At 41.9% G+C, this 228,554-nt stretch overlaps 14 protein-coding genes across 40 annotated transcripts; 3 read left to right on the top strand and 11 right to left on the bottom strand.

Annotated features, from left to right (window-relative positions):
• Nucleotides 1-321: 321 nt before the first annotated feature.
• On the bottom strand, nucleotides 322-33,870 carry myh14 (myosin, heavy chain 14, non-muscle). Of its 10 annotated transcripts, none has more exons than XM_082552402.1 (46): nucleotides 33,599-33,860; nucleotides 29,685-29,865; nucleotides 27,596-27,802; nucleotides 26,462-26,618; nucleotides 25,491-25,518; nucleotides 24,496-24,610; nucleotides 23,547-23,594; nucleotides 23,208-23,219; nucleotides 22,050-22,142; nucleotides 21,887-21,950; nucleotides 21,585-21,683; nucleotides 21,348-21,491; nucleotides 21,038-21,252; nucleotides 20,793-20,945; nucleotides 20,318-20,491; nucleotides 19,899-20,072; nucleotides 19,663-19,777; nucleotides 19,304-19,372; nucleotides 17,988-18,193; nucleotides 17,782-17,903; nucleotides 17,560-17,629; nucleotides 17,310-17,470; nucleotides 13,760-13,868; nucleotides 13,482-13,613; nucleotides 13,160-13,366; nucleotides 12,920-13,057; nucleotides 12,537-12,660; nucleotides 11,310-11,481; nucleotides 11,012-11,224; nucleotides 10,786-10,930; nucleotides 10,494-10,700; nucleotides 10,277-10,381; nucleotides 9,920-10,072; nucleotides 9,489-9,737; nucleotides 9,288-9,401; nucleotides 9,106-9,204; nucleotides 8,806-9,018; nucleotides 8,548-8,709; nucleotides 8,337-8,465; nucleotides 8,139-8,227; nucleotides 7,924-8,047; nucleotides 7,641-7,849; nucleotides 6,315-6,423; nucleotides 5,622-5,794; nucleotides 5,420-5,443; nucleotides 322-5,038 (listed from the first exon to the last, which is right to left on the bottom strand). In XM_082552402.1, the coding sequence occupies exons 2-46, from the start codon at nucleotides 29,850-29,852 to the stop codon at nucleotides 4,849-4,851; spliced, it is 6,183 nt and encodes a 2,060-aa protein (XP_082408528.1). In that variant the 5' UTR covers nucleotides 29,853-29,865; nucleotides 33,599-33,860; the 3' UTR covers nucleotides 322-4,848. The 10 variants fall into 10 exon arrangements, with proteins under 10 accessions (XP_082408528.1, XP_082408531.1, XP_082408530.1 ...); XM_082552411.1 differs by having other exon boundaries at nucleotides 4,953-5,038; nucleotides 5,416-5,443; nucleotides 33,599-33,869; XM_082552405.1 differs by lacking the exon at nucleotides 5,420-5,443 and having other exon boundaries at nucleotides 33,599-33,870.
• A 1,652-nt stretch (nucleotides 33,871-35,522) lies between these two features.
• On the bottom strand, nucleotides 35,523-51,985 carry kcnj14 (potassium inwardly rectifying channel subfamily J member 14). 6 transcript variants are annotated; one of them, XM_082552076.1, is made up of 6 exons: nucleotides 51,789-51,985; nucleotides 43,556-43,664; nucleotides 42,522-43,407; nucleotides 40,193-41,990; nucleotides 38,946-39,263; nucleotides 35,523-37,896 (listed from the first exon to the last, which is right to left on the bottom strand). In XM_082552076.1, the coding sequence occupies exons 4-6, from the start codon at nucleotides 41,252-41,254 to the stop codon at nucleotides 37,666-37,668; spliced, it is 1,611 nt and encodes a 536-aa protein (XP_082408202.1). In that variant the 5' UTR covers nucleotides 41,255-41,990; nucleotides 42,522-43,407; nucleotides 43,556-43,664; nucleotides 51,789-51,985; the 3' UTR covers nucleotides 35,523-37,665. The 6 variants fall into 6 exon arrangements, with proteins under 6 accessions (XP_082408202.1, XP_082408203.1, XP_082408200.1 ...); XM_082552077.1 differs by having other exon boundaries at nucleotides 40,193-42,634; nucleotides 42,917-43,407; XM_082552074.1 differs by having other exon boundaries at nucleotides 40,193-43,407.
• A 7,348-nt stretch (nucleotides 51,986-59,333) lies between these two features.
• uts2r3 (urotensin-2 receptor 3) lies at nucleotides 59,334-63,132 on the top strand. The gene is made up of 2 exons (XM_082550232.1): nucleotides 59,334-59,577; nucleotides 61,034-63,132. Exon 2 carries the CDS (start codon nucleotides 61,132-61,134, stop codon nucleotides 62,269-62,271), a length of 1,140 nt encoding a protein of 379 aa, XP_082406358.1. The 5' UTR covers nucleotides 59,334-59,577; nucleotides 61,034-61,131; the 3' UTR covers nucleotides 62,272-63,132.
• An 8,109-nt stretch (nucleotides 63,133-71,241) lies between these two features.
• khdc4 (KH domain containing 4, pre-mRNA splicing factor) lies at nucleotides 71,242-82,427 on the top strand. Its single transcript, XM_082553116.1, has 14 exons — nucleotides 71,242-71,375; nucleotides 71,794-71,977; nucleotides 75,375-75,503; nucleotides 75,606-75,685; nucleotides 75,782-75,834; nucleotides 75,926-76,104; nucleotides 77,115-77,326; nucleotides 77,844-77,904; nucleotides 78,791-78,842; nucleotides 79,232-79,548; nucleotides 79,864-80,010; nucleotides 80,453-80,562; nucleotides 80,656-80,741; nucleotides 81,610-82,427. Exons 1-14 carry the CDS (start codon nucleotides 71,347-71,349, stop codon nucleotides 81,855-81,857), a joined length of 1,887 nt encoding a protein of 628 aa, XP_082409242.1. The 5' UTR covers nucleotides 71,242-71,346; the 3' UTR covers nucleotides 81,858-82,427.
• On the bottom strand, nucleotides 82,373-86,110 carry LOC309718111 (NADH dehydrogenase [ubiquinone] flavoprotein 1, mitochondrial-like). Of its 2 annotated transcripts, none has more exons than XM_082553122.1 (10): nucleotides 85,853-86,110; nucleotides 85,327-85,409; nucleotides 85,056-85,226; nucleotides 84,768-84,951; nucleotides 84,504-84,693; nucleotides 84,167-84,379; nucleotides 83,910-84,076; nucleotides 83,742-83,823; nucleotides 82,868-83,013; nucleotides 82,373-82,729 (listed from the first exon to the last, which is right to left on the bottom strand). In XM_082553122.1, exons 1-10 carry the CDS (start codon nucleotides 85,934-85,936, stop codon nucleotides 82,634-82,636), a joined length of 1,416 nt encoding a protein of 471 aa, XP_082409248.1. In that variant the 5' UTR covers nucleotides 85,937-86,110; the 3' UTR covers nucleotides 82,373-82,633. The 2 variants fall into 2 exon arrangements, with proteins under 2 accessions (XP_082409248.1, XP_082409247.1); XM_082553121.1 differs by having other exon boundaries at nucleotides 85,327-85,412; nucleotides 85,853-86,109.
• A 3,539-nt stretch (nucleotides 86,111-89,649) lies between these two features.
• Nucleotides 89,650-110,880, bottom strand: zbtb7b (zinc finger and BTB domain containing 7B). 2 transcript variants are annotated; one of them, XM_082553118.1, is made up of 4 exons: nucleotides 109,601-110,880; nucleotides 107,161-107,268; nucleotides 92,803-93,881; nucleotides 89,650-92,686 (listed from the first exon to the last, which is right to left on the bottom strand). In XM_082553118.1, exons 3-4 carry the CDS (start codon nucleotides 93,873-93,875, stop codon nucleotides 92,059-92,061), a joined length of 1,701 nt encoding a protein of 566 aa, XP_082409244.1. In that variant the 5' UTR covers nucleotides 93,876-93,881; nucleotides 107,161-107,268; nucleotides 109,601-110,880; the 3' UTR covers nucleotides 89,650-92,058. The 2 variants fall into 2 exon arrangements, with proteins under 2 accessions (XP_082409244.1, XP_082409243.1); XM_082553117.1 differs by lacking the exons at nucleotides 107,161-107,268; nucleotides 109,601-110,880 and adding an exon at nucleotides 95,472-95,796.
• A 3,725-nt stretch (nucleotides 110,881-114,605) lies between these two features.
• On the bottom strand, nucleotides 114,606-133,461 carry LOC309717213 (uncharacterized protein). 2 transcript variants are annotated; one of them, XM_082551604.1, is made up of 9 exons: nucleotides 131,446-133,461; nucleotides 122,757-122,963; nucleotides 122,239-122,452; nucleotides 121,862-122,023; nucleotides 120,789-121,007; nucleotides 119,572-119,718; nucleotides 119,209-119,449; nucleotides 118,886-119,050; nucleotides 114,606-118,526 (listed from the first exon to the last, which is right to left on the bottom strand). In XM_082551604.1, exons 1-9 carry the CDS (start codon nucleotides 132,138-132,140, stop codon nucleotides 116,083-116,085), a joined length of 4,494 nt encoding a protein of 1,497 aa, XP_082407730.1. In that variant the 5' UTR covers nucleotides 132,141-133,461; the 3' UTR covers nucleotides 114,606-116,082. The 2 variants fall into 2 exon arrangements, with proteins under 2 accessions (XP_082407730.1, XP_082407731.1); XM_082551605.1 differs by lacking the exon at nucleotides 131,446-133,461 and adding an exon at nucleotides 123,495-123,501.
• A 2,603-nt stretch (nucleotides 133,462-136,064) lies between these two features.
• pklr (pyruvate kinase L/R) lies at nucleotides 136,065-157,581 on the bottom strand. 2 transcript variants are annotated; one of them, XM_082550526.1, is made up of 12 exons: nucleotides 157,443-157,581; nucleotides 149,494-149,658; nucleotides 148,811-148,902; nucleotides 148,123-148,254; nucleotides 146,466-146,652; nucleotides 144,969-145,242; nucleotides 144,060-144,210; nucleotides 143,121-143,273; nucleotides 142,841-143,007; nucleotides 140,450-140,516; nucleotides 136,508-136,622; nucleotides 136,065-136,419 (listed from the first exon to the last, which is right to left on the bottom strand). In XM_082550526.1, exons 2-12 carry the CDS (start codon nucleotides 149,630-149,632, stop codon nucleotides 136,289-136,291), a joined length of 1,608 nt encoding a protein of 535 aa, XP_082406652.1. In that variant the 5' UTR covers nucleotides 149,633-149,658; nucleotides 157,443-157,581; the 3' UTR covers nucleotides 136,065-136,288. The 2 variants fall into 2 exon arrangements, with proteins under 2 accessions (XP_082406652.1, XP_082406651.1); XM_082550525.1 differs by lacking the exon at nucleotides 157,443-157,581 and adding an exon at nucleotides 155,529-155,763.
• A 24-nt stretch (nucleotides 157,582-157,605) lies between these two features.
• cyp11c1 (cytochrome P450, family 11, subfamily C, polypeptide 1) lies at nucleotides 157,606-174,092 on the bottom strand. Of its 2 annotated transcripts, XM_082550527.1 has the most exons (9): nucleotides 173,669-174,085; nucleotides 173,424-173,579; nucleotides 171,097-171,311; nucleotides 169,721-169,924; nucleotides 169,447-169,628; nucleotides 169,170-169,336; nucleotides 159,060-159,138; nucleotides 158,751-158,957; nucleotides 157,606-157,886 (listed from the first exon to the last, which is right to left on the bottom strand). In XM_082550527.1, the coding sequence occupies exons 1-9, from the start codon at nucleotides 173,959-173,961 to the stop codon at nucleotides 157,776-157,778; spliced, it is 1,614 nt and encodes a 537-aa protein (XP_082406653.1). In that variant the 5' UTR covers nucleotides 173,962-174,085; the 3' UTR covers nucleotides 157,606-157,775. The 2 variants fall into 2 exon arrangements, with proteins under 2 accessions (XP_082406653.1, XP_082406654.1); XM_082550528.1 differs by lacking the exons at nucleotides 157,606-157,886; nucleotides 158,751-158,957; nucleotides 159,060-159,138 and adding an exon at nucleotides 159,367-163,795 and having other exon boundaries at nucleotides 173,669-174,092.
• Nucleotides 163,743-195,678, top strand: LOC309716616 (uncharacterized protein). Of its 3 annotated transcripts, XM_082550523.1 has the most exons (5): nucleotides 163,743-165,560; nucleotides 165,648-167,500; nucleotides 187,466-187,650; nucleotides 190,591-190,692; nucleotides 191,392-191,659. In XM_082550523.1, the coding sequence occupies exons 2-5, from the start codon at nucleotides 165,850-165,852 to the stop codon at nucleotides 191,443-191,445; spliced, it is 1,992 nt and encodes a 663-aa protein (XP_082406649.1). In that variant the 5' UTR covers nucleotides 163,743-165,560; nucleotides 165,648-165,849; the 3' UTR covers nucleotides 191,446-191,659. The 3 variants fall into 3 exon arrangements, with proteins under 3 accessions (XP_082406649.1, XP_082406648.1, XP_082406650.1); XM_082550522.1 differs by having other exon boundaries at nucleotides 163,743-167,500; XM_082550524.1 differs by lacking the exons at nucleotides 187,466-187,650; nucleotides 190,591-190,692; nucleotides 191,392-191,659 and adding an exon at nucleotides 195,623-195,678 and having other exon boundaries at nucleotides 163,743-167,500.
• On the bottom strand, nucleotides 174,204-186,413 carry LOC309716622 (complexin-4-like). Of its 4 annotated transcripts, none has more exons than XM_082550534.1 (5): nucleotides 186,343-186,413; nucleotides 180,027-180,156; nucleotides 177,264-177,639; nucleotides 176,505-176,588; nucleotides 174,204-175,261 (listed from the first exon to the last, which is right to left on the bottom strand). In XM_082550534.1, exons 3-5 carry the CDS (start codon nucleotides 177,501-177,503, stop codon nucleotides 175,037-175,039), a joined length of 549 nt encoding a protein of 182 aa, XP_082406660.1. In that variant the 5' UTR covers nucleotides 177,504-177,639; nucleotides 180,027-180,156; nucleotides 186,343-186,413; the 3' UTR covers nucleotides 174,204-175,036. The 4 variants fall into 4 exon arrangements, with proteins under 4 accessions (XP_082406660.1, XP_082406661.1, XP_082406659.1 ...); XM_082550535.1 differs by lacking the exon at nucleotides 186,343-186,413 and adding an exon at nucleotides 185,477-186,080; XM_082550533.1 differs by lacking the exons at nucleotides 180,027-180,156; nucleotides 186,343-186,413 and adding an exon at nucleotides 177,857-178,225.
• clk2b (CDC-like kinase 2b) lies at nucleotides 191,728-198,825 on the bottom strand. 2 transcript variants are annotated; one of them, XM_082550529.1, is made up of 11 exons: nucleotides 198,256-198,825; nucleotides 197,603-197,693; nucleotides 197,453-197,519; nucleotides 197,218-197,334; nucleotides 196,976-197,142; nucleotides 195,656-195,750; nucleotides 194,555-194,684; nucleotides 194,391-194,473; nucleotides 194,229-194,308; nucleotides 194,060-194,150; nucleotides 191,728-193,972 (listed from the first exon to the last, which is right to left on the bottom strand). In XM_082550529.1, the coding sequence occupies exons 1-11, from the start codon at nucleotides 198,319-198,321 to the stop codon at nucleotides 193,790-193,792; spliced, it is 1,170 nt and encodes a 389-aa protein (XP_082406655.1). In that variant the 5' UTR covers nucleotides 198,322-198,825; the 3' UTR covers nucleotides 191,728-193,789. The 2 variants fall into 2 exon arrangements, with proteins under 2 accessions (XP_082406655.1, XP_082406656.1); XM_082550530.1 differs by having other exon boundaries at nucleotides 197,218-197,347; nucleotides 197,499-197,519.
• Nucleotides 198,826-199,021: 196 nt separating this feature from the next.
• On the bottom strand, nucleotides 199,022-208,386 carry LOC309717405 (meiotic recombination protein REC8 homolog). 2 transcript variants are annotated; one of them, XM_082551946.1, is made up of 17 exons: nucleotides 208,147-208,386; nucleotides 205,731-205,799; nucleotides 205,513-205,655; nucleotides 205,361-205,436; nucleotides 205,151-205,271; nucleotides 204,977-205,052; nucleotides 203,908-203,975; nucleotides 203,757-203,835; nucleotides 203,542-203,665; nucleotides 203,282-203,459; nucleotides 201,741-201,942; nucleotides 201,215-201,366; nucleotides 201,048-201,093; nucleotides 200,116-200,194; nucleotides 199,934-200,023; nucleotides 199,727-199,836; nucleotides 199,022-199,442 (listed from the first exon to the last, which is right to left on the bottom strand). In XM_082551946.1, exons 1-17 carry the CDS (start codon nucleotides 208,200-208,202, stop codon nucleotides 199,339-199,341), a joined length of 1,773 nt encoding a protein of 590 aa, XP_082408072.1. In that variant the 5' UTR covers nucleotides 208,203-208,386; the 3' UTR covers nucleotides 199,022-199,338. The 2 variants fall into 2 exon arrangements, with proteins under 2 accessions (XP_082408072.1, XP_082408073.1); XM_082551947.1 differs by having other exon boundaries at nucleotides 201,048-201,090.
• Nucleotides 208,387-208,486: 100 nt separating this feature from the next.
• setdb1b (SET domain bifurcated histone lysine methyltransferase 1b) lies at nucleotides 208,487-221,781 on the bottom strand. The gene is made up of 25 exons (XM_082551945.1): nucleotides 221,545-221,781; nucleotides 219,767-219,970; nucleotides 219,488-219,651; nucleotides 219,351-219,394; nucleotides 218,663-218,789; nucleotides 218,412-218,579; nucleotides 218,118-218,319; nucleotides 217,960-218,033; nucleotides 217,666-217,856; nucleotides 216,727-216,856; nucleotides 216,454-216,640; nucleotides 214,991-215,104; nucleotides 214,588-214,891; nucleotides 214,228-214,489; nucleotides 213,184-213,274; nucleotides 212,960-213,076; nucleotides 212,650-212,819; nucleotides 212,341-212,565; nucleotides 212,082-212,252; nucleotides 210,917-211,047; nucleotides 210,727-210,746; nucleotides 210,476-210,594; nucleotides 210,051-210,301; nucleotides 209,863-209,951; nucleotides 208,487-208,859 (listed from the first exon to the last, which is right to left on the bottom strand). The coding sequence occupies exons 1-25, from the start codon at nucleotides 221,559-221,561 to the stop codon at nucleotides 208,742-208,744; spliced, it is 3,690 nt and encodes a 1,229-aa protein (XP_082408071.1). The 5' UTR covers nucleotides 221,562-221,781; the 3' UTR covers nucleotides 208,487-208,741.
• Between the last annotated feature and the right edge of the window lie 6,773 nt (nucleotides 221,782-228,554).

Below are 228,554 nucleotides of genomic sequence, written 5' to 3'. Positions count from 1 at the left end.
AATATTATTTTCCATTTTATAACTGAAGCAAATGTCCATAAATACTACAGAGAGTATACTGTAAATCTACTGAATTTTCCATCATTTATGGAAAGGTTCTTCAACTTCTGTAAAAAAAAAAAAAAACCCCAGAAAATGTACTGGCAGAAAATTACCAGGACATTTTCCGTTTTTCTATGGAATTCTTTTTTTTTACAGTATGGGTTATGTTTAACATGTAAGAGTGTCAGTCTGTGCACTGATTACAGTGAGGAGTATGAAATGTTACCCATTATCCAAATAAAATGGACACAAAGTAATAATAATAACCAACGACATATATTAAAGTTAACCCCGGTCAGATGTTTTATTATTACAGCATAATTTAAAAAAGAGGCTAAAACAATAAAACACATTTTCAAAATGGTTCCACAGTCGCCATAAACAAACACAGACAGAGAAAAGTAAAATAACACTTTTGAGAAGCACCGGCCTTGTCTCTTGCTACAGGTAAACAGAGCTCTTTTGCCCTCGATCCAGCGGTTCAATCCGTTTGTCTTCAGATTTTGGTCTATTTGATACACATTGTTTAATAAGAGTTATTGAGTAGTTCAGAGAGACAACACCACGTCAGCTCATTTGGCTTGATGCTATGTCGGCCTTTTTTTGTGACAAACCGCGTGACAAAGCAGACAGAACGTACTGACAGTGTCTGGTTGTTTTACACTATAAAGTGCAGCATTTACACAAAAAAACTAAAAGAAACATAAAAGTTCAATCAAAACCCTTTGGATATTACTAAAACAAAAGAGTAACACATACAGAAAATAAAAATTAAAACCCTTTAGTTGGGTGTTAAATATATGTCGTCAGTAGTCTTTCTTGAGTCACATATTTTTTCTGTCACTAACTGTGAATCATGGCATGGCAAAAAATATGGATGCATGTAGGATGACTGCAGATTAATAAAATTGTTTTTATCAGTTCATCAGAGGCATGTTAACTTAAACAGTGATGACAACCCTGATTACCGAAAACTACTGTAGTGGTCACGTGTGTAATCAATGATAAACTCCACCAGGATTATTGATTCTTTTCCGTATAGTGTAGATAATATAGGACTATTTAGAACAGTGGTCCCCAATCCCCGGACCGGTACTGGTCCATGAGTCGTTTAATACCAGGCCGCGAGTTGAGGCCCGGGTATGACATGTATGGTTTTCAGGGTTTTTGTCGTTAACTCGGTTTCCCTGGGTCTTTTCCCGTGTTGTAGTTGTGTGTCTTATTTTGAAAGAAATATTTACGTGTTACCATAGCGACCAGAGGGCATTAAGCATCAGAGAGGTGGATGTTACTCTCAATGTTGTTCAGGAGGAAACACAATTACACAGTGAATTCGTGTTTATTATTACGTATATTTAAAAAGTACCACACTTTTTGACTTGGTCATATTATTTTATTTTGTTGTATTTATCTGCGCAACACCTTAATGGCCGGTCCGTGAAAATATTGTCGGACATTAACCAGTCCGTGGTTCAAAAAAGGTTGGGGACCGCTGATTTAGAATAATAAACACATTCAGAATCAGAACCTTACCTGTACCTTATGTACATTCTGTGGTATTCATTTCACTTCACTTCATTTCTCTCATCCTGTATTTTATGTATATAACATTTAGATTGGTTATTTATGGTTGGTTTACACAGCTTTGTGTATGTTCGTGTATGTATGTGTATGCATGTGTACATGTATATATATACACGTGTGTGTGTGTGTGTGTGTGTATGTATTGTGTTTTTTACATGTTGTTGTGATTTACATGGCTGTGCTTGAGAGCCATCATCTACCAGAACCAAATTCCTTGTATGTGTCTGTGCATATACATGGCCAATAAACGCGATTCTGATTCTGACATTCAGAGCAACATTTATGGTTTCAGCTACATGATCCGAAGCTTTCATTAGTTCAAATTTTCCAGTTAAAGCATCAGTGACATTCGTTGTATTTGTGCCATTTGGGAAATTGGCTTTCATTAGATGATCTGTGGCTTTCACAGGTCTGTACATTTAATGCAAAACTACACCCAGCAGCTAGTTAGCTTAGCATAAAGGCAGAAACCCTAAAAACAACTGAATTCACCTATCCTATCAGCACATAAGGTTTGTAGATTATTGAGTAATATCCAGTTTGTTAGGTGGAAAATTAAAGAATTATATTACTACATTACTGGATTACTGGAGGAGAGTTCAACATAGGCAGGCTTTCTTTACGTTAGGCCCCCGTCACACAGGCATAGTGACCGGCAGTCGTCAGTAGCTTACATGGAAGGCGCAGACTTGTTTTCAACATTCCCAATTTACTTGCTAAGCAGCACTAAGAGTCTTCCATACAAACTGACCATGACCAAAGCTGGCATGGAAGTGCAACCTGCTAGCCACCAAAGAAATCACAACAAGGTTTTTGCTGCAGCACTCGCCTGATGACAGCCAGCAACCTCCAGCAACCACTTGCCAGTTGAGTGGGGTTATACAGATTTTTCCCTAGCAACTGGAGGTTGCCAGCTGATTTCTAGTATGTGTGACTGAGGCTTTAGCTGACTTGACAAAAGCTAAAGCCCAAGTCAGAGGTGTTTTATGTCTCATTTAACTCTCCTTCCAAAGAACTGATCTCGAACCTAGCCAGGTAAAAAGACAGCCCTCTTTTAATTTTAATTCTAAAATTAGACTGAACCAAATTTGGTAATTTAATAATTAAAAAATAGTTGTACACATAACCTGCAGGTGAAATTGCCACTTTTTTCTTTTTGTAGCTTAGCTTCTTCTGCAGATATGAATGTCAGGCTTCACAGTGAGGCCAGACTATATGTTCCCCAGTTCCTACTTGCTAAGTTAACTGGCTGCAGCTTTAAAATGCAGGTAAAAAAGAGACTGATACTAACATTAAGCAAGAAAGAAAATTTCCCAAAAGGTTGAACTGCTTCTTTAGACAGCATCTGCCAATTTGTTAAGACCCCCCCAGTGCAGCAGAAGGTCATAAACTAAACTATATAAAAGCTATAAAAAAGGCCATCTTTTAAAAATAGAAGATATGACAATGGAGACGGTCTGAAGAAAAAACTTTAAAAGTGGGCTTCACAGCAGGGTTATCAGAGCAGGTGTAAGATAATGTCATCTTGAGTTGACAGGGTAAAAAAAAGAAAAGCAACTTCTTTTTCTATTTGCCATTTACTCCATAAAAGTTCACTCCTCATTGTTTCCACTGTCTTTTTTTTTTTTTTTTTTTAAATCTAACACTACTAGTCCATGAAAATGCTTTGAGCCTAACGCTCAGTTATATTCTAATCTTCTACACAGGACCCGCGAGCAGAGGCAGAGTTTATTCTACTCAAGACATGTTAGAAAACCCAACCAGCCTCTACTCCCGTCATCTACTCTATTCTACAGCTACTCTACGGTAACTACAAATTTAAGTCCCTTTTCTCATCCGTACGCCCACCGTTTGGTTAAACAGAAAAGCTTTGTTTGATTAATAATTTACACAGTAAACCAGTAAAATCAACCTTACAGTGTACAAGATGCTTGTCAAAATAAAATGTAACGCCTTTATCGTTCTAAAACAAGAAAATAAGACCCATTCTGACCATTTGTTCTGCTTTGGATAAAAATATGAATGAATACAGTCCTCCACAAGTCATTTCCAGTTATGTTGCCATTGAAGAGAATCCATAAACGTGTACTTCTTCTTCTTTCCCCTTTTCCTTTTTCTTTTTAAAACCAGCAATAATGTTAACCAGAGAGGTCTTCCATGCAAATTCACATCTGCAACCCGATGCTGAGATGCTGACAGAAACAAGTCTTAGCTGTCCTTTAAAGTAACCCGGTTCAGCCTGACATCAGAGCCAGCATGAAGAGGAATTTTCAGACTAACATGCCCCCCCCCCCCCCCCACACACACACACACACACAAGACAGAAAACAAGCAGTGATCAATAACTTAAGTTGGTATTTGATATAAATTATACAAATTCAAAATTTCTGATGCAATATGTTAAGACTTTAAGATAAAGAAACTATCTAATACTATCTACTGCGTGGTCTAACAACGTACTGTTTCTAATCTATAGAAAAGAGTTTATCGTCTAAAGCAGCGAGTCTGTCTGCATGTCGGCTGCTTTCAGCTCTTTGTGTCACTGTAATTGTGACAGGTGATATGAAAACGATGTAATGCATCCCGGTTTCTTATTATTATCTGTTAGGCCAACTTAGAAAATGTGCAGCACTGTGTTTAGATGACAATTTTCTTTCTTTTTGCCAAATTCTTCCAAGTTTAAAAAGTTAACTCACACTCATATCGAAGGCGAATTCTCCGCTCCATGTGTGTACTTGACTGCTCGTGTAACATGAATACAGATTGTCATCTTCCAGCAGCCCTGATCTGTGTATTCAATCCACATCAAATGTTTGTAAATAAATCCAAATGTAAAAGTTTTTTACTGCTTAGTGAGCAGATGTAGTTTAGTTTATGAGAAGTGCATTACAGAGGTGGTAATGTAGAAACTTCAAGTCTTTGTTGTTTTATAAAATAAAATCAATTCCAGTTGACGCTTTGTAAAATTTCTTTTTTTTTTAAAACACATTTTCTGTACTTGTTGAGAAAAAAATGAGGCAAAATCTTAAAGAGCATCGCTATATCAGGGAGGATGCTTTACAACTAACTGCCTGATATTTATCCTACATGGCATTTAATTTAAAACTAGTGTACCTATGTGCTGTGTGCCTGCCTCTGCATCACCGCGAGCAGTCGAGGCTCTGAGGCTGATGCTTGTGTGTGCGTGTGCGTTGTTTGTGTAGCTAAGCAGATGTGTGCCTGTCACTCTGCGTTGTTGACACTGTAGGGCGGCGGAGGGTCCAGGCTGTGTTCTGAGGACGGAGTCGGGGTCCCTGGGACCCCAGAGGAGGGGGTGGGTGAGGCAGGAGGCTCTTCTGAATCGGAGTTCTCTAATGAAAGGTCATCAACCAATGCTCTGCGTCCACGCATCGACAGAGGCAGCGCAGCACGTCTGGACAAAAAGGAAGCGGGAGTTAAAAAATGTGTTTTTATTATTATTCAGTTACTTAACTGTTTAGTTTATGAGATTCCAAAAAACAGGGCTCAGAATTAACGTTTAAAATTTTCAGGTTAACTGTTTCCACTCTTTCTAAAAAATGACTAAGAATATTCAAACTTTCCATCCAAATTTCACCAAGAAAGCTATTTTTCCCCCTAAACAGAGAACTGTGTAAATATGCTAGAGACAAAAATATAAGCAAACTACTCAACTTTGTGTTTGTGTATGGAAAGCTGCAGGCTTTTCATACACAAACACAAAGACAAACATACAAGACAACAGACAAACAAATGAGAACAAGAAATAATAATAATAAAAAAAACAATGACCTACATATCTGGTCTCCATTCGGGGAAGCTGAGTGTCGCAGACAGATGGGTAATGTGTCAGTGTTACGTGGACAAAAATGGACGCAACAAAAGAGCAAAGCAAAAAAAAAAAAACGATGAGAAATTAATGGGGTGTTAACAAAATCAACAGTAAGTGAAGCCACAGATAAATACATGAACCAACACACTCACACACACACACTTACCTGAGCTGGTTGCGGAGGGAGGATATCTCGCGGTTCATGGTCTGGCTGCTGTCAGTGAGTTCCTCCAGCTCCCTCTGCAGCTTCCTCTTCTGGGCACTGGAGCGAGAGTTCTCCTCCTCCACCTCCTCCAGCTGCCTCTTCAGCTGCTTCAGTCGGACCATCGACTTATCCAGCTGCAGGAGAAGAGCAGGGAGGAGGAAGAGGAGGGAAAGGACAGAGCGCAGCAGAGAGGTCGAGTTGACAAGAGATTGCAGGAAAAGAGAGACCAAGAAGAAGGAGCAGGGACAGATATTTAAATGGAGAGATTAGTGTGAGGACAGGAGGACCGATGGGGATCAGGAGTCAGATTAAACCTGGCAGATTATTGCAGATGATGCTTTGGGAGGAGAGTCAGTGTCTCTGCTGTGACTGAGGGATTTATATTTTGTGGTGGAACATGTTCTAACTTCACGATGAACACACAGATGCCAATGCAGGATTAGGATTAGTCTGGACTGAGCTGGATAAATCACTCATTTTAGGATGATTTTTCAACACACTGCCCTCGGACACAATTAAAGCAGCAAGCTTAGCTGACCTGATACCCATTAAATGATTATTTAATGCCCTGTTGTTGACAATGCTATTCTGAGCATACTTAGATAAATGTGACTGACCTGCACGGTGCAGTCAGGGTAATCTTAATTTTCTCACCTGCTCTCTGTACTGGTCTGCATGCCTCCTCTCATCTTCTGCCTGCATCATCACCTCCTTCAGTTTCTTTTCCGTCTTCCGCATCAGTTTGTTGGCAATTGCTCGCTCCCTGAGGGACAAACAGGGTTGTTACAATCAATGATGACTTTTTTTCCCTCGGATGTTTAGTGATTCTAAATCTGTCCGCCAGTAATTGCTTGGCCTATAACACTGAAAACCCTCATACGCCCCATGCCATGTATTTACAATCACGGCACAGTTCACATGTGTCGTTTTGTTAATAAATGTTGTAAATGTAACCTATTATCATAGGCCACTTTATTAGGTACAATTATTGAACTGCTCCTTTAGACATACACCTACTCAGCCAATCACATGGCAGCAACTGCTAAAGACCAAACTGAAATTTAGAATGGGGAAGAAAGGTGATTTAAGTGTACCAATCTCTTGATGCCTGCTTCCAGCAGGACAACTGGATACTTTCACATTCACATTCATAATTTGATTCAAGTAATCTCAAATAGGTTTTTTGAGATCATTATTCTCTAATTAACACATTTATAAAGGGCCCAATTGGGGCAGGCATAGCTCAGTAGGTAGAGTGGTCGCCCCATGATTGGAAGGTCGGGGGATTTGAATCCACTGAACGGCTACCCCTAAGCAAAGGAGCAGCACACTGCTCCCTGGTGCGCCTGCTTAGTGGCTGCCCACTGCTTCACTGAGTGAATGGGTCAAATGCAGAGAGAGTAATTTCCCCATGGGGATCAATAAAGTGTACATTATTATTATTATTAATATTCAATGTAACTAACAAATTTACTTTAAACTGATAAAGAAACTCTTAGTTTTATGTATGAAACAAGAAGCGGCCTACACCACTGAAAAATTAAACTAAGGCCTGAACCTATTCATGATTTAATACAAAGCTTCTTTCAGCATTTGGTTTTTCTAAAAGAGCCCAGAAAGAGATGACTGTTCAGTGTCTCCAGTAAGTCTGTTTTCTTGTAAGTAGATTTTTCACCAACCAAAGTTAGAATCCAGTTCACTATAAATTATAGACGCTCCTTGTTAGCTAGTGGGGGCTAGCATTAGCTGACAACTACCTCTAGTCCAAACAAAAATTAAAAAAATAAAGTAAAGGACAAAATACTAAATTGTGGACTTCAAATGGTAGCTGCAAACCAATGGGTGATTCCAAAGAGTCCTTGTCTATTTTTATGTACAGTTTGTGTTATAAAACAATTTAATTCCTGAATTCTTTTTAGCAGGTTACAGCTTTGTAAACTGGAAGATTTTTGTACTGATGCATGTGTCTGTTTCTCGTACTGTCTCTCTTGTTCCAGCTGCTCCTCCATCGTCTCAATTTTTGCCTCCAGGGCAGCGACACTCATCCTATGTTTGCCCCTTACTGCCCCCTCCATCTCCCCAAGCCGGGCCTTCAGCTCCTTGTTCTGCTTCTCCAGCTGCTCTCGAGCCGCCTCTGCTTTCTGGGCCAGAGTCCTCTCTCCCTGCAGCTGCACAGTCAGAGTCTCCACCTGCAGTTGAAATGTAGCTGTGATGAGTGTGTGCTTCAAAGTGTGTGACCGAGACACTTGTAGAGTGAACATACCTGTAGGGCTGTCTTCCGTAGTCTCTCTGTCAACAGTTCACTGTTAGTCTGCTCTTCTTCCAGCTCTTCTTCCAGCTGATTGACTCGTGCGTCCAACCTCCGCTTCTCTTCGCTCAGCACATTCCTGGACAAAGGCAATCTCAGTAACAACACCACTGGTGCACAAACCCCCCCCTCAAATCAACAAAATGCATCAGAGGTAAAGTTAAACTCACTTTCCAGAACTGCTGCTGACCATCTCGTCTGCTATCTCGTCTCTCTCCTGCTGGGCCTGTCGCTTCTGCCTCTCTGATACAGCCAGCTCCTGCACAGAGACGTTCATGCAGACAGAAAAGATTGGTTAAAAATAAATGCAAGATATCTTAATATTTATATTGGATGGGGTTTTTTTGCACAGACATAGACATACATACCTCTGTAAGATGCAGGACCTCTGCTTCCAGTGTTTGGATTTTCTTTTCACTGTCTTTTGATTGGGAGATGACGTCATCTCGAGTCACCTTTGCCTCATCTAGCTCGCGCAGAACCTCCTTCATTTGACCCTGATAAGGATATTTTTAAATTAAGTACACTGACATTTACAGGAAACTGACTTTTTAAATAGGTGTGGGTACCCTGTTTTACCTGCAGCCTTCGAAGCTGCTTCATCGCCTCCTCTTTGCCACGGTTGGCTGTCTCCACCTGGGCCTCAGCTTCCTGCAGTTCTGCTTCCAGCTGCTTCTTGGATGACACAGACTGAGACCGCTGACTCCTCTCCTCCTCCAACTGGATCTCTAACTCCCTTGCCTGGGATCAAAAGAAGAACATAAACAATCTGATTAACTTGGACAAAAAGTACATACCAGAAACACCAGCACTTTCCTTTTTCATTCTCCATCCTACCTGTTTGCTCAGGGCCCTTCTCTTCTCCTCTCCCTTTTCCTCGTTGCTGCTGATCTCCCTTTCAAACTGAGCCTTAAGCGCCTGCAGGGTGACCTCCAGCCTCAGTCTTGAGTTCTCTGCCTCTGACAGCTCCTCCTCCAGCTCCTGCGTCTGAATGCGCAGGTTCTGTGCTTCTGTTTCCAAGGTCCTCCGTGTGCGCTCCAGCTCATGGACCTGACGCACAAGCATTTAAGAAATGGTGACTCACAGAGGACTGAGACAGAAATAATAAAAAAAGAGTCCCAAGGTGTACAGTCTTACATTTTTGCCCACATCGTCCTGCTGGTTCACCAGCTGCTCCATTTCTAGACGGAGCTGCTTGTTGGCTCTCTCTAGCTCTTCTTTTTGGTCCTGAGCCTCCTACGCACAGAAAGACAGACGATTTACCATCACAAACACAGATGTATGAAAAACATTTATGTGCCGTCTATCAAATAATTTACCTGCAGGGCTCGGGACAGTGCTAGACATCTTGTTTCCTTCTCTCTGCTGTCTGCTTCTGCTCTGTCCCTCTCTTCTGCAAGCCGAGCACTCACCGCCTTCTCCTCTGCCAGGCACTGGGGGGGTCAAGGAGGTAATGTTACTGCGCATAAAGATATTTGCAGCCTTTGTGCGTATGTGAGAAGCAGTGGTATGTTTCTAACCTGGTCAAATTTCTTTTGCCTTTTTTCGAGGGCCGTGCAGTTCTGCCTCTCTCTCTGCAGGGCAATGGTCATGTCCTCTATTTCCTCCCTCAGTCGCTCCCTCTGCCTCTCCACTCTTTCTTTCTCCTCCTCCTTCTGTCGCTCTCTTTGAATGGCACTGTCCAGCTCTCTCTGGAGCTTCCTGCGTATCTCATCGCCAGCTTCCACGGCACTGTTCACCTCCTCTGACTGCTTACGTAGCTCTGTCAGCTGTAGAAGTAAAACAGACACAGGGTGCATACATAAGTCATAGATATAGACAGAAAACTTTACATTTAATACTGACTGTCTGAAGGAAAGCACTTCTGTGATTTTATGAAAAATGTTAACTGATATCTTTCTAAAGCAGCAGTTTAAGAGGTAAATAAAGTCACTGCGGCCCTCAGACTTACCTGCTGGCTGTGAGTTTGGATCTGTCGGCTCAGCTCTTTGCCTCTTTCCTCCTCCTCCTCCAGTCGTTCCATCAGTCCATTCTTCTCCTCCTCCAGTGCTCGCACCCTTGAGGCAAGGGCCATCTTCTGGCGACTTTCGTCCTGTAGCAGTTCCTAAAAGAGAAGAGCAATGGTGCATATGAGGTTGTTTTTGAGTCATCAGTGGATCAAGTTCTTTTAATTTCCTACAGTCAGAGGATTTTCTTCTGGACTTTAAAGAAATAGTTACTTTTTCTTTTTTAAACATGAGGAGTCTGTAACAGTCAAAGGCTAATGTCCAAATCAAATGCAGCCTTGGTGTCTGTGTGCATTTGTTACCCTTGCATCATGCAGCTGGCTCTCCAGGCTGCTCATTTCTTTAGCGAGCCGAAGAGACTTGGAGTCAGAGGAGGACAGATTGCCGGAGAGGGACTCAATCTCACACTAAAAGAGACACATTTAGGTTAAATTCATTCAACAGAACAGAAACAGAATACTTCTTTACTGACACACCTTAAAACCACAAACCAGTAAACTGGTACCTATTCATTTGTACCTGCAGCTTGTGGATTCGCTCCTCCCTGTCCTCCCTCTCTCTGTCAGCCTGAGCCAGACGGGCGCTCAGTTCCTGTAGCTGGTTATCCGCCCTCTTACGACCCCTCTCGCTCTCTGAGCGACTCGCTTGGAGGCTTTTGAGCTCAGAGGTCAAATTCTGCCTCTCCTCCTCCAGCGCTGCCTTGGCTTTATCAAGGGACTGTCGTGCCTGAAGCAGAGCATGGGTGAGACACGGTGAGAGACTGCGCATGTCTCCATGCATGTGCATTTGAATTTTTCTGTGTTTCTCGTACTCTCTTGCTGTTGTCCAGCTGCTCCTGCAGGCTGTCTAAGGCAGCACTGTGTTTGACTCTGACTTCTGAAAGCTGGATCTCGTGCCGGCGAGTCTCCTCTTCAACACATCGTTGGAGCTCACTTAACTCTGCTTCCCGTCGAGACCTGTGGAGTTATAAGAAGTGTGAGTTCTGGTCTGATAACAAAATCACTAAATGTAAACTTTGTTTTGTCCTCATCATCTACCTGAGCTCCTGTTGTGCAGCTGTGCTGTCCAGAGTGTCCTCTAGCTCAGTTCTCAAAGCCTCCAGCTCCTCACTCAGGTCTCGCCGTTGTTTCTCTGCTCTTTCCCGCATCCCTCGTTCATTCTCTACTTCCTCCTTCAGCTCTGACACTTGGGACAAGGCCTCCCTTAGAGACCTCTGAGCTTCAGCACGGCGTGCACCTTCTTCCTCCAACCTGAGAGATTCACAAAAAAACTTCAAAAATCCATTACAGGCTTATATTTTAGTTACTGCGTCTCTGATACTTTTCTGTGTCTCACCGGCCCTGCAGGGAGGTGATTTCTTTTTCCTTTTGAGCCAGACTGCCTCTCAGCTCAGAGGACAGCATTCCCAGGTCTGACAGCTGCTCCTGGGCCTCCATAGCTTCACTCTCCATCCTCCTTTTAAACTTCTCCTGTTCTAAGCGACCCTGCTCTTCACGCTTTAGGCGCTCTGCAAATAGCAATGGAGTAAGTTACAAATCACAGAATTTAAACAGTAAAGTTATTACAGTTGTAAATAAGCCTGCATTTCCCCATCCACCCACCAGATGTCACTAAACTCCTGTCATGCCACACCTACCTCAACTTGTTTCCACTTTCTTCATTAGTACCTGTACTTATATCTGTTCTCCAACAGTAAACTACCTTAAAACAGTTCTTGGCTGCCTTGTTCACCCTAAGTTTGAGTCATGCTCCTTGCTTTGACTGCAGAAACCCTGACACTGCAAAAAACAGACTCCTCCATTCAGTAAGGGTGCACAAAAATCAGAGTTTTGACTATTTTGTTAAATGTTCAGATATTTTTATAGAATTCTGGATTAGACAGTTAAACTTCAGACTGTGATTTAAACCATTCTGTTGGAGTTATTTTACTGTCAAGTAGCTGAATTTGGGCTTAAGAGAGAAAAGGATAGTGCATCTATAAGGTGCCTGAACAGAGGGAGGTATGTTTGTCAAAACAAACCAGTGAGTGACAGAAATAAATCATTACTTTCTGATTGTTGCACATCAGTTACACTGTACAGCACTAATAAATACAAAAACCCCTCCGCACTACCATCTGGGATGGTGTTGCATTCCTGTAACTGGGAAGCAGGCTGCACCTTCAGCAGACCTGACACGTGTAACTGCAGCTCTTGACAGACGAGTAGACTAATTCGTCAAATCTTTGAGGTCAAACAGGAATTTTTTTTACCTGCCTGAAAGATTCTTGCAGGTGTAAAAGCTCTGGACATATTTACTTTCAAATAAGTCTTCCGCATGTTGTTTTCGATCTAAGTACAAATGGAGCTCTTGATTTTAAAGCTTCATGCAGCGACATATGATCTCTGTCTGTCTGTCTGTCTGTCTGTCTGTCTGTCTGTCTATCTATGGGCATGTGACGGGACTCCAGCATCCATTCCTGCTGGGACACCTGCTTCTTGAATACATAAATGTCAACCTTAGTGTGATTACTTGTGTGGAAACAAATTTGTGTGAAGGTCAAAATTCGTTTAGCATAGTTACCCTCCAAGTCAGCGATGACAGCTTCCTGTTTGTTCTTGAGCTTGTTCAAACTTTTTGTCTTTTCCTCTTCTTCAGTGAGCTGGTCGGTGACCTCATTCAGACGCTCCTCCAGTTGTTTCTTTTCCTGCTCAGAGAGAAACGATGATGCGTGAAACATTTTTTTATTAGTAACTGTGCAGGAATAATTGCTTTCAAGTAGCAACCCTTCCTGACCCATTTTACCTCATTGCAATCCCAGTCTCATCATGTTGAATGAAGCCAACATAATGAAGAAAAATGTAAGTGTGCAACTGTAATTGTATTGCTGTAATGCTTGGGTTTGCTATTAAGGTTGTGAAACAACCTTTTTTTCATTGCTTGACAAAATTTAATGTGACGCTCACCTTGCCGAGTCGGTCTCTTTGCTCTACTGCAGTGACCAGGTCCGTCTCCAGACTCTTTACTTTGGTCTCCAGGGTAACCTTCTCCAGCAGGAGGCGTTGTCTGGCGCTTTCCTCCTCCTCTAACTGCTCTTCTAGGTCCTGACAAAACCAGAGAAAGCAATGTCAAGGTAAGCTTGTTTTAATGTCAATTTACAATCATTCTTACAAAGTTTTGACATAAAAAGACAGCAACTTTATAACCTGTATATTCTGCTGCATTTTCTTCTTCTCATTGGCCAGTTGCACACCCCTCTCTTCCTCTTCCTCCAGTCGAGTCTCCAGCTCGCCCAGAACCTCCTCCAGCTCCTGTTTCCGACTGGCTAACCTGGCCCTCATCTCCTCCGCCTCTGCAAACAGCTCTGCCTCTGCTTGCAGCTGGTCAGCCAGCACTGCCTTTTCCTCTATCAGCTACAATGTGACAGAAACGGAGGAGTGGTGATGAGTGAGGCCCCGACTGACAGTAAGACAGGCAAAGACAAAACTGTGGTGGATAGGAAGCACAATGAGGATGAGGTTTGTTTACCTGAACGTGCTTCCTGTCCAGCTCTGTGTAGTCCTGCTCCGCTCGGGTGAGTTGTTCTTTGGCTTTTTGTAGCGCTGCTTCCCGGGTTTGGATCTCCTCATCCTGTCGTGTCACCTGCAGCAAGGGCTTCACCTGTTTGGGTGAGATGAAAGGGGTAAATATAAAGAATATTCCCAATGTTACAAGGTTTTCTACTCTCACACTGCCTTGCCTTTAGTTGTATATTATGTTTAATGTGGGTTGCATTTCATGTCTATGTTGAGAAGTTTGCACAGCACCTTAGTAAATAGTCGCCACCACTGCCAGTTCCTGAGTTTGAGGTAAGCAGCACAGTTCCGCTGCATCACCCTCAGAGCACTAAGCTGCTGTTGCTTCTTCAAAAAGGCTCTGAAAGCAATAAAACAAACAAAATGCATCAATGAGAATCACATTTTTATTTAATATTGCACAGTGTCTAGAATTAGAGGTATTAACACGTGCTGTATTCACCTGAAAAGGTGCTGCAATATTGAGTAATATCAGCAGGTGTTTGACAGGGTTAACAAACAACTTTCAAATTATTGGTAATGAGTTTTGGTCCATATAACTATGTTTTACCCTGTTCTCCAACACACCTTCCACATATTTACTTTGCTTTTTTAGGATATCACTAACATCGTGAAGTTTATTAATAAACGTCATTATTGGGGAGACTTTTTCGGGACATGGAAACTTTTAGACTAAAAATTAAGTCTTGTTATTCTTTAATAAATCTTTAAACAATAGATTATGTAAAACAACTGAAACTTATTTTGTGTCTTAAATGTATGACAGAAATGTACCTGACACCAGATTAATCAAATGACGTATAACAATGAATAGACTTTTTTCCATTTAGTCACCAGTGTAAACATATAACCATAATGAATTATGTAATTCAGGCTTTGCCAAATACCTTTCAAAACTGTTGCAACACCTGAGTCACTGATAGGGGCTGACAAATTGTTAAATATTAATGCTCCTTTAAGAGTGAAATACAAAACTGCCAACTGCACAGATACTAGCGCTGCAGAGAAACCTCACCCGTACTACATGTTTATCGTCCTCCATCTCTTTTACCTCAGGTAGCAAAAAAGGCTGTTAAACTGACCAATAACTAAAGTAACATGAATTTCATCTTATTCAAATTCAAATTTTATTTGTCACGTACACAGTCATACACAGTACGATATGTAGTGAAATGCTTGGACAACTGCTCGTGACCTAAAGAAAACAAAAAAGGAAAAGGCTATGAATAAGATAGGAAATAAATATGAAAAATTAAAAAGGGTAAATTTAACTAGGAAGGAATAAAATATAAATTAAGGTTAAAAATGAAATAACTGTACAACACAAATTAGAATGAAGGGTAAATTTAACTGGGAAGAATAAGATAAAGATAAATATATAAATTAAAGTTGAAAATAAAATAACCGTACAACAAAATACACAATACACAATATAGAACTATATAAGAATGTATGAAGAAATCTAAATATAAATAAATATATACACAATAACAGCAGCTGTACAAGTATTAACTGGAAATGAAGAATATAGTGACCAGTGTTGTGCAAAAACAAAGTCCAGAAAGTCCAGTGTGTGTGTAAGAACCATATGTGTGGGTCAGTACTGTGTGGTGGTGTGATTGAGAGACCGTATCGCCTGCGGGAAGAAGCTCCTCCTCAGTCGCTCTGTGTTGGTCTTCAGGGAGCGGAATCGCTTTCCTGACCTCAACAGAGAGAACAGTCTGTTGTTGGGATAGCTGAGGTCCTTCACGATCTTCCTGGCCTTGGTCCAGCACCGCCTGCTGTAGATTGAGTGCAGGTCAGGGAGCTCAGAGCGGATGGTGCGCTCAGCTGACCGCACAACCCTCTGTAGAGCTCGTCTGTCCTGCATGGTGCTGTTCCCGAACCAGGTTAAGATGTTTCCCGCCAGGATGCTCTCTATGGTGCACGAGTAAAAGTTCCTGAGCACCTTGGAGGGCAGTTGGAAGTCTCTCAAGCGTCTGAGGTGGTAGAGACGCTGTCGGGCCTTTTTCACCACGGTGTTGATGTGACAGGACCATGACAGGTCCTGCGTGATGTGAACTCCGAGGTATTTGAAGCTGTCCACTCTCTCCACTGGGCACTCGTTGATGACGGGGGTCTGGTAGTTCCTCTCCTGCTTAGTGCTGAAGTCCACTATCAGCTCCTTTGTCTTACTGACGTTTAGAAGGAGGTTGTTCCTCTGGCACCAGTTCTCCAGATTCCTAATCTCCTTCACGTAGGCCGTCTCGTTGTTATCAGAGATCAGGCCCACCACGACGGTGTCGTCAGCAAACTTGATGATGGTGGTGGAGCTGGTAGTGGCCACACAGTCATATGTGTACAAAGAGTACAGCAGGGGGCTCAGAACACACCCCTGGGGGGCTCCAGTGCTGAGAGTGGTGGAGGCTGAGACATGTCCGCCCATCCTTACTGCCTGTGGTCTGCCAGTTAGGAAGTTGGAGATCCACTGACACATAGATGAGCTGAGTCCCAGATGCTCCAGCTTGGTGGTGAGTGTGGAGGGAATTATGGTGTTAAATGCAGAGCTGTAGTCTATGAAGAGCATTTTAACATAATTCCCCCTTCTAGTGTCCAAGTGAGTGAGTGATGTGTGGAGGAGATGAGAGATGGCATCGTCTGTGGAACGATTTGGACGGTAAGCGAACTGTAGTGGGTCCAGTGTGTCTGGTAGTGAAGAAATGATGAAGTCTCTGACCAGGCGTTCAAAGCACTTCATCACTACTGAGGTGAGGGCTACAGGGCGATAGTCATTGAGAGAAGCAGGGTGGGGTTTCTTCGGGACAGGAACAATGATGGACTCTTTGAAGCATGTGGGGATCACCGACTGAGATAAAGAGATGTTTAATATCTCAGTGAACACAGGAGCTAGCTGGTATGCGCAGTCTCTTAGGATACGACCTGGGATGCCGTCTGGTCCTGCTGCTTTCCTGGTGTTCACTCTCTTGAAGGCTCTCCTTACTTCATGCTCGGAGATGACGAGCACGTTTCCGGTACTGGCAGTATCTTCCTGTCTGCAGCCATTAGCGCCGCTAACACTAGCATTGTTGGAGACCTTAGCTGCAGCCTCGAAGCGAGCATAGAAAGTGTTCAGCTCGTCTGCCAAAGTCACGGCCGCGTTCGTCATACCAGTTGTTGGTGTTTTATAGTCCGTTATTGTCCTTAGTCCCCGCCACAGGCTTCTAGAGTCACTCTGTTGGAGTTGTGACTCTAGTTTCCTCCCGTAGTGCTGCTTCGCCTCTTTCACCGCCCTCCGCACGTTATATGACGCGGCTTTGTACGGGTCCATGTCCCCCGTCATGAGTCCCGTGTTGTAGGCAGCGGTGCGGGATCTCAGAGCGTCGCGGATGGTTTTATCCACCCACGGCTTCTGGTTGGGAAACGTTGTGATAGTCTTTGTCTCCACGGTATCATCCGCTAGTTTCCCGATGAATCCCACAACCGCTTCCGTAAACACGTTGACGTCATCGTCGGAGCTGTTTCTGAACATGCCCCAGTCTGCGTCATCGAGTGCGTCCTGTAACGCGGCCACCGATTGATCCGTCCAGCGCGCGACCTTCCTCTGAACCGGAACTTCCTGTTTCAGCCTTTGTTTGTATTTTGGCATGAGGAAGATGGCGGCGTGATCAGATTTGCCAAACGGGGGGCGGGATTGTGCCTTGTAGCCGTCCTTCCATTTATATTTTATATTGAATTTATATATAAAAGACATTAAAAACTAATGAGATGCCTATAATAGTTCTCTATTAGTAATTAGTCTTACTTGCGTGAGAGAAAGCCTCTGGCAGCGCTCTGGAAGCGTATGATGGTATCAGTTATCTTTAGGTCTCTTTCTTCTTCCAGGTGAGCTAGGACTCCAGCTCTGAAGAAGACTTTACTCTGACCCACCCTGAACAGGTTTTTATCCAGCTCTAAAGCACTGATCTAGAAGAGCAGCAGGGGAGTTGGTCAAGCTTCTATCTGAACAACTGTATGTAATGCTGTGAAGTTTTAGCTGCTTGAAAGTTACATACCATGAGTTCTGATGCCTGTTTGCCATCCATGAAGGTGCGAGGAATGGCATTAGGGGTTAGGATCTCATATCTGGAAGACAAATGATAAATGTGCGATTGAGTGAATGATACGATGAGCAGAAAGGTCTACTGGCAGGTGCCATAAAAGATTCTTAAAGTGGCATGAAGTGTGTGCGTGTAGTTCACACTTCACGAATCAAAAAGACCATCACAAATACGCACCTCTGTCTGAACTCCTGGAACGGGATGCGGTTAGGGAATCCTTGTCTGCATATACGGATGCCCTCCAAAACACCATTACATCTCAGCTGGTCTAAAACCAGGTGAGGGGAAAGCTTACCGGCCTGAAGAAAAGTAAATGGGTAAAGAGTCAGCAGAAAGAAGGCTATTATCTCTTCTCACTAGTTCATCCTGACCGCCTGCCTCACCCTCTTCTCGTGGTTGGGGATAATGCAGCGGAGGAAGTTAGGGTTGGTGTTCCTCAGTGTGGCCATCAGCTTGGTAAGAGACTCCTTGTAAAGCTGCCCAACAGTCCTAAACATTCCTTTCTTCGTCTTCAGTCCTGCTGCTCCAAATGTGACCGGCGCGCTGCTCTCTCCTGACGACACCTGGTCCAGACCCACAATCCTGTCCACTAGAAGGAAACAGAGCACAGGGTCTCACTTTTGGCAGAAATGATCAATTAGCTGAAGTTAAAAATAAATAAATAAAAAAGCATGATTTGGCATTTCATGAGTGAGTGAACAGGTTAATGCTATTACACAATAGCAACAACACCTGGTTTCATATCTCCCATCAAGCTCTGGACAGAAATAATATATGAGATGGATTTCGGCCATCATTAGTTTTTAAAACTAGAACCATAGCATCTATTTCCACAGCCAGTACACACACACACACACACACACACGCACACACACACTTAATACAGTGCATGAGTTTCACAGGTAATGTTTTTCAAGCTCAACCTGTCAACTTTGGACATGTCTGCACAGGCAAAGCTGCAGATCTGCCTGAAAAGACTGATGGTTTATTTTGTTAAGTGTATGAAGCTAATTTCATACACAGGAGTAAAAAGTAGAAAGAACAGAGAGGCCAGTATCACCACTCAGATCAATATGCTCCAGTTCATCAGATGTGATCTAAACTAAAAAAACACACTGATCACTGATGACTAAAGCTAAAGGTCTACACTGGTTAAACCATGCTACGCTATTTACATGTCAATACTCTAAAGCAACATGTTGCGTCTCTAAAGCTGATTCAGGATCACATTTCTGCACGCAAGTACGCTTTCATTTTTTTTGTTTAGAGATCATGCACGTTAATTAACATGACTATAAATGTGTCCGGGCCAACCAATTACTCATTTTAAATTATTGAATTGAATTCAATAGAGCTCTTCTAGTTACAGGCAGACACTCTAAGGTGATCCTGAATGTGGCTTTTGTGACAAATGAAGTGAAACTTCTACAGACAAGAATCACTACGAGAATTACTATCAGTGAAGAAATGTGTCACCACAGAGTTACGGCACTTGTACTGAAGGCCAAAAACGTGGTGAAAGAGAAATTAGAGAGCAACACAACAGCACAGAGACAACATGATACAACACAACACTACCACAAAAACATCAACTAAAAAGAGGGGAAATGGCAGAAAAAGCAATAAAGACAACAAAAACTGGGCAGCCAGCAAACAACAGTGGCCGGAGGGAGGATTGTAAGGAGGTACAAAAACCTACTGTCTGCGCCATTAGTCTGCAGTGTGGCATAGGAGTCAAAGAAGTACACACGAGGAAGAGTTTGAATGTCTGATCGGGAAGCATCAGGAGACCACAGGGAGCAAGATCATAGGAAAGGAAAGGAGCCCAAAAGGGATAAAGAGCAGGCAAAAGAGGAGAAGACAAGAAGGAGACAGAACAGAAGAAAGCGAGAAAGAAACGGCATGTAAGAGAGGAGAGAAATGTAGTAACGTTAATACATTTTTGCACCAGAATAGCTTAAATATTTATAACTGGCACAGTTGCAAAAAATGCTGAAGTTTTCAATACAAAATCTGTAAAGGCAGCATTTAGAAAGTGTGTGAAACAGAAAGTCTCACCCTCTTTCCAAAGCTCTGAGACAAAATGATCAGACGACTGGTGGAGAAGAGACGCCACATTGTCGTTCAGGGGATCCATGTTCTTCACTAACCAATCATTTGCCTTGTAGTCCACCTGTGGAAGGAGAGGTCACATGGTAGAAATCAAAGCTGAGACAGATCATCACTGAAAGTCAAAACGTGGGTTGCCTAAATTTGAAAGGATAGATTAAAGAAAAACAAAAGTCAAGGGATACCTTTCCAGCGTAGTGAATAATGGAGAAGTCAGCTTCCCCACGTGGCTGCTTTGATTTGAAGAATTTTGGATGGCTGCCTTGCTCAGCAGACAGCTTCTCCACAAATGAGCGATCTGTGGCCCGAGGGAACCAGCACTCTTCATCAAGAAGAGCCAGAACACCAGGTGCGTTGGCCTGACATGAATAGAGGGGAAATTATTAGCAAAATGTGGATTTCCTCATTCAAAATGACAAAATATTAAAGAATTATTTGATGCTGTTTGCTTGTATTAGTTAATCAGTGGGCTCGTTCACAATATGCACTTTATTTAACTATAAATAAACAATCCGTTGTCCCATCTGTATGGAAAACACATATCAGTTATCAGCATCTAGTCTCATCTCATGAAAAGTAAAAATGTGTTTTAGTATGCATGTACTGGTCTCTCGATGAGGTCAATGCAGGGCTGTAAGTCCAGGCCAAAGTCAATAAAGTTCCACTCGATGCCCTCTCGCTGGTACTCCTCCTGCTCCAGGATGAACATGGTGTGGTTGAAGAGCTGCTGCAGCTTCTCGTTGGTGTAGTTGATGCACAGCTGCTCAAAGGAGTTGAGCTGCATAGGATCGGTTTAGAAAAGCAAACAAAGATAGAAAAATTCATGTTATGTACACTGAAAAAGTACAGGTACATTGTTGGATTTGTAAAGACATAAAACTGTATATAATTCACACCACTGCACATCTGTAATGCTGTTTTATTCTCCACAAAAAATACAAATATAATGCTAGAAATATCCCTTAATGTTACATGTTTCACTTAATTACAGACAATTTATTATATTTTGAGAACAAAGTCATCCTCTGTGCTAGATTGGGTTAAACTTCTCACTATACTGCATCATCACATGAACACACCTGGAAGATCTCAAATCCAGCGATATCAAGGATGCCTATGAAGGAGGCTCCCTGTCTCTGTCTGCGATCCAGAGCTCTGTTGATCCTGTGGACCAGCCATCTGAACAGACGCTCGTATGTTGCCTTTGCCAGGGCCTCCACAGCAAAGTCAGCCTAGGAGAAAATGTATGTATAGTCACACTCCACAGGGACAAATGTTTGTTTATGTATGAGCATGTGTGCCTTTTTTGCATATAAGATCTTACTTGTTCTTTAGTCTGGGCTTTCTGCACATACTCTCGGCCTACTTTGATCCTTGGGGTGAGGATGGCCCGAGTGAACTCCAGCACATTGATGCCCAGCAGATGGCAGAGTTTCTGAGCAGCTGTGTTATCAGGCATGGACGCCTGGTCATGGTTCTTCTCCTTCATGAAGGATATATTCCCGAACTGGAGCACAGCAGAGATCACCTTCAGCATGGCTGCAGAGAAGTAAGACAGGGAAGAGGAAGGTGATTCATAGCAAGGATTGAAGACACAAAATACCCAATTTTTTTTCCCGCCTCTGTTCTCTTACACATCGACTCCTCGGGGTTGAAGCCCATAATAGCCATGGAGTCCATAGTCTGGGTGAAATTCTCTGAATCGCTCTGACCAGGAACAGGTATCGAGCCTCCACTGAGAAAGCGATACTGATCAGCAGTTCCTAAGAGCAAGTCCGCTAGAGACATAAAATACAGCAAGTTTTAGACACAGTTTACTAGTCGGTTTTGCAAAAATAGCATATATGTTTTATAATGACACTTGTATTCACCTCGAGTTTCCTCTGACGCTCCACATAACAACTGGTAAAAGATGTGGAAAGTCCTCTCATCCTTGGCCTGACGGGTGGCCCGAGACTTTTCAAGGAGGTCTGAATTTATATAGTTATGGATATGTGCAACCATTTTAAAGTTGTTTCTAGTATGGTACACAGGTAAACCCTTAAATGCTTTCCAAATGAACACGGACAAGCAAGCATTCAAGTAAAAATTCAGAAAGACCGTCTGCCTTCTCACTCCCCTTTGCTGTAAAGGCAGGAGGAAGTGCAGTTTCACAAAGTAAGCAGAAAGATACAGGTTTCAATGTTGGCACCAACAATGTATCCCGCCACGTCAAAATTGATACGAATGAATTTACCCTGAAAAAGCAAGAGAGGTGGCTCATGTTTCAGTTCATTTCTTTTTATACTGACGGCAGAACTTTATCTATCCGATTAATGAATCTAGTCAACTCTTACAAATCTAGAGGAGTTATCGTTCTTGACAGTCTTTGCGTTGCCGAAGGCCTCCAGTATAGGGTTGGCCTGCAGCAGCTGTCTCTCCAGCTCACCCTGTGAAACAGAGGAGACGTCTGATCAGACAAAACTACAGACATGACAGCTTCACAGAAAGACTTCTATGGTGGCCTCTAGACTAAAATGCACACGTTAACACTGCTCTGCTGAGAGGAACTAACGATCTGTTATGTAAAATACAAAAAAATACATGACTCAGTCTTGAAGAGCAGTGACACATACTGATGCATTTTAGGGCCCAATATAGCATCCAACACACTCCCCATTCCCCGTCACAAGAACAAATGATTCTCAACATAATTTAAATACTTGTCTCTCATTAGCAATCCGTGATAAGGGGATCAATTATGTTGCACATTTGCTTTTCATATGTTTAATAACTTCCTTTTTGAAACCTTTTTATTGATTTTTAAAATCAATAAAGGGCTACTATCGACTTGGTTGAGAAGCACTGTTACACAGCGAGATGTGAAGCTACATATTGGCTGATTCAAGCTCGCTGCAATGCATTATTGCAGTTGTCGCACTGCCGATGCAGCAGCTGACGATGCAGCAGCAGCCAGCAATGAGCATCAAAGGAGGTAGTTACAGGAGATGGTTTTATGGCAAAAACTATCAAAGAATGCCAGTCAGTCAACACAAAAGGCAGACGCACACAGAGAGAGCAAGAGGCCAGCCCTTTGATAGCGACAAAACACAGAGCAAACAATGTGTGCACTGCACACATTAACAAAGCCATATAGTTGAGTATGTACACTTCAAACGCTGTACACACAAACAGCTGCAACAACACACCCGCTCCCACATCATTCAATTGCATCATGTTCAGTTTGTGTTATTAAAACCACATCTACAGCAGAAACACTTTGCAACCACCTGCCCGCTGAGTATAACAGTAGAGACTGAACTAACTACCAGAACTAAAGACCCACAAGACCACGGGTTATTCAGATGAAAGTCAGAAAGAAGGAAGATATGATTCTCACTATGAAGCAAGACAATCATATCAGGTCCTGTAAATATTCTACAGGAAGAGTTTCACTTTTAAAAAAGGACTCCCCATAAATAAAAACCCAAGTTTTCTAAATATTTCATACTCACATATTGCATACTCTGGTGAATTGTGTGTGGGAAAAAAATGAAGTTTTAAGGGGGAGGAGATTGGGTGGATGGACAAACATGTGGATTGGATAAACAAACAAACAATAAAAAGACAAATAAGACAAATAAGACAACAATCATAACAACAAACAAAAGAACAGAAACAGTCTAAATCGAATATACTGTCTAGGGCTTCACTGTTAATGAGCAACAATATCAGCATGACAGTTCAATGGTTTAAGGTTACTCTGCTTTGAGTTAGTTGGAGTTCATTAGGCAGAAATCAGGGCAGGAGAAAAGCAAAAGTAAGGACAGGGCAGCAAGACAGAGTTAACTCACCCTGTTCACTATAGTGCTGCCTCTTGTTAAGGACCTAGAGCCGTCCATCTGAACATGCAGGCAAGAGAGAAGGACAGTGCAGACGAAAGAAAATGAAGGAAAAACCAGTGCAGGAAGGAAGGTAAGAAATAATGCTCAGAATGATTCAAAGAGGAAGCCCACTCCGAGCTAAGATACAATAAACTTAACTGCACCTACAGAAAACCTGGTATGTCTTATCATATCAATTAACAGGGAAGAAGAAGATAAAGAAAGAAAAAAAAAGAAAAGAAGAAGAAGAAGGAGAAGAAAAGGAGTGCTAGCTCATGAAGTTGGATGTCAACAATGCAGGAGCTAACATATGGTTTTATAAGGAAGGAAGCTGAATCGACATGATTGTTAGACACACAATGCATTTTGGAGAGTAACACTCAATATAAACACAACAGTTTAATTTACAGCTAAGCTCCACAGCCTCCCTTTAATAATCACTTAAAACACTGCAGTACATGAGTCACAGAAAGTAAGACAATCTTTTCAAGCTGTTTCAAATTAGTTTTTAGTCTTTCTACACTAACAGCCCCTGTTTTTAGACCCAAAGTTAACTGTAAGACATCAAGAGTAGCGTCAGTCTTTCTTTACATATACACCAGCTGGGCAGCATTTCACGCTTAAAACATGCAATACTCTTCCTAGATTGGTGATTTAGTGGTCGAAGACTGCCTAATACGTAAACAGCAATGTCAACCTGAAATAGTTGTAACTGGGTTTATTTAAACTGTACAGTATTTAGAGTGCAGACTGCAGTTATTGGTTTCTCACATCAATCCTTAGTTATTTCTTCACCCATTCTATCCTTCCTGTCATTCCCCTCCTGTTTTATTCCCAAGTTTCTATAAAGCCTTTCTGTATGTGATGTGTTCTCCAAGCTGCTCTTCTTCTGTTCTGTTGCACCTCTGCTGTAACATACCTGCACAGCTTCCTTTTTTCTACCCAGAGTGCCACCTTTATGGGAGGAGGCAACATGAGCCAGATACTGGATGACTTTCTTAGTGTTCTCCGTTTTCCCAGCTCCGGACTCTCCTCTGAAATACAAACACAAAACTATGTAAGGAACACAGCTAATTCCCCTGTTGGCCTAAATGTTCGGTCTTTAACATATGGTCTCAATCATGAATTGGTATATATAATTTTTACAGAGAGAGAATCCACATGAACAAGTGGCCAAACGCACACTAGTCACAATAATAAACATTAGAGCCCATGCAGTGCATTCAAAGACCACAGGTCTAAACAGAAGGCAGGTGTGAAGGATATAGGCTATGCTAGTGTTGTTGCTTTTGGAAAATAATGGAGGAGAAAGGAACAAAAATAGCAGCTGTAAAAGATCTGAAAGAATCAGCCGAATTGTTCCACACACACACTTTGAGACTGACTCGGGATGAGCCTGATTTGGGAGCCTTGACAATGACAGGAAGAGTCTGGCAGGAAGAAGAGCAGGATGGTAGGATCAGAGGCAAGCAAGCAGGTAGGGTGCACACAGACAGGAGGCTGGCTATATTCACAATATGGTACTGAAGTCTTAGTCGATTTTCTGTGTTATTTTTCGCTCAATTATAGAAACTGTGTACGTAGCTACATGGAAGAATTACTAAGATGTAAATTTACTCAGCTGAGATTTTTGTTTTTTTCTTGGAAAAAATATAAAATCCCAGATAAAATCTGAAATTATCACATTTTCCTCTTCTGATCTATATAAAAGGACCAGAGTGTTTTGATTTGCACCACATTTAGTTACAAATATAAACACATGAGTGCATGCAGGCCTCAATGCATACTAATTAAAGGAAATGCACACCGAATATACAAATGCAGAAGGACTCCAGCAAACACTAGAAAATTCTCCTCCCAAATGACAAAGCATGTACACAGAGACACACTGATGGCTTGCTGCAGGCTACTCACGTGCAGAGGATTGACTGATCTTCTCTGTCTGTGGGAGAGAAAACACGTCACAAGGTCATGGGGGCGACATAAAACGCCAACCGTTCAACAACAAGTTTGGCTAAAATGAATAAAAATGAATTACATAAATGACATATGATTCCTTGAAATAACACACTGTAGATTGCTCCATGGGAGTGAAGAGGCTTTCTAAGGCATTAGCTGGCTCATGTTATATTAAACCTCCACCCCCACAAACTGGGCATGAAGTGCTGTGGAAATCCATGCAGCCAAATAAATAAATATTCTGTGTATTTGAGCCCTTTTTCTCTGCATGTCAGTCACTTCTTTTCAATAAGAGCTGTAAAGCAAAGCTGGTCACCAGCTGAACTGGTCTCTCCAGGCTGCCAAACCACTCAACACTGGTAGTCAATGGGTGGACACTGTTTGCAACATTGCTTGCATTTGCTTTTAAGATTCCCACGCGCTCAGCCTGGAGGAATTCATACTGGTCATACAGGTTGAATCACCTCGGTAACACACCTACCCTTAAAGAGGTGTGAGGTAGTAATTTCGACTAAAGAGTCTCATCTGCCCTGTTCTGTTATCTCAGGTAATCACTCAAAGGCAGAGACATTGCTCAACCGACCCTTTCTGTCTCATTTAATAAACTCTACATGAAAGGCAGGGAGGGCATGAAAAGTATCTGTCAGTAATTGCTATTACATGTAAAGTTATGCGGTTAACCACAACGAATACACAGTTATATCACTGGATTGACTGTTCGTTAAAAGGAGTGCCACTCTTGGAAATCTCAGTTGTAAAAATACCATCCCGTATATTTGTTTTAACTTTTCAGGCTTTTGATAAAAGCCAGGAATATACCACACCTTGAAACAGTATTCACAATGTGGCTTAGTGATCAAAGATCACGGAACATGTACAGGGTCAGAGTTAACTAAGGGTTAGAGGTCACAGACAGTACTAAGTACCTTGCAGCATGCTGCGATAAGCAGCCTCTGATATGGCGTAGATGTGAGGGGGCATCTCGTGGCGTTTCTTGCCTCGGTACATTTCCACAATGGATTCTGTGTAGATTGGCAGGTTCTTGTATGGGTTCACAACCACACAGAAAAGCCCTGAATATGTCTAGAAGAAAACACACACAGGAGAGAGAGATTCACACTGACCTAATTTTGCGTGGGGGATGTCAATCCCAGCAGAATATAACTGTCTTACCTCTCATAGTCCTATTCTTTATACTCTATAATTCAAAAATACAACTTTATGAAGAAGATAGTGAGTTTAATGACTGTTTTTCAAAATCTGCAACTTTTCTGACCTCTGACACACTTAATACAAGTAATTTAGGCCAGACTGCAGTAGACTGACAAAAATTACATGTTCTGTGGGCGGCCTGTGTAAAATCTGCAGTATCACGATCTCATTAAACTGTTGCTTTAGCAGAAAGCACAGAAGGGAGGCAACAGTGCTGCCAAGATTGTATAGAGCATCCCGGGTTACATATTAATGCACAGGATTGTGCACAGAAGGATTGATTTTAAAAATTCAAAGAAAAATTGCACCTCTTGTAAACACAGTCAGTGATGACACACAGTGTGTCAACACCAATAAAGCTCCCATGATGATTGCTGCATAAATGAAAGTCATGAAAGCCCCCCACACCTATCTTATCCAATAGTATGATACACCCTTCAAAGCTATTCCAACAATCTCTCTGCGTTCCTGACTTTCCACCTCTTATTTAGCATCCTCCATTATTTACACATCATTAACAGGAAGCTCTGCATTTAATCGAGTCAATTTTCTTTATGTTATTTCACTTTAAATGCCACTTCACTGATATCTTACATCTGCACCCCCCCCCCCTTTTTTTTTCCAGCAGAAACTGAAGATGCCCCCATAGCTGCCCCACACCCACACAACAACTTCGTAAACTGACTCCACACAAGCTGAAATGCATCTCTTACCGATGCATATCAGCTTACACAAGAGATCCCACCGCACTTCACATGTACACAACATCCAGGACTTCACGTGTCCAGCGACTGCTTCCTCTTGCTCATGCATGTGTGTACAGTGTGAGCTGTGGTTGGTGCACTCACATAGATCAGGCCAGAGTAGTATCTCTCTCTCAGGTTGTGCAGCACCGACGCTTCATTGAGGCAGGTGAGGTCGGCCATGTCCTCCACTTTGCTGAAGCGCGGAGGGTTCATACGCTGCACCTCCTCCCTGGACAAGGTCACACGCCGCTGGCTGTCTGTCAGCTCCACCTCCACCTCATCACCGCGCTCCTCTCGGATGCTGGCAGACTGGATTTAATAGAAAAACATTGAGGAGTTTTCACCTCGTAACTGAGAACAAAATGAAACTTGTTTAATAAAAGGATTTTTGGGCAGACTGTTGGATCACAACGATGCTATGAAGATGCTACTTGGCAGACTCAAAATCACTCAGAACAGCTTTCCAAACAGATGACACTTATAATAAATGTATCTTTGACTTAAAAAACAAACGAACTGTTAAACAGTTTCCTGTATCAAGCATATTAAGCTGTATAGTTCTATTCAGCTTAGAGGAGAACAGAAAGCCTGCACATCAGGTCGAACTTCATTCACATAACTTGAAGTTTGCTAAAGAAAACTGCCAAAATGAATGCACACATTTACTACACCTCAGAAGAAGAAAAAACTCCTACCCACATTTAAAATACAGCAAACATTGTAACTATATTTAAAAAGAAATGTTTGTCAGAATGGGACCAAGTGTGGTTTGGAGCATGAGTGTCATTACATTTGACAGCATGACGAGAATAGACGGTGACAGATGAGGACAGAGACGACCTCCTTTGTCACGCTGCTGATCTCGTGCTTGTTGGACAGGAAGTACTGATCTCAAGCTCTGACCATGTTGCAGGACCCTGCTCTGCTGCATTTTATTCTCTCCACTACTTGATATGCACAACACGCAAAATGTGTGTGTGTTTGTGCGTGTTTGCATTCATGTGGGTGAATGTTAGTCACACTGAACTACCAGCTAAGAATATGAAACTAGATGACAGTGTGCATGCCTTTCTGTGTGTGTGTGTGTGTGTGTGTGTGTGTGTGTGTGTGTGTGTGCTTGATCATGATTGTAAAATGAAGTCAGTGTCTCTGCAAAGGCCTCTTTAACATTGGGAGGCTGAAGGAGCGTATTGTTCTATTCATAGAGCTTTTTTATGAAACGAGTCCAGCAGAGACAGAGAGAGGCTGTGAGACAAATCTTCAAATTCTTATGTCACTTCCTTCAACATGCACACTGCAAACTTGTCATGAGCATTAGACAAGTAGCAAGGTGAAGTGAGACAAATAACATGAGGGCCTCATGATCAAGGCTGTTACAGTTAACCAAATAAGGTGTGAAAAACATTTTAGATAAATGAAATAAAGATAAATTCTGAACTGAGACATGTGCTTAGTTTTAGTACGGATCAATGTGGTTAAATGTTTCAGCACAACAAGCATGGTGACGCTTTTGTTTGTTCTTTTTACTGGAATGTCTAAATGACATCAAGTTTTTTTCTTTTTACTGTAATATCTTTTCTGAGCTTGTGAAAACTTGTCCATGATGGATACACCCACATTTAAATTGTAAAGAAAATGAAACTAAATATTTTTAAAGACTAAAGGCCAAACTGAAATGAGCAAATCACAACTGGAAACTAAGTGGAAGTAAAACAATTTAAATGACAAAAGTAAATAACGTAATCAAAAATATTAAATTGTAAGACTGTGCCTGTGATACTAACTACACTTAACCCTCTGAGGTCTTATCAAGCTGACGTGCATGCTTAGAGGTAATAGAGGTAGAGGTAATCGCTGCTGATGACTTAGACCTTACATAGTTACATATGTAAGTAACCATCACAAATCAAAAGTAAATAATCCAACAAGATGAAAAAATAGAGCACTGCTATAGTAACAAAAACCTCCTCAAACATAAAAAATGTGACACACACACAGCCCATGTCTGTGCCTGACCTGTCTGACACACCTTTAACTAAGGGCACACACTCAGGGCCAATAATTCACCAGGGGATTAACAAACTCAGACAGTGGAAGGAAGGAATAAGAAAACAAGTGAAACTTGTCTATTGTGTTAACATCCTGCATTTGAAATGTTTGTGCTCGTGCACCGCATGTCATGGCAGCTCACCTCGAAGCCTTGTTTCTCTGAGGGCACCCACACCAGCCTCTTAGCTGCCCAGTCAGCCTGGCTGGCAGCAGAGAACATAGAGTTGTTGGAGTTGGGAGACCCTGGCGCTGTGCCCGATGACAGGAAGCGGGTGACATCGTTGGCACCGCCCCCCGTTGGCCTGGACATGGTACTTCTGGCACTAGGTAAGGAGAGAATTAGACATGAAAAAAAGGGCGCAACAAAAAGTCATTCCCTGTTGAGCCACTTCTTGCCACAGGCCTACAAACTGGAGCTCTGCAGAGGATATAAAGGACTGTCGTACTGTGATACTAATGTGATTCTGTGCCAAGACATCTCACACTTGATGTGCAACCAACCACGCACCCACATATATAGGAAGAGCAATAGTAGCACGCAAGCCATATCCAGCCGAGTTTTGGCCAGCGATGGCCTAATTGAAAGACACAGCAAATCAAGGAGAAGACAGGAATGAAAGAAAGACAGAGAGATGGCTGGGTGGAGAGCTGGAGGGGTGGAGGAACAGCGAGATACATCAATCCACTGAGTAAACTGACATGACAGTGAAGAGGGGGAAGGATGGGAAGGGAAAAGGGTGGGAAAGCAGTAAGAAGAGGAGATCAAAATGGACTGGATCTATTGTTAACTTGAAATAGATAAGGCACTAGAGCCCACTGGACTCAGCAGAGATAAAACTGTAGAGGCCCTCTCACTGAGGACTTGGACACAGTGGTGCCAAAATGCTGATTCGCCTTAGGGGCTGGGGTCCTGTGGAAGACGAGGTGACAGTCTAAAAGTGGCAGCTAATCTAACACATGAAGGCAAACTATAGCCAGGATCACTGCAGTACTACAACATAATGATTCAGCTACTCAGACAACTAAGAAATATACTAGGAGGGGCAATAAAGCCAACCAGAAAAGCCCGGTTGCAGGTGTGGCAGCTGTTACCACTGCTTTATTTATTTTATTCATCACTTAATGAGAAACAATCAGTAAAACAAAAATGAATATTTGATGCTATTTTAATCTCTTTGAATCTCTGAAAGTAAAGTGAGGACATTTTGAGTTGATATTGTGAGCTGCTGACGTGATAATGTACATTATTATAAATTATTACATTATGATACTTTCTGACTTTTAACAGAACAAAAAAAATGTATCTAGAAAAAAAACTGAAATGTCAAAAATGCGCTCAGAGTATGCTGAACTGAAATCTATGTCAACAGCAGAGATGCTCGGAGTGGAGTAAGGTATAGGTTCTTTAGGTGGCTCCCCTAATGCCAAGGGGTCACCACAGCAGATGGTTATCCAGGCTTTTTGATTTAGCGCAGATGTTATGCTGGATATCCTTCCTGATACAACCCTCCCATTTATCTAGGCCTGGGAATAGAACTGGGAATGCAGGAGCTTGTATCCCTCAGGACTGGGTTTCAGTCTCCTCCTGGTCTTAAACTGCAGATGTTTCATGTGTAAAGCAAATTTGTTATAACAGCTAAAAAAAAATTATACTTTTTTGCAGATTTGCCTGGTGATTCTATGCACACATTTCATTTTTGTCCTCATGATACTGATATTTAAGTTGGTTTAGATAATGTTTTTTTTAATCTACCCAAATAAAGGCCAAGAGGTGTTTTAAAACTTTCCATATCTTCTATTGAACCAGGAAGCGAAACTCTTGAGATTAAGACCTTCTTGCAAAAGAGAATCTTAATCTGGGTTGAGACAGGAAGCATTAACTAAGCAGGTTTTTTGATAATGGGAGAAACTGGATTTCCCAGAGAAAATCATTGTAAGCAAAGGGAAAAACCTGTTAACTGGACAAGAAGGGCCAGGGTTTGAACCTGGGACCTACTTACTGTACCACTGATAGCAAGATGGTTTTATTATCTGTTAGTTAACAGATAATTAGATTCCCTAAAATAACATTAACCTTTTGATTAATCTTTCTAGCATCCCAGCTTCAGCTATTAGTGTCATGTTAATATAAATCTGTGGCATCTGATGGTCTAAATGGTGAGTATGCAGGTGATTTTTTTTTTGTGTGAGGTCATTGAAATTAACAGAATTCAGTTTTATGAAGGAATGAGCTAATACACGTTCCTCTGAAACAAGCACAAGGGATTACCTTTGAACAAGTCAAGTCTGACCAGACAGGCTTTTGTGCCGTCGTATAGGGTGAGTGTGTTAGCTTTAGGCCTATCCTCCATGCTTTAACAGGTATGTCATCGAGCTTGATTCTTGCTATTCATCTCACTTTTTTTGGCCCGTCTGTCCCCAGCCCTGTGATTACCATACCTGTAACCTTAATACAACTGTGGGTGTGGAGTAAACATGCTGACAAAAGAGTCGCCACCACCCAGACAGTCAGTATGGAAAATATGTGATCCCAGGGTGACATAAAACAGCTGTGCAACTGTTATTAAGTTCAAACTTCCCACATGTGCCACTCAGCCCCAAGTCTATTTCTTACTACTTTCTCATATTTCTGGGTAATGTAGTTTTAAATAAATATAACAACAAACACTTTATTTGCCTGGGACTATATACAGACTATTTCCAGGAGAAGAGAAACATGGGTTTACTGCAGCCAGCATTGATGAAGTAATGTACAAACATGTCATGTGAGTGAATCATGTGGCTGACTAATATGCATTTAATACCTCTAAATGCCACAAAGAAATGTGCTCTATCGGGGTTGGGGTAAAACTTATTAGCAGTCAGAGTGTATTGTTCGTTTTGGGCTTAGAAATAACAATCTGACATATGAATTATGTCTCTACGAAGAGAAAATGCATGAGATGTAACCTGTTTCCACAGGCTATTCTTCAATCAGCCCTATCATCAGTCAGGTCTTTGCATTGTCAGCTCTGTAACTGTAGTGCACGATGCTGCTGAGCCTCATCGATGCCACCGATTAACTTGGAGCAAACTCCTTGCACAGGCGGTCGTATCCCAGGATGTCGCAGTACATCGTGGACTAAAGCAGCAAACTCGTCCTGCAGCAGCTGGAGTTGCCAAACCTTGACTGCTCTCCTCCATAGCAACACCCTGAACACTGAGCAGCAGCCCTTAGACAATACCTTGTGAGTTTGAACTGAGGTCATTCACTGCGGGGGTCCTCTTTTCTCTGTATGTGTGTGCGCGTGTAATTACTGTGTGGGTGCTTGCGCGTGACGGGTGGGGGAGCTGGAAACGCCTTTTCTTCAGCTTTGATGCCAAGTGGCACACAGCATCGGGGACGATACCGTGGCATCTGCGCACTTAAAGCGGACACGTTGAGGAAAAGGTGACATTATTATTTAAAAAAAAAAAAACCACAGGCTGTAATAATTTCAGTGCGGCGCCTGCAGGAGCAGTCCAGCTGCGAAGCTGGAGCTCTGTGAACTAACCTGCATTTTCAAACCGTAGCTTCAGCTCAAATGGAAAAAAAACCTGACGAAGACAACCACACCTTGAACGTAAGACATGAAAAACCATATGGGCCCCAGCCTTTAAATGACTGTGAACGGCATGCATGTGGCAGCCACAAAAACAGCCTTTTTTCCTATCATCATTATTATTTATAACAATAATAATATTAATAGCACCATCATTACCATTATTACTATCACACAAAAATCACAATGGACCAACAGATTTTGGTAATATGGGTCGGAATGTTAAAAATAAGGTCGAATAATTGCTTTTCTTGGCCAGACTTCAGGTCATTTCGATGAAAGGCTTTTTTAGCACAAAGACCAATCCTAAATTAAATGCCCCCAGCCCCTCTGCTGTTTCACATTTAGGCGTTAAGCCACCGCATTTAGACTAACCATACGAGGTTAGCCAGCTCCACTAAAAAAATGATACGTTGAGGATATTACACTGGCTATTTACGAGTTGGATTAGAGTAAAGGCAATTAAATGTCTTACCTTCAGGTTCCGCTTTGAGGTGTGGATAAGGCTGCGGTGTGAGGGGAACCGGGATGAGGCTGTTTCTTGGGTTATTTTCCTGCCTGATAGGTGTGTAGCGTACCGCATATGCGGCTTTTATCATTGCATTGCTCTCACAGTGGAGCAACACACACTCCTCGGTGAGAATAAAATAGACAGAGAGCACTGAGGGCAACTCGGCGGCTTCAGCCTCGGAGAAGGACTTCCTGCTAGCGGACCAACCAAGTACGAGCAGACGGGTTTTAGACAGGTCTAGAGAGAAACGAGTCCAATCAAAATCTAGAACCGAGCCGTAGACCCGCCTCTTGAATACGACGGGAGCTTTCCGCCCTAAAACGGTCATAAAGCGCTCGCGCTGACGAATCGAGACAACAGCGGCGCAGACGTCTCCGCCTTTAACCAATGCTAACTGCCGTGAGGCGGGGCTTCTTCTGAATGACATGGCAAACAGCAAATCGGAGCGCTGGAGCAGGTGCCGTGCGGCGCTCTCGCGCTACAGTAGGGGGATTTGCGCGCTCTTTGTTTACCACTGACTGGCAGCGAGTGTCTGCAGACGCTGATCTGGGATCGGAATCGTTTGACTTCACCTTCAAGCTCAATACAGGGTTTCTTGGAAAGATCTGATTCAAGGTGCCTGATTCAGATCACCCCAAATTTCCAAGAGTAGCACGGTTAGTAAATAAGTAAATATTTACACCAATCATATCAGAGTAATAGCGAGAAACTATGAAATCTCAACTTCTGCTTTAAAATTATATATTTGTTTGCACGCAAAACGTAACGCATATATTAAATAATATTAAATTTGTCAATAAAATAAAATAAATTAAAATAATAGAGAGTCTAGTCCTTGTATTTGTGACTGTAACAATAATACTGTACTGTACAGTACTCTGCTTTGGTAACTACTGTCCATGATGTAAATATGTAAAAATTGTGCTTCTATTCTGTGTCCTGTTCTGTTTGTATAAGTGTGTTTTGGCTGCTGATACAACCAAATTTCCCCTTGTGGTATAATTAAAAGATTATTCTATTCTATTCTATTCTATTCTCTAATACAGACCTACATGTCACAAAATTCCTGAGAACCTTTAGAGAATGCCCCACGAGGAATTACCATAGCATAAGCAGGAAAACTTTCTTTTTCTGTTCAACTTGGCATGTTTTTTTTGTTGTTTTTTTACCCCACCCATTTGTTCATTGGGTGGGGTAGGTTTACACCTATGGGTGATTTAGAGTCACCGGTTAATTCAGTTCCACTAATTGTATGTCTATGGACTGTGGGGGGAAGCCAAAGCACCCAGAGACACACGGAAAGTCAGCAGCCAAATATTGAAGTCAAACTCAGGACCTTCTTGCTGTGAGGCAAAAGCGCTAACCACTGTCCCACCGTGCTGCTTGCTCAATAAAAGAAAAAAAAAGGAAACAAGCTGAACAGCAGTGAATTAATGATTTGCATCAAACCCTTGTTTATATTCCCTAAAAAAAATCATATTTGGTTGACTTGGTTACATTTATCACCCGTGCCACACCTGCTCTGTGTCCTTTTAGTCAGAACACAATTCTTTTCGCGGGCTGTGTTTCTACGTCTGATTCATCAGCAGTGATATAATTTTCATTTAATATTTGAATTTTGATAAGAAAATAAGGGGTAAACATATTAATCAAATTACACTTGATTACTACAGTTTCACTTACATCATAAAGTTTTTTTTCCCCCTTTATAAATAACTCAGTAACTGTTTAGTCACATTTTCTGTAATTGGCTGAAATAATCACTGAAAGTACAACACAAGGAAGATATTCATGTAAAATTGCTGCAGTGGAATGTCCTTTTAAAACATAGGCTAACTGGGTGAAGTACAGAGAGTGCAAGGAGTATAAATAAGGACACACCCAATAATCACAATTGAATCCCCATGTTTTATTTCTTCTATAACACTGTTCTCTTTTTTCTGGAAGTGCTTTGTGCCTGAGGCAGCTCTGAAATTATATATCTAGTGTCTGCTGGAGCAAAAAAAAAGAAAAGAAAAATTTCTCCTCAGAAAATCCCCCCAAATCCTAGAACAGTAGCTTTTGTCGATTTCATATCACTTAATTTATTTAAAAAAGAGGTATTACATTATACTACTCTGTGCTTTACACTATGTATAAAATGTACTGTACTGTGAAAAGTGAATCCAAATCAATCCATCTATTTATTTCTGCTGTGTTGAAAAAGTCCCATCATAGTAAAGTGATGGTGCTGTAAGTTCAAGTTACATTTCATGGAAGTGGATGCAGGGAGAAAATGACATGACCTCCTGTGCAGCCTATAAATAGAAAATGGTAGCCATAATAGAGAAGTGAAAGGGAAGACAGACATGGAACAGCATTAACACTATTTATAAGAGATAATATGTTATCAGTCAGAACACTGCGATCGATGCACTGAAGTTAGCCTGTGCTGTTCCTGCAACACTACTGTGCTTTTATAAAGTTTCATCAGTGATATTAGTCTCCATAATTAGTGCAAAGTGCAAACAACAAGTTTCCAGGTTGTGCGTCAGACAGGCTGATTACTGGTCAACACTCAACACGGCATTGCGGCCCCCACACTTTGCCAACACATGCTGCAATCAAACACTTACATACTGAGGTGGCATTATTTACTCTTAATTATTAATGTTAAAATAAACAGAAATATCTCAGGTGCTTTGTAATATATCTAGAAAGTGCAACTATTACATAGCTTACATTATATTACGGGTAAAAGATTCATTCATCACGGCATGTTTATATGGGGATTTCTCAGTTTTTTTCATCTTAGCACATACTGCACACTAAAAGTGGTCATCTTGCAAATGCACATGATAAAAAAATACAATTCAAGGACATTTTCAACATCATGCAGATGAAGGGACATTTGCAAAATGTCTGCTCTGTTATGAAGGCACCACCTACCACCTAAGGAAATTACATGATTTTATGAGCCAAAAAACTCCCAACAACCCAGATTTAATTTTTTGGGAGTCTGATGTAGTTTCCAGTTGGATCTTCAGTCACTTCTTGCAGAATTGTAGAAATGGAAAGTGAGTGTAGGTCTCCAATGCTATTGCCTTATATTCACTATTCAGTCTGCACCACCAACACTTAAAAGATTACAGTATTATAGCTCAGTTAAAGTGTACAATAATGCAAAAATAGCACACCAAAACAATAGCGAGGCTGCTTTTACAGACATAAGAGATAACAGCATACTTTGATAGTAGCGCCATAAAACAATGCATGGCGATCATCACATCTGGATCACCTGTGTGGTCTGAGACCCTACAATCATGCTATTCCACTCAACACAAAATGTTAAAATCAAGAAAAGTTTACAATCAGTGAACATCTTTTTCTTTGCATCACACATGGAAAAAAGCCAAAAAACAAACAACACAGAGAAAATACATCTACATGGAACAAACATCTCAAAACCGCTGCTAGTTTAAAGCTGTTTCTCCATGTTACTGTTGCTCTGCTTTGGCTTATCTCAAATACATTCTAAGTCCGTGATGTCAAAAAGTGCATAATCCATACTTACCATAAGAAAATAAAAGAACAAAAGTGATAAGTGAGCATCTTAGTGGAATACATTCCTCAGAAGCTGAAACATTACCTCCAACAGAGGTCAAAATCTTCCCGTCATAAAAATTGAGGGTCAATTACATGTGGTAGCCACCATGGGGCGCTGTTGCATACCCTTGTCAGTCAGGTATTAGAGTCAGACTGTGTGCTGTGGTAGTGATGGGCCAGATGTGAGACTTAGCAGTTTTCAATGATTTTGAAAGATTGCCAGGACCAATTAGACAACTAGGTCAGTGTACTAAACCCAACTCACCAAAAGAGTAACACCAAACTTGCTAATGTTCGCACTAAATATTTCTTCCTCTTCTGTAAATAGCGTTTCTTCCTATCCTTTATTGTACACTGGTTTATTCAAGGCTCTCTCTACTATTCTGTCTCCCATCATCATATCAGTTCATTCTCTGAAGTCGGTTTCCTGTCTTTTTGCCTTCCGTTCAGTTGTAGTGGAGATGTTCTGCCATGGATTGCCTCCGGGTCGGTGGGGAGGCAAACTCAAGGTTTTGACCCAGCTCACCGTCGGGGGAGGCAAGCTGCAGAGCTACTTCGTTCTCATAACAGAATGATGACCGTGAACTCTGAATGTATTTCTGCTCGGCCAGATCTTTAGCACTGCAGGAAGGTGTGTTCGGGATTTCATAGGTCCGATGGAAAAATGAGTAATCCACCTGGAAAAAAAGCATAGAGCAGTGACTTTTAATTAAATGCTCAAAAGGCTCAAAATGACAATACAACCCTGCTGATGTTTAGTTGAAGAATGTTTATTGCTGAATAGAAGACGCTACTTCTGAGTGCTTCCTTATTCACCTGCATGTTTGATTTGGCATATTTTTGTATGCTGATGCCTTTCAAGATCCAATCTTAAAGTGACTTTTGTTCTCTCCCAGGAGCAAAACAATACATATGTTATGTAATGTACAATTAGGGCTGATAGAGTTTTACTTTTGCTGAAGCTTAATTTTAAAATCTGTGTAATGCTAAATTTCTGATGCTTTCTGGCTGATGAAGTCTGGCTGTTCTGGATTGCATCATCTCTTGGTTGTTTCTGTGCACAGTCGGGATTCTCAGTCTGCATTTTCACGTGCTTTGTCACATAGGTTGTCAAGCCTTTGGCCAAATATCTAGCTTCTACTTTGCAGACAGCAAGGAAACACACGTTAACACCAAACAACACGTCAACACATGCCAACTATTGAGAGTGAAAACATAACTTCTTGACTGTTATGAACACATTACCATGGTGGTGGTATTTCCCTGCATGTAGCTATGCTTGTTAATGTAAACATGCTGAAAGTAGCAAGTGTAAACACGAAAGTATGCAATCTGAGATATAACAGCAGAATTGAGGGAAGAGAATGACTCATAGCCTTTTCAATTAATGGTAACACAAAATGTTGCAGATTGACTAACTATTACCCAATCAGCAGCTCAGACAGGATTAAGTTGATTATCAAAGACTATCAAAGTTTTAAACATCAACTCCACTCTTTTTTTGGCACCACTGAGGCTTTGCTACTAAATGATAAATGGAGAAACACACTGAATTATATTTAGTTTGCTCAGCTTCACTCCTATTTTATCAAAAAACCTGGTAAAATATATATGACGTCAAGGCTATGCATCAGTGATGACGTAAAATGGTCTTAGATTTAAAGACTGGAAGCTGTGTCAGGATTAAATGGAAAAAAGAGTTTTCTGTCTGTACTTCTGTTTTCACCTGGTAGCCATCTTTCCTCTCAAAGAGCACTGGTTCAAAGCGGTGTCCCCAGAGGATTTCAGTAGCCAGATAGGAGCTGCGGCACTGCGTGGTCATGGCTGTGGCCTCCACCATGCCTTCAAGTATGACCACCACCTCCAGGTCAGAGTCGTTCTCCAGCGTTTTTTGGTCCATCTCAAAGAAAGGCGACTCTTCATTGATTTCATGGACAATTGTTACAGGCGAGACCAAGAAGATGCGGTCAGTGCCGGTGTCAAACCCCACGTTGATGTCCACGTTGTCCAGTGGGAGGTACTCTCCCTCTGGTGTCACCCTTGACTGGGAGCAGGTTTGAAATGTAAAAGTCATTATTTGGTCCATATCACATCCCACATTAGATATTTCAGTTCATTAAGGCTTTTGAGGAAATATTAAAAAGAAAACAGAAAGATTTTTATTATTGGAACAAAGGTTAATTAATTACATCGTGATATCACCTTGAAGGTAACACTTGACATTTTCTAAAGGTAATCTGATGAAAGCATTGTAAATTAATAATCTTACCCTGACCGAATTGTCTAGCATTTGGTTATTATATTCAGCTGAATCTCACTATGCACTTCTTTAGTCACCTTGCCAAGCCATAGGCTTATCACTCACCCAACCTTGCTTTTGAACAATATCCAGTTTTAGCACTCACAATTGTATTCCCTTCATCCTCAAACTTAATCCCATCTGCCCTGCCTAAACTTTGATATGGTCATGCTATTAAAAGAGATCAAATTCTCCACACTGCAGCCAAAATGTGCTACAGATTTTGATCCTACAGAAAATCCTGAGGGAACACACATGCAAACTACAGATATAAGGACAAACATTAGGGTAAACTTCAGTAGTCATAGAAAACAATCACAGAACCCACAGTGATACAGTATACAAGAGGAAATGAGATGACGAAGGACAATGGTCCTTAGTTAAAGAATTGTGGGCAAGTTAATCCATGGTAAATCTTCCTAACCCCTGAGGGAAAATAAAACAAGCTCTCATTAACTACGGTCCACAGAATACGGGCCAGATGGTCTCAGCCCTCTCTCTTTCTCTTTTTTTCCCTCCACTGCTCTATCACAGTAGCAACCTCTATTATTTGGTGCATTCCTGACTTTGACTCCGTTACAATCACCAGATAACTTCTTTGACCTTTTTCATGTCAGGGTTGTTTTCTGGCCTCTTTTTTCATCAGTATGATTATTTGTATTTTTTCCACTTACCTTTAGTAGTTGTGCTCTGACGTGTGCTTCTACCAGGTGGCTTTTGCGTAGGTTTCCGACCCTCCACATCATACAGAGTTTTCCATCTCTCAACGCCACAACAGCAGTGTTGGAGAACACCAGGGTCTCGTTGCGCTTCTTGGGCTTGGCAATCTTTGCCATGACTGCCCCGATGATGAAGGCGTCAATTATGCAGCCCACAATGCACTGCAAAACGACCGCCACCACCGCCAGGGGACATTCTTCGGTCACACTTCTGAAGCCATAACCGATGGATGTCTGCGTCTCCAAGGAGAACAGAAAGGCTGCCATGAAGCTGTTCACCTGGAAGAAGCATGGCTCCTCAACCACTGCCTCTCTATCAGACTCTCCTCCAGAGCCAGCATCTCCTGATCCCGGAGATGAACTTGAGCTGGAGGTAAGCCGAATGGAGAGGTCTCCATGTGCGGAGGCAATGAGCCAGAAGGCAAATCCAAAGAGCAGCCAGGAGAGAACGAAGGAGAGAGTGAAGATGACCAGCATCCATCGCCAGCGGATGTCCACGCAAGTGGTAAAGAGGTCACTGAGGTACCGCTGGCCCCTCTCGCTCATGTTGACAAAGGTGACGTTGCAGCGTCCGTCCTTGCCCACAAAGCGTTGTCGGGGCCGGCGGGTTGAGCGCCTATTGCGCCGGCGGCTGGTAGTGGAGGGGGAAGAGAGTGAATCCTGATCTGATGAAGAACGGCCTTCCCCTCTCCCTCCTACACTACTGCCTCTTCCACTCTTGAGCCCTGAACACATTCTTCCTCCTCTCAACCCACCTTCTCCTTCTGCATCTCCTCCAGCTGACTCTCCAATGGCACCATGCCTCCGGGCATTGTTGGTGTTGCTTTGAAGAGGCAGAGCTTTGCCATTGAGGGCATGGGTCGGAGAGGGGCTGGTTGGGGTCCCTGACCCCGCTGGGCTCCCCCCTCCGCCAGATGTATCTGCAGCACTCTGTGCTAGCCTCATGACCTCCTCCTCCTCCACTGGCCCATCCACCACAGCACTGAAGCGTCGTTTTACACGTGCTGCCCCCATCATCTGCTATGAGTTCTCTGTATTTATAAGTGTGCCTTGTTTATCGATGTAATGAATAAGCACCTCGATACCGTCAGTGAAATTATGTGTGGTGTTAATGTCACAGTCAGTCTCTTTTAATACAGAGATAATTGTAGGTCCATGGCACCCAATGGTAACCAGAGGATAACACCCTCCAAGGCCATTGGTCAATCACTTTCTTCAGTGTCTCTTCCACAACTTTTTATTCTGTTACTCCGTACAGTCAGTCCTTTCAGTAATGGATTCCCAGCAAGCTAATGGGCTTTCTTGTAGTGTGAGTTCAGTAACAACCAATGACCTTAAATCACAGTCACTTTAGTGAAAGGAGGTGAGCTGAAAAGAATGACTTCAATAGCAGCCCAAAGAGTCCAACTCTGTGATCTGCAAAATTTCATTTGACAAGGAGTGGTAGAGCTGGGCTAACTTTGACATACATCAGAAAAACATGCAGGATTGGTTCTATATAGTTGAAAACACTAAAAGGATAGTCTTGAGGTTTTTTGCTTGAGCAGGACTCATTTGATAAACACTTCAAAAAATATAAGCTGATAATGCAATGGAGCAAGACAATGGGATAGAAATGTGATGATATACAACGTACGCAGAGAACACAAAGCCAAATTCAGGTCAAACAGTATGATAACTTCCAACATGCAGTTGAAACAAGAAAGAAACATGCCAATTCTTACGATCAAACTTCTCTCCACTTTCACAACCACTTGAGAAGGGCATGAGGAAAAAGACAATACAAAACCATCAAATCTCTACTGTTATTATTTATCATTCATAATTCATTGCCAAGATATCTTGATTCGGCTGGCTTAAGCTATTCTCATCACTTTTTTTTCACAGATAAAGGAAATACAACTTTTGTTCCCAACACCAGGGACCCAACTGAAAAAAAAACATGATTTGTTTGCCATTTCTTTTCCAATCATGTCACTGCCTTTACAATTTCACATGTTCTTTTTAAGTGTCTGCAAAACTGTTTAATGGCCATTGTCAGATTCTCAAAGAAGTATTTTGTGCACTGCCTCCTGGATAATATTGGCCAATAACTACATTTACAGCCACAACAAAGATATACCTCAACACAGCTCAGCGTTAGGGCTGAGAAATCACCTACGCCTGACAACAGATTAGAAAAAATGAAGAAAACAACAGAGGATGATTATTTTGACTATCTCTAAACTTACTTAGCTTTACGTGGAAGATTTATAAAGAGTCAAAAGTTGAGAACAGCAATCACCTGATTTGATCTGTTTTCTGCAGAGGTCAAGCTCCAGAGTTCACAGGTCAGGTGTATGTCTAAGCAGGAGGCTGTAACAGTTTTTGTGCCTTGTAGACTCTTACTTGGCATCCCTGTTTGAACCAGATCACGAAGGCTATTTGAGCATCAAAGAGGTTCCTCAAATAAAAAGTTATTTGCAGATATTAAAAAAAAGGAAAAAAAAAACAAAAACAAAAAACATCAGCATGCTAGAGAATCTTTAAAGTGAACCACAAGTTATCAACTAATGAGCATGCAAAAGTATACAAAATCATCAATATATCGAAATGATTACTAAAGGCTTAAGTTAAGCAAGAAAAACATGCAAATACATCTGATAATGAAAAGGATGCGCTTGTAATATTATCATTTACCTTGCCCAATCATTCCCAGAGACCCTTACAACTGAATCCTGACAGAGTGTAAAGATCATGCAACCCATAATCATTTAGTAACCAGTGAACAAAATCAGTTACTCAACCATAACCGTGCACTGCTGAAGGTACAGAGAGAACAGCAAAGCAAGAAGCAAGAGCTGTTGCTATAACTTTCCAAATACAGAGCAAGTCATTGCATCCAACCAGTAAAAGCAGGGTAAACAAAAAGTCTACAACAAATGAAAATGGGGGAAGAGATCCCTCCTGAAGTGAGAAGTAACATAGGGGTTCATCTTTGCTTGAGTGTTGGCCTCCTTTTTTGACACATGTTCAGTGAGAGCACTGAGCTTTGTTGATCTGAGGGAAGGGAAGAGTCACAGAAGAAGGAAATGAAAGAGTCTGCTTCTTATTCCGTTTCCCTTATTGAGGTTTCGGTGACTGTTCTGTATCCCTTTATGTTTGGATCATCACGCCTAACCCACTGCAGACTTAAAAAAGAAATTTTTAAGAAACAAACAGAAAGGAGAATATAAATGTGAAGGAAGTATCAGCACTAGTTTAAATTATCATGTTGCCAAGTCAAAAGGCAATGAGAAGCTAAACTGCTAAAATCTTGTTTGTCGATCAGACACTTACCTTTGTTAGTGTATCCCTCTGGTTTATCAAATGCAGTTCATTGGTTGCTTTTTTGTGGATAGTGTTAAGATGAAAAATCAGACCTTCTTGTAGCTTGACCCAGATGTACCTATCAGAGAAAAAGAGAAGAGAAACAAAGAGAAAAATGCATGTTTATATCCGCATGTTATGCAGCAATATTTGCAGCGACCATTAAAATGTATCCACCATTAAAAAATGTAAAAAACACAACACAAGAAGTAGCTCACTTATTTATACTTACAGAGGCAACTGAGAGGCCTATCTGCTAATCATCTGAAGTCTTGCAAATAGCTACTTGTGTTATAGAAAGAAATGGTAGAATATACTAAGTAATTGCATCTAACAAATGTCAACCCACTGGAAATTCTCAGCCTAACTTTAAACTATGACTTGAGTTTTCTAATTAGCCAATCACATGGTAGTAACTGAATGCTTTTAGGCTTGTGGACAGGATTGAGATGAGCTGCTGATGTTCAAACCGAGTATCAGAATGGGGAAGAAAGGTGATTTAAGTGACTTTGAATGTGACATGGTTGTTGGTGTCAGATCGGCTGGTGAGCATTTCAGAAACTGCTGATTTGCTGGAATTTTCCAGTCATCTCAAAGATTTACAGAAAATGTCCAGAAAAAGAGAAACTAACCAGCGAGCAGCATTTCTCTGGGTGAAAATTCACTGTTAATACCCAAGGTCAGAGAAGAATAGCCAGACTTAAAATAACTAAATAACCACTTGTTATGACCACAGTATGCAGAAGAGCATGCACAGCACGTCAAATCTTGAAGCAGATTGGGTATAGTGGCAGAGGACCAAACTGGATGCTGTCAGCAAAGAACAGGAAACTGAGGCTACGGTTCATATACCCTCACCAAAATCAGGCAACTTCCATTTGCAAGATTGGAAAAATGCTGCCTGCTCTGGTGAGTCTTAATTTCTGCTGCGATATTCAGATGGTAGGGTCACAAGTTAGCATAAACAACATGAACCATGCATCTATCTTGCCTTATGTCAGCAACTCAGGTTGCTTGGTGATGTAAATGGTGTGAGGGATATTTTCCTGGCACACTTGGAACCAAATGAGAACCATTTAATTGCCACAGTCTAGATTAGTCTGGTTGCTGATCATAAGCATCACTTTATTGAAACAGTGTAACCATCTTCTTATTCACATCATTAATAAGCGGCCATCAAATCTGCAGCAACTGTGTGATGCTGACATGTCCATATGAAGCTAAATCTCTAATAATGTTTCTAGCATCTTGTTGAATTTATGCCACGAAGAATTAAAGCAGATCTGAAGGCAAAAGGGATCCAACTCAGAATTAGCAAGGTGTAACTAATGAAGTGGCAGATGAGTCTATATTAGTATGCAAAAAGCTGTGCATAAGCAATTAAAAATAAGTCAGTACCATTGATGGAGCTCTGATACCATGATTTACTCTTGTGATGCTTGAATATAAAGAGCAGTGGCTCCAGTTTAATAGGGTGAGCTATACTGCAGAATGTGACATTTATTTAAAAAAGCAGGAATAAAGAAAGAAGTCATTAAGTTCATAATAACACTTAATTCATCAATGTTCAGCAATGATATTATTGTTTTTGTAACCTACTGGTAACAGCACCTGAAGATGAAAATACAGATCAAATAGACAAGACAAAGTTCACATAGCTAGTTTACTGCAATTGTTAGACATCTATCTGCAGCCTTGAAAAACTCACTACAAGCTACATGTAGTCCACTTTCAGAATTAATGCAGGAGAAGTAATCACTCCTGCAGCACAATCATCCCCACTGAGAAATATTCACCTCATTTCCAACACGATGCCAGCTACAACAACAATTATAAATGCACATTAGCATTTATGTTAAAAGGTAATAATCTGGTGCAATACAGAAAACTTCCACTGAAAGTACAAAGGAACAACAGAGGGACACCAAATATACTAATATGACAGTATGTGTCAGTATGAGTATCATCCTGCTTTGAGAGCTGCATCCAAATGCGTCTTTATGCTCCTGGCACATCCTCATGTAGAAACTGATATATAACATGTGACTGCAACACTGTGGAAATTGTTCGAACGCCAGACTGAAATCAAAATGAACCCTAAAGTCTTTTATGGTCAAATTTTACACCAAACTGCACACTAACATTATGATAATGTGATTTACGATTTACATGCTTATGCTGCCCAGTGTTTACTTAATAAAGAAATAACCCAGTAGGCAGTCCTGACCTTCATACTTCTACTGTAACTCGTGCCAACCAAAGAACAAGTTCTCACATCGGCTATCTCTGGGCTGACTTGTCATTTGATGACTCGCAACAGCCACTGGAGTAGGCGATGAGAGAGGCGTGCATGTGGCTGATATGAGAGTGTATGTATCGTTGTGTTGCCTAACCTTATCGTGTTGAGGTGCCAAATATCTCAAATGATTCCTCATACAAGAGCATTCATGGAGGGCTATGTGGGAAAATTACATGTGTGAAGTTGTTGCTTCCAGAGAAGCATCTCATCTGCAGCCCTGCAGCTGGGCAACGTGATCAGACTAATCATCTCTGTCAGTCCTTTGACCAAACAAATCCAAAAAGCCATTCGGAGTAGACATCAGTGAAGAAGAACATAAAAAATAAAAAACTGTGTAACTGTACAAAACTGTTATCCTATTGGATAGACATGGAGTATGGAAAGAAAACTGGGAATGTCTTTGAAAATGGACCCTTCATCTCTACTTCCAGGATATCAAAAATTGTTAAAGCCTGCTCGAATGGGTGTTATGATGTCCTTCCATATACTGTAAAGAAAAACATTTTTATGTCTTGGAAAGTCTTTCCGCTGGTATATTTGACTTGCTTGTTGCATTCAAGGGAAAAGTTTTTGCTTTGCTAACTCTTGAGTCATTTCGGTGGTTTGAAATCTCATCAGCGACTGCAAACCTTTGGTGCCTGTTTACAACAAGGTCACTGCTGATCACATCTGTCACTGCTTGGTTTGATTCATACAGACCAGGTGTTGTGTTGTGCTGAGCCATTTGTTGTAACAATAAATACAATATAGATATATTTTTTTAAATTCTCCTGTGATATTAACTTTTTTAATTAAGCAAACAAAGAGAAACCTTACAGAAATACCAGCATATGTAACTGTAGCATCAAAATGATAACCCAACAACTTTCGTAATAATGTCCTTTATAATCTAGGGAGTGTTAGACTGTTAATAATGACATTTTGAGCATATCCACAGGTTGTTAGTGCTTGGAATAGCTTTGATCTCAACATTAACCCACTGACTTGACAGAACAGGTGCTTTAATGATTGCATTTATCGTTCCCGTGCAGGACCACACTAATCCACTCTCACCACCTACTTTTCTGTGCTTTCTTTCACACCAGGTCTCTCATGATTTATTTTGCCGGTCTCTGGCACCTCCCCTGTCCCCGTTCTATCCAGATTATCTTGGCATATTAAAGTGTTATGTGGCCAGATTAGATTTGCAAAGGATATGATTCGACTGTCATTGAAAGATGTATTGAATAAACTTCACGTTGCAGTACCATAAGTATTTTTGCCTCTTCTGGTACACGGCTGAGCCGCCCTATTTCCTTTTTTCTTCAAGAAAACAATGAGCCAGAAATTTTTGGTCTTTAAGGTATTTAGGTTTTATCACCATTGTGAATACAGCATACAACACAGAACCTAGTGAGCCTCTACATTGTGAAGCCACAGTAATATAGAGGGACATCAATAAGTCATATTGATCAATGGAGGTCAGAAACCAGGACACGGATTGGGTCTTTGTCCCTCTCTCGCAACATCCCTTGGCTCATTGTCAAGCCATTTTCTCTCCATGTCTTTTATTTAGGCTTAATTTATATATGAAACCTCACAATGCAAGGCAGATTTTAATCATGTTCTATATGCACAAAGAAATTTCTCCAGAAAATCTATAAGCAAAGCCTGAAAATATAAGTACGTAAATGCACAACACTGCTGTGACCTTTTTTCCAGATCTAATCAATAATTTATGTTACAATAGCTACAGCTGGCAGGTGTTCACATTACCAAACAGTAACAGTTACATCAGAATATTAAGTAATATTATAATTGAGAAAGAACTGGGATTAAACCTGGATTTATAATGAGGGGGTGCCCTGTGGTCATAAGTGGTCATCAGCAACAGGAAAGGGAAAATTCAGCATGTACAAGAATTAATCTTACAGATATCTTTGCAGTTTCTTGTTATTTGTGTTATTTAAATGCAGTTATTTCTATGACAAAAACTTCTTTGAGAGAATGGAAATTCCTTCTCTGCAGAAAAAAAAACCCTACAGAAATGCTATTTTGGAATAAAAAAGGTCATCTATGGGGAGATTTTTAGTAAAAATGATTTGACAGACTGTATATAAAATATAACTGTCTGCTTTGAATGTGTGCGTGCAAAACAAACAGCTACTCATAGGACAAGTCTGTTAGTATATATTTGTGCCAAAGATGCAAGAGAAAGAGAGAAGCAAAATATATGAAATAGTTAACATGGCTTTAATACACGATGCTATAACTTTGCATTAACTAGCCATGAATTTATTATGATATTAAACTGAAATTAAATAAGCTTGCTCCACAGTTCAGTTTTAACTTGAGCTTTTTCAAGTAAACATCTCCTTAAAAACAAATGGATCAAATGCATTTCAGCAGAATAAGGGGAGCATAGAGAACATTGGACAGGTGGTGTTACTGTGTTGTCTGATTCATGTTTACACTGATGGAGAAAGACGTGAGGCTGAACATTTCCTAATGATCCCCAAGAGTAACCGTGCTCTGAATATACACTATGGGACCCCAGCCCATATTAACCTTTAAGTAAGATCACTGCTTGACTCATAGTAAACAGTTTTAACAGGGGACATAGGAGTTCATACTTTTTCCTGGATCCTACCTTACCTGCAGTGCAGCCAGACTGCTAACATTTCAGCTGGAGCTAATGAATTTTTAAATGTATGTCAGGAGAAAAAGACCCTTAAAATTTGGAACATTGTTTTCCAGTAAAAGAGATGTTTTACTGTGCACAGCTAGGGTGAAGTAGTTACCAATTTTCTGCCAGCCAATGTGCACACACCCTGCTACAGCAGCATCTGATCATAAGCACAAGCATGTGATCATCCTGGCATTCAGCCTTATTCCATCTAATTGAAAATTTACTGCTTCCGGTCCTCGCTCAGCTGTTCGCTGTGACAGAGGTCATTGTGTGATGACAACCAAATGTTAATCTCGGAGTTAAGACAGCGCATAAAGCAATGTGGTGGTTAAAACGCAACACAGCACTTTTCTAATTAAGAAAATACTCAGAAGGCTGAAAAGCATGCAGACAGGACCGATAATGTTAGAACCAACATCAGTATGTTCACACTGCTTCTAATCCCCCATTTTATCTTATACATATTATATTAAAACAAAAAAATGACTGCCCCATACTGGAGAGAAATCTAAAAATGGTGTTGTACCCTGCCACCGCTAATACACATGACCCCACACGTGCAGACATACCCCGGCATCCAATGAATATGCAGAGCTTTAACTGATCTGTTCAAAGCACAAACAACGATTCAGTGAGGCCATATGCAGTAAAGGCGACACTATACAGGGAGTGCAGAATTATCAGGCAAGTTGTATTTTTGAGGAATAATTTTATTATTGAACAACAACCATGTTCTCAATGAACCCAAAAAACTCATTAATATCAAAGCTGAATGTTGTTGGAAGTAGTTTTTAGTTTGTTTTTAGTTTTAGTGTGTGATGGAGCATTGTCCTGCATGAAAATCATGTTTTTCTTGAAGGATGCAGACTTCTTCCTGTACCACTGCTTGAAGAAGGTGTCTTCCAGAAACTGGCAGTAGGACTGGGAGTTGAGCTTGACTCCATCCTCAACCCGAAAAGGCCCCACAAGCTCATCTTTGATGATACCAGCCCAAACCAGTACTCCACCTCCACCTTGCTGGCGTCTGAGTCGGACTGGAGCTCTCTGCCCTTTACCAATGCAGCCACGGGCCCATCCATCTGGCCCATCAAGACTCACTCTCATTTCATCAGTCCATAAAACCTTAGAAAAACCAGTCTTGAGATATTTCTTGGCCCAGTCTTGACGTTTCAGCTTGTGTGTCTTGTTCAGTGGTGGTCGTCTTTCAGCCTTTCTTACCTTGGCCATGTCTCTGAGTATTGCACACCTTGTGCTTTTGGGCACTCCAGTGATGTTGCAGCTCTGAAATATGGCCAAACTGGTGGCAAGTGGCATCTTGGCAGCTGCACGCTTGACTTTTCTCAGTTCATGGGCAGTTATTTTGCGCCTTGGTTTTTCCACACGCTTCTTGCGACCCTGTTGACTATTTTGAATGAAACTCTTGATTGTTCGATGATCACGCTTCAGAAGCTTTGCAATTTTGAGACTGCTGCATCCCTCTGCAAGATATCTCACTATTTTTGACTTTTCTGAGCCTGTCAAGTCCTTCTTTTGACCCATTTTGCCAAAGGAAAGGACGTTGCCTAATAATTATGCACACCTGGTATAGGGTGTTGATGTCATTAGACCACACCCCTTCTCATTACAGAGATGCACATCACCTAATATGCTTAATTGGTAGTAGGCTTTCGAGCCTATACAGCTTGGAGTAAGACAACATGCATGAAGAGGATGATGTGGACAAAATACTCATTTGCCTAATAATTCTACACTCCCTGTACTACAGTCAACGTGTAGGATACATACATTATATGAATGAAGAGTCAAACTGCAGCTTAAAATCGTTATTGTTTATTCTTATAAACTAAAAATAATCCTCTTCAGCTATCGGATAATGTGCAACACCATCTCCTACCTCCATCTCCTCCAACCGACAATCATAACATGCACCCCAGCAACATGCCAGTGCTAGTTCAATTTCAAGAACCTCTAAGACTAATACAACGATTAAGAACAGGAGAGTAAAATTACAGGATACTTTTAGATAAGGCAACAAACAACGATAATATTGTGACATAAATGCAGAAAACAGGAAGAGAAGCTTTATCAAAAATGTCAGAAATAGCATCAAATACATATTTTAATATTTTTAGTGAATCATCCTGCTGACATTAATTAATTAATTCTTATTTTTGATAACTGGTGATATGCTGTAATCTACAAAAGGAATCAAAACGTAACATCTGTAAACAGGTGTGTGTGTGTGTGTGTGTGTGTGTGTGTGTGTGTGTGTGTGTGTGTGTGTGTGTGAAATTACCAACAAGGAGGTTCTACCTAAATATACCGTCAAGCTGCATTGTGTGAGGTGAGCACAGGGTTGGAGCTTGACCCATGATGGGGAGAAATACTGAGCCACATTAACATCTGATTGTTTCCTTTTTCTCTCCCCTGTAACTTTCATTTCTCCCAACTTTATGGATGTTGCTGACGTATCTATCCGTCAATATCTTTTCACTATAAGAAACAAAATGCCAACTTTCAGTGCTATTTATGCACTGATCAGTTGTCTTAGTTTCCTTTACAGTCACCTAAAGGTCTTTAATGCTGTTTAAAAATTTAATCGGCTGGTGAAGAAAATGTTATCTCATAATCCCTTACTTTGGTCCAACCTGCGGTCCGACCACGTGCCACCCTCAAAAATCCTGATCCATGCCATGTCACTTTAACGTTGCTGTACCTACCAGTGCTGCCAGAAAATAAACCTGGTTGGAAATGATGGAGGCTGCATGTGTTTCACATTTGTACTCGTTTGTTGTTAAGTATTGCCTCATTTCAAAGCCTTAAAAAAATACAGATGTGTTTCCTATCAGGTTATGACTCACAAAGGCAGAAAAGGATTAAAGTTTGGGTGCTCAAGGCAAACTTATCTCTCTGACATTGTTCGTTTTTCTTAAAAAACAAAACAAAACATTGGCTTCTTTATTTATTCCTCCAGTAATCCTCCAGTTCTGCACATTGTGAATTAAGGTGAAAATAAATTTAAATTCGAGATTTGACTATAAAACATCACACAGTGGTTTAAACCTGACACAGATATTTAAAGGTGCAGAAATGTGAGGGTTTTCAGAGTATTACAGTACGAAATAATATAAATATCGACAACTAAAATTACAGGCTGTTTGTAATCATAATTAGTGTCTGCGAACTTCCTTCAATCAGCAAAATTTAAGGAAAAGCAAAATTCAATCAGCACTTACCCTCTGCTGACAGCGTCCTCCCATGAAACCAGCGCCACGTCAGTTTGGTGCTTCGGGTTGTTTCCTTATTAAACCAGCCGCTGTTTGGTTATTTTTTTTAATGATTAATAGCCGCTGCGCGAGCTGACCCGTGCTGGCGCTCTGTCCGCGAGCCCTCAGGTCGCTGTTGTGCGCGTCCACCCTGCCGTGCTGTGCGCTCCCAACTAGACACGAGCACGCGCCTCGCCGGAATGCCGGAGTGACCTTGTCACACCAGCCTCAGAATTACAGTTTATATGGGTAATATCCCAACATATAGAACCCAAACACCGATTATTTTTTACATTCAAGTTATTTTTAGTGTTTTTATTATTACACGAATAGCTAGTTAAACAAGGAAGTTATTATTCTTTTTTTTTTTAAATAATAAACTCAGCTCATTTAACCTTATAAGGAGGCCAAGAAGTGATCCATGCCATAAGTTGCTGCTCTGCTGTAGCCGATGGGATCCTGATAAAATAAACTAAAAATAAAACAATCTATTTGTAATCCCTCTTTTTGGCTTTTTGTGTGTAGGAGACTTGTATTTTAAGTTAAATTTACAATAATTTAAGTAGAAAATGTGATCATTTTTAGATTATTACAAAGAACAAAGTATTATTTTTTATGGTTATACTGATTATTTTTATGTTATATATATTTTTTACATTTTGGCTTGCATTAAAAGTGTCTTCTGTCTTTAATTTTAAACATTACAAAAAAAAAATCAAAAATAAATATCTGAAAGTAAATTGTAGGGACAGACAGAGAGCATCAGACAGTGACTATGTAACCGGAGTATTGAGTTTACTAGTTTGTGTGCGTCCGTGCATGTGTGTGAGTGTGTGTTTGTGCGTTTGCCTTTACTAATCTGATTTAATCTCAGTTAAGGAGGCCAAGAAGTGACCCATGTCATAAGCTCAGTCATTCTATGGAAACGGGGATCAGATTTTGGGGCAACAGCCAGAACAATCAACTGCATCCAACCAACGTGAGCCCATACACCTTTGGATGTTTTAAACCTAATGGTGTTCATTTATCTGCCTCACACGGCCACTGCTGAAGCTGTCTCGACAAGTATATGCAGTGGAAAATCAAAATGTCCTGACAAGTGAAAATGTTTAGTCAATGTATTATACATGTTGTATGTACAAAGTGTGTCTACAGAGTGTGTCTTTTTAAAAATAGGATAAGCGCTGGTGTAAAAACACTGTTGTAACTGTAATTGACCCATGGAAAACTCTCCGGGAGGAGGGGGGAAGAGTCACGCAGAAAGAGGGTGACGTGGGACGGCATGGTGATGTCAGGCTTTGCAAACTATCAGAAAAACACGAGTTTTAGAAAGAAACTCCAGGTTTTTATTAAGACAACAGAACATTGGTTTCAAAATTAATTTAAAGACATTTCTTTGCAATTTGGTGCCTTTTTAATGTGGTTCCTGGGCTTGCCCTTTTGGCCTTTGTGTTTAAAAGGCACAGACATCTGCTAATTCAAATAATCTTTGATGGTTATGGGTGTTAAAATGACATCATAACCATCTCGCCCTTCTCTCTGCTCTGTCCTCTTTCCATATAAACAATATTTTTAAAAGCCTGAAAATAGATAAATACATGTCAAACGGTCTTCTGGATCTTTTTGTGTTGTGTTATGATGCTGGTAAATTGTTGCAGCTGTTGTGGCTTAAAACAAACAGCGAGGAGAAATATGTACATCTGGAACAAAACTTTGCCTTTTACTTGTTTGGCAAGTAATGGTGCATTAAACCACCAGCAGTGCTCATTTCTGACTGCTAAACAGTGAGCCAACATTTCCACTGTTTAGCTTCAAATATGGCTTAGCTTCAGACACTGATATTTATTGTACAACAGTGATTTGGAAAGGTGATGGGGTGCTTGCTTGACTTTGGTTTTTACAGTTTGGAGGGAAATGTCTGCAGCAGGCTTGCAGTGTGAGAAGGAGAGCGACCACATATCTGAGGCTCAGGCAAATACTGCTTTAGCATGCTGGTTTGTTCCCACTGAAGGGTTGCATAATTAGCCTGTTATATTATTATTGGATGGATGCATGGCGTTGCAGTACTGAATCTAAGCCACCAGTGGGCAGATTAAAACAATTTTTGCATCCATCAACCAACCTGCACTTTAAATGACTTAAAAGCTTTATACCCTAAACTGGTTTTTTAGCTAATCAGACTACAGGGCTGCTAATTGACCAGGGGCAACACACACCTGGTTTCTGAGAGTGTAATTACAGGGGAAGATTTCAAATGAGCAGCTGTGCAGACACTAAAAGAGAAAAGCTTCACACCTTAGGTGTTTTATGACTTGAAAGAAGCTAGACAGACAGAAAATATCCCTACTTACACTTTTGTTTTCACAGAAATGCTTTTAAAGTTACGTGCTATTGTCTGTAACATGTGGATTGTTATTGAGCGTTTTCTCTGTAACACCTACAACATCTCATATGATGGCATTACTAAACAATCCCGCTTGCAAAGCAACAGTCCAATTCCCGGCTGGCTGCTATGATAACGTTCCACATGTGCCTGTGAAAGGCTGATCTGATTTCTGCAGATGGAGGAGCAAACTCCGGCTCAGTGTCATGTAACAACAAGTTCCAGATTTTGTTATGGTTGCAAAATGTCCAAATCTGATGCTCTGTGACTCCAGGGTTAGGCGAATACTTATTCAGTGTGCGGTGTTGCTTAACCTCCTAGGACCTGCCGTCCACATATGTGGACATCACATTTTGGGTTGTCTAGACCAAAATACTTAATTTTGTTCTACAAGCGCCTGATATCTACTTACGAGGACGTTATGCTGCCACTGTTCTATCAAAATTTAAAACGAATGTCCTCACATGTGGATCTCCTTTTTTAAAAAAAACGAAATTTAGGTAAAAAAAAAAAAAGAAAAATCTGGTAATTCTTTGTTTTTACATTCATCAGGTCCCAATCAACCCAAATAGCAAAGAAAAATTAAAAATGCATGCCATGAAAGAGTTCGGGAGAGGTTAAATCTTCTTGTGGGCACAGAACAAAAGAAATGTGACTGAAAGTAAGTGTAGGAATCTTACATACCCTGTATGTAAGGTTAAAAAACATCTAGTTTGAATTAGTTTGTTTAATTTTATTTTTTCTTTAACAATAAATATATGATTCACATTAAATTATGAGCACCAAAATCCAGCATGTAAATGTGCCTGATTTGGAAATAATTTCATCTGCAGGCATCTAAGCACATATGAGATCCAGAAGACTAAATATAAACTAAATATTAAACATCAAACACTGAAGAACATTTATGAAAACTCACACAAAAAGACATTAACATAATTTTTAACTAAGAACAGACAGTAAAAATAGAGTTAGGGTGACATCACCTCAGATCACGAGTATCCAGTTTGCTGCTGTATAGGTCTGGGGAAGGAGTTAAGAGATTTTGTGCTCCTTAATTGTGAGGGTATAGTGTTCCAGGTATAATACTCAATAGGACCAAATGCACAAAAGCACTGCTTCTGAAAAAGGACTGTCTAGAAAATTCTCTAGTAGATTTATTTTGAATTTGTTCAATCAGTTCATTAAGACGGGGGAGAAACTGGGACTGTTGAAGGCCACAAATAAAACATCTGCAAATGTAATTTTTCCACTTTAAGGGTAAATAAAAGTGTTTGTGTTTTATTTTTAAGCTGCGACACCATGAGTGCAATAGGATGAAGACATGAACGTGCCAACATGAATAAGTGCTTTAAGAATAGTATTAAAACAATGACAGACAGATGTAATAATGGAATTAATTAAGAAGCTTAATGATGTTTGCATTGAATGCTATTTTAGCCTCCTAGGACCTGCCGTCCACATATGTGGACATCACATTTTGGGTTGTCTAGACCAAAATACTAAATTTTTCTCTACAAGGGCCTGATATCCGCTTACGAGGACGTTATACTGCCACTGTTCTGTCGAAACTTAAAACCAGTGTCCTCATATGTGGATCTCATTTTTCTCAGAAACAAAAATCCGGTAAAAAAAAAATCAAATTCTTTGTTTTTACATTCATCAGGTCCCAATCAGCCCAAATAGCAAAGAGAAATTACAAATGCATGCCATGAAAGAGTTTGGGTCTCAGGAGGTTAGGAAATTTAAAACATTAAGTATACGTCAAGTAAAAATATAAATTTGAAACTGACATGTTAATTAAACTCTTCAAATTCTACTTGACAAATGCTGAAGTTATTCTGTAATTTTACAAAATGAAGTCATTAATACAAAGAGTAGCCCTGCATAATCTACAAAATCTGATGTATTTATTTATGTATTTAATTAATAAAAGTAGATGAGTAGGGAATTGTACGTTAAAAAGCGTATCTATCTGAGCTCTGTGCTCTCACAGAGGTTTGTATTGAGGGAACAGGAGAAATTTGATGTGTAACTGCAAAGCAGACAGGCTTTGGAGGGGGGGGGGGGGGGTGTAGTGGGGATCAATAACTCATCACAAGTTGTGAATCAGCCCAGTCCAACAACCATTTGTCATGAACGCAAATGTCCGCCCATTTAATCAAGGCTACGACGTGAGGACTCTCACCGGCAGGCAATTTGTTAGTCAGTTTGCTCAGAAATGGTTTGGCTAATTAATGAAATGACTGAGGAAAGCAAGGACAGCCAGGAAAAGGTTAGGGAGCTGTTTGTGTTTACGTGGAGGGTATTTGTCATTTTGTGACTAGGTCCTGATTGGATAGGGTTGCAACGCTTACAATTGGGCGTACTGTAAAGATAAAGAATAATACTGACTAATAAAAAAGTAAATCAAGATTTCTTTTGTTTTAAAAATCCTGCAGTCAACAACACCCCAGGGACTGTGTGCTCTAATGATATCTCAGCCCTCCAGAAACCTGGGAGTGTTATAGGTGGTGGCGAATGTTTCTCTTTGACAGCCACACAATTAGTTTAATGAACTATGTCAGGCAAGTGCAGCGGATAGACTCCCATATGCAATCCATTCACTGTCAGCTATGATCTGTACCTGCCCTAAAGTTTTTTTTATCCATCTATAAGACAGTTATTAAATTACTTTATTTATTAAGATAGTGTTATCACATTGAGCTAAATCATTTAATACATTAATGTATGAGCAGAGAAATAATTTTCATCAAGCTTTTACAAGTGATTTAGCATTTTAGTCAAAACATTCCCATCACAGTTTACCAAATACTGTCAATCAAACAAGCTAATGTTATATATGGTGATTAATTGACAAAAACAAACAAAAGACTGTATGTGATCTTGTCAAACAGATAAATATAATTTATTTAAATGAAAAAAGTCACTTTATAAATTAATCTATAGTTATAGAGTCAGATTTAAAAAATAACAGTCATTATTTAACTCTTTAACATATAAAAGAAAATGTTTCTACAATTACACAATACAAAACCAGCATAGCTCTGCCCATTGTATACAGCTTTAGTTACAAAAAAAGGGGTTAGGTTAGCTCTGGGCTTTAGATCTTATCTGCATACTCGATATTAAAGAGACTAAATACAAGATCTTTAGGTCAAAGTATAGGAAAAAACACACTCAGGTAAATTTAATTAGAAATTATATAATGTGTCTGGGCAGACATGTGTTCTGACAAAGACAAATAAACAGCGCAGCACTCAGACTCTCTCAGTCTGCTTCTCCCTGCTCCATGTTAAATATGAGTAACATCTGCACCCAAACGCCTGGTTTCACTGTTCATACTCATCTGACAACTCAACTCAACTTTCTACACTGCTGTACATCTGATACGAGCAGGCCACCTGATGCCCCTTTAATAAAACTTTCTTGCCACTTTGGCACTCATTTCTATCCACTCAACTTATATACCTGTCCATCTCCTTGTATGAGGGAGCCTGGTCTTCACATGCATATGGCCCTCTCCCCCCAATCCCCTATTTTGGCATGTCTGTGCCAGGTATTTGTTCAAATTCCTCACACCCCGTGGGGATAGGTATGTCCCCCCCTTCCCCCTTTCGTCTTTACTGCCTGTCTCTGTCTATCTTATGTATGTCCTCACATGTATGAAGCAGCCAACATGGAGTCCCCTCCACCAGCACGAGCCACACAGCATACACATTTTACTGGGCAGCCTCAACTAAATCACTACCAAGCTGCTTAACCTCTTGAAGCTGGCAAACCACAGCTGTAGGCTCGACAACTGCCAAGCCAAAAACAACTCAGTGGATAACATGCAACTATAAGTTCTGAAAGACCCGTTTATTCAGTGAGTCTGCACCAGTTCAACTTTGCTCTGACATGGAAAAATGTTGATACGGGCAAGTATAGTGGGTAATTAATTTCCTCTATAATTTAAACACCAAATCATCATAAAAATCCCTCGTGGGGGTGTGAGACGTTGGAACACGAGCTGTATGGTATTGACTTTGGGTGTAAGTTGAAGTGCATTAGTTATTGCAGTGTGTCACAAAATGACAACAAATACCACTGCTGTGTCAGTCTGTCTCGCTGCAATTCCCACAGAGAATTTTAACTCAATTTTAAGGGTCTTTTTTATATATATGATTACATTTTCCACGTATGAAGCAGAAGTCAAGATTTATTCACAAAGCGAGCCACGTTGAAGACCATTTGGCCTATAAAATAGTGCAGGTCGTGTTAGGTGCTTGTTGAGTCCATTTTTTGTGTGTATGTCTGGACAGGAAAGCATTTTGATTTGAGTGCCCCTGACATTACTTTCTTTATCGAGGGTTTATAAAACAAATACAGAAAAGACGTTGGCCAATGAAGTAATAACAGGAATAACATTTACACTAGCATCCGTTTTACAGTTTTGCTTTTTCCCTACATTTTTTTTGCCTTTTTATATAAATGTCCTTACTAAAGTGTTTTCCTGAACATAAAACCTGCTTCTTTATGATATTAAATATTCAGGTTTCATGGCTCTTTAGTGGTAGGTTAGGTTTTTAAATTTTATGCAGCAGCTGTTATAACTGTGAATTACAGACCATGTGATTATTTCCCAAAATATGATGTTAGGACACCATTTATGGTCAGACTCTTAACTCTCATGGAAAGACCTTTCAGTGAGTTCACAGTGAGATTTATGCTTGGTTCAAAGGTATTGAAACTATTAGAGAGTCATGAAATTTACGGTAACCCCCCCCCAAACCCAGCTATAAAATATAGACACTAATAATACCTTTGTTTTAAATTCTTACATCCTTACTCAGCACTGCTGAGTGGAGGCACACTCAGGATACAGGATACCGTCAGTCATAATTCAGAGCTTTTGAAAGCATTACTATTTACTGTTAACTACTGAGTGATTAAAATAAATCACTGCTCTATTTTTTTTATTGTTATGCTTCTAATGAGGGCAAAATTAAACTTCTAATTCAGTCTGCGGGGCCTCCCTGGACCAGGACAATTCTGTATTAATATTCAGTATGTAGGGTAACCCCCTCCCTTCACTTAGCGTCCCATCCCACCCCTTTTTTCCACTCACACACATTCAGTTGGGTCAGACACATCAGTGGCTGAGCTGTGGACAGACAGCGAGACAGGCAGCGGAGATCAGCTCACAGGCTTTGGATGAAGATTATCACCACATAACTGCATTTAATCAGCCGAAAACCTCAATTTATGGCTGAAGAGGTCAGAGGGGATTTCAAGACAACACATGAGAAGAGGGAGCTTTCAAAATGGGAACTGAGTTTTTTCACCAAGTAAAGGAATATTATTTTACAGTGTCTGGGACTAAACTGATCTAAAGTAAGTTTCTAAAAGAAATCTCAGTAATTATTCTGATTAATACTATACTGATGGCAGCTTCTCTGCTTTCAAAAGCATTTCAGAAACCAAAAAGTTTTTGCTTTAGAGAAATGACATACAGTAGCCTTATTTATTTATTTTTAAAAAAGAGTTACTACATGATGTTTTCCCCAAATTCGGGGCTCCTCAAAGTTTTCTTTGAGGCCTTGATTAAATATTTTAAGTGCCATAAATTAAATGCTGACAGTGCAGTCTTTAAACACACTGAAACCACATTGTTTGAATTATTTTGTTTGTGGGTAAATTTGTGGGTAAATTGAGAATTAAAGCATTTAAAATTTTGGAAAATTTCCTGATCTGTGAGGCCCTGTCATTAATATCGCTGTTATTTAAAGGGAGCAAGTAACCTGTGGAGCCACGCAGCACCGCAGGGGTTCAGCCGCTCCTCCAGAGTTCAACAGTAGCTCTTAACCCCGGTGCCGCCCGGGTCACCGCGAATCACGCAGCCCGTTTCTGTCAGGCTCCCCACGTCTGCTTTGATGTCACTGCTGATTACGTTGCTCCAGAAAATCGCCAGTCAAACCAGCTCATAGTTTTGAATTGTCTGATAATGTATTTCTGTCCTTGAAAATAAAACTAGTACGTATTCCATATTCATAACACACAATTTAAAGAAAAGATGCAATCATTTAGAGCTGAGTCTGCTGATTTAAGCCGTCTCTAAATTATTGACCAACTGCTGACCTTGAGAAAGAACGAGAGGTTTCAGTCTAGATTCATTGTCTTCATTTGGAGACCTCCTGCTCTGAAAATCCAATTATTTTACTAAAACCACAACAGTATCACTCAGCTTAGGGCGATTGTGGCTCAAGAGTTGGCAGTTCGCCTTGTAATCAGAAGGTTGCCGGTTCAAGCCCCGGCTCGGACACTCTCGGTCATTGTGTCCTTGGGCAAGACACTTCACCTACTGTTGATGGCCAGAGGGGAATTGTAAAACTGCATTTTCATTACTGGAAATAACCGTATTTTTATGAGTAAGTTATTTTCTGTTATTTTACGGTATTATTTTGGCGCCCCAGCTGCTGGAATATTACTGTTTTTGTTAAGATGTTTTTTCTAACAGTGTATAAAACTATAAAATCAGTGCCAACCAGAGAGGGTTCTGCTTTAGCTGACACTTTCATTTCTGCATGTTTATATGACTTTATTTATTGGTTGTTATGATTTAAATATGCATAAATCAAACTGAGGCACCCTCAAAAATCCAAATACAAGCTATGTTTTTCTTAACACACATAGAGAAAATAAAATCTCCTAAAACCAGAGAGTGACCAGAGAGTAAAAATAAGAGGATATATATATAATATACTGAAAAATCTAACAGATACTGTTTTGCTCTCCTCTCCACCTGTTTCTTTTTCCCTGACCCCATCCATTCCCCTTCTGCCTCTGCTAGAACTGCGTTTTTACTCAGCTGATATTTCACTGACTTTATTCCTTCTAAAGCTTTTTTCTCCTTTTTAAAAAACAAAACAAAACAAAAAACATCACACTATGGACCTTTCAGGCTCTTTGCCACCACCCTCTACCTACACCTCCCCTTTTATCTCCAATTTCTCTGTGCCTTCCTCCTCTCCTTCCATCTCTCCATCACCCAGTTTGGCATCCACAGTTCTCTTCTGCTCCTTCCTCTCTCTCCTCTCCTTGCTGGGCATCACAGGAAACCTCTACACTTTGGTCCTCCTTCTGAGGCGCAGGAGAAGAAGCAGGAGAAGATGTGGAGCATTACCAGCCTGCTGCCTGACAAGACTCCTTTTACCATCATGCCTTGCCAACTCCAGCTCTCCTACCTCCTCTACCTCCTCTACCTCCTCCTCCTCTCTTCACCTCCAGGTGCTGAGTCTTGCTCTAGCTGACCTGTTGTACCTTTTCACCGCACCTTTCATCGTGTATGACAGCCTGGCATCTGGCTGGGCCTTTGGCGAGCTTGGATGCCGCCTCCTGCTGAGCCTGGATCTCCTCACCATGCACGCCTCCATCTTTACTCTCACCGCCATGAGTTTGGACCGTTACAGGGCTGTTGCTGACCCACTACACACTTCATCCTCCAACTCCTCCAAGTTGCTGCGTGTAGGCCTCGCCTGGGGGCTAGCGGTGGCTCTCAGCCTGCCCATGATGATCACACTGCACCTGGAAGATGGGGATGACCAGGAGGGCCAGCTGTGCGTCCCAGCATGGGATGAGGAGAGCTCCAAAGCCTATCTGAGTGTGCTTTTCTGCACTAGCATTCTCGGTCCCGGGCTGGCCATTGGAGCACTTTATGCAACACTGGGTCGCCTTTACTGGGTGTCACAGACACGACCAGCCTGGGCCACTGACAACAACAATGCTTGTCCTCCTCGTGCTCCCAAACCCAAAGTCCTGCTCCTCATCCTGGGGATTGTCCTGGCCTTTTGGGCCTGCTTTCTTCCCTTCTGGATCTGGCAGCTGCTGCCTCTCTACAAGCCTGACATGCTGCGGACAGTCCCAGTGGGCACACAGGTGACAGTGAATCGTATCCTCACAGGTCTGACTTACGGAAACTCTTGTGTGAATCCATTCTTTTACACACTGTTGACTGGAAAACGAAAAAGCAACCGACAGCTGCTGACATCAGCAAATCAGCTGTGCCGCAAAAGCAGCTCTCTGGAGTAGTGTCACTATAATAATAGACCATAATGTGAGTGTGTGCATGTATATGTGCACATACAAGTACTGTATATGGATGCTTTATAATAGACACCAAAGATCATTCACTTCATCTTAGCCTGCAACCCAGGGAAGTAGAAAAACATTACCCAAATGATAGCACTTTGCAAAAATGCTTTGTAAAAAGGACAATGTTTCCTATTAGGAGATTAACTTTCTTTCTTTGAGTCTTTGAGTCTTTAAGATGTGTCACCTAAAGTTGTAACTGCAAAATATTCCGCTGTCACTTTGATAATGAATTATTATTATTATTATCATAATTTAATTTGGTTTTTAAAATGTTCTTTTAACTTTGGGAAATGTATGCAGTGTCACTAATGATACTACAGCAACATGTGTACACGCGTCATCTTGTTTAACCCCAGAACAAAACCGTCAGCTTTATTTAGTAAACAGAGTGCAGTAATCATTAGGAGCCTGGGTTTATACCACATGCTGCATATGCACAAGCATTTCCAGTAAAGCCCTGAAGCTCTTCTCCTTATTTTCAGAACAATCAAAGGAAACGCTTGTTTTTTAACAATAGGTTGTGTCGGCGCGGGACCTCGCTGGGACATTTTTCTGAGTTATTGTTTGTGGACATAATGAATTATGTATTAGTGGGTCAGAAGTCTTTTTGTTTTTTCCCCCCAATCTCTGACATTTCTTCTTTTTTTTTTTTGAGAATTTGTTTTTAAAATTATATCTTGACCTGCATGTTGGGTTTGAAAATGTGTTGGCTTATTATGAACCATGTGATGCTTTGCATGCTCTCTACTGGTGTTGACTATAACTGATGTTTATATAGGTTATAATATATAGTCTTGAATAAAGAGTACGCTTTCTTTAATTCACTGTGTCACTGGATCTTTTTACTAATGGTAATCAACACCACCAGAAATCTAAAAATATAAAAAACAACAACAAATGTCAAGACAACAGGAAAGTTCAGGTATAAAATATGTGGATCGCTAAGGAAAAGGCACAATACGGTCAAGAAGTCCTTGAGTTCCACTCGTACTTTTGTTTGTGTCTGTGTCAGCATGACAGCCAGTCCTGAAGGTCTTTCTCGTTTGCAAAGGTCTGTCTCTGTCTGTCTGACTCAAAGGCTGCTCTGTACTGTGTCGCAGACCCTGCTGCTCTTTGACGCACATGAGCAAATATTGCCGTTTGACAGACAGGAGTAACGTTGGGGAAGGGATAACAGGACAAAAGGGGCAGAGTGTAACTGGTCAGAAACACAGAGCTTTCTGGTTAGGTGTGAACTTTGAGGTCAAGGGGTTTAAGTTACTATGTGATTATATGGTCCCTGATTCAAGTCTGGCTTGAGGCTATTGACACATGCCATCTCCAATCTTTCTCCACTTATTTTCTGCCTGTGCAGTGGGTTCAGAAAACACCGGGAGGCTCGAGGAAGCCAAAACACAGACACGAGCCACAAGATCAGATATCAGGGTAGATTTGAGTGTTTTGAAAACGAATCAATCAAAGCTCACAGAAACTCAGAACAGCACTGGCTCAGCGTAACTGATACAACAAGTTCAAAAATAAAACGTGCCATAAAATCTTATTTTTTTACTGTGTTTCCACTTATTTTCTAAAGTTTACAGTATGTCTGCGTCTGTGCTGATGGTGGTTAACTTTTCCTTTAAGAGGACATACCTCCTCATAAAAATAATTCAAGAAATAAGTTATAAACATTTTCATTTTAATGCTCATGGAGAATCTGAGACAACATTTTAGAAAAATAACCAAATACTTCAGGAGACCAAAGTAGTAAAACTCACAAATTATAATATTATTATAATATACAAATTATAATATCTAGCAACTCAACATTTTTTTCTTGCCATTTAATAAGCAGATGATTCACAGTAGTGATCCCTAAAGCGATCTGCTGAAAAAGGAGGAAGATTTAATAATGGGAGCGTGCAGGCAATGGATAATTTGATTTAATGCTATAATGCAGTTTAAAATGAAACCTAAACTTAAATTTTAGGTTTATTTATCTGCACATGAAGTAGATATATTCAAGAAATACCTCCGGACTGCACAAGAAGCTCTGAAGTCATGTGTCTCATTACTGCTTGAGCAGTAACAGGTTGAAGAGACACATACCAAAAGCGTTTGTCAAAGGGAGCTTGTGTGTGTCTCTGCGTTGCGATGCCATTATTTCTGCAGGCTGTAGAGCTCTCCAGTAATTCATGCCGCCTGCCATGTGTTTCTATTTACCTGGCACGGCTACTTCTCAGCATAACGTTCCCACTGCAGTTATTATTCAGAGCCCTGTGCAGTCACACCACGGGGGCGCTTCTGTTGCAAAGCTAATGCAATATCCATCCACCGTTCACAGACAACTGAGACCCGAGTACCACATTTATCCACTGAAATGGAATTTCTTTCAGAGGAAGCGCCAGCTCAGTATACATTTAAAATAAGGCGTCTTAATATGAGACTCAGTGATTTTGGGACCCCCGGGGTCATACCAAAATGACAGAAGATGGAGGGTGTAGCTTGTGTAAAGATGAAAGGTATCCAAAAAAGACACTCAACAGGAGTGTGGATATTAAAGCACGCAGGGCTTGTTGTTCAATTTTCTGACTCTGCATAGCGGGCAGGTTTGAGGTGTCGATGTATTCTAACCTCCATATATCAGGTGATTAAGTCCTGCCACAGATCTGCAGGGATGACTGAGTGTTTGATAAACTTCAAATACACTGTGTTTGGTCAACCCAATGAAATAAGATGGAAAATATTGTCTCAGATGGCAGGCCGGCCAATCTTTAAACTTTGTGTTGGTAGCTGCAGAGGCGGATTTGTGCCAATCATAACTTTTATCCTGTCGTGCAACAGAAGCTTTAGATTTCATCCTGAGACCACAGAGGGTGTCATTGTCTCGAGACCACTGGGGAAAAAAAGGGGGACAAATATTTTCGTCAGAGGGCATCGCTCTGTTCTACCTGAAGATTTCATAAATCCAGCACATGTCACTTTCCTGGAACCATCGAGCATCTTTCCATTTCAGCACCCCTCACCCCCTCCCATCAGGCTCTCTTCTTGACCACTGTCTGAGGCTGATGCAGGTGCCCCTCCCCTGGGCAGCCCGCTCAGGAAAGCAACCCGCTGTGTAGACGAGACGAGGCCACAGCCCCGGGCCAAATTCACACTGTGAAGTGTATAAGAGGCTCCCTTTCTCTCCAGACATACACAAGAAAGATTCCCTTTGCACTCCGCCTCCTCTAAAATTCAATCTGCCCATCTGTTTTCCTTCTCTTAATCACTTTGTGTCCCCTTTACACTTTGCTTTGTCTGCACCTCCATTCCTCTGCATGGCCTCACCTCATGTGATGTTTATCTTTGTAAGTTTCTCATTTTATTTATAAAAAAAGGGGTTGGTATTATGACATGTTATCAGCTGTAACATTTATAACACCACAACAGCAGATATCCCTTTCAGGTTGATGATACCCTGCCTGTGATACACACAACCACAAGATTAAAAAAAAAACACCAAAAAACTGCTTGTAATTTCTGGTTTGACAGCAAACTGAAACATAGGCACTGACAGTATCTCATTGTTCAACCCAGTCGAAGCCCAACGTGAGGCGCCCTTCTCCTCATCACGTCCCCTGATTTCACATATCTGTGTCAGCCGCCAGGATCAGGCGAGACCCAGGCCTGCGTGCCTTGAAGGCCGGAGGTTAAATCCACCAACATGCACATTACAGTTCACACTTTGCCTCTTACTAGGAAAGGCAGTAAATATGGCATGGATGCCCTGCTCGCTCCTGCTCCCTCTGTTTTCTCTGTGTCTCTTGCTCCCCTGGCTTCTCCTCTCACAGCATACTGCCTGTAAACAGTCGAGTCAGGCGTCAAGACTTGGCTGACCTCTGACCTCTGACTTCTGACACGGCGAACCCTGCAGTTGGTGAGGAACGGATATTTTACATTTCTACAGCTTTTCTTAATCTTGTTTAAATACGTCACATATTGTTTCATTCTTATTTTTATCAGTTAAAAAATATACTTTACCTCAGTGTGCACTTTGTTTTATACTTGTATACATATTTGTATTTATTTGACTCTGAGCTCTGAGCTCTGAACAAGGTTTCCTATGTACCAAGACCTAGTGCATGTGTATAAATGGCAAATAAAACTTTCAAGAATTTATAGCATTTGGTTTTATGGGATAGGAATGTATATGAAAAATGATCTTTTACATTTTTCAGATAAGAAGAGTGATAATTATTATGCTTTACTGAGCATTTATTTACTAAATAAATACACTTGTGTTCAGCAGAATCAAATATAAAGGTCAAGCTGGATACGTTTGCTTACTGTAAATTTATTTGGCCCAACAGGTTAAAGTAAAACACCAGTATGATAACTATCTAAATGTGACATATAGACCAGCTAATGTAGCTCTAAGTGTCATTGTTAGAATTAGAGTGCCACCTGGAGGTGAAGTGAAAGAAAAAATCAGAGTGAGGGTGAGATCAAGAGTTTGTCTGTGTGGGACAAATCCTTGCCTCAAGAATGAGATTTCCATACCGGATTAAAAGGGTCCCGGGTCCCAGGAGGATGCTGGGGAAAGGGTGGTGTGGAGGCAGGTGATCTGCTGTGGTGACCCTTAAAACAAGCAGCTGAAAGAATAAGATTAAGAAGATGATGTAAAAGAGAAATATAACATATTTATTTTTATTGCAATATTCCTAACATACTTAAAAACATTCTTTCTTAAAACATTTAGTAACTGTGCTTCAATGAATCTCTTTCTTTTTGACTTGCACTCACTTGATTCTGGTGAGACTTGCATGTACTGACTTAAAAGCCAACCAAAATGTGGGACGATGTCTCAATATGTGGGGCAGCGAGACAAGGAGTAAAAATGGTGTTCAGTCCTTCATAAAGTGGGACACCTGGCCACCCTAGGCCTAGTTGCCTGCCACAGCTAAAAAAAACAACCCAAAAAACCCACCTAACTTTGGAGAAGACACCTCGGTTCTTTTTTTCATGGTTTGAAAATTCTTAAAAGTCACAATAAATAAAGAAAGACAGAGGTCCGTGGATTTTAATTGTATTACAGTTTATTTTGGATTCACTTTGCAGGACTCACAGTTCAGCCCACCTTGAACAAAACCTTTTGCTCCTCTCTCTTTTTTTTCTGATTGGCTGCCCCGTGGAAACAGAAAGTTTGAACTGCAGGTGTGTGGGCCGTTGTGAGCTCACAGACAGAGTCTTGTGCCTTAAGTCACCATATTAAGGATATCACCCTCTTCTTGGCAGAGCAAGTAGAAAAAAGGCTGAATTTTTACACTAGTCTGATCATCAACCAGTGTAACAATAAAACCATGTAAGAAAATAAAGGAAAAGCGCCATCGTTCAATTTGAACAATAAAAATCATTATAAAAAAGTACTAAATATCTACTCGTCGTCCAGGCTGATTATTTTAGTTTGACAGGCGGGTTGAAAACTGAGGATGAAAAGGCAGCGATCGAGAGTATATCTATTATTTTATTAAATAAGAAAGCATATCTTTTATCTTCAGGATCAATAACAGACTGTCCCAATGGGCTTGCTAGTTCTACACCAAGACTTAATCATGTCTGTACAAACATCACACTACAGTCATGATGGCTTGGCTGCACCGTGTTACACAACTTATTGTTCCACCCGTCTGTCTTTGCACTGACTGAACTTCCAGCTCGGGTGGCTCATTAAATGACACACCTCAGCAATCAAGTCTATAGCTGTGAGGTCACCTCCTGTCCTGATGGCTTAATGCTGCACAGCAAACTCTGTTCACCTGGTGAAGAAATATGATTAATTTCCAAGGCTCAAAGGTTGACCTCCCTTGTAAGCTTACATGCTTGTTTTTTATCAGTGATAATGACTGACGGTCAGTTAAAACAGTGAACTTTACAAGTTAACAGTTTTAGCATGTAAAGTTTACCCTTACCTAAATCTGCATTTAACAAAAAATCTGCAGCACACTTAAAAGATACAGTTAAATAAATTAAACATTTAGTAAAAAGCATGTTAGTTACTATAAAAACACCAAAACCTATCCATGACCTCTACCATAAAAATGATAAAATGATCTTAGGCCCAATAGATAAATGCAAACCAACAATTTCCTGGTATGAAAACATGACACATGTTGATCCTGATCAAACTGAAGAAAGCAGAGTTTAGCAGATAAATTTCAGCACCCTGCACCACAGAGCAACAGAAATACAAGCAGGGCTGCCAGTTGTTCAATCTGTTGATTCATGTTGCCCCCCTGCAAGGTGTTCTCACCTTCCACAGAAACCTGCACCTCCTGGCCCTGTCTCTGAAAACCCAGGGTGGTCAGTAACCGAACACCTGTACCTGCCAGAGTGACTCTCAGTAAGACAGCACAGCTTAAGAGCCAGGAGGCACGATGCCATTGCCTGGCTTAGCCTATAGGGGCAAATGGGGTCTCTGCAAGACTGGGTCTGTTTTGCTTTACAGAGCAGACTTGGGGTTTTTAATCTTGGGTCAGTTTAGAAACATTTAATTTTAAGTCTCTTTACAAAACTCACAAACTGGTCCATGTTAGCAGGAACACATTTGTATCATGATAAGCTGGAGAGGACCCAAGTGCAGGACAATGAATGCTGAATAACTTTAAAAAATCACAAGTTTCAATAGCTTTGATAGTAACAGAAAAGTCCAAAAACAAAGCGAGCCAGAGAAAACATGAGGATACAGCAAGTAAAGCAACACAGCAAATTCAGGAACATAAACTGTTTGACAAACACTTTGCTAGTGTTGGGTTAGACCCTGTTTTCCTTCAGCGCAACCTTAATTCTTTGTGGCACAGATTGATTTCTCAGAGATTTCGGTCCATGTTGACATGATTACATCACATAGTTGCTGCAGATTTACTAGATATGCATCCATGATGTAAAACTCCCTTCCCACTACATCCCAAAGTTACTCAACTGGATTGACATCTGTGGAGACTGTGGAGGCCGTTTGAGTACAGTGAACTCATTGTCAAACGCAAGAAAGCAGTTTGAGATGATTTGAGCTTTGTTTCATGGGGTGTGATCCTGCTGGAAACAAACGTTAGATGATGAGTACACTGTGGTCATAAAAGGAAGGACACAGTGAGCAACAATACTCGTGTAGACTGAGGTGTTTAAAAGATGATCAATTGGTACCAAGGGCCCCCAAATGTGCTGAGAACATATTCTCCACACCACTATATCACCAAGCAACCTAAACTTTTTTTTTTTTTTCTTTTGCCTGTCCCGTTTGGCTCTTTTGCCATCAGAATTGTTGTCTAAAGGCAAAGAAAGATGCCCAACGGATTTACTTTACCAAATTGACCATCCCAGCCTTGCCATAATGGTCCATTTGATTCACCTTTTATTGTTTATTTTATTTTCACTTACTGAACATGGGACAGACTTGACTGGGGGAAAGAAGGGGAGAAAGAAAGAGGGAAAGAGAAACAGCTGAGAAGAGGGACGGGGGAGAAGGGCAAAAACCAAAAACCAACAGAATGAGCAGAAAAAGAAAAAAAAAGAAGAAAAAAACAGTAAGTATTCTTTTAAGCAACCTAAACTGTTGATATAAGACAGGATGGAGCCATGACTTCATGTTTTTTTATGCCAAATTTTGACCCTACCATGAATGTCACAGCAGAAACTAAGGCTCATCAGACCAGGTAGCATTTTTCCAATCTTCTCTGCTCCAGTTTTGATGAGCCTGTGTAAACTGTAGCCTCAGTTTCCTGTTCTTTACTGACAGGAGTGGCACCCAGTGTGCTCTTCTTCTGCTGTAGCTCATCAGCTTCAAGGTTTGCCAGGTTGCTTATGCAGAGATGCTCCTCTGCCTTAGTTGTAATGAGGATTATTTGAGTTACTGTTGCCCTCCTATCAGCTCGAAGCAGTCTATCCAGTCTCCTCTGACCTCTGGCATCAACAAGGCATTTTCACCCACATTTCTCTCCATATTTTCTCATTTTGTCTTTTTGTTGAAAACCATATAAATGATAGTGTGGAAAAATCTCAATAGATCAGATGAGATCAACAAGCATTTTCTTCCCCAATCTGATGCTTGGTTTGAACTTGTCGCCATGTGATTAGCTGATTAAATACTTAAAACAAGGGGTTGAACAAGAGTACATAAAGAAAACACCAGTGTGTTTGGGGCTGATTACACAACAGGACATAGGTGAGGGTGGGGGAAACCAAGACTCATGACAAGAATACCAAAAAAAAAAAAAAAGAAAGAAAAAGACACAGAAACACAGCAGAACATCAATAAAACCAGAAAGCAGAAACCAAAAAGTAGTATTAAACAGAAATACAAAACTGGAAAACCACACCAAATGTGTTTCATTGTCTTTATTATTATTATTATTATTATTATTATTATTATTATTATTATTATTATTATTATTATTATTGCTATCATAGTGCTGTAAGTGTTAAACTTCAAACATTAATCTTATGTATGATCAGTCCATACATATATTTACTGAGTGAACATCATTCATTTGGCTTACTGTCACAGTTTAACCGACAAATTATTCCGCATTTAAAGATGACTGACTGACTATGTTTAAATTTGCGCATTTGAAACCCTAACAGAATTTCAACACAAATCAGTGCAGTAACCTGTGTCCTTTCATTTATGAGGTTTTTCAGTGGATTAAGCAGGAGTACACCTGCTAAAACTCACCTCGTCATGAAGCCTGTCCGGCATCTCAAGGGTTTTCTCTTCACTGGAAACTCTGATATCGCCTCAAGAGACACTGGCCAAGGGTAGCACGACAGGTGAGGAAGAAGCATCCCACCTGAACCTTCTGTTTTTTCCCCCTTTTGAACACACTTGCTGGTGTCTGGCGCCCTCTGGTGGCGTCATTGAGCGAGAACAGCAGTAACCGGAGGCGGAAACGGTGAGACACGAAGCGGCTAGCCATCAGCACAGCTGACTGTACGAGCTGTGCAGAAGTCTGGAGAGATTTTCCTCACGGGGATTTTTTTCTATCTGACGAAACATTGATGTCATTCTGTGGGGCTCAGAGCAGCGGGTAAGCCTTTAAACCCGGACAGTTTTTGTATTTTTATTGTGCTGTTTAGCCGCCGCCTTTATGCTTTCAGATAGCCGGCTAGCTCGCTAACGTTAGCCGCCTTATATAATCATGGCCGTGCTGTCGCGCTGCAGCTGGCGAGCAGCTCATGCTTTTTATCCTGTAGCTACTCAAAAACAAAATATTTTTAAATAATTAATTTCGGTGGCAGAGTGCCTGTGATTGTGACCGCAAACTGAATACAAAGAGGAAAAAACCCTGTTAGACCACAGTTCTGGTTTCCAAAACGTCAACAATAACAGCATTGGGTGTTGTTTGCTTATCCTCACGGTTGAGTTTTTGGGGGTTTGTGGGCTGAAGTGAGGGTTATACAAACTTTTTTGACTAGTTTAATGTTTTTTGTCTTTCTGTGTTCCAGCCGCCGCAGCAAATGGGACCAGCCTGGGCCCGGGTCAGGCTCTGGTGGGATGGGGGAGGCTGAAGCTGCACCCACTGGAGCTCTGGATGCTGCTGCTGCTGTGGCTGCCAAGATTAATGCCATGCTGGTGGCCAAAGGCAAACTCAAACCCTCACAGATAGGCAACCCCGGGCCGCCTGATAAGGTAATGAACAGCATGGCGGTCTTTCTATTAATTACTTTTGTTTTAAAGGCGATTTTATAAATTATTGAATCCGTTGTTGTGCCAAAAAGTGATTTCCAATGTTTCTGTGTATTTTTTATGTGTAACATCTTTAGGCATAGACTTCGGTGAACAGGGCTTACAAAGGGGTTATATATAGAATTTAAAAATTATCTGTTTTTGAAGTATCTTTACAACTCTGTGTTATTGTACTTACATCATAACCAATCTGGTCCTTTATCCCCACTTAAAATATTTTTACAGAACTATTGTAATATTTGCTGCCATTTCTGCTGTGCTCTTGGCCAACTTACTCTTACAAAAGACATATTTAATGTTAATGAGATTTTTTTTTTTAACTGCATAAATAAAGGTTATATAAAAGTCACTGCCAAAAACTGATTGCGGCTTCTACTTTGTTGTTTGCGGCTCAAGATGACTTTATGTCATCCATGAGGGATGCATTTGACATATGTTTCACATATTATAGCCCAACAAGTTACTTATAGCAGTTTAAATACAAGCAGTCAGTTTTTGGCAAATACCGGAAATCAGTTTTTGGCAGACAATCAGTTTTTGGCACAACACCGTAATAGAGAAGCGTGGTACCCAGACTGCACTATACAAGGCTGTTCCACCCCGAAATTTAATAATTTTGGGTTGGATGTTGTGATTGTTTAACCTCCAGTATGCAAAATACTTTACCCAACATCTTCATACTGTAGGGCCACTGTTATTTTCACTTTTCTCCTGGAGAGATGATGTCTACCTGAAGTCAAATTATTCAACCATTACTCCATAGGGTCCAGTACAGTAATCATTAAACTTTAATAGAGCTTTTTTTATTTATACATTTATGTTCATCACACAAACTCAACAACTCTGTTGCAGCAGTGCTGTGTTGACCTGTGGGTAAAGGTGCAGAACATATCAGCAGGCTATGTTATGAAATGGAAAATGCACTGTGACCTAACACACGCACAATCTGTCATGGTGATCATTTCTTGTAATAAACACCGAGATTCTGTGGGGCGGTATTATCTTCTGTCCTTTCTTAACGGATGTGTTCAATGAGGTAATAAAGGAACCACCTTTTCTTAGTACTTGGAGGGTTCAAGCAATTAGGAAGCTTCCAAAGGAAATTAGACTTTTATAGTTATTCCTATTACCATAAGCCTTATGTGTTCTTCCTGGTGTATCCATACACTTATATATATATGTGTACATGTGACCAGCACTGACAAAAACATAAGAAAGATATTCATATTCAGATATTATTGGATTTCATAGAAGATAATTAAGAAAACAGGATATTCAAACACGGTGTCTATATAATGACATTTGATTTAAAGCTTTAACTGTATTCCCACATATTTTCTCTCTTGTCCTGCATTTTTACACTTAGACTCCAACATCAAGGTTATAAGATAACATATACCTCTTTTTTCAGCAGGTAAATATATATAAGTAACATGTTATGTATTTCAATAAAATGCAATACAGTGCAATCAAACAAATATCTTAATAACGAAGTAGAAACTAATCTGAAATAAAAAAAACAGTGAAGTAAAATTAGTACATTTTGTTTTTGCATTGCGCATGTACACTTCACCTCCACCAGATGTCACTCTTTACAGTTCCTGCTGGAGGAGGAAATGCTGCTTTTACAGACCTGTAAAATGGCTTTGTAGTGCTTTAGTGATATTGCAGATTAATGAACAGGACCGCTTTATCTTTAATGCTTTAAAGATTTGTTGCATCAACATTGTGACAACAGTATATTTTATTGTTAACTTGTAACTTCAATTTTATATTGAGTCAAAACTTTATTAAATCATTTTTAATTCTCAACACTCAGACGCTAATCCCTTTTTGGCTCCAAAACAATGTGGTTACCCACAGTGGCGAACCCTTGCGAATAAGAGAGCAGCTTAAAATAGTTTTCACTTCAGAGTTATTCCAATTTTATTGAACATTTCTGTAACTGGATTTTCTTAAACACTGCACATATCCAAACTGAAACAAAGAAACACAAACGCCCTTGTTGACAACGTCCTCCTGTTCCACAGTTTGGCTTGAGCTCGGCTGAACAATCATGTCACAATATCACAGTGCGAGTCATTGCCAAATAAAAGGCGGCAACATTTTCATTACCTTGTTTTCAAAGTCTTTGGAAGCCAGAGTCGTAATTGATAATAAAAATCTATCAATTGCCAAATCCTACATGAGTGGAGACACAGGATTATTTTGTTAAGAGTAGAGCTGGGCGATATAAGATTTTTTCATATCACGATATGTTTTTTCATTTCAGGCGATAACGATATCTATCATGATATAAGCCAAATAACTATATTTGTAAGATTTAAATGTGCCGTTGCTCACAAGTAAAATGTGAAATAATTAGCAGCTCGTTTTAATTTAAATATTTATTTCCCATAATAAGTTCAACAGGGTAGATGTACTTAAGGAACATGAGACTTCAGTTTCAGATAAATAAAGGCAAATATTGCAAACTACACAAAACCTGCCGCTAAAGCGTTTAAGTTTCAAAATAGAACAAACGAAACAGACTAAATTGTCAATTCCACTTAGAAACAAAATATTAATTCTAAAAATAAATCTTAGTTTGTTTTACAGAAGAACAGACAAAACTGACTAACTTTTGTCAATATCAAATAAACTGAGAACTAAAAGGAAATTCTCAATCTCTCCTTGTTGTATAGCTTAGCTTTTCAAACAGTTTTAACAGTTACTTTAGTCTGACAAAAGCCGAATGACGAATTAGCGCTTTCAGTCAGAGATTGAGCATGCACCAGTTTATTGTATTTCCAGACTTGCTTTCGGCACAATTTACAGTGCAAGCTACTAAGTTTTTTGTCAGACTTGAAATAGCCGAAATACCTTCACACTACGGAACTTCTATGGCCCTTCTGTTCGACAAGCTCTCCGGCATTGGAACCATCATCGGTTTTTTCTTCGGTAACCTTCGCTCAATCTCTTGGTTGATTTTTCTCTAGTCGGCACACTCATTTCCTTCATTACCTGGGCAGCCCAGCTGGCAGCTTCCCAAACAAATACACATGTGCGCCTTGGCACTTGTGCTGCACGTAACAAGTCACGTGACGTGACGCTGCGGCTGTGATTGGTTCGGCTCTGCGCTACTTAATTTGGATTGGCTGTTCTTTTTTTTAAGAGGCCAAGAGAGATGAGGCCTATCGCAATAGTTTAATTTTTCTATCGAGAAAAAGTTATTTCGCAATACATATCGTTATCGTTCTATCGCCCAGCTCTAGTTAAAATGTATGTTTTAAGTCTCCAGTATAAAATAATGAGCTGTGCCTTGACTGACGCATGCTTCTTGTTCCGTACCCTCTTTCAGGTCCTTGGTGTCGGAAAGCCTCCAGTGCCGCCAAAAGCCAAAGACGACCTGGTGGTAGCTGAAGTTGAGATCAATGACGTCCCAATTAATTGTCGAAATCTCCTGACACGCGGGCAAACGCAGGATGAGGTCAGCAACAATATGGATGATATTTTCAAAAGTTAGGTCTGTTTCTTAGCTAGCGGATTGCTCGTGATGTGGTTTGTAATTTTTAATATGGTTTGTCCACAGATCAGTAAAGTGAGCGGTGCTGCAGTGTCGACCAGAGGCCGTTACATGACAGCAGAGGAGAAGACCAAAGCGCTAACAGGGTGACTGTCTCTCATTTTCACTAACCGAACTGATAGTAGACCCGGTGTTTGATGTTTTTATGTAAACTCGGCCTTGTTTCTGCTCATTCCAATCAGGGATCGACCTCTGTATCTACACGTCCAAGGACAGACAAGAGAGCTTGTTGACAGTAAGTATTCTTTTAAACTTCAGTCAGTCATAAACGTTTGTCTTTGTGTAGCTCGTAATTCGACTGACAGTTTCTCTTCTCCGTTTTCCAGGAGCAGTTAATAGAATCAAGGAGATCATCACAAACGGGGTGGTGAAGGCTGCAACTGCTTCATCATCCTCTCCATCTTTCTCCTCTACTGGGGCTTCAGTCACAGTGTATCAGCAGAACAACCTCCCTGCTCCTTCACTGCCCCCTGTGACCCACCACAAACCACACTTTCAGTCAGGGGTAAGGCAGTTCCCACATGGATGCAGGTCATACTCTCTGTTTCCACCTAATTTTGAAGCACCGATCAGTTTACCAATTGCCTCAATACACTTACTGTTTTTAGAAAAGGTGAGGGGGGTGAGATTATAAATAGTTAGCGTCATATTTAATCAATGCCTTCAAAAGAACAGTAAATAGGTTGCTTTAGATTTTATATACTTCAGAAGTGTAAGACTTGGAAGACTTCAAACATCTAGTGCAGACAAAGAAGCTGCGATTGTTTGAATGAAAAAGACATTTGATTTGATTTGCATCCAACCTTCGGTAGCAGTCGATTTAACAACAGTCTTCACTTGGGGGGGAAAAAAAGGACATTAGTGGTGTGCGATAAATACAGAGGCACTACTGCCAATACCGATGCTTTTTAACTTATAAAGGTAACTTATGTAGGGGAGAGCGGTGTGCCATGGTTTATGAGATGAATGGGCATCAGTTTAAAAATCTGAACACCTTTTAATGACCACCAAAATCCCTGTAACTGTTACTTTCTATAATAATTAGTTAACACAACAAAACCTTTCAGCTTTTTGAAACTGGATTTTTTTGGAGACCTGGAATGTGAATGTGCCTGTTTTTAAAGGACTTCGGTCAAGTTCTGTTGTTTAAATGTGTTATAGGCTTTAAATAAAACAGGTGATAACACAGAACACAAAAAGTTTCAGACATTTTTCATAGTGCATGTTTGAGATATAGTTTTCTTATTAAAATAAAAAATTTAACACAATTCAGTGGAATACAGTCTGACCTTTTAGGATAGAGTATTGATCCAATAAAAGTGTTTGTCTCGATACTGCCGATATTTGGAATGATCAACCTACCTCTAGACATTCATGAATTTAAAAATGTTTGGAGATATACTGGAACTAATGTCTAAAAAGGGGCATAAATGTAGGGGGGACTGAAAACTGTCAGTATGGTAATGTGTTTAGTCATAGTTACTGCAACCCTTCATATTTTCTTTCATTTCTCAGATGCATTTTGTTCAAGATAAGATCTTTGTGGGCCTGGATCACGCTGTCCCGGGCTTTGCAGTCAAAGAGCGTGTCGAGGGGCCCGGCTGTTCATACTTGCAGCACATCCAGGCTGAGACCGGGGCCAAAGTCTTCCTCAGAGGGAAAGGATCCGGCTGTTTGGAGCCTGCCTCTGGACGAGAGGCCTTTGAACCCATGTACATTTACATCAGGTGGGTATCATCAGTCTTTGTCCATTAAAGGCGGCGCAGGCTAATGAAGCGTTGTCACAACACTGCCACACTCTGGAGTTTTCTGCAGTAGAGCGCAGTCAGAATTTCCAAATTATTATTATTATTTTTTTTTTTTAAGAAAATAAATTAAAAGTAAATGTGATTGATGCTTTTTTTTTTTTACCAGTGCCTGGTGGGATGCTATTCACTATAATGGCCAAAAGGTGGTGGTAATGCAACTACAAACTATTTGCCACCCACTACTAAACAATAACATTAAAAAGTTCTGATTACTGGGTGTTAGAATAATAAGATGGTAAGATAAGATAGTACTGTACAGACACGAAGCCCAAAACTACTTCAACTGTCATATAGTTCTGTGTAAATTTCCTTTAGAAAAATTAGAAAATGAAGTCTGGTGTAAATATGTCACATGCAGCGTCAATAGAGAACAGTGGATTTCAAATATTGGTAGTTTTCCATGATTATGAACTATTTTTGCTGTTTTTCTCTCCAGTCACTCGAAACCTGAAGGACTTGCAGCAGCAAAGACTTTGTGTGAGAACCTGCTTCAGACAGTGAGTACTCCAAGTGTCCATTTTCCCCATTCCAGCTTCAGCAGACAGTCAAGCATTAAAACCAATTTTCAGATGCTCCCTTATCCACAGGGTTGCACAGCAGGTAGCTCTGCATATTTGTTTTGCCGGATATTTACTGCAGACGCCTTTCCTGATGCAACCCCAGAGGGATTTTTGTCTCCTCACGGGATCAAACTGGAGATCTTTTGCTTGTTAGGCAAAGGTGCAAACCCCTACACTGTGGAGTCACTAGACAGTCCCTGAGCATTAATAAATAATAAGTAAGTAATGAGTGGTGGCCTGTCACAGATTAGTTATGAAAAGTGTTTTGTTTCTTTTTTTTTTAACAAAACAACTGGAAACACTAATGGTATGAGATCAATATTGCAAATGAACAATTAATTAAATCGCTGGTGGCACTGATGTTTCCACACTGTGTTAACTGTTGACACTCGCTGGTGATAAAACGAAAATGTTTTTAAACTAAGCAAAGAAACACACACTTCCTTGTGGTTTAAGGGATCCACTGATCTCAGCTTCTGCAGATGCGCACATTGGCTACAGAGCTGTAGATAGTGAAGGATTATTTGTGTGCTGCACCACAAGCGGAGACCACAAGTATTTTCTGCAGACACAGCCGTTTTCTTAAAGGTGGAGACTCAAAGGTAGTTTGTGCTGTACATGTTCGAAGGCGTTTTTGTTGTTGTTGTTTTTTAACTGAATCTTGATAGATCTCGTTCTTTTACAGTTGGTTTTTATGTTTTTTTTTCTTTTATAATGGTTACATTATGTTGAACTCTTGTCTTTATAGGATGACTTTCAAAGTAAATTTTTTATTTTTTTTAAAACTATTAACAAGATTAAATGCAATGTTCCTCTTTTCTAGGTCCATGCAGAGTATTCTCGCTTCCTTAATCAAATGATGCCAACACCACAAGGTACTCCACAGCTGGTAGTTTTTCTGTAGTTTCTGTTGCTGTACCAAAGCTCTTTTTCTTTAACTGAAAGCTGTAAGATTCTCAGTCTAAGGAGCTTGGAAAGAAAAGCGTCTGGACTTCTTTAAGTTGCTTGAAGACGTTTCACCTCTCATCCGAGAAGCTTCTTCAGTTCTGAAACTGAAACTGAAGAAGCTTCTCGGATGAGAGGTGAAACGTCTTCAAGCAACTTAAAGAAGTCCAGACGCTTTTCTTTCCAAGCTCCTTAGACTACGATGACCTGGATGACTGAGAACCTTCACAGACATTCTCAGTCTAACACATCTGTTTATTGACATCTCTGTGAGAGCCTCATTCTAGCTGTTTTGCTTGTTTCTTTTGTTTTTATTCAGGGTTTGGACAGCCGCCAGTAGTGAATGGGATATCTCCTCAACCTCCTTACTACCCCCCTACTGGCTACCAGCAAGGCTACCCACTGCCCGTACCCCCACCTCAGCCTCAGCCTGTCCCTTCACCTTACGCTGTCCCACCTCCTGTGCCGCCAGTGGCTGCCGCTGGTGTTCCCTCTCAGTACCCTCTCCGCCCAGCTCCAGCTCCTATTCCTGCTGCTGTCCCTGTACCTGTACCTGTCCCTATCCCTGCCCCTGTCCCCACTGTAGCTCCTGCACCCACGCCTGCACCAGTACCTGCTCCTGACATCTTGCCACAGGTAGGATTCATTGTAACATGGCCTTAAAACTAAAGCAGGCATCCAGAAACACAAATAAAACAAGACTGTGTAAAATCTTTGACTGTACAACAATCCCATTTTTTTCCTAGGTCCACTTAACTCTTTACCCCTTGAAAGCTAACTAGGAGCAAATCTAAACATCTGACACAATCAAAACTTCTGCACAAAATTAGATCTTTGGATTACTACTTCTTTAATTTTACTTTTATAAACTGTGAAACTCTCGCCAAGGATATGTGTCATAGCAGGCAAATCAGTAACCAGACGATACTGTTGTTTTCGTCTTTTGTGCAGACTCTAGCCCCTCCTGTACGTTTACCTCCCTCTGCTGCAGCACCACCCAAAGTTTCACCTCCTGCTGCCCCAGCCAACCCACCACAGAAAAGACGCTTTACAGAGGAGGTGCCTGACGAGACAGACAGTGGCCTGCTGGGATACCAGGTGATACATTTCTTTTGCATTTTCACCCCCTCATCATTCTCTGGTGTTTTTTTTTTTTTTTAAACACCCCCTATATTTTATTTTCTCCACATCGTGGTCTCCATGTTTGTTTGTTCCCTGTTTGTATGTCGGAGTCCTCATTGTCACGAGTCACCTTCATGAGCCGAGGAAGCACTCTTACCTCTCTTTCCGATTTCTGTCTCCTAACATATCATCTTTGCTCTCTTCAAATGTCTTTTGTACCTTGGTTGAGATAGCTTGGAGAGCTGTTAAAAGTATCTTTCATAGTGGACGGGAAAATATCATTATAATCACAGGTTTGTGGTAAGCTAGCTTTTTTTCACTTTGGTGTTGTAAATAGGTGTGTATTGTTTTTTAGTGTCAGGGCAGGGCTTAGTTGAGGATGTCTCCTAATCGTGCCTGTGTGTTTTTCTGCTCATAGCATGGACCCATTCATATGACTAATTTAGGTGCAGGCTTCTCCATGGGCAGCCCTGAGAATCCAGGATCCCAACCACAGAGTTCCTCCAGCCCGTCGTGTGAGAGGGACAGGTGTGCAGATTTTACACAGGATGTTGTTCAGGTTAATAATATTCACAGGTCAGTGAGAAGAGTTCACTCACTCCCTCTCTTTGTGTTCTCCAGTAAGCAGCTAATGCCTCCACCCCCCTTGGCTGTGAATGGAGCGAGACCCAAGGTGGAAGAGAGAAAAGCACCGCAAGGCCCCGCCGGTAAGGGCGTTATCCTGTGGATTGACAAATCCCTGCCCAAATCCAAATCACGGACTGTGACCCTCTTATAAGCCTGGCCTCAATTTTATTCACAGCCTTAATGTAGAGCTGTAGAGACAAATGTAAATCCTCTCCCTGCCTACTGAAGCTGGATGTCTGTTACATAAACCCCCCAAAAACAGATTTAGTTTCGTTTTTCTATATTTAATATTAAAGCCACTCCTGGTTTTGTGGCTGAGATAAATGCAGCGCCCGCCACAATAAGCCTCAAACGGGCTTTTCCAGGAGTCTGCTGCTGTGACAACACATCTCAAGATAATGAGGCGGAGCTATGACTCAACACCTTTTGTGTGCCTTCAACTCCTTTTTATAAAGGAGTGCGATTATGTCGAGCCGTGACGACATCATCAGTCTGGATTGTCCGACGTTCGTTTTCCTCCCTCGCTAACGAGAATCTCTCCTGTTTTTGTGTTTTTCTCTTTTTCTCTGTGTTTTTCTTCTCTTCCATGTGTCTCCGGTGTGATGATGGATATCGGTTGGGGGTGGGGTACGACTCGTCCTGTGACACCGTCTTGCCGCTCGATTGGACGGCCCCTGACACTGTCGCTCCCCACCAACCAATGGCTGCTTTTGAATGGCCGCCACCCCCCCTCCTCAAACCGGCTGACATAAACGTTGATTTACATTTGATCTATTAACTTTTTGTTTCTCCCAACATGTGTTTGAAATAATTACCTTTGACTTGAAATGAGCTGCTGCTGTTGTTGTGTATCTTTTCTCTCTTTCTCCTCTCCACATGTGCTGCCTTTCTCTCGCTCTCTCTCTCTCTTTTCCTGTTTTTTCTTTTGCTCTCTTCTTCCTCTTTTAGCACCTGCAGTAAAAAGACTGAAAACAGGTTTGGTGGCATACACCGGCGGCTCTTCTGATGAAGAGGAAGACCACCCCACCTCAAAAGCCACCTCAGGGCCAGGTAACCCTGGGGCAGTTCCCCCTACCTCCTCAACTACCACAACCACCTCAGGCTGGGCACAGGGTTATCGCTGCCCTCCTCCACCACTCCCTCGAGCTAAAACACAGCCGCAGCAGCAGTCTATACCTTTCTGGATGGCACCCTAATGCAGAAAAAAAAAAAAATCTGAACTCACCGAGTGCTTTCTGCTGAGTCTTACAGGATATCCACCCAAACTGAGCCCATCTGTTCTTCACCAGGATGACTCGTAACAGCTCTGTGTTGGTTTCAGGATTTAGCACTTGGGTCTAAATGGACAAGCTAAAGTTTTGTAAAGATTCCCATTTGTTTGTTTGACTGTCATTAGTCATTGTTCAAAGAAGGACATTTGCCGGAGTGATACTTCAACCTTTAGTCTGGATGTATAGCTGGTCAGTTGAGCAATATTCTGCCTGCCTTCTTGGTCTGAATCGAGGGAAAACCTGCACCAGCTCAGCTGTGTGTCTCTGTGAAATGATAACACAGACTGTAAATCACAGACCAGTTTTCCTTTCATCCTAACACATCTTTTCCTGTTCCCACTCTCTTTTCTTTCCCCAAAGTAAAAACAAAACAAACATCAATCACTTAATCCTTTCTTGATCATCTCCTTTTTTTGTACAGATCAGACTGGACATGTACGCAGTGAAGCATTTGAATTTATTTCTCAAGTTTATGAAATAAAGCTAATTTATTGACGTATGTGTTCATTTCTTTCATTGCGTCGTGCATCAGTTAACTAAGTTGAAGATGTCATTGCTGCTTTTATATCACCAAAGCAGACTGGTTGTCCACACATAGCTTTTGCGATCAGGATAACTTTGATCAATAAGTAATATTTACACTTAAAATAAATGATCTATGGAATGATTTGATGACAGACTGAATGGGAGGCATTTCACTTTCAGATCATCTCGACCTCTGGCGCCCTTGCGGGATTTTTCTTGTTATAGTGAGCAATGCGGCTCTCCATGACAGGCCTGAAGTGGCGGATCAAACCCTGCACACACAAAAGGGAAAAAAAAAAGAGGGTAAACGCCCCTGACTCTTCACATTTAGCATTTCTTTTGAAATTGAAGGCTCAGTTTTACTGAACTTGTGCTTAAGTGCTTAAAACGCCTCCAAGAAGAAATCTCACCTGCACAGGCCAAGCAGCTCCGTCCCCGAGAGCACAAATGGTGTGTCCCTCTATCTGCTTACTGAGCTCCCAAATCATGTCAATTTCTGAAACTGCTGCCTCGCCTTGGACAAACCTCCACATCATTTTATCCATCCAGTCCACTCCTGTGGGAGAGGAAGGAGTTGAACAAGCATTATAAAATTACAATTCCTGAAACTTTTAAGCAAAGTTTTACCTCGGAGGAGTTATTATTGACCCTAATCTTAATCCAATTCTAATAAAGACTTAAAAACCTATTTGATATCTTAAAATAACAGTTGTAGCTTCCTTTTGTGTTCTTCACAAACTAATAATCCAAATCCTGAAGCTAATTGATTAAATTACTCACACATTATGACTCTAGCTTTACTAAGACAATGAAACGAATGCTGTTGCACTGTTTGTCCAAATTAATGCAAAAATTATACACATTTAAAAAGGCTTTTTCTAACCGAGATTTACATTACATATGTGCAAATAAAATGCATCAATACAGGCTCAGATTATGATTAATTTGTCATAAAACCTCTGTTTTACCAGTATTATGTTTTCAATCCTTCGATAATTGTGCTCTTACAGGTATATCTTACCTTACCAGAGTGTTTATTTTGCTATAATAACATATTTGAGCACTTATCATACCTATGTACCCTTCAGGCATGTCCTGAGTAGTAAACGCTTCACCTAACCCTGATGTTCTTGTTGACAGTTCACACAAGTGCTTATTATAGCTCAATGAAGAGAGAAGAGCACTGTAAGGAATGTAAGGAGGATGTAAAAAGATTTTAAAGGGTGAGATAATGGATGTTTTAACAGTTACTGCCTGAGCCCAGTGTTGAATGTAGTTCCTTACCCTCCCTGCAGGGGGTGCACTGTCCACAGCTCTCGTGTTTGTAAAACTCAACCAAACGTGCAATGGCTCGGACCACATCGGTCTGCAGAGAAGACGCATCAGTCAGATTTTCTTTCTGCTGTCACTGAGGAGCCTGTGAAATGTGCAATATTTCAGGCAACTGTTTACCGATTTATCCATGACTATGACAGCTGCGGTTCCCAGGGCACTCTCTGCACGAACCAGGTCATCGAAATCCATCAGCACATCATCGCACACATGCCGAGGGATAATGGGAGTGGAGGACCCCCCTGGGATCACTCCTAATAGATTGTCCCAGCCACCTCTCACTCCTCCTGCACCAATCATACGAGAGAAAAGAGGAAAAAAATGTGTAATGTTTCATAAACTCTTCATGGACAGAACTGGATTAAACACACACACACCTGCATGTCTCTCTATCAGCTCTCTCAGAGGAATAGACATCTCTTCCTCCACTGTGCATGGGGTGTTTACGTGACCAGAGATGTTGAACAGCTTCGTCCCAGAGTTCCTCTCCCTCCCAAAGCTGGTGAACCAAGCGCCGCCTCGACGACAGATCGTAGGCGCCACAGCAACTGTCTCCACGTTGGCCACTGTTGTTGGGCATCCAAACACCCCTTTAGGGAGAGAGAAAGAGAGCAGTAAATAACTATAATTAGAATATAACCCTATTTAGCAGTTTCTTAAACCATAATTAGGTGCTGCAGGATATTGGAGGCTGCTGTGGAGAGTTTACCTCACCTATGTCTGCAGGGAAAGGCGGCTTGAGCCGGGGCTTCCCTTGTTTGCCCTCAAGAGACTCGATTAGAGCAGTCTCCTCTCCACAGATGTATGCGCCTGCTCCCCGCATAACAAACACATCAAAGTCATACCCAGAGCCGCAGGCGTTCTTTCCAATCAGCCCTGCTTTGTACGCCTCATTAATGGCCACCTGTTTGAAGAAAACAATTAAGACAAACGCTCTTCATCCACGGACTGTTCGTCACACATCCATCCATACATTACCTGTAGGTTTGATGACTCATTGTAAAACTCCCCTCTAATGTAGATGTACGCGGCACGAGCTCCCATGCCTCTCCCAGCCACCAGACAGCCCTCTATAAGCTTATGGGGGTCATGACGCATTATCTCGCGGTCTTTACATGTCCCAGGCTCCCCCTCGTCAGCATTCACCACCAGATACTTTGGCCTACCACATAGCAAACGCGGAAAGTCACAGACACGCCAACAGATTATTTATTCATGAAACCTTAGCATCATTCGCAGATTGTTTCTGTTCCCTCTTGCTCCTACCTGCCATCGCTGGGTTTGTTCATGAAACTCCACTTCATGCCTGTCGGAAATCCTGCTCCTCCTCTGCCACGAAGCCCCGAGATTTTCACCTCATTCAGGATCCAGTCCTGTCCCTTCAGTATGATCTCCTTGGTCTTATACCAATCTCCTCTTTTTAGCGCTCCTTTGAGTCTGGGAGAAAAAACGGAAGAGAAGAGCAACAGAGAGAGATAAGGTGTTTCTACAGGTCATTAGAGAGTAATGAAGGTGGTTTTACTTCAAATACTTTTACCTCCAGTCATGTCGGCCATATAAGTTAGTAAATATCCGATCTTGGTCACTCAGAGGACCAAATATGGTCTTTTTTGGCTTCACCTGCTGGAAATAAGAAAAGTTGGAAAAAAAAAAAGGAAAAGGTGTGGCTGAAAAAAGCTGTCAGTCTTTCTGGGTTTGGACATCTGCTGCCTTAAACAACCTGTAATGTTCTACTTCTGAGATTAATGCTGAGGTGATTTGGCGCCATATCAACAAATTAAAATGCCAAACAATACAACTTTTGTGAAGCTTAACATAAGACTACTACTGAATTAAACCCAGGAGTACTTTATAGGACTTTTTAAAATTGCACAACACGCATTCATCTTTGTCTTTTACTGTAAAATCTACAGTAATATTGGGGGGGGGGGGGATACACGTTTAAAGACCACAAGTTGCTCTAAAAATCTTAGTGGAACGATCCGGATAATCTTATTTCACTCACAAACGTGCCACTTTCTTCTCTGTGCTGTGTATTGATGTGTGACCGCAGGCCTACATACCTGTGGCTGCGCAGCAGTGCTGTAGGTGAGTCGTGGAGCAACCTGACGCGCCACAGCGCCCCACAGCATCCGCGGAGGCAGCATCCTGCAGGGGGCCCAAGACACCCACCCCCAGCTCACTTTTAAACTGCTTTAAACTCCAAAGCTGCTTCTCCCAGGGTCTACGTTTTCTTAGAAGATCGAGTCGACTTTTAAACCTCGGCTGCCGAAGGAGCTGCAGCCTACGCCTGCTGGTTCAGCTTAATTAAACTAAGAGGATTAGAGACCACGTCACGTCCTGCTCGCGGAAGGTACCCGTTAGGCTATGTTATGCACGCGCACGCACGCACACAGAAACAATTATTGGGTCACCCAAAAACTAATGCTCACTAATATGGAAATTGTCATGCCAGCTGATCAGTGGCCATGAGTACTATTCACAGAGAGTCACTTAGAAGAGTGACGAAACGTTTTCCCCACTGAAAACATTAATTCCAGATGAACAGAATCAACTTTTTGGGATTTCTTTACCTGGCTGATTGAGCGTGCATCGAGACAATTATTGGGTCAGTATCAAAGCCACATCATATCATTTTTATTAAGGGATTTTGTGCACAGTTTACATGGTTATGTACGAATTATTAATCTGAAAGTAAACATGGCCTCCTGGCAAGGTGGTGGGGGGCACCGATTTATTTATACCATCCGTGAGGCCTGCTTTGCCACTTGGGTTGGCATTTCATTTGTCTTGGTATTTTGTGTGCTGGTTGACTGGAAAAGTTTACTGAAACACTTGAGGTGTTATTTCCTTTTAATCTTCTGTGAAAATGCTCCATAGATGATTGAACTTGAACTCGAAACACACAAATGTTACTCACTTTAAGTGCAGCCGAGTTCCACGGTGAGACAGAGCCAGAACAAAATTAGGACCATGAACGCAAACCAGCCACGGTTTATTTTATTATTCACACCTGTGCCTTTCATAGGTCAGAATGACTTCCATGTTAAAGACCTGTTCACTTTTCCCCCCACACCATTTCCAGCTCAATCACTTAAACTAAGAAATAATGGGCTTAAAGTGTTGCGTGCAAGTTTATTTACCCTGGGTTAGAGTTAGGGGGCAGAAAAAGTGAGCTCAAGTTCAACCTCCATTATGATCCAAAGAAATCATTCAAGCACACAGTCATGGCCACATCTGCACAACTGCTCGTTAACACAAATATCTAGTCAACCAATCACAGTGCAACAACCGTACTAGGAAAACTGAGCAAACCATTGTTGATGGTGCCAGACTGAATATTTGAGAAGCTGCTGATCTGCTGGGATTTTCCCCAACAATCACTTCTTCAGTTTATGAAGAATGATCAGAAAAGAAGAAAATATCCAGCGAGAGGCAGTTCTCTGGAGATTGGCCAGACTGCTTCCAGCCAATACGAAGGCAACATCAACTCAAATAACCACTTGTTACAGCAAAGGAACGCAGAAGCAACACAATTAACTTTGAAGAAAATCGGGGTAAAGCAACAGAAGACCACACTGGGTGCCTCTCTTGTCAGCTAAGAACAGGAAACTAAAGCTACAATTCACACTGATAAGACAAAATTGAACAAGATGAGCAACTGATAAATGTGCAGCAACTATGTAATGGTATAGTGTCAGTATTGAATATGGAGTGTTCCAGTTGTGAATTCAAGAATCAAGACAGTTCTGAAGGTAAAAGGGGGCCCAGCTCAATACTAACAAGGTTTACTTATTAAAGTGGACAGTGAATGTAACAGCCAAGCAAGTAAACATGAGAAATATTTAAAACAAAATATTATGGTAAATGGCCTGTATTTTTATAGCGCTTTACTTAGTCCCTAAGGACCCCAAAGTGCTTTACACTACAATCAGTCATTCACCCATTCACACACACATTCACACACTGGTGATGGCAAGCTACATTGTAGCCAAATCTGCCCTGGGGCGCACTGACAGAGGCGATATTAAAGTAACAATAGCATAAATAATCAATTCGATTCTATAAAATCCAAACAAAACAAAAAGAATCATTAAATAATCTGTCTGGAATCAGGACAAACGAATATTTGAAACAATTACTCTTTAATCTGTCAGCATAACGATGAACTTTGTAAACAAACAGTGATCGCTGACTGAAAACACAGTGCCAGCTCAGTCTATACGTTCCTGTCAACTAGCTCAGGCACGCTTCATTTCCCATCACTTTTCACCTTTTCTGACAATGCCATTGAAAGCATAACTGACACCTCAGTGAGGTGATATTTCACCAAGATTAGCTCATATTACAGATCACTTACTGGCACTTAACAAGAAATGTCAGCACAAGAATGTTAAAAATAACAGCAGCACTTTTTTTCTGCCCACACAGCTCAGTCACAACTATTTAATTATTAAATGTTGGGGGGTCCTTTTAGTTTAAGTTTAAATTCACTAGTATTACAGATATAGTGCGTTATACTATTTCTCAACTCTCCGTGGATTTTGACATCGGACTTAGAAAATTGCCTATGTGCTAGTTTTTAAACCCCAGAGAAGAGGGACAGATGGAGGGCAGTTAGAGAATCAGGAAGTGCAGCGGAATTTGTAAGGAGGAAGTGAGAGCAGCTATGAAGAGGATGAAGAGTGAAAAGATGGCTGGTCCTACTGACATACAGTACCTGTAGAGATATGGAGATGCTGGTAGCAGCAGACTTTTTAATGAGTTTGACATAATCTTGGACAGTTGGAGGATGCCTGACGAGTAGAGAAGAAATGTACTGCTACCGATCTTTAAGAACTCGGGTGATGTGGAGAGTTGTCGTAATTACAGAAGAATAAAGTTGATGAGCCGTAGCATGAAACTATGAGTTATTCAAGCTAGGTTAAAGAGCAAGGGTGATGATCAGCGAGCAGCAGTATGGCTTCGTTCCGAGAAAGAGCACTGCTGTTTGCTTTGACAGTGTTGATGCAGAAGCATAGAGAAAGTCAGGAGCTGCACCGTGTCTTTGTGGATCTTGTTTGCAGTGGTGATGGACAGGTTGATAAGGTCAGGCAGGAGTCTCTGTGGACTATGATGTTTGCAGATGACATTGTAAACTATAGGGAGAGTAGGGAGCAGGTGTAGGAGATCCCAGAGAGGTGGAGTTATGCTCTGGAGAGAAGATGAATTAAAATCAGTACAAACGAGATAGAATACACGTGTGAATGAGAGGTGGAAGGTGAACATGTGAGGAATAGAGGTAGTGAAGGTGGATGAGTTTATATACCTCTGGTTAGCCATCAAAAAGCAAGCAGTGCACAAGAGAGTGAAGAAGAGAGTGCTGGCAGGATGGAGTGGGTGGATACGAGTGTGAGGGGTGAAGGATAGTAGCAAGAGTGAAAGGCAAAGTTTACAAGATTGTTGTGAGATCTGTTCCAACGTATGTTTTGTAGATAGTAGCACTAAGGAGGCAGAGCTTGAGGAGTCTAAGTTGAAGATGCTGATTTTTGGGGGGACTGAGCAGAATGGACAAGATTACAAATGTGAATATCAACGGGATAGCGCAGGTTGAGCAGTTTGGAGACAAAATTAGAGAAGCAAGGCTGAGATGGTTTGGACATATGCAGAGGAAGGACATTAGATATATGGAGCTGCCAGGCAGGAGGAAAAGAAAAAGGGCCTAGAGAAGATTCATGGACGTAGTGAAGGAGGATATGCAGAAGGTTGGTGTGATAGGAGGAGGATACTGGGGATAGGGTGAGATGGGGGCAGATATGGGAAGGAAAAAAAAAAAATAGTAAAAAAGTAAAAAAAACAAAATAACAGTAACACAGAAACGCCAAGCTTAGATATCTTTATTTATTCTCTTTACAATAACTGAAACAAATCTTGGGAAAATGAATTCATATCACTGAGAAGGTCCACTAAAAACCGAAAGACAAAAATGTATCCCTGATAGCGGGGTCTCTGCTCAGACTGTACCCCATGTCCCTTCACCGAAGCCAGGAAAACAAAAAACAGCTCACATAGAAACTCACACTTCACAGCTGGCATCAGTTAAACCACATTCACTCTCCGACTGGGAGTACCAACACCCTTCATGCCCAATACCAACCGTCATACTGCCATTCCAGTAAGACTGGTTCTAGTAAGGCCAGTAGTTTACTGTCACTACTCGTATTCACCTACATTTTAATTCATTCATTCGTGGTTTAAACATCAAACAACTTGATATAAAAGCAAATATGAAACTACTGGCATTACACAAGTATGAAGAGTGTCAATCACCCTGCAGCACCAGTTTCTTCCCATTCGATATTTTATTTAATCACTTAGTGCATTGCTCAAGATTTCCTGAGAATAGTTGCAGCACAAAAAAAACAAAAAACAAACCAAAACCTAAGGCAACTTCATCCCAATATATATATACATGTATATATTATATTTGACAATATCTGTACTAATATACAGGAGGAAGCATGTGGGTTTTAAAGAAGTATTCTCTAGTTGAATCACAATTTTTTAAATGGTAGTAAGTGAGTGAATGGAAAAGATTTTAAAGGAAAATAAAAGAAAAAAAGCTTGAAGCTCCAAAATCTCTTAGTGCAAAACAAACTGGAAACAGAGAAAAGGTTTCACTACAAGGAAAAGAGCTGACAGTGCACACAAGGCCAGATCAGCGTGGCTGATACAGCGGGCTCTGAAAATGCAGATTTCAATGAAAGTGAAAATAAAAACAAACGCTGTCACTTCAAGCAATTGATGGTTGCATCACACCCCGTGAAGGTTCTGCTTCAGGTAAAGGGTGATAAAAAGCTTTTGGTCAAAAACGAATGAACTGAAAAGACAACGGCCCCCTTTAGGCCGATCTATAAGAACTGCCATGCAACAACATGTGATACAGTACCATACATGTTGAGTTAACAACTGAAGAGCGTGCTGAAAAGTCCGTTTACGAGGGAGGGTTTCAACCCCTGATACTGCTGTTCCCTTCTCTCTGGAATGTGCCTGTGTTATGGAACCTGATGGGGTTAAATGTGCAAAGAATGCATTTGAGGATGAATGGCCAAAAAAACAACAACAAAAAAACCCAAAACAAAGACACTGCCTGTAAAAAGGCTTTGAGGTGTATGGAGACCACAAGGAAAGATTTTTAGCATAATGCAGCTTGGATGAGGAGCGGATCAGATCTGTGTCCAACCCTCTATTTGGTCTTACAAAAGAGTTTGAGCGGAAGAACCTTAATAAATATCAATAAATAAATAAATAGAGAAAGGGCGTGGGGGCACGTCGTCTTCGATCAAAGAACCCGAGTGAGTGCATTGGAAGACTTTAGTCCACAGCTTCTCGGGAGTGGGGGGGAGAATTGTCTTTACCATTTATCAGCATCAACTCATTGACCCAGACTTTGTCTCTTTTTGGTCAGGCATTTAACACAGAGCTCTGCAGCTCTTAAACACTCAAATATAGAAGCAGGTTTCTTTCTCATGGCTATCAAAACAGTTGGGAAGATTCTTGCCTTCAAACCCAACATTGGCTACAGTTCACCTCTCTCATCTCCTCTTAAGAAAACCTAAAATCTTTGGTTTATGCACCAAATCAAAGCTCACTCAACAACTAACAACAACAAAAAAAAAAAAAAGAAGGTAAGATTATTGCTTTCAATGCACAGAAAAAGTCTAATTACTTAGACTGCATTTCCACTGATAACCACCAGAGGACAGGGCACACAAACTCATTGTTGTGATCCAGCTGATATGACTCCTGAAGTGCACCTGAATCAACATATTTTGTAACTAAAATATACATCTTAAACTATCACTCCATGCCGCAGCCCTGGATTTTAGTTTGCATAGTAAAAAGCATCCCAGGAACCACACGCGCACACACACACACACACTGACACACACCAGCTTCCAAAAATAAAATCAAGACATAAGAAAGAGCTCAAACCTAAAGTAAATGAAATTAAACGGCAAACAAGAAATACATTTTAAAAGAAAAATTCAATCAAATGCCAACAACCAGAAGACAAACATTTAAAATATCGCAGAAAACCCGTTTTGCAATTTTTCTTTTATTATATTTTTTCATTTAATCTTTGTTTTCTTAAGCGCTCTCTATCGGTGAGCAGCAGGTAATTAGTCCAGCCACCTGAGTGATCTTATTATTATTATTTTTTTATTGTGGATGTTTTACCACACACGCATACACACACTTGATCAGTCAAACAGACGTTCTGTTTTCACTATTCCTCTTCTTCTGCCTCCTCGTCTCCCATTTCCTCTTCCATTTCCTCGGCCCACCGGTCGCGATGTGTAGCTGGCGAGCGGGTTCTTCCTGCATCTTCTCCCTCCGCCTCCCTGCCTGCTCGCATGTCCAGCCCTCGTAGGAAAAGCTCGGGGTAGCTGGCCAGCCTCTGAGACCCAAACTGGGCCAGAGCCTGAAGGGCGAGAGAGTGCTCCCTCTCGATGTCACCTGGAAATATTAGAGGACCGGCGCCGGAGCCACTTCCCCCTTCCAGCATTGTGCGGGGGATGAACGTAGAGGAGTGGGGCTGTAAAGACATAGCCTCCAGATGGTTGGACTGCTCCCTCCTGCCTCCGTCACCGATCTCATCCTCCACAAGCTCGGGCCCACGTCTGGGGCGACGCGTGCGTAACTCCAGGCAGCTGTGACCTTTGCGGTGACGCTGGAGGTGGTCCTCCCGGGCAAACGCCTTGTGGCAAAGCGGGCACTCGAAGGGCCGCGCCCCACTGTGGAGGGACAGGTGGTTTTTGAGGTCATAGGAATGCAGAAACCGAGCAGGGCAGTGGGGGCAGGGGTACGGGCGCTCGCCTGTGTGTTTCCTCATGTGGATCTTCAACTTATCATTGCTGATGAAAATAGAGCAGAAGACAAAATCATGAAGAGGTAGAAAGAGTTAAAAAAAGATGAAAAAACCAACAACAACCGAGCACATTCTGATTATCGTAGTAAGAAGTTTCTGTACCGGGTAAAGCGGACTCCACAAGCACTGCACTGGAAGGGTTTCTCTCCAGTGTGCGTCCTCATGTGTCGTGGCAGTTTTCCTGCTCCGTGGATGATCTTCTGGCAGACAGGACATTGCTGTGGGGTCTGAGACTTCCTCTTTCTCCCCCCTCCCACTACTGAGGGGGCTGCACCACGATCAGCTACAGAGGTAGGCATGGAGGTGCTTCCCATCGGCATACCATCTTCGCCCAAACCCTCAATCTCTTCATCCCCTGACAGCTTGTCATTTAGGGGCGGTATGGGAGGTGGGTGGGCTATACGAGGGCGGTCTTGTAGCCAATAAGGGAGCCCTCCGTTTAGTGTAGCCCCTCTGCCAGGTTCTCTAATCTCTTTAGGATCTCCGTTCTGGCCAGGCGTGAGGCGAAGCTCGTGGCGTTCGGGGCTAGGAGGCTGAGTAGAAGGCAGAGAGCGGAAGCTGTCGGATGCAGGTGAAGGATGCGAGATGGGAGAAGCAGGCGGCGGGTTCAAAGGTGAGGAGTTGATGTTGTGATATGGCCCAATTTTTTTCACCTTTTTTCTGTCTGTTTTTCTTCTGGAGGCCTTCTCTATTACCCTCTCTCCCCCTACCATTCTATCAGTAGCTGTGTGCTGAACTCTCTGCTCCTCTGCTGCCTCCCCCTCGGCCTCTGCCGTCTCCCCCAGGATGTCTCTGCAGGCGTCAGCCACACACTGGATGCCCAGAAGCTGAGCCCCTCGCAGCACATCTCTCATCCCAGAGCTGGGGATCGTCAGAGTGGCAGTGTAGGCGAACTCCAGCAGGGCGTCCAAGGCGTCTGGTGCCACACAATCCAGCTGGCAAACGCTGAAACCTCCTCCGCCCTCGCCGCCCGCTTCTTCTGTACCAAACAGTCGGCGGAAGTACAGACTGACGGCAGCCATGACCGAGCGGTGCGTCGGGTAGCGTGCCCCGCGGGAAGTCAGGGTGAGGTCACACAGGAGCCCTGTCCTCCTCTGGTCATTGAGGTGGGACAACAGTTCATTGCTGTGCTCCGGGAAGGGAATCCCAATCAGCCCGTCCTCTCCTGGAGACATTGCCACCTACATGAAAGAAAGGTAATTCAATTTATGTGCAGAAGCAGAGGGGTGAGCAAATTACAGGCTCATTTTTTTAAAGAAAGACAGGTTACTGCTGTGTAGTTTCTAAAAATAAGAGACCATCCTTCACAGAGTCATACTTAAATCTCCCAAAAATAAATCTCGAAGTGTCACTGAGGCTAGGATTCCCCTTTCACCTGACGTACAGTTTAAACGGGGATCAACAACAACAACAACAACAACAACAACTCTGCCTCATGATCCTCCTCGCCTCACTCTCCCTGTGCTTTTGATCCAGGTTACTAAATCAGGAGGTGGTGATTTTTGGTGGATGTCGAGAGGTCTGGGCATTTGAGAAAAAGTTCAAATGAAGGCAACTGAATGAGAGCTAAATGAAATACAAAAATCAAGAGGAAGCAGAAAAATAAAATCATGTGTGACACGGTGGAAATATAAAACAAAAACGACAGTGAAGATGAGGAAAGGACACAAGGTTATGTAATGTGCTGTAGGCGTCGTAACGAGAGGGCAGTAGGTTAATTCGTGTGAAACCCTTATAACATTAGCTGATTGAAATAAAATACCAGGTAGAGAGGGGCTGATGGAAGAGAGAGAGAAGGAAAAAACCCAAGCAAGGGAGGAAGTGACAGGCTAGAGTGGGTGAAAGGGGGAGTACCAGTGAAAGAATGAGGAAGGGAAAAAAAAAAAAAACAGTAAGAGAATTATAAGCTTTAATAAAGACGAAAATAATCTGACGTCAAATACAAATTTTTAGAGTTGCAACAGGTCCATCGGTGACTCTCATAACGCGGTCTTTGTATTTTGTCTTTTAAAAGTGGCGTGAGGATATGTTAGAAACCAGTTTTTCGACAAGAAGTATGAGCGGTGGGTTGAACGTAAAATCCCGTAATGAACGTCAAGCAAGGACAATGACTTTCTTTATTTCCCTTTGTGAGATGTGACAGTAATAAGACCCAACAACTCCCTTCTTTGGATCCCTAAGCTCGCACCTCACCCTGTCCACACTGTACCTGGTCGACAATATCTCTTCACACACCTGAGCAGACCAGATTTTCCACAAACAACTCACGCTCCAGATTCCCCCTCCCTGCCCTTCGTCTCCCTCCCATAGCAACTGGCAGCCCCCTGGCCATCCAATAACAGTGTTCACACAGTGCCCAGAGGGCTCTGCTCAACAACAGTACATCCACCTGACTAACCTGCTCCAAAACACACCCTATTAAACACACACGTGCATGCACAAGAGCACACAGGCACACACACACACACAGTACACATGAGCACTTGCACACATAGCGTGCCAATCTGTGGCTCCCCCCACCCACCATTGTTAGATTTAACCAGTTATGTGATGATCTTAACGACAGGCTATTTAAGTCACGCAGAAATGCACCCCACCCATTCAACAACGAGAAAAGAAAATAAAAGTACAGGCAATTAATGAAATGCCTATCAAGAACCTGCCGGTACCTTTCTGCAAACTTTGTGGTCCTTTTGATTTCTCAAACCATCTCTTTCTCGTGCGAAGGTGAGAGGACGAACCCACCCAGAGGTCGTAAATGTTAGTCCTACCTTCCCTTTCTTTATGGGCATGGGGACCGTCAGCTGGAGACGAGGCAGCGTCTGTCTCACGGCTTCCATCTTTTCGTTCTTCGCAAGTCTTCTCCTTCACTTTCCTCCTCGCTCTGTCTTTCTCTTTCAAAACCACTCTTTTTTTCCTATTTCCTCCTTCCTTCAGATGTGCAGACAACTTAAAAGGTCTGATCTCTTTGTCAGAAGTCGGGGTTAAGCGTTCATCCTTGGGGATGTCTACCTCGTTCGCACATTCTGTCACTCACTCTCCTTCCTGTCGTACCAAAAGAGGGTGCAGGGTGACGAAGACACATTGAGAGATACCCCTCCCCCCCCAAAGTCGCCTACGCGCCCCCTCTCTCCAAAACCCAACGGCCCATTTTCCGAACACTTTCCGATAAACATAATCTTCCTGCCGTCCCCTCCCTGTTCACAAGTACGAGGCCAACAGGTACGTGGATCGCAACGCGGCTAAGGTTATGGCATCGCTGCGGTTGCTGTGCATTAATACCCATCCGGCTTCAGACCATGCACATTAGTACAACTACTTTCGCAGGAAGGAAATAAGCACATGCAACCAAAACCATGTGAAATGTAAAAAAATAGAAGAAAAAAGTATTTTTTGGTAAAATCAAAGAACGCAAAAAAAAACGTGTAAGAACCAAAATCATATTGGCATTGTGAGTCATATTAAAACAGTGAGGTAGGTGCAATATGAGAGTTAAACCATATCACATTGCACCACTGAGACAAACTGGTGCAAAGTGCTCTTCCTTTGAAACTTAGGCGTGTTGAACGTCACTGGGTACTTGTCAGAAAATACCACCAAAGATTCTGTTACAAATATTTACTAATATTTCTGAAGCCAACGCACTTGTACAAAGAATTATCTCGCTGAACTTGAGGCATCAAGGACGACATGTAGGGCTAACTGCTGATATAGAAGAGTGAAGACGTTCAGACGGCCTTCTCAATTTTGTTTTTTGTTTATTTGGACACCTAACTTTTTCTTTTAAAATTCACATTTCTCAGACTTGGAATATCAGACATTTTCAGATTATTACAAATGAGGGTTAGCCGCTTTTCCTCATCTTAGATTCCTGCAAACTGAATAAGTTTGACTTTTAGAGCATGTGCTGGACAAAGAAGGATAAAAATGTCCCTTTTGCAACATCCATTTTTCACAGTTTCCTGAAATTTTACGGACAATTCTGAATTTGTAAAATAACATTAAAAAAAAAAAAAAACGTTTTAGGCCATCATAGAACAGATAATGAAGAGGAAAAAAAAGTGGAAACTAAGCAGATAGGATACTGGAGCAGAAAATTGTGTTCAAACAGCTCCATCACTGGTAATCACGCCATTAAAATCAGATTCTTTATTTAAAAAAAAAAAAAAAAAAAAAAACACAGAGCACACAGTGTAATATTTGGAAATGCTTCTCAGCAAGCAAAAAGTCACTCAAAAAACAGAAATTGAAGCCCTGCAGAAAAGCGAGAAACAAAGGGGTTTTGGTAGGAGCAAACAACGGTGCACATTAAATTTCCGGCACAGGGGAGAGAGAAAGAGAGAGAGAGACAGAGAGAGAAAAAAAAAAAAAAAAAAAGAGCATCATGGGAGGTTGGTGGTTCAAGCTTGTTATTTTAGGCATATTCCTCAGAACACAGACGTATTCGGAAAATAATAAGATTGCATAGAAGTTTCAACGATTCCCATCAATTTTCTGTCTGCCTGTGAGTCACTTAATACTGACACATTATGACATGCACAGCCACAAACTACACACTCTTTGTGTCTCCCCCCTTCTTGTTCCTTGTGACTTTGTTTCTGGTTGTTTTCGTCGCTTACGAAGGACATGTCTGCATAAGTTGCTGAATCTTGCAACACATTGTAACTAATGTTAAACCAGCCCACAGGCTGATACCACAAACGCATATTGTCATGCACTTGAAAGCTTCCAAGCAAGTGCTCAGCTATTAGCCTAACTCTTAATAACTGTCACTCTTAGTTTATTCATGTTAAACAGGACTTGTTACCTTAAAAGTCAAATAAGTGATAGGACTGTTTGCCTTTAGGCGTGTCTCTTACTCTCGCCAAAACACACAAATAAAGTGAGCATGCAAAGTAGATAAAAGTCAAGTTTTTTAACCCATGGAATTTTGGATTGTGTTGATTTTCTGTACATTTAATGCGACAGATGTTATCTTTCCAACAATTGTATCTCATCTCTTTCTTAGTTTTTTTTGTTCTCACCTCCTACTCTTTGTCGACGGTGGAGGAATGTACCACCTCTGCAACTTGACGGTTTCCTCATCCCTTGCTTTCATTATGTGCACACTCTTCCTCTCTTTTAACAACAAAGATCTATTTGTTTATTTAAATATACAGATCACAACTTCAAATCATTTTTTGGATCTCCATCTAACTGCAAGGCCACTGGTCAAAAAACCTGCAGGTTATACGAAATGTATTTTTTTTTAAAAAGAAGAAGAAAGAAATCAAAGAAATGTGGAGGATCTGCCGTGGATTTGCTTTTACTGAAGAGGAAATGGAAACTTAAATCCACAGTTACTGTCCACCAGCTCAACAGAAAGAGAGAGCAGTTTGTGTGGAGGCCAGGAAAACGACAGCTGCAGGATTGACCAAACCTGCTCACAAAGATTTACTCTTCAGTATAAAAGCAGCTTATACTATCCATCGACTATATGCTGAAATCCCACTGCACACACAGAGAGCGTGTGGTAACTGGAACTAGAACTGTTGGTATTATTTTTATGGCTCCTATTTTCCGTTAAAGGCTGTAAGTTTTCCCAGTCCACCTCAATTATATCAGGCTCCAGCACTAAGGGGGAAAATATGACTTTATACTAGTCACAGAAAACTGTGGCTGAGAGAGGGAGAAGGAGAAAAGCTTTTATGAATTCTGATGTCAGATGTTTTCCAGAGTGGCCTGCTCGTGTGTGTGTGTGTGTCCGTCCATGTTGGTTAATATGAGCACTTGTGGTGTTGTGATGGCTTTCTCAGTACTCGCGCTAGCAGACGGACAAGTTTATGGATCGATTTTAGAGTTTTACAAAGTCGTTAGGTAAATCTAAATTGGAAGAAGGCTTAAGAAAAATTGTGCAACAGTTTTGAACGTGACTATGTGCAAAACGTTTGTGCTGTTCAGTGACTCGACGGGAGCACACAGATGCGTTTCAGCGGCTCTGAATAAATTATTATAAAATGTCCTCGTTACAGACGGAGTTTCTGTATGAAATGAAATTCCTCCTACAGAGACACACAGTGACTAAGAAACAAACACGTGTACAAGTGTTTTCATTCATATAAAACCCCGTATTTAGCGCAAAGTTAATCCAAACCACAACAAAACAAATCATGATGCTAAACAACCTCTGCCACAAAAACAACAAAACAACAAAACAACAAAGCAGCCAAACACATGAAAAATAAGATTCAAATTCATACCGTTTCTCCTCCACACACCTCGTCCGGCTCACACCAAGTCTCTCCTCTGTTTGACAGACTGATTTAAAGGGTTTAGAAAGATTTCAACCTTTTTTTTTTCTTTACACCTTACTTTTTTGGGGGTAATGACTTGAATGTGGTACTGGTACACCTTCGCTGAGAAAGAGTAGGGGGAGGAGGAAACGTGGGGGGGATGAGAAGAGATGAGAGTATACACACATAATGTCTGCCAAACCAGAACCGCTGCTTTCAGCCAGGCTAAGCGCTCTCAAAGGCATTACAGGGGCGCAAAACCATTTGGAGTGACAACTGTGTCTAAAACGGCATAAAAAGCAAAACTAAACGAACACGGGCAGGTCTTCTAGTAAAGCAGCTCGTCCCTGCTGGGAGATAAAACACAAACTCCACCTGCTGTGTGTCCCAGCAGTTCCCTCCGGACTGAACATTTGCATCCCACCAGGAGATATAAAAACAGACGCAGCGAGGGGGGTGAATTTGAATCGCCATTTGAATTTGTCAAAGACAAGACTTGAGACACCATCATGATAATTACAACGATTGCAACCTGCAATAACTGAAGAGGAATTTAGAAAAAAAAAAAAGAGAGAAAGAAAAAAGAGAAGTCCTCTGAGTTGATGTTACTCAGCAAAGTTTGTTCTTTCTTTATTTAAGAGTGCCCCTGCAACCATGCCCTCCTCTGTCCTTACTGTAACTGGGGCGTTATGATGTGTGTGTGTGTGTGTGTGTGTGTGTGTGTGTGTGTGTGTGTGTGTGTGTGTGTGTGTAAAGTGTGACGCATGCGCACGCTGTGGTCTTAGTTCCAAGAACACATTACATTATTCATTTGGTTGGCAGAGTGAAGGCCCTTATCCCCTCGCCCTCCCACACCACAACACTCCACTGCGAGCTACAACAGCAGCCGGTTTGCATGCCAGACCTGAACGCCGGTGTGAATCTGCTGGAGGATTATCAGCTTATCAGCACATGGGGCAAGACATTTGGGTGCACATATACATTGTGTAATATCCACCAGCTTCTAACCTGACATCTATGGGAATAAAAGGCTTTTATGTTTCCCTTTACCACATGAGAGTTATGCATCCAAAGGCTCTATACTGAAAACCTTTAACGAATGACATTACAGTGTGCAAGGGACAAAATGGTTGGCTTTTGAGCAATAACTGCTAGAAAGTCATGGTTTTATTTTGTTGTAACTTAGGAAACAGGATTCATGCTAGCTATTCTATTTGTATAGTTTAATGTAATTTTGTGGAAGCATCTATTTGACATCTGGAGGAGAAGGAAATGAGGGGATGCCGCTAAGACTTTCAAACATTTTTTAAATGTGTAATAAAACTATAAAAGTGAACAAAGTGTAGTAAGATTTAAGGAACACAGAACATTGGAAGATACGATTTAGTTATGATTAGTTTAAAGATTGGTTTAAACTACTTTAAGTTGAACTTTACATGTTTTTCATTCTGAATCATTTTCTAAAGCAGTTTCAATTTATTTCTGTAAAAAACAAAACAACAACAAAAAGATTTTTGTGCTTATTTTCTTTGCCCAAAATCAGCCTTAAGTCAAATTCTTCTGTTTGTTTGCCCCAGTTAAAGAAGGAGACGGAAAGGAGAAATCAATCTGAGGTTGGAAGGAAAACGGTCTGAGATTTGAGAAGAGGCAACAAAAGTTAAAAAAGGAACATGAGGGAGGTATGTTTTCTAAAAACACACATGTTCTTAGAAATCAAACAAGTGTAAGGAGGGTATGGGGGAGGAGAAACACATGAGAGCGAGTGAGTGAGTGAATGGGGAGTGGGTGTTGAGATACTCTGAAAGATAAAGCAGAGAGGAGGTTAAGACAGGAAAATCTAGTCCCAGCCTCGAACAATCTGTGTTAGCGAAGAGACATGAAACAAGAGTCGAGAGAGTTAAGTTACAAGGGGTGGAGGGGAGGAAGGTGGAGGGGAGGAAGGTGGAGGGGGAGGAGGGGGGGGGAGACAGAAAAAGAGAAGGGAGAGGAGCCATGACATGAAGACTGGGAGGTAAACAGAGCGATAGAGCAAGAGGTGAACACATGCACGCAGCCACAGGAAGTCGCCGAGTCCTTGCAGGTGTATGCGTTTGCGTGTGTGTGCAGATGTCTGAGGGTAGCAGCCACCTCTATCATTAGCATCACCAAAAGGGAGTTTCACCCTAAGATGGAGAAAATGCACAGATGTGTGAGAGAGAAAGTAGGCATGCTGACAGAGTGGTTTCACACTCTGCTCTCCCCCTCTTTTAGCTCCTTATCTGGTCAGCAGTTTCTAGCCCCAGAACTCCACAGCTGTGCGTGTACGCTGAAACATCAAGGTGTGTGTGGGCGAATTAAATGCCGCACCCTGCATCAATTAATAGGCAAAAGCAGGAAATGTTATCTTATTGAGTGTGTGTGTGATTTCCTATATCTGATTAGTCGAATTGAGCTGATGAAGTTGAGGAATGTTTCCACTGAGAGAACGACGACATGCGATTGCATGTGAAAACAAGAAAAGAAAACAAAAAAAACAAAAAAACTAAACGTCAGACATACAGAAATGCATCAGTTAGCAGGAGTGTTAAAACATGCCAATCAGGTAGAGCAAATGAACTGTGTAGGCGTACTGCACCCGGTGCAGTAACTGTGGTCAGAAATCAACCCGACATCTTCACAGTTAGTTTTAGATGAGAAATCACATGAAGAGTTTAACAAAAAAAGTGTAAATATATATATAAATATGTTGTGTTAATTTTTTACATTACCTGAGAGAATATTTAAATTAGGTACAGTAGAAGAGTTCATTAGCAACTAGGAAGTCACTTTTCAGTCATACTTTCAATCGACGCTAGTGCGATACTGCAACGTAATCGGGGCTAAAAAAACAACCTGCATTATAAAATAAATATGTTTTATTTGCAAATAGATTAAAGTCCCCCAGCTGCGTAAATTTTAAACTAAAAAAAAGAAAAAGTGGCAAAAATTTGAATCCAGAAACAATACAATAAAATATTTAAATACACTTTTTTTTAACACATATGCAATATACTACAATGATACACACACATATTTAAAATACATCTATAATCATTTTCCTAATTTTTTTATGTTCTGTACACACAGGTGTATAAGAGGATGTCTGTCAACAGGTTTATAATATAAGAACTTACAATGTAAATCAGTTTCAATAACTGGTCATGGCTTTGAAACGCAAGTACATATACAATATATGTACTGTGAAAATTATAGAAATAACATGCTTGTACATGTGTTGTAATATATCGTGATAATAAGAAGAGTAATTTAAAAAAGTAGTATTTTTAGAGTTAGACATTCGCTCTGTGTTGTATTTTTTAGGGTAATTAATTGGCCAGAAAAAAAGAAAAAGAAAAGACAAAAAACAATTCACAGTTTTGTAGCGGTACAATAAAAATATCGTTATGAGTTCTTTTAGATGTTAAATCACACATTTAACATCTAAATTCCCGTCAGTCTCCCTGCACGTTATACTCGACATCTCCAGTTCTCTCCTCGAGCTAAATGAAAACTAACTTGTCCTGCTCGATACTCCTCATGGAGCCGCTTATAATATAATGTCCGACTGAAGCTTTCAGCCTTGCCGTGCAGGATATAAAATTATATTCATAAGATTGCTGGGGAGGTTTAACCATGTGATCAACCCAATGCAGTCAAACACGACCCCATCACCACCTGTGCTGCAGAAATTACTGTAGACCTGAGCCAAAAAATTTTTTTAAAAACATTTTTAAAATAAATTTTGGTGTGTGTTCCTGTGGGTGCTCGAGAATGTAGTAACAGCAGTGGTAGGTGGAGCAGGTGAGGTGGTTTTGGAGATGGCAATCAGTAGATGGGGCAAAAAGTTACGTGAAAGTATTCAGCAACATATTCTTGCGGTACTTTTAAGTGAAATGCTGCTCTCCCTCTCTTTTAAGGGGGGTTCTTGAATCGACTGAAAAACCTAGATTAGCATGTGTGTAATTGTGGGTCCATTACATTAAAGTTGTCAAAACAGTGGGAGGGTCTTAACAGCTTCTGTTGTCCTGCACAAATGAACTCCCACTTCAGAGGAAGATGTTGCAAAAGGGCTGAACGCACACATACACACACACACATCCTCACAGAGAGAAATGTTGCAAAAACTAACTGATCCTGATCAATTTCCTCTTCCTGTGCTCTATAAAAAAAATGGTCGACCACTAGAACAGATGGAGAGATAAATGAAAGACAAACACACGAGAAATGATCGAGAAACGGCTCAGGGGAAGATTAGACTAAAAAAAATGTGTAAAAACAAAACAAAACAGGTGAACGCTGCCAGACTGGTAGAAATGAAAAGAAAGAAAGACGACCAGAGGATATGACCAAACAATGTGTCACTTTCCTGACAAATTGGCTCAACTGTATGGGAAGAGGAGGAGGCCGCTTGTATTTACTGTAACTACAATCCCTGAAATATTATCAGAACTTCAGCCCAGCATCAGGGAGGGCTTTACCGTTTAGCTGACTGGTGTACAACTGCAACACCCACTGCTGTGGTATCAGAAACCAGGCAAGAAGAAGAAGAAGAAAAAAAAAAGAGAGAAAACGAGAACTTTAACTGCTGATCAAATGATCAGTTAGTGAAGCCAATGCAGCCTGAATGATGGACGAACATCTCAGCAAAACTTTGTGGTCCACAAATACTTCTATTTTAAAATCGCATTTAAAGTAAAAACAATGCAATTCACATTTTAAAACAAAAACTACAAAAACTAAAGTGATTAGATTTTTTCCAGAAGGGATGATGATGTGCAGCCTTTTGGAATGAACGCCTCCATTTGCAGCTGGAGTTCCCCTCTGAGCAGCGCACATGAAAGGGGTCAGTTTCAGCTGCAATGACTCCCTTTGCCTGCACATGTTTGGGTGTTTATTCTCACTTTCCCTGAAGTGTTGTCTCATTGTACCTATTTATGATAACCGCCCGCTCAATGTGTACAGAAACAATTGCACTGTTACTAGAAGAGCTGAATCACGATCACTCCTTCAGTCTGTAGCTTTTGTTTTTTTCCCTCAGGCCCCCCCTTTTCTCTTTAACTCGTTACAAGAAGAAGAAGAAGAAGAGTCACGGCCACCTGCTCCTTGGTTAACACTAGGGTGGCGTGGGCTGTGAAGCTGGTGGTCGAGAGCAAGGGAGGGCTGTCAAATGCTACAGAAACTCATGACTGAAAAGAGGAAATGGCAGATACATAACTTCCTCTATTGACACAGATCGAGTGGGGGCAAGACTCAACTGTAGTCGCTGCAGACTGGATTACGGACACCATGCAGTCACCCCTGTGTCATTACAGCTTTAAAGTGGAGAAACAACCGCCATATATGGTGAAAATGCGCAACTTGTCTAAAACCATGTATGTTTAAATAGAGGAAACGTCCGGGTACAGATCTGATTAGCGCAGTTACAGTATTGGATTTATTTAAGGATATATTGACAATAAAGAGCTGGATGAAGACATTGTCATCTTTCTCACACACACACACACACACACACACACACACACACACACACACACACACACACACACACAAGTCAGAGTGCAGGGCACTACTGAAGGTGTCGGAGTGATGCTGGATGAGAACAAAGGAGACACAAGAAAGAGGGTGAGACACCTTCAGATATCTGGGGCTAAAAAAGAAACCTCGACTTCTTTCAACTCCATCCTCCATCCCCCGTTCTCTCTCTCTCTCCCCCCCCCACCTTCCTCCCACTCAGTCGGTTCATATGAAACTGAAAGACCCATGTCTGAATAGGGGGAATTTATATGGGCTCACATGCCCTAATTAAAGCATTTCCCAGAACTGTGTGCATGCATGTATCAGAGTGTGTGCATGTGTGTGTGTGTAGGTCTGTGACTCTCTTCCTCGCCTGACAGACCACTCAATGTCACTTCCCTTTATACCCACCCTTTCACGGACACATGGTAGTCACCAGTCATACTCTAGCAAAGCAGTGGTCACATGAATTGTCACACCAACTTGCCCACCACACACACACACACACACACACACACACACACACACAGTCACATGATAAAGTCATAAACAAATTCAAACCTAATTAAAATTAACCTTCAGTCCAGATAACTTTACATAACATATAGGCATTTTCATGCTTCCTTCAAAGAGGAGTGTTCTCTTTATAGCTAAACATATAACATGTAAACAATACATCATGCATTTTATTAATATACATTTTACTTCCTATGACAGTTAAGAGGAAGGGAAAGTTGACAGAACTGCAGCTGTTTTAAAGGTAAAATTCAGTGGGATTTAAACACCAGCGTTATCTGGATTACGTTGAAACACAGGTAAATATGCACCGAGCGTGGCTGGAACTGCACTTCATACAGCACAAATGTTGGTAGGTTTGTGGCATCTTGCTGACATTGACAGGAAACTCTAACATCTTCATTTAAATAATAATCAGCATCAGTAATCCGGTCATGAGATCTTTATTCTAGAGCTCAGCTTTCTCAGTAGGTGGATCTGACCTTATGCTGTCAGAAGGCATATCAAAAATATCCATTCATTACATGGTTTGTTTGCTAATCTCAATTTCACGATCGCAACTGGAATAATCATTTAGCTTTAGAAAAAAAAAAAAAGAAAAAAAAGAATGAATGAGATTCATGTCTCTCGTTCCATTTTAATTGCATGTTTTTAAATTAGCCAGCATATTGTTGCCTGAAGCTGAAGGAGCCGCTAATCCTCGAAGACTGCGTCCTCCGCTATGTGATTATGTCTAACATTACTGTTATGATGTCCTTAAAGCTCCTTTGTGCTTATTTCCCAACAACAAAAACTTATAAATATCATCAGCCTGGTTTAAAAACATGAGGGTTTATTTTTGGCATTATTCCTGAGCCATCTTTAAAAGCCAGTAGAGCATCTGCAGCCGACAAACCACAGTGGAGTTAACTTCCAGGTTGCCTATAAAATATTTAACTGTTTGACCACTTTATTCAGCTCATATTTATTCCAAGGACACGGATGCTTTCACGATGCTGCTCCCAGCCCACCAAGACCAGTGTTTCCAGAGGATACCCCTCACACACACACACACACACGTTTGATTTAGTATGTTTGGCTGATATCGCACAAATTAGTCATGTATGTATTACTCAGCGTGGTAAATGAGTGCAAATGGAGCTCTGAATAAGCGGCACCGATAATATGACATTTTAGTGGAGATTAAATAGCAAAATACATTTTAAATAAATATATATTTATTAAATAATTCTGTGTAATAGCATATAATTTGTTCAGAATTACATTATTACTTTTTAGCAAGCTACAGGATAAGAAACACTGCTAAACTGTGTCGATTTAATGTCGCTGTCTAATTCATCTATGAGCTTGCAGGGGAGCTAATTAATATAACTACCACATGCCATCAAGATGGTTTTTTTTTAAAAGTCTAGCAGGGTGACACCGTGTAGTCACAACTTTTGAATAACATTAGGAGAGACGTGCATCCTGAAGTTACAGGAAAATCAGTTCCTGAGGTGACCTTATAGGCACTGACGCAAGCTCCTTTCACACTTCACACAATTGCATTTGTGACTCAACACCACACACACAACTTTTATGTCCTGCAAGTGTTATCTCCACTTGTACTGTTCATTTCCGTCTACTCCTTGACGCACAATTTCTTCTCCATTGCTGAGGGCGGCCATTCGAAACAGGTGTTAAGACCTTGGCTTTCAAATATGCTTGGATGACACAACAACATTTCAAGATAATCGTTTTCCCATTACACGGTAACGCACGGCTGCCTGACAGCTTAAGTGTCGGGAAGACGGAGCGAGTGAGTGATATGCAGACAAAAGCCTCAGTTTTGCTCGTCTGCCGTCGCTCTGCAGCCGACAGCTGCTGCTGGACTTTCCGTACCCTGCTTGAGTAGGTTATGTGCCACATGCCAGTCAACAGTATTTTTCACACCTATTGGTAATTGCTTCAATTGCTCACCTTAAAGCTGAGATTAGGATAATTCTGTACCTGCCCACTTTGTGCTGCTACTGATTATTTCACCCGCCTGAAATCTATTGACATTTTGTGGTCTCCAGTTGCCACATAAGTGCTAGTCTCTTCTTGAGTGTACACGTGTTTACAGTGTAAGTCATATTATAAAAAGGTGCGAGATTCCTACCTCCAGTCCATAAACCCAGGAGAAGATGGGTTCTTGCTTTCTGTTTTCTCCTTTGCACGACCCCTTACTCTTTGGTTTTTTGCTCAGAGGTTTGCAGATGTCATACACCTGAAAAAGAAAAAGATTTTAATGCTTGAATTATCAAATTGAAAGATGCAGTAAAAAAAGAAAAAAGAAAGAAAACACACAAACCAGCTGTCCTCTCTCTCTGCTATACACCCCTTCCTCCAAACGAACAGTTGTTATGGACTAGAAAAATTAGTGTACAGTGATTGTTGGCTTCACACACAATTTTAACTTCTTCTTTAAACCAAAGCGGTGTCTAAGTTTCACTTTTTTTAATACTGCTCTGTGCTACTCTTTTGATCTGGTTTATAAAATACCTGTGACTGGTTTCCTGTCATAGTTTAGATTTTCTAAAGCCTGAAAACGAAGTCCCGAGGAGGTGCAGGAGTGTAGCGCTCTCTCTCAGAGCACTTGAATTACAGTGTGAGAGAGGCTGTTATTGATTTTTGCCCAATAATGTCAAAGAACACAATGCCTGGAGCTTTAATTTGATTGTTACCTTTAACTAAAGGGTGCACGAACAAAGAGAGGAGATGTGATCAACTGATAAAGAAAAACACAAGGTGCTGACTAACTAAACAACGCCCGTTTCGTTTTTGTTTTGTCAGATATGTTGGGTTAGCTATGCTGCATATGGATAAGCGCGCACACGCACACACACTTGCACACCCACAAGTTATCATATGATGCACCAGATGTAATTTGGAGTGGAGTGGGGAGTTCTTGTAGAAGAACAGAAAAAGAAAAATACACCGACAGAAACCAACTGCTTCCTACTTTGACTTCTTCGGAAAAGAAGTTCTCCAACTGTAAGTAGGGTTGGGAAAGCCCACACACAAATACACACCCCTACACACACACACCTTTTAGATGAACATGATTAGCAACATACCATGTACAAGTAATGAGGGCTTCTTTTTTTTAATGTCCCCAGCTCTCTAACTGAAGGACAGTAAGTATTCATGTTTCTGCAAATTAAGACTAAACATAATGATGAAATATCCAAGGCTACAAAAAGCAGGCATGCAGACAGCAGGCCAAGATGGAGGTCATGTTAGGACACCAGGAACAAGGGTGGTGGTGGTGGTAAAACACAGATGTCTAATTATGTTGCAGACAAAGTTAGGGCAAACAGAGCTGGCTTTAAGAAATTATTTCAAAACCCTGATGGCTCTTCCATGTGTGGTGCCAACCCAGTGTAAGTGTTAGAAATGCCCCATCACATGATGATGGTAACCGGCTCACAGAGAACGCACGCACGCACGCGCGCGCGCGCGCACACACACACACACACTAAAAGAAAACAGAAAGTACAAAGGCTGTTTTATGGTCTCCTTCTTGTCTTTTTGCTACCTTCCTTCCCTGGTTTCACAGCCACCCACTCTCACCCCTCAGAGACACAGAGGTGAGACAGAAGGAAGAAAATAAAGAAGCCTTCAGTAACACCTGAGCCTGGGAGCTTCACGGGGCTTTAACTGCCTGCAAGGGCGCCTAAAGATTTAACCAACCAAGCTGCTCACAGCACAGGGAAACCAAACCCAAGCCAGTTGAGCTTGTTAGGCCGGTCTGTCAGAGGGGCAAGTCAGCAACACGGTTACCTCTTCAACGACACACACACACACACACACACACACATACAGAATCCCACTGATATAACAACCCTCCCCACCCATGATGCAGGCTGAAGCCTTAACCTAACATTACAGCCTTTGTAACACAGGATTGTGACAGGATTAAAATAAAACACTGGGTGCGCCGTAGGGATGATGATGATGATGATGATGATGATGATGATAATGATGATTAACAGACCACTGAGGGTGGCTCGTTTAGGCGCAAGAGACTAAATCCAGCAGATCCACTGCACCGCGTGCCCGTGAGTGGCGCAGGGAGGCAGGTGATGTGCGTGAGAACAGGTTATAGGTTTTGGATGTCAGCCGGTGTTCTCGGCTATAATTAGCAGCCCAGTCTCCAGAAATGTACCCGCCGACCCTGCTCCGTGTCGCTCACCTGGCCGCCGCCGCGCGCAGACGCACGTAACAAACAGCGGCTGCAGCACCTGCTTCGCCCACCACAAAAACAGAAGAACTGTGAGAGCATGTGTGGCTCTGTGCGCTTCTAAAAGTAAACCGAAACGCTTTTAATAAATGTCGACGGGAGTTACTGAGTAGCCGTGACGTGATCAGTCCTCCCGTGACCCCGATCAGAAACCGGGAAGGAGGGAGGAGGGACGAAAGCGCCCGAGGCAAGCCGGTGCTGTCACGGCAGAAAAAACAAAACAAAACAAACAAACCATGCCCCCTAAAAACAACATTTACTTTACAGGATTGCTCTAGTTTGCTGACATTTCGAGGGCAGACAGGTGAATAGTTACCTGAGTGCCGGTGTGTCACCTGTCCTGGCTCGTCGCCTCCCACCTGACCGGCCTCCACACTTCCTGGATTACTTCGTCCCACCCTGCCGACTTCTTCTACTTCGTATATTTCTTTTTTTATGCTCCCAGCTCTCGCCTCTTCTTCGCCAGGAGGCGGGGGGTTCACCGCTCCTGTCGTCCTCAGCTCGACACCTGCGAGGTTTTCTTACTCGCCAAATTGTGCGTCGGCGTTTTTTCCCCCTCCCTCGCAGCTCCCTTCTCCTCTTCTCTCTGCAGACCGCCGGCTTTCTGGGCTGCTCTGTCCCCCTGTCTTCTGCCTGCGCTGGCCCACTCCGACTCCCAGCTCCTCCTTTCTGAGAACCAGGAAGCGGCTTGCCCTACTTACACCCAGTCGCGGATTGGCTCTGGCAGGGCTGGAGAGGAGACCGCCGGGGTGGGCAGGGCACAGGGGGAGGGAGAGAAAGGACAAGAGAGGGGTCCGGCTCTGGCGCGATAGGCCAGCAGCGGTGTCTGTCGAGCTGTCAGCGGCGGAGGGAGGAGAAAGGTGGGCAGGATTGGAGACCCCGCTCCTCCCCCTCTCTCCTCTGGGCATCACCGCGCAAAGGTGAGCAGAGCAAAGTGGGCGCTGAAAGCGGATTGAAGGATATCTGCCCATTTGCGCAGGTTACTTGTCACAGGCACGGGTATTTTGAGTCGAAACATCGCCCCCTTCGCCCTCCTCGTGACTCAGCAATATTCCCGAGAAGTCAAGTAGAGGTGACCAAGGGGATGGAGCAGTGGAAGTCAGCCAAGAGAAAGGGTACCAACTCCAATTAAAGGCAAGGGCAGATGCTGATCGATGATTCAAGTTAAACGGAAACGAATATGATAAATGAAACTCGTATAGAGGATGTGTCACATCCAATGTGGTGTCTACAAAGGGCAACTGTTAAAGGGACTTTTTTAAAAATGACTTTTGGTGAATCGGTGAATCAGTTAAGAGAGAGGAGAAAAAAGGAAGTATACGCTATAATCTGCTAAAGTGCAAAACACAGCAACTCATTTATGATTTTTTTTTTCCAGAGAAAGAGCAGTGGGGTATATTTTTTTCTTTGTCTGTGTGTATGTGTGTGTTTGTGTGTGTGACACAGCCACAGACGCTAAAGAGCAGCCTCATTTCCCTACTGAACTTTCAAGACTTACGTATAAACCTGCGCCTGGTGTTTGAAGTGGTTATGGGAATCACCTCGCTCTTTCAAAGCTTCAGTCTTGTCCTTGTCTGCTGTAGCTCCCGGAGTGTGTGTCGGTGGGTTTCGTAGTGAAGGTGGAGGAAGTCTATATATATTTTTGTGGTGAACTCTGCGAGCCCACCCATACCCCCCCCCCCCCCCTCTCCTCCAACCTTAAATCTGTGCTTGTGCTGCGGTTGTGCTACCAGAATAACACGTTACGCGCTACATAAATGCACCTTATTCCCCACCTAGGGCTGCACAGTAGTTCAGAAGCGCAGGATCGGGACCTCCCAAAAGGCGTTTTAAAAAGCTGCTGCTTAAAAAAAATTTCTATTCTTATTCTACTTTTCTATTATTTTTAAATTTATTACAGTACGTGAAGCCCAGTTTCTGAATTTTAGTGTTTTATTTTTTTAAAAAAAAAAGAAAAAAAAAGAGAAGAGAAGGGGGAAAAATGAAAATTTAAAGTGTTCATAAAAAAAACCTGTCAGGTGAGATTACCGGATGTTTTTATTGATACATTTTAATGTTTTGGTGTGGTTACAGTGCGGTATTTTACAACCTGACCATATGTTTTGGGTGTACAAACCTTTACAAACTCTCTATGCCAGCCTGGTAGATTTAATAGAAATTCATTTGAAAATGAGTTTTACTGAGGTGCAAAAATTCCTTGGGTACACCACCAAATCTAGAAACATTCAGAGAAAGCAGTCTGACAAGGCAGCGTGAGTCTGAAAGCCAGTAATATAGACAAGTTGTTTTAATATTGGAGATAACATTAAAGCATAAGAAAGAACGGCCTTTCAATCCATCTATGTAGGCTGACTGCTGTTACTGTGTTTTATATAATAATGAGGATTCAAATAATCAAAGTTGCCTTCGAAAATAGCCTGTTAGGCTGGTTTGTTTCCAGCAGGAAGACTTCCCTCTGAGTCTATTTCAGAGCCAAGCAGCAATTACAAGTCCTGTTTATCCCCCCGCCTCTATTCACGGCTGGTAATCCAGGCTGGTCTGCCTTTATTAACCTCTGCTACACTCCTGACTCCACACTGTGAGCTTCTCTTCACTTCACAGACTCCTGGCTGTCCTGTGCTCACCTGTCACTCTATGAAACATACTGAAACATATTCATACTAGTCATATGCGATTATCTCGCAGGGATGCTCGTTTTCTACCCCGCTGTACTCACCTGTTTTTTAGAGCGTCGTCGCCATCTAGTGGTCACTTCACCACCGGCAGGCCCGAGTGTGCTGAACTGAGAGCCTCCAACCAGAAACCTGCTCTGCTTCACTATGTAATTGTGTAAATGTGCTTAGAAGCACGTTTCCATCCACAGCCTCCAGCCTCACACCTCCCTCTCATTTAAAATGCCAGCACAGGTGCGAAAAAGCTGAAATATTTACAGTCAGACACTCATCCATTTGCTGAAACATTAATGTTGCTTTGTGAGATTCTGCAGGGGCTATTTAAACACAGTGCAAATAATAATAACAAGTGCAAATCCAATACTTTAATGCCTCTTAGCTTGTAGATGTGAAAAATAATTCCCTCTCTGACGCCCTCAGAGGCTGAAGTGCTGTTGAAAACCTCTTGGACTCTAATGAGAGGGGAGGGGAAACACATGTGAGAGACAGAAAGTTAGCAGGTGTATCAGTGGGAATGTAATCCGCCCTCATGAAGGCGGATATTCATTTAGTTCCTCTCAAGAGCGGCAGAGATTTAAGTGTCCCCACATTCACAAGCTTAACCTTGGAAGTGAGCGTGCCTGCCCTCTGCGGAGAGGTACAGGATTAGGGTTGGGGATCCATGAGCAGCAGGCAGCAGCAGCAGAGCTAGAGTGGGAGGCAGAAGAGAGACACTTCACCAGTCATTCATCCCACACAGGTAGAGGTTGTACTGCGCAGAGCTGGACCTGAGTCACCAAACCTTCAGTCCTAAATCCTCAGAGATCATGTATGACTCCAAGGCTGAGTCACAGAGGTCAAGTCCAAGTCGGATCTCAAGTGATACTCTGTGTGCGGATAATCCATCCAAGTAAATCTATTCAAAGTAAAGCAAAATGCTGGTTAGTGGCAGTGATAGGAAGCAGTCGTTGATTTATTTTCTGTGCTCGAGTTAAATTTAAAGGCAAGTTTCGAGTTTGTATTTTCTAATTTCCTTTTCTTGAATATGATAATTTAAAACTTACAATTTACTGACTGTTGTGGTTGGTTTTACACAGAAAAATGCAGTTATCAAATCCCAATCTGAAAAAGAAACACTTCTTAATTGTTTATGTTTTATACAGCCACTTTATTAGGTACACCTTCCTAGCAGTGGGTTGGACTGCCTTTTGCCTTCAAAACTGCTTTAATTCTTCATGGCATGGATTCAACAAGGTGCTGGAAACATTCTTCACAGATTTTGGTTCATCTAGACATGATAGCATCACACAGTTGCTGCAGATTTGTCAGCTGGACGTCCATAATGTGAATCTGCTGTTCCACCACATCCCAAAGGTGCTCTACTGGATTGAGATCTGATGACTGCCGATGCCATTTGAGTACAGTGAAGTCATTGTTGTGTTCATGAAGCCAGTTTGAGATTATCTATACTTTGTGACATGGCACACTACCCTGTAAAAAGCAGCCAGCAGAAGAATCTGAAAAATCTGAAAAAAACAAAACAAAACAAAACAAACAAAAAAAAACAAACTTGTGAGTTTCTTGCCCCAAAATACTGGTTAGTTTTTTCTAACTAAACGGCACATATGATTCTACCTTCATATTAGCTACAAGGATTTTCTTGTCAGATGTGTCCGATAAAACCTAAACAAGCCTATGTTATTGTTTTTCTTTTCTATGTGGTATCTGTTGCATTTCAAAGAATAACCATGTCTAGATCTACCAAAAAAATCCATATTTCTCAGTAGGGCTGAAACACATACCATGATTCATATTTCACATAAAACAGTAATAACTTGAGGTTTTTGTTTTGGTTTGTTTTTTTTAGTTGTTTTTTTTTTGTTTGTACTAAGAATCAAAACCTATTTCTAATGAAAATGACATAATACTTTTTTTTTTTTTTAAATTGGTGGGACATTTTCAATCTACAGTTACAAAGAACAAGTCAACTACAAGTCAATTTGAGTTTTAAATTCCATGATTTATGCAAATTATGCTGCTGCTTTCCTGTAAACTGTCTTTCTGGGAGTGTGGTAAAAGCTTTACAACAGCATTTACACCTTTTTGATGGAAAAAAAACACAATGCAAAGTATAATTGAAGTGTTCGGTTAAAAAAAAGAAAATATGGAAAATCTGTGAGACAATCTTTTTGCGTGGGAGTGTTTGCTCAGTCACAGCTCTGAGCATGATTAAACAACAAAACAACAATTATTACTGTGGAGAGTTCACTTTTAACAGTGTAAAGCTTTTTTGTGAAACCCAATTCAGTTCAGTTCAATTTAATTTCTAATGTGCCAAATCACAACAACAAATCAAGACTACAATAATACAAAGAAAACAGAGAAAACCATCATATATCCTTATATGAGTAAACGCTTTGGCAACAGTGGGAAGGAAGAACCCCCTTTTAACAGGAAAAAACCTCTGGCAGAACCACTATAACTATAGTTCATAACAGTTTTTAGTTATGAATGTAAAAGTCCTGCTTAAATGGTCCAAATGTCACACACACACACACACACACACACACACACACACACACACACACACACACACACACACACACACACACACACACACACACACAATAAGCTCACAACTCACAAGATGATACCTAAATCCACTTTATTCTTACATCCAGCTATACACCATCATCATCATCATCATGTCAGCATCATCATCATCACAAGCAGAAAATCATCACCCTCAGTGTCACACTTATGATCATCAGTTTGGCAGCACTATTAGCCGTCTTTTCTTTCCAAAAGCTAAAGCTGTGATAAATAAAAAATAAAACATTTGGTCCTTAAATATATCGTCTAGGCAACATGGTATCAGGGATTAAGACAGAAATGCCTTGTTGCTACCCACAGAAAACATCAAACATCACTGGAAACTGTGCTGAAACAGTGTCATAGGGCGACAGAAGAAGGAAACCGCTAATTGAACATGAGGCTGACGGCAGCAGAGAGCAAAGTGTCGGGCAAACTGAGAGAAAGGGAGTGAGTCTGTGAGCGTCAAAGAAACAGTTAGCGACCAGAGCTGTGAAATCAGATGAAAGGCAGCTAGACAGACACGAGATGAAAGACAAAGAGACCGAGGAGTGAGGAAGCACACAACAGACCCACAGAGAGGCACGTATTTACAGTACAGGGAGATGGGTGGAGAAAGAAAGAAATCAAGTGAACCACAATGCACAGCAGAGCAGTATTGTGTGTCACACACACGCACGCACACACGCACACACAGAGAAGAAAAAAAATACAATTTACAGAAGCTGTCAAAGCGAACATGTAGATTTAAAAGGTTTGTATTGTTCAAAAACTAAACACCACGCACCTGGGACAACAAAACTACAAGTGGACTGCTCCTAATTTTTCAAATTCATATGAATATTGACTTTACAGTGCTTTTTAAACGCTATATCAGTATAATTATTATTATTCTGATGAGAAAATATTACACTTTGGTGAAGAATGGGAGGCAAGAGGGAGTTGGAGCTGGAAACAAGGAAGTATCTGCTCTATTGCCTGCATCTTGTCATCGTGACTTTCCTTCAAACAGGAAAACAATTAATATCTTCCCACATTCATTATTATTGTCAAGGAAATTTCCTGTTTAATTAGTGAGAAAAATGCGTCACAAGTATTGCTTTTTTTTCATTAGCTTTTAATTTTTTTTTCCAGACTCCCAGACGTTGTTTCCTTCCCGTTTTATTGTGTAGATACACTGCAGCATATTTCCACTTCAGCTCCCCAGCTTGCTCCAACAATCACTAACACAGATATGTATGTATACATTTGGATGTTTTTTTTAGACTCCGCCTTATCAACCCCGCTGAGGACCCCTAAAGTCTTTCTCCTGGATCCTTGATCGATGGCTTGGCTGTGAGTCACGTGAACACCTGATGTTCTAAGACAATCACATCCTAGAGTGAATGCAAACATGTATCTGTCCTCGTGAGATCACGGCTTGTCTGGTGCCAACTCTGACACAACTCTGCATATCCATGGCTCTGCTATTCAGGCACCCACCACAACACAAAGGCCAACATTTTATGAGGTTTTCCTCCTCATCTTTTTTTAAATTTTTAAATTTTTTTATGTTTTACATGTTGGCGGGCAGTTTGTGTCGTAGTCCCTCTGAGTCTTTTCTGCCCGGTGACAGCTGAGGGTCTTTTTGTCCACCTTTAGGAGAGGTGGATTTGGCAGGGGAGTCTGCGTGTGCCGACTGGGTGGGTGCAGTGGTGGATGCTTGTGTGGTCTGGACAGGGGTGGAACGTGTATTGAGTTTTGAGGACTGGGTAGGGGCAGCCATGGTGCTTGGTATTTGTTTTGGGGGGTTAGAAGAGGCCGGCTGAACACAAGGAGAGGTGCTGCTGGTGGTGGTGGTGCTGGAGGGGGTAGAAAGAGAGGGGGACTTTGTGGAGCATAAAATTGTTGAGCAGGAGGCTGTGGATGTGATTTCTTTGGCAGTGGAGCTTGGAGTTGGGACAGGAGATGTTTGCTTTACAGGATGAACTGAAAAAGTTACTTTAGTTGGAGCGTTAGTGCTAGCAGGTGTTTGGGACAGAGTTGAAGTTTGGGTTGGGGTGAGAGGTGAGACCTGTTTAGGAATCTGGCTTGAAGTGGGGACTCTTGCTGAGCTGGAGACTGAGGCCTGGAGACAAGGTGTTGGACTGTGGCATTTACTCAGGGAGGGGACCGATGTAAGAGGGATGGGAGATGAGGAAGGTGTTGGGGTGAAGGTCTGGGTAGGGGTACCCGGTGTGCTGGCTTGAGTAGGCGTTTGGGAGGGGGTAGATGTTCGGGTGCGGGTTGTTTGAGTGGGAGAAGGGACTGGAGTCAAGACAGGGCTGGCACCCGACAATGGAGAAGCAGATGGTGGTGTGTTGGATGCCTTCGCTCTTGGGCTCTGGGGGTGGGGCGGAGAAGATGAAACCAAAGAGGAAGGGGGAGAAGAGGATGTGAGTGAGGATCTGGTCCCGTAAGGCTGAGGTAGTGGAACAGGGGTAGAAACAGAGGATGGAGGTGGTGTGGAAGATGGAGAGGGAGAGGACGAGCGGGAGGAGGGTGTAGGAATCGGTTTGGGACGAGGAATTGAAGAGAGCGACAGTGGGCTTGTTCCTGCCGATGGAGGGGTGGAGCAGAGAGGAGGAGAGGAGGAGCGAGAAGGGGTCATTGGGATTGGTTTCGGTCGAGGAGTCTGGCAAAGAATAGGTGTAGGAGATGAAGGAGTGGGTGCAGGGGAAGGGGTGGCAGAGGACAGCGGGGTATGCTTTGGAGGAGAGGAAGATGCTGGCACAGACGATGTAGAAGGCATGTGTGCAGCTGTGGCAGCAGAGGCAGTGTGAGCTGCAGACTGTGTCTTTACAGTCTGTGCTATAGTGGGCTGGACAGGAACTGTGCCCTGTGCTTGTGTTTGTGCATTAAATGGCATATTTGTCACCAGCTGTACTGAAGGATTAGAGGTCAGCAGGCCTGCACTGCTTCCCCTGGCTAATTGCCCTGCCAGAAACGGAGCTGCTAGCAAATTACCGCCAGAGGCCTTCCGATGGAGAGGAGGGTGAGGCTGCACTGCAGCCCAAGAGCGATGAGGCAGGGTGGGCTGTGAGGCTGAGAGCAGCCTGGCTTCCTGGGTGAGTCTACCCAGTGCTGGGAGACCCTGTGAAGTGTTTCCTCCATGACGTAACAGAGCCTCTTTTGCCCCTTGCTGAGCTGTAAGCAAAGTGTTGCCATCTGATGGGCCACTGGAGGCAGGCGGATTGGTGGCTGGTGTTTTGTGGGGAGGTGCAGCTGGTCCTCCTCCTCCTCCTGTTGGGGCTCCAAGAGATCCAGAAATCACTGAGGGATGATCTGCCTGAAGTCGGAGGCTGTAATGGAGATTCCTTCCTTGTTGGACAGAAGTTGGGACAGAGGAGGCTGAAGTGGGTGGAGTTTTAGCAACAGGAGGCGATGTCACCCCACCAGGAGGGCCCATGGTTGAGGGGGAGACAGGAAATCCTCTTGGCGACAAGCCACCTATTCCTCCCATCGCCATCATCCCAATGAGAGAGCTCACAGAGGGGCGAAGGGGCTGCAACACAGGAGCACGAGGAGAAGAAAGAGGGAAAGAGGAGGAGGGAGAGGGGGAGATGAGAGGGGAGGGCAGGTAAAAAGCTCCTCCAAGAGCGTGCTGCTGCTGCTGCAGCTGCTGAAGCTGCTGCTGTTGCTGTTGCTGTTGGTGCATGAGGGCAATGGCTACATTACTTGTTGCAGCCGCAGTCTGCAGCGGAGCATGGACCAGCGGCGCCCAGATGACGGGGCGTGGCCGAGGAGACACCGTGCCACTTCTTCCAGCGGCAGCAGCGGCTGCGATGGCATCCTGCATGGCTGGCATGCTGTCGTGTTTAACAATCTGCTGCACCAGCATGCTGTCACAGGAACCCAGACCTCCTGCTGTCATACCACCACCTCCTAGACCCCCCCCACCTCGGCCTCCACCACGACCCATGCTGCCACCAAGAGAACCGCCCTGGGACGACTTCCGCGTGAGCATGGAGTTCTTCCTGCCTGTAGAGGAGAAAAAGAAAGCGCAAATGTGAAATAAAATCTTCAACATGTCTTTGTAACCTGAGATACTGGGCTTGACAAAACGGAATGCCTAAAGGAATGATATCTTTTAAAGTAGGTAAAGCTGTCACGTAGCTGGAGTTTTAGCCTCAAGCGTTTTCCTGTTTTTTTTACATTACAAAGATTTCTAATCCTGAATTATTTTTACTTTTAATTCTTACAGCTTGTATTCAAAGAGGACTCCTGATCTTTTGGCGGCTTGAACAATCCTAACAAAGGGCCTGTGATATCTGCAAGTATTTGGTATTGTCAGTATTGAAAAAACAAATGTATGTAGCAATTCAAAAACCACAAGTTACCAATACGGTCCAGTCGGTCAGCTGCAACAGTTTCAAAGGCACGTCGCATCATCGGGTGTTCCTCCAGAACCTCATTGAAGCTGTCCACACTGAGAGAGTACAAACGGCAATATGTGTCTGCTCGGACACTGGCTGTCCTCCGTCCTCGAGTCAATAAGCAGATCTCTGACAATTAGAGGACAGTTTTATCAGTATAACAGGGAAATTGCAGTATATACAGTAGTTCTGCAAAACAAGCCACAGAAAAAACTACTGCTATCTTCTGCTTCTGCTCCTCCAAAACCTTCTCCTTCTTGTTTAACGAGACACCAAAACATCCTCACCTCCAAAGTAAGACCCATCACTCAGCTTGGTCTCCTTGTTGCCACGGGTCAGCACGCTGACGCGTCCGTGCTGGATAAAGTACATCTTACGTCCAACTGTGCCCTCACGGATGATGAAGTCTGATGGCTGAAACACTTCAAAGCGGAGCTTGGTAAGTACGGCGGTCACAAAGTTGGGATCAGCGTTGGCGAACAGCGGCATGTTAGCAACCAGGCTGCGGCAGTTAAAGCTGACTATCTCCTAAGCAAAGAGGAAGAAGGGATAAAGAGAGGAGGGAGTGCTAGTCAGAGATCTGCTGCAGGCATGAACACAGCATCTAGGGCATGTATGTGTGATGGTGTGGGTGTTTGTGAGTTTATCACCTCTTTTAGCGGCTCACTAAGTTCTCCCAGGATGTTCTCTTCATCGAACATTTTTCCCTGGAAGCGGTGCTCGTAGTACTCATGGATCTTTTGCCGAACATCTGCCGGGAGCTTATGGAACGACATGTACTGCTCCACCTGCTTGTACTGCAATAACGAAGGCACAAACACATTCACTTTAAGAGAAGAGTACGCGCAGACTGTGGAAATACATTCTTTAGAAATTTTATCTCAGAATCAACCTTGAAATGTGACCTCAGTTTGATATGTTTGTGTTGTTGTGTGTGGGTCAGTGCCTCAATAGATACTCAGACACTGAGATGTATATATGTTAGATAGTAAACTATCATCACTTTGCACAGCCATTGTGAGGTATAATTTCAAATCTACGAATGTTGACTCACAGCTCCAGTGGGAAGTTACGATCTCTTCAACACTGTGGGTTTAATATTGTTTTTAACTGTACAATGTGAATTACCCTAATTCATTATATGCCTATATTTATTATGCAGAAGAACTTCAGTGATTTCAGACACCAACTTCTTAAATACTTTATCTCACTAGAGCGTACTTCCGGGTGTTAGAAATATGTTGAAATGTTTTTCCCCTTTTTTTGAACTCTAGTTTATCTCTTGACCCCTTTGCTAGGTTCACCCCCAAATTGAAAAACACTACTCCCGTGGTTATCTGACTTTTTCTGGCAGGGTCCTCTTTAGGAGCTAAAAAAGTTCATGCCTCCCACAGTTTGTATTAATCATTAACACTAAAAAGGGCCTATTTTGATTTCTAGTAAAACAAAGGTCACTGTGATAACTTTAGCAAACTCTTTGTTTTTTTTTTCCAACATAAATCACAAACTTGTTTTTTCCACACATTTTTCTCACAGTGATCTATGCTTCCCCTTGCACTGGCTTCATGCAAAGATTTGTTGGTTTGGGGCTCAAATTTAAGAATTTGGAGTATTTTTTTTGTTTCATTTTAAATTGTGAATCTTAGCATCAGCATTCAAGTACTTCAGCATTAATTAAAACCAGCATACCGCTTATAATAGTAATTGAAACCCCAGACAAAAAAATTGAACAAAGTTTAAAGTCTGAACAAGGAGAGTCAACCTAAAAGCTGCAGGCTAGAACGGACCCACCTGGATGGCTTGTAGATCTACATAGTCAGAAGCACCCACAGTCATACGACACTCATAAACAAGCGTCATATTTCACCTTTTCCTGATACTGTCGCCGCGATGAGTCTAGTGACTGGATCAGAGCGGTGGCGTGGCCGATGAACATGGCATAGCAGGTGGCGCCTACAATCATACTGAGCATGGTGAGCCACACGTCAGTCATCCCCTCGGGAGCCTGGGCACCGTAGCCGATACACAACATGTGGCTCATGGCTTTGAACAGAGCATAGGAGTACTGCACACCCCATGTGTCGTTCTGTGAGCAGGAGAGGAAGAGAGGAAGGGTGACAGAGGAATAAAACAAGTTTCAAGCGTTAATTACAGAGACGCTGGAGCCTTGAACTGTTCTTATTTTAGTCGGGTTACGGGAGTGTTTTCCCCTCTGAGTGGCTCAGCCAAACCATTTTAGAAAATACAGCTGAGATCATAACATATTGCAGGAGAGCAATTTAAGTGCTGAAAGCCAGTGTGCTGACCAAAATCATAAAATCGAGCAGCTGCGCTACATATAAAACAATAAAAGGGCCGTCATCTTGCATTATTAAATAAATGTTCTAAAGAGGGACAATAAAATGAGCCGCCTCTATGTATGCGTGTGTGTGTTTTTGTGTATGAGTCCAATTATACTAAGACGTTAATGGTCCATTGGACAAGGGGACCTTCTCTGGGGAAAATCCCAGCATCAGTCTGCTTAGCAACCATCACACGGGCAACTGCAAGACATGAGTCAGTTGAATATCTGAGTCTGTATGCTTTCATGCAAAATCTCCAGCAGGTCCCCAGGCCTTCCACAGATTGAGCTCATTCACACCTACACCTGATCTCTCGGAGGTTTTTAATTACAGTCAATCTTATTTCAACTGGACATGTTGCTGCATGAGCCAGTTAACACAGATAAGGGGCAAAGCATGGCAAATCTGATAAACAGTGAGTCTTTTCAGAAGCAGCGGTTTGCTTCAATCTCAAACAAATATTGCGCACGCTGTTCAAACAATCCAGATAGGGTTTTGTGTGATTCATTCAGCTCAGCCTGAACGTCACATCCTGCGTCTGTTGGCCTGACAATAAAGTCGTTCACTGAAACATATTAAAAATAACACAGAGACTCACCACCATCACGTTCTTAGAAACCCAGCAGTCAGGAGGGAAGTCCTGCAGCATGGGGACCAAAAACTGGAGACAGCCATCCCAGTGGCACAGCAGCAGCATCATGCCAATTAGATTTACTATCCTTACCATAGCACTGGCAAGGTCATAGGTCATATGGAAGATCTGAGAAAGAAGAGGATGTAAAAATAAGTGCGGTTAAAGAGAGCAAATGGGGTTTTAGATTTTTTTTATCCCTAAAAGCCTCTTGATCAGCAACACATCCAAAACGGGGGTGCCTCTGCCCTCCAAGCATGTTGTTTCATACAAAAGGGGCTTCTGATGAGTCATGCCTTAAATATTAAATCTTTTCCACAAATATCTGAGTTTGTGCTTCTCACCTCCTCCCACTGGTGGATGTAGCGGATGAGCCTGGACAGGCGCAGGAGCCGAAGCAGGCTCAGGATTTTGGTGAAGCGGACTATCCGCAGTGCCCTGGCCGTCCTGTAGACCTCTGAGTCCAGACTGTCCACCATTAGGAAGATGTAATCCACCGGGATGGATGACACAAAGTCCACGAGGAACCAGCTCTTCAGGTATTTCTGGCGAATCGCCCTGACGTTAGAGTGAGATGGAAGACCAGTGTCATTCCTCATTAGGCAGTCTAGTCTCGTGGAAGAGAGTTCAACATTTGCTTGGCATGAAACCTTCCTCATAAATATTCAACAGGAACATAGTGGGATTTGAACAAAGCTCTGCCACTGGCCTCACATCACCTTTTCACATCTCACACATTAATTTGTTTGAACACAAACCCAGCAGATGGCCAGAAGAGCAAATTTAAATTTATGGCATTGGTCCTGCTGCACTGATATTCCAGACAATACACACACACATGCACATAAATGCTCCTTCTAACCTCGGGTCGAGTAATATCTCAGTGTTGTCTTCCTTGACGATGCCGGTCCTGAAGTTAAGGACCAAATCGACCATGAAGAGAGTGTCCGAGACCACGTTAAAGATGATCCATGATGGAGTGTTCTCGTCTCGAAAGAACGTGATGCCCACTGGCAGGACGATTAGGTTTCCCATCATCAGCAGTAACATCAAAAGATCCCAGTAGAATCTAAAAAGATAACGATGGACTCTTTATTTACCTCTGGTCTCTCCATCTTCGTTTCTTGTTTTCTTATATTGTCTTGTTGTTTTAAAAGGTTTGCCAAATAGCACAAATAGAATTTAAAATAAAGGCAAAAACATCTCAAGCTGCTGTTTGGATTGAAGACAGCTTTGCACACTTTGGCAGTATCTTAACCAGTTGAATATGCTGACTCACATGCTCATGACCCAAATATTACACTTTAATTATTGGCAAGATTTTAGTAAAAAGATGATAAAATGGCATAACTCATACAGTGCAAATGCTAAAAATACCTTGCAAAAACAGAAAAAAGACTTTCATGTTGTGGTAAAAGAGGTTTAGCAGCATCTCGCAAAGCAAAAACAGAAATATTAAATATTAATGTAAGCGAAATCTTTCTTTTTTCTTTACTGGGACCAATATAAGCGTCATCTATATGTATGTTTAGCATAAGTCAGTATTACTGAAATCTATATTAACATGATTTTACAAACAGAGACACCACGGTTTTGTCACCTGTGAGCAGCTCAAATGATGAGCATTAACAGAATACTCAAAACTGAACAGGATTAGTATTCACTGTGACTGAAATCTGCATGTGTCACTTTGTCACTTTTCAAGAGTGAACCTGCTTATAAGCTCTTTGTGAAATGACAGTGTGGTGAAGTATACCAATCACGCATAACATTTTGACCACCGGCAGGTGAAGTGAATAACACTGATTATCTCTTCATCATGGCACCTGTTAGTGGGTGGGATATATCAGGGAGCAAGTGTATATTTTGTCCTCAAAATTGATGTGTTGGAAGCAGGAAAAATGGGTAAGTGTAAGGATTTGAGTGAGTTTGACAAGAGCCAAACGATGAGACTGTTATGGCCCTGGCCATAATCTATTTTGGTGGCTGTTTCTTTGTCTGTGTCTTTAAGTCTTTGCAGGCCCTGGATTGGATGAGCTGACGGCTGCCGATTGGTCTGCTGATCATGTGGTCGCATTCAAAATCCATCACCAGCAGTTGTCCTGGGGCAGCCACTGACAGCAGCAGCAGACCTGACCCTGGCTTCCAAAACCCATGACTTTTGTGACTTTCTCAGTTCTGTATATAGTGTGTACATTAGTTTTCATTGTAAATAGCACTGGAGCAGAAGGGGTGAGCTGCCTTATTGTTTTTCCTTGCACTGTTTTCTCCTGTTTATCTCAGTTAGGGAGTTAGGTGTAGCGCTTGTCTTTTGTTTGATTTTTGATTTCACATAGGGTTTTAGATAGCACCTCCTCCTGAATTAGCTTGTTTTGTTTGTTATTTTGGCCTTTGTTCACCCCAGAGCTTCATTTTGCAGTGTAGAAAAATAAACCACCATTCACTAAGAAATTGGTTTTCCCTCTGTGTATGGTTTTGGGGACCAGGGCGGGGCAATCTTTTCAAACTTATGTTGCGTTCCTGTACCCCTAGACTGGGGCGTAACAGAGACAAAAATGGATGGGGTGTTCCTGGTATGCAGTGGTCCAAGGAAGGAGCAGTGGTGAACCAAGTTTTACTGATGCAGGGGCGTAAACGCTGGGCAGCGTGGTTGGATCCAACAGACGAGCTGAAAAGTTGATGCCGACTGATAGAAAGATGTCAGAATTTGTTGGGTATAGGGCTGAATAGCCACAGACCAGGGTCAGGGTGTCCGTGCTGACTCCGATCCACCACTGAAAGAGCCAACAATGGGCATGACAGCATCAGAACTGGAACACAGCAATGGAAGAAGGAGGCCTCTTCTGATGAATGACGTCTTCTTTTACATGGTGCATGTGCTTTAATATATGGCATTAGGAAGTACTATGGGAAGAAGTCCAGCAGAGGCAGTGTTCTGCTAGGATGGGTCTGGGCTTCTCTGGCTGCAAAAAGGGGACCAACACAATATTATCCAGGTGGTCATAATGTTATATGTGATTTGTGTACAGGAAGATGAGAGAGAGCCTAGAGCATGCTTCTTCTGCTGTGATGAGTCAAAATTCCTACTGTTAAAAAAAAAAAAGACTGTATCCTGCACTTGATGTGGATAATGCTACGTTTCCTGCATATTCATTTAAAAATGTTGTTTGGCTGAATCAGGGCGCCATGTCTTCCTCTTGTGTTCCTCCACATTGCAAAAGGCAGAGCCAAGCATCTGTCCATTTTTACATTCCCATCCTAAACATATAATCCTGAAAAATCAGATTCAAAGGGGCACAACTCTGATTCAATCTTACATTTCCATAAGTTCAAAGAGACACATCAAAACAAGATTGGTCAAAGTTGAAGCACCTGAGGGCAAGATGGGTATCACGTTCTTAAAGCCTTCCCACCGACTTGGTGCCATTGGATTTTCTAAAACTTGTTAAATGCATTTCCACCAGATTAAAAAAAGAAAGCTGCTACTGGCACAGTTATACAACATTGGTGGTCCCAAAGTTGGAGGGGCAGATGCAAGTGCCTACGGGAGACGTTACTGCAAGAAATTTGCCACCATTCTGATAAAACTTCAGTGAAAGCAGGAGAGGCTTCTCTGTGAAAAGCAGGGCCCAACTTGTAATATTCAGTTCTCCAACTTGCAAACTGAAGGGCACTTCTTAAAATGCAACTGGCCAGCTCTCTCCTACCTGATAACCACCCCGACCTTTTAAAATTCACATTTCTACTAAGATTTCTGTAAGATTTTAAAAACTTTCATAAAGCTACAAATGTGTTCAAACAGGTGTTTGTACATGTTTGAGAGCAGAAAGTGTGTGTTTTTGTTTTTTAAATAATCTGTGCTTATTCACATCCGTGAGCCAGGACAATAACAAGTGCAGTCCTCCTGGTAATATAAGTCAGGCTGTAGTAGATATGAATGTTTCCCTCAAGACAGCTTCATCCTTTGCTTTGGCAAGATAAAGCACCTGTGCTTCATACTAATAAAAAAAAAGAAGAAGTGATTTGAGAAAAGGAGGAAGACAGTGAAGAACAGAGGGAGGCAAACGATCAGTAACCTTGGGAGGCCTCATCAATCTGAATGTCATGCTGGAGGACTCCGTGATGTAGCCGTCTCGGAAAAAAAATCAGGCGATCACTCATGTCATTTGGATGCTGAAAGTGATTAAAGTATGACAGAAGAGCCGATCCAATCATCGGGAGATGATTCGTGTCATCTCTCTCTCTCGTTTCTGCTAAGCCCTTTAGCCAACGCGTTATCAATGACTTGCTTATTCTTGCATCCTCACGCTGTCTCCGTCTCGCTCATTTACACACACAGTGTCTCTTTTTTTAGACAAAGTACACTCAAGCTCTGCGGTCGATTGCTATGGAGCACCAATTTAGTAACAGAACTTCATGGTGTGATGCTACCGCTAGACTGATGAATATTAAGCATGCATGAGTCATCGCTCGGCCCCACACACTCTTCTGTCTGACTTTGTCACTTACACTGACAGATGTATTGCTTCATAATCACTGGCAACAAACACGCGGGGATTATTTACAGCAACATGGTCGCTCTTGCAGTTGTCGTAGCAGTGAAGGCGATTTACTCCTGACTTGGAGAACTTGCCTTGTTAACTCTGACTGTGGGAACATGTCTGTAAATTACATTATGCCTGTCAGGACCCCGTAAACAATATGAACCATAATCCTGTACCTAACGAGGCTCCCATGGAAAACCTTAGAGAGGTTACTTTTAAAACAATTAATTTAACATTGACGTGTGGACTTTGCTTTTGCCATTTTAACCATATTAGATACTTAATAATGTCTCTACTGAAGTGACTAACTGATCAGCATAAAATAATCCTCAACCAGTGACTAATTGATTATCCAACCACTGATTATTGATTAACTGCTTGGAAAAACATTCCACGGACACGGTAAAATGATTGTTCCTCCTCTTGCGATGCATTTGTTGACATCTACATCAATATTATATCTATATTTAAATTAAAATATGTAGGCTCTCTGAAACTGACTCCTCAGTAAATTTAACTTACTACAGTCACTAGCTCATGACTCCTTGTGGTGACACAGAATTTGCAGCAAAGAAGAAAGTCACGGGGAGCGGGGGTGGGGAACAAATCAGACAGCTAATTAACTCTGACAGGTTACTGAAATTAAGTTATAGTGATAAAACACACAAACACCATGGCTGAGTGAATTCATATATAATTCCAATATTTTACCCGCTGAGATTTTCTTCCTATTAAAATATTGCTATGTGTCATAGATGATTGTGTTACCACATGATATATAGAGTATCACAGCATAAATATATTGTGACATTACTGTTATTGTAGGCAACATATTGTGATTTTATCATATTGAAGATTATGCTCTGATTTCCACATCTAATTTACAGATTATGGAAAATATTGTTTGTGTCAGCGCTGTATTATAGGTGGAAAATGCTAGTACATATACAGTGTACAATTTATTAGGTACACCTTCCTAGTATTAGATTGGACCCCATTTTGCCTCCAGAACTGCTTTAATTCTTTGAAGCATAGATTTAACAGGGTGCTGGAAACATTCCTCAGAGATTTTGCTCCATGTTGGCATGACAGCATCACACATGCTGCAGATTTGTTGGCTGAACATTCATGAATAAATCTCCTGTTCCACCACATCCTAAAGGTGCTTGTATTGGAAATGGAATCTGGTGACTGTGGAGGACATTTAAGTACAGTGAACTAATCTTCATTTATAAGAAAGCAGTTTGAAGTGATTTCAACTTTGTGGTACTGCGCATTATCCTGCTGGAAGGAGATGAGTACAATGTGATCATAAAGGGTTGGGCATGGTCACGAACAAAACTAAGGAGTGCTTAAATGATGCTCAGCTGGTACAACGCGACTCAAACTGTGCCACAACTATCACACCACCACCATCCTGGACCATACAAGGCAAGATGGATCCATGTTTTCATGTTGTTTATGCCAAATTCTGGCCCTACAATCTGAATGTCTGAGCAGAAATTGAGACTCATCAGACCAGAAAACATTTTTACAACCTTCTGATGTACAGTCTGAGTTTCCTGTTCTTAGCTGACAGGAGTGGCACCCAGTGTGTTCCTGATCTGCTGTAGTCCATCTGCTTCAAGGTTCAACATGCTGTGCATTCAGAGATGCTTGTTTGCATATCTTGCTTGTAACAAGTGGTTATTTGAGTTACTGTTGCCTTCCTATCAGCTCAAACCAGGCTGGCCATTGTCCTCTGACCTCTAGTATTTTGAGGTACTTGAATATATTTTAATGTGCATTTGCTCCTTGAGCTATCTAATCTAATCTATTTTATTATTTGTTTATTTCCTTGTTTTTAAATGTCTGTACAGTACCAGCTAACAGCTCACAATCTGAAATGTTAGATGGTGACTTGTTAGCAATTCACCTGAAGAAATATTCCTCTTACATCAAGTCAGTTTCTTTTTTCTTATTCCTTTCATGCAATGAAAGAGTAAAATTTATGTTACAATACAATACAATACAACTTTATTTGTATAGCACGTTTAAAAGACCAGCGGTACACCAAAGTGCTTTACAATAAAAACAGGAAAATTAAGACATGATTAAATAAAAGACTATTAACAAAGTACCACATATGTCATCAGGTTGAGGGCACTAATTATATGGCAATAGAAAGAATATAAGAACAAAGTTACTAAGAACAGATATAGCTAAAAGATAAAGTACATAAATAAAAATTGAACCAAATATAAAAAAGGGACACTAACTAGATGGAAAAACTATGTTGAATAAGTGAGTTTTTAAACGGGATTTAAAAGATAAAATGTTTGGCCTTTTCTTCCAATGGACTTGCTTTTGTTTAAGTACTTACTGAGTACTTACTCCTACTGCTCAATATAGTACATTACCCTTCAGGGAATTATGTATTTCTCATCTTTAACTTAAGAAAATCTATTTATTCTTGCAATCTTGTATCTATCATACAGGTTTCACAGATTAAAATGTGGATCATATGCATTGTTTTAGTTTGCTGAGTAAAATACTAGGTGACACTGTCCATGTACACTGCACATTACTCTGCTTCTATGTACTACAGCCTACTGTTTCCATGGGGATGTGACAGCTGATTCAAACCTGAATGAAGAAGGGAAGACCCAAACAGACAAGAAGATGTGACAGCCAAACTAAAACTCAGAATAAATACCTGACACGACCTGGTTTCTGATTTTCCACCTGGTGAAACACCGCGAGCTGTGCACTGTGCGGTTCATTCGGGTATAAATGCATATAGTGTGCACTTGTGAACTGCACTCACACATGCTTATACACACACAGGAATTGCAAATGCAATCAAAGCTGCTCTCTGTAACCTCATCAGTATTCCATTTTGAACACGAACAGGTGGTGGAGGGTAACCGACCTGTATCTACCTGCTCAGCTGTTGTCATACCAAAAAACCAAATCTACTGTAATTGAGGCCAAGTGTCTCCTGTGTTGCCTGTGATTGGTTCCCTGCTTGCGGTTGGCCAGATGTCAGCTCCTTGCAAGTTTCCACCCATCATCCAGTCCGGCACATACAGACAAACAAGGACAACTCTACATGTATCAGCAGCATCACTGATTCAACATGAATTCACTCTGCTTCTATTTCTAACTCTCCTCACCCTTCATCTCTCACTTTGTATGCTTCTCATGCCACAATGTGTATTTTCTTCACGTCTTCTGCCCCTCATTATGTATTCTTATAGGTGCAGCAACAACACATCTTTTCTTAATGAGGTGAAAGGTGTGGGAGCTTATCGGCAGACTCAGTAAAGACAGACCAAATGTACGAGCACAAGCGCTGCCACACATTCTAGTGGCTGCAAGGGCCAAAACACATAAAGCAGCTCTGAAGGTAATCTGTCTTCTTGTCTCTCGCGCCTCGGCCTTGCAAAGTTCCTCTTCAGGTACTTAACGGAAAAGTTAGATGACTGAATAATGCATAATGCATACTCAACTTGCATAATTTAGAATGCCATACATAATTGACTAAAATTCAATTGCAATTCTGCAACGGGCTAATTAGGACTATTTAACTCATCAGATGTCTTGGTTGAACATCAATTAATGCAGGAAAGGCTGAGATTCAATGAAACACAAACTCATTCACAACACTCTTTGTCGATCCTGCCTCGCCTTCCTCGCTGACTACCTACATCACATTACCTGCGAGCAGCCCCATAAGAAGCACGTGTGAGCGATCATTACATTGACAGACAATACAAAATGACACAGTCAGTGTGTGCCTGTGTGTGGTTGATGAGACAAAAGTGGGCCAGGAGCCTTGGGGATCAAGTCATCCATTGTTGCTGCAGTCTGTCTGGAGATTATGAATGCTGCCTCTCCCTTTGCTGTCCATCTGCACATCTTAGGCACATGCAATTATGGAGAGCGATTTTCTGTGAATACCTGGCCTATTAACTCATAAATAATAACGCATATTTAACATGTGCAATATGAGAGAGAGAGAGAGAGAGAGAGAGAGAGAGAGAGAGAGAGAGAGAGAGAGAGAGAGAGAGGGAGATGTATAAATCACAACACTATTGTAAAGTAAAGACCCTACAATAATACAGAGAAATCCCCAACAATCGGACGACCCCCTATGAGCAAGCACTTGGAGACAATGGGAAGGAAATCTCCCTTTTAACAGGAAGAAACCTCCAGCAGTTTCAGGGAGGGGCACTTATCTTTCACAACCCGTTAGGAATGAGTAACCAAACCCGGCTTACCCATTCCTGTACTAACTATTCAGCTCAGGTGGCAGAAAAATCCTAATCCGCCACCAACAGGGAGCGCTGTGCTTGGTTAAGCCACCTTTACATGAAAACATACTGAACTTTTTACCTAAGTTACTTGGAAAGGGACGTGCACCTTTTGTCTATATCTGTGAAAGATTATTTCCAGGAAACAACAGGCTACTATAATAAAATATTCCTCTTAGAAATGGAGACCAGCCATTGTAGCGTTCTGTCTATCTTGGAGACCTTAGCCCCTGATCGCTGCTCTTTCCATGAGCACCTGTAGCTGTGTCTTTGTTGTACAACCCCACTTTAAGCTTCATCTTCTCCTCTAACCCTGACGTAATTTACTATGCACTACTGCCGTGCCCTGGGAATATATATTTAGCCTCCTGCATTTCTTTCTCCTTTCCCAGTTGTCCTCCTCCCCATTTCCCCTGTTAACAAGTGAAGAGGTTGCTTAATGCATGATCTGTTTTCCTTTTCCTCTCTCTTTCTCTCTCTAGTTAATTGTCCATCATTATACTTCAAGTGTGCTCTGTAAAAATGAGCATGAATTCAACTTGCTTTGATCCACATTTCTCAGAAAAAAACATAATCTGTATTGAAAATGCCACAAGTGGCATTTAATTCACAAACCAACATCAGAGTGACCAGCTGCTGTGGAGGGTGTGTGTGTGTGTGTGTGTGTGTGTGTGTGTGTGTGTGTGTGTGTGTGTGGGGGAGGGCTCCATACCTGAAGTCACTGTAGGGGTGGATGATCCACGCTCCTGCTGATTTCAGTCTTTCCTGCTCCTGTTCCACAGCTTTGTGCGATCCAAACATGCGCAGACTGAACTTGTTGACCCCAGGCTGAAGCATGGCTCCAAACTGTCTCTGGATGAAGGTGCTCTGGTTGGAGTTGCTGTAGTCTTCCCCGTCCAATCCCATGCCAAACCCACCCAGGCTAGACTGACCCATCATCTCAGGGGTTCCTGCTGCATTGGTGTTGCATGCTGTGGTTGTGGTGGTCTCTGCACCGGTGGCCACCACCATGACTCCGGTCCCAGTGGAGGACGTAGAGGCCAGGGCTGCACGGGAGGCGAAGCCTACTGATCGCGGAGGAGGATGGGCTGTGCCAGAAGAGGAGGACGGAGGAGGCGGCAAGGGAATCGGGGTAGTTGGAGTGCCTGCTGTACGGAAGGGCAGGCCGTCCCTGGTGGAGGCGCTCATGATGGAGAGGCGACGCCCGCGTCCACCTGAGGATGTGCTATCTGCCCCAAAGGAGCCCCTTTCTCCCTCCAGCGAGGCCTGGGACAGCCTGTAGCCGGGAGAGGGCAAACTGCCCTTACTGCGCCTCTTCGAGTCCCCTCCATTACGCCTGGGCAGGCTGTCACCCCCGGACCCCCCGGCGCTACTAGGGGTACCCACACCTCCAGCCACCCCATCCATCCCAACTCAGGGAAGGGGAGGAGTGTGAGAGGAGGATCAATATAACCTGTGACCCCCACCCCTCAGAATAACTATTCAGTACTGTCGACCTGTCTAGGTTACATAGATGAGAAAGTCAATGAGGCTCTGAATGTTAAATTGAAGAAGCGACAGAAAAGTGCAGCGTGTCTCCAGTCATTCTCCCGGAGTCTTCCGCCCTCTTTCCGCGGATGTGGCCATTCTTACCTCAGTGCCCTTGGAAAAAGCCCCATCCAGACAAAAATATCCCCCCCCCCCTATCACTGTGACGCCTGCAGCTTCACTTTTCCTCTTTTCTTAAAGAGTCTTGTTTGTCCTTACAGATGTTTCTCTGCCAGTCCTCCTTCCTCGTCCTTGAAACGCTGCTCTCCGCCCGAGGCCCTCCCTCTCCGCTCCACAGTCGCCCTTAACGCTCCGACACCGGTCATATTGGCACCGGATTCCCGGTCTATTGTAGATAAGAGCGCTCGACGCTCATTGGCCGTCCGTGTCCTGTCCGTGTAGCCTATATGTCCAGGCTGCCTTCCCAGTCTTTGCCCCTTTCATCATATATCATTATGTAAGAGATGTTTTGGGCGCTAAGGTGTCAGACTGGGGAACATTCATCCGAGGATGAAAGACAAGGACACTCGATACTCTGTTAGGAGGGATGGGTTGTTAACGGACAGAAAGGACGCACGAAAAAAGGCACAAACGAGCGCTCATTCCGAGACGCACTGATTCACTGTCGAGGACACGCACTCGACCAGCAACCAGGCACATGCACATAGGAAAAACGGGAACAAATACGGCTGGGAAGGAAGTCAGAATACCCCAGGTCTAGCCCATGTTTTCACTGAGTCCGCCACACGTTGTCATTTTCAGTATCCGTGCGGGAAAAAACACCTTCACCATGACGGAAAACCCATCTACCCGCGACTGAAGCGCAGTCAGACACACAGACAGATTTCCTCCTTTACAAAAAAAGCTATTTTATATATATATAAAAAAACCTGATACCGCAATTAACTTGATGAGGTTCTCACAGCCTGACGCACCACATTCCATGTTTCCTCACATGCAGGCGCTGCCATGCACTTCACTTCACTTTTCAATGACACAGTCTACAGGGATACGGCGGCGTCCCTTCCCCTCTTATGGCACCAACGGCAGATTACAGACTCTACATTTAAATGAAGAAAGCTGCTCCGAGGTAAAACTGTGCGCTCCCATGAATTTCAAACCTTCCTTAAAAAAAAAAAAAAAAAAAAGCAACTTGTTGATCCTTGGTCCTCAGGAAATTGTGCAGAGCAGATGGAGTCCAGTTTACGGCTCAATTTACTTCCTTTTCTGACTCAACACTCAAGAGGTCGGTCTGACACGTCCGCAGAAGCGCGCCGCCAGCGCGTGCAAATGAAATATTAAATAAATAAATGTCCATATAATAGTCGGAATCTAATCAGCTTGTTGCCATGGCATCCGCATCCCCATCATCCTTCCCCCAAGGCCGCATGCCCAACCGGCGCAAGACGCACGCATCCCTCGCAGGTACAGGATGCGCGTCATCCCTTCTCACCAATGCGGCGAGGGAGCGCGTGATGGAAAGAGGGATGATGAAACTTTATTTAAATAGCAAAAAGGGGCAAGCCTTTTTTGTACCAACAATGGGGAGGACTTATGAAGGAAATAAAAGAAAAATGAATGAAGTCCTCAAAGAACGCTGTGATCCAAACAACGTGAAGCAGATACACCTTTTAGAAATGAAATAATAAATATAAATTCAATCTGCAGTTAAACTCCAGAGCTTGAGTTCGTCTAGAGAGATATGAAGGCTGATACATCATGAAATAGATCACAGGGTAGTTTACTGTAATATACTTTTCCCCCTTTAAGTATTTTAAATGTATTTAAGTACTCGACTACATTTTTCACAGCAAGATTTACTTTTATTCGTCAGCTGTTTATTGGTTATCCTTCTTAAGTAAGAGACTTTATAGTCGATCTGTCAGTATTCTAAGGTCAAGAAATATTGTGAATGCAGGGATTTTAAATGTAACAGAGTAGTTTATTTTTTATGTGTTGTTACGAATTGTGAACACATCTACATCCAAATTACACTCAGCAGGGAAAAGTATGTTCAGCTTAAGAACAGCTGTGAAGTACTTATGTAAACATCTAAAACTACAACATTTTTGAGGGAAAAATTACATTTGACAGCTATTTACTACTTAGTATAAAAAGGGCACCTATTATGTTCATTTACAATTGCTGTGATGGCTATTTTTATTCTTGGATTAACGAGTGGGAGGCTAAATACTCTGTACAGCAGATGAATAGTATCTGAAAGCCATGTCCTTAAGAAACAGGGGGGAAAATCCAGCAACGTCCCAATCTGCTAGGCCTTCAGTCAATCCATCTGCTGTTCACTGAAGTCTCATCAGAAAAGCTCTCAGTGCAAGGGTGGGTGTCAAGAAGCCATTCTTATTGAAGGGAAACAGGGAGAAAGGCTGTGGTGTGTCAAATTACACAAGAAGTGGACTGAAAATTAATGTCAGCAGGTATTGAATTGATGAATGGAATTGATGAATCACAATTTCAATATTTGGTTCTGATCATCACCACCATTATCAAAACTGATGGAATTATAGATGGAGAAAAGTACCATCACATATTGATCCACCATTCAATAACATCTGGAAAGAGTCTGATTGGAAGCGGCTTCAATATTTGGCATGACAATGATCCCAAACACACTGCCAATGTAGTAAAAGCACACATGACATCAGTTGTGGATCGGCCTCCCCAGACCCTGGACCTCACCATTAATTAAACCAGCGTGGGATCAGCTTGACAGAGAACAGAACAAAAGGCAGCCAACATCCAAAGAAGAGCTTTGAATGATCTTCAAGAAGCCTGGAGAAATATTCCTGAAGACTACTAAAATTGCAAGAAAGCTGCCTGAGAGAGTTCAGGCTTTGTTAAAGAATAAATTCGTTCAAACCAAATATTGAATATTTCAAGCTTGTTAGTATTATACAGATTCTTCTTTCCTTTATGTATTTTAAATCCATTGTTTGCACATTTTAATAAATAAATTATGTTAATAAATCTCTACACCTATTTCCCATTTCCGTAGCAAAATATAAAGAAGTGACATGTGGCTTTTGCGCAATACTTTAAGAGGTCAAATTGGTGGTTTAAAAGATTAAATATAAATTTATCTGATATCTATACTTTTATTTCAGTTTTCTTTTGTTGTGGTATTGCTACTTTTACTTCAGCAGTTGACTTGAATAGATCTACATGTAGAATAAGTGAAAAACCTCACATCGTATTCCCGCAGGCTTATGGAAAACAGACTTTTGCAAATATAGACATAAAACTCTGTAAGTGCTCCAATTGTCCCAGAAAGATAAAACGCTATTAGACTAACCACAGAAATATTTACAGTGAGTCAGCCTCTGCAAAAGTGGCTATTAGTGGTAGAAAGAGAGAGAGAGAGAAATAAACTGCTGCAGGAGGATTCAATGCGCATTAAAGCTCAAAAGGAAAAAAGGAGGAAGCAAGGATGTCACAAAATAAAGGATTATGAGACATGAGGAAGACCCACACAGGAACAGATATAATTACTTTCTGGGTGAGCAATATGCAGATGTGGCCATCTGGGTCATCTCAGTTGACAAAGGGGGTGTCAGCTCTGCATCATCGGCTGCTGCTCATAATAGCCAAAAAATTGCCGCTGCACAGAGATAAGCTTGGGACTCTGGGTAGGAATGAAAGTCTTATCTCCAAATTCTATAAAGAGCACCAATGTACTTCAACAATGGCAGCCACAGAGACAATACTTTCACTTTCAATATGAAAACAGGAGGCAGGACAGTTCAATTACAGAAGCCTGTGTCCTGACAAGAACTGGAGAACAACGTATTAAAGTTAAAGTCAAGTTTTATTTGAAGGGAGTCATGGGTACATTCATATGAGCGGTTATTAGACCAGGTGTTTCCGCATAATAACCTCAAATTTTAAGTAGAGTGTTTCTGCTGCTTTCGACAGAGGTTATTGCTTCGATTTTAGGGGTGGTTCTTTGGCTTTTTGGTGCATTAAAAGATTTTAAAGGCTCTCTTAATGAACCTCCAGCAACTCTGTTAGATTTAGAGTCCAGTGAGGTCATGTTGTTGCGGGACATTCACTGCCCTCATAATGTTGGTGTGACCAGACCCTGGGATCCAGCCTGTCATCACAATCACCATGTCGCCGGACTTGAAGAACCCTCTTGTTTTCCCTGTGGTGTTGGAGAGATAAGGGCATGTGAGTAATATGGCTTATATTATATAAGAACTGCAAGCGGGCTGAACAGAGCACAGACTGACCAATTTCCATGCCAAAGTTGACCCTGTTGTCCACATCATCAGCCCACACAGGAGCGGGCAGAGGGTGGAAGAGGGCAGGAAACACGCCTCGTAACAGCTGAGACTGACGGGTGACCTGACAAAGAGAAAAAAAAAGAATAGGTACATTATAAAATAACTGCAAGTTGCTTGGTGGTTATTGATTTTTATAGTCTGTCAGTCTGTTGATCCCCCGATATATTTACCAGTAAAAACAGGAATGCAAACAGACAATGTGACAAAGAGGAGTGTATAACTATACAATGAAGGCTAACTGGGAGACTGGGAACAAGAGAGGAAGAAAACAATCATACAGACAGGAAGTAAAACAGAAAACAACACAGCAAAGAAAAAAAACTATCAAAATCAAACACAAAATAATAAAATACACATATGGAGCCCGGAAGGCTCATATTGGACATACTGTGGTCTTTTCTAAAGTTAGCTATACATCAAAATAAGATTCCTGCAGGTATATCTGTTACGATTACTGTTGAGCAATTAAATGCATTATAATTAGATGGTGGAAATCCGAGCCTCCAACATCGCACGTGTGGTTGAATAGGATTTGGAAATCTGTCTGATTGAACAAATAACTTCAGAAAGACGTATTTATCAGGAGATGGAGACCTATTTTTACATTTAAAGAAGGAAGAGAGAGGACTATGAAAGTATGTCAGAATGAGGCAATTTTGTTTAAAATATGGTCATTGTTATATTCATTTTTTTGTGTATCCTTTTATTTTTCTTTTCTTTTAATTAATATTACTGAGAAAAATGAAACATGCCAATTTTGTACTCTGTCACCACAATTTTATTGATACTAAAAGATGACCTGTGATTGATCAAAAAGTGTGGACATCATAATAATGGACGTCAGGGGGAGCTGCCTTCATTTCAGTGACCAGCCATAGTGTGGGGTTATTACAGAGCATTCACATGTGCTCCATCAAATTTGACCCTGATTATTGCTTTGACATTATTGGAAACCATGATTCTTTTTTTAAAGACCGTGTAACCCACTTTGATCACTGGTCTTAGAACAAGAAAGTTCAATAAAACAGAAATACAGTCGGTAATAAATACTCCAGATTGGTGATACCAGTCTGACAACACTGTCACAATTTACCACGACAGACAGCAAAAGTGGACATCGCACACTAATCACTTTTGAAAACAGCGAGATATCATCATCTAAGCCAGACCTTCCCAAAGTGTGGGGCCCGCCCCCTAGGTGGGGCGCAGAGCCATTGCAGGGGGGGCGCGGCATGAAAAGGGGGAAAAAAAACAACCATGGGGCTCCCACACAAACGCAAAGCAGGAGATGAAGCATCGCTGAATATGCTTCCAAACCAACTTCATTCTAAGCCAAAGACTAGAAAATATGGTGAAGGATATCTTCTCTTTGGTTTCACCTGCACAAGTGCCGAGGTAGGTCTCCCCTGCAGAATTGGTCTTTCCTGTGTCGGGAGCACCGCTGGGCTCTCCAAATCACAGACAAACAGTATCCCTGAGGGAGCTGAGGGAGGTGAGAATAGAGCCGACGAGTTGAATCTGTTTTTCAATAGATTCGACACCACAGTGTCTGCTCCCACCCCCACAACCTCACCTGCAGTCAGCCTGGAATCCAGAGCCACACCACTGTGCCAGCCTCTCTCTTCACATGTTGCCTCCTGTGAGATTCCTGACACCCCTCCCCCACCCATCACCTTCACTCAATACCAGGTTGAGATGCAAATGAGGAGACTTCACTCAGGCAAGTCTGCTGGACCAGACGGAGTGAGTCCCCTTGTCCTCAAGACCTGTGCCCCCCAGCTGTGTGGAGTCTTTCATAAACTGTTTATGCTGAGTCTGAGTCTGCAGAGGGTCCCGGTGATGTGGAAGACATCATGCCTCGTCCCTGTACCAAAGACGCCTCGTCCCAGTGGCCCCAGGATTACAGGCCCGTGGCACTGACCTCCCACATCATGAAGACCCTGGAAAGGCTCATCCTGGACCAGCTGCGACCCATAGTAAGACCACATCTGGATCCCCTTCAGTTCGCTTATCAGCCTCGTCTCGGAACAGAGGACGCCATCATCTACCTGCTCAATCGTGTCTACACCCATCTGGACCAGCCGGCGAGCACTGTGAGGGTCATGTTTTTTGACTTTTCCAGTGCTTTCAACACCATCAGGCCGACCCTCCTGGGTGATAAGTTAGCAGCGATGCAGGTGGATGCTTCTCTGGTGTCCTGGATTGTTGATTACCTGACAGGAAGACCACAATATGTACGTCTCCCACAGTGTGTGTCTGACAAGGTGATTAGCAACACAGGGGCACCACAGGGGACTGTCCTCTCCCCCTTCCTCTTCACCCTCTACACCACAGACTTCAGCCACTGCACAGAGACCTGCCATCTTCAGAAGTTTTCTGATGACTCTGCGGTGGTTGGATGCATCAGCAGGGATGATGAGACAGAGTACCGGGCTGTGGTCGACTCCTTTGTCACGTGGTGTGAGCAGAATCATCTGCAGCTCAACGTGGCAAAGACCAAGGAACTGATCGTGGACTTCAGGAAGACCAGGAAACACTTGACCCCTGTTTCAATCCAGGGGGTCAGTGTTGACATTGTGGAGGACTATAAATACCTTGGAGTACACATTGACAATAAACTGGACTGGGCTAAAAACACCACAGCACTTTACAGGAAGGGCCAGAGTCGTCTCTATTTTTTGAGGCGACTGAGGTCCTTCAACATCTGCCAGAAAATGCTGAGGATTTTCTATGAGTCTGTTGTGGCCAGTGCGATCCTCTATGCTGTTGCATGCTGGGGGAGCAGGCTGAGGGTCGCAGATGCCAACAGACTTAATAAACTGATCCGTAAGGCCAGCAATGTTGTGGGGATGGAGCTGGACTCCCTCAAGGTGGTGTCGGAGAGGCGGATGCTGTCCAAGATAAAGACAATGTTGGATAACACCTCCCACCCACTCCATGACATGTTGGTCAGTCACAGGAGCTCGTTCAGTGAGAGACTGAGATTACCGAAAAGCACCACTGAACGACACAGGAAATCATTCCTGCCTGTGGCCATCTCCCTGTACAACGCATCCACTTAACACACTGTTTGCTGCTACAGCTACACATGTTTCTTTTCCAAATATTTATTTATAAGTGACTTATGTATGTATGTATGTATATATATGTATATATTGTACTATTCTTAGTTAGCGTATTGTCTGTCTTGTCTTAATGTTGGTTTAAAATGGAGCACTGTAACAAAAAATAATTTCCCCCAGGGATCAATAAAGTATTCTGATTCTGATTCTGATATCCCACATTCTTGATTTTTAGTTCACAAACACTTGTTGTAATGACTAACTACTCCTGACATTTCGGAGATGTTAGCTCTTTATACAGTAAAGTTAATCTGACTATCTGCCATTGGTGCACAGCTGACGTGAAAAAAGGCACATACCTTTGACGTTGCAAGAACTCTGTATTCCTCGCCCACACGTAAACGCAAAAAAAGAGTTTTAAAAAATCTCCGTTTTCGGCGATTCAAAACGCCGTTTACGTGTGGACGAAACCGCTGCATTTTCAAAAATACCCGTGTAGGTGCAGACGTAGCGTAAAAGAGTTAGTAGTTTATTTTCTTACTACCTGCAGATTACTTGTATTTGCTTAACTGTTTACTAAATGTTTGAGGTGTGAAATAAACCGCAATTGAGCAAAATATGGGTGTGTGTGGTTGGAGGATGTGTTTGTGCGTGCGGGGGGGGGGGGGGGGGGGGGGGGGTGCAAATATTTTTCTGTAAAACAAAAGGGGGCCCAGCGAAAAAAGTTTGGGAACCACTGATCTAAGCCACGTTTTCATGGTAAGACAAATGCACCAGGTGTCAGCACAAAAGTAATATTTCTTTTGGTTCATAGAACAGACTGTACCTGTGGGCTCCTGGTGACGGCAATGATCGGACAGCGAGGGCGGTACCTGGACAGGAGATGAGCTGACCTGCAGAGAAGAAGTGCAAAGTTAAGGATGGAAAATAAATTATCAGTGATGGCACGCATGAACAACACTTTCATACTGAGGGAAAAATGAAAGCAGCATCACTGCTCCTTAGCATAAGTCATACAGGACTCTTTTCTTCCAAATATAATAATAATAACTCGCTTTTTGTGATTAAAGCTGCTGTCTTCCATGATCCGTTATTAATCCCGCTTTCAAGGTCATTTAGACCGCTTCCTCTCAACATCTTAAAGTAAAATCGGCACTTACTCAGCAGCTTAACACCCAGAGCACAGTAGGATATCAACTAAACAGATACCTCTCCATTTGTTAGTTTCTTCACTCATTTATAGAAGCTTTTGCTTTTAAGACTGTCTGCTGTCTATGAATGTGAGAATCTTATGTGCTTACACTTTTGAAATATATTGCAGACATTACAGATAAACTATTTTCTAATCAGAATTAAATCTCACAGTTTTAATATCTGATATGTTATGGTTGTATGTTTACTTAGACATAATGGCTAAACTAATTGGAGATCATTCTAGTGTATTTTTATGCACATTTTGGTAACAGGAGGTACGTGTGTGTCCTCCTGTGTGCACATTTAATATATGTGAGACGGGAAATCTCACATATATTATATAAAGTACAAAATACACAAAAACAGTACAATGAAGCCCCATAAAACCCAGAAGATGCACAAGCAGCAAACATTACTGCAATATTCAGCCTGGACCTTTGGGATAAAAGAAGCTGCAAACTTTAAAGAGCCTGTGTTATATGTTTGTTTGGAGAAGGACAAATAAACTTGTTTCTAGCATCTACAAGGACGAATACAGAAATTATTAATCCAAGTTCCTCTTTTCCAATCCAAGGTCACTGGAGTGCCGGAGCCTATCTCCTACACCCTGGATAAATCTCCAGTCTGTTGCAGGCCTCACAAAAATTACAGACACATTCGCACCTGCATACATCACTAACACGTGTGCAAGCACAGGGAGGTCCAGGCTGGATTCAAACCCCTTTTTACTATGAGGCAACAGCGATACCCACAGCACCACCATGCCGCCCAAACAATGATAATATATTTATGTTAATTATTTTCAAATGGTTTTCCAAGTGCCCACTCCGGGTCAGGGACGAGACCCTGCCCCAAGTGGATGAGTTTAAGTCTTGTTCATGAGTGATGGGAGAAGGGAGCGGGAGATCGACAGACGGATTGGTGCAGTGGCTGCAGTGATGCGGACGCTGTACCGGTCTGTTGTGGTGAAGAGAGAGCTGAGCGTAAAAGCGAAGCTCTCAATTTACCGGTCAATCTATGCCCCTACCCTCACCTATGGCCACGAGCTGTGGGTAGTGACCGAAAGAACGAGATCGCGGATACAAGCGGCGGAAATGGGTTTCCTCCGAAGGGTGGCTGGCCTCTCCCTTAGAGATATGGTGTGAAGTTCGGCCATTCGGGAGGGGCTCATAGTAGAGCCACTGCTCCTCCACATCGAAAGGAGCCAGTTGAGGTGGTTCGGGCATCTGACAAGGATGCCCCCTGGGCGCCCCCTGGGCAAGGTTTTCCGGGCATGTCCCACCGGGAGGAGGCCCCGGGGCAGACCCAGGACACGCTGGAGAGATTATATCTCTCGGCTGGCCTGGGAACGCCTTGGTGTTCCCCCGGATAAGCTGGAGGAGGTGGCTGGGGAGAAGGAGGTCTGGGCTTCTCTGCTTAGGCTGCTTCCCCCGCAACCCGGCCCCAGATAAGCGGAAGAAAATGGATGGATAGTTTTCCAAATCTAATCAGGCTTTTTAGTTACTTGTGCTAAATATGCTAGCTCTTAGCTTAGCGCTGCAACAGAACTGGAGAGAGAACAACATGGCAGCAAACTCCACCTACCAGCATCTTTCTATTAAACTAACAGGCCACAGCTATAGTCCCGGTAGATCAGCTGATCTCAGTGTCAGGCAACTTTCACACAGACCTCACACAGAGCATCTTATTTAAGTTCCCTAAACATGACCATAGCTTCTTTACATCTGCAAGCTACTTTGCAACCCTCCTCTACCACAGCTTCTCCTTCCATGCCATTTCTGACTTAATCAATGTAATATCTGTTGATGGTTCTTGCTGCTGCTCTTCTGAAACAAACGTAAGATTCTCTTGACTTTAGCGGTTCTGACTGATTTACTGTTTTTTTTTGGTAGGAAACCCTCATCAAACAACAATAAAACTTTGTCTTATGCTATATCGTGACAGTCAGGTGAACTGTCACAATATAGCATATAGCACTGCTAGTTCTGACACATTTATCATGAATGTTAGCTGATATACTCACCTGCCAGTGGTCGTGAGGACTATAATCGCCCCGGCACAGCATTTGAACGAAGACTCCACTGCTCCGATCGCCGTGACCTCCGTGGGGTCAGAGGAGAGAGGAGTGAGGCGGCGCAACTCCTCAAAAAGCTGCTGGTGGAAAATGGCTGCTTCTGCCTCCCTACAGATCTGAGATAGAGCGACAGAGACAGGGAGAGGGACAGACAGAGGGTTAGAGCATTATCAGAGGGCACTAAGTCAGACGCAACCGAACGACACCATGTGCACACAGAAACACACACCGAATGCATCATTGCAACTGACTCCACAGGAAACAGTCCCTTGGCGGTTTCTCCAGATAGCATTACACAGTCAGCTCCATCCAGCACGGCATTGGCAACGTCACTGCCCTCTGCTCTAGTTGGCCGTCGGTGGGTCACCATGCTCTCAAGCATCTGCAAATGCACAAAAACACACAAAGACACACATACAATACATTTCAGCTATAACCAAAACGTCTCTATAAGGTACTATAAATGGATTTCACCAATGAGTCCATCAAAAATAAGCCACTCGGAGTCTTTGTATGTCAATTTTTGTTCATTTTGACAAAGTGATATGGGCGAGCACGAAGACAGGAGGTAATGGCTTTGTGGATGGAAGAGATAGGAGTAATAAGAGATCATTTAGACTGAGGCAGACGAGTGCGAGTTAGAGAAATCGTTATTGGTATGCTGGAGACTCAGTGTTATGAGTCAATAAGCGAGGCAGACAGTTGGAAAATGAGCTTGCAGCATAGCCTGTGAGACTGCATTTTTAGTTAAGAAGCTCCGACTAATGCTGATTAGTGCATGTGTGTGGGTGTTGTTTGTGGGCTCAGGTCTCGAGTAGCAAACCTGCTATAACGCTGTCACTCTGAGTCAAGAGCTGTAGCATAAACAAAGTACAGCACTGTGACTCAACATGGCTGCGGGAGTGTTGCACGCATGTGTGTGTGTGTGCATGTGTGTAAAAGCAGAGGGGTGTGAAAGAGAGAGAATGTGTGCATCTCTGAAAATGAATTCACTGGACAAGTGACATTATGCACGAGTGTAAGGTTAATGTGTAGTTGGACCCGTTTGACATTCGGCTGGCTGAAACTGCAGTTAAAAGTCTTAATCTCAATATTTCTTCTTTTTCTGTGATTTTTTTTCTCTCTCTCTGTGTGTGTGTGTGTGTGTGTGTGTGTGTTCATCTCTGACCTGTGTGGCACAGATGACAGGCTTCCCAGCAGAGTTGCATCTCCCAATCATCATCTTCTGGGCAATGAAGACTTTCTCCGCAGGGATCTCGATCCCCAGGTCGCCTCTGGCAACCATCACGCCATCGCTCTCAGCCAGGATTTCCTCAAAACTGACAGACAGATTAGAGGAAGGAGTGAGTGTTTGGGCTCAAGAAGAGAGAGTTGGAAAAAGAGCACAAAAGGAGGAATAAGGAAGATTCTACACGTTATCTAAAAACTAGGTCTTCCAATTCAGATTTTTTTTTTGTCACGCTGCTTTTAGATCTTCAAAAGATATCGAGGATAGCGTAAAATTTTGATTTAAATCCTAAATGATCTGGATGAAATCCAAACTCCTATATGAGCAAAGAACAAAGAGACTGAAAGGAAAAGCAGGAAGCTGTGATGCTGATGTAGATTTAAAAGGGAAAAACACAGCTGCAGGACATCCAAACAGGACGTTTAACACCAAATATTCACAAACAGCTTAACTACTGTTAAGAATTCATCTTTATTATCTAATGTCTTTCTATTAAAACTGCAGTTAAACACTGTCAGCAGCCGGGGAGCAGCAGGACAAAGCATGAGATAAGTAATGGAGGTAAGAAGGCAGGGAAATAAATTATGTCAGGTATATTAATTGGCTGCAATAACTCACATGGACAGCCACAGAGACCGCTTATCATAGATGTGTAAAATCTAAAGTTGACATATGTTTCTCCTTCACTGACAGCTGGCTGTCCACAGGAGCGACAGATCACATCAGCGGTGGATTTAAAAGACCTGTCAAAGTCTCGTTGTGGAAGACTCATGCCGTCAGTGCCTGTTTGGCTAAAAATAACTCTGCAGAAATGGCATTAATTGGAAATTGGATTTTTCCAGGACTCACTTTTGAACTCCTTGCCGGCTTTCCACCTTGCTGATCACTTTAATATCTCGACCATGCGCCCCAAGAGCGCGACGCACATCCTTGACATCCTGGGCTGAACGGATGAAGCTGGCGAACACCATATCAACACCCTGAGCCACGCCGAACCTCAGGTCAGCCTCGTCCCGCGGGCTGACCGACTGCATGCCGATTAGGTCGCAGCCGGGAAGGTTTACGCCTTTACGACTGCAGAGCATCCCGCCTGATTCCACCACCGTGTCCACCCAGTCCGAACCTGACAAGAAAAATGTTGGAGATGCAGGGACTCACAAAGGAGTGGTGCATTGATACTATAAAAACATTCAATAATACAACCAAAAATCAGAGCATGGGAAATTGCACAATTGTTGGATAATAAGGAAAATACATTAGAAGTAATATATAATAATGGAACTCAAGAATCCATAGAAAGATTTAAAGTTATACGTGCATGCAGGGATGAAGGTTTATAGGCCTGTGGACATGTTTGTATCAGTACACTGGCCTGAAAAGTTGCACTCAGTGCATGAGATATATGAGAATGAGCTATAGAAGAATGCACATAAAACTGAAAAACCACCTCGCAGATAGAAAATGACAAATGTTCACATAATTGAAGACAAAGAAAGCCTTTGGACCGTGGGAGGATAAAGGAGCCTGAGGTGAAAATCCAAACAGGCCCAGGAAGAGCAGAGGGAGATAAACACACAAGACTGTGTTGATACTGTTTTGTTGACCTTTATTTTGGTAAAATTTGATTTGGATCCAAATTTATAGTTGATGGTGGAGAAAAATTGTGGGCTGTGAGTAGGGGGATCAGATCCCAAAAAAGGTAGTCAAATATATTATAACGTATTATTTACATAATATCTGAATGGAACTTTTCCATCTCTCTTGCTAAATAAATATTTGAGCTGCTCTTCTGTCTTGTCCTTGGCAACAGCAGGGACGGATCCATAAATTGGCAAATTTTTCTGACAATTTTTATATTTTTATCAAATTACGACCACACATACTGTGTCCCTTCACACCATAGTTTCTCTTGCGCATTTAAAAAAAAAAACAGACAAGGTTTTGAAGGAATTTATGGTGAGCAAATAATCACCAATTCAGAATCTGAACTCCTTCTCTGTTTCTTAGTTGAATAATAGCTTGTAATGCATATCTGAATGGTTTTAGGGTGTCACATAGATGGTCTTTCACCTTTTGAATATAAAATAAGATCATCATTTTATTCTAATTACACATTTGCATGAAATTCATTATCAGCGTACGAATTCTGGCTTTATGTCCAAGCGTGTCCTCAAGCGTCCCAGGGACTGTTGCCAAATTTAAAGAAATAAATGTGTTCGAGTGACAGAGAGACAAATTGAAAACACAGTGCCTCTGGACACAGCTGTCACTGCAGATGTTTCTACAACGGCAATAAGACAGACATGTTTTATGTAGGTTTGCTAAAGTCTGTGTAATGCACATTACCTATATCTAATACTCGGAGTCCAATGAGGCCATCATCAATGTAGATCTTTCCATCCTTCTTGAGAACTTTGGGCAGGTTGGGATAGTCCACCCAGATTATCTTTCCATCTGTCTTGTCTTTGTCACTCTCTGCTGTCACCACGCGCACATTGTTGCCCTTCACCAGCTCCACCTCTTCTTCCACTTTCTGTCGAAACAGATACGAAAGCAAACATACAGTAGTATTGTCATTTCCAGCAACTGAATTTTCTTAGACACAAGATCTCTGAGTGCTGCTGCAGAAAATCAAAAAAACTGACTGCGTTTGAACCGTGACTGGTTGATTAAAAGGCGTGCTGTGTTACAAAACGCCGGTGTGTTTTGTAGTGTTTATAATGAGTAGTTCTAGTACCTTATCTGAGAGGGTTTGAGTGGCAGCAATGATGAAAACACAAGAGACTTTGTACTGTACAGGCATGAAACTTTAAAAGGAACACACTGGCTGCTTTGTGCAAAGCATTTGGTATTTACTGATGACGTAACAATTATATTTCCAAATATTTGAGAAGGCAGCACACTTGATGTAAGACAACGACGGACAGAATTAGAAATGAGTACATCGGAGGGACAGCTCAGATCGAGCAGTTTGGAGACAAAGTTAGAGAGACAAGTCTGAGATATTTTGGAAAATTGCAGAGGAAGGATAGTAGAAATACTGGGTGAAGGATTTTGAATATCTTGTGCTCAGGAAGGTGAAAACAGGAAGAACACATAAAAGGTTCATGGATGTAGAGAAGGAGGACGTGCAGGTGGCCGATATGACAGAGGAGGACAGTAGGGATACGGTGAGATGGATGCAGATGGGAGTAGGGAGTAGCCAAAAGAAGATGTTATGTCAAAAAGACAAGAATGGGATTCAAACATAGCATAAGTTTAAAAATTAACAGAATAATCCAAAAATATTTTGCACATTTCTACAAAAAACAAGCAGTCAAAAGTATACATCTCAATGAATAATTCCTAACATGTGTTGAATGTTTTAACATGTTGTTGATGTCCACGCCTGCTATAAATGGCCAAATATAGCATCCACCATCTTCTTAACCACTTATCCAGGTAGGTTTGCAGGAGCACTGAAGGATATCCCAGCTAACATACAACGTGGGTAGTCATTATTATATATAATAATGATTGACTGATTTATTGGTTGATTGATTGGTTGCCATTACATATATTCACCTACATATATAATTTGTATGCTGTAAATATCTTGTCTGTTAAAAATATAAATGTTTAGTAAAAATAGAGTTATATTTAGCATGTGTTTAGTAACTCAAGTGCACCTTTCAATTAGTCTACCCAGACTCAGATCAAATGCCATGCAGAGTATTTCTGAAGCTAATCAACACACAAGGAGGTTTCCTGCAGCCTGGAGTTATTTGTTCAGCAAAGCAGACAGCAGGCAACAGCAACACGACCAACAACACAATAAGATGATGATGAAAAGGCAGATGAGCACACGCCTACAGCTGTTGTTTTTCCAGGAAAAGTAGCAACCTGTAACAAATGATGTGCTGCACCAAGGAATGGGCTTATTTTCTGCACCTCTTACACCTGACTGCATGTGACTGTTTGATTAGGTTTAGACTGTTTGATAGATGAAGCAAAGCATGCTCACCCCTTTAACTAATCCGGTGCGGATCTCTGGGCCCTTCGTATCCAAAGCGATGGCAACCGGTCGATAGTACAACGGGTCAGAGGTTATCGTCTCCACCGCCTCTCTGATGTTCTTGATGGTTTCACCGTGATACTGAAAGACACAGACAGGGAATCAATACCTGGCTGAGTGGAGAACCGAGGCGTGTGAACACAAATGCGCCACAACATTAAAACCAATAGCCAGTGAAATGATTCACATGGATCATCATCTGTTATCTGTGATGGGTGCTGGCATTTATGTGGCTGTTACTTCATCACAAGCCATGGATGTACCCACTCCCATCCACACATCCCAACTGCACAGGAGCAGCTCAGGGAACACAAGAAACAAAGACTGCAAGGTCTTCCAACTCCCCAGATTACAGTCTGATAGATGCTAAAGCAGCAAGTTGAGGTTAGTATCTTGCTGTAGGATATTCGGCATGTAGCCAGGGATCAAACCACCAACCTTCTGATTAGTAGATGATCTGTTCTACCTCCTGAGCCACAGCCACTCCACAGTGGGTGGCAGATACCACAAAACACCTCCAGATGTTCTTTCTTTACGCCCCTGATTGGTCAAAGGTGTTTTGGTGTCGTGAATAAACAGGCAACATTAACCAGGCGGTTTTAATGTTGTGGCTGATCAGCATGTGTGCCGTACGTACTTCATGTGATCCATGAGAGAAGTTAAGACGAGCGATATTCATTCCAGCCTTGACCATCTCCTGAAGTTTGGGGATCGATCGAGATGCCGGACCTGAAAGGAAAAAAGAGAGTGAATAAAAGAAAAGCAGTTTCAATAATCAAATGTTCATTCATTTGATGTAGGCCCCAAAAACAGAATTTTATTTGTTTTCCATAAAAGGATCTTTAGGTTTTAAACAGCCACAATAAAATTACATTTTGGCTATTTTTTGTGTATTTCCTGATATTTTATTAATAGCCTTATTCATGGTATAATTTGTTAATGATAGAAATTTTTGTTAGCTACAGGCAGACATTAAAATGAACTGTTTGCTTGCCTGTTACTTTATCCCTTTAATGAAAACCCTTCAGGGAGTGATAAACAAACCCATGTCCTCGCGAGGAATCAAAACATCATCTGGAAAGCCAGAGCCAGAGCCAGATGACTTAGGAGCCGTTTGTATAGTGTATTTCCTTCTAATTGTTTTTCATCTTTTTCTGGACAGCAAAAGCTTCAAACTACATCAGCCAAAAAGCCTTGCCAACAAGCTAAAGACCACCCACCCCCTCCAGACGCTGGCTTTCTGACACGGAGCCAACGATGACACATAACAGTTGTCAGACAACAAACTTGAAACTGAGACTCACTGTCTGTCACACTCACCGATGGTGCAGATTATGCTGGTGTTGCGCGCTGTGATTGGCTCCTGGTTGATGTCCAGGAGACAGAGATGCTCCAGGAAGGTGTCAGCCATACTGGCGTCAAGCTGCTGGCGTTGGATGAAAGAGTCCGGCAGTGTCATCACATCGGAGTAGCGCCTGATGCGAGCTATAATGACAGAGAAACGCTGTCAGTGGGATGAAGTTGAGTCATGAAGCTCTACTGCCAACTGCACCTGTGAAAACCAAATGAACCGAACACTTCCGACCGAACGAAGCGCACAATTTCAGTTTCAATAGCAAAAAGGAACAACACAGAATATGCTAACATTAAGAGATAAAACACAACACATACAGACCTGACATTAACTGCCACCAGCAGGGGTCACAAAGGTTTAGATGCTGGTATATTCAGCCGACTTATGAGTCACTACTGCGAAAACTATACACAGCTGCTCTGCTGATATGCTATACTTTACAAGCAGAAAAGTGGCATTTGAAAACAGAGACGACGACTGATAATATGGAGGCAATATAAAGGTTTTTATGCTGACATTTGAAGCTGGAAGCAACCGTTTAATTTAAGGCTGGTTGTTTTTCATGGACCAGAAAGGAAGAGACACACACACACACACACACACACACACACACACACAGTCTCTCTATTGGATACAGTATTTACAGTCACTGGGACTGAAAGGAGCCAAGGTTGCATTTCTGTTGTTACCCGCTCTGTCAGCTTGTGAAGCACAATAAAAACAAATCCTCCAGAAGCAAAAGACAAAGGAGTGGATGGATGAGCAAAAACCACATACCAGCAATAACGACTGTCACCACCGTAATGGTAATCGGTTGAACTATAAAGCTGTTATGGCAAACATCAGCATTCTTGTGCACCCCCGTACATTTGATGAAATGTTCAATGTTTACTCTTACTTAAGCTCTGCTTTTGAAGTATCTGTCAGTCTGACAGCTGCTGCTGCTAGAAATGAAACTGCAAGAGTCAAGAGAGCGAACCAGACCAGTAAAGTTATGGGCATTAAAATCAATTCAACCAGCTGAAAATCTAAAGCAGTCCTTTATAGATCTGAGGTAAACCAGAGAACTTGGCTCATAAGTCTACAGTTTCATAATGATGAGTGCAACCTTTCATTTGATCTGTTGATGCTATAACATCTCGATTATATCAATTTTAAAAGAAAGCTCTGATTTTGTAGATATCAGCGTATCTGGAGCCAACCCCAGCCCCCTCTCAAGCCTTTCCCAAACCACAGCCTCAATTCATGCTCAAGCCATCTGCCATTATCTACTAGATATGCTGTTCAACCTATATGTAAGTAGGATGTTGTCCCAGCTAGTGAATTACTTTTTAATTGTTTGTGGTGGGTCGTCTACCAATCGGAAGGTCGGTTGATCGATCCCCAGCTTTCACAGTCTATATGTGGAAGTATCCTTAAGCAAGCTACTGAACCTCGAGTTTCCCCCAATCTAGGCTTATGTGTGTGTGTGAATGTTAGATAAAAGTACAAAGTAAAAGATGCTGTGTGAATGTATGTGTGACTGGGTGAATGAGACTGGTAATAAGTGCTCAGACTAAGTAGAAGGTTTCTATATAAGTAGCAGTCCATATACCAATAATCTACGCAGTTTGAGCCATGTGCTACTCACACTGGGAAAATACCAGTAGGTAAAGCCTTTCAGCACCTTATCCCAGTGACTCCACAGCCACCAGTCTCTATGGCATCACTGAGCATCAACCTCGAGGGCTGAACAATGAACTCAAAGCTCAAGTGTCTAATCCTGCAGCTCATAAAAGAGCCGCTTGAATCTGGCTACAAAAGCACATCAATCTCCATTTCCCACTTAAAGTGGGCTGGGGCCATCCTGAACTGCGTTCTGACACCTTCGATCCAGTGAGCAATTAAATCTGATTGGCAGTTTAATGCAAACTACTGTCGAGCTTCAGCTCATCCCTCAGAGACAGTTAAATTACTAAATGGGGCCACCTGCACACCGCCTTCTCATCTCTGTCATGAATCCATGCATGTAGTTTATAACGTGGCCACAGTAAGGGAAGCAAGCATAAATGGATGAATTTTTAAAGTAGGCAAATTAGAAAGATGAAGAGAGCTATTAGAAAGAAAGGACAGGATGGGAAGACAAGAGATTATTTTCAAAGGTAAAGACTGCTCAGCAAGTGAGTGGAAACTTCCAGCTTACATGCAGTATCCCCGCTCTTGTTAGAATTTTTTTTTAACCAAGCAGAGGATCTGCTGAATTCGCCTGGTTATTTCATATAGAGTAAGATCTATGACAACAAATACATGATAATCATTCCATGTTTTTCAGAGGTGATGCAGGACATTAAGTGCAGGTTAAACTGGGAAGTCTGCAATACTGTGGCTCAGTTAACTGTGATGGACCATGTTAGATTGGTACAAGACAGACTGTGGTATCCATGGTCACAGCTAGTTAGTCATGTTAGGTCATGGGTTGCAGCAGAGAGAGAGAGATGGTGCTGAAAGAATTTTGAATTGAACCCTATGAGAGAGCTCTGAAAAAATGATAGCAGAAGTATAACTTTCATAAGAGCAAGGTTTTAAACCCTTATTCGTGGGCAGCAATTGGGTGAATGTTTAAATTTTATTATTCAGATTTAACTGGATATTTTATACTTTATGGTATGAGATACCAGTGCTAAAAATAGAAGAACGGCAAAATTATCAAAGCAGTGAGGGGTCATTCTGACAGACAGCAGAACAAAAAGCAGCCAACATCCAAAGAAGAGCTTTGAAGGTCCTTCAAGAAGCCTGAAGAATTATTTCGTTACTACTTAAAGAAATTACAAGAAAGGTTGCCTAGGGTAGCTCAGGCTGTGTTGAAGAATAAAGAAGGTCATACCAAATATTGACTTTCAATTGTGTGACACTTATACGCTGGACCTTGCTAACCAACAAAAAACAAACAAAACAAAACAAGGCAAAAGCCATAGCACCAAACTAAAGGCTTAAAAACAGGACTTTCTGAACACATGGGTGGCTACCTTCATCTTTTATAAACAGTTTATAGGCTGCGCCAACTGAGAGTATTATACAGGGAATGGAGCCCATTTCTTTCATTCAGAGCATTGTGGTACCTGACTAAGAGCTTTGCACCAGTACAATGGAATCCATTTTAAAGGATGTCACAGTCAGTCGAGCTTGCAATTTCGGCCATCACAGAGACTAAAGAGCGTGAGGATGAGAGGTGAGTCCGACATAAGGTTTGTGTGAAAAGGTGAGGACAAAGACGGGAAAGAAGACAAGAGAAAGAACAGTGCACACATCACAGAAGAGCCACATTTTACAAGGTTGTTTTGCAACTGTCTAAAGGTTGTTTGCTGTTTTTTTAAATAGTATGCGTCAGTTATCAGTTTAAGGACTACGCCGTGAATGGACAAACAGAAACATGCAAGGACATAGTTTGCACTCTGCAAAGGAAATTCCCTGGTAAAACCAGTGAATGGCGGTTTTGTAGAATAATGTGAACTTGCAAAACTCGTCTATCCTGTAGATTCAGTGTCTGTCTGCGTTTTCTATTTCTCTCCTCTCCACCTCCCTGTGACCCAGTTCTGCCGCACTGCTGCACACATCATTACGTGTCCCACTGAGATCCTCTCCAGACACGTCCCAGAGAGTACACATGGAAACACACACATGCAATACATCCACCTGCAAACATCCAGACAAATGTACACACACGCAGGCACCTGTTACTGGAAGGCTGACTATAAATAGACATTAGGTCAAAGACACTAAACTTGAAAAGTATCAGTCAACACTGAGGCTTCATGACTGATTAAAACCAGTTATGGGTGTAACCCCAGTATACCAGGAATGAGCTGCACTTGGTCACATTTTCGGAGTGTTTGTGCAATCGATCAGTGAACCCACAGTAAGAGTGCAGCTATTTATCCAACTGCGGCTGCACTGAAGTTCAAAGGCATTTGACATCTGACTGTTATGCAAGTGAAAAAGGACATAATGCAAAAACGTGACACTGCACAATCAATGATATTACAAAAAAGGGATTATTTAGTATTTTTCCATCAAGATACAGGTTATCAATCACACGCAACATGTCTTGCCAGTTCATATTAAACACTAATCCATAGTGCTAGTACCAAGTTGGACATCGCATGCACTGACAAAGGTACTGGGAACATTCCAATGTTGCAGATTTGTCCTCATCTGCCTCAGCTCAAAGGTGCTCTATTGGATTGAGATCTGGTGACTATGAAAGCACTTGGAGCACACTGAAGTCCTTGTCATGTTCAAAAAACCGATTTGAGACAACTTCAGCTTTGTGGCTAGGTAGGCTGTGGTGTTTAAACAATGCTCAGCTGGTACTAAGAAGCCCGAAGTGTGCAAGAAAATATCCCCACACCGTTATACCAACAGCAGTCTGAACCATTGCTACAAGGCAGGATGGACCCATGTTTTCACGCTGTTATTGCCAAATCTGACATTAACATCTGAATATTGAAGCAGAAGAGCGTCAGAGGAGAGAGACTCATCACATCAAAAAGACTGATTGCAATGTTTGTTTCCAATCTTCTACAGGCCAATTTTGGTGAGTCAGTGTGAACTGTAGCATCGGTTTCCTGTTCTTTGCTGACAGGAGTGGCTCTCAGTGTGGTCTTCTGCCACTTCAAGATACCACTTTCAAGGCTCTCTTCTCCATTCTGATGCTGAGGTTGAACTTCAGCAGGCCTCACTCCTTGGTGGCTGCTTATTGGGGCCTGGAGCCTGGGGCTCGCTCGGGCCACTTTGGGGGTGGGGTGCCCTCGGCCTCTCGGCCTGGGGCTCGGTCACTCAGTCACAGCTGGCTGCCGGCGGAGCTCACGGGCGCGTCACTGCAACCCCCCCCCCCCTGGCTTCTGCTCCGCGGCTGCTGAGCGACCCCTCATCTGGGACTCTCCTCAGCTCTTTCTGGGACAGTGGCGCAGCTGCCTCTCTGTTAGTCTTCCTTGGTCTCTTGTGTTCTGAGGGCCTCTGGATGTCTGGAGTCTTGATCTCCTCCATACCTGCTTCATGCTCTGGTGGGCGGGGCTGTGGCTCCCCACACACTCTAGCAGATCATTACATGAAGGAACCTTTTAAATACAAGCGCGTCCATGCTAACAGGTGTACACACGGGTGCTCACACACACAAACTACACCCTTTTTGGCTCCTACCTTAAAGCACACTGTGCGCTGTCGATATTACGTGCTTCACAATAATGTTTAATATTTAGTATTTACTGTTATATTCCCATAGATCATCGTGATGTTGTTTATTGTATTGCTCTCATCTTCTGCTTGTTTTCTTTTTTCTTTCTCAACAGGTGATCCAGGTGATTGATATATGTATTTTTTTTGTCTGCTTATTTAGTTGTTTTTTGTTTTTTTGCCCTTTATCCTCGTCCCTCTTCTCCGCTGTTTTTTCCCCCTCTTCCTTTCTCACTTTTCTTTTCCTCATTCAAGTCTGTCCCGTATCTAGCAAGTGAAAATAAAAAATAAATAAAATAAACAATAAAAGGTGAATCAAATAGACCATTACGGCAAGGCTGGGATGGTCAATTTGGTAAAGTAAATCCGTTGGGCATCTTTCTTCGCCTTTAGACAATAATTCTGATGGCAAAAGAACCAAACGGGACAGGCAAAAAAAAAAGAAAAAAAAAGAACTTCAGCAGGCCAACTTGATCTTGTCTAAATTTATCTCTATCTGCTGAAATAGCTCAGTTGGAAAAGCGTTAGATGGAAGATCTAAAGATCCCCGGTTTCAGCAATTAGGAGTTACCCTTAAGCTTTTCTCCCCCCAAGATTAATAAGTTAATGTGTTTCTAAATGTACTAAATTGTTGTCATGTGGTTGGCTGATTTGATTATTGCAGTGCAAAAGTGAGAAGTTGAGCAAGTGTTCCTAATAAAATAGCTACAAGTGTAAAACATTCAATACATTTTCATTAAAATAAATAAAATCAAGCTAAACCTGTATGAGAATATATGAATGTGCTTACCCATGTTGAGCAACCCTTCCATTATAGATCCAAACCTACTGTTTCACTGTCCGATTCTTTCTCCAGTCTACTTTTGTTTTAGGTTCTCTTGGATTTTGTTGTGTAATTTATTTTCTCCCAATTTCTCAATCCAATTCCTCTGTCTTTGTCCTTTACAGCGCTAATGTTATTGACTGGTCTTGTGTCACCTGAACAAGCCTGTTCATGTCTCTTTCATTCATCTTTCTTTCGCCCCTCTGCTGCCCCCTCATCTATCTCTCCTCCCACTCACACCATCTGGACTGGGTCCACACAGCATGCAACAGTTGCATGATTGGGCTGAGTTAGCATAAGAGAGCCAATCTGACCTGGCTACAAATGATGCTAAAAATGGAAAATCTTTGCCAGACTGGTAAGCCAACAGAGTACACTACAGTACAAAAGGACACCGGTGTCCTGCACCGTTGCAAATTATATAACCCTAACCTTGACCTCAGAATGTGAACTCCAAGCCAAACATATTTACTCATGCTATTATGTATTTGTATAAATTGTCAATGTATTATTAGTAGAAAATAACCAACAATAACTTCTCACTTATAAAGGAAAAGAACTAAATACATGCTTCACTGTAGTTCTTCCAATGGTTTTAGTTTGCTGTAAACAAATTATCTTCAACATTTTTGGAACATTTGAGAACAAATAATTATGCTTAACAAGTAGGTCAGTAAAGAAAACAGTTATCAGTTGCAGCTGAAGTTGTATAACCTGAACTTATAATCTGAACATTTCCAAGAACACCACTTTAACATTATTTCAGTGCGTCAGCACCATGAAGACTTTGCTGGAGATCCAGGAGGTCCCAGGATAACTGGTCACTTTTACATTGCACAGACCCCGTAGCTATAGTTACAGAGTTAAAAGGAAAAACGCTACACCAAGCAACATCATCCCAACTGTTTAATTTTATTAATACTAGATTCTGTTTTCTGATGGAATTAAACAAGAAACCAAAATAAGAAAAAAAGTTTACAGCTGGAGTAGAATAAACACCATCCACAATCTGGCATTCCTAATTTATTTCTTAATAATTCCCTATAGCTGATCTGTTGGGAGCAATAACATAATTAAATAATTATCAGCACACGACGTATAAAGCTTTTGCAAAGAAATCTCTCAGAGTAGATATTGGGCCTCTTCTTGCTTCTCGCATGCTTAAATGGATGTAAATGTTATTCCCTCTTTCATAGTGTTTATTCACAACAGCAGCTATTAGAAATCAGTAGGACTGATAAGAGGTGTTATTGAAGACTAAGACTTTGAAAAATGAGGTTACACGTAGAGGCGACGTGGCTTGTAGTTAAGGAGCACTTTGCGTCTGCGCGGAGCCTCACTTTGCAGAGCTGAGTCCGCGCATAGAGTGGACTGGTGGGTGTAAATCGTTAGCCAAAGGACAAACAGCACTTTGGTCCTGAGTTGACTGTTTAAAATCTAACCCTGCAGCCATCTAACGTGCAAAGCACACACCTCCGTAACATCTACTAATGCTACGCTTGCAGTAATTATCAGACGGGGTAAAGGTCGATTTTACGCATTGGCACCAAAGTGCAACTTAAATTTGCAATATGAACTGAATACTCGAACAGCATTGTTCGAGTATCAAAACATCCCCCCACGTGGCTCCTGCATTGAGTTCTTTTTAAACTTGATCGTGAGTTGCAGGAAAAAAAGAGGAATACACAAAGCGATCAATACCCGCCGCAGCGACGGAAATAATCTGCAAGATTTTTTTTTAGCTACAAAACAAAGAGAAACAATCATGAGAGGTGGATACAGGAGCGAGCCCCGATAAGCAGAATTAAGTATTTACTTGGCCCAAACAGCGTATTTTCATTACGATGAGAAGTTGCAATGTTTAGAAGAGAAGTAACGAACCTCTCGGATCTCTCCTCGAGCAGGTAACAAGTGCTGGGTGAACAGGGGCAGGGTACAAAAGTAAATGAATGGGCAGGTGTGAGCTTTACTGCCACCTGATGGATATATGTTAATGCTGCACCTGTGGGTGCTGCCTTTGTCACGACGAAAACAATAACAACAGTGGATAAAATTCATCTTTATTTATCTTCATTCCAATGCAAAGTGTGTAAGGACGCTTAAAAAGCTCTTTATTAGGAATAATCGGAAATAAATTATTAAAGCGCGCAAACCCTACGTGATTAAACTTGTCAAATGGTAACAGCATGACTCTCCTCTGAGCATGTGTGTGTGTCAGAGCTTGCTGAAAGTAATCCTCGGCGGAGTCTCGGGCTGGAGGATGAGGGTGACTGTGGTGTTGAGGTCCTCTGAGGACGGCACGCTGAGATGGAAGCTAAGCAGGATCTAGACATGCAGAGAGGGAGGAGGCAGGAGAGTGGAGGGGTGGAAGCATCAAGAAAGAGAGGAAGAGAGAGCAGAGACGTTTACAGGGATTAAAATCATGCTACAGTGAGGGGCGGAATAGAAATAGGTGTATCTGCTCAAAATGCTACTTAGATTTTTTTCGTTTCTCTTCGGGTGAACTATAATTTAGTGAAACAAACTTTACTTCGCATTTATTTGAGAGATTTTCTTACTGGTTGAATAAACATATTCCATCTAAAGTTTTAGGATTTGAAAACAGTGTTAAACTTTACAATTTGTTTTTTTCCTCCATTGATCACCCTGTTTCCATGAAACATGAACCAATGAAGTTGCCCAACACTGCAGGAGGTTTCTTGTTATTAAAAGGGAGTTTTTCTTTCCCACTGTTGCAAATTGTTTGCCTGTAGTGATTGTTGATTGTTGGAGTTTCTCTGTTTTACTATAGGGCCTTCACCTTACAATATTAAGCACCTTGAGTCAGCTGTTCTTATGGTTTGGAACTATATAAATTCAAGTGTATTGAATTGAACTTGTTTATAACTAATGTTTATAACTATTAATGTAGCTATTATCTTCACTGTAGCCAGTAATGTAAAGTGGTCCTTATAGGGAACCGAATCATTAATTCACTGCAAAACAATGACTTATAAAGCACTGAGTGAACTGAAGTCTTCTATTCTTTTAAATGCACAGCTTTTACTTCTTACCAGCCTTATAACTGAGCTCTCATGTTTCCACTTCTTCCTGTCCTCTTGCATCATTGTCCTTTCACTTTCATCCCATCCCAAAACTTGCTTTCTTGCTTCCTTACTCTTCCCCTTTCACTTTTTTGCTGTCACTCACATGCATGAGAAAAAGTTGCATCTCGCTCTCAGCAATCCTCCTCCCAACACACTGCCTCGCCCCGAAGCCAAATGCCAGTGAGCGAAATCCTGCGGCTTCCACCCTTTGGCCCTCTTCTCTGCTCCACCGGCTGGGGTCAAAGCGCAGTGGATCCTCAAACACTTTTTCACTTCTCCCCATTGGGTAAATACAGGCCTGGACCAAAGTCTGAGGAGAATTTACCACCAAACGCATGTTAGTCAGATGAATGTATATGAATGTCTATGTGAGTGCAACAGAAAGAATCAGAGTTACAGTCCAAACACTCACCCCAGCAGGTATGTGGTAGTTCTGGAGAACGATGTCTCTGACTGGATACCGCTGCACTGTAATTCCCACCGGGTACAACCTAAACCAAAAGCAATCCAGACATTGAAAGCTTAAAATTTCTGACACATTACCTTTGAATCCTCCATTAGTTGAGTTGTCTGACATAATCAAGATTTATGGTAATCAATTCTCATTTAGGTGCCTTTTGATAAACACAGACACTCAGACAGTTGATGATTTTTTTTTCCATACATGAGTTGAAGGAAAAATTAGTTTCTTCTTGTCTATATATAATATGTGTCATACATTAATTACTGTACAATATTCCTGTGTGAAATTTCCAGTGACAACTTTTGATTATTATTTAGAAAAACCCTGTAGCTAGCTAGGGTCAGGGTCATTACTGGTCGCATGAGGCGGATCTGGACCCTACAGAGGGTGCACAGGTAGTCCAGCTTAATTCTGTTGTTTTCGTTCAAATTCTTTGGTTTTTGATCAAATTCTGTTCTTTTCATTCAAATTCTGTTCTTTTCATTCAAATTCTGTTCTTTTCATTCAAATTCTGTTCTTTTCATTCAAATTCTGTTGTTTTCATTCAAATTCTGTTCTTTTCATTCAAATTCCATTGTTTGTTCTCACATTCTGTTCTTTTCATTCAAATTCCATTGTTTTCATTCAAATGCTTTTGTTTTCATTCTAATTCTACTCTTTTTATTCAAATTCTATTGTTTGTTTTAGAATTCTGTTGTTTTCATTAAAATTCCGTCGTTTTCATGTTAATTCCGTTGTTTTCATTCTAATTCTGTTGTTTGTTTTGAACCTCCATTGTTTTGATTCAAATTCTGTTGTTTTCATTCAAATTCCATTGTTTTCATTCAAATTCTGTTCTGTTCATTCAAATTCCGTTGTTTTAATTCAAATTCCATTGTTTTGATTCAAATTCTGTTGTTTTCATTCAAATGCTTTTGTTTTCATTCTAATTCTACTCTTTTTATTCAAATTCTATTGTTTGTTTTAGAATTCTGTTGTTTTCATTCAAATTCTGTTCTTTTCATTCAAATTCCATTGTTTGTTCTCACATTCTGTTCTTTTCATTGAAATTCCATTGTTTTCATTCAAATGCTTTTGTTTTCATTCTAATTCTACTCTTTTTATTCAAATTCTATTGTTTGTTTTAGAATTCTGTTGTTTTCATTAAAATTCCGTCGTTTTCATGTTAATTCCGTTGTTTTCATTCTAATTCTGTTGTTTGTTTTGAACCTCCATTGTTTTGATTCAAATTCCATTGTTTTGATTCAAATTCTGTTGTTTTCATTCAAATTCCATTGTTTTCATTCAAATTCTGTTCTGTTCATTCAAATTCCGTTGTTTTAATTCAAATTCCATTGTTTTGATTCAAATTCTGTTGTTTTCATTCAAATGCTTTTGTTTTCATTCTAATTCTACTCTTTTTATTCAAATTCTATTGTTTGTTTTAGAATTCTGTTGCTTTCATTCAAACTCTGTTCTATACATTCTAATTCCATTGTTTTCATTCAAATTCTGTTCTGTTCATTCAAATTCCGTTCTTTTCATTCAAATTCCATTGTTTTCATTCTAATTCTGTTGTTTGTTTTAAACTTCCATTGTTTCCATTCAAATTTTGTTGTTTTCATTCAAAATTCTGTTCTGTTCATTCTAATTCTGTTGTTTTCATTCAAATTCTGTTGTTTTCATTCAAATTCCGTTGTTTTCATTCTAATTCTGTTGTTTGTTTTAAACTTCCATTGTTTTCATTCAAATTCTGTTGTTTTCATTCAAAATTCTGTTCTGTTCATTCTAATTCTGTTGTTTTCATTCAAATTCTGTTGTTTTCATTCAAATTCCGTTGTTTTCATTCTAATTCTGTTGTTTGTTTTAAACTTCCATTGTTTTCATTCAAATTCTGTTGTTTTCATTCAAATTCCATTGTTTTCATTCTAATTCTGTTGTTTGTTTTAAACTTCCATTGTTTTCATTCAAATTCCGTTGTTTTCATTCAAATTCCGTTGTTTTCATTCAAATTCTACTCTTTTTATTCAAATTCCATTTGTGGCAGGATGAATGTTATCCTTCGGTCCAACCCACTTTCAGCCTGGCCCATTAGGGGGCGCTGGTATAAATAGTGGCCATTTGAGTGTCTCTGCGTCGCTTGCCTGTGATCTCCTTTTTGGTCACCTGACTTCCCCTCGGTGTGGTGGAGATCATTTGCGGGTTATTCTTCTGAAGCCTCCATCGCGGCTGGTCGTAGCTATAGAAGCCTCCTCTGAGCTATTCTGCTTACGTTCTGTGACCCGGCTTACTTGGTACGTAATCAACTTTTGTTACGCTCTCTGCCTTCTATTGTTCTTTTATAGTAATTATTTATTATGTTTCGCAGGAAGTGTGGGCCTTAGTTTTGCGCCAAGCTACGCGAACTGAAGTGCTGCTGTTTTGCCTTGCTGTGCTTTTACCGTCTGTTCCCGTTGTGAGAATTCTTTCCCTGCTGCTGTCAGCTTTTACAGTGGACGTCGGCGTGGACAACGGCCATATGCATGCCGGTTATCGGAGTCAGCTGGCGTGCATATTGATTGACTGTTAACTTATCGTCGTGTGTACGGCGATTCCGTTTGCTCCAGATTTTAGAGTTTTATTCAGATTGTATGTTGTTTTATTGCTTTTTGATTTGTAGTTTGGATTTTCTGTTACACCACTGGTGGGAGGCCCTTTTTCTAGCTGTAGATCACCAGTGTGGTCCTGCAGTTGGGTTATCCCCCGGTGCTACACATTAGTTTGTTGTAATATATTAACATTTTCTTTGTTTCTTTTATTCAGATGCGGAGTGCCGACGTGGAGGAGACTAGGGTGCCTTGGTGGTGGGATCCCTTGAGTGTACACACCTGCCTTGTCTAGTTTATTAGTGTGAGTGTGTGATAGTGTGTTGCACTTGTGTTTTGGTGTGTTTTCTTTCTTTAGGTGTGTGTGTGTGTGTGTGTGTGTGTGTGTGTGTGTCATCCCTGCCCCTCCACTGGTAAGCCTCAGCTCTGAATACCTTTTTTAAGCATATTTGTATTTGAATATTTATGATTATGTTTTTATTCAGTGTTTTAAATAATTACCAATAAATTGTCAATTTGTTTATTATTGAACCTCGTCTCTGGATTGAGTATAGCGAACCTAAGTGCCTTTTTGGTGATTTAGTGTCATTTCCAGTATTCTCTGGGTGAAATTCCCAGGGTGGCGTTGTCGTTCTTTAAAACTGAAGAGTATTTACTTTATATCCCAACCTCGTCTCGCCACACATTGTTTGTTCTTAAATTCTGTTCTTTTCATTAAAATTCCATTGTTTTCATTCTAATTCTGTTGTTTGTTTTAAACTTCCATTGTTTTGATTCAAATTCCATTGTTTTGATTCAAATTCTGTTGTTTTGATTCAAATTGGGGGAAAAAATGGAAAAAGGCCGCTGTGTAATCCATTCATTTCAACAAAGTAACTGTATTCTAATTATCGCTGCTTAAACAGTAACTGTAGCAGAATACAGTTACTCATATTTTGTATTTTAAATACCTAAGGCGGGTACAGGTATTCCATTACTCCCCAACACTGGCCGCAAATAACATTAATTAGTAATTGCCAATTGATAACAGCAACTTTTCACCAGATACTCGGTGCTTTTTGAGGTAATGTAAGGTAAACTGTTAACAAAAACTGTTTGAGTTTGTCTAACTCTAACAGATATTTTCATTGTTTAAAATTGGCATAGATGTACTTAATTAAAGAGGGCAGCGTTTCTCTGTATGTACACAAGCTTCAATCATTTTCTCACTTTAATGAAACTTGTGGAAAAAAAGAAATGTCTTCATGCCTCTCTAATTTTATTCTATTGTCTTTCGCTTTACATATTCATGTGTAAATTTGTTCTTCTCACCTGTTTCGCATGTCTTTAGTATTCAGCACAACCTTGTTTTCTGTTATGCACATAACATAATATCATAGCCAGAAGTAGAGATTAGAGGTCACCATCTTTATATTCTTTTAAACAGAAGCAAACACTTTAACAAATTATTTTTATGTATTATGGATTTGACACAGTATTTTTTCATCTTGTTTAAGGAATAAGTCTTTATAATAAAAATTATTATTTGCTGTATTTTACAAAGGCATAATTGTCATTAATTGTAACAATGAAACAGCGGTGATCAGCAGTGACTTATTGAAGAAGCATAGGACCTTTAGTTCAAGGAACATTTTTCACTTATCTAGAATGTTCTTTAAAGCCACCAAAAACTTGGCAAATCAGTCCTCTTGTTTTTGAAAAACAATGGCCGTTTTTACATATAAAACTAGACTGGCCGATGGCGCGTTATGGCAGCCTCGCTTTTGTCAGTCTGCCCCAGGGCAGCTGTGGCTACAACTGTAGCTTGCCTCCACCAGTGAGTGAATGAATAGTGGAATTGTACAGCACTTTGAGGGCCCCAAAAAGCGCCATATAAATGCAATCCATTATTATTGTTATTATTATTATTATTATTAAAAATTCAATTCAATTTTATTTATATAGCGCCAAATCACAACAAAAGTCGCCTCAAGGCGCTTCATAGGTACAGCGAAAAACCCAACAATCATATGACCCCCTATGAGCAAGCACTTTGGCGACAGTGGGAAGGAAAAACTCCCTTTTAACAGGAAGAAACCTCCGGCAGAACCAGGCTCAGGGAGGGGCGGCCATCTGCTGCGACTGGTTGAGGTGAGAGAAGGAAAACAGGATGAAAGACATGCTGTGGAAGAGAGACAGAGGTTAATAACAGATATGATTCAATGCCGAGAGGTCTATTAATACATAGTGAGTGAGAAAGGTGACTGGAAAGGAAAGGAAAAACTCAATGCATCATGGAAATCCCCGGCAGCCTACGTCTATTGCAGCATAACTAAGGGAGGATTCAGGGTCACCTGGTCCAGCCCTAACTATATGCTTTAGCAAAAAGGAAAGTTTTAAGCCTAATCTTGAAAGTAGAGATAGTGTCTGTCTCCCGAATCCAAACTGGAAGCTGGTTCCACAGAAGAGGGGCCTGAAAACTGAAGGCTCTGCCTCCCATTCTACTTTTAAATACTCTAGGAACAACAAGTAGGCCTGCAGAGCGAGAGCGAAGTGCTCTAATAGGGTGATATGGTACTACAAGGTCATTAAGATAAGACGGGGCCTGATTATTTAAGACCTTGTGTGTGAGGAGCAGGATTTTGAATTCAATTCTGGATTTAACAGGAAGCCAATGAAGGGAAGCCAAAACAGGAGAAATATGCTCTCTCTTTCTAGTCCCTGTCAGTACTCTTGCTGCAGCATTGTGGATTAGCTGAAGGCTTTTTAGGGAGTTTTTAGGACATTCTGATAATAATGAATTACAGCAGTCCAGCCTGGAAGTAATAAATGCATGAACTAGTTTTTTAGCGTCACTAAGAGACAGGAGATTTCTAACTTTAGAGACATTGCGCAAATGGAAGAAAGCAGTCTTACATATTTGTTTGATATGTGCGTTGAAGGACATGTCCTTGTCAAAAATGACTCCAAGGTTCCTCACAGCGTTACCGGAGGCCAAGGTAATGCCATCCAGAATAAGAATCTGGTTAGATACCATATTTCTAAGATTTTCAGGGCCGAGTACAATAACCTCAGTTTGATCTGAATTAAGAAGCAGAAAGTTAGCGGCCATCCAGGTCTTTATGTCTTTAAGACATTCCTGCAGTTTAACTAATTGTGTGTTACCTGGCTTCATGGATAGATAGACCTGGGTGTCATCTGCATAGCAGTGAAAATGTATGCTATGTCTTCTAATGATGCTGCCTAAGGGAAGCATGTATAATGTAAACAGAATTGGTCCTAGCACTGAACCCTGTGGAACTCCATAATTAACCTCAGTGTGTGAAGAGGACTCTCCATTTACATGCACAAATTGGAGTCTATTACCGGTAGATAGATATGATACAAACCACTGCAGTGCAGTACCTGTAATACCTGCAGCATGTTCTAATCGCTCTAATAGGATATTATGGTCGACAGTATCGAATGCTGCACTAAGGTCTAGCAGGACAAGCACAGAGATGAGTCCACTGTCAGAGGCCATAAGATCATTTGTAACCTTCACTAAAGCTGTTTCTGTGCTGTGATAGCTGTTTGACAACTACTCTTTCAAGGATTTTTGATATGAAAGTGTCAGGGTCCTGGGACTGGGCGACCCAGGATCCCTGAGCAGTCATGTATTATATTATTATTATTATTATTGTTGTGTATTTTGGTGTTGCTCCCCCTTCCCTGTGCTTGTGTATATGTGTGTGTGGGTGGCTGAGCACTTGTTTATAGGCGGCGTCAGGCCTGGAGGGTGTGGCCCTGCAAGGGGACTGGCCACACCCGAAGCCACACACCTGCTGCTGATCAGGCCTCGTCGGGGGAGCTACTTAAGAGAGTCTTGGAGCTCCCACCGACGCGGGATCATTGCTTGGGACTCCACGTTAGTTACCCAGTTTAGGTTTTGGTCGTGTAGTGTATGCCTGCCATTGTTCAGTGTCCTGACTGCTGCCGCTATTGTTTCCCGCAGGAGGAGCGTGGAGGGCTTAAGGAGCAGCGAGAACCGGGAGTGCAGACACGGGAGCAGAGAGCACTTGGAGGACACGACACGGGAGTCTGGGGAGAAACACGGGGATTTATTGTTGTTTGATATCACCCTCTGTAAATAAACACTGTCTATACGTAGAGCACCGCGCCTGGGTCCTCCTTCCCCACTCCTTCCACGGTGTGCCATGCCACACCGTGACAGAATGATCCCGCCACGTATGGACCCAGCGGTCTCTGAGGAGAGGCTCAGGAGGGAGGTTATGGACAGGGTTTACAGACTCTGTGAGTTATGGTGGGAGAAGCCCGCGGAAGGTTTGCGTCGCGCCGTGGAGAGGCGGCTGCAGGAGACGCTTTTTAAATTTCCCTGGCTGGTTGACGACCTTAATCCTGTCGTCTTGGACTTCTTACTTTCCACCCTCCACCTCCACTCTCCTCCTCAGGCTGCTCACCGGCCCGGACAGCTGGTGGATTCACAGCCTGAGACGCCGGCCCCGACGTCTACACGAAAACGACGTTCGCGCCGCCGGCGTTCCTCACCGCAGCCACATCCACGGACATCTCAAGAGCCGGCTGTGGTGAGTAGTACGGACAATTTTCCATTTCCCTCACCATCTGTGTTTGTGTCTGCAGTGGACGAGCTAACGACGCAGGTAACGTCACCTTGGTCTGAGGTCGCTACACCACCCGCTGCTTCACCATCTGCAGCTGTACCTCCGCCACCGTTTCGTCTGCCTGCAGCCACCATCCTGATTTCTTTTTCACTGCCAGCTGCGGAGCCCTGCGAGCCGGAGCAGGAGCTCGGAGAGCCGGAGGAGCTCAGCGAGCTGGAGGAGCCCGCACCGCCAGCTGAGGAGCTCAGCGAGCTGGGGGAGCCCGCACCACCAGCTGAGGAGCTCAGCGAGCCGGAGGAGCTCAGCGAGCCGGAGGAGCTCAGCGAGCCGGAGGAGCTCAGCGAGCCGGAGGGGCTCAGCGAGCAGGAGGGGCTCAGCGAGCCGGAGGAGTTCAGCGGGCAGGAGGGGCTCAGCGAGCTGGAGGAGCCCGCACCGCCAGCTGAGGAGCTCAGCAAGCTGGTGGAGCTCAGTGAGCCGGAGGGGCTCAGCGAGCCGGAGCGGGAGCAGTTCGGCGTGCCGGAGGAGCTCGGCGAGCCGGAGGAGCTCGGCGAGCCTGTGGAGCCCGCGCTGCCACCGGAGGAGCTCGGAGGTCCGGAGAGACCCGCTCAGCCTGAACTGGAGGTCGGCAAGTCAGACGGATCATCGCGTCTAGCGCGCCCTCCACGCCAGCTACGCCCAGCGCGTCTGCGTCAGCGACCGGCGCGTCAGCGACCGGCGTGTCATCGGCCTTGTACCATACCTCGCCGTTGTTCACCGGAGCTGCGCCGCCGCCACTGGATTCGGGGCAGGCTGCCTGGGGAGCAGCGCCGCCGTCGTCGGACCCGGGACAGGCCGCCGGAGGGGCAGCAGCGCCGCCACCGCCACTGGATCCCGGGCAGGCCGCCTGGGGAGCAGCGCCGGCGCCGTCGGACCCGGGGCAGGCCGCCGGAGGAGCAGCAGCGCCGCCACCGCCACTGGATCCCGGGCAGGCCGCCTGGGGAGCAGCGCCGCCGCCGTCGGACCCGGGGCAGGCCGCCGGAGGAGCAGCAGCGCCGCCACCGCCACTGGATCCCGGGAAGGCCGCCTGGGGAGCAGCGCCGCCGTTACTGGACCCGGGACTCGCCACCGGAGGGGCAGCAGTGCCGCCGCCACTGGAGCTGTGGCAGGCCCCCGGAACTGTTTTGCTGCTGCTGCCGGACCCGTGGCCGTCCGCCGGAGCGGCAATGTCGCCGCCTTTGGACTCGAGGTAGGCCCCCTGAACTCTTTTGTTATGTTGATGGGCCGCCTGAGACTGTTTTGTGGCGTTTTTTCTTTTTGTTGCTCCGCTGCTGGATGCGCGGTCGGTCTCTGGGACGGTGACCTTGGGGGGGTTGTTTTCTTTGGTTGTTTTTGCTTGTTTTGATTCTGTGTAATCAATTATTGTAAATGTAAATGTTATCAGGAAATGATCAGACAGGAGAGGGTTTTCAGGAAACACTGTTAAATGTTCAGTTTCTATGCCATATGTTAACACAAGATCTAGAGTGTGATTAAAGTGGTGGGTGGGTTCTTTTACATTTTGAGAGAAGCCAATTGAGTCTAATAACAGATTAAATGCCATGTTGAGGCTGTCATTTTTAGCATCAACATGGATGTTAAAATCACCCACAATAATTATTTTATCTGAGCTGAGCACTACATCAGATAAAAAGTCTGAGGAATCAGACAGAAACTCTGTGTAAGGCCCAGGTGGACGATAGATGATAACAAGTAAGACTGGTTTCTGAGTTTTACAGCTGGGTTGGACAAGGTTAAGCATCAGGTTTTCAAATGAATTAAAAGTCTGTCTTGGTCTTTCGTTAATTAATAGGCTGGTGTGAAAAATTGCTGCCACACCGCCCCCTCGGCCTGTGCTTCGGGATTTCTGGTAGTTAGACACAGTCTCAATGGAGATTTTTCAATGGGTTTTTGGGGGGTAGCAAGAGGAGAGAAGCTGCAGAGAGGCGTAAGACTGCAACTCTGCTTCCTGGTCCCAACTCTGGTCATATTTTGGGGGGTTTAATAAATTTGTCCATATTTCTAGAAATGAGAGCTGCTCCATCCAAAGTGGGATGGATGCCGTCTCTCCTAACAAGACCAGGTTTCCTCCAGAAGGTTTGCCAATTATCTATGAAGCCCACATCGTTTCTGGACTCCTCCAGAATGCCACATCAGTACGTGAGACTGCCAGGTGTTGTATATGCTTGTTTGTGCAAGGAGGAACAGGATGAGCACTGCCAGAGTTACAAAATGACTTCCAGCAGGTCACCGGTGTGAATGTCTCTGACTAAACAATCAGAAACCGACTTCATGAGAGTTGCCCGAGGGTCCGATGTCCTGCAGTGGGGCCTGTGCTGACTGCACAGAATGCCAGAATTGACAGGCCAATCACTGATGCCCTGTGTATTTCGCCATGAGAACATGTGACAGACATGTGCTCAGGGTGAACCTGAGAATCCATAGAAAACATTATACTGCCTGTAACATTGTTCAGCATTGACTGGTTTGGTGGTGGGTCAGTGATGCACTGCTCCAGATTAAGGAGATCTCCCAGTACACCATCCATCGTCTCATTAGGACCATGGGTACCAGCACATGGGGACAACATAAACTACAGAGTTTGAGATGCTGCAATGAAATTTTTGGCAAACATTCGTGGAAAAAACATACAGGAGTCACATGTCAGCAGATCCACAGTGCTTCAGAGTGACATGTGAATGAAAATATGTGAGCATTAGGACGTGTATTAGAGGTGCCCTCCACTGTGTGGGCACTGGAGACAGATGTAAGGACAGACTGCAGAGATGTGTATGTGTAGGTGCCGTTCTCATTTATTTTCCATGTGCAAACAAATGGATATAAGAGACCATGTGCAGTCAGATTCTTGACGTGTTTACCTGAGGACCTCTTTGATTGTGCCTTTAAGAAGTGGTGCCCCCTGCAGGGCTTTGTGAGGATCCCCACCAGCCTGTGCCCACGACACCCTCACCTGCTGCCTAACGCTCTCCTGCACCTCAGGGTTGCGTCCCAGCTCAAACAGAGCAAACTGCAGGGGTACTGCTGTCTGAAGAGAGGATAGGATGAGACGTGACACAGAATTAGGTATAGAGACCCAGGCTAAGTCAGGCTATCATACATATTGGCACACACACACACACACACCAACACACGCACCGTATCCACCCCTCCAGCCATCAGCTCAGTGATGTTGGCTTTGATGAGGTCCAAAGATAGCTGCCCTTTCTCCATGAGTTGCCCCAGAACTCCAGTGTACTGGCTTCCAGCAGTCCCAGCCGGAGATGCTCTATCCAGGGAGGTTGACAAGCGCTGGTACCCCCTCTGGATCCTCGCCTCCGCTGGAAGACAAACAGTCAGGTTGTGGAAGTGAAAGGACAAAGAAGCATGCTGATGCTGATATGACGCTCTTGCGATTATGGCCCTTTCCTACCATGACTGAAGATGTGGTCCCAAGCAGTGGCGTGCTGGGTCCACAGGGGAGCACCCATGCGCAACAGTAAGCGAGGGGGCAGGTAGAGGAGAGGAGGAGTGGTTGTTAGCATTCGCTCCACGGCCCAGATGAACTTCTGAGATTCCAGGGAGGGGGATGAGGAGAAGAGGCCAATACGCTCTCCGTAGAGCACGTGGCAGCTAGCTAGAGAGGGAGGAAGGGAGGAAAAGAAAGAGGTATAGGCGGGTTAAGATGAGATAGATGACTGATGACCTAAAACATGAGCAAGCAAAGGACTTAAAAATAAATAAACTATTAAACTTCATGGAGGATTACATTGACCTTTGTCTTGAATGTCTCTATGTGTCATCAATTTATTAATCTTTTCCAAATAACAGTTAAACAATTTCAAAAATGCACTTTATTTTTTCTTATTTATGTAAAAACAAACAAAAATAGACCCCTTTTAATATAGATCTCCCCACGGTGCGCATGATGTTTCCCAATCAAACATGTTCAAGTTATATTAACACGACATCAGCGACTGGAGTAGAGTTTCTTACTCCGGCTTAGCACTTGGTTTCTTGTGCTGGGCTCCATTAGGAGCAGAGCAGCGTGACTCAAAGTCATCAGCTCTCCCCCCTTCCCACTCGCATACACACAGATGCAAACAAGTGTACACTGAGTCATACAGGCTTTCACACTTGCGAACATGGAATACAGCAGATAGGCACATGAAAGGAGCAGACCTGCTGAAATAACGCTGGAGCTTTGATCATCTTTGTTGCCATTTCTATTTTTAAAGGTGCATGTTCTCTTTGACCTCCTACACCCAGAGTACGCTAAGAGACGCCTGGGGATAGGATGAGGTTCGGTTCTCATGTTAGGTGTGAATATTTTAGAATTAAAGGACAGAGAGAGCAGCAGCACTGATCTATTTGCGTTTTCTTCTTATTATTATTCTTTTTTTGAAGATTTTAAAGAGGTGATGCTCCTGCAGATTGTGTAATTCCTCTGACGTCAGAAACTGGCGCAGCTTACATCAGCATTTGTGAGTCAATGCATAGACCTGATAGTTAGGCTGAATGAAAGCCTGTCAAAACGGGGAAGCGACATGAATCCGTGGCCTTCCATCCCTCGGGGCTTCAAGGTCGATCACTGCCGCATGAAAAATTAGACTTGACATTTATGGGATGTTTCTGTCAAACACCCATCATTTCACACCTCTCCACACTTTTCCAACATAGAAAAAGAAAGTCTACTTTTTTGGCTTCATTGTAAATAAACAGGAATGAATGAATACTCATTTTACAAGCTGTAAAATGACACTTAGAGATACACAAAGGTCTCATATCATGGGGCTGATGACCTCTAACCTTCCAGTGCAAAACGAAAAAGGTCAGAACTGGGATCGATGGTAAGAACGCATTTTCCCTTCTCTCCTCTTCCCTCCTTTTCCATTCTTGTCTGCAGCATTTGACAGAAATCCTTCGCCACCTCATCAAGGAGAGGGAGAAAGCGTTTTACTGCTGCACTCATCATCACCTCCTTGTTCAGCTGCAGACGGTCAGCTCTCCACTCTTCCCCATTCCTGTGGAGAGAAAGGTGCACGCTAAGCATTAAAATGAGCTTATTTCATATCTGCTCAGTCACTGTGAAATAAAATAAGGACATCGTGTTCAAGTCTGACTCCCAGTCAGACTTATCATTGTCTAAACATGAATTCAAAGAAAGCCAGATTGAGAGAAGTCTCTTTTTTTGGTGCTTGACCTCTTCCCAACCACACGTCTACCTTTACCCAAACGTTGCAATAGTTAATATGCAACAAAGAAAGTTTTCATAGGACACGAGATAATCAGGTGCAAAAATAAGTACACCTTTACTGCTTCCATAGGAATGAGGAGTGAGCTGATCTGGAGCAGTCAGGTGTGTTAACACAATGCCACAGTCCTCCCGGGACTGGATGTCCCTGCAAATTCACCCCAAGGTCAGATTATGCAATGTTCACAGAAAAAAACCAAGAGATACATCTCGTCTCTACATTCGTCTCTCTAAAAAAGAACATGACAGCACAGTTTCGGTTTGCAAAGTTAAATCTGAACAACACAAGGTTTCTGGAACAATGTCCTTTTGGAGAGAGTAGAGCTGTTTCGCCAGAAAGCACAGCACCACATTTGGAAAAAAACAAACTTAGTAGATCAGCACAAACACCGTCTGGCGCGGTGTTGGAGGCATGATCTTTGGGCTCGTTTTGCAGGCTCTCAAATTCCCACAAGCAACTGAACTGAATCGATTTTGTAAAGAAGATAGGGGGGAAATTCCCCCACAACACTGTGAGAGAGTGAGACAATCATGCAAACACCAACACAAAGCAAAAGTCATTACTTGAAGTTGTGGCTGCTAAAGGTCATTACAAGCTACTCTGTCACAGGACTGCTCAGAATCTAGGGAAAACTTCCTTTTCCTGAAGACAGTGGGGGATTATCATGTTTAACAGGTACAAACACGTAGCTAACAACTCGTCACTCGTGACAACAGCCATCTTTAAATAGCTGAATTATATTAATCAGTTCATTTAAAGTGTATAGCATTTTCTTAAATGCACAGCTCTTACATGTGCAGTTAAACCACAGCGTGTTTCTGTGGTTGAGTGAAAGCAAATTAAAGTCTGTTAAAAGAGAACTGATGACTTTGAAAATTCTGATGTAAAACAATAAGAAAAAAGAATTCACTGTTTGAATTATGAAAAATATTTCAGTCCACTGGGATTTCTCAGCCTAGTTTTGGTCTTTTTTTAAAGTCGCATGAGAGTTCCAGCTTTATGGGGGTGACACTAAATCTGAATCAGTGGCTACAAACTTCCAGCAGCCTTTACCACTCAACCCTTTACAGCCATGAGTTTTTGTGTGCGTTTGCATGAGTTCATGGTTCAGGATTTAAAAGCTTAAAATATTGAAAATATTGAATTAGAAAATGTCTGAATGCACTAATATTAGAACTTTTAAAAGGACCTTTATGTCAGAACCAACAACCGAACAACACACACAGTATAAGGATGTCTAGAGACCTCTTTTTGTGTATAATTTTAAATATTATATATAATCTCTATGGTGACCACAGCCTTTGCAGTGCGCTCCATTTAGTTGTTCTAATATTCCAATAAGAAATGAGAAAACTTCATCTTTTGCTTTAATTTTGCATTTTCTCCTTATAATTATAATCTCATTGGAAAAGCTGTTCTTTTAGGGCTGAAATTTCGCTGCATTTTGTTGTTGTTTTATGAACAACCTCAGTCTGCTTTTTAAAGTCATAATTATTGCTTGTTATCTGTGTTTCACACCAGAGTGCTGTACCTTCACAGTGATGTTTTACCATCTCTCAGTCAAATGTATGAGCAGGAAGCAACTAAGAAACTAAATGATGAACAAAAACTTTCCACGCCTGATTAAATTACCCCCCCACCCCCCAAAAGACACGATGATGGTACAAGTGATTACATTCATGTGCACACACCCACATGGAGTTGTTTCCATCCCTCGAGGGAACATTGAAATGATTTAGTCAAATTTTGACTCTTAAATTTTAATCAGTAGAATAATGGGATTTTACCCACGGAGGGGAGAGGAGTCTCCATCGTGTGACTGCTTGCACAGATGCATATCACCACTTCACGAGTAATTTAAAACACACATGTGGAACTGACTTGAGGAAGATGCCCTTGCTGTGGTTGCGTATTTCCCGGTGTGTCGCCCAGGGCTGCAGGGTCATCCGTCGGGGGTGCAGACCCTCTGACTTAAAGAGCTCACTGACGTCAGATGGGAGCATGATGTTCACGCTGCTTAGGGTGCCGAGCTTTTCTCTATTGCAGTCACACAGAGAGACAGAAAGGATATTTGGTAAGCACACGAACATACTGAAGAACGTTTTAAGCTTTAAACTTCCCTCTACCTGTAGATGGGTCCGAGCGTGTTGAAGGTCCTCTCCATGTGCTTGTGAAGCTGCTGGAAGCGATTTTCTCTCCAGAATTTCAGCAGGTTGAGCCATCCATTCCTCCCAGTGTGAGGGATCTCCTCAAAACTCCGCATCCCTTTCACTACTCTTTTCCCGCCTTCTAGCTTTCCATGCATCACAGTCCCTGCTGCAGTCACACAAAGACCCTTTTGAGGTGCAACACCAAAAAACACATTTCTGGACCCACAAGAGCCCTTCGCTTTGATACCCGCAGTCACTCGTGTGGACATGCTGGCTCTGGTCTGAGTGAGCTGTGCCAGGCGGTCTCATCCAGAGTTGTGACACTTCTTGTTTGGTGTCGTCTCTGCAGGGCTCATTCTTTCCCTCCTCCAACGCTAAAATTCACCCTTGAATGAGATTTCGTGCTGACAGGAGTTTGATGATTTATAAATCTGAGCATCAGAGTTCAAGAGAAACACAACAGAGCCAGAATTTCAGGTTGACTGCACAAAAAACAGATAATGGGCCAGTGTAGCTTCCCGAAATGTGTTTTATTACAAGTTCAATCACAGCAAATCAGCTACAAACAAACAGACTAAATGTCCACCTTCGTAAGTGGTGTTTTTCTCCATACTGTATAAAAGCCTTGAATTTATGCACCAAAATAAGCTCAACACAAACAAAGCAGTTATTAGAAACTAGCAAATTTGGCTCATACACATCACCGATACTGTAGATGTGATGCAGAAAGGACTCAGTATAAAGAAAAGTGGACAAATTCTAACATAATCACACAAAATAAGAAAGTTTCATGTTGTTTTGTTGCCCTGAGGTTCCTCACTTGTGTATAGATCTCTTAGTTGGATCTATATCATTTAGACCGACAGCTCTGCGTACTAGCTTGGCTTCTATTATAAAAAAACTAAACACGGTGTCCGAGTGAAACATCACCAGGACAAGATGTGCCCTGTTTTAACATCTACAACTATTGATTTAGTTATATAATCACAATATAATGCCACAGCTTATTAAAACAGTATAAAATCAACATATTCAATGAGGAAAAAAATTCTTCAAGTACTGCGTAAAATCCCATTTGTACTTTCATTGTCATGTACTGACCAGTAATTCAACACCTCATAATAATGTTTGAGTATATCTAATCAATACCTAAAATAAGCATTTTACACTGCCGTATTTGTTATTATTAAGTAAAACAGGTGACTTATTCACCTGTTACAAGTTATCAGAGCTATGTAAGAAGAAAACTGACTTCAGCTTACATAAAAGCAGCAGTCATAAATTCCCATATGCTGTTCTCTTCATTAATAGAGTGTAATAATCATTGCTGTGAGTACATATTGATCACATGATTTTACAAGATCCCCCATTTGCTGGTGCAGGAGTAGGCGTCCCGCTGCGTTTCCTCCCTGTGAGGACCGCTGTGCTGAAGCTGAGGCCTTGAAAGGCACTCAGCAGGTTGAAGCCATCGTTCTTGGTTTTGGTTTCAGGATGAATTATTGTCGATAGCTCGTGGGGGAGCAACACTTTGCCTCCGACTGACCTCCGCTGGTTTGTGTCCTTCATGTTCTGAAGGATGATGGAAGAACAAATGGGTTACAGGGTTGAACGTGTTGCAAAAATAAAAATGAATAAATAGCTCTACATCTCTTATGTCCTTGGGGCGACCGTGGCTCAGGGGTTGGGAAGCGCATCTGTAATCGGAAGGTCGCCGGCTCGATCCCCAGGCTCTCTGTCCTGGTCGTTGTGTCCTTGGGCAAGACACTTTACCCTACCGCCTACTGGTGTTGCCCAGAGGGGCCGATGGCGCGGTATGGCAGCCTCGCTTCTGTCAGTCTACCTCAGGGCAGCTGTGGCTACAACGGTAGCTTGCACATTCACACACTCCACCAGTGTGTGAATGAATAGTGGCATTGTAAAGCGCTTTGGGTGCATAGAAAGGCGCTATATAAATCCAATCCATTATTATGTTGCAGTAACATACAAGTTGGCACACATGGATAATGCCTGCAAAGAATAAGCCAACTATTGTATTGTTGGGGGTTGGCTGTATCTCTGCAAAGGCTGCAAACACATCTGAAGTTATAACAGTTTGAGTTTTAAGGTTTTTTTATGCAGTATCAAGATGCGCTACATCTTGTTGATGGAGAAGTGTTTGCAAAAGGAAAAACAGAAACTGCATTGAGATTGGTTTATAACTACTGAGCTACAGACATTAACATGATGTTTAATGATGAAATGAAAGTACCCAGAGAGAACCCACACAGACATGAGAACATGCAAACTCCACACAGAAAGACCAGACTGGACTAGAAAGTCAAGATTTGAATCCAAGGCCTCCTGACTGCGACCGCCGTGCTGCCCTTTTTTTCTTTTTTCCTTTCATGATTTCATTTTTTTTCCCTGAGGGTATTTATCAAGTAAATACTTGATAAAAAGTATTTACTTCTCATCTTCTTTCTATCTTCTCATTTTCTTTGACACAGCAAGTTTCATTTTGAACTGGTAAGAATTTTTTGGTTGCTGAACCCTGAATCCTAAATTCAGAAGAATTACGCAGCACATTTTTGTGGTTATTTGACATTTTATCTAAATTAATTCAGTGAAGTTGGAAAAACATTATATTTTGAAGAAAATTTAAACTGGTGTGTGAGAGTAGTGAACAGAAGAATGCAGCGTTTTGTAAAGTTTCAATTCAACTCTGTTAAAGAAATAAAATTTAAAAAAAACCCAGTACCGTGTATAAGGGGAAAACTGTCCAATTTACACAAAACTAGAGGATAAATATTGTTATTTTCTTCCAAACACAGACCTCAGGCAGCTGATATTTTCTCCTGAAATGAGCTCTCATCGCTGCTCTCTCTGCATTCTTCTGGGCCTTGGTGGCTTCCCGCAGCTTTCTGTCAACACAGCAGACAAACATAAATACAGCTCAGATATCGCAGGCAGAAAATAAAAATCTCTCTGCACAGTTAACGCCTTCGTTCATCTCAGCTGCCTCCTGCAATGAGAGCACAGTGAGGAATTGACAAAATGAGGTGAACTGAGGGGATTGATTTCAGTTTGCAGATGAATTACATGTAACTCAGGCAAAACTTGATTTCATGTCTGTTTAGAGTCTTTTTTCCATTTTCACCTGGAAATGATAAAACGCCTGTTCATATAATGCATCCAAGAAGCAACCCTGCCTGTTATTTGTAATGGCACAAAATAATGATACTACTCAGGTGCTTGTGCAGCTTTGTGGTACTTGTGGTTTCCATTTCTGACGCCCCTCCCATTGTCTTGGAGGCAGTTTGTGGTGACACTACACAGAAATTGGCTGATATGGGCGGTTAGTTTAGTTTGTCAATCGTTTCATTGTGTTTCATTTTTTATTTCTTCTCGATAACAATTTCTCATTTAGATTCCAAAACTATGAATTGTGATTTTTAAGCAACATTTTCACTGTAAGAGTGCTACTTGTAACACTTCATGTTTACAAAAGCACCTGTTGCTACTTTTACTTAAAGTATGTGAATACTTCCTTCACCCCTGCATGACGGTTTCTACATCACATACAGAGCATTACTTGCCTCTCCTTCTCCAGCTCTGTCTGGTACGAGCAAATGATAGACAGATCTTTGGGATATGCAGCTCGGGGGGGAGACGTTTTGCCCAACTTGACACATCCTCCTCGACTCCCGCTGCCTCTCCCTCTCTTGTTCCTATGTTTGGCACACAGCTTCTTCCCCTTCACCTCCGACACACAGCTGGTCAGCTTCCTGATGGGCATGCTCAGGGAATTTTTTAATCTCACCACAGACTCCATGATGTACCGCACACACACCCCTATTTCCTCGTCAGATGACAGGTGAATTTATGGTGGCTTTCGCCTTCCCTCATGTTGTGTTGCACTGACACGAGAAAATCAGGACACGCAGTCTGACATCTCACAGCAATAACTCCTGCCAAGGACAAGGACGGCAGTCAGACAAGGCTCAGACACTCAGAAAGGTTAAACACACTGATGGAGAGTTTATCATCTAGATCAGGTTAAAGAGGGCAGTAAAGCAGAAAAACGGAAACTACGTGATGACAAAACATGAAAATGCCAAACTAACATGCTGAACAGGCTAATTTTCAGGGTCTATTACCACTGATTTACACACAAACATGGTTTACCATGCTGTTCCTGTCCACGGTTATCTTACCCATGCAGGTGGCCACAGTTGGCCTAAGGCTCACACCATAAAATCCAGATAAAGCACCCAGCCAGATGGCCTTCACCACCACCAGCCAATCCCTAAAGCTTTTTAAAAAGTGGGGAAAACAAGAATAAAAAACAGTAGACTCTCCACGAGATATTAAGCCTGCAACTTCCTGGCCTTCACAGGACAAAATCACTGTTTTCCATTGAGGTTTCAGCCTCTCCTTCCCTCCTACAGAATCGTTTTCACATTTCACTACCCCCAACTCTGCCACACAGATTACTACCTAAGGGACTTAATGAGGGGAATCTCGTTAGCCGTGGCAGGGAATGCACCTGATGAGTCACGTGTCAGGGGTGAAGCTTTAGACGTGATGTTGAGTGACACACCCATGCATTCACAGTAAGTTAATATATTTATAGACTCATTTGTCCTCCTGCGTAGCTCCATTTAATCCATGTTGTTTTCATAGTTTAGAAAATGGGAGAATAAATGCAACAGCGACAGTTTTTTTTTCTTACAAGAATGCTGTTGGTATTTATTTCACTAAACATTCGTGGATTAAAGATGACTAAAGATGGGGAAAGAAGAAATGAAACTTGGATGGAGAGAGTCCGGCCTTAAAGAGAAGTATTTGAGTCAGTGGGAGATCAGAAACGTACTGACAGCTGGACTGTGCAACTGTGCAAACTGTCAGAAAAGAGGGGACAGAGTGGGGTCACCCTCCGGTCTCCCTCAGTCTCTCCACCAAACAATCAGTGCTGAAGTTTGTTTAAAGGGAGAGCATAGTTTCCTGCATCATAGACTTTTTTATCCACAAACACAGTTTAAAAGTTGCAGTGTAATACATTACCCCTGATTTCTTTCTTCTTCTTTTTTTTTTAAATATATGCACTCAAAAAAGGATTTCTCACCCTCATTAAAAATTGAAGCAAGAATCTTGAATAAAACACAACATAATATAAAATCAAAGGGTTATTTATGTAGTAATTAACCATTAGGGGAAATGTGATCGATATACCAAAACAAACTAGATTCCAGTAAATGTAACATTTTACCTTCTACTTATGTAACAAATTACATGGAAAATTTACATGCAATCAAATTACTTAAAGACAGCTTCCCAGCAGAAATATTATCTGAGTGAGGCAGAGGGCATGAGTGTGAAAAACAAAACCTAAAAAAACAACCTTCACCGGGTCATTTCTTTCCTCTCTGTTCAGTTTCACTCTGTTCAGTTTCACTTAGGATCACTACAGACAAAGAGGATTGTTTGTTATTAGGATTGTCACAGGTGTAATAGGCACTCCTGTAAAAGCAACTCGTTAACACGAATATCTAAGCAGCCAGTCACGTGGCTCACCTCAGTGCATTTAGGCATGTAGACACAGTCTTTTAATGGGAGATACAACACTGAAATACACACAGAGAAAAACAACAGCAATTCTAGCTAGTCACAGTATCACATATTTAGCAAATATTTTATTAAATACCCCCATTCAACGACTAATTAAGGTAGATATCTAATTGCCAATCACATAAAAGCATCTCAGTACAGTTTATTAAGTCAAGGAGGAGCGTTTGCATAAAGTTATCCTTCCACTGCTGAAACGTGAGATTGAACCAGGGACCTAACGTTCTTCCAAATGAGCTGTTTCAGCAGTTCTGTTTGTGTCTGTTGCTGCACTTTACTCCAATGGTATCCAAAGTCATTGGATCTCAATGTGCATTGTACAGCCAGACAATGTTACCACATCAATATGAACCAAAATCTCTGGGGAATGATTGCAACACCATGTTAAGTGACTGGTCTGTGCATTTATCAGTGTTGTTATGGTGACCTACAAACCATGTGCAAACACAGACCATGAGGCAGGGGATGGGCCAAACTGATTTATTATAAATCTCTGATGGAAGCGCAGAGGGCCAGGGGTTGCCAGCAGGCAAGAACAAAGCCAGATGTGGAGGCTGAACTGATGGCTGAGAGCCTGAAGATGCGAGGGAGAGGTTAGTGAGCTGGCTGCTGAGAAAGACACTGAAGCCAGAGCAGAGGAGGCTGCAAAACACTAAAGACAGGATGGCCCTGGGAATCTATCCAAACATTTAGCAAAAGTGACAAGAGGCATGGTCACAAAAACACCAACCTGGCAGAGTGGAAACATCAGTTCTGAGGATATGTAGTGGTCTCATTTGAAGAACTGGCTGCAGCTGGTGAGGTTCTGCTTTGACCCCAACACACCTCTTTCAACAACTACAAAACGAGCAGACACATCCCTACAGAGAAAAGGAGAAAGGGAAAGAGAAAGAGAGAGACCTCTGAAAGTGATAGCAGGTCAGCCTGACCCAGAATTAGATGCTGAGGGTGAGTCACTGGCTCAATGTCTTGTACGGCTGCTCTGGGACTTCCCTGCACTTCCATATGAGTACACAGAGAGCAGCAGCAAGTCTCCCCTTCAGTGGCAACAGGTATTAATTATGCTGGACACAGAATGAAAAGAAGGAGCTTATAAACAGCCTAATTCTCTTCCAATGATGTGCTCTCCATGAGACAGCAAATTAGGCCTGACTTTTCTGCTTCCTGAATTGCTGCTGTGTTTAATTCATTTCATTTCCACCAACTACAATTTGCAAAATATTTTTACCAATGACTATCATTACTACTAAAATGAGGAAAAAAGAGTTTGAACATGGCTTTAAATGTTATCAATTGTCTCCAGTTTCTAAAAGTACATTATAACGCACTTATCTGCTTACAACACCATGATACATTATTTGTTAAATATAACTATATACTACTGTTGAATGTAAAATGGGGTTACTTAGATCTCCGTGTGTCCTTTTTTTCAGAAATGTGGCCCAGCTGTTCTCCTGATTTCTTATTTTGGCACACTTGTTTGAATGTCTTGGAACGACTCCACAGTGAGTTTTATGCTCTCTGACCTACTCTAATGCCCTACTTGGCACCGAGAGCCCATATGCACACTTCAACCAACCTGTTTGAAGTCCCTCACTCATTTCCACACCCCTCTCCCCTTACTCTTCCTCCTCTGGTGCCCAGAGCACTTTAATTTCTAACAGGTGAGGAAGCTTTAATACTTTAACAAGATCACAGAGAGAAACCACGCCCCCTACCCCAGAGCTCATGCAGACCTGAGATCTGTTTACTAATCCAAAGTTTTGCCTTTTACTACTGAAGATAGCTCGAGGTGGTCCTGTGTCAGCCAGTACAATTCATGAACAGAACAAAGGGGAAACATTACTGAACATTTCCATGTTCATATTCTCCAGGTGTGTGTGTGTGTGTGTGTGTGTGTGTGTGTGTGTGTGTGTGTGTGTGTGTGTGTGTGTGTGTGTGTTCACGTGTATGCCAGTGTTGTTTTGTCACATGTTGGACACTGATCTCCCTGAAAATCCCTTAAGTGGCTCTTTTTGCTCAACAGTGGTTGACATTATAACTTAGCACGTGACCCTAACCTTCACCATCACAGGTGAATGCCTCTGACCCTTACTGCAACTTAACCCTGATTCTAACTTTTACCCTCAGTGGTGTGGTTGTTAACATGCAAAAGATCCTGAGAGCAGAAGGCGACACAAGCTAGTTTACTTCTAGTTCTGATCCCGAGGATACTGTGGCGACCACTTTGGAAACAAGGAAGTGTTTGGAAAAACAAGTGTTTGAGACAAAAATCAAGCGTAGTACTGCGATATTTGCATGTATCTATACAGGAACACTGAATTTGGATATTTTAATAAATTAAAATACTCTCGGAATACAATAAAAAATCTCATGCAGCACCATCCTGAGACAACGTTAGCTGAGTAAACCTACATTAAATTAACTCAAACAACAAACCATCCCACACTGGATACAAGCAGCTTGACAAAACCTAATTCCTAATTCAGAGCAAGCTAATGGCTCAGTCACAGGAGGAAAAATAGAACGGCGACCTCCTTCAATCAACCAAAAATAAATAAATAAATATTGGCTGCCTGGTGATTGCATTATTTTTTTTTTTTACATTACTGCTGCAACCTGTGGTGACTATTCAATTCAGATTTATTTATATAATGCCAAATCACGACTCCAATCACCTCCAAGCATTTTACGGTACATTGTAAGCCAAAGACCCTACAATAATACAGAGGAAACCCCAACAATCAGATCTTAGCAACACTTAGCAACAGTGAGGACTAACTTGAATTTCAGTGTAGAACATCTGACCAATGTTGTTCATTAATGCTACTTTAATATACCTGTTCCGTATTAGTATGCTGCGCATGCACGCAGTGAGACGGGGCAAGAGAGAAGGGACCCGCCCCCTGGAATGTAATGACTAACGTGTAATGGTTGCTTTGTTTCGAAGTAAAGGATGCTCGATGATATTCACGAACCCTGAGTCATTATTAAACGACAAACATGGTGTCAGAAGTGGGATTTATAGTGTCTATGTCAATTCCATTCACATAGAACATTTCTTCATCGCTGCCGTGCGCCTGCATTTCAATATGGTTTATGGGTCTCTTTTTGAATTGCCGTGTTTGTGATGACTTGCAGCATTTCTGGAAATGATTCCATTTTTGGCACTTATGGCATTGCTGGCCATATGCTGGGCATTTGTCCCTTTTTGCCTCGTGGCTGCCCCCGCAGTTGTTACAGTTTGTGATTGCGTGAGCAAGCCTATGTTCTGGATACGTTGGCCACGTCTTCACAAGCGAGGGCTTGAAGCCTGACCCAGCAAAGACCAAAGCAATTGAAGAGATGCCCACACCTGAAAACGTCACAGCTCTCCAACGCTTCTTAGGGATGATTAATTACCTAGGAAAGTTCATTCCTAATTTCAGCGAGCTTTCAGCCCCACTTCGGGAGCTAACGTGCAAAGACGTACAGTGGTGTTGGCTCAAGCAGCATCAAGATGCATTCAATGCTTTAAAACGAAGCCTGACCAGTCCTCCTACCCTCAGATACTACGACGTAAAGAAACCTGTCACGTTAACGTGTGACGCATCGCAGTATGGACTCGGGGCTGCATGCCTCCAAGAAGGCGCCCCGATTGCCTACTCATCTCGTACTCTGACACAGACAGAAACGCACTATGCGCAGATTGAGAAGGAGCTTCTTGCAGTCGTATTTGGTTGTTCCAAGTTTAATGATTACATCTATGTGAAACAAATCCAAATTGAAACTGATCATCAGCCATTAGTCACCATCTTGAACAAGCCAATACATTCAGCTCCAGCCAGACTGCAACGCATGATGCTTAGGCTGCAAAAGTACAACTTTCAGATAGTGTACAAAAAAGGCTCGCAGATGTACCTCGCCGACACTTTATCCCGTGCTCCCACAACCTCGACGGATCAGAACAGTGATGAAACAGCTGACTACGAGATCATGTCGATCCAGCAAATCTCTTCTTACAGGCTGATGCAGCTAAAGGAACACACTGCCTCAGATCCAGAGCTACAGAAACTGAGCACTGTCATAATGAGAGGATGGCCTTGCAGACAAACTCAGCTGTCCACAGAACTTCGTCAATACCACCCATATCGAGACGAACTCACTCTAGAAGATGGCATTGTCATGAAAGGGCTGAAAACAGTGATTCCCAAATCTTTGCAAAAAGATTATATCGTCATCCTCCACAGAGGGCACCCAGGCATGGAAGCTATTAAACGCAGGGCCCGTGGCATTGTGTTTTGGCCCACAATGACAGCAGATATTGAGCAAGAAACAGCTGCGTGTCCAGTGTGCAACAGCACAAGGCCACATCAACAGAAGGAGCCGTTAAAGCTACATCCAGTGCCGGACATACCCTGGTCAACCGTCGCCACCGACATCTTCGAGTGGAACGGTCAACATCACCTGGTTGTAGTCGACTCTTACTCAGGTTGGTTCGAAGTAGACCTGCTTCCAGACCTAACTGCCAACACTGTCATCACAAAGCTCAAAAGACACTTTTCTGTCCATGGCAGCCCGCACAAAGTAATATCAGACAACGGCACTCAGTTCACCAGCCAACGCTTTGCAGACTTTGCTTCAGCATGGGACTTTGTTCATGTGACAAGTAGCCCAGAATACCCGCAGGCCAATGGATTGGCTGAACGTGCGGTTCGCAGTGCAAAGCAATTGATGGAAAGATCAAAGAGAGATGGAACGGATGTCTTCCTTAACCTACTCAATCTCCGCAACGTGCCACGAGACAACACATTAGGTTCCCCAGCTGAAAGGCTGATGTCAAGACAGACGCGCACGACCCTACCCGTGTGTAGACGTCTGCTCGTTCCCAGCCCCAAAAGCAACAAAACAGTTAAAACAAACCTACTTCACAAGCGCCAGGCACAAAAGAGATACTATGACAAGTCCAGCAGACCCCTCCGCCCCCTCATGCCAGGTGAGGTTGTGCGGATGCAAACACGTCAAGGACATGACTCCTTAGGAACCATCAAGGAAGCCTGCGAAGAGCCCAGATCGTACATCGTCCAGTCAGGAGCTGGAGAGTACAGGCGAAACCGCAGACATATCCTCCCAGTCTCTGAACCGCCACCACCACACGGAGATTCCCGTGATGATTACAACGCAGCCCAACCACCAACCACTGACTCCCCACAGCACATCCAAGAACCCGTGACACACACCGACGAACAAACACATAGCCACACGCAACACTTCACACAAGCCCCAGTCCAGTCCCCCTGTCGCCCGGCACGTGACGCTTACATCACACGATATGGGAGAGTCTGCAAACCGAACCCCAAGTATGAACACTAAGGCATAAGAGATGGACTGTAACACGAAAGAAAAAAAAAAAAAAAAAGTGGACAGTACACATGATGTGATGTCAGCAAAGTTAAATGCTCACCGTGTCCTTACCAATGACACAGTTCAAGGTGTGAAGTAATTCGTTAATGTTTAGGCTAGAATGTTATGATATGGACATGTTGTTAATGTGTTATTGCTAAAGGTGTTGTTAGCAGCTTATACAGCCATAAGCTAAAGAGAGGGGATGTAGAACATCTGACCAATGTTGTTCATTAATGCTACTTTAATATACCTGTTCCGTATTAGTATGCTGCGCATGCACGCAGTGAGACGGGGCAAGAGAGAAGGGACCCGCCCCCTGGAATGTAATGACTAACGTGTAATGGTTGCTTTGTTTCGAAGTAAATGATGCTCGATGATATTCACGAACCCTGAGTCATTATTAAACGACAAACATTCAGTAAAAGAAACCTCAGGCAGAAGTAGACTAGTCTGAGGGTCGACTAAATGGTTTCCCATTATTATTACTGTATTATCAGAAACAAATTACATGTAATTGCCAACTTGACCCCATTCAATCGCAGACTGATAGCAAACTGACTCCCTCTTATGGCGGGCTTTAGTAACAGTGCTGGCATGCTTGGAAACAAAAAAGTGAAGTGAGATAACTATCTTATTTGATAAAGAGACGATGACAAAGTTTAACTCTGAGGACATAATTTGCAGTTTAACAATAAGGTGATGGATCCTTTAAATATGTTATTGCAGTACTCGGTATATGGCGAAATGTTATAAATGTCAATGATATCGTATCTTAGGGTGTTTGGTGACTCCCACCTATATAAAAAGCAATGAGGTCCTCGGTTTTTCTCCTTATGGTGACAAAGGCCGATGTGGCATCGGGTGAACTGAGCCTCATTTAGATGACTAGACGAGTGTTTACACACACCTAGACTGATACGGGGAGATTTATAGATCACGTCACATGTGCACGTGGGGTTTTGAGACTGTCTTCGGGCTGCCAGCTTCTACCCAGATCCACAAATGTAAGCAGCATTCACGTACTAACAGAAAACTGGGACATTTGGGCTTTCTGTGGAATTCCCCAATTTAAGATTACAGACGCCATATAGGAGCCTAGATGTAGTCATTCTACATCACCTGGATTAAATCTATATTTAAAAATGAGCAAGAGTTATCCTATACTCGCTTCAGAGAAGGAGCTCTAACTGACCGTTTTACATCAGAAGAACATCCAGCAAGTAGTGCAGGTTATTTAAACCATATATTAACTTTCACAGGCTATTACTCGTTTTCTAGTCGAGGGATGATATATGAAAAACACATGAAGCTCAGATGTCCCAGTTCTCCACCCTCACTTGAAAGCAGCTTACATTTGGCAGCTTAAAAATTGTCTCCAAAATCCACGTGCACATGTGACGGGATCTGTGCGTGTCACCGGGGATTTATACTTATGTGTAGGGATGTCGTAACCCCTTCCCCCGAATCCTACGACCTCACCAGACGTGCACCAGCTTACTGGAAATGTAAGTACAGGTGGCGTCGAAGGAGCTGGCAGCTGCTGTGATTGGACTGTGGATCCCTGCTATGCATTTCCGGCGGCTACCTGTTCGCCGCAGTTTTTGAATTTATCACCGAGAATAATAATAATCATCATCACCTCAGTATAAAGACTCACAAACCTTGGATAAGTGAAGGAAAAAGGATGGATGGAGATGTTAGGGAGATAGTTTCGGCAATCAGTATGGATGTGATGAAATATACAAAGAAGTGGCAGGGGGCCGGGGGAGGGGTGGCGAGGGACAAAAAATTAGCCCCAGGGGGAGACAAAAAAGCAGCTGACCACTACAAAGAGTGGGGACCCAAGAGGGGGAAAGCCCCGGCATTTAAATTGTTTCCATCGTGGCTGACACCGCATATAAAACACCGGGACAGACGATAAGGTAATTACAGGGAACACCACGCAAAAGCTGGCAACTACGTCGGTCAGTTACGTAGCTTACGTCGTCAGCTGTACAAAGGTTCACCGCAGAAGTGATGATTAGACTTCTGCGATCAACAGGCGATTCGTGCACGGCTATTTAACGAGCTGTAAGTGAGCGAAAAGAACATCGCAAGTATTTGTAGACATTTGTGCGCGCTGGAAGTTGAAAATAAAAAGCTAAAATAGCAGATTTGTGAAGTTTAAATTATTACTATTTATTCACATTGAATCTCTTTAGATTAATCTGTATTTGTGTTTCGATTGGAGCAGGTATTTGCCAGGGCTTACAATTTACGCACAAGTGGTTGTACACTAATCTTGGTTCAGACTTGTGGGTCGGCAGCTGATCCGTGGGATCCAGACGGGACGGGAGGAAAAACCAGAACAAGGCAAAGCAGGAATTTCTGGAGTTTCTTAAGGAAAAAATGACTAAACCTAATTACTCCGGCACCTATCATATGGTGGAGCAGGAGAATGTGGACGCCTACCTGACATGTTTAGGTACCAGTCTTTATGCAGCATATTTTATAGTATTATTACCATCAAATGTTTAACGGGTAAAACCCTCTCATTTAACATTCATCTTTCATGCGTTTATCTTTAAATAATTGTTTATATGTTGACTGATTCATAATCTTCAGTGTCTGGTTTAGTGATGTGGACTATCTACATTTCCAGCAGCACATTAGTGTAATGAAATCACCACCTTTGACCCACTTACACCCTCACAAGTGTGTGTGTTCACTCCACCTGCAGTGTCTGAGGTAGAAAAGATCCCCCCATAAGTGTGGCTTACAAAATCTTTCCCTCTTTTCTCCCAGATGTTAATGTTGCTTTGAGGAAGATCGTGTGTATGTTGAAGCCCACTAAAGAGATCATCCATGACCCAGAGACAGGAGCCATGAAAATCAACACAATCACTACCTTCAAGAATTTCAGCATGGATTTTAATATTGGAAAAGAATTTACTGAGGACCTGAGGATAGTGGATGGCCGTACCTGTCAGGTGTGTGTTGTGTTTTTTCCAAAGTTTGCTTTGAAGGTTAGGTACTTGAGTAAAGTCTGTACACTTCCCGCTGGGATTATTCCATAACCACTCGTTGCTGTTTAAAAACCCAGAATAAGAAACATTCAGCTCCTTCCCAAGTAACCATTCAATGATGGGCTATGATGATATTCTTCAGCTGAATGCTAAACAGAGACGACTCATATCCCAGATTTATGAACTTATCAGTAACCTTAATCCGTGCTCCACTAGAGCTGGGCGATATGAGATTTTTTCATATCACGATATGTTTTTTTCATTTCAGGCGATAACGATATCTATCACGATATGAGCCAAATAACTATATTTGTAAGATTTAAATGTGCCGTTGCTCACAAGTAAAATGTGAAATAATCAGCAGCTTGTTTTTAAATATTTATTTCCCATAATAAGTTCAACAGGGTAGATGTACTTAAGGAACATGAGACTTTTTCAGATAAATAAAGGCAAATATTGCAAACTACACAAAAGGCAGCCGCTAAAGCGTTTAAGTTTCAAAATAGAACAAATGAAACAGACTAAATTGTCAATTCCACTTAGAAACAAAATATTAATTCTAAAAATAAATCTTAGTTTGTTTTACAGAAGAACAGACAAAACTGACTAACTTTTGTCAATATCAAATAAACTGAGAACTAAAAGGAAATTCTCAATCTCTCCTTGTTGTATAGCTTAGCTTTTCAAACAGTTTTAACAGTTACTTTAGTCTGACAAAAGCCGAATGATGAATTAGCGCTTCCAGTCAGAGACTGAGGCTACGTCCACACGTACACGGGTATTTTTGAAAACGGAGATTTTCCGTTTTCGTTTTAAAAAATAATCCCGTTCACACGTAAAGGCAGAAATGAAGGAAAACGCTGCTATGAACATGCCAAAGCAGCAGGTGGCGCTAGATTCCTAACCGTGCAGAAATGTTGGCCAATCAGAAGTCTAGAAGCCTCGGTGGGAAAAAGTAAACAAAGCTGGGGCATAGAAGCAGAACCGAGTCGTAAGTGTGGAGGGACAGTAACTGTGTGTATATGTAAGCATTTAAACACTGCAGAGAGTAGAATTAACAGTATTGTAGAAATTCATTTCACCGAAACAATAACGCGGCGCACAGTGTGACGCATGCACCAGTTCATTGTATTTCCAGACTTGCTTTCGGCACAATTTACAGTGCACGCTACTCTGTTTTTTGTCAGACTTGAAATAGCCGAAATACCTTCACACTACGGAACTTCTATGGCTCTTCCGTTCGACAATCTCTCCGGCATTGGAACCATCATCGGTTTTCTCTTCGGTCACGCTCGGTTGATTTTTCTAGTCGGCACACTCATTTCCTCCATTATGCGCTGGCTCCATTACCCGCTGGCTGCTTCCCAAACAAACACACGTGCGGCTTGGCACTTGTGCTGTAAGTAGCAAGTCACGCGACGTGACTGCGGCTGTGATTGGTTCAGCTCTGCGCTACTGAATTTGGATCGGCTGACCTTTTTTTTTTTTTTTTTTTTTTAAGAGGACAAGAGCGGCGAGGTCTATCGCGATAGCTTAATTTCTCTATCGAGTAAAAGTTATATCGCGATACATATCGTTATCGTTCTATCTCCCAGCTCTATGCTCCACTGACCGTCTGAGACTGGGACACTGACTTGGGGATAACTTTAACTGATGAGCCCTGGAACTCTGTCCTAAACTTGGTGCGCTAATCATCTGTCTTTGCTGGTGCAAAGTGTTCACTTAACTAATGCTAGATTAGTAAGGATTTATCCCAATGTTGACCCGAAATGTCCTCGGTGAGAGTCCAGACAGCAGATCTGACACACATGTGTTGGTTGTGCCCGGGATTGCCCTCCTTATGGTGAGGAATTTTTAAAGCATTTGGTGAAATGCTTAAAATGTAATGTGACCCTGAGGCGGGGTTTGTGCACATTTGCCAGCCAGGACTCGTGTTATTGTGGCTTTTACCACTTTGCTTGTAAAATGCTTGAGTTTTCAGAAGTGGGAAGTGTGTCATGGCCCAAACAGAGGAGGTTCCTCTGTTGTATTGATTTGATTTATTGATTTACTGATGCTCATCAGTCTGGAGAGGTTATAAAACCATCCTTAAAGAGTTTGTCTCGACAACAGTGACAGTGTTCAGGTTACTGAGTCTAACATCAGCAGAACATTAAACGGCGATAGAGTCCATCGTAGCAGCGCAAACTCGACCTGCAGATTGCTAAAGATCTCACTGGAAAACCAGAAGGCTGTTTGAACTCGAATTCATGTATAGATGATGCTGAAGTAGAACTTTTTTTTTTTAGTATGAAATAAGAAGTCTTGTGTTTGGACAAAGGAAATGGCGATGGTGGCGTCATGTTTTGGATCGGTTTTTGTGCATTTAGTCTTAAACAACTGGATGAATTCTGAATTACACCAGAAAAGTCTCAAGGAGGTGACAGGACCCCTGTCCGTGGATTAAATCTCAGGAGGAAATGGATCATAAAACAAAAACATCACCCCAAACTCACAAGTTGTTCCACCAAAGTGATGTTAAGGAGATCAAAGATGTTTTGGAAAGTCAAAGCCCAAACTATTATCTTTAAATGTTCTTTCTTTTTTAGTTATTGCTGTCTACAGGGTGTCACATGATACAAAAGATGCAAAGATACAAAAATATTGGATCATTTTTTATCAGGTCCAACTAATATATTCATGTAATTTTTAAACAAATATCTAAAATCTGATGTTTTTGGTCACATCTTTGAAAAAATGAAGTATATTTTAAAGGCTCCATGACCTTTCACGCATCACTGTATTAGTCTCTCCCCCCCCCCCCCCCTTTTTTTTTTTTTTGCTTTGCATAAAGCTTCTTGTCTCTTTGTGTGGCTACTTTACATGCTAATGTTTCACACTAACGGCATCTCTGTGGTTACACAGACTACAGTAGATTGGGACGGCGACAAGCTGGTTTGTGTACAGCGAGGCGAGAAAGAGGGACGAGGCTGGACGCACTGGCTGGAGGGCGACAAGCTGCATTTGGTAAGGATGTACGAGGGGAAGAAGAGGCCAGTGCAGAGAGAAAGCAAGGAAGAGGGAAGAAGGAAAATGAAAGCTTAAAGGGAAGTGATGGAGAAATTGATATGCTAAATGAGGGAGGGTATTCAAATAAGGCAGGTTTTAGAAGTTATTCATTGGCTAATTCTGTTACTGTCTTTGTGAGAAAAGGTTTTTATTAAGAGGTCTGTGGAGTTTGTATGTGCCTAAAAGGGGAAAGTCCATCACCTAACAAAGGAGTACACACAAACTGAATGCACAAGTGCTACAGAAGCTCAGAGGCACATTTGTTCTAGAACAGTTTAAACTCATAGCTTATCTTTCATTGCTGGTTACGTTTTCAAACGGTCAGCATTCTCCCACTAAAAAGCTCTCACAAATTTAGAGAAAGTGTTGCCGATGCTAAACTCAATATGCTGGGGAATACCAGCGACGGTTTCAGAGGTTACACAAAGGGAACAGTGAGGGACTAATGAAGAGGTGGAGGAGGAAAGTGGGAGCGGGCTGAAAAGACCTGATGAATAGATGTGAAAGAGTGGAAGACGGATTATGAGGTCAAAGCATGAGCTGGTGAGGGGGGTGTTCTGGACAGAATCCCAAATGTTCTTGTTGCTTCTCACCATTCATTTACACCCTCTCACCTCATGTTTTTTTTCCCTCTTCTTCTCCGTCTCTTCTCTGCAGGAAATGAGAGTTCAAGGCGTCGCAGCAAAGCAAGTCTTCAAGAAGGCTGAATGAAGTCACTGAAAATGTTTTACAGTCAATAGTCTCATTTTAAAGGTAGCCGGTACGAGAGTCGTGTATATAGCATTATTTATTAACAATATATTTGAAGTACAACAGCAAAACTGAATATTTGTGGAAAAAAACATTGTTCTGAGAGAAGAGAGTTGTAGAGCTTTTGTAAAGGTCTTTCCCTATGTTGCACAATCTTATAAAGAAGTGATGCATCTGTCATGTTTCTTATTTTAAATGATAAGGTGTGTGTGTGTGTGTGTGCGCGCGCGTACGTGCGTATGTGTGTGCGTGCGTGCGTGTTGCTGCATCTTCATATCTAAAGTGATTTTTATGCATTATTGCACTGGAACCCTGAACTTCTACAGAAATTACCAAATGGAAGTGCATGTGAAAACTGTCTGGAACAGTCGGATCGGACGCTAGCTGATCTTTAACCTCCGGCTTCCTGGTTCAAAGTCCGCGTGATGTCACATTGCGCCCGTGTGACAGTAGAACACCTAAATATGCATTCACTGCCAGTGAGTGGGCGTCATGCATCCTGCCTCCTGCACTCGCTTTCAGCATTGCAAAGGCTGAAGAGGGGAAACTGGCGAGTACACGCTCGCGCTCAGCAGAGTGACCATGCTCTCTGCTCAGCTGCACTCAATCAAGATGCCAGAGGAGGGCTGAGAGTCAGTAGTGTGTGAATGTATGAGTGATGAACTGAAAGGTTGCAAGAAGGCATCTGAATTAATTCAATGACTGCAGGTGCTATTTTATGTAAAATTTATTACAGAAAACATCAAAATTGCCATAAAGTGACTGCAAGCACAAAACTGAAAGGATCATACATCTTCAGCTTTTAAATACATCATGTCCTCCAAATGTTAGAGACGTATCTGATTACATTTTATTTTTTCCCTTTAAAATGTCCAATTTTAGAACATGTTTCTTTTATTAGCATGAAGACAACGTCTGTTGTGTTTGTTATAACCATTACTACATCACCTGTTTCCAAACTTCAGTGTTTTTGCTAGGGTGACCAGATGTCCCTTTTTTTTGTGGGACGCCGCAGCAGTTTTATGACATCTCCCACATACAGAAGCAAAGTCCCACATTTACACGGCACTTTCCTAAACTCTGTTTTGTTTTTTGTTATTTTTTAGCCTTCCCTGAGTTTAAAGAACGCAGGGAAGGCTTTTTATTATATTTAACTGGAGGTTAGCAAGAAGTCACCAAAAAGTTAGCAGCTTGTTTAATCTGATGGAATCTACCACAAAGAAAATGATTTGGCAGTTTATACTGAGAAATACAATTTTTGTCTCTTTAGATAAAATTATACTTCAATTTCTCAGATGGGGAAATATGGCATGAAGTGACACAGTGCATGTGTGTTATAATTGACTAGAAAAATCGTATTTTTTTTTAGATATAGCTAATATAAGAACATGAATCATGAATACAGGGTTAAATAAGGACTACTGCATAACAGGTTAAGTTAGTTGGCCTTTACATGCTAGACTCATGTCTGATTTATTGTAATTTTTTTTTTAAGTTGGGCATCTGGTCACCCTAATCATAATTCTGATGATCACACAAGCCTAAGATGTAATATTTCCTTCAGTTGATTTGCTTGTTAAGGTCAGTTCTCCATTAGTAGTTTAACGTTTGGCACCTGCGCCATTTCTTCATCTTTTTTCCTCGAATATAAAAAGTACAGCATAAAAAAGTAAAAGCAAATAACTTTTATATTTTTCAATTGTTTCCTTTTTTAATGTTATATATAATTATTTTATTTTTTTAATGTTTTATATAATTAAAACTACACACTAGAAAATTACACTTAAAAAAAATCACATTTATTCTAATTAATATCTAGAGACTCATTACCTCAAAATAAAATGCTTCTGTTCTGGGGGATACATTAAGGCTGAGACTGTTGGATTTTTATAATGTCACGTAGGTTGCATTTGTCAAGTCTTTCCATACTTAACAAGCTTGTAAACAATTTTAAGACAATTTTAACAGAAACATAGAAAAGCAAACAAACATAAAAATAATATGCTCAGAAAAAAATTGCTAGCACCTTTAGACAAACGTGTCTGCTAAATAAATTTTTTCCCTACTTGAAAGGATGATGCTTCTCTTTTCTCTCTTCCAGCTCAATCAGCTGTAACTGTTCAAACTTCTTTTATCTGAGAAGCTGCTTACAATGATGCTTTCAGACTTTCTCTTTCACTGTTAGCTGTCATTTCAGTGTTTAACTCAAATAACTTAAACCTCTTATTTTTAAAGCTTAAATTACAAATAAACTTGCAAACACCCTCACCATATGGTCCACATATGGTTAAGTGTCTACCAAAGGTCATCTGCTCATGTCACAGCTGTTCCTCCACCCCTGACTTCTTCCTGGATGATGGAGGGGCTGGAAGAAAGGATGGCACAGAGCGGAGGAAAGAGAAATACGCTTTGAGGGCTCGTACTCCAGCATCCTCTCTAGGAGATCGAAAAAATGGTGGTGTTCTCTCCCGTGTGATAACAAGTATTCCTGTAAAACAAGGAGAGAGACATTATATTCAAATGGTGGGCACCGAGCAGATAATGCTTATCTGTGGTCCGCCTGCCCACGGCTCACCCTTAACGGCTTGCATTTGGATTTGACGTAGCGTCCGGCTTTGGAGCACTCGTTCCAGTCTAGATGTCCACGGTGGAAATACTTCTGCTTTCTGAGAATCAAAATGAAGAGTCGTCAGATCAAAGTGTTTCAGAGTTTGTGACAATGAGAGGGTGCACGAGCGGGATACCTGCTCCTCTGAATCATCCTCTGAGGAATCGGTCCCTGTACTCTCTCTATCATAGCAAGATGCTCCTTGTTGTCATGAGTCTGTAAGTGGACACAAGAGGAAGTAAAGACCATGACAAATAAAAAGACAAAGTTCGTCTTACTTTTATGTCGAATGTGTGACCTGGAAGAGTGTGAACCCTTTGTAGTATTCAAACAGGATGCAGCCGATACTCCACACATCACACGGTTGACTCCAACCCAACTCTGTGGAAGAAGGAATAGCTTTGTTACCAACTGGACTGGGCAGGTCCTGGATACTCCCCGAGCTAAAATGACATTTCTTACCAAGTATGACCTCTGGGGCTCGGTAGTGACGAGTAGAGATGATGACAGAGTGGTGTTCGTGGTCAAAGGTGGCGCTGCCGAAGTCGACGAGCCGCACCGTGGTGTCGTTTACCCGCCTTTCATTGCACTTCTAAATGGACGACAGGTGGAAACACTGTAAACCCTCCCAACTTCGCTCATTTAAAGTATAATCTTTGTATTTTCCTGCTATTGATGATGCTTTGATAAAAAATGATAAAGAGCATTAGGCTTGCGCTAATGTGATGAAAATAACAAAAAGTTATGAACAATTTTACAATACTGCAACACGGTAGGACAAAACAAGAACGAGTCTATCAGATTAGAAAAACAGCAACAACAAAAACGCTACTATCGGCTGTTTCCATGTGGACAAGGGGTCACTGTAGCTGGTAGCTCTGCATGTTTGATTTGGTTGCGTTTTACAGCAGATGCCCTTCGTGACACAACCCCACCAGCAGATAAACCCCCTTAATCTCCCACTTCTTTTTTGGTTGGATTAAACTAATTAGATTAAACATCTCAATCAACTAACTGAATCAATGTCTCACAACGTCTCATTTAACCCAGTTAACCTTAAAAAACGCTTGGTGGATTTAACTAATTCCAAGAAAGTCAACAAGCTTGTTCTCCCTTTTTTGCTAAATGCAACACTGTGTCTCCACTTTGGTCTTGTCTGTTCACAGGACATTGGTCCAGAAGCCATGTGATTTGTTCCGATGCAAACCAAGTCATAAAGTTTAATAAGCTTGGACATCCTGATTTAACAGGAAGCAGTAAGGGTGTATTTAGTTTTCGTTTTTATGTGGCTGTGAAAAACGAAGAAAAAGTGGAGATTCCCATAAATAAAAATTCAGCAATATGTCTCAGAGCTGCCACATATTTTCCTGCAAAGGTCAACAAACAAGCTGCAGCCTTCCTGGATAAATATGAGATTATAAAAAGCATACATGTGGGTGTCTGATTTCTGCTGAAACAAATTTGCACCCAAATGAAAAGCTGCATTTTTCTGCCATCATTAATCCCCGCTTTTTCTACCATCCCCTGAAGCCCTCAGCCATCACGCCTGCAGCCATTTCTGACCTTCTCGGCGTTGTATATGAGGGAGTAGTCCGAGTTGACGAAGAGGATGTTCTCAGGCTTCAGGTCAGTGTGAGTCAGCTTGTTGTCATGGAGAACTGCAGAGGAAACGGGAGAGAAGTTCAGATGAGGAAGTTCATCATGAGCAGACACCTCAAATGTGGTTGATTGTAGACAGCTGGATGTGACAGATTTACAGCAGCGAATTAAATGTTAGTAGATAGGATATTACAAAGATTATATATCAGAAACCCGAATGAAGCCTGTCTGATGAAGTGTTGGTTTAATTAAAGCAGAGGGACTCTTTGATGGTGTGATGCGTTCCAGCTGAGGAGTAACCTCCATGGCCAAAAACTGAACCCGAGGTGAAGCTGCCAAAAACTACAGCTTCTCTAATGGCCACTTGAGGCCAGTTCCAAAAGCAAGTCAATCCCCATGACCCCATGTGTTAAGACACATGTTTACAGTACAAAAAAACCTTCGGCTTCTGTGGATAGTTTCCACTTTCATAACAACGCTATGGAACTGACCTTTTTGTAATAACTCATCCACTTGGATACTAGAGTTAAGGATGTTGCTGCTTTGATTGGCAGGTCTCCCAACACATGCAGCTGGAGCAGAGTGGCATTTGAGTTTTTAAAAAAGCTTTTAAATAGAGAAATTTAATATTATTACATCCTGTGTGGTACAGCCCAGCTTCAGGTTTAGTTTGCAATATCTGTGCATTGCACGTGCATCTAAAAATGTGATACCTCTTGTCTCCAAAAAACGAAAAACAAAAACATTTCAATGACCAAAAAAGTAGCATTAAACTAATGTAAACCAACGTGTGAAGTCACAGTGGATGAACCCATCTTCTATAAAATCTGTGGTTGCAGCTCATCTTTTGTGCTGTTTATGTTTAAATATTTAGGAGTGCATGCTCTGCTTTTATTTTGGAGAATCGTAGGCCGCGGTTTACAGCATCCTGTCTCATTCTGAAGTTAATTTGCCAGCATGATATCAAGCAAATGATACCATGTTATGGCTACATAACAAATGGTTGTACTGAATATGAAATTAATATTTGATATGACTAAATTATAAATAGCAGACTTGTCTGAGATTTGCAAATGATTGCGTTCGGTTATTGACTAGAATTAATCACTGAATGATATCAATCATCGTGAATGACATCAATCACTCACTGCCCTAACTGCTCCTGCGTCTTGCTCTAATTTGCCGTGTTTAATCTGCTTAGTCTCATCCCTGGCATTGATGCAGAGGTGCAGCAGAAAAGGGAAAGTGGTGCTGCACACTCTGTATGATGCATATTGGACTCACAGCTGACAGCGTGGCAGATCTGCTGGGCCATGTGTCGGATCTGGTTAATTGGATACGGCAGGAAGTTGTTTGATTTCAAGAAGTCAAATGTGCTGAGAGACAGCAGCTCAAAGGAGATGCACACATGGCCGTAGTAGTTAAACCAGTTGAGCATCTGCACGCAGTTACTGATGAGGAAGAGAAACAGAGGGTGAAACATAAAGCACATGAAACGGGTAACAGCGTTTCAATCACAGACTCACTGTTTGTTGTGCGGATCCTTCTCACTGATCTTCTCCAGGACGTTGATTTCCAATTTGGCTGCTTCTCTGTATTTGTCCTGGTTCTTAATGATCTTCAATGCAATTTGATTTCCTCCTCTGTTTTTAAACACTGTTTTAAAAAAAAAAATACCCCCCCCCCCCCCCACCCCACCCCACCCCACCCCCGCACACACTGCACATTGATTCAACTTGAAACTTCTGATGAAAAACCTACCTGCTGTGGTCCACACACTGAACCACTTTCCCGAAGGTCCCCTCACCTAAAGTGTCGACTATCTCATCTGCAAGACAGATAAAGATCAGCTTAATGACGGAGCACCGTAACGAGGCTGCTTACTCTTCCTACATCTGTGCTGCAACCTACATCTGTCTTCAAGGACGTCACCACTTTTGTAGATCAGGTGACCATTTTCAGAGTCCCTCTCACTGTCATTTGCAGCCCGGTCGCTTCTTCTCTGCAAACAAAGTCAGCCACATTCATGACAAGGTGGAGCAAAAGATCAAAAAAACATCAACCTGCTTCTGTCACACCCCACCTAAAAACACACCGAGTAACATCTGACCTCTGGGTCTGTAAGGAGAAAGGTCACCAGCTGGACATACCCGTGCACTCAAGCTTGCATGGTTACAGAAGCTCACACAGCTTTGTGTACGTCCTCCTGCTGAGGCTGTCCTAATGCAGCCATGATTAATGCATTAAGGTCGATCTCAAAGACCTGAGCCTGCCCTAAAGGGGGCTCATAAGAAAATGCCAGATGACTCTCTTTGGAGGAGCTGAGGCTCTATTTCCATCCACATTCTGAGACTGTTATTAATATCAGAAGCTCAGCATGTGAGTAACTGACACTTAGCGCAGGACATGGGCCACTGACATACATAAACACAACCAATCTGCACATTCATTGTTAGAAAGCTGGTGATCTTTAAGAGATCAACACATAGTGCAGCTGGTTAAAAGTAAATCACACAGACTTAGAAAGAGACACAAAAACATGTTCAAAGAATGCAGATACTCACAGAAAGGCAGAGGCAAATACAGTCCAGAAAACCCTTAAACAGAGAATGCAGCTCTGTCTTTCCCATTGCACAGCAGTGCAGATCTACTCAGAGAAAAGACGAGCCTGAGTGGAAGAGAGGCGGATGGAGGGATGCTGCACGGGAGGTGAAGGCGAGATGCAGGTGAGGTAGCGGCAGGAACAAAAGGCGATGAGGAGATGTGGAGAGGAAACGCGCCAAGGTCAGCACGATAAATAGTCAAGTAGCAGCACGGGAACAAACTGAAGGACGAGGAGTTGTGAAAAAATAAAAAATAGCCTGCAGTGTTGTCAGCTGAAACCAGAAGTGAAAGGAAGACACGATGCCGAAGCTTCACCACGAAAGTGACAAAAGAAGAAAGAATATCTTAGGGAGAATAGAGAAAAAGTAAAAGGCAAACACTGAAAGTAAGCGAACACGACAGCTGAAGCAGACAAACACAAAAAGTGAGGAACAGACGGACAGATAGGAGGGCGAGCTGAGACAGACGCTAAGAATAAACTTTGGTCACAACCCCCTGAGAAAGTTTTCAGATGAGAATCAAGATGTGGGCACAGGGGCTGAGTGGATCCAGTTTCACTCAACTTACTTCCTCTCCTCCTTGCACCTCCTTAACCCCGGCGGTATGATTTTCCACACCCGTCCTCCTCCGCACACTGCATATACTTTGTTGCGTGCATGGGGCGCCCACTTTCGTCACAGAAATAACTCACAGAGGTCACAAAAATTCATTTATTTTGCAGTTCAACAGAACACAGCACAGTTCAACTGAGTGCACAGAACAACAACGACAACACTTCTGTTTGATTGCAGATAAAACAATAAAAATTGTTAAAATATTTATCAGAAATCTCATAAACCTGGTAGCACTAAGGAACAATTATAAAAACAACACTTAATCGCATTAAAAGCTCGATAAAATGCTTTTTAAACCCTTCTCGTGAAATGATCTCTCACAAAACACCGCTTTGTATTTATGATGCTGTTGAACACGAAGTTTCCAGTCTGGCTTTAAGATGGGACGAGTCCGATCAGGAGGCTCAGCGCTGCTTCGCTGCTTCCATGTTACAAAGGCAGATGTATTTCTTCATAGTTGGAGCCACGAAATATGAAGATGTCACCATAAGGCTCATCCTGCTCCACACGCAGCTTCCTGGCAGATAAAGATGCTACCCACCAACACAACACACACACACATAAACGGTCACTGAAGCACAGAAAAGATCTCATGTTTTTAAAGCAAATTACTTTTCCATGAATGTACACAAGTCACCAGTATGTTTGTTCATCAGTTCATTCCTAAAGCTTCCACTAGTGACACTGTTTGTTATTTCAACCTTTATAAACTGAAGGTCACGGGCCAGGGACCGCCACAGCCTTGGCGCTGTACCATTAATACAATTTTAACATGAGTGACATGACAGTTCGATGATAAGTGAAAGTGCCTGCTTACCCAGAAGCCGCTGAAAAACATTGCTGACAGTTTTGCGGTTGACCTCGGGCGGCAAGAGGGACTGAAAAAGCAGAGGCTCTACTTCACCTTCGGCCAATTCTGGCAGCAACCTGGCAACAAACAAACCACATTCCTGTCTCCAAATCGAACTCAAACATCGGGAGACACTAAAGAGAGAGTCGTCTCTGTTTTTCTGCTGGTTATTACCGAGGTGACTCCGCGGCTACTCTCCCAGGCAACTCGTCCGACACCTCTGGGATGTCCCTCAGTGTAGAAATAGACCTGGAGAGAGTGGACCTGCCAAATGATGGGTGCACATGAGTGTGATCGCTCACACACACACACCTGCACATCAACACACACAGAGATCTTCTTTGATATTTACTTACCCTTCGGATAGATATAAGGGGGAGATCTCTCGAGACACCTCTCTCTGGTCACTGCCCTCCAGTGGCAGTGCACCCTGGGCTGGATGTATACATGCATTTTAAAATGAATGCATCTTATCGTATTTTAAAAGCCATTAGTGTTACACGCCTGACCTGACCTCTGACCTCAGGCTCACCCCATGTGAATGCACAGAAGGTTTTAGCTTGTGCCAAATAAATCTGCAATGCTAACACACTGAGGACAAAATGTTACATCCAGTTAAGCTAAAACACACACACACACACACACACACACAAACCTGCTAATTTAAACCTAAAATTGTGAATTTCTACCTTTAATTCAAAGACTGTATACAAAGATGGACGTAACTATTTTTATGACACTCAGTAGTTATTCAGGTCATGTTGAAGCCTCAGCCCCTTGCTAATTACTAACCGTGGCGGATGGCTTGGAGCCTGGTTCTGCAGGAGGTTTCTTCCTGTTAAAAGGGAGTTTTTCCTTCCCACTGTTGCCAAGTGCTTGCTCATAGCGGGTCATTTGATTATTGTGGGTGTTTCTTGTTTATTTGTTTAACAAAGTTGGGTAGCTTACAGTATAAAGCACCTTGTGAGACAGTTGTTGTGAACTGGTGCTTTAAATAAAACTGAGTGTAACTGAATGTTTGTGATTTGTGGTGTGTTGAACTCATGTGTGATTAGCGAGTGGGTTGGGTGAGTGATTTAAAATTCACGACACTGCACACAGTAGCAGCATGCAAGGTAATTGGTGCTTGAGATCTTAAACCCTTCAGGAAAGTGTTTACTAAGATATCAGGATAGTGCAACTTATGGTGTCGCCCCCTGCTGGTCATGACTTCATCACTAGCTTTAGGTTTTAGAACTGGAATCTACATCCATCTTTGTATACCGGTGATAATCTTTGATAATCTTACCTGAAATATCAAGCATCTCTGATTCTGCCATTTCTCTGAGGACCTGCTTCACGCAAAGACACAAGTAATGAGTTAACAACTGTGAGTGTTTTTCCATCTCCTGCATTAAAAGCCTTTGCAGACATCCCTGCCAATCGCTGCCCACGTAACAAAACGCTTTTCCACACCTCTCTTTCGGGAACCTCGAGCATCTCACGCTCTCTCTCCCTTTCAGAATCAGTGGATTCGGGGCCTCGCTCCCCAACTTGCAGGTCCGAGCCCGAGAGGGGTGTGACGGTTGCACTCTGTCTCCATAGAAACTGAACCTCTTCAGGCAAGACTGCAGGGGAAAATAGCTTCGTGGTTTATTTTTGAAAAGGTTACTTGAGTCACACCATTAATAGAGCTGCAGCGGCCGCTGAATATAAGAAGTGAGGGGAATAAATAGAATTCAAGGTTCCACGTGAAGCTTTTACTGCAACAATTTAGAGGAGCCAGCATTAAAAATATTAGCAGTTAGATTATTAGAAGCCTGTAATTAGAAAAGAAAGGAGCTCGCAGCATAGTCCATGGCCATACTAGAAAACCAACAGTGCACAGCTCTACCTGATTTCCATCTAATGAGTAAGGTATAAAGGGGGGTGAGATTTAAACAGATGTTTCTGGGGTGACGAGAGGATGCTTCGCTCTATTTTTAGCAGCTGTGATACTGACAGGTGCAGGGCTTGTTGAAGAGATCAGCAGCAGGAAGGATCCTTTGAAAGGAAAGCGGGGCGAGGAGTGGTCGCCTCGTCTCGGTCAAAGAGTCGTCGATCTGTCGCTGCACATCGTCCTGGGAGAGCTGCGTCACCGGGTCAAAGAAGATCAGCTGCCTGCTTCTCCTCTTCCTCTTCTTCTTCTCTGGTGAAGCCACATCCTGGGGGCGAGGGAAATAGATTGACTAAAGGGGACCAGAGATTTGTAAGTTGTAGCTAATTTGCTATTTCATCTAGGGTTTGAGAGTAACGAAATTTCTATTCTCTGTATGTCCTGTACATGTGGCAGAATTGACAAATAAAGTTGACTTTGACTTGACTTTGACTAATGTCTTGTTTTTATGTTATGACTTAGTAAAAGAGGGTTAGGGAGATTTTTCAAAAGGGGGTGGGGGTAGCAAGCCTACAAAATATTCCTCCAGTTGGTGTTAATCTTCCACCAGAATGGAAAGCTCTCAGGGAAGCTTCACCCTCAGTTTTAAGACATTTCTATACCTATTCAAGACCTAAACAAAGCAAAACAGTAACTTTCCCTTTAAAACTAGAACTGTAATCTCTGAATAACTGATTCCAAAGATTTCAGCTGGTGACTATGGACTCTATACAGTCTCAGCAAAGTATCATACGCAAGCCACTTTATTAAGTACAGCCATTTAACTTCTTTTTAACACAAACATCTAATCAAATGGAAGCAACTTTGCATATTTAGAATTGGAAGCATTTATGATTCCAGGTTGGGACTGCCTAAAGACAGCACTCCACTGCTGAAACCTGGGATCTTCAGTCTAAAGCTCTCCCAACTGAGCTATTTCAGCATGTTTGGGTAAGTAGGTACAGATAATGAACAAAAAGACGTGCTGAAGTTCAATCTCAACATCAGAAAGAGGAAGAAGAGAGAGATTTAGGTGTTTTTGCCACAAAACCATCCGTAGGGTTTAAAGTGGGATGGTCAGAAAAGTAGTGATTTAATGTGGAAGATATTTTTTTGCACGCTTTGGGCCCCTCAGAGCCTGAGCATCGTCTAAACACCGCAGCCTACGTCAGTATTGCTGCTATGTCCATTACTTTACAACCACTGTGTGCCCATCCTGCTTCCAGCAAGATAACAAAGCTGAAATCACCTTTTTTTTTAACATGACAATGGGTTTACATCTCAGTCAAACAGAGCACCGTTGGGATGTGGTGAAACAGGAGATTCACATTGTGGATGTGCAGCCATCAAATCTGCAGCAACCGAGTGATGCTATCATGTCAATCTGGACAAACTTGATTCATTATTTATTATCATTGCTAGCTGCACATATAATCTTACATGTTTGACCTTCTTAAATAGTACTGGCAGTAATGAGAGCATCACAGGGTCTACAGATTGGTGTGCGTGGGAGGGGTAAAGATACTTAATGTTCGTCTGTTAGGGCAAAACCGTTTATAGCTCTTTCTGTTTTTGTTAAATACATTAAATATTTCTGTCATTTAAGTAAAACCCACAAAAGCCAGCACCTCCAACTCCAGACTTCTTAGACGCCTTTCACGTTCCTTTGCTGCAGAGGGCGGAGCAGGCAGGCCGGGCACAGAGACGGGAGTGAGCTGGTCTGAGGGGGGCTTCTCTGCGGGCAGGCCTGGCTCTTCCTGAGGCAACAAAATAGCCTCCTCACTGGAAAGAGTAGTGGGCTGCAACCTGACACATGTAAAAACACACTAAGTGGATCACTGTTTGTCTGTCATGGTATTTTCTGTTTACATAAGTGTCTCTAAGTTACTCTAGAGTGGATCCTGTGAGCTCCTTTGCTCCGTGTTTCTCCAGGTCGCCCTCTCGTTCCTCCCGTTCCACCTCTTTTTCTTGTTCCCCTGCTGCCACCTTTTCTCCCGGTATCTCCAAATCTCCTGTTAGAAAAGATTATAGAGTATGTTATGTCCCATTCTACGTTTTTCTTTTCTTGAAAATGCAAAATCACAGAAGCTTTTTGCTACACACCTTCTGGAAAGTGATCTGTTTGTGCCAGCAGGAAGTCAATAGTATCTGGATGGTCATCAACCAGCTCTGCACCCTCAAACTAGCAGTGAAATAAGGCAGATGATGAGCAGAGATATTACACTGAAGATCTGTTTCCTTTTTACTCCCCTACCTCTGTAACGGGGATACCAACAGGCTCCGCCTCTCTCAGAGTGATGGCCTCTGGAGACACGGTTATACCTGCGAAAACAGAGTCGTGAATACACATTAATATAAAAGTCAGCATCAACTCCACAGAGGCCAGCAGAAGCTATGACTAATCATGTTTAAATTAAAGTGCTCTCCTCTGCTGAGTGAAATTTAGCTGCACAACCCTTCCTGACTCTGAGGCATCACTTTCTGCAAATTAAGTGTTTGAAGGCACTCTGCTCCGCTCTGCTTTGACCTGTCGTTTTCTTTCTGCTCCTCATGTCTGGCTGGATTTGCAGTGTGAGCTCATGCAGGGACGTGCGCATGCTGCACATCCCTGAACACATTTCTACAGAAAAATAAGCCATGTGAGCAGATATTATTTGTACAACTAGTGCAGGTGTATCTGCTTAAAGTGCAAAAGGTTCCTGCTTCTATAGGAATTAAGAAGATAAGTAGGCGCTGCTAAATAAACTTGATTTGATTAACAATATTCGTGCCAAAGATGAAATAAGATGCAATAGTGATTAAAAAAGCTTTCTGCTCCTTATTTTGGTGTATCTGTATACAGAACTCAATCTGACAGAAATGGTCCTTAAGAAAGACCAACCCTTGGCAACAGCCTATACCTAGGAGGGGTTTTAGGTATGTAAGTAAGTAAGTAAGTAAGTAAGTAAGTAAGTAAGTAAGGGACCTTGAGAGAGCTGCGCACAAATAAATCCCCACAAACCTTCATGAACTACTTCGTAAAGAGGAGTTGGCCAAAATTCCTCCACAACAGGGAAAGTGATTTCTTCAAGCTGTTGCTGCTAAACGTGGTTCAACAAGCTGCTGAATCATGTCGTGTACTTACCTTTGCGCTCAATGTTTCTACATTTAGGCTTTTTGTTAAATTAATTATGACAAGATGAAATGTGACACGTGTCGTTCATTTGAGGCTGTATTTAAATGATTTTAAGACCTGCTAAGGTCATTTTTTAGTATGACTTGACACATAAAAAGGAAAGAAAACTAGTACACTTTTTCAATTCGGCGACTTTAACACATCCTACCGTTTTCCAGTGCAGCAGCTGGACTGATCAGTTCAGGATGCTCAGGAGAAGCTTCTCTCAGATACTCCCAACTCATCTAAGAATCAATACAGCCAGAGAACTCTTAGTTTATGAACTAATAAGATGATTTGCAGCTCAACTTTCACTTATTAACTGCTGCTATTTAGTTGCGACCTGTATTAGTGTACTGGGGCTGGGCATGGCATCCTGCAGCTGCATCACTCCAAAAAAAGGGTCAGGAGCTCCGTCTGTCTCCTCCAGCAGAGTCAGGACATCTGGCAGGACCAGAGATGGTCTGGAAAACAACAGGAAGCTCAGTGCCAGGAAACAGCTGTTACTTTGAGATTGAACATGAAGGTAAATATGCTGAGCATAATTTCTCACCTGCTGTGGTCATCCATATCAATTTTCTGTGAGGTTCTCTGTTTGACCAGCTGTCCCACAATGGACTGAAGTTCCTCTGAAAGGACAACAAATGAATCAACATCAGGATCAATTATGTCTCTCCTTCCTTCAGTGTGTAAATGCCTCCTTACCCAGAAGAATAGCACACTGCCGGTGGTAGACCACAACGACACCATACTGAAGTTGGGAGGACAGGTAGAGGGAGAATCGGGGTCGGGGCAGACCTGGACAAGGTGGTGCGACCCGCTCCAGCACGTAGTTTATGATGTCGTCGCTGGATGAGCATTAACTTCATTTTAATATGCAAGCAAGCTAAAAATGTGAGAAAGTGACTCAAATTACTTCTTACCAGGTGCTTCTAACGTTGATTTTCAGGAAATCCCGGCGGGGAACCTTGATGCCTTTCGTAGCTGCCAGCCTGAAATGGGCACAGGGGATTAATGATGACTCATGTTTTATTTTACTGAAGATGGAAATCAAGATTAAAAGCTAAAGAACGAATAAATAATGTATAATCTTTTAAACTGTGACAGAAAAGAACCAAAGACAGTCTGTGGTTGGGAAAAGTTTATGGTACCATTAACACGCGATTCACCTCCCCGTCCACTCGCTGTTGTGCTCCATTTTTAGAGTAAAACTTAGCAAGTATCAGCTAAAAATACCAATAGATTCTCATAGTTTTGACACCCTTTGATAGTCATTGTTGCATTTGGGCATTTTCGCTTTTGTCACATTTCTTGTTTGAAAATATTCAAAATATTTTCAGTCAGTGAAAGGTCTGGTCTGCAGGGAGGCCAGTCCAGCACCTGAACTCTTCTACTATGAAGTCATCCTGCTGGAATAGATGCAGTATCTGGCTCATCATTATCATTGTCTTGCTGAAATATACAAGGATTTCCCAGAAAAAAAAGCCTCATCTGGATGGGAGCGTATGTTGCTCCATAGGTAGCAACATACGCCATATGGCAGCATTCCCATCAGACATGCAGACTTTTCAACTGAGCACTGATATGAATGGTCCCTCTCCTCTTCAGTCCAGAGGATGCTCCATATATGTTTTTTAATAATTTGTGGCTGGCACACTGAACTGTGTTGAACTTAAATGTTTCTGAGCCCTGCAGTGATTTGTTTTTGGCAGACTCACATGTTTTTCATGTAGCACCGCCTGATGGCCAGAAGATCACAAGCATCCAGTTTTAATTTCCAGCCCGTTCCCGCCTTGTGCACAGAGATTTCTCCAGATTCTCTGAATCTTTTAAATTTTATATACTGTAGATGATGAATTATTCAAAGACTTTGCAATTTTCATTGAAAAACATTACTCTGAAATCCCAGAAAGTTGATTCTATTCATCTGGACGTAATGTTTTCAGTGGGAGAAATGTTTCATCACTCATCCAAGGGACTTCTTCAAACCTTACGAACATCTTATAATTCTGTGATTGCAGCCATTCTCCAACTCTCTGTGAATGATACTCATGGCTGTTGATTAATGGTCATGCATCAAAATGTTACTCTGAAATTGTTCCACAATTTTGCAGATGCATTTTTTTCCAGATTGATGAATCTGTCTATTTAAGATGCTGTTTTAATGCTCAGTTACGTTACTCTGCTCCGCTGCCAATTAAGTGAGTTGCAAAATGTTCCTCCACCTGTCTCCCCCTCCAGTCCAGCATCTTCCAGATATGTTGCTAACAAAAATTCAAACTGAGCTAATATTTCACATGATTAAAAATGTCTCAGTCGAAACATCTCATGTGTTTTCTATGTTCTACAGAGAGTAAAATATGGGGGTTTTAAAATTTGCAAATCACTCCATTGTTGTTTTTATTTTCATTTTACAGCCGCACAGGTCAGTGAATTCTTAAGTGTACTTAGGACAAATGTACTTTTTTTTTTAAAAAAGTACACATTTGTGTATGAAAAATGATTGACACATTAACAATTTACCAGTTTTTTACCCTTTAATAGATGCAGTTTCATTTGCTTTTCAGCTAAAAACTGATCGAAATGACTTTGATTATCATATATTTTTTTCACGGTTTTAAAAATGTCTGAAAATACCTTGAATAAATACAAAGATGGGAATGCCCTCATTTTACGATGTATGTAGCCTTTGATCTCTCAATCTTCAAAGCTAGCGTCTTTCATAAACAAGGCTTCAAATACTTTAAACTTGATGTTTATGTTTGCTTAACGTCAGCTGCACCTGCACCGTGCGATCTTTTTTTTTTTTTTTTAACACATTTAAATATACATATGGACTCAGAGGCAGAATGTGAGTTTTACATGCATAAAAATGTTGGTAAAATGTATGTAAAATTGATAAACTCCCCCCAAAACTAACACACAGTGCACCGGTTATTTTCCTTGTGAGGAAGTACATACATTTAATTACTTTAACGGGTCGACAGAAACATGCTTCTGTTAGGCTTTTATAGACTAAAATATTAATATGTTTAACCACTTAAAATGTACTTAAACACCCTGTTTTCTCTGGGTAAAGGAAGACTGGAACATAAAACGTAACCATCAGCGAGTCTGAATGTTTACTTCAGGGGTTTGTGCACATTAGCAACATTTTCCCCCCAGATTTAAGTATATTTATGATTAGAAACTAGTCTAAAATACCCATTTTCCTATTAAACGTAATGATTTTTAAAACATCTTATCAATAATGTTAGCTGACATGAAACGGCCTAATTAGCCTACTGCAAGCACTGTGGAGTACATCTATGTGTCGATTTTAACCAGGTTTTTACTCACCAGATGGTAGAAAAGCATCCTGTGTGACGCTTTAAAACTGTGGGATAGTAAAACATTTCAGCAAATTTTTTGATAAATCAGTTAATTAGCGGATAAAATCCGATAGATCACAGCTTCCGATCTACATCAGAGCTGATTCTCTCCACTGTGAGATATGAATGTTGTTTGTTTATTCTTCTGAGACAGGTGGTTGGTCAGTGCTGCTGTGAGAAATGACAACACTTGTATGATTTGCTGGTCACTCTGAGCGCTTGAAGTAACATTTAAAGAGAAATAGGCACACAAATGTTAAAGCTCGATTAAATAAAATATCAATACATTATTAAAAACGAACAAAAGGTCATAATACAGTTATTTTATTGTGAAGGGTTTGTTTCAATTCAGGACCTTTGGTTAGTTTCACAGAGAGGACATTTTATTGAGATGTAGAGGAACAATAAAATCAAGGCAGTAGTAATAAAATGTAAAATTTGAATTAAAAAACAAAACAAAACACACAACTCAAACCCCTCCAAAAAAAGAACAAATAAAAACTCAGGGTACATTGTTGAGAGGGTTCCTTAGTTTAACTACAGGTAATGGAGGTCCCTGTGGATCACAGCAGTCTTCCTCGGCACTCGGTGGAGCCGCAGCAGCAGAGCAGGACCTTACCCTCCACGCTGCCCACCTCGTAGTTATAGTCCCAGGTCAGCTCTGTGCCGGCCCGGATCCTCCTGCACGACGACACAAACGGTGATGTCAGTGCAAGAACAAAACGTTAAGATGTTGTTAGGTACATATTCATTAACGCAAATGTCTAATCAGCCAATCACATGGCAGCAACTCAATTCATTTAGGCTTGTAGATACAGTTGAGACAACATGCTGATGTTCAGACTGAGCATGGCACGGTTCTTGTTGCCAGCTGTGTTGGTTTGAGTGTTTCAGAAACTGCTGATCTTCTGAGTCATCAGATATTGATCTATTAGAGAAACTGTGTGATGCTATCATGTCAATATGGACCAGAATCTCTGAGGAATGTCTCCAGCATCTCGTTGTCATGAAGAATTAAAGCTGTTTTGAAGGGCAAAAGGGCAGAGCAACCTGCCCTTTTACCTTACAAAGGGCAAAGGGGAGCAAGGTGAAGTGGCCAGATGAGTCTTCATTGTACGTTCTAGCCTTGAAACTAATAGTGAGAGTGGTCGACTGCTTGTTACAGAGTTCCCAGTCTAATGCCTCTCTCTTTCCCTGCACACACTGAGCCACAAGTGCTGTTTAGGCAGGTGGCATAAATCCAGTCCATTGCTGATAGGAACACCTTTCCGCAACTGTAAAACTATTCCTGTATGATCCGATGGCAGGCCTAACAATGACACAGCAGCGCCACCCTAAGGTTGCATTCACACAGAAAACAACACAGCATCTGTTTTTCCACTCAAAACTCCAGCCTGTTTAACAGAAAGCAAACATTCAGAGTAGTGCAGTCTCAGTGTTAGACATGATTAAATAATATAATTAATAAAAAAAACTCATCAAGATAGTTATGGATGATGGCCTCTCGCCCTGTAAGAGAGAAATCCCCTAAAATAAAACGGCACATATGTTGAACTTTACTCAACTTTAAACACACCTTCCTGTCAGTTTATTTGTAAGGATAAAGACAAGAATTCTACTGTTTTGCAGGCATGTTCAAGTACAGAAAATCTTGGATAATCTTTTCCTCTGTTTCAAAACTCACTTGCTGGCAAAGAAGGCAACCCAGGGAAACCTCAAGTCATGCGTGTCTACAAACACATTCTGGACGAAAAGGTTCGGACTGCAGCTGTGCTGTAACACAAACAGAGAGCAGAGGTGACGACGTCAGAGGAAAGTAATCAGAGCGGCGCTCAAGTAACATAAAACGATCACACAGCAGCAGATTCATACGTTGAGATAACGTCCGAGGTTTCCTTCCAACTTGGCATCAATGATGTAACAGGACTCTTCCCCATCAAAGAACTGGCGGGTGTTTTTAGTGGGAGTGTTGTCTCCGCCTCCTCCCGTCTGCCCCTGCTGTCCTCCTTTACCTCCTCCCGGCCCTCCACCTCCAGGCACGCCTGTTTTTACCATCATCCCGTGGCTGTTTTTCAGGGCGATGCCACGAGTAGATTTCACAGCCACCTGCTTTTTAGTCACACCTGATCCAGATGTAAGAAAAGAGAAAACCAGTGGAAAGTTACGATAAGTGTGATGACAAACAAAAGCAATTCAAGCTAAGATAAATCTTTACTGTCATTGTACAGATCAGAGTGCTACATCTGATAATGCGTTAAGACCAGTTAAAACAATGAAACCGACAACCGACTCTTTACCTGGCGTTGCTTTCTCTTTGTCCTTGTTGTCATCGGATCCTGAGCTGATGGTCTGAACATCGTCACTGTCAGACAAAGTCATCACATCCTGCTTCTTCACCACTTCAGGCTTCACTGGACTGCAAGAGATAAAAAATGAAAGTCATCTCAACAGAAATGCTTTCCAGCAAAATGAGCTCAAGCACAAACGTGTGGAAGCAAACACGGTCTAAACACCAGTGTAAGCATGTTAGTGTGAAATCCAAACAAACCTCTTGTTATCTCCAGGTTCCTACGAAGAAAATAGAAAAGGAAGGGTTATTAATAATCACGCAACATGTTCATGAAGAAAAAGAGCCACCTTTTACCATTCAGCCTTTTCCTGTACTAAGATGAAAGTAGGACTACAGCTTTATTTCTGTGTATTCTGTATATTTCCAACATTACGTTGTCTTTAATAACCTTTTTAAGCCCCTGGCTCGTTAGCCAGGAAGCCACTTTGCTTTTTCCCGTCTCCTCTGGCATAGATGGTGGCTTGTCATCATCTGTTCCTCTGGCTGAGATGCTCATTCCATCTTTACTATCTTGACTCCCTGAGGCAGAGGAGGAGAGAGACAAGTGTAAAAATACAACACAGAAATCTTTCTGACAGAATTAATGAGGAAACACTGCAGGAAGTGAGGCCGAAAAGCTTAAATGTGTTTCATACAATCCGTACAAAGGTCGTCCCTAACTCCCACTGTGTGGGACACTTCCCACTTAACCAAAACTACACTCACATACACTATAATGCCAAAAGTATTCAAACAGTCATCCAAATCTTTGAAGTAAGGTGCACCAATCACTTTCATGACCACAGATGTGTAAAATCAAACACCTAGGCATGCAGACTGCTTCTCGGAATATTTGTGGGTCGCTCTCCTGAGCTCACTGAATTCCAGCGTGGTACTGTGATAAGATGATACCTTTACAAGTCCGCTCATGAAATTTTCTCACAACTAAATATCCACAGTCGCTTGTTAGTGGATTTATAGCAAAGCGGAAGTGATTGGGAATGACAGCAACACAGAGCGGGGTCAGCGAATGCTGAAATTCTTAGTCCGCAGAGGTCCGCAACTTTCTCCATAGTCAGTCACTACAGACCTCCAAACTTCATGTGGCCTTCAGGTTCGCTCAAGAACAGTTCGTAGAGAGCTTTATGGACGGGTTTCCATGGCCCGAGCAGCCGCATTAAAGCCTTACGTCATATCCATGGGAATACAACACAGAAATCTTTCTGACAGAATTAATGAGGAAACACTGCAGGAAGTGAGGCCGAAAAGGCCTCACTTCCAACATTAAAATATTAAATCCTATAGATTAGGTATTGGACGTCCCTCAAGCTCATGTGTGCGGCAGAAGAGTGAATACTTTTGCCAGTATAGTGTATGCATTATAAGAATAACATAAGAAAACACTGTTGATTACTCCATCTCTAAGAAAAAAAAAAAAAGACCCAAAACATAAAAAGCATTAAGTCACTGACAAATCTTCATAACGAAGCACACATACACAAACTCCTCATCTATCTAATGTGAACTGTCCTTTGTGTGAAACCCGTTACACTACAAAGATGCAGCTGGCTCACCTTCCTTGTTGCCTTTGACCTGCCCACGTGTGGTGTAACTCCTCCACACCGAGCTGGAGCTGTAGTAGCTGTCCTTCACAAACGTGTCATCTGAACTGTCGCTTTCATCTTCACTCTTAGACTCTTTGTCCTCATCCTCATTGCTGTCGCCTGACGAGCTCGAGCTTTGGGCTGTAAGAAAAAAAGAAATGTGAGAAATTATATGGAGAATAAGAAGCTCAACACCGCTTTGATCTCTCGTGTTTGGATTTAGACTTACTCTTCTTAGCTGGTCGCCCCACAGGGTTAGCTGACACTAAAGCAGAGGGCTGGATTTTTATCCTGGATACGTCCACGCCGCTTCCCTCGCTGTCTGAACAGTGAGCCTCGCTCTCATAGCCCTCCTTAAAGTTCTCCACACTCTCTATGTGGTCCAGGTTAGCAAAATACTCATCACCCATCTCAAGACCTTCTTTGTCAGCAAAGTCATCTGTCAGGATTTTACCTGGTGAAGCGGCAGGAAAAAAGGCAAATAATTAAGTCCTCTTGCAATAAAGTCATCACCTGAATTTAAAGTACGCTGCCTCACCAGCATAAATGCACACAAATGAGCCTTTAGCTACATCATCCAGACATCTGATTCCCCAGCCTTTGTTCTGGGTCTTGAAGAGTTGGAGACGGACCTGCAGGCCGTGCTGCACCAGCCGGTTGGTGCACATCTGAGCGTTACATTTGCATCTTTTATTACACTCATAGATCCTGAGAGAGAGAACGGGTAACAAGAAGAAAGAAGAGATAAGTGCCTCTGAAGAAAGACGGCCCAATAAACTCAACAGTAATTATGGTCTCGTGAGGTACTAAGGGGAATGAGGGTTCAGTATTGTTGTTCAGTGTCTCACCCTGTGGGCAGGCACTCCTCCAATCGTTTGTACGAATATCCTGCGTTTGGGTTGATCTGTCCCCCCGGTGTACAACCTGTAGCCTGAAGGGTCAGCTGGTGGCAGGAGCATTTGGATCTGTAATTATGTGATAACAGGTATTAAAACTCAAAGACACATCCTCAGAGCTCTAGAAGTGGGAAAAATATGAAAAAGAGAAAGAAAGAAAAAGCTGCTTCACTAACTTGTCCTGACAGCCGTCGGTGCAATCGCAGCCGACAAGGAAGTCTGCACTGGTGTTGATAAACACGCCATCTTCAGGAATACGCTCTTTACCTTAAAGAGAGGACAACATGATCTATTAGCCTGTCATTACAAAGTAACTTTGCATTAATGTGGTGTCGGAGTCATTTTTAAAAATGAATTTTCACATTAACAGTACTCTTCACATTAAGTCTTAGTATGAGCTGCTGAGTTATTGACTTCAAAAGAAAATCACAGTCGAAAAAGTGAACATCACATCATATAATATCACAAGAAATCATAAAGTTTTCCTAAAGGGTTTTTATCCACATATTATGCATAATTTATTCATTTTTTGTTAACCTGTAGTGTATTTCACATCGTGGTTCACTTTTTTGTGAAAAACTTAACACAACAGATGAATCAATAGCGACTAGAACCACCTTTATCAGCAATAACTTGTTGCTTCTTGTTTTTCTATGACGTCATCAGTCCCTGACATCTATGTGGAAGAATTTTGGCCCACTCATGTTTCCAGTATTGCTTCAGTTCTTTGAGGTTTGCCTGTATTTCACTGCGACACAGCATCACTGCTTGTTGTTTTTCTTTTTCAGCCATTCTGTTGCAGATTTGTTCCTGTACTTGGGATCATCTGCATCAGAACAGTGATAGCCTTTTCGCTCTTACCCTATGGGAGCAGTAAGTGCATACTTAAGTTTTCATACGACACTATGCATTCTGTGAAAACTTGTGCTTTACTCGACTTAGATTTTCAGTAACCCTGTTAACAGTATACTGTAATGAGAATGTAGGGTGTCATAATGAATGAAAATTGATGTTATAACCAAGTTAAAAAATGACTTTGTTGGTGTTGTGTCTTGGCTCATATGTCATCATCTCATATGTACACCTACTACTTTCCAAGACCACTGAAAATGCTCTGTTAGTTGCCATTTAAAACAAAGATTTGTCCTTAAACCCAAAATCCCACCCTCAACAGAAAAACAGTCTCTGTCCCTTTATTATGATTTCAGTGTTGTTCTTACTGTAAGTTACTTCAGGAGCAGAGCTGTTATCAATCTCATTGACACAGGAAAGTGGAATATCCTCCTTTCCTGCCGTGATGTCTGGAATGTAATAAAAGGGCCTTTGTGGCTGGAAGGGACGATCGACGAGCACGTAGGGGTCCAGGCAAAACATCTCTAAGAATATAAAGTCACAGTTCGTCTGGAAGAGGTACTGCTGGATCTCGGCCATGTTACGCAAGCAAAGTCCACACGGAGCCTTGTAGATGACGTGGAAAGACATCTGAGGAGTGGACATGCAAAAGGTAAGGGTTACCTATAAATACAAAAAAAAAAGAAATACATTTGAAAGTCGTCAATCATGTTGATGTTCCTTATCACCTTGCGGTTGACTTTGCGCCGTCCCGTCATGCGTCTGAAGTCATACAGCAAAGGTGTGAGGAGCGGGTTCTTCCCTCTGTGCATGCTTGTTGTTGCGGGCCGGACGCGCTTCAGACAGGCAGGCTGACATGTGTGCGCCAGATAGAAGATGCGGTCGGTCGGGGCGCGATACGCCGGCTGGTGTGGGACCTGGGCCACTGCGTGGGGAATAGCAGCAGGGACTGTAGTCAGCGGGGTCATTTGTCTCTGATACGTTTGTGTAAACGTGGGCGCCACAGGGTTTGGGGCATTCAGCGCTCTTCCACTGTGGATTGACAGGCAAACAGGGAAAAGACAGAGAGTGAAGTTAATGCTTTCTGTGCTGAAAAACATGGCTAGTTTAATGAACACAAGGTGAACTCACCCTGAGAGGTTGCTGTTAGTGGATGTAAGAGACTGCGTGACTTTAGAGGCATGTGTGCCGCCCACCCCAGGAACAAATGGAGAAGTACTCTTTCGGGCCATCTGATGTTTATTCCTTCAAGTCAGTGAACAGGGGGAAAAATGCACAAATAGTCAGTTAAAGGAAAAAACAATCCAACCCCTCTGCATTTCTATACTTTGATTCTTAATATTAGCTGCTTCTTAAGGGATGATGTTTAAAGGTTCAGATGAGTTACACGGGCAGAGCTGTGTAACTCATCTGAACCTTTAAACATCATCCCTTAATAAGCAGCTAGCCCATCTAGGTTAAGCCATCACAGTTCACAGGTTACTGGCTGTAAAACGATTAAAGTGACCTGGATAGGTGAAAATTCATTAGGCATTCAATGTGTTTTACTAACAAGTTTTAATAAAATCTGATCAATATTTTAGGAGGAGAAGCAATTCTTGGGAGTTTGCATATGCTCATCAGTCCTTCAGCTGTTCTTTAGGTCAATTTATTTGCTGCAAACTTTTAAACCTTTATCTTTCACTTTAAAACTCCAGACTCATGATGTCCCAACACGTATTCGAACATAGCTGACCAGACAGCGATTGCTCTATGATGTTTGGTATGGAGATGTGAGGGCAGATTTACGAGAAATTTAATTACAAAAAAAGCACAACTTTTATAAATTATCTGTAAAACTAACCACACCTACAAGCACAATTTGGGGATTGTGTTTGCCATTTTACCCCCTTTAGTAAATTTGGCCCATGGAGAATAAAATTAGGGTCATTATTTTTTGTAGGAAATGATTCAAATAATGTAAAATAATAATAATAATAACAATAACTACTATCCTTATATTATGGTAGTCATTTAAATGGTGGTATCTTGGACTCTCTTGGGTTCATTATATCTGTTTTCTAGTTTTTCTTTCCACCCTATCTCTGGGAGGAAACCCACACAGAAAGACACCGACCAATCAGGAGGCTCAAACCACAAACCTTGTTGACATGATGTGACAGTACCACCTCGCCCACCTGCTGATAATCCTGTTAATCTAAAAAGATTTGTGTTCTCTTTTGAGCTCAAGTACAAATACATAAATCTAATCCCATGCTGACTGAGGAAGCGAGTCACACCATGTAACAATCCCACCCACACATTTCTTTTCATTTAGAAACATGTCACATCATGTTGGTGAAATAAAAACCTCATTAAAATCTGCAACATTGCAATCAGCAAATAAAACGCTTTGTAAAATATTATAAATCTAATAAAATGGAATTGTTATCTCACATGAATTAAGAGTTTCTCGGCTTCTTATTATACGTTTTACTTACTTTACAAGATTCTTGTTTTAATTCAAACTGGCATGAAGCTCCAACTCTAAATTTCCCTCAACTTTTACTTTTTTTGAGCCGAATAAAGCCGACATGTTTATAAGCATCACTCACTGTGGCAGAGGCTGTGGAGGAAGCGCGGGCTGAGGGCTTTGTTGAGGTTGCAGCGGCTGTGGGCGCTGCTGAAGCTGTGCTGTTGGTGAACTCTGGCTGGTCGAGGGCTGCGGCGCTTTGACCGGAGACGCTCCAACATGCCCGTCACTGGTGTACTGAACTACTGGGCCTTTGCTCCTCAACGCCCCTGCAGACAGAAAAATGGAACAAGTCGAATTAGAAAGAAGCACAAACAGAAAATCGCAAGTGAGTGGTGAACGCTTGGGTTTTTACCCATGTTAGGTCTTGTCCTCTGCTGGCCAGCTAGCTTCTTCTCCTGGGTGTTGGCTGTGGTCATCTTCAGATTGAACATCGGCTCCAGCCTGGTGGAGCCTCTGTAGATCCACTCACTCCTCTTATCATCCTGTCAACAGCGGGCAACACAGACAGTTTAGCCTCCCAGCTGCTAAGGTGTCTGGTGACTTTTTAATCAAGGACTCAAACGGTGTAGTTTTCATTTGTAAATCCATAAGGAGGCGTGCCATGATACACCTCTATTCACAATAATGGCAATAATTAATTTGTAATTATTAGCAAATGTCATTTTTATCATCGTTTACATGTTGAAAGGTTGAATGCCGTATGCAGCTGAAGAAAAAAGAAGCCGACTGCCTCACGGACTAAGCTGAACTTTAGTCAAAATTAAATTGAAAGTAGTGTGCGTTTTAGGCTGATGCATTTTATCTAGTAGCAAAGTTTTAATTAGAAGAATTCAAACTCAAATATTTCACTGCAGAGTAATTAAATGGGGGATTTAACCATTTATCCCTTTTATTAATCTGATCTTATCTTATACATCATTACATTTTGCAAGTCCATGCAGATTTGTTTTGGCCAAATATTGCTCATAAATGGCTCTTTGGAGAAAACTCTCCGCTATCATAGAATTAGGCCTGTGCCAGCCTATATTGCTCTGGCAAGTATGATTTACAGGCAACTTTGCACTATGCACAAGCAAACATCCTCTTAGGTAAATTAAGTAGGGTAGTAAAGTATATAGATTTTTTAATGCAGAGATGGGTCATTGCAAGTGAGATGTGAGAGAATTTGGATGCATTTGTTTTTTTATCTAGTTTCTGTGCTGTGTGACTTATTGTTTCCATTGACTACGAGTCAGGAATAAAGATTGATTGATCATTGACTAAATCAGTGCTATTTATAGTGCAAACATACCAAGAAGAGGATCTTCACCAAGCTGCCATCCACCTCCTCCACTTTGCTCTTCCACCACGTTCCCTCCCACTCTGTCTTGATTATCTGGCCAACCTTTAGGAGAACCATTGGCCTGCTGGGATATGCAGTTATGTATTCCTCGATAAAATCTCGACATGATGCATCCTCTATGTCCTCCCAAGTATGCCTTACTGTAAAAACCAGAACAAAAACTCTTAAAAATCAAATATTCCAGTAAGTGCTACTTATTTTCTCTTTTAGATAAACAAAAAAATTTGAGAGAAGGGCTCTTACATGGTCGGCAAACTGGGTAGAGCTCAGGCAGCGTCACATATGAAGCATACCCATCATCAAAGAAGATCAGAAACCTGAAACATGTGCAAAGGCCTTTATAAAGAAACCCAGGCAATCAGCACCCCACAGCTCTTCAGATTTTTGACCATCTAACCCACCTCATGCGGTTCTTGTTGTTGGGCATCTCTGCTACTATTCCAGCATAGAGCCACACCAGGTTTCCATCCTTATACTTGGCGACTACACGAGCACCAACGTACAGACTCTCCAGGGTGGGGTTATAGTCAAAAGCCACATGATTTCCAGACAGCAGACTCTTGCCTTTATCAAACTTGACTTTATACTTGAATGTACCATTTCCTGAAGACAGACAGAGGGTGTGGAGCATTAAAGACAAAGCAGACACAGCCCATGGAGTAAGAACCTGGCAGAAAAGGAAAATGATAACACACCAACTGGGTTGATAGCAACGAGGGTGCCTTTGTGCCACGTCTTGGTGCGCTTCTTTCCCAGAATGCTCATCCAGATTCTGAGCTCATCTTCTGGCATTTTGGGGTTTGGTTGGCCTGCAGACTGAGATGCTTGAGATATAAACACGGCAGGTGGTGAGCTGTGGCTACCTAAAGGGCAGAAGAGCAAAACACATTAGAATCAGTATTTCAACAAAAGCCTGAAGAACGCAGCAGCACTTCAGTGTGTTTACCTGACTGAGTTGAGGGCGGTACTGGGGAACGGAGCAATGCCGCACTGAGTGGTGGCTTGCTGACCATTTGGACCAATTTCTGCACCTGCTGGGAGGTTTTCTGCAGCACTGTGGAAGTTTCCTTTACCTGGCATTAGAAATAAAAAAGACACTTTAGCTTAAAATGGGGCTTTGGGGGATGGTGCGTGTGAGCACGACTGGTAATGTCTATTGAAGGAAAAGTTTTTTTCTTGTCAGTTTGATAAACAAAAATGTATTTTAAGTCTGGCTAAAACTCCACTTAATATGTGGAACTATATTTTTTTTTAACCACTGTCCAGGTGATTTTCTTTTCCCAAAGTTGTTCACGTGCAGGAAAATCTCTGGTCCTGTCCGAGGTGTACTCTACCTCTTGCCTAATAACAGATCAGACAGGCTGTCCTAGAAGCTCTTTTTCTAGTTAAAAAATAAAAAATTAGTGACAAGCTATGAAGGAAATTGTTTCGGTTAATCTGGATTAAATCCAGCAAGAGAGACAGTGTTTTGCTTTTCTCAGAGGCTTTATTGGTCACGTCCACCAATCCATTTGTTAGATGTCAGGAAAAACTGAACCAGCTAAGAGCTATCAATCAGCAAAATGAAAATAATTCAACCGATCAACTCTCCTCAAACAGACAGATATAACAGATCAATACAGCAATGCTCTCACCACTGGATCTTTGACTGGAGTTAGAGGCTTCTTCGGCGGAACCACTGAAAATGAAGGATGGAAGAAAAACAAATAATTATTAGGCATAATCACTCCATTACATACATGCATATTCATAACTAAACAGCCCGACTTACAACAGCCAACAGCAATAACGTCATCGTCGTCGTCATCGTCTATCTCGATGACTTCAGAGGACAACATGGCTCCGCCTCCCTCGTCCTCCGAGCTGCTCTCTCGGTAGACGAGGCCGTTCTTTCGGTAAGTTGCCTTCACCAGTTTCTCACACTCCAGTACAGACCTGAGGAAGAGGAGGGAGGAAAGAAGTGAGCGGAAAGTGTAGAAGAGTTCGTTTGTAGACCAATAAAGACACAGCGTTTGATGAAAATAAAAGAAATATCTTAATTCCCGCTCACTGGTTGGCATCACGGAGAAGCTTCTCTGTCCGAGCCTCCTCCTCCTCTTTCTGCTCAACCCATTCCTTCAGTTCTGACAACTGAGTCTTTTTCTTCTGCACAATCTCGCTCTTCTCCACAGCTTCTTCAATCCATTTCTTCAGCTCGTCCAAAGAAACACCCAACTCTTCCTCCAGACTGGAGTCCCAGCCGTCCACCTCCATTCTGAGAAAGGAGCACAGAAACATGTCGGTGTGTATTTATTACTCCTTCTTCCAAAGATTCCTTTACATTTGCCCGTTAACGTTCTCTCGCACACAGCGTAGGATTTTTCAAGACTGACATTGATATTTGGTGATAAAAACTAGAATATTCTGATATTTCAGCTGATATGTTGCTTTTTTTCTTTCAGACACATGACACATAACAAATACTGAGGAAATTCGCTTATGTGTAGTTAATCATTTACTTGTGCAACAAAAATTGAGTTTCCATATGTAACTATTACATTACTGAGTTTGTAATGTGCTGTTTTTCATGATCACGCCTATAAAGTACCACATTTATCACATCAACACACACACAAACAGTAACCACCAGTGCATCTCTGATCCTCCGTCTCTATCAGCACTCAGGTGCTCTTTGAGGCGAGTCCAGCTGTGCCTGGGAAATTTGTGTCAACCAAACAGTAATACTGTAACTGCACAGAAAGTCATGAATGAAATTTAAATTCACTGTGTTACTACACACCAAAGGCCCTGACTGACACCTTAAACTTGATACAGAAGAGAATAACACTGTGAGGAGGTGAAACTGATCATCCTCTTGTGTGGAGAAAACCACATACACACAAACTGTCAAGAGGAACTACTCCAACAGTCAACACGGTACCGAGGAAGTTAAAGAGACACCTGGAAACCTGAGATCCTTCTGAGAGAAACTTTGCCTACTGTAAAGTGTTGGCTCCAATTCAGACTGACCAGGAAAGTTTGTTGGATTGTGAGGAAGTGTCTGATAAGGATACACATGTAAGCTATAAGCTAATGGAGCTGAAATCACAGCCAAAGCTCATAACTCCAGGTAACATAAATGCTGTTTTCTGCAGATATGAGCTGGTGTGCATGCTTGTGCAGTGCATGTTTGCAGCATTCGCTTCACCTTAGCATACAGAAGCCTACATGTTCCTCTGTGGCGAAGACAGAACAATTAAAAACATCAGCGAGAAGCAAATTTTAAAACTGATTTGACGGTGCAGTTGATGCTGGGCATGCTCACATGAGTTGAAAATGCGACTATAACATGTCACGGCTGGCTTTGTTTATATGCTACTTCAAATTAGAACCTACTGTTCGGATAAAAGCAGCAAAGAAAGAAGCAGTTTGTAGTAATAGCACATGTAATTATTTTAAAGTTAAATGTTTAATCGCCAGTTTAAATGATTATACAGCAGCTGCATAAGTGAATACACTAAGCTGCTACTGGATAGCATGCAGGGAGATGCACTGAATTAAAAATCCACTTAAATGATTTCAATTATTTCCAGTTTTACCCTAGCCTTGCTGCTGACCGTCAAAACTGCATTTGCGTTTTATTCAGTTGCAGAGGAGCTGAGAGAAGCCACACAAGAGCAGGACACACGGGAGCGCAGGCTAGCTCGTTAGCCTAGCATAGAAAATGTCTCATCTGCTGAATAAGTGAAGCCTGCGACTGGAAAAACCAACAAACTTGCGTGCCGTGAAGCTGCAGTCAAAGAAACGCCTGCGCCTACGTGTAAAATTTCTCTCAGAAACAGGACTCACCCTTCAACGGTTTCCATCCTCTTGGCTCGCAAATATTTGGCTAACTAGCCAATGCTACCGGCTAGCTACAATGGGGAGTGCATGCTTTGTTTGTCAGGGAAACCGAGGTAGGCGGTGTTAGCTCGCTTGATACGTTCGGGTCAAACCCGCCCAAACGGGTTACCCAGGTTTAAGAAAAGTGCAGTCCGGCACACGGGACGCAGAGAGATATCCCTCCTCCAAGATCCCATAAAAATATGAAACAAAGAACGGATTTATTTAGGACAACAGTTATATTTTCAATCGTTGCCTGGTTTTTGTGTTTCTCTTTACATAAATACAGACATTTCCATCATGAATATATACTGAATAGGGCACGAAATTGACCAGAAACTACGAAAATGAAGGGTCACTGAGTTGAAATTTCCTGGGGAGGACCACAAAACTCCCAGAGGCCTTCTTTTCATCATGATAAAAAAAAAAATCTGCTCCAAAAGTCCTAAAACAAACAAACAAAAAATCAAGCCATTGTAACGTTTTTATTTAATGAATAAAATTGCATCATCGTTTTAGTATAAGTGCAGTCAAGCTTTACAAACACTGCATGTGTGATTCAGCTAACTGTGTGAATGTGCACAGAAATTGCTTTAGACAACGATCTCATGGAGTGTTTCCATGCAGGAACTTTGAAATGTTTTAATTACGTCAGGTCACTTTATTAGGTATGCTGGTTAGACTGCTAAATAACCCAGATATCACACAATAATATGGTCAAGATGCAGAAGTTCAAACTGAGCATCAAATGGAGAAGAAAGGTCACAACATGAAAGCATGTGTTCTATCAACAGTGTAGGCTGCTGCTGGTGGTGTAATGGGGTGGGGGATATTTTCTTGGCACACTTTGTGCCCCTTAGTATTAACGGAGCATAGTTTGTATACCACAGCCTACCTGGGTCTTGCCGATTCCTTTGTGACTGCAGTATACCCAATTTTCCAATGGCTGTTTTCAGCAGGATAACACACCATATCACAAAGTTGACAGTGAGTTCACTGCACTCAAATGACTCAAATAGTCACCAGATCTCAGTCCAATAGAGATGTGATGAAATGGGAGACTCGCCTCATTGATTTGCAGTAAACAAATCTGGATCAGCAGCAACTGTGCGATGCTATCACATTAATATGGATAAAAATTTAGAGTAATGTTTCCAGCACCTTGTTGAATCTATGCCATGAAAAATTAAGGTAGATCTGAAGACAAAAGAGGGTCCAACCCAACCCAGTAGTAGCAAGGTGTACCTAATAAGGTGTCTGGTGAGTGCAAAGCAATTATATAATTAACTTTGGACTGTTAGAATGAGTTAGTCTCTCCTGACAGGATCACTGGGTGTGAATTCCTGTATTTGAAAGAGTGGCTGGAAGCGGCAAAGCATCACTGTAACACAAACTAAACGAAAGGAAACAAAAACAATAAACTTGTGAAAAATATTAAAAACCTAGAATTTTAAAGGTTGGCTTTAACAGATTGTGAAGTCAGTTTGTGAAATACATCCGGAAGGCTATGTGAGCTGAATATTCACATCATGTTTATTATAAAAACCACTGTGGACAAAGAGAAGCTTTTCAGTTTTTCTTCCACATAGACACCATCATCGACTTACTGACACCTGCTACAAGCTAACTTACTTCCACAATTTCTTCAATAATAAGTCGTTTGCACGAGAGTTTGCGCAAACAGCTCAAAAACATCGTGTGGCAGAATTTGGGGAATGAACTGAACATCTGTTTTGCATTGAGAACATCTGCGCTCTATTATCGTGGAAGGGAGGGGATTTGCTTTTGTTGCAATTAAGCAGCTTTTCACAGTGTACTTTCTGGTACAATGAACAGATTCCACTTCATTCTTAAGAATCACCCGAGACTTATTGAACTGTTTTTCCCCCTCATAATTTGTCCTAGCATTAAAAAGCTATGAGATATTTACAGAAACATGTGGGGCACTAATGCATGTTTCAACAAATCACATTATGAAACATGTTCTACATTTTAGATGGACGCTTACATGATTAGAAGGTGCAGATGCTGTTGGCATAAGTCTATCCTGCTGCCGTAGGGTAGAAGCTTTATAAAAGTTCAAAGAGGGTCTCAAACCGCTCAGCCCCCTCACTCATTCACAAAAAATGCCTGAAAATATTCTGTGGCATGTAGGATTTTATTTCTGTTATCCCATCTGTACAGCTTGAACCGGTCTCTGGTCTCCATCACTCCTCCGTTTCCTCCTGGTATGTCGTTTCAGAGATTGCGCTGTAAGGGTCCAGCACCATCTGAGCACAGCGGATGATGGTCACCAACAAGAAAAAGCAGAGGAGGAAGAAGAAGAAGAGGGCAAACCCGAGATCTACATCCACATCCAGCCTGGCCACAGGGAGGGCTGGAGGGTCCATGTTGAAATATCCAAATAAATCCAAAGTTTATCTGCTTCACAGTTCTCTTCTCATCTGTTGGCTTCGATAAAAGTGCCTCCTTCAGTTCGTCACGTATCATCCAACTCTTCTTCTGTCTTGGCTGATTTTCCTCTCTGCGCTGACACCTAACGTCCTCGTCCCGAAGATAAGATTTACTGATGGACACACGGAGCTCCATTTGGCTACCGTGTCCTCTATGCATAGTTAATAAGGAGTTTGGTAACAATCAGGCCGTTCCTGAGATTAGGACACCCAGGCATCTCTTTAGGACATGAGGCCTTTACAGGAGATTACACCCGCGTAGGATCTCAGTTCTCAGCGCAAGGTGTAGATAGATGACAACAAGGAAGAAATTGTGGCTGTACACAGTTTTGTTTTGTTTTCTTTTAATCTTGCTCAAGTGAAGTGAGCAGATTGAAATCCTCCAATCTGCTGTGCCACGTGCCCCTGCACAGCAGCATGACGTTTGGGCCACTTTATGGCCTGAAAGAGGCAGAAAGATGAGAGCACAAGATGGTCAAGATGGTCAAGAAAAGGGAGGGAAAAAAGGGTTGAGGAGGAGAAAGAGGATATGATGCCTTAGTGGCAATCCACTTGAGAGGGTTTGGAATTTGATCCTGACCAAAAAAAATGCAGATTGCTTGTATTCTGATGCCACTAACAGACACACAAACACACAACGAGTAAAGTGACTCTACGTAAATAGCAGCGAATCCAACTAAAAAGTCTGATGAGGAGGTGAATTTGTTGAAACGATACTGGAAAAACAAGATTTACAGCACATGCTGTCACTCAAGTGCAACCCAAAGACTGAAGAGGTGACACAGTAAACCTCTCTTAGAAGAGTTGTAGCATTGCTACCATCCGTTTTCACCCCCAGCCTGTGAAAGAGAGGAGGGAAGGACGAAGGTGGAAACTGATCCCAGGAGATACCTGCAGATATCTCAGTCTTCACTCATAAACAGAAAGGCGAAAGAAACGGGATACAATCCGGGCAAACGTGGTTTTTGTTTTTCCTGCAAATACGAACACAAAATTGTTTAAAGGAAGCTCAAGCAAGGATGGATGTAACTACAACAGGGACTGCTGTGTGAATAGACCAATGCCATAAACTGTGGAAATACAGTAACCCCCGGGATTATTTGGACAGTCACATAGTACTTTTGCCTCTGTGCAGCATCACGGTACATTTTAAATCAAGTGATGTACTTGCAGACATCAACAAATGAAATAGCATTACATTAAATATTTTGGAATTACAGTCCTTTTTATACACAATCCCCCATTTTCAGAGGCTCAAAAGTAATTGGATAACTGACTGATACACAGTTTCATGATCAGGTGAGGCCTGTTTCCATGACAAATGAAGCAGATAGAAAGATCAAAGTGATGATCTTGCATTTGGTTGCTTTTTACAATAACCCTCAATATGAGGTTTAAAGAAATGGAAAATGGTTCTTATATGGCACCTTTCTACTCAAGCACTTGAGCAAGTGTTTTATACAACATGCCTCATTCACCTATTCATAAAAGCACTTTTTCCCCTACCTAAGTAGGTGATTTCTAGCTAACAAGCACACTCCAATGCACCCATTGTACCGCAAGTTGGGTTTCAGTATCTTGCTCAGGAATACTTTGGCATGCACACCTGGATTGAACCACCAACCAACCTCAGGCCGACTAATAAATGACCTTCTGAGCTACAGACACTACTAGATGTGGGTGCAAATGAAGGATAACAAGAGGCTGAAAACCCCAAATAAACCTACCTGAGAGACAGCAAAAACTTTAGGAGTGGCCAAATCAGCATCATCTGGTTAAAAAGAAGGAATGTACTGACCAGCTCAGCAACACCAAAAGGCCCGAAAGACACAGCAGGCAACTGAAGTACACGACGACAGAATGATTTCCGTAGATAAGAAAAAACACTTTATATGATCTAATCAAGAACACACTCAAGGAAGTTAGTGTAATACAGTGATAACACTAACTTAGTGCTTTTGTAGTGTTACTGACCACTCTAAGCACTTTAATTCAGTTCAGTTTTATTTATATAGCACCAAATCACAATAACAGTTACCTCAAGGCATGTTATATTGTAAGTTAAAGACCCTACAGTAATACAGAGAAAACAGAGACGATCCCCACCATCAGATGAGCATGCACTTGGTGAAAGTGGGAAGGAAAAACTCCCTTTTAACAGGAAGAAACATCCAGCAGAACCAGGCTCAGGGAGGGGCGGCCATCTGCCTTGACCAGTTTCAGGTGAGGGAAGGAAGACAACATAAAGACATGCTGTGGATGACAGCATGAGATTAATGATAACTAAATGCAGACTGATGTATAAACACAGTGGTTGAAGAATGAGGTGAGCGAAGAAGAAGTACTACCTGATCTAGTCCCAACTATATGCTTTATCAAAAAGTAACGTTTTAAGCCTGATCTTAAAAGTAGACGCTGTCTCCCAAATCCAAACTGGGAGCTGGTTCCACAGAAGAGGGTCCTGAAAGCTGAAGGCTCTGACTCCCATTCTACTTTTAAATATTCTAGGAAAATATTCTACTTGTAGTAGGCCTGCAGTCTTAGAGTGAAGTGCTCTAAAGGAGTGATACGGTACTATGAGGTCATTAGGATAAGATGGGGCTGATTATTCAAAACCTTGTATGCGAGGAGAAATATTTTAAATGTCATGGGTTTAACAGGGAGCCAATAAAGAGAAGCCAATATGGGAAAAATATTTTAGTAGTACTCTTGTAGAAACATTTTACATCAACTAAAGGCTTTTCCTGGAGTTTTGAGCACATCTGATAAAATTAATTAATTGCACAGATTAAAGAAAGCAGTGATAAATATTTATAAAGACATCCTGGTCAAAAAATGGGAAATCAAGGTGTGTCCTATCTGGCATTGTGGATAGACAGAATCGGGCCACATACGTGTTTATTGATGATGTGACTGCTGATGGAAGTGGAAAGATGAATTCTGAAGTGCTGCTCGGACTCATCCAAATGCTGCAAAACTGAACAGACAGCATTGCACAGGTAAAATGACTCAAAGAAAACTGCAAAAGGAACCCAAGAGATTCTCAAAACAAAGAAATTAGATATTCTTCAAAGGCCAAGTCAGTCACCTGATCTCAACCTAACACAGTAGCTTTTAGTTACTGAACTCAAAGCTAAAGGCAGAGAGACCCACAAAAAAGCAGCACCTGAAGGCTAGTTAGCATCTTCAAAGACTGCAAATGAATTTCATCACATTAAAATACTAAATACTACAATCCACCAAGTTAAAATTATGGTTTGCTCGTGCAATTAAAATGCCTGCAAATGCAAACTTGAGTCTGCACAATCCTGAATAATACATTTAACATTGACTGTGGCAGTACACAGATGCAAAATTTACTACAGTATATCTTTTTATAATAAGAAAATACTGCTAATTAACAAAAAATTAAGCAAGAGAGAGCTTATCTCATGCAGTGAACTTATATAAAATAAAGATTATACTGAACTATGAATAAGGATAAGTCACTTTAGTAAAGTGAAAAACATAATAAAATCCAAACCCAGTACAATAAAACACTTTCATTTTGGACATTGTAACAATTTAATACAAAAACCAAAACATATCTCTCTCATTTAAAATTTCATATACCTCTACAGTATATTTATATATGTGTGTTTCTATGAGTGAGGGAAGAAAAAGAAAGAAACAAAACTGGATACAGAGTAACCAATGAGATTTTCATCAATAACGAAGACAACACAGTCACCAACAGCATAGCATCCTCTGGCCTGGGCGTTATCTACATGAGTTTACATACATTGACATAATCTGTTATCATGAATGTGTGTATGCTACACACAGAAAAGAGAAGATAACATCAGGGGTCAACTTTAAACTCCACATCTTAAAACTTAAATCATCTTAGAAGCACAGCCGTTCATTGTGAGACATTCTGCTAGAATGCAAAATCGCCAAAAAACAGACTCAGTCCAAGTCTAACAAACAACAGGACAGGACAAAACACTGTTAAAAAAATACACATACATGGACATTCTCACTGAATATCATACCAGTTTTGTCTCTGTTGATTCCATTTTAATCCTGAATACCCTGATTAAACCATTAGTAAAATACCAGTCAGAGAACGGTTAATGGATAGATCAAGAGTTCAAACAATATAATACTTTCATTCAATAAAAAAAAAAAAAAGTCACACGTCTCCATTTCAAAACATTTAGAGGAAACATTTATAACAATGATAAAGAATGGCTTGAAAATTACACAATTCCTGCTTGTTAATTATTGCTGTGTGATTTTTTTATTTAATATTTCTCTTATAAAATACGTACAAAAGCCTGTAATTAAAGGGTAATCAGGGTAGCAGAAAGCAAATTAAGCAAGGCAGAAACCCAATAAGCTTGAGTTGATTATGATACTGTATGCATCCATTTTACAAACATTAACACATGTATATTGTATTTATGTCTATGTATGCAACAAAAAATAGATTGTTTACATTTCAAATGGACACCTTATAGGAAAAGAAAATGTATATAAGTC

The sequence above is a fragment of the Aulonocara stuartgranti genome (genome assembly GCF_965226115.1).
Source record: "Aulonocara stuartgranti genome assembly, chromosome: 11".
Lineage (NCBI taxonomy): Eukaryota > Metazoa > Chordata > Actinopteri > Cichliformes > Cichlidae > Aulonocara > Aulonocara stuartgranti.
Note: the sequence above shows the minus strand (reverse complement) of the source record. Positions and strands in the feature narration are given on the sequence as shown.

Coding starts and splice junctions, on each gene's coding strand:
- myh14 (XM_082552402.1), bottom strand. CDS start 29,852: ATGTCCAGGCCAACGGGGGGCGGTGCCAACGATGTCACCCGCTTCCTG. Junction 20,492..20,792: donor CTGGATTTGAGATCTTCCAG/GTGTGTTCATGT, acceptor GATCCTATGCAG/CTCAACTCCTTTGAGCAGCT. Junction 8,710..8,805: donor GAAGGGCCCTGAGCAAACAG/GTAGGATGGAGA, acceptor TTTTGATCCCAG/GCAAGGGAGTTAGAGATCCA.
- kcnj14 (XM_082552074.1), bottom strand. CDS start 41,254: ATGATGGGGGCAGCACGTGTAAAACGACGCTTCAGTGCTGTGGTGGAT. Junction 39,264..40,192: donor TCAGAGCACAACTACTAAAG/GTAAGTGGAAAA, acceptor ACCTGCTCCCAG/TCAAGGGTGACACCAGAGGG. Junction 37,897..38,945: donor AGAGGAAAGATGGCTACCAG/GTGAAAACAGAA, acceptor CTTTTTTTCCAG/GTGGATTACTCATTTTTCCA.
- uts2r3 (XM_082550232.1), top strand. CDS start 61,132: ATGGACCTTTCAGGCTCTTTGCCACCACCCTCTACCTACACCTCCCCT.
- khdc4 (XM_082553116.1), top strand. CDS start 71,347: ATGTCATTCTGTGGGGCTCAGAGCAGCGG. Junction 75,686..75,781: donor AAGACCAAAGCGCTAACAGG/GTGACTGTCTCT, acceptor CATTCCAATCAG/GGATCGACCTCTGTATCTAC. Junction 80,011..80,452: donor GTGGCCTGCTGGGATACCAG/GTGATACATTTC, acceptor TTCTGCTCATAG/CATGGACCCATTCATATGAC.
- LOC309718111 (XM_082553121.1), bottom strand. CDS start 85,936: ATGCTGCCTCCGCGGATGCTGTGGGGCGCTGTGGCGCGTCAGGTTGCT. Junction 84,952..85,055: donor AACAAACCCAGCGATGGCAG/GTAGGAGCAAGA, acceptor GCTATGTGGTAG/GCCAAAGTATCTGGTGGTGA. Junction 84,694..84,767: donor ATGAGTCATCAAACCTACAG/GTAATGTATGGA, acceptor TTCTTCAAACAG/GTGGCCATTAATGAGGCGTA.
- zbtb7b (XM_082553117.1), bottom strand. CDS start 95,540: ATGGAAGCCGTGAGACAGACGCTGCCTCGTCTCCAGCTGACGGTCCCC. Junction 93,882..95,471: donor TGCCCATAAAGAAAGGGAAG/GTAGGACTAACA, acceptor TCTTTCATGTAG/GTGGCAATGTCTCCAGGAGA. Junction 92,687..92,802: donor TGTGGAGTCCGCTTTACCCG/GTACAGAAACTT, acceptor TATTTTCATCAG/CAATGATAAGTTGAAGATCC.
- LOC309717213 (XM_082551604.1), bottom strand. CDS start 132,140: ATGGATGGGGTGGCTGGAGGTGTGGGTACCCCTAGTAGCGCCGGGGGG. Junction 121,008..121,861: donor TTTCTAAGAACGTGATGGTG/GTGAGTCTCTGT, acceptor TCCTGCTCACAG/AACGACACATGGGGTGTGCA. Junction 118,527..118,885: donor TGACCGACTGGACCGTATTG/GTAACTTGTGGT, acceptor TCTCCTCTACAG/GCAGGAAGAACTCCATGCTC.
- pklr (XM_082550525.1), bottom strand. CDS start 155,550: ATGGAAGGGTTGCTCAACATGG. Junction 144,211..144,968: donor AGCCGGCAAGGAGTTCAAAA/GTGAGTCCTGGA, acceptor TCTGTCTGTCAG/TTTTGAGGAAATCCTGGCTG. Junction 143,274..144,059: donor CTGTCATCTGTGCCACACAG/GTCAGAGATGAA, acceptor GTGCATTTGCAG/ATGCTTGAGAGCATGGTGAC.
- LOC309716616 (XM_082550523.1), top strand. CDS start 165,850: ATGCCACACCGTGACAGAATGATCCCGCCACGTATGGACCCAGCGGTC. Junction 167,501..187,465: donor TCGCCGCCTTTGGACTCGAG/GTAGGCCCCCTG, acceptor CTTTTCTCCCAG/ATGTTAATGTTGCTTTGAGG. Junction 190,693..191,391: donor AGGGCGACAAGCTGCATTTG/GTAAGGATGTAC, acceptor TCTTCTCTGCAG/GAAATGAGAGTTCAAGGCGT.
- cyp11c1 (XM_082550527.1), bottom strand. CDS start 173,961: ATGTCCACACGAGTGACTGCGGGTATCAAAGCGAAGGGCTCTTGTGGG. Junction 159,139..169,169: donor ACAATCAAAGAGGTCCTCAG/GTAAACACGTCA, acceptor CTTTTGGTTTAG/GTTGTACCCGGTGGGAATTA. Junction 158,958..159,059: donor ACTACCACATACCTGCTGGG/GTGAGTGTTTGG, acceptor AATTCTCCTCAG/ACTTTGGTCCAGGCCTGTAT.
- LOC309716622 (XM_082550534.1), bottom strand. CDS start 177,503: ATGGAGTCTGTGGTGAGATTAAAAAATTCCCTGAGCATGCCCATCAGG. Junction 176,589..177,263: donor AGCTGGAGAAGGAGAGGCAA/GTAATGCTCTGT, acceptor GTTGACAGAAAG/CTGCGGGAAGCCACCAAGGC. Junction 175,262..176,504: donor GAAAATATCAGCTGCCTGAG/GTCTGTGTTTGG, acceptor ATCATCCTTCAG/AACATGAAGGACACAAACCA.
- clk2b (XM_082550529.1), bottom strand. CDS start 198,321: ATGGGAAAGACAGAGCTGCATTCTCTGTTTAAGGGTTTTCTGGACTGT. Junction 197,143..197,217: donor AAGGATCCGCACAACAAACA/GTGAGTCTGTGA, acceptor CTTCCTCATCAG/TAACTGCGTGCAGATGCTCA. Junction 194,309..194,390: donor AAGGGTTCACACTCTTCCAG/GTCACACATTCG, acceptor GTCCACTTACAG/ACTCATGACAACAAGGAGCA.
- LOC309717405 (XM_082551946.1), bottom strand. CDS start 208,202: ATGTTTTACTATCCCACAGTTTTAAAGCGTCACACAGGATGCTTTTCT. Junction 205,053..205,150: donor GCCCCAGTACACTAATACAG/GTCGCAACTAAA, acceptor ATTGATTCTTAG/ATGAGTTGGGAGTATCTGAG. Junction 203,666..203,756: donor AACAGATCACTTTCCAGAAG/GTGTGTAGCAAA, acceptor CTTTTCTAACAG/GAGATTTGGAGATACCGGGA.
- setdb1b (XM_082551945.1), bottom strand. Junction 218,320..218,411: donor CGTTGCTATCAACCCAGTTG/GTGTGTTATCAT, acceptor GTCTGTCTTCAG/GAAATGGTACATTCAAGTAT. Junction 212,253..212,340: donor GGGGCGACCAGCTAAGAAGA/GTAAGTCTAAAT, acceptor TTTTTCTTACAG/CCCAAAGCTCGAGCTCGTCA.